At 40.5% G+C, this 239044-nt stretch overlaps 2 protein-coding genes across 6 annotated transcripts; one reads left to right on the forward strand and one right to left on the reverse strand.

The window, feature by feature from the left end:
- Positions 1-14817: 14817 nt before the first annotated feature.
- On the reverse strand, positions 14818-22429 carry LOC125084912 (ADP-ribose pyrophosphatase, mitochondrial-like). Of its 2 annotated transcripts, XR_007122735.1 has the most exons (5): positions 22347-22429; positions 17373-17438; positions 16577-16751; positions 15956-16227; positions 14818-15057 (listed from the first exon to the last, which is right to left on the reverse strand). XR_007122735.1 is itself a non-coding variant. In XM_047702884.1 (4 exons), exons 1-4 carry the CDS (start codon positions 22370-22372, stop codon positions 16147-16149), a joined length of 348 nt encoding a protein of 115 aa, XP_047558840.1. In that variant the 5' UTR covers positions 22373-22429; the 3' UTR covers positions 15396-16146. The 2 variants fall into 2 exon arrangements, 1 of the variants encoding a protein (XP_047558840.1); XM_047702884.1 differs by lacking the exon at positions 14818-15057 and having other exon boundaries at positions 15396-16227.
- A 2248-nt stretch (positions 22430-24677) lies between these two features.
- On the forward strand, positions 24678-153958 carry PCGF5 (polycomb group ring finger 5). Of its 4 annotated transcripts, none has more exons than XM_047701439.1 (10): positions 24678-24805; positions 87338-87626; positions 104433-104529; positions 111875-111930; positions 112045-112104; positions 114607-114755; positions 131888-131986; positions 134840-134929; positions 142234-142293; positions 148229-153958. In XM_047701439.1, exons 2-10 carry the CDS (start codon positions 87515-87517, stop codon positions 148274-148276), a joined length of 771 nt encoding a protein of 256 aa, XP_047557395.1. In that variant the 5' UTR covers positions 24678-24805; positions 87338-87514; the 3' UTR covers positions 148277-153958. The 4 variants fall into 4 exon arrangements, with proteins under 4 accessions (XP_047557395.1, XP_047557396.1, XP_047557397.1 ...); XM_047701438.1 differs by lacking the exon at positions 24678-24805 and adding an exon at positions 85081-85310; XM_047701440.1 differs by lacking the exons at positions 24678-24805; positions 142234-142293 and adding an exon at positions 85078-85310.
- Positions 153959-239044: the final 85086 nt, after the last annotated feature.

The following is a 239044-nucleotide window of genomic DNA, read 5'->3' on the forward strand; positions in this document are numbered from 1 at the left end:
GATGGACATCTAGGTTCTTTCCATAGTTTGGCTATTGTAGACATTGCTGCTATAAACATTCGGGTGCACGTGCCCCTTCGGATCACTACGTTTGTATCTTTAGGGTAAATACCCAGCAGTGCAATTGCAGGGTCATAGGGTAGTTCTATTTTCAACATTTTGAGGAACCTCCATGCTGTTTTCCAGAGTGGTTGCACCAGCTTGCATTCCCACCAACAGTGTAGGAGGGTTTCCCTTTCTCCGCATCCTCGCCAGCATCTGTCATTTCCTGACTTGTTAATTTTAGCCATTCTGACTGGTGTGAGGTGATATCTCATGGTGGTTTTGATTTGTATTTCCCTGATGCCGAGTGATATGGAGCACTTTTTCATGTGTCTGTTGGCCATCTGGATGTCTTCTTTGCAGAAATGTCTGTTCATGTCCTCTGCCCATTTCTTGATTGGATTATTTGTTCTTTGGGTGTTGAGTTTGCTAAGTTCTTTATAGATTTTGGACACTCCCATTTACAATTGCACCCAAAACTATAAGATACCTAGGAATAAACCTAACCAAAGAGACTAAGAATCTATACACAGAAAACTATAAAATACTCATGAAAGAAATTGAGGAAGACACAAAGAAATGGAAAAATGTTCCATGCTCCTGGATTGGAAGAATAAATATTGTGAAAATGTCTATGCTACCTAAAGCAATCTACACATTTAATGCAATTCCTATCAAAGTACCATCCATTTTTTTCAAAGAAATGGAACAAATAATCCTAAAATTTATATGGAACCAGAAAAGACCTCGAATAGCCAAAGGAATATTGAAAAAGAAAGCCAAAGTCGGTGGCATCACAATTCCGGACTTCAAGCTCTATTACAAAGCTGTCATCATCAAGACAGCATGGTACTGGCACAAAAACAGACACATAGATCAATGGAACAGAATAGAGAGCCCAGAAATGGACCCTCAACTCTATGGTCAACTCATCTTCGACAAAGCAGGAAAGAATGCCCAATGGAAAAAAGACAGCCTCTTCAATAAATGGTGTTGGGAAAATTGGACAGCCACATGCAGAAAAATGAAATTGGATCATTTCCTTACACCACACACGAAAATAGACTCAAAATGGATGAAGGATCTCAATGTGAGAAAGGAATCCATCAAAATCCTTGAGGAGAACACAGGCAGCAACCTCTTCGACGTCAGCCGCAGCAACATCTTCCTAGGAACTTCGCCAAAGGCAAGGGAAGCAAGGGCAAAAATGAACTATTGGGATTTTATCAAGATCAAAAGCTTTTGCACAGCAAAGGAAACAGTGAACAAAACCAAAAGACAACTGACAGAATGGGAGAAGATATTTGCAAATGACATATCAGATATCCCAGCATTTCTGAGCTGAGCATTCAGGTTCACTCCCCCCACCCCCAGCCAATCCTCAATCCTCTTGCTAGCGGTTTTCTAGCAAGTCTTTTTAATTATCAAAGTAATACATGTTCTTTTTCAAAAATTAAAATAGTACACAAAATATATATAAAGTAAAAAAGGTCCCCATTGTATCCTCCCCACTAATCATACTTCTCAGAGATCGTTATCATTTCAAATTTGGTGTCTTTTCTGTTTTCACACACACACACACACACACACACACACACACACACACACACACACTTTATTGTTCACATATAGATTTTTTAACAAAATAATACTATGCTATGCATATTGTTTTAAAATTGAATTTTTACCAATAATAATGCATTACTGTCTTGCCACATCAATTCATATAATTCTATGTTTTTCTTTTCATGGTATTCATGGTATTCCATAATATGAATATATCATAACTTATATAAACACTTATACCCATGTGTATCAATATTGCTTCCAATGTTTTGTTTTTCAAACAATACCACAACACCTTGTATGACCAATTGTGTGTATGCTCATTTTTTATAGATAATGCCAAAATAATAAAATTTTTAAATTCTTACCCATCATGCTACCCCTCACACAGATGCTTCCCCCTCCTTTATATGTCAACCCTGTCCTTCATCAAGAATTGTTTGTAGCCTTGTAATTCTCTGTTCCTTTGTTTGCTGAAATCTTAACTACAGGGTTTCATTCTACCCCAATTCCTAGCATAATGCCTAGCATATAATAAGCACCCTATAAGCACTTGAAAAGAAGGAAGAAAGGAAGAAAGGACAAATGCTAAGCACTATAGTACATTCATTGTTTTATTAGCTGATAGCTACCTATCTTCAATATGACTTTTCTGGCACTCTCCATGTCAGTAGCTGCTTAAAGAGATCTTAGTTTTGAGATACCTGGGTGGCTGAGTCAGTTAAGCATCTGCCTTCAGTTCAGGTCATGATCTCAGGGTCCTGGGATTGAGCCCCTCATTGGGCCCAATGCTCAGCTGGGGGCCTGCTTCTCGTCTCCCTCTGCCTGTTGTTCCTTGTGTTTTCTCCTCTCTCTCTCTCTCTCTGTCAAAATAAACAAATAAACAAATAAAATCTTTAAAAAAAAAAAAAGAGGACTTAGTTTAGTCTATTTGCCAGACTATGGGTGATAGAAAGTGATTGTAGGAAATTCTTGGTCCTTGACCTTGAAAGTCCTAAAACTGTCTCAGAATCAGAAGACTCAGGATGTGGTAGATTATTTGTGAAGAGGGCCACCATAATTCCCATCTTTTGTGTTATCCTCTCATGTGTCTTTAGACTTGGCCATGTAACTTGCTTTGGCCAATGGGAGGGGAGCAAATGTGACACAAAGACTTGAAAAGTATTTGCGTATTTGGGTTTATTTTTGCTATGGCTCTTGAGAACCCTGAAACTAGCAGTTTGAGGCAGCCTTTTAGAGGGTCCGAGACCATATGGAGCCAGAACAAGGCTTCTCAACCAGGGCTTCCTAAATCAACCATCCTGCCAAGCACCAGAGATGCCTGTTGCTATCTCAGATCATCCAGGCCCAGCCAAGCTGCCATTTGATTGACTTCTGATCAGAAAAGCCATCCACAGTTGACATAGAATCATGTAAATAATAAGTGTTTGTGTTTTAAACAACTAAGTGTTGAAGTGGTTTTTATTTTTTTCTTTTATGCAGCGAAAGCTAATTGACACACAGGAATTTACCAGAAAAACGACAGTGTGAGAAACAATAATTTAAGTTAATATTATACCTTACCAAAATGCAAAAACTTACATAAAATGCTAGCAAATTATGTACCACATGTGAACATGGTACCATGAACAACGTGAGTTCTCTCACAAATATGTGGGATTTGCCACTTAAATCATCCTATCAACAGAATAAAGGGAAAATGCTTCTAATTGCCTTAATAGATGTAGAGAAAATGCTCCATGAAATTCAATAGTGATTTCTAATAATACTTTTAACAATTCCTTGATTTCTCTTTCTTCTGCCTCATTGTTAGTGTACAGAAATGCAATTGACTTCTGTGCATTGAGTTTATATCCTGCAACTTTGCTGAATCCCTGTATCAGTTCTAACAATTTTGGAGTGGAGGTTTTTGGGTTTTCTACATAGAGTATTCTATCATCTGTGAAGAGTGCAAATTTGCCAATTTGGATGCCTTTTATTTCTTTTTGTTGTCTGATTGCTGGTGCTGGGACTTTTAGTACTAGTGATAAGAGTGGACATCTCTGTTGTGTTCCTGACCTTAGGGGAAAAGCTCTGTTTTTCCCCAGTGAGGATGATATTCGCTGTGGGATTCTTGCATATGCTTTTATGATATTGAGGTATGTTCCTTCTATCCCTACATTGCACAGAGTTTTGTGGGGGGTTTTTTCCAAGAAAGGATGCTGTATTTTGTCAAATTCTTTTTCTGCATCTATTGAGAGGATCATATGATGCTAAACTCTAAGAAACAAACTGAGGGTTGCTGGAGGGGAGTAGGGTAGGAGAAAGGTATAACTGGGTGATAGGCACTTGATGTGATTTGCACTGGCTGTTTCATGCACCTGATGAATTATTGGATTCTACCTCTGAAACCAGTGAAAAAAATACTTCTAGCAAATAGTTATAGAAGGAAACTTTAAGCTTATAATGATTATCTTCTTTTTTAAAAAAAATAATGATTATCTTCTTAAAAACACATCTAAGGGGCACCTGGGTTTCTCAGTCAATTAAATAACTGACTATTTATTTCAGCTCAGGTCATGATTGTGAAATCCAGGCCCCTGTCTCGGGCTCTGTGCTAAGCATAGAGCCTGCTTAAGATTCTCTCTCTTCCCTCTGCCCTCCACTCCGTCTTGCATATGCACTCTCTCTCTCTCTCAAAACAAACAAAAATTTCAAAAACAAAACAAAAACAAAAAACAAACAAAAAAAACCCAACCACACACATCTAATATCATAGTTAATGACAAAATGTAGAATTTTCCTTTTAAAATGAGGAACAAGATTATGATGTCTGCTATCACTGCTTCTATTTAATAACATTCTGGAAGTCCTTGTCAGTGCAATAAAATAAGAAAATAAGATATGAAAGAATTAGAAAAAAGAAAACAAGTTTTCATTCACAGAAAATGTGATTCTATAATACAAAAAATCCAAGAGCATCAAATATAGTACAAGTTTAAGAGATTTAAGCATACTGGCAGGCTACAAAACCATTTTATAGAAATTGAGAGGACTTTCCTACATCACAGTGGTAACCGATTAGAAAATAAAATTTTAAAATACACTCAACACCATGGTCAAAGCCCAGTCTCCCCCTGCCTGCTTTCTCATCCTGGTTGTATTTCCAGGTGATATGGATGGACTAGCTGAAGTTTTCTAAGTTGCAGGAAGGCAGGGACAGTGTGTGTTTTGCCCAACACTGTAACTCTAAAGCCTGGCACATAATAGGTTCTCAATAAACATTTTTGCCTGACCAACCTGATAGAGCAACCAACTATCCTGGTTTGCCCAAGGCTGAGGGTCTCCCGAGGATGTGGAACTCTCAGTGATAAAATCACAACAGTCCTGAGCAACCTGGGACAACTGGTCACCCTACCCATCAACAAACTCAAAGGGAAGAGAGAATTTGCATGTCCACATATACCGGAAAATTCAGTTTGTTCTACCTCTGTTACAGGGGAAAACACCATTCTTCCCTACTGTGTGTCTCTTCCTTATGACTCTCCTTTACTACTCACACAAAGCAATTCACTTTTGGTCACCGAATACGTGATTTTTCCCCACACCAACCAAGTCTCTCTCCAATACCAGGTGGATATCCTACAGTTTAACTCGATTTTGACACTATCTACCAGCAGACAACTCAGATCCCACAGATTAAGGGCTCAGTCCCACAGACTGCCCCACCTCCCACCCCCACCCCAACTCCCATCCCCAACTTCAGACTCCAGGCACCAGCCCAGGTGATCGCCTTGCTTCTGACCAACTGGCTATAGATTGGGGATTCCAACAACCTCCTCTTTGGGTTCGGTTAATATGCCAGAGTGAATCACAGAACTCAGGAAAAACACTTATGTTTACCAGTTTATTAAAGGATATGATAAAGAATATAGATGAACAGCCAGATGAAGAGAGAGTCTGGGAGTGGATTGAGCACAGGAGCTTCTGTGCCCCTGGAGTTAAGATATGTCGCCCTCCTGGTATATGCATATTCACCCACCTGGAAGCCTGGAAGCTTCCCAAGCCCCATACTATGGGGATCTTATGGAGGCTTCCTCACATAGTCCTGGTCAATCATTAACTCCATTTCCAGCCCTTCTCTCCGATTGGGAGGATGAGGGGGTGGAGCTGAAAATTCTAGGCTTCTAATCATGGTTTTGTCTTTCTCATGGCCAGTCCCCATCCAGGACCCAACCAGCCCACCCAGAGTCACTTCATTGAAACAAAAGATACTCCTAGTGCTCTTTTCACTTAGGGAATTGCACGGGTTTTAGGAGCTCTGTGCCAGGAACTGGGCAGAGAGCAATATATATCTTCTATTATTGCACACCATGGTTAACCAAGGAATAAGCTATTGGCTTCAGGGTTAAAAAAGGATGTGAAAGAATTTTCATTGAGTTTGTTTTGGTAGGTTATTAACCAAATCAAGCTACATTAGTGAAACAGTGCCTCTCCATGCTAAAAATTATACACTGATATTTTAGAATCTAAGACCAAGTTAAAACAACCAAGAGTTTGTAGAACTTATAAGATTCTCCCTACACCATGCCAACACAATCTAACAGCATCCCAAAGTGAGAAGCCATAAAAGAATTTTCTCCATTAAACTGCAAGTAACTGCAATATCTTTTTTCCCAAAAGTAATCTGAAAAATTCAAAAGGCCCTGTTGCTCTGGAAAGGAGATAATAATGAAATAATACTCATCTGATAAAACAACTACTTCTGGTGAGAAATATAATGAGTAATGAATTTGCCTTACATTCAGTACTTGACAATTTTTCTAAAATACCCTAAACAACCACACAGATTTCCTATTTCAAATTAATATTCATCACATTCAAAACACAGGGGAGGGGTACAGTGGCACAGATTATTCAATAAGTAAAAAATATCATTTACCAAAATGTTTTGTCATGGTCCATGATTTACCTATCCACAAATAAATGCTGATTCCTTCAGCATGCCGATGTAATTTATCACATCCAGTTGAAATCATGGATTCCTGTGTGGCTTCTGTCTTATTCTTTCTCTGTGCCAGAGATTCATGATTCTGCCTTTATGATACTTTTCTAATTCTTCTGTCCAAATTGATCCTAGGTCTAACATAAGGGGAATAGAAATAGAAGAGAGATCAAGCTATGGTACTATCAGATTGATTAGCCAAGCAGTGAGAAAAAAGAGAGGACATACAGAGTATGTACAGTGAATGTCCCAATAAGTTAAGTTGCTAATTTTATCCTTAAAATAACTCAAGAGTAGATATTATGAACCCTGTTTGCTTATGAGCAAACTGAGGCTCAGAAAGTTTGAATATACTGAGCAGGTTCACTCAGCTACTGAGCTGCAGGCTTCAGATTTAATTCAGATTTAATTCGTCTGGGTGGACATACCCGGGTGGCTTGAGTAGTCTATGATAAATGAATCATTTGGACCCACATAATTAGAAAGTGAAAATTCCTGGCTTTAACTAATAAGAAATGTAAGAAAACTAACTTCTATGTGTGCGTAATTCTACTTTTAGAATCTATTGTGGACATGATTTTATAACTCCAATTTTGATTAAGCTGAACTAATAAACCACAGAGATAATAAATTTTTCCTGACCCCCCTCCCAAAATAATAAACATCCACTTTGTGGATAAACATGTTCTCTTATTTTAGTTTCAGTGTATGCTAGTAGTTTAAGTTGGAATTTTATACTATTTCAAAAGTGCATCTAATTTAAAATATCTCATTTTGGATCAAATTATCTGAAACATGAAGCAATGGGTCACCCAGAAAGCCATTATTTCTAAATAATGTTTCTTTCATTAAAGATTTGCTTAGTCTCAAATGCTTAGCTTTATTAAAACTTAACTTTATTCTGTTCAAGTGATATTGTATTCTAGGTTAGATTTAATAATGCTAATCTTATTTGTTTTTGGATTATGAGATCTAAAATATATCATTATAACAAATTAACAATGCAGTTGTATAGAGAGAGAAATATAATAGAACAGAAGAGTTTAGAGAAATAGGCAGAGGTCAGTTTATTTAGGATCCTATACATCAGATAAAGGAGTTTGGACTTTATTTCCATTCAGTAGGAAGCTAATGAAAGATTTTAAGCAGGAGAACAACATGGTTTGATTTATGTGTTAAGAAAAGCACTCTGGCTGTTGTATGAAATTGGATCATAAGAAAGGGCAAGAGTGGAATCTGGAAGGTCAGTTGAGAAGTGCGGCCAAACTCTGTTTAGGGGAAAAGACATTGGTAAGTGAATGGTGGGGAAGCAGAGGAAATAGACAGAAGGGTGATGTTTGGTATCTTATTGGTGGATTGGGTTGGGAATAGGCTCCCTAGAGAGAGCAAAGAGCCAAGTGTATCCCCCAGGTTTGAAGACTGAGCTATAGAGGGCAGCATTTTCTGAAACGGAGGATAAGAGAGAAGCAGAGTGTTTCCCTTGTTGTAAAGTCTATATGTGTGCTTGTTTGGGGATAATGTCACTCTTAGAATTTCACCCTCCTTTACTGTTCATATACATTTTGTAATTTTCCAACTGTGGCACATAGACTCCACAGTGGTCCCCTTGATCCCAGCGTCTTGGTGTTCATGCTTTATGTCACCCCTTCCCCTTGAATACTGATGGGACCTGTGACTTACTTCTCATCAGGGGAATACAGCAAATGTGACAGAATATGCATGAATGCACATATGTGACAACATTATGTAAAACTCTTGCTCCTTTTGCTAGGAAACTCTCTCTCCTGTTGGCGGATGGAGGAAAAAGCTATCATGTTGTGGGCAGATCAAGAGAGGAGCCAAGGGCCAAGCAACTGAGGGCAGCCTCTGGTTAACAGGCCAGCAACATACTGGGTCCCTTAGTGCGACAACCTGGAACACCTTGAATACTTCCAAAGACTACATGGGCTTGAAAGCAGATCCTTCACCAGTCAGGCCTCGGAGAAGACAGTAAGCCCAGTCAGTTCATTGATTGTAGCCTTTGAATGTCCTAAAACAGCTAAGCTGTTCTCAGATTCCTGGTCCATAGATACCATGACATAAGAAATGTGTGTTGTCTTAAGCCATGTACTTGAGGTAATATAGCTAAGTTAAAAAGATAACTAATAGGGGCACCTGAGTGGCTCAGTGGGTTAAGCCTCTGCTTTCAGCTCAGGTCATGATCTCAGGGTCCTGGGATCGAGCCCCGCATCAGGCTCTCTGCTCAGCAGGGAGCCTGCTTCCTCCTCTCTCTCTGCCTGCCTCTCTGCCTACTCGTGATCTCTGTCTGTCAAATAAATAAAATCTTAAAAAAAAAAAAAAGAATTTAAAAAAAAAGATAACTAATAAACCAATGTTCTTAAACTGTTTTTAAAAGAAATTATAATCATAACAGGATTAGGTTTCTCCCATGGAAAAATTCTTATTACTGTTTTAGAAAAGTTGTTTTTATAAATGTATAATATTTATAAATGTGTAAGTCCATATATTCCCTCCAACAACATACATATAAAAGTATTGCATCTATCTGTCAATTTAACACTTATAGAATTTATAAGCTACAAGGAAATTTGGAGAAGTGAGACAACTCACCCAAGTTCCTACAGTCAGTTAGTGACAAATCCGGGAGCAAAATTTGCCACATTGAAATGTGATTTTAGCATTCACAGTGCATGCAACCAGGAGGAAAGTCTTGACAATCTTCCATTTTTAAAGTGTATACTATCAAAATCTTACAAGAACTCCCAAAAGACAAAAATTTTCTCACCTAGAAAGTATACTGCCATATGCAAGCTTAGCTTTAAGGAAGTCATCATAGCTGAATAAAATGGCTTTTATTTGTATTTAACTCCCTATTTCACTCTGAAGCATTTCATGAAACATGTTTTTTAGCTTTTATATTTCATTCAGGATCTTATTAAATACATATAAGCCATAGTAGATGCTGAGAAGGAAAGACAGCCTAGACAGTGCTCTCACAAAGCTGCTGGTTTGAAGTGCCATAGATAAATCTGCCTTGACTTCATCAAAGACTATCTTAAAATGTTTTGTTAGATCCCCCGATAAGAAAGCATTAATGCTGATGCACGCACAGACCCCAGCACTGAGTAAATGTACCTGCTGTTGCTAGACAGAAAGGAAACAGGAGGTACACAGGGACAGTGTGTTCCAAACTTCTAGCAGATGATGGAGCAAACCTCCCCACCCTATTACTATGCAATTCCCCATAATTTCACTTTCAATAGTTTGTCATCTTATTTGATAATGACCCTGATAAGAAGAAAACCGAAATGCTCAGCAATAGGCTGAAAGCAATTGGAATGATTCATCAGAGTGAACAATTGCCCAACCATTGCCAGGGGTAGAAAGTGGCTGAAAGTTGCACCAGTATAAACACGTACTTTTGGACTTCTGCCAGAGGCCCAAGAAATGGCAATAGGTAAACTGCTGGGATGAGCTGGCAAAACCTTGCATCTCTTCTTTTTGGTGGATATTTATTGAGCATCTACTATCAATCAGATACTGTGCCAAATACTGGGAATGTAAAAACTGAATCAAGTACCAGGTTGGACTTCAATAAAAATAAATTGCACTTGAGTTCTGCGACAGAACAATATATACAAGACCACACAGGGACATAAAGGATTAACTCTAGTGTGGGAGTCAGAGGAAGCATCTTGGAGAAGGTACAGTGTTTCTTTACAGGGTGATGAAAATGTTCTAAAAGTGATTGAGATGATGCTTGGACACCTTTTTGAATATAGTAAGAAGCATCAAATTGTATACTTTAAATGGGTGAACTATATGATATGTAAATTATATCTCAATAAAACCAATACAAGAAAAAAAATAATAGAGGTAGGATCATTGAGTGTTCAAATGACCTCAATTTTCACATGTCTCAGTGCCCATGCCCTTTGACTTTCCACTTTTCTCACTAAAGAGGTAGAGTCATTTCCCCACACATCAAACCTCAGTGGACCTATGACTTACTTTTTCTAATAAACTGCAGAGAAATGGCTCAGGGCCCGTTCTGAGCCAGGGACTCAAGAACCCTTCCATGTTTCCATTTGACATTTGCTCCTCCTCTGCCATTGCCATCAAACATACCTGAATTATCCTGATAGGAGATGAGAGACATGTGGTGTCCAAAAGATTCTCTTTAGTCATCCTGCCTGAGGTCTTCCTAGATTAACCAAAAGCCAGTCAATTCCCAGACATGAATCCCAGTCATGACCAGAAACAAACAAACAAACAAAAATAGCACCCATTCAGTTTTTGGGGGGAAAGAGGTAACTGATGGAATCATATAACACATCATTCAAGAGTCATCTCATGAACTTCGAGAAAGAGGATAAAGAGTGTAGTGAATGAAATTCAGAGTTTCCTGGACACCCTCTTTTATAGAGAAGAAGGAGCGGGAGAGTTAGAATACATACATTCAATTGTGTGTGTGTGTGTGTATAAAAATATAAAAATGCTGGTTAAAAGTAGTACAAAGTGGTTGGAAATTCCACAGTGACATTTTAAAATATAGCATGTACTGGGGTACCTGGCTGGCTTACTCAGTAGAGCAGGCAACTCTTGATCTCAGGGTCATGAGTTCAAGCCCCATGCTGGGAGTGGAGCCTACTTTAAAAAAAAATTATTAATGAAATATAGTATATACTATTTTGTATCTAGTGGTGGTTAAATTGAAAAACATACCTTAATTTTTCAGTATAAAAGTTTAGCCAAACAACATCCCATCTGTGGTATTTGAGCCAAAGATGTATAACCTTGACCTATTCACAAGAAAATGTTAGAATAATCCAAATTGTGCGACATTCTAGCAAAACAACTGACCAACACCTTGAAAAGTATCAAGGTCATCAGGGACAAAAAGAAGGATTTTCCCACATTTGGAAGAAATAAAGGAGACATGGCAACTAAATGAAATGGGGAATCATTGGATTCTAGAACAGAAAAAGGACATTAGTGGTATGATTAGCAAATTTTGAACAAGATCTATAGATTAGTGAATAGTAAAAAAAAATATTAAATCAAATGTTTATTTTCAGGTTTCAATAATTGTATAAATAAATTCTCAACATTTGTTAGACACTGGGTGAAGAACTCTGTGTACTACTTTAGCAACTTTTTTACAAGTTTAAAATTATTTCAAGATAAAATGCTTTTTAAATAAGAAAGTTAGATGAAGAATAATGTGTCATATTTACACACTAAAAAAGTGTGTAATTTGTGTGTGATTTGTAGACATGCCAGACACTATTCTAGATGCTGATGGTATAACAGATAATAAGACAGAAAAAAATCCCTAGACTCACTTGTAAGCAGACAGAAATATACAAGATAATTTCAGCTGGTGCTAAATACTATGTAGAAAATAAAACAAGGGGCGCCTGGGTGGCTCAGTGGGTTAAGCCTCTGCCTTCGGCTCAGGTCAAGATCCCTGGGTCCTGGGATTGCATCGGGCTCTCTGCTCAGCAGGGAGCCTGCTTCCTCCTCTCTCTCTGTGATCTCTGTCTGTCAAATAAATAAATTAAGAAAAAGAGAAAATAAAAGAAAACAAAGTCAGAGATTGATTGGAGAGGCTACTTTAGATTAGTGGTGAGGAAAACTCTCTCTGAGGAAATTGTTTTAGTAGTATCTGACTGACCTAAGGGGCCCACTTTGTGAAGATATGGAAGGGACATTCTAGGCTGGGAAAAGCAAAGCAAAGGCTCTGAGGTAGAAGCAAATAGGAAGTATGACAGGAAAAGAAAGTCTAGGCTAGCCCAGGGCAGAATGGGACCAGGTCAGACTAGAGCATAGGGACTATTCAGAATAGGTAAGCCTGGGTAAGGAGTTGTGTTTTAGTTCAGGTACAAAAAGAAACCATTGCATGGTTTTAAGAGAGATGGAACACACTGTGACTGACATTCTTTGAAGTGCCATTTCTTTTTTTTTTTTTTTTTTTTTTTTTTTTTTTTTTTTTTTTTGGTCAAAATTGGCCTGTGAGAGGACTAGAGTGGCAGGAGGAGGTCCTGTGAGGATTGTGATTGCGGTAGGTCTAGAGAAGGAGGTATGGTGGCTTCACAAGGGTGGTCAGTGAGGGCAGAAAGCAGAAAATGGTTTGGGATATATTTTGTTGGAAGTGGAGCAAAACTTTGCAGATGGATTGGATGTGGGAAGTGAGAGAAAGCAATGTAGGATAATTCCTTGTTTTCTTGTGCAACTTGTGTAGATTTGGGTGCAAGTTGCCAGGGGATATTGATGGAGGAACAGTTTTCTTGGGAGAAAAAATCAGGAGTTCTTGGGAGGGAAAAATCAAGAATTCCATTCTAGCTAAATTAAAATTGAGACATTAGGCCTTCATTATTTCAGGGTTTTTTGCAATGATTAATATGTGTGTACATATGTGCACACGTGTGTGTGTGTATGCGTAAGCAAAAGTGTTTTGCTTTTTAGGAGCTTACATTTTGAAAAAAAAATAAGTAGGTTGAAGAACATTCAAAATTTGCTTGGCCAACCAGGTGCCTCAATTATTCAAATAGACAGGGAGCGTATCTCAACCTGGAGGAGTTACTGAAATGAGACTAATACATAGGAGAAATGGCTCCATCCTGAAACGAGCGGTTATAGAAGTTACAAAGAAAAGCAATGTATTAAATTTGTTGCTGAGCATGAACAATGCTGGACATCCACAGGCAAACCTTTTTATAATCATCATCACCCATGTAAATACATCTTTCAAGAGAAGAACAATAGAGACCAGGCATATGGCCTTCAGGTTTAGAAAAGGGAACTTTGACCAAATGTGCATGCGGGAAGAGATATAATAGTAATTTTTTTCTTTTTTAAAGGAACACCGCACAGGGAACCTGGGGACTACAGGAGTGTAACTGCAGGAGGGACTAGGGTACAGGGGTCAAGGAGGTAAGCCATGGCACCCCATGGGCCATGCTCTTTTCCCACCAACATTGACTGGTTGTACAACTTAGTTCAAGTTCTCTAACTTCTCTGTGCCTCTGTTGTTATCTGTAAAGCTGGGATAAGAATATGTGGTATGTGTAATATGTGTAAAGCCCGAGCTCTCCCCTTTCCCAGATTCCCCTTAATAGGTGTTAGGAGTGTTACCAGAAGATGGCCTTCAGCTGTCAGCCCTCTGTGGGGATTGCCCTGACTGAGGAAATTGTCTCTCCCAAGGTCTCAATTCCTTTCATGGGCAGCCCACATCCAGTGACTGGTCAACATGGGGTTTAAAGGCCTGAGCTCCCAATTCAGGGCAGCCAGAAGGGCCTTCCAGCTCCAGAGCTCCATGTGGGGGTGGCCAATGCCTTCGCTGGGTTTCAACTTCAATGTCTCACTCTACCCTGTCCTGCTTCCTTCTCCTCCCTTCCCCAGGAGTTCGTCCCAAGACCTGTACCTAAGAAACATCTTGCAGTGTTAATCTCCCCCTCAGAGACTGCTTCTGAGGGAGCCCAACCTGTGATATAAAAGTACCCTCCTCAAAGTTGAGAGGCAACGTGGGGGGGGGCGGTTGGGGAGTAGGGAAGGAACAAATGAAACAAGATGGGATCGGGAGGGAAACAAACCATAAGAGACTCTTAATCTCACAAAACAAACTGAGGGTTGCGGGGGCGGGGGTAGGGAGGGGGTGGTGGGGTTATGGACATTGGGGAGGGTATGGGCTATGGGAGTGCTGTGAAATGTGTAAGCCTGATGATTCACAGACCTGTACCCCTGGGGCTAATAATACATTATATGTTAATGTTTAAAAAATGTTTTAAAAAGTACCCTCCTCAGAGGGTATCCCTTAAAAATAAATGTCACTACACATAAAGCACTTCACAGAGTATGTGTACATAGAAAGTGGATAGAGCCATTCGCTACTGTTACTGAGGTGTTTTCTTACAAAGTTAACAGCATCTGCAATACCCTTCTCCCCCCAGCCATAAAAGGCACATTGCAGTGGCTTGAGTTTATCTTCCATACATTGTATTAAATACCAACAAAGTTAACAGGTTTGTCTTAGGTGACAAGAAAAGAAAGAAATTTATTTCTGATCTATTTGATGCTACTGGAATCCCTCATTCTTTATTGTCAGAGAAGCATTTTTGTGTTTGCAAACTGACTATTAAAACCTTCTCTATTTATATACATATATATTTTATTTTTTAATTGAGAAAAGGCAGAAATGAACTGTATTTTTATTAGGCTGAGATTACATACATCTTCTGACAAAGATTTCTTTATGACAGAAATTCACATTTATCGAGTCTTCTGAGATGAGAGGAAACACATATCCTGAGCTTAGTCCATTCTGTTCAGAAATAGTTCTCATAACCAAAGGGCTGGATATTAAGCTCATTTTGTTGCTGCATTTTATTTTTCTAGCTGATTCATAAGTACTTGATCCTTATGAGTAAAATAGAGATGAACCTTTTCCCATAAAACTAAAGATCCTAAAAACAAGAATAACCAGAGTGCTTTCATTCTTGAAGGCAATAAATAGAAGTCCACCTGAAGCTCAACTTGAAAAACAAATGTTGGGACACCTGGGTGGCTCAGTGGGTTAAAGCCTCTGCCTTCGGCTCAGGTCATGATCCCAGGGTCCTGGGATCGAGCCCCACATTGGGCTCTCTGCTCAGCGGGGAGCCTGTTTCCTCCTCTCTCTCTGCCTGCCTCTCCCCCTACTTGTGATCTCTGCCTGTCAAATAAATAAATAAAATCTTAAAAAAAAAAAAAAAGAAAAACAAATGTTATCCCAAAAAATCAGGTTCAACATTAGATTAGACCGCACTCAAACATATCAGTTGGGGGGTGGGGGAGGGACAAATGCAAGCTAGCTGAAAAAAAAAAGGCTACAGTTGGTAAGAAGTTATCTTTCTATCAACTATGACTTTCAAAGAGCAGTAGTTGCATATGTGATTACCAGCCAAGTATACAACGTATACAACAAGTGACTATATTCCTCTTCCAACTGAAAAACCAAAATGGTTTTGATCCTGATCACCTTATTTTTCAAATATTATTCCCACACAAAGCCTTCATAGGGAGAACAGTTTTGCAAATAATCATCAAAAGAAGTTCCCTCCATCTCCTGTTCAGCGCAGGCTCCGGGCTGTTTGTTTCATATAGACCCATGTCCATTTGAAGGCCGTGGGCTTTTGGGAGACTCCAAGTCACTATTCATGGCATTGGGGTCCATGCCTTCCCTCCAATGGGCACCTCATTTCTCACCCATGAATTGAATAAATTGGGACTGGCTGGCGTAAAGTTTGAGTTGATCATTGATGTCTACCCATTTCACTTTCTGGGTCTCATCACCAGCTTCCAGATGAAGACAGTCAGTTATCTCACCTGTATCATCATGGTAGTTCACAGCCTCTGTCTCCATCCACGAGTTATCTGTGTTGCGGGGATCATCCATGTAACTTTTATAGACACCAAGTGTTCCTGATTGAATAGTTTGTGCAGTTGTTTCTCGGGCTCCTGGGTCTTTGCTCTAGATTTCTGTAAGGAGTTCATGGCTTCCTCCCCAAATTCTTTCTTCAGTATGGTACTAATTTTCTCTCCTGGCCCCACCATTTCCCCTGGGATGGCCCATTCTCCACAGTCCTTCCTTTTGATGGCTACAAATTGCAGGACATTCCTCTTAGAAACAGGTTGGATAATTTTCTTCCCCTTGCTATCATTTTCCCACTTGGTTAAAATGGGATCTGCAGCCTGATTGGGACCCCACCACCCTAGAAGCCCTCTGCCCACCAGCCCTGGCCAACCTGCGGGATTTCTATGTCTGCCATTCTCCACCTCATACAAACCATTTTGGCTCCTTCTTTCAACATGCCCATCCTCCTCATTGAATTTAGAAGAGAAGTTCCTGTCGCCCACCAGAGGGTCTGCCCACATGGGCCAGGCCAAGACAGAACTGGCTGTGTACTCGACAGGCTTGTACTCTGGCCACTCAACCTGCCAGCTTACCTTCTTATCCGGGACCTGGCTTCCCTCCACTTTGGACCCAGGGTATGGAGAGGTCCTGGCCTTCTCGTGGGGGTTCTCAGCAGCGGCCTTCGAATCTGACATGATGAAGCTTGGAGGAAACCCACCTGAGGAAGGCGGGTTCCAACCAGCGGAGATGTTGGGGCAGCTGCTGGGCCTGCAGGCCACAGAGGCCAAGGTCATGGAGAGAGACACCGTGGCTAACCACTTTGCCAGGCGTTCCCTGTTGCACGGCCGGCGGGGATTTCGGTGGAGCTCAGGGATGCAGAACCGCATGTGGAACCAACTGCAAATGGGGGTGGCGTGGGCGGGGGGTGTGTGCGGGCGTGGGGGGGGGGAGTGCCCCGCCACCCCAGCCATGCATGCCTTTTCATTTTACACTGAAAGGTTTTGACATATGGAAGGGCTTCCAGATGTCAAGTGCTGGGGTTGAGAACATCGCCCAAACACCTCCAACAAAATTAGCACCCAACGACAGCAAAAGTGCTTTCGTGCTTACCAAGGTATTACCCATTAGGGGTAGATTTAGTTCCCTAGGTCCAGAACCACAGTTTGGGAGAGGGCAGAATGAATGTGCTGAGGGTGGCAGGTGAGGTGGTTGGCAGATGGGTAGAGGGGGAACACAAAATGCCTTGTTTGGGATGATCAAAACCCTAGTGAGTGCAACCTCACGCGAGGAAGAGAGCTCACTTGGTACACAGAACATGGTCCTTGTGGGAAATCCATGATGCACAAGATATGGGAGATGGTTCAAATCTTGGGTCCACCATCTACTCACCAAATGGCTTGGGCAAATTGCTTCATCTTTTTCTTCAAAGAAGTATTGGCTACAGCATGCCAGGAGCTGTGTTAAGCACAGAAGATTCTATTGAGGTCTGGACCACATGACCTCTGCTCTTAAAGGATTCCAGTGGTAGAACTAACACTGGAAGGGCAGGGCCCTGTACTCCTTAAGAGCCAAACACAATCCAGTTCAATCCCAGCTTCCCCTCCTTCCCTGGGACCTTCTTGGGCTAAGTTACTTAAACTCACTTCAGAATCCTCATGTGTAACATGAAATAATAATATCCATCTCATAGGGTTGTGCTGACAATTAAGTGGGATGTTACACATGAGTCTGTTTGCACAGAATCTGGCCCACTGTATGTACTCAGACATGCTACTTGTCATTACTCTAATTATCATTACCTTTTTGACCCTGCACCTTGAAAATAGCAGGACAGTTGCAATAATTATGGGAATTGAGCAACTCAGATATGAGGTCAGAATTAAACAACCTACGATTTCTCTGTGTAGAGAAATTCAGGCCGAGAAATAATGGCATCTCAATCCTAAAATGATAAATAATGAGCAGAAGAGGCACTAGCTAAGTCATTATATCCAAGAAAACAAACCCTAGGGAAGGATATCTTAACATGAAACAGATAGTTTTAGAACAAATGGAATACTATATATACTCTAATTGAAACCCAAAGGATATTTAGCATTTCCTACAGGTTGTTCCATGTTACACCAGTCCCATAAGTGATTTGATGGTCAAACATGTTTGGGAAATTCTACATATCTCACCACCCTCCCTTAGAAATTCAGGGTTCACATTGCTGTTTGAAAGATCCTATGAATTCCGGTAAAAACAAACCGACCAAGCCTAAACTATTTAATTCTGTTTCACCTAGTATTTTTTCAGATTACCTGACCAGAGAATGCTTTGTTTATGCAATCATTGGTATTATTTTAGGAACACATCTCCTCAACTTCAGAAAAGTTTCAAAATGTGTGCATGTGTGCTTGAGGGTAGGTCGCTAACCATTTGAAGTTATCACCCTCACAATGCAATGTAGCTGTTGAAAAGTCATCCATCACCCTCTTAAAGAAACCTAAGCTAAATGAGCCAGGACTCCAGAAGGCTTGAAACCCAGAAATAACTGGAACTATTGAGAACAAAAAGTAGAAAAGGACTGACAGCATAGAAATGTAAGACCTGGTCATCATCAACCATTGTCATCATTATCATTGTCGAAAATTTGCTGTGTGCACTGTGCAAAGAACTGCTAGGAAAGAAAGATGATTATTAAGAGATATAGTCCTAGGTCTATAAGTTGTGCCTTCCTATGCTTGCATTGATTTTCACTTGTGGGATTCTTATTCCTCTGAGTCTCCTAGAGATGTAGTAGGAAAACCACTGGTGTGAGAACGTAAACATGTTGGAAGAAGACACTTGTAAATTCCTCATATAATTATTCCCAGGCATCATAATATAACTCATAAGAAACAAATGAAGCAGGAGTCTTTCGGCTGGTTCTAGCTTTCCGCCACCATAGGCTACGTAACTGTGTACCTGACACTTGGCTTCTCTGGGTCTTAGTTTCTCATGATGAAAGGAATCGGTTGGCCTCTGTTAGCTGCTAAAGTCCTTCCAGCTTTAACATTTTATGATTCTAGGATCTTTGAAAATCTCATTATTGGAAGGCCAAGATCGATTTTTGCTATGAATCAAAAAAAAAAAAAAACAAACAAACAAAAAAGAAAACAAACCAAAAACCCTGCAGATGTTCAAATATAAACAACAAGATGCTCTGGCGGGGTGGGGGTTGGGGGTGGGGGCAAGAGACACTTGAGGAAAGCAAGGGAGCAGGGAAGGTCTGGTATGTCCAGTACAATGCAGAAATACAGTGGGCCAAAGATGATTTCACAGAACACCTACCCAGAAAGGGACATTAAAACTAGTAATGAAAGGTTTTGCTTGTTTTTACTATCATCAAAGAGAAGACAGTTAAATCAGACCATTAGATGATCAAGGTGCAAAAGGTACTCAAAGGGAAAGAAATGAAGTATGATAGTTGAGACCAAAAGAATGATTTGCTGGGAAGCCACTGGGGAAACTCTCTTTTCTAAATTGTCATCCAAAGCAGAAAAACAAACAGCACTCGAACGAGAATGTTCTGGTCCATGCAGGAGAAAGCCCTGAAGGAATTGTAAGCACAATCAGAGAACAAATCTTTGGTCTGCCGCTATGAACTCTTCTTGGGCCAGAGATGGCCTGCGTGATTCCCATCTTATCAAGAATATTATGGAGGGCAGAGTGGGGATGGAGAGGACCAGGCTGATTACAGGACCCCAAGAGTGCAATAACCCCTAATCATCCTTCCAGCCTCTCTTTGGGAAGCAGAAACAAGTGGTATCCGCAAAACTGGATTACTATGAATTATCCGTCTCTTCCTAAAGTGATGTTAAAGCTCAACTTCTGGGCGCCTGGGTGGCTCAGAGGGTTAAAGCCTCTGCCTTTGGCTCAGGTCATGATCCCAGAGTCCTGGGATCGAGTCCCACATTGGGCTCTCTGCTCAGCAGGGAGCCTGCTTCCCTTCCTCTCCCTCTGCCTACCTCTTTGCCTACTTGTGATCTCTGTCTGTCAAATAAATAAATAAAATCTTAAAAAAAAAAAAAAAGCTCAACTTCTGAAAGAAATCAGGAAGGAAAGCAATGAAGAGCTTTTCTCTTTAAGGTGATAATACTGATAATAAATAATAATAATAATAAAATAACTACCATTTACTCTCTGTGCTCTCTGTGTACCGGTCTGTGGCACACTGGTCAGTGAGTGATCAAGGTATTGGGTCATTAGTCTGGTTTTGAAGTCAAAGAGAAAAATGGGACAGTGATTAACTTTTTTTAAGATTAAAGAAAACTGTGCCTTTTAAGAAGTGACTTAGGCAGGATAATTAACGCAGCCATATATAGAATGGGGGCCATCTACAATTTAGCCTAAGAAATCTGAAGTAAAATGTGTAACAATGAGAGTCAAATAAGCTTTATTTATAGGAGAGGTAAGTTTCAGTGTGTGTGGTATGATGTGAAGGTGTTAGGAAAGTCCAGCTGTCCCCCCAAAAATGTCTTCCTGACCCTCTTAAAATACTTCCTGGATTTACACCATTAAAATAACCCCCTTTGAATGCAGTTTGTATTGTAAAATACACATTTATTTCACATTCAGCTGTTGTCATGCTTTCCGGAGAATTAATGGAGCAGGCCAACAAGGATGTCAACCGAGGAGACAAAGATTTGAAGGGAGAGGAGGAGGGACCCTTTCAAGGACGTGTGTGTGTGTGTGTGTGTGTGTGTGTGTGTGCGTGTGTTTGTGTGTTTGTGTGGCATCGCTCCAGTCAGTTCAGCAGCCGTGGGTGCCTGCTAGACCCCAGATCCTGAGCTAGGTCCCAGAGATGAGAAGGTAAGTCAAGGGGGAGTTCATTGCCTCAAGAAGCTTACAGTCCAGAAAGTGAACTACATGAAACTCATGGGGAGTTCTGAAACGTGTAAGAAAGGAAAGGTGGAGGGGCAAAGAAGAGTCTCTTCCATCACAACATATTGAAGGCTTGGGCACTCCGTTAAAGGAAGGCATCTTTTTGGTCCCAGGGAGCTCCCCCAAGGAACCATCCAAACTGAAGCTAGTAGGTTTGCCACTCAGTAGGCTCCAGGACTTGATTCAATGATTCTTTTTCATCCTTTGAAATTTAAATTAGTCAAATTTGACTATCTCAGAGCTCATAAACTAGATTGCTGCCTCCTTCTGCCAAAACTCCACCATCCGCAGTCAGTCCTGATTGTACAGTGGGATCGCTAAGGCCCGCGTTAGAGCGGGCAGCAGGGGAGGGAGAGGAACAGCAAGTGGGAGCATAATGGAGAATTTCTTTAAACGGCAAACCGGAGGAGCACCATGTTTTCAGATGACAGTCAACGAGCCCCCTAAGACATAGCTTCTAGGAACGGAAAGAACACTCAGTTACAGCCAAAAAGATTTGGGAACAAGTTCTGACTCTGGTAAATACCGGCTAGCAGAATAGCCATGGGAAATCCTAATAATATTCACCTCTATTTATGGGAGACTGACTACATGCCAGGCACTGTGCTTTGTGTTTTACCCATAAAAACATTTAATTCTCACGACGACCCACTGGGGTAGATTCTCTCATTTCCTATTTTATAGAGGAGGAATCTTAAACACAGATAAGTTCAAGGTCATATAATCTCACATGTGTCAAAGCAGGCATTTGAACACAGGTAGTCAAACTCGAATGTCTGCATTTAGCTACTGTCATATTCCAGTTACCTAAGCCTATTAGGCCTCAAGTCATTCACTTTAAAAAATGGACATGTTGGGCCAGACAATGTCTTGACTTCTTTCTGGCTTTAGAACATTACAATTCTAATTATATGAATTATACTCATACTCAATATTCTTAAGGTTAATCTGTGTTTCTGAGTAGTCTGTCTTAGAGAACTGAAATGTAAAGGCAAATATCTGAAACCTGGTCTTAGATCCCAGCTGTACCTTTTGTTCAGTCAAAATGGACCATATTAGTCACTGTTCCACCAAAAAGGCCTTTCCTCGATCTCCATTTATTGAATTCTACCCACCTTTCAAAAGCCAGATGAAATGCCAAATTAGAGCGCAGATCTATTAGGCTTTTGGGGGTTGAGATTCGGGAGGAATATTTGAGCTAGTGGAAGGAAAAGATGTAGGGTTAGGAAAAAGAAAGGGCGGAGGGAGACACTCACAGATGCAGAAAGCTAAGAGCAGTGATGTTGGTGACCTGCACCAACAAAGCCTTCCTTCTGATGGGCAATAGTGAAGCCACCAAAGTTATATTCACCATCGCCCAGCTAGTGGGTAAGGTGAAGATGAAATGACATACCACATGTTAAATATCTAGCACAATGTCTGGAGGGGACCATAGTTCCAAATTCCATGGCCTACCATAGGAATCTACTCCTCTCCTTCATGCTGAAGAAGGCTGCATCCTGCCCAGGAAGGAGTAGGACAAACAGAGGTGAGCAGAGACTCCAGGGAGAAAAGAGAAGTTAGGAGGATGTCTACTAGAACAGGAAGAGAAAAATGAGAACTAGAGAATAAGAGAGAAAAAAATATAAGGGAATTATGGTAGAAAAGAGGACAGAAGAAGAATGGAAGCAAAAAGTGCAAAAAGGGAACAGAGGGAGGAAGGGAGTTCTGGGGCTTAGAAAGAAAGTTTGTTCTGCTCCTGCAGAATCCCAGAGTCCCAGAGGTAAGCAGGTGCCTCGCCCAAGCTCGGAATGCCAGTGGCTTGCCACCGTGCTCTCTGTTCCACCTCCTTTTCCTACTCTGCTCTGACCCCTGCTCTCTGTCGTCTTCTCCACTGGCTTCTGCTTTCTACCACTGGGTGGTCCTGGAGAGTGGGAGGAAGAAACCAGGGGATTCCTCAGCTTTGGGAGGGACCTCCAGCAGTCATTGTTACTTCCTTCATGGCTCCAGCTCTCACTGGGCAAGACCTTCATGGTTCTGGCAGCTTCTCCCCTTTGTCCCCTGAGCCCTAGGGGAGGAGGTGCATCCAGCAGTTGCTAATCTCAGGATTGCCTCGCCTTCCTCTGGTGGCACTTCCAGTTCTCTCAGCACCTTTGTACCCAATTCGTTGCAATAAATCATCACTATTGAACTGCCTGGGAATGAAAACGTTCACTTGGATTTACCCTCAGAGTTCAAAGACCGCTTTCCCAGTGGGACTGGAAGCAGTGAATCTAAAGAGAGAAAGAAATCCAGCCATCCCAAGAGTCAGGAAGGGTCTGGGTCTACTTCCCCAGGGTTTGACTGGAGAGTGGCAAGTCCATACGAGCTATCAGAGTTGAGGGACTCTTAGCCTAGGAATTATCTGTAAAATGAATGAGTTCATGGCCATTCGTGTCTATTCCTCCATGATTTACCATACTCACTTTAATCGCCTTGAGCCTGAGCTTAAGGAACATCTCAGTTTTATTCCCCCAAGGGTTATCAAGAGCCCATTATGAGTAGAGATGGCACATAGCTAAGTGTGGTGGGGAAGAATGCAAAGACAGGCAGAAATGGAGGGCAGTCTCAGTTTTTGGAAGTGTCTGCTTTTTACACGATGAGGTTTGCAGGCTATCAGGAGACCCTCTTGATAGAGACTCTCTTGAGTTTTTTCAGTACAGACAGAGCTGCAGACACTCAGTGACGATTTTATTCTTACAGTGTTCATCTCTCCCATCCCCAGGGCCCTGTTGAAACCAGGCTCTTGTTTTTAAAGAATCCGCAGACTAGTAGGGGCACAGAGGGGGCACCTGACTGATACTCGAGCCAGACTGATGCAAACCGCAAGGGGTGGATTCTGCACGAGGTTCGGGGAGACCGCACAGAGATGGTAGGAGACGCTAGACAAGCTGAGGGAACTTTGGGGTTTTCTGGGGTTTGGGCAGAGAACAGAACAGGATCAAAATCAGTCTCAAAAGAACAGAGGCATCTAAGGTGTTGTCTACAGGCAAGGGTTTTGGGGGTGAGGGTTGGGCAGTGAAGGGGAGACAGGTGGAGGCCCAGCCATCGAAGACTCTGAGACTAAGGAATTGGGGTTTGAGGCCACGGGGAGTCATCTGGGATCTTAGGCATCATGCGGCAAGGTCACTTCTGGGATGGCAACTTGAATGCTGCGTGAGGACAGAATACAAGCAGAGAAGCTGGAGGCCGGGAAGAAACCGAGTCCCCAGAGAGAGCTTGTAGAGGAAGGTTCGGCTTGACCATCGCTGAACGGGCACATTGAGCTGCGGCTTTCTGTCCATTCAAGGGCAAGCTTCCTCCGTCTGTTTGGGGGGCGGGGGGGGGAGTGCCCCTTCTACGGCTGAATGATACGAAGTCTCCAGCCTCCGAAGTTTCGAATTTCTCCTTGCCAAGGTCGCGCCACTACAGGTGGGCGATCGCGAGCCTTGGGCCCACGAGTGGCTCTACGGCCGCCCCCGGTGGCCGCTGCGGCTCGTCCCCTCCAGGCCCGGGAGCCGCCGCGGGCCGTGCCGGGCAGGGCGCTCCGGGAGCTGCGCGGCGGCTGCTCGAGAGGCCTGGCGGGCGGCGGCGAGAGGCTGTGCCCCAGTTTGTGTCCAATCAGGGAGTGCGGGCTGTGCCCCGAGCCGGGCAGCAATGCGTAAACAAACCCACGGCAACTCCTCCGCCCCCTCGGCGCGCTCGCCCCGCGCCCGCCGCCGCCGCCGCCGCCGCCGGCTCCGCTCTCCTCGCGCCCGCCAGCCGGGCCGGCCCCCCCCCGCCCGCGCGGCTCGCACCCCCGCTGCCCCGCCCCGCCCCCGCCGGCGCGGGCTCCCTCACCTACCGCCCCACGCGCGCGCGCTCGCGCACCACGCGCCCCGCGCGGCCCGCCCGGATCGTGGCCTCCGGAGAGCAAGGTAAGGGCGATGCGCGGGGACCCGGGCGGCTCTCCCGCCCGGCGCGGCCCGAGGAAGTTTCTGGCGTCGCCGCTTTCCGCCGGGCCAGGGGTGAGGGCGGAGGGGGAAGGCCCCCGGCGCCGGGCGAGCCTGGCGGGCGGGAGGGGGCCGCCCGGCGTCCGGGGGGTCACAAGTTGCCCACGCTGACATTGGCGCGGGCTGGCGGGCTGCGCGGCGGGGCGGGCGTCGCGCCGAGAGGGGCTGGAGGCGCGGCGGGGCCGGGCGCGGTGCGGGCGAGGGGAGGGCCCCGAGGAACTTTCTCCTCCGCAGAGGGGCTCCTTCCAGCCCCGGCCGCGGCCCCGCCTCGGGAGCAGTCGGCTCCCGGGCTGGAGGGAGACCATGAAATGTGTTTGAAGAAGCTGACGCAGTTTGTGACGCTCGCGGCTTCCTGACGGGGACCGGCAGGAGCAGCGCCTTCTGCGAGGAGGGACGAGCCGGGGCGGCGCTCGGGCCCTTCCCCCGCCCCGGAGCCGCGCGCCCCGGCGCCTAGTTCGGGGGCCGCGGGCTTTGGGCGCGAGCATCCAGCCCGGGCGGGGAGACTGGCCCCGGCAGCGCGCGTCGCTTCCGTTTTGATTAGCTCGGGTTATTATATAAGATGTCACGGAGAGGGAAGGGGCGAGCGGGAGGCGCGTTGGCGAGGGCGCGTCGGCCTTCGTCGGGTGGCGGGGAGGGGCGAGAGGCAAGGCCGGGCGGGGACCCACCTGTGCGCCCTCCGCGCCCCCTGCGGGTGCCGCCGGCGCGCGTGCTGGGGGCCGGGGGCCCGGGGGGACGGGCGGAGGTGTCCGCCGCTCCCCTCCCGGCCCCAGAAACACTTGGGTAGCGGCCGAAGCATGTTGCTGCTTCCTCTCCGCCGCCTGGCCTGGGTCTACAGGTTTCTGGCTCCAGGCATTCGTACTTTGAAACATTTGTTTAATATTAGGGAAGCTGCGTGTGCGGCGGTCATAGTACGCCCGGAACGTGTGGCGGTGAGCTCCAGGGCGGTGAATGAATCATCGCCCGCGGACCGGGCGCCGATGATTCATGCGGGGTACACACACGCGCGTACTCGCCGTGTACCTCTGACCCAGGGACAGCCGCCCTTCTGCAGCGATGACGCCTGGAAGGGCGGGGGGGAGAGTTCATGCAAAAGAACGGCGGCTTGTTTTTTCCCCCCTTACACAATTTGGGGGAACTTTGGGGTGTCAGGTACCCCAGATTTCCCAAATCTTGCTTCCCGTTCTTGGAAGGGTTGCAGGATTCCACCTGGCTGCATTAATGAATCGGTGGAGGAGCTCTGATTCGCTGCGAGACTGGGTCCTGTCTCATTCAGAATTTGGTTGGTGTCAAGTGAGGTATTGGGTTCTGAAGCAGTCCTTCTAGTAATTGCCTGTGGTTAAGTACCGCTAAAGTAATTAGCAAAAACTTTAAAAGTTACTGGATCTTAAAATAAAAACAAGTGGCTCCTAAGCAGGAGAGGTAAAGATTTAGGCTTGTGTGTGTGTGTGTGTGTGTGTGTGTTACGCCAAATCCAAAAAGGAACTTAGTTTGCCATTAATACAGAACTTTTGCCCACTGTGACCACACTTAAAGCCTAACTTGACTCATTCCCATCTCACTCCACATTTGTAGGATTAAGAGTACAGTTTTCTTATCATTCAGGACTCGGGTCCAATGGCATCTACTCAGAAAAGGCCCTCTTGATCACCTTAAATATCTTTTCACCCCTTACCCCAGGAAGCACACCCAATCCTATTTTATTTTCTCCATGGCCCTTAATCACTATCTGAGATGATTTTATTTTGTCTCAAGTCCTGTCTTTTTGTACTAGAACATAAGCTCCACTGTGGCAAGGATTTTGGCTTGTTTTGATCCCGGCTTTAACTCTAGCACCTAGAACAGTTCGGGGCATATATTAGGCACTGAGTATTTGTTAACTCCTGAATGAAGAAATTCTTTTTCCTAATTTCTTGCTAGGGCTATCTTTGACCATTGAAAGTCAATGCCTTTTGTGAGCAAGGCACTAAGATGGTACAGTTTTGGTTCTTTTTTTTTTTCTTTTGATTGATTCATTTCCTCCTCTGTGCTCTTTCACAGACAGCACAAGCTGGGTTTGAGCATCACCTCCTAAGATGCTGAGTGTGAGGAAAGCTAAGGCATATAGAGCTTTGTCAGGAGAAAGTGTATTACTGTAGAAGACTGTGGGTGATTAAAAATATTACCCGTGCTACTTGCAAAAGAAGTACAGGATATTGAAAAGGAATCAACAAAGTCAAGTTCCCACAGTGCTGTATGTTCTCACTCATATTTGAAATACTTATAGTTCTCTGTTCCTCCCTCCCCACTGTTTTCACCAACCTCAACTTTAGCTGAAGCTTGGGAAGGTCCATAGTAAGTAGCACTTAATATGAAGTATTAATATAACTAAGTGAGTGCAAGAGGCCTTACCTCTGCTTTATTGTTGTTGTTAATGTCAGTAACTCCACAGCAGAGTGGATAGGAGTTACTTAAAAGTATGTTTTAAACATCTTAGAATTAAAGGTATAATCAGTCAATGATATAAGGGAAGAAGATTTCAAATGTAGTGCTGGATGCTACCTGCCTAGAGGGTAAACTTCAGTTTACTCTTTTTTTTTTTTTAGATTTTATTTATTTATTTGACATATTTATTTATTTTTAGTAGGTGGAGAGGCAGCCAGAGACGGAGGAGGAAGCAGGCTCCCTGCTGAGCAGAGAGCCTGATGCGGGGCTCAATACCAGGACCCTGCAATCATGAACTGAGCCGAAGGCAGAGCCTTTAACCCACTGAGCCATCCAGGCACCCCTTCTTTTTATTATTATGAAAAATAAACTGTGGAAAGATATTGGTCAGCTTTACTCCTATAGCAATATTTTTAGAACTCAGTACTTCCAAAGTTAAAGAAGGGCGGGCATCCAGCAGTGCCCTTTCCCCCACAGTTGTGATCGATTTCAAAAGCATAATCTGATTTCAAGAGTAATCTCAGCAATAATGGAAATTTAAAGCTAACAAGGACCTTGAAACTACTTAGCACGATTCATTCTTTTGTACCAATCTCTTTGCTGAGAAAACTGAGACACAGTGAGATGACTCGCCAAGGCTGCAGACAGAGCAGGGATTAGGACTGAGTGTCTTGACATCTTATGGGAAGTCCCTAAATCAGCCAGAGCTCCCATAAGTGGGGGACGTGTGTTTCCTACTATTAGCCCATTGACTGCCTCTTGCTTGTGAATTCTCAGAGTAAAAATATGTTTTATTCAACTTTGTGCCCTTTCATGTACCTTGGACATTAAGGAGCTCAACAAATACTTGCTAAATGTGGTTGGGCAAATTTTTTTTTAAAGGACTTTATTTATTTGACAGACAGAGATCACAAGTAGGCAGAAAAGCAGGCAGAAAGAGGAAGCAGGCTCTCTGCTGAGCAGAGAGCCCAATGCAGGGCTCAATCCCAGGGCCCTGAGATCATGACCTTAGCCGAAGGCAGAGGCTTAACTCACTGAGCCACCCAGGCGCCCTTGGGTAAATGTATTTTAAGTTGAGGAATATACTTAAGAATTGAAAGGGGGAAAAGAAACATGCAACAAAAAAAAACAGGAAAACATATCTATTTTCCAGATTGAAGTTTTCTGATAAGAGTCAGAATATTGGCAGTAATTAACCTTAGAACATTCATAGTAATGCAACTGCTGTTTAGTTTTCATGCCTCTGGTTTCAAACAAAATGGCTCACAATATAAGTATGTGTGCTTGCTTAGTTGGCATATTTATTCACTGGAGAAATAGTAGAAGATAGGAGTCAAGACAGCTGGTAGGTCTTGCCTCTGCCACAGTGTCCAATTAGTAAAGCCTAGACATGACAGCCAAATTGAATTGGGGCTGGGCTCGGCTCTGCCCCTAACAATCAGGGCTCTCTGTAGCAAGTTACTTCGCTTTTTTGAGCATTCTCTCATCTCTTAGGTGATCCCTTTAAGGATTGTCATGGGGCTGGGATAACATTTGTCCAGTGTCTGGTATAACTGGGCCCATAATGAATGGTAATGGCTATAATTATGACTTCTGATTTGTGTGACCGTGGGAGCAGCTTCATCTCTCAAAGCTTTGGTTTTCTTGACTGGAGCATTGGTGGTTGGGATAGGACAAGGGGTTGGGGGAGAATTAAATGATCTCTAAGATCTGGTCTATCTCTAAACATCTCTGTAGTTTAAGGAATCAGTAAAGAATGCACAATTCTCCTGAAGTGTTAGTCTAAGCAAAAATGGTTCATATATCCTTGATCTAACATTCATAGATCCTTGAACTAACAGCAGAAGTGGTTTGTTTCTGGGCTTTCCTAACAATTTGGCATAATTAACTTTGATGATATTAAGTACTTTTTCATTCTTTTATATGACATATGATGGATACCAAGTTAACTTGAATCCTTCAGCCTCTCATCCAGCTTACTATATATAAAGCAGTACGAGGAGTCTACAGGTTAATCAGACATTGGCACCCTTTAAGAGGCTTGAGAGTCATGTAAGGAGCATAAGACAGGTAACCAAAGGCTGTATTACATGGAAGAACTGTGAGAGACACACAAAGAAAATGCTTTGTGATTTCAGAGAAGGAAAAGCTTAATTAAGACAATTAAGACATCTTGAGCAAGGCCTTAAATGATTAGTAGGACTTCAGCTGGCAGAGCTATGGGAACTAGCCTTTACTAAGACTTGAATGAAATGATGTGTGAGTATATCCAGGAATAGAGAGGAATGTGGCTAAGCTGGAGGGTGAGGAACCTGGGGGCAGGATAGTGAGGCAGAAAGCTGCATGGCAAGGTGAGGACCGTACTGCGACGATCTTGAATGCTGGGCTAAGGAGCCTGGTTTGTAGACAGTAGATCACCATCAAAAGTATTTTAAGATGTGTTTATTGGTGTGTGTGTTGGTGGGGGGGTAGTGATGTGACGAGAGCTGTGCTTTAAGATTAATCTGAGTGAGAGGAGCCATGGGCAGTCCCGGTTAGGAAGCTATTAAGATGCTCCAGAAGAGAAGCAATGGAGAATACAAATTAGGGTGGGAGCAGGTGGGTTGGGTGTGACACCATAGAAGTAAATGGGACAGGGATTGTTGACTAATTAGATGAAGGAGTTGAGGGAGAAGTCAAAGATGGAAGCTGAGTGACTTTGGACAGTAATGGCAGGAATTGAACTAGTCAAGAAGAACCACTAGTAAAGGAACTTGCTAGTAGTGTGTAGTCAGTGTTTGTCTTTAATGGAAGTGATGAGAAGTTTGGATTTGGATGCTCACATTTGTGTGCCGGTGAACCATCCAGATGTATGGGAGCCACTGCAAATAGAGGAAATTTGGGGCATCCTTATGAAGGGATTAAGTTGTGAGAAAGGTTCATAGTGTGGGTGAAAAGAATAAAAGGCTGGGGAAGAGCCTTGGAAAAACCAGTATTTGTGGGCTTGTTAGGATGCTGAGAAGAAAGCAGCAGGAGAAGAAAGAGAAGGCCGGGTAAGGGAAGGTGAGAGAGGAGGGTTGGTGGAGGCTGATAGGGTGGCAGGGCAGACATCAATGACTGGGATGAGATCAGTAGACACGTCAGAGAGACCATTGTCAGCAGCCTTTGAGGATAGGGTCAGTTGAGCAGTGAAGACAAGTCAGAGACAAGTCGGCCAGGTGCCTGAGGGGTACCTGAATGGGAAGAAAATGGAGAGAGTGTAAACCGTGATTGCACTGTGAAAATCTGAGAGGCCAGTGGCTAAAAACAAAAGCGTACGAATGGCCTGCGAGTGTTGTGGCTGTCCATGGAAAGAAAGGCCTGGAAATCAGGAGAGGGAGTGGGAAGGTAACTACTGCACCAGGCCCTCCATGAGTAGGACGGTTAGGAACAAGAGAGAGTGGCCATATGTCTGGATGGCCCAGGGCACCCTTGGTTCACACCTGTTACCCCAGTTTATTTATGGGCTAATGTTTGGACAGATATTACAAATATCTGTAAAAATGATGCCTACTTTTATTCTAAAAGAGGTCACTTTTTGAGTAACAGATTATTTGATCACCCAGGTCATGGCACAGGTAGTTATTCATGGAAAAACAGATGTGACACAGAAACAAAAAGACACAGCTTTAGAAAGAGAAGTTGGGAGCTGGGAGGGACGTGCCTGCATCTGAAATGGATCTATTCCCTTGGGAAACAAGAACAATAATGGAGGAGGCCAGTTGATTGGCTAAAAGAAAGTTGGGGGGTAAGGGGTCAAGTTGGGAAGGGGAAGAGTTTGGAGTAGCTTCACATCAGAGTGCCACAGGGAGCCAGAGTTGGCCAGGCCTGACCAGTGGTGGAAGGAATCTTCCCTTTCTTCCTGACTCTCTTCAGCAGTGCTCAGAAAGTTGGAAGTGGAGGTGGTGTGTGTTATCATTGGCAAGACCGTTTCCATCTGGGCAGGGTAGGGAGAAGGTGAGATAGTGCTGCTGGGCTGGGAGAGGAGGCAGTAGGCAGGAGAGTGGAATGTGTAGCAGCTGGTTCAGCAGGGACAGCAGAAAGGGAGAAGTAGGAGAGGATGTGCAGGGGCTGGTGGCAGAGGGCATGGGGAAGTTTTAGAGTAGCTTGGCATTCTGGAGAGGTCAGTTATGAGTGATGATGGAAACTCAAAATGTCACTGAGCTTGAGAATGGTGAGGTGTCACAGCCATGAGGCAGAAGGGCATTGATCTTCAGGAACTATGAGACCAAGGTATACATTATTATACATTATATATTTGTATATTTAACTAATATATACATATATATCAAAGTCTATTTTTTAAAATTCTGGATTACATTTATTAAAGCCTTTCTGAACTTTAGAGTTGGAAAGTACCTTTAAAAATAGGGAAGTTATTCCTTCAATTAAAAGATGGGGAAGCTAAAGTCTTTTAAAGACTTTCTACAAGGATTGTGACTTGTGACAGAGTGTGACGTGTGACAGAGCAGCTCTGGAAGGGGCCAGAATCTCTGAATCTCAGTTTAGTATTTTCCTCTAGAGCCAAAGAAGTAATTAAAGTATCCACGGAACAAAAGTTTAGAAAGCTTCCACTCAGCTTGCCTGCTTACTGCTGTTAGAACACTGGTGTTTGTGGGCACAGAAACCCATTGAGGAGAACTGTGAGATCAGGTCCATGTCCTCTGTCTTCTAACCCAAAGGCAGGTGATGGCATCTTTGAGGAAGATCCATGAAAAGCAGTAGCTCTTCCCCATGATTTAAAAAACATGAAATAAAAAACATTCCTCATTGATGCTTATTAATAGATGGCCAAATGCTAGCTTCTTTATTGATGAAGGCTAGATTGGAGGACATAGCTTGGTATGAAGTTCAAAATGGCCTCGTGCACCTCCACCCTCATGTAGACTTTGGAATGACATGTGGGATGGAAGGTTTGAGGTGAAGAGGAAAAATACCCAGGTCTCTGCCTTTCGCTGCCTAGCGAGAGAAAAAGAGAAAGACACCAAAACTCTCATGTTTAGTGTCTTTCACAGAAAAACTCCATCCATTTGAGAACTGAGAAACAGTTGTCACACACTAACCAAATAAATCATTTTGCCGCTATAGGGAAGAGTATGGTGTGGGGCAAGAAGACAGGAGTGGACAGGGAATATCCCTCCTTTGGAAGCTTTGTGAGTGGGAATGAGATGTTTTCCCCTTTGAACCTACGGTTATTGATCACTCATAGGTTCCTTGTTTGCACTTGAGTTAAAGTAACTTCTGAGGCAGCAGGTGCATTTTTACACTAACTCGACGTATAAGTGAAATGACTAAGAACCGTCCTTCATTAATCAGTTTCACAGCCAGACCTAGCGCATCTCTGCTTCCTCCCTGGAGATCTCAGGAAACTCACAGACATCAGAGCAGGGACCATCAGCTTCGATACCCTGTTTGTGAATTTAAACTTTAGAAAAGTGGAAATGTTCTTTCTCCTCGTAAAATGTTTAAGGAAGGATGCCTGGGTGGCTTAGTCGTTAAGCATCTGCCTTAAGCTTGAGTCATGATCCCAGGGTCCTGGGATCAAGTCCCACATCGGGCGCCCTGCTCAGCTCCCTCTCCCTCTATCTGCCGCTCCCCCGTTCTCTCTTTCTCTCTCTGACAAATGAATAAATAAAAATCTTTTTAAAAAATCTTCCTTAAAAAAATGTTTAAGGAGCCTTTAATTGGACATACAGCACTTGGAATTAGTGCTGATTCCATCACTATTAGTAACCTTACTAGTTATTAAATTCCTCAGGTTCCTCATCTGACGATGACTGTCAAAAGTTGATGGTTTAGGCACTTAAGATAAATCATGATGACTTTTTCCCTTTTATCCGTATCAATATGTATAATAATTTTAGACAAGATAGTATACCAGTGTGTTTCATGACAAATGAAATTTCTGACTTTCTATCCACTTTTCTTTTAACTGTTAAAAAGTAATTTTTATTATAAAATATAGCACATATGTAACTTTTGAAATGCATAATATATAGTTCAATTAATTATTAAAAAGTGAACATCCATGTAACTACCAACCAGCTCGAGAAGTAGAACAACGTAATTTTTTCTCCCCATAGAAATCTTTTTCTTTAGATTCTTGGTTTTCTTTTCAGGGAAGTCATGAGTAGTAACAGGAGGCAATTATAAGTGTTGACACGTCCAAAATATGTGTTCCTTTTGAGTGGAATTAGATAAAAAATGTAATATTAGTATTTTGCTTTGTTGTTATTTTTTATTTCTGTAACTGAATTTAGTGTTTAGGACAAGTCCTGGGTTTTCAGTCTTAAAGATCAAAGTCTTCAGGTTAAGAATCTTCAGATTTGTGTCCTTTGGATGGGAGTGAAGAATTGTGATCATTTGGATATGAGAAAAATCCTCATACTTAATTATTTTTAAAAACTTCCTGATCATCCCCCCTTTGCCTGTCTTTAGAAGCAAAACAGCTAAGATTCCAGTATTGGTGATGACTGTGTGTAGCAGTCATATTATATAGCAGCATATTATTGAGGCAAATACCTTTCAGTTCAGGCCACCACCTTAGACTAGATTTGAATGGCAAGAAGGAATCAGTGATAATAGCTTTATTGCATGAAATACCTATATTTTCTTCATTTAATCATAACCTAATATTCTGAATTCTACTGTCTTCTACGGCTCAATTAAAGAGTCAATACCAAATGTGGTATCCAGAAAAGGGTTCTCTTGGATAAGTTTTTTATGATTAAAAAAGGAAATGATGATAAACATTAAAATAATTGGAGAAGTATCTTTGCTGATCTGGTGTATCTGTGAAAACAGAAAAGCTTTGAGTGTTTTAAAAATTGATAAAGGCTCATCTTTTGGGGCAGTTTCTGTGTTTGTAAGATTTGGTTGTGGGGACTTTAGGTTAGACTTTGGTGGGCTGAACGTGTGTTTACTTTCAGTTCCTGCCGAAACCCCCCTGTAGTGATGGTGTGAATGTGAGAAGCGGCAACAGCAGATGGGAGACACTGACACATTTTCAGAGGACGAAAAGCAAACACACAGTGGCAGTGGACTTAGTATAGTGGGGAAAGTTGGTACTTAAGTGCCCTGAAAGGAAGTTGGGAGTAGATCCTGGGAAGAAACAGCCAGTTTATCTCCCAGATGGTTCCAGAATGAAAGGCTCTGGAGCGGGGCTGAAAATAAGGGAGTGATTGCAAGTCTGTGAAAACGACCAGCCCTTAGTTCACTTTCCCCATCTCATACAGCACTGGACACTGGATATTTTTCTCTGATGAAGTTGAAGTAAATTAATTAATAGTTTGGATTTAAAGCTACCAGGCAAAAAATAAATAAATAAATAAATTTTTTAAAAAGGTGAAATGCTCAGTGAAAACAGAGGAATTTAATGAAACCCTGCATACTGTACAGTGAGACCCCGTGCTCTTTTTCCTCTGTCCAGTCCTAGGAGAGGGAGGTAATTAACCACCAGGCAGGGTATTGAAGAATTCTTGTCTGCCTGTAAAGAACAGTCCTAGAGGGGAGACCGACAGATACTGACATTGAGCGCCCACACTGAAGAAACTGACTTACTACCCGTTCTTCCTAAAGTGAACCCACCAGGCAACAACCCTCTTCCCTCAATTCCATGAGTATACAGCTTGCAGTCAGCATTTTAGCACCTAATTCTTGAATACAGATAGACATGAGCACTCTTTCTAGTATGATGGAACATAAGGCCAATAGCATGGAATGCCTGCTGGACTAATCCTCTAATCGTGTTTCCTCTCTTCTATCTTTTTGCTTTTATTTCTGCTTTATCATCTGCTCTTTCTTTCTTTGGCCATCTTATTTTTAAACTTCTAATATCTGTTTCTTCTTGTTTGTATAGGCTCCTTCTTACTTTATGATTTAAAGGTGGGTTTAGGAATATGAAATTTAATATCAAAAGAGATAGCTAGAAGTTTTAAAAGTAGTTTGCCTTTAGGACGTGGGTTTGAGGGTGACGATGAGGTAGGACAGGCTGCTGCCATGTTTCCATTTTAAGCATGGTAGTATTATATGAATTTTAAAGTAATCTGTATGAGTTAGGTTGACAAATAAAATCAGTAAGAAGGAAAAGTCAGGCAGTGCTAGTAAAGTGGATTAGGGAATGATTTACATGTATCCAGAATGTTAAAAATATACATTAAAAGTTAAGAAGTGATTTTTTATTTATTTATTTTTTTTATTTTATAAACATATATTTTTATCCCCAGGGGTACAGGTCTGCGAATCACCATGTTTACACACTTCACAGCACTCACCATAGCACATACCCTCCCCAATATCCATAACCCCACCCCCCCCTCCCAACCCCCCTCCCCCCATCAACCCTCAGTTTGTTTTGTGAGATTAAGAGTCACTTATGGTTTGTCTCCCTCCCAATCCCATCTTGTTTCATTTATTCTTCCCTACCCCCTCAACCCCCCATGTTGCAACTCCTCTCCCTCATATCAGGGAGATGATATGATAGTTGTCTTTCTCTGATTGACTTATTTCGCTAAGCATGATAGCCTCTAGTTCCATCCACGTCGTCGCAAATGGCAAGATTTCATTTCTTTTGATGGCTGCATAGTATTCCATTGTGTATATATACCACATCTTCTTTATCCATTCGTCTGTTGATGGACATCTAGGTTCTTTCCATAGTTTGGCTATTGTAGACATTGCTGCTATAAACATTCGGGTGCACGTGCCCCTTCGGATCACTACGTTTGTATCTTTAGGGTAAATACCCAGCAGTGCAATTGCAGGGTCATAGGGTAGTTCTATTTTCAACATTTTGAGGAAGCTCCATGCTGTTTTCCAGAGTGGTTGCACCAGCTTGCATTCCCACCAACAGTGTAGGAGGGTTCCCCTTTCTCCGCATCCTCGCCAGCATCTGTCATTTCCTGACTTGTTAATTTTAGCCATTCTGACTGGTATGAGGTGATATCTCATGGTGGTTTTGATTTGTATTTCCCTGATGCCGAGTGATATGGAGCATTTTTTCATGTGTCTGTTGGCCATCTGGATGTCTTCTTTGCAGAAATGTCTGTTCATGTCCTCTGCCCATTTCTTGATTGGATTATTTGTTCTTTGGGTGTTGAGTTTGCTAAGTTCTTTCTAGATTTTGGACACTAGCCCTTTATCTGATATGTCATTTGCAAATATCTTCTCCCATTCTGTCAGTTGTCTTTTGGTTTTGTTCACTGTTTCCTTTGCTGTGCAAAAGCTTTTGATCTTGATAAAATCCCAAAAGTTCATTTTTGCCCTTGCTTCCCTTGCCTTTGGTGATGTTCCTAGGAAGATGTTGCCGCGGCTGACGTCGAAGAGGTTGCTGCCTGTGTTCTCCTCGAGGATTTTGATGGATTCCTTTCTCACATTGAGATCCTTCATCCATTTTGAGTCTATTTTCGTGTGTGGTGTAAGGAAATGATCCAATTTCATTTTTCTGCATGTGGCTGTCCAATTTTCCCAACACCATTTATTGAAGAGGCTGTCTTTATTCCATTGGACATTCTTTCCTGCTTTGTCGAAGATGAGTTGACCATAGAGTTGAGGGTCTATTTCTGGGCTCTCTATTCTGTTCCATTGATCTATGTGTCTGTTTTTGTGCCAGTACCATGCTGTCTTGATGATGACAGCTTTGTAATAGAGCTTGAAGTCCGGAATTGTGATGCCACCAACTTTGGCTTTCTTTTTCAATATTCCTTTGGCTATTCGAGGTCTTTTCTGGTTCCATATAAATTTTAGGATTATTTGTTCCATTTCTTTGAAAAAAATGGATGGTACTTTGATAGGGATTGCATTAAATGTGTAGATTGCTTTAGGTAGTATAGACATTTTCACAATATTTATTCTTCCAATCCAGGAGCATGGAACATTTTTCCATTTCTTTGTGTCTTCCTCAATTTCTTTCATGAGTATTTTATAGTTTTCTGTGTATAGATTCTTAGTCTCTTTGGTTAGGTTTATTCCCAGGTATCTTACAGTTTTGGGTGCAATTGTAAATGGGATGGACTCCTTAATTTCTCTTTCTTCTGTCCTGTTGTTGGTGTAGAGAAATGCAGCTGATTTCTGTGCATTGATTTTATATCCTGACACTTGACTGAATTCCTGTACAAGTTCTAGCAGTTTTGGAGTGGAGTCTTTTGGGTTTTCCACATATAGTATCATATCATCTGCAAAGAGTGATAGTTTGACTTCTTCTTTGCCGATTTGGATGCCTTTAATTTCCTTTTGTTGTCTGATTGCTGAGGCTAGGACTTCTGGTACTATGTTGAATAGCAGTGGTGATAACGGACATCCCTGCCGTGTTCCTGACCTTAGCGGAAAAGCTTTCAGTTTTTCTCCATTGAGAATGATATTTGCGGTGGGTTTTTCATAGATGGCTTTGATAATATTGAGGTATGTGCCGTCTATCCCTACACTTTGAAGAGTTTTGATCAGGAAGGGATGCTGTACTTTGTCAAATGCTTTTTCAGCATCTATGGAGAGTATCATATGGTTCTTGTTCTTTCTTTTATTAATGTGTTGTATCACATTGATTGATTTGCAGATGTTGAACCAACCTTGCAGCCCTGGAATAAATCCCACTTGGTCGTGGTGAATAATCCTTTTAATGTACTGTTGAATCCTATTGGCTAGTATTTTGGCGAGAATTTTTGCATCTGTGTTCATCAAGGATATGTGTCTGTAGTTCTCTTTTTTGTTGGGATCCTTGTCTGGTTTTGAGATCAAGGTGATGCTGGCCTCATAAAATGAGTTTGGAAGTTTTCCTTCTATTTCTATTTTTTGGAACAGTTTCAGGAGAATAGGAATTAGTTCTTCTTTAAATGTTTGGTAGAATTCCCCCGGGAAGCCGTCTGGCCCTGGGCTTTTGTTTGTTTGGAGATTTTTGATGACTGTTTCAATCTCCTTACTGGTTATGGGTCTGTTCAGGCTTTCTATTTCTTCCTGGTTCAGTTGTGGTAGTTTATATGTCTCTAGGAATGCATCCATTTCTTCCAGATTGTCAAATTTGTTGGCGTAGAGTTGCTCATAGTATGTTCTTATAATTGTCTGTATTTCTTTGGTGTTCGTTGTGATCTCTCCTCTTTCTTTCATGATTTTATTTATTTGGGTCCTTTCTCTTTTCTTTTTGATAAGTCTGGCCAGGGGTTTATCAATCTTATTAATTCTTTCAAAGAACCAGCTCCTAGTTTCGTTGATTTGTTCTATTGTTTTTTTGGTTTCTATTTCATTGATTTCTGCTCTAATCTTTATGATTTCTCTTCTCCTGCTGGGTTTAGGGTTTCTTTCTTGTTCTTTCTCCAGCTCCTTTAGGTGTAGGGTTAGGTTGTGTACCTGAGCCCTTTCTTGTTTCTTGAGAAAGGCTTGTACCGCTATATATTTTCCTCTCAGGACTGCCTTTGTTGTGTCCCACAGATTCTGAACCGTCGTGTTTTCATTATCATTTGTTTCCATAAATTTTTTCAATTCTTCTTTAATTTCCTGGTTGACCCATTCATTCTTTAGAGGATGCTGTTTAGTCTCCATGTATTTGGGTTCTTTCCAAATTTCCTCTTGTGATTGAGTTCTAGCTTCAGAGCATTGTGGTCTGAAAATATGCAGGGAATGATCCCAATCTTTTGATACTGGTTGAGACTTGATTTAGGACCAAGAATGTGATCTATTCTGGAGAATGTTCCATGTGCACTAGAGAAGAATGTGTATTCTGTTGCTTTGGGATGAAATGTTCTGAATATATCTGTGATGTCCATCTGGTCCAGTGTGTCATTTAAGGCCTTGATTTCCTTGTTGATCTTTTGCTTGGATGATCTGTCCATTTCAGTGAGGGGAGTGTTAAAATCCCCTACTATTATTGTATTCTTGTCGATGTGTTTCTTTGATTTTGTTATTAATTGGTTTATATAGTTGGCTGCTCCCACGTTAGGGGCATAGATATTTAAAATTGTTAGATCTTCTTGTTGGACAGTTCCTTTGAGTATGATTTAGTGTCCTTCCTCATCTCTTATTATAGTCTTTGGCTTAAAATCTAATTGATCTGCTATAAGGATTGCCACTCCTGCTTTCTTCTGATGTCCATTAGCATGGTAAATTCTCTTCCACCCCCTCACTTTAAACCTGGAGGTGTCTTCGGGTTTAAGATGAGTTTCTTGTAGGCAACATATAGATGGGTTTTGTTTTTTTATCCATTCTGATACCCGGTGTCTTTTGATTGGGGCATTTAGCCCATTAACATTCAGGGTAAGTATTGAGAGATATGAATTTAGTGCCATTGTATTGCCTGTAAGGTGACTGTTATTGTATATTGTCTCTGTTTCTTTCTGATCTACTCCTTTGAGGGTCTCTCTTTGCTTAGAGGACCCCTTTCAATATTTCCTATAGAGCTGGTTTGGTATTTGCAAATTCTTTCAGTTTTTGTTTGTCCTGGAAGCTTTTAATCTCTCCTTCTATTTTCAATGATAGCCTAGCTGGATATAGTATTCTTGGCTGCATGTTTTTCTCATTTAGTACTCTGAATATATCATGCCAGCTCTTTCTGGCCTGCCAGGTCTCTGTGGATAAGTCTGCTGCCAATCTAATATTTTTACCATTGTACGTTACAGACTTCTTTTCCCGGGCTGCTTTCAGGATCTTTTCTTTGTCACTAAGACTTGTAAATTTTACTATTAGGTGATGGGGTGTGGACTTATTCTTATTGATTTTGAGGGGGGTTCTCTGAACCTCCTGGATTTTGATGCTTGTTCCCTTTGCCATATTGGGGAAATTCTCTCCAATAATTCTCTCCAACATACCTTCTGCTCCCCTCTCTGTTTCCTCTTCTTCTGGAATCCCAATTATTCTAATGTTGTTTCGTCTTATGGTGTCACTTATCTCTCGAATTCTCCCCTCGTGGTCCAGTAGCTGTTTGTCCCTCTTTTGCTCAGCTTCTTTATTCTCTGTCATTTGGTCTTCTATATCGCTAATTCTTTCTTCTGCCTCATTTATCCTAGCAGTGAGAGCCTCCATTTTTTATTGCACCTCATTAATAGCTTTTTTGATTTCAACTTGGTTAGATTTTAGTTCTTTTATTTCTCCAGAAAGGGCTTTTGTATCTCCCGAGAGGGTTGCTTTAATATCTTCCATGCCTTTTTCAAGCCCGGCTAGAACCTTGAGAATCGTCATTCTGAACTCTATATCTGACATATTACCAATGTCTGTATTGATTAGGTCCCTAGCCTTTGGTACTGCCTCTTGTTCTTTTTTTTGTTGTGAATTTTTCCGCCTTGTCATTTTGTCCAGATAAGAGTATATGAAGGAGCAAGTAAAATACTAAAAGGGTGGCAACAACCCCAGGAAAATATGCTTTAGCCAAATCAGAAGAGATCCCAAATCGTGAGGGGGGAGAAAGGGGATAAAAAGGGGTTCAGAAAGGAAAAAAAAAAACTATTTAAAAAAAGAAAGCCGATAAAGAAAAAATATAAAAAGAGGAAAAAAAATATATATATTAGATAAACTATTTAAAAAAACGTTAAAAAAGAAAACGGTAAAAGTTAAAAAAATTTAGCAGAAGAAGAGAAAAAGAAAGAAAAAAAAATTGAAAAAGAAAAAAAATTAAATTAACTGCAAGGCTAAAAAATCATGGGGAGAAAGCCATGAGTTCCGTGCCTTGCTTTCTTCTCCTCTGGAATTCTGCCGCTCTCCTTGGTATTGAAACAGCACTCCTGGGTAGGTGAACTTGGTCCTGGCTGGGTTTCCCGTTGATCTTCTGGGGGAGGGGCCTGTTGTAGTGATTCTCAAGCGTCTTTGCCCCAGGCGGAGTTGCACCACCCTTACCCGGGGCCGGGCTGAGTAATCCGCTTGGGTTTGCTTGGTTTGCTTTCGGGAGTTTTTGTTCCCTGAGCGCTTTCCGTAGAGTTCCAGAGGGCGGGAATGAAGATGGCGGCCTCCCGGTCTCCGGCCCGGAGGAGCCGAGAGCCCGGGGCCCCACTCCTCAGTGCACCCCCAGAGAACAGCGCCCAATGACTCCCGCCACCCTGGCCTCCAGCCGCGCTCCGAGCTGACTGAGCCTGCGACCGGTTCAAGGCAACCCCGAGCTGAGAGTCTCTCCTCGGCTCTGTCTCTGTAGCCGGCTTCCCCGTTCTAATACCGGTAAGCTCTGTGACACTCAGACACCCCCGATCCTTCTGTGACCCTGCGGGACCTGAGGCCGCGCTGACCCCGCCCGGGCTTCACCCCAGTTAAGCCTCTGGAGTGATGTCCCTCAGCGGAACAGACTTTTAAAAGTCCTGATTTTGTGCTCCGTTGCTCCGCCGCTCGCCGGGAGCCGGCCCCTCCCCCCGCAGTCTATCTTCCCGTCGCTTTGGATTCACTTCTCCGCCAGTCCTACCTTTCAGATAGTGGTTGATTTTCTGTTTCTGGAATTGCTGTTCTTCTTCTCTTCGATCTCCCGTTGGATTTGTAGGTGTTTGCAATCTTTAGATAAGCTATTTAGCTGATCTCCCGCTACCCGAAGTAGTCTCAGCCTGCTACTTCTCCGCCATCTTGACTCCTCCAGCAAGAAGTGATGTTTTGATGTTAGAATCCCTCCTCACAACTGGGATTCCAGCCCTCCGTCTGTCTCAGAATCACTGGAGGGAGGTTTTTGAAAATTCAAATGACTGCCTCTATCCTAAGATTCTTATTTATTTGGCTTTGGGTGGGCCCCTGGGAATCGGTAATTTTTAAAAGAACCCCATCAGCTTCTGATATATGGCTCAGGGCTAAATCCTAGCTAAATAGTTTGAACACCTTTGCTCCCTCTTAATTGTTTCTTGTATTTTTCCTATTCTCTCTCTCTTCCTCTCTTTGTCTGTCTCTCTGGGTTTCTATCTGCTTCTCTGTCTCTCTGCTTCTGCTGCAAGTCAGATCTTTGTTCTCTAGTCAGTTCAGAACTGATACAGTCTATTTCAGGTCAGAAGAGTAGGAGGGAAGAAAAGGAGACATGGGAGAGGCCATTTGGATGACCATGAATAAGAGCGGCTACACAGGGAGCTAATACTTGTTACCTTTTGTTTTGTAGAAACTACTTAAATTAATGACCTTATCTTGAATTTCCTTGGGGTAATTTTGGAGCTCAACGTCAAGTAAATTTGAACTAAATTTGTTATTTCTTTACCTGCAGTTATGCCTCTTAGGGCTAAATCAGCTGCACTCTGAGGTTACCTTCAAGTTCTTTTACCTCCCTTAGGTTTTGCCCCTGCCTCTCCCAGCTGTGGTCTACCACATGTTCACCAATAGCAGCATTTCCATTTTGCACTTGAGAGCATGAGCAATTTTCATGGCTTTCTAGTTTTCTGTGAGGGAATTCTTAGAAGGGTGGTTAACAAACAAGAGATGGAGGAATGTAAGAATTACATAATTTCCCAAGGGTGGAGGTCTTGTTGCATTGGACCTTTGACTACAGAGAATTTATCATCTAAAAAAAGAAGTGTTTGTTATATGGAGGAGAGAAACATTTTAGACTCCGGGGACAGACTTCTTTAAAAAAAAAAAAAAAATCTGACAAACTTTAGGTTTATAAAAATATCAGTTATTACAGAGAGTAAATGTTTCCTTTGAACCTTTCCCCAGTCCCATCTCCTGCCTCCGTAGATCCAATGACTTGGGAATCTGGTGTGTCTGTGACTTACTTGTAGGCACTTCACATCAAGACAGTGCCCTGCTGCATGCAGTGGTAGGACTGACCGCTCACATTCCATCCAGTGCAGGGAGCGGTTTCTGCTGCTGTCTGGGGGATGACTGCACATTTAGCGCATTTACACAGCTAGCCAAAGTATGATCCCTAAGGTGTGGGGTTGGTTCATCTCATCAGTGAGTCTTACTTGGAGCCTGCCCCCATAGTGCAAGACTCCTCTAGGCCGGGGCTTCTCACAGTTTACTGTGCCCACAGATCACTGTGGATGGCATTACACTGCAGATTCCAATTCAATCCATCTCAAGAGGGACCTGAGGTTCTGCGTTTCTAATAAGCAACCAGGGGTTGCCGCTGGTCTGTAGACCACACTTAGAGAAGCAAGGTTCTGGCTGGTGGTTCTCAGCCCTCGTTGCTCATTAGAATCATGCAGGTGCTTCTTGGAGCTCTTCTTAGTGATTCTAATTCAACTGGTCTAGGGTAGAGCTCTGACATAATACATACGTGTGTGTGTGTGTGTGTTAACCCCCCAGGTGACACTAATGTGCAAATACAGTTGAAAACCACTGTTAGAAGTTCTGCCCACTTTTGCTGTGACTCATGGGTAAAGATCTTCACGGGTGGACTTTGCAGCAATCTGGGAAGTACCTTATATAGCGTTTCTGATGTAGATATACTTGCTTTATGTCTATGGTCCATGGAGAAGAGATTCCTCTTGGATTGCTAGGTTCCTAAAGATGCGATGGGAGTGGCAATCGGTGGGGAACATACCTAGGAAGAAAAGAAGTGGCCTTTTCATTAAAATTGTCACCTGAAACCAGAATGAGGTTTGAAGTGATGAACAAATGCAAAATTGGTGTCTCTTCATTCAGGGGATCCTTCTATTTTCTATGTCCTTTCAGTAAGAGATTATGGGAAAAGTATGTTATAAACTTTGATGCTTTATGTTTTCTCCAGAGAAGTCTATAAATTTGCTTCTTACTATTTCTATGTATATGTTTGTCTATAAATATATGTACTTGCAAAGTTTCTGCATAACCAGAGTTCTAGTATGTATTTATATTTTTCCTTTGCCAATTATTTAGAAAAATTTAGAGTATTTTCTTTGCATTTACTTTTGGGTCTTAACTTGTCCTAAAAAATTCAGTGATAGCATTCTGATGAAGGGACTGTTATTCTTAGGAGCTTCCAATGCTAATGGCAGACTGGTGATTCAATTTGCTCAAAAATCACAGGCCTTAGCTCAGTTCAAATGTTAATTGTTTTATTGTTATTATAAGGATGATCCTAGTAGCAAATAATGCAATTTTATGTATATTAAAATTATGTGATTACAATTTCTTGGAAACAATAAGCTTTAAAATCAATGGTTTGAAGACAAATATAATCATGCTGCTGAGACATTGGAATTCTCTCCTCCACCTCCCCACCATTCAGTCATAAAATAGGCCTTTGATTTTATTTCCTTAACATTACCTTGTCTACTTCATGACTACTGACTTCAGTCAGATACTCATTACTTCCCATCCACTTTAAGTTTCTCCCTGGACCTCACTCCCTCCAGACTTGCCCCTTTCAGTTCTTCTGCCAGAATCCTCTCTTATGGAGAGAAATCTGTGGTTCTCCTTTGTCTGGGGATAAAATCCCAATGTCCAGACTGTCATGTAGAGCCTCCAGCCTGGCCCTCCCCTTCCTCTGCCCTCATCACCTGTCACTTCTCTGGATGGCAGTGTATTCATTCCTTAGCTGAGCTTGAGGATGGGGGAGTAAATATTGGAGGCGTGAACGAGTGGTTTAGGAGAAGGGGACAGGAGGTGGCATGAGGGCTCCTAGGTGTGGCTGCTGGCAGGGGAGGCAGGATGTAGGGTGAGAACAGGTAGCATATGGCCACTAAGTTACAGAAGCAGAGGTGCCCGACGTGCACCTGCATTCTGCTGGGTGCCCGACTAAGCCATTCCACTTCTTGTCTCGACCTTTGTACGTGCTGGGTCCTCCGTGGAAAGCACTTCCTCTATCTTCTTTGCCCAGAAAAATCTTTCTCCTCCTTTGAGAAATGCCAGTTGATCCTTTTCTCCTTTTCCCAGATATTCTCCCTTCGTTCCCATGATATCTGATCGTCTCCCTCCATTCTGCCCCTGTTGTTCCATTAACCAGCTGCTGTTACTGCACATACCACGCCACCTGTTCATCCCTGGGTCTACTAGATTGTGGTTTCAGCAGGGGCAGGAACTCGGTCTTTTGATATTCCAGTTCACAATACAGAGCTTGACATGTAGTAGACATATATAATAAATGCTGGATACATTGACACAGGCTTTCTCTGTGAAGTGTTGAGAACCTGCTCCTACTGGACTGGGGGTCATTTTTTTTAAGTTTATTTATTTATTTCAGAGAGAGAGAGATAGAACACAAGTTGAGGGGAGAGCAGAGGGAGAGAGAGAAGCAAACTCCCTGCTGAACAGCGAGCCTGACGTGGGGCTCAATCCCGGGACCCCGAGATCATGGCTTGAGCTGAAGTCAAATGCTTAACCAACTGAGCCACCCACCCAGGTGCCCCTGGGCATCATTTTAAAAATGAATTCCACTTAGCAGTATATGACATGAAAAACTTTATTGCTTTAAGTTTTAACTGATCTACCTCTAACAAATATCTGAGTTAATAAGATCTGTCCAAATATACACATATAGGTACATTATGTATATATGTGTGTATACATACTTATCTGCATAAAAATGGAAGAAAATTAGAGGCCAAAGAGTATGAATAAATATTAAATAAGACTGCATAGAGGCCTGCACAATAGACATGACTGATCTGGTCTCTTTTAGCTGGGCTCCCTTGGCTAGTAGGGAACAGGTTAAAACCCCAAGGAACATATGAATCAGTATTGAACACATTTGTATTTTCAAGTTATGCCGAAGTTATGAGTATAGAAATGTAGTTTTGAAAAGGTTTTTTCAAACCATGTAGAAACATGGAGATTTTAACTGCCAAAATAATTTTGTATAGTTTGCAAATGAATAAAACCACAGAGAAATTAAGGGGTACCTTCTTCCTGACGTAATGGCTTCCCATTTTTCCTTATGAGTTGGGAGAGGGAGTTGAGTTCTGTTGCGATGTGTCATTAAAGGGCTGTGTTGTCAGATGATCTTCCCCACCTCTCTAAGCTTTAGTTTCTCCATGGATAAAATATGAGATTTGGTCTAAATTATTACCAAGGTCATTTTGAATCATCTGTGATTCTGTAAAGTTATGAAACATGGCCTGTAACCATGGTGAGGAAAGTTGATTGGTGATTCCAAAAATAGACTTATTTTCTCCTTCTGCATAACATTGATGCTCTCCCATTGAAAAGTCACTCTGTACATTGCTGTAATAAACAGGTTTCTTGATTTTTTTTTCTTAATGCTGAGTGTTCAAAAGTGAATGAGAGATTGTCTAAAGAAATACCAAAGAAGCTCTTGTCTTTTGTTTTAAATATAGATCTGAATTATTGTGCTCTTTTGCATTCCTGTTGTAGGTATTCAGAAAGCAAAAGGTAGTGATTTGGTAAATTAGAAACAATTTCGCATCAGTTCCTGCTGTCTTTTGTGTTTGTGTGAGAATCCCATTCAAAATATGTCTTATTTATTTCCTTTAAAATATACTTTCCTTCGTTTTTATGTGTTCTGCTGGCAACAAGTCCTTATCTGTACATACTTACAAGTTTTCTCAAGATCCTTAGAAAACAATTATTTTTCTCTATTTATAGATAGATAATCTTGTCAGACATCATTACATATTCTCCCTGAAGCCCTTTGATTTCTTGATGTGTTGCATGATAAGCCTATCCTCCAAGCAGGTATGTCCAAAGGGGCCCTTCTGGAATCAGTCTGAGGTTGCAAGGTCTATGGCCATGCCTTGCCCCTTGGGAACTGTCCCCAGTCTGCAGCACTCCACCTTAACCGAGATATCTTGACCTAGTTGGGCCAAATACAATGCTGGTAGGCAGAATTCTCCCTGTCTGTGAAAATCTGTGCTGGATCCAGCCCTTTGAAGCAGAGAATCAGTTCACTAAATGAACATTTTCAATGCCTAGAGAGATAATAGAAATTGAATTTTCACTCTGTTCTGTAATTATATGTATCCAAAGTATCATATCACTGTCCAGCTGTGTGCGATCAGACAAGTCACTGACCCTCTCTGAGCCTCAGTTTCCTCCTCTGTAAAGTTTGGATTTGATTTCTGAAATACCTTTGGCTCCAAAATTCTTTTTTTTTTCTTTATAGCATTGTCCTCTCTCTTGCTCTAGACTGACTGATGACAATCTGTAGTCTTTTTTTTTTTAATTAATTTTTTATTTTTTCAGCATAACAGTATTCATTATTTTTGCGCCACACCCAGTGCTCCATGCAATCTGTGCCCTCTACAATACCCACCACCTGGTGCCCCCAACCTCCCACCCCCAACCCCTTCAAAATTCTCAGATCGTTTTTCAGAGTCCATAGTCTCTCATGGTTCACCTCCCCTTCCAATTACCCTCAACTCCCTTCTCCTCTCCATCTCCCCTTGTCCTCCATGCTATTTGTTATGCTCCACAAATAAGTGAAACCATATGATAATTGACTCTCTCTGATTGACTTATTTCACTCAGCATAATCTCTTCCAGTCCCGTCCATGTTGCTACAAAACTTGGGTATTCATCCTTTCTTTTTTCTTTTTCTTTTTTTTTTTTTTATAGCTTTATAAACATATATTTTTATCCCCAGGGGTACAGGTCTGCGAATCGCCAGGTTTACACACTTCACAGCACTCACCATAGCACATACCCTCCCCAATATCCATAACCCCACCCCCCCTCTCCCAACCCCCTCCCCCCATCAAACCTCAGTTTGTTTTGTGAGATTAAGAGTCACTTATGGTTTGTCTCCCTCCCAATCCCATCTTGTTTCATTTACTCTTCTCCTACCCCCTCAACCCCCCATGTTGCATCTCCTCTCCCTCATATCAGGGAGATCATATGATAGTTGTCTTTCTCCGATTGACTTATTTCGCTAAGCATGATAGCCTCTAGTTCCATCCACGTCGTCGCAAATGGCAAGATTTCATTTCTTTTGATGGCTGCATAGTATTCCATTGTGTATATATACCACATCTTCTTTATCCATTCGTCTGTTGATGGACATCTAGGTTCTTTCCATAGTTTGGCTATTGTAGACATTGCTGCTATAAACATTCGGGTGCACGTGCCCCTTCGGATCACTACGTTTGTATCTTTAGGGTAAATACCCAGCAGTGCAATTGCAGGGTCATAGGGTAGTTCTATTTTCAACATTTTGAGGAAGCTCCATGCTGTTTTCCAGAGTGGTTGCACCAGCTTGCATTCCCACCAACAGTGTAGGAGGGTTCCCCTTTCTCCGCATCCTCGCCAGCATCTGTCATTTCCTGACTTGTTAATTTTAGCCATTCTGACTGGTGTGAGGTGATATCTCATGGTGGTTTTGATTTGTATTTCCCTGATGCTGAGTGATATGGAGCACTTTTTCATGTGTCTGTTGGCCATCTGGATGTCTTCTTTGCAGAAATGTCTGTTCATGTCCTCTGCCCATTTCTTGATTGGATTATTTGTTCTTTGGGTGTTGAGTTTGCTAAGTTCTTTCTAGATTTTGGACACTAGCCCTTTATCTGATATGTCATTTGCAAATATCTTCTCCCATTCTGTCAGTTGTCTTTTGGTTTTGTTCACTGTTTCCTTTGCTGTGCAAAAGCTTTTGATCTTGATAAAATCCCAAAAGTTCATTTTTGCCCTTGCTTCCCTTGCCTTTGGTGATGTTCCTAGGAAGATGTTGCCGCGGCTGACGTCGAAGAGGTTGCTGCCTGTGTTCTCCTCGAGGATTTTGATGGATTCCTTTCTCACATTGAGATCCTTCATCCATTTTGAGTCTATTTTCGTGTGTGGTGTAAGGAAATGATCCAATTTCATTTTTCTGCATGTGGCTGTCCAATTTTCCCAACACCATTTATTGAAGAGGCTGTCTTTTTTCCATTGGACATTCTTTCCTGCTTTGTCGAAGATGAGTTGACCATAGAGTTGAGGGTCTATTTCTGGGCTCTCTATTCTGTTCCATTGATCTATGTGTCTGTTTTTGTGCCAGTACCATGCTGTCTTGATGATGACAGCTTTGTAATAGAGCTTGAAGTCCGGAATTGTGATGCCACCGACTTTGGCTTTCTTTTGCAATATTCCTTTGGCTATTCGAGGTCTTTTCTGGTTCCATATAAATTTTAGGATTATTTGTTCCATTTCTTTGAAAAAAATGGATGGTACTTTGATAGGAATTGCATTAAATGTGTAGATTGCTTTAGGTAGTATAGACATTTTCACAGTATTTATTCTTCCAATCCAGGAGCATGGAACATTTTTCCATTTCTTTGTGTCTTCCTCAATTTCTTTCATGAGTACTTTATAGTTTTCTGTGTATAGATTCTTAGTCTCTTTGGTTAGGTTTACTCCTAGGTATCTTATAGTTTTGGGTGCAATTGTAAATGGGATGGACTCCTTAATTTCTCTTTCTTCTGTCCTGTTGTTGGTGTAGAGAAATGCAACTGATTTCTGTGCATTGATTTTATATCCTGACACTTGACTGAATTCCTGTACAAGTTCTAGCAGTTTTGGAGTGGAGTCTTTTGGGTTTTCCACATATAGTATCATATCATCTGCAAAGAGTGATAGTTTGACTTCTTCTTTGCCGATTTGGATGCCTTTAATTTCCTTTTGTTGTCTGATTGCTGAGGCTAGGACTTCTAGTACTATGTTGAATAGCAGTGGTGATAACGGACATCCCTGCCGTGTTCCTGACCTTAGCGGAAAAGCTTTCAGTTTTTCTCCATTGAGAATGATATTTGCGGTGGGTTTTTCATAGATGGCTTTGATAATATTGAGGTATGTGCCGTCTATCCCTACACTTTGAAGAGTTTTGATCAGGAAGGGATGCTGTACTTTGTCAAATGCTTTTTCAGCATCTATGGAGAGTATCATATGGTTCTTGTTCTTTCTTTTATTAATGTGTTGTATCACATTGATTGATTTGCGGATGTTGAACCAACCTTGCAGCCCTGGAATAAATCCCACTTGGTCGTGGTGAATAATCCTTTTAATGTACTGTTGAATCCTATTGGCTAGTATTTTGGCGAGAATTTTTGCATCTGTGTTCATCAAGGATATGGGTCTGTAGTTCTCTTTTTGTTGGGATCCTTGTCTGGTTTTGGGATCAAGGTGATGCTGGCCTCATAAAATGAGTTTGGAAGTTTTCCTTCTATTTCTATTTTTTGGAACAGTTTCAGGAGAATAGGAATTAGTTCTTCTTTAAATGTTTGGTAGAATTCCCCCGGGAAGCCGTCTGGCCCTGGGCTTTTGTTTGTTTGGAGATTTTTGATGACTGTTTCAATCTCCTTACTGGTTATGGGTCTGTTCAGGCTTTCTATTTCTTCCTGGTTCAGTTGTGGTAGTTTATATGTCTCTAGGAATGCATCCATTTCTTCCAGATTGTCAAATTTGTTGGCGTAGAGTTGCTCATAGTATGTTCTTATAATTGTCTGTATTTCTTTGGTGTTCGTTGTGATCTCTCCTCTTTCTTTCATGATTTTATTTATTTGGGTCCTTTCTCTTTTCTTTTTGATAAGTCTGGCCAGGGGTTTATCAATCTTATTAATTCTTTCAAAGAACCAGCTCCTAGTTTCGTTGATTTGTTCTATTGTTTTTTTGGTTTCTATTTCATTGATTTCTGCTCTGATCTTTATGATTTCTCTTCTCCTGCTGGGTTTAGGGTTTCTTTCTTGTTCTTTCTCCAGCTCCTTTAGGTGTAGGGTTAGGTTGTGTACCTGAGCCCTTTCTTGTTTCTTGAGAAAGGCTTGTACCGCTATATATTTTCCTCTCAGGACTGCCTTTGTTGTGTCCCACAGATTCTGAACCGTTGTGTTTTCATTATCATTTGTTTCCATGAATTTTTTCAATTCTTCTTTAATTTCCTGGTTGACCCATTCTACTTTAGAAGGATGCTGTTTAGTCTCCATGTATTTGGGTTCTTTCCAAATTTCCTCTTGTGATTGAGTTCTAGCTTCAGAGCATTGTGGTCTGAAAATATGCAGGGAATGATCCCAATCTTTTGATACTGGTTGAGACTTGATTTAGGACCAAGAATGTGATCTATTCTGGAGAATGTTCCATGTGCACTAGAGAAGAATGTGTATTCTGTTGCTTTGGGATGAAATGTTCTGAATATATCTGTGATGTCCATCTGGTCCAGTGTGTCATTTAAGGCCTTGATTTCCTTGTTGATCTTTTGCTTGGATGATCTGTCCATTTCAGTGAGGGGAGTGTTAAAATCCCCTACTATTATTGTATTCTTGTCGATGTGTTTCTTTGATTTTGTTATTAATTGGTTTATATAGTTGGCTGCTCCCACGTTAGGGGCATAGATATTTAAAATTGTTAGATCTTCTTGTTGGACAGTTCCTTTGAGTATGATATAGTGTCCTTCCTCATCTCTTATTATAGTCTTTGGCTTAAAATCTAATTGATCTGCTATAAGGATTGCCACTCCTGCTTTCTTCTGATGTCCATTAGCATGGTAAATTCTCTTCCACCCCCTCACTTTAAACCTGGAGGTGTCTTCGGGTTTAAGATGAGTTTCTTGTAGGCAACATATAGATGGGTTTTGTTTTTTTATCCATTCTGATACCCGGTGTCTTTTGATTGGGGCATTTAGCCCATTAACATTCAGGGTAAGTATTGAGAGATATGAATTTAGTGCCATTGTATTGCCTGTAAGGTGACTGTTATTGTATATTGTCTCTGTTTCTTTCTGATCTACTCCTTTGAGGGTCTCTCTTTGCTTAGAGGACCCCTTTCAATATTTCCTGTAGAGCTGGTTTGGTATTTGCAAATTCTTTCAGTTTTTGTTTGTCCTGGAAGCTTTTAATCTCTCCTTCTATTTTCAATGATAGCCTAGCTGGATATAGTATTCTTGGCTGCATGTTTTTCTCATTTAGTACTCTGAATATATCATGCCAGCTCTTTCTGGCCTGCCAGGTCTCTGTGGATAAGTCTGCTGCCAATCTAATATTTTTACCATTGTACGTTACAGACTTCTTTTCCCGGGCTGCTTTCAGGATCTTTTCTTTGTCACTAAGACTTGTAAATTTTACTATTAGGTGACGGGGTGTGGACTTATTCTTATTGATTTTGAGGGGGGTTCTCTGAACCTCCTGGATTTTGATGCTTGTTCCCTTTGCCATATTGGGGAAATTCTCTCCAATAATTCTCTCCAACATACCTTCTGCTCCCCTCTCTGTTTCCTCTTCTTCTGGAATCCCAATTATTCTAATGTTGTTTCGTCTTATGGTGTCACTTATCTCTCGAATTCTCCCCTCGTGGTCCAGTAGCTGTTTGTCCCTCTTTTGCTCAGCTTCTTTATTCTCTGTCATTTGGTCTTCTATATCGCTAATTCTTTCTTCTGCCTCATTTATCCTAGCAGTGAGAGCCTCCATTTTTTATTGCACCTCATTAATAGCTTTTTTGATTTCAACTTGGTTAGATTTTAGTTCTTTTATTTCTCCAGAAAGGGCTTTTGTATCTCCCGAGAGGGTTGCTTTAATATCTTCCATGCCTTTTTCAAGCCCGGCTAGAACCTTGAGAATCGTCATTCTGAACTCTATATCTGACATATTACCAATGTCTGTATTGATTAGGTCCCTAGCCTTTGGTACTGCCTCTTGTTCTTTTTTTTGTTGTGAATTTTTCCGCCTTGTCATTTTGTCCAGATAAGAGTATATGAAGGAGCAAGTAAAATACTAAAAGGGTGGCAACAACCCCAGGAAAATATGCTTTAGCCAAATCAGAAGAGATCCCAAATCGTGAGGGGGAGAAAGGGGATAAAAAGGGGTTCAGAAAGGAAAAAAAAAAAAAAGAAACTATTTAAAAAAAGAAAGCCGATAAAGAAAAAATATAAAAAGAGGAAAAATATATATATATATATTAGATAAACTATTTAAAAAAACGTTAAAAAAGAAAACGGTAAAAGTTAAAAAAATTTAGCAGAAGAAGAGAAAAAGAAAGAAAAAAAAATTGAAAAAGAAAAAAAAATTAAATTAACTGCAAGGCTAAAAAATCATGGGGAGAAAGCCATGAGTTCCGTGCTTTGCTTTCTTCTCCTCTGGAATTCTGCCGCTCTCCTTGGTATTGAAACAGCACTCCTGGGTAGGTGAACTTGGTCCTGGCTGGGTTTCCCGTTGATCTTCTGGGGGAGGGGCCTGTTGTAGTGATTCTCAAGCGTCTTTGCCCCAGGCGGAGTTGCACCGCCCTTACCTGGGGCCGCGCTGAGTAGCTGAGTAATCCGCTCGCGTTTGCTTTCAGGAGCTTTTTGTTCCCTGAGCGCTTTCCGTAGAGTTCTGGAGGACGGGAATGAAGATGGTGGCCTCCCGGTCTCCGGCCCGGAGGAGCCGAGAGCCCGGGGCCCCACTCCTCAGTGCGCCCTCAGAGAACAGCACCCAATGACTCCCGTCACCCTGGCCTCCGGCCGTGCTCCGAGCTGACCGAGCCTGCGACCGGTTCAAGGCAACCCCGAGCTGAGAGTCACTCCTCGGCTCTGTCTCTGTAGCCGGCTTCCCCGTTCTAATACCGGTAAGCTCTGTGACACTCAGACACCCCCGATCCTTCTGCGACCCTGCGGGACCTGAGGCCGCGCTGACCCCGCCTGGGCTTCACCCCAGTTAAGCCTCTGGAGCGATGTCCCTCAGCGGAACAGACTTTTAAAAGTCCTGATTTTGCTCCGTTGCTCCGCCGCTCGCCGGGAGCCGGCCCCTCCCCCCGCGGTCTATCTTCCCGTCGCTTTGGATTCACTTCTCCGCCAGTCCTACCTTTCAGATAGTGGTTGATTTTCTGTTTCTAGAATTGCTGTTCTTCTTCTCTTCAATCTCCCGTTGGATTTGTAGGTGTTTGCGATCTTTAGATAAGCTATTTAGCTGATCTCCCGCTACCCGAAGTAGTCTCAACCTGCTACTTCTCCGCCATCTTGACTCCTCCCGACAATCTGTAGTCTTAAACCCCAGCAAGACTTAGTCCTTTCCATGGTGCTTCCTCAAACCAGTAATGTTCATTTTTCTACCCACAGGCATTTGTAGAGATTTTTTAAAGGCATCTATGATTATTTTAGTCCAATTTTTTTGTACAGTTTGAGACCACATGACCTCAACAACTCAGTTGTTTTGCTTGTGCGCCTGGATAATGACATAAAAATAAAGCATGCTTCTTTTTGTAGAAATAACCAACTTTTTTTTTTTTCCCCCAGCAAACATTGCTGTGAGAACTGAGCTGGTTAGGGAGAACTGAGCTAGTTAGTGAGAACTAAGCTGTTAGATACTGTTGACCTCAGCTATGAGGCAACATTAAGAGAGCAGTTATTTGGTATTTATTCATATTCCTCATAATCAAGAATCTTTGTTCTAGTGTATTAAAACCATTAAAACAAAAACAGTCTGTGGAAGTGTGGTTAGAGAATGTTTTAGGATGGGATAAGTTTATTTATTTATTCAAAAAATAGGGACGCCTGGGTGGCTCAGTGGGTTAAAGCCTCTGCTTTCGGTTCAGGTCATGATCCCAGGGTCCTGGGATCGAGCCCCACGTCGGGCTCTCTGCTCGGTGGGAGGACATGCTTCCCATCTCCCATCCCCCTGTCTCTGCCTGCCTCTCTGCCTACTTGTGATCTTTGTCAAATAAATAAATAAAATCTTAAAAAAAAAAAAAGCCACCGAGTGCCTACGAGGTAGTCTTTGGATTATCACTGAAGAAAACAAAGATCCTTGACCTTATGGAGTTTATTTTCAAACAAAGGAAGACAGACAATAATCAAAAAGCATACGAAATATTTGTTATATGGTTTGTTATAAAGTGATATGAGCTATGGAAAACAGAAAGCTGAGCAGGAAAATGGGAATGAAAAGTGGGTGGGGAGTGGAGAGCTGGGTTGTAGTATAAATACTGTGGTCAGGAAAGGAGGTGTGGAGGGCAGAATAGCCCCCAAAGGTGTCATGCCATAATTCCTAGAATCTGGAGACGGGTTAAGTTGTATGGCAAAAAGAACTTTTGACCTTTAATTGAAGTTACAGACCTTAAACTATGGAGACTGGACTGTCTTGGCTAAACCAACCTAATCAGAGAGCCCTTGAAAGTAGGGTTATGGTTAGAATCAGAGAGATGTGGCTGAGGTTAAAATTCTGAGAGAGACTCAACCCAGAGTGCTGGAGGGTGGAGGTGTGGAAAGCGTGGGGAGGAAGGAGGGAGCCTCCCGGAGCAAAGAGCAGCCTCCAACTGATAGTCAGTGAGGAAACGGGACCTCCATACTACAGCTGCAAGAAGCGGAATCTGGCCAATAAACTGGATAAGCCTAGTAGATTCATCCTCAGAGCCTTTGTAAAGTAGTGCAGCCCCGCTGACACCTTGATTTTGGCCTTGTGAGACTCTGGGCAGTGGACCCAGCTGAGCCAGGCTCTGCCAGAACTTCTTACCTACAGAACTATCAGATAACAAATAGGTGTTGTTTTAAGCCACTGAATCTGTAGTAATTGCTCATGGCAGCAATAGAAAACTAATACTGGGAATAAGAAAGTTGGCCAGGCTGATACTTGGGAAAAGAATCTTTCAGGCAGAGAGAACAATGAGAGCCAGGTTCTAACATGAGGTCCGCTTGGGATAGTAGAGACTGAGCAGGTGGCGAGTGTGGCTGGAATGAAGAGAGCAAGGGGATGAGTAGTTGGAGCTGAGGTCAGAGAGGCAACTGGAGTGGAGGGTGGAGACTGTAAAGGGCTTTGGCTATCATTCCAAATGAACCACGGAATCATTGCACCATTTTGATCAGAAAAGTGATATGATTTGACTTAATTATTAAGATCATTCTAGCTCCTCTGACGGTAGACTGTAGGGAAGAAGCCAGGAGACCAGTTAGGAAGGTGATAATAGAAAATTCTGACACAAAATGGTGGTGGCTTAGACCAGTGTTAGTGGAGATGATGAGAAATGGTAAGATTCTAGATATATTTTGAAGATAAAGTCTATTTCTTTGTGACTTAGATGTGAGATCTGAGGAAGAGAAAGTAATCAAAGATGACTCTGTAATCTGGAACCTGTTAATAGGAAAAGATGAAAGTGCTGTACTGGAAAGCTGAGGGTGAAGGAGATCTAGAGTGGAGGGAGGAATTAGTGTTCAGTTGGAGCACACCAAGGATAGGTTGTCCGCTAGACTCCAGTAGAAGATGCATAGTTTGGTAGCAGAATAATGACTTCCAAAGATGTCCACAGCCTAACCCCTAGAATTTATGAATATGTCTCTTTAGGTAGCAAGAGGGACTTTGCAAGTGTGATTAAGTTAGGATCTTGAGATGGAGAGACTTTTCTGGATTATCTGGGTAGGTCTTTTTTTTTCTCTCTGACCTCTTGGTATTGCAGTAGCAAAGCACACCGAGTGACCAAGCAAGAAGGCAAAGGGCAAATGAAGAGAGGTCAGTGTCATGGAAAGCAAGTGAAGAAAGTATATCAAGGAGGAGGTAGTGGTTGCTTATGACAAATGCCACTGATGGGTTAGTGAGATGAAGAGTGTGGCAGTGCTCACGAAAAGCTGAGCTGCCAAGGAGAGGAGCTGATAAGGATGGTCTGAGGGCATGGGTTGGGTGACTGCTTCAGTCGGAGAATGGTGAGTTCTTTGTGGTGCCTGGGGAGAAGGCAGAGAGTGCAGGGTGGAGGAAATGCGGTGGGAGTGCATGGGCATTCTCTTCAGATGCGTCCATTTTCTCAGAGGAATAGGAAGTTGATGAGAATGAGGATGGGGAGGGTGGTTTGGGTGACTTAACAGAAGTGTTATTAATATTCCTAAATCATTGAATATGTCACATTTTACTAAGTCAAAGTTACATGCTATCCTAGCCTACCCAGGCTATATATATTCAGATATACCTCTGAATATCAGAATGTGGACAAGTTTATGGACAATTCATTTATTCTGAGGAGTAATCCCAAGGAACCCAATTTGAGCCTGGGAAGAGTTAACAGGGAAAGAAGGAAACCCAGTTTAAGGTTCATTCAGCAACTTGATCACCACTGTGGGCAGCTGGGACGTGATCTCACAGGGGACTGGCAGCCTAAGAATGTACCTCAGAATTGTCCAGCGGAGAGACAGGGAGATGGAGGGGTAATTCATTTTCCTGTGCTTGCTCCTGTCCCCTGCGGGTCCGGTGCTTGCCCACCATGTGTGGAGTCCATCACAGGACCATGCCCGTGTCAGAATGCTCAGCAGGTCCCTACGGATGAGATGAGTTCCACAAGGGTGGCTTGACGGCAATATCCCCAGGACCACATGGAAGGAGCTAAGACTCTACTCCTTGAGTACTTGGTGTCCATCATTCATCTTCTTGTCCACTTTTTCCATGCTTTGTGGCTCATCTTGCCCGGTTAAGCCATCGCCTAGATGAGGAACTTCTGGGGTTTGGGGTTCACTGGTGGACAAGCTGCAGTCCCTGCCTTCGAGTCTCACAGTCTGTTGAGGAGCTCCCAGGTTCTTTTTATTTAGGTTCTTTTACCCTGTGTGGGAGGTGGAGCCCCACGGAATCCTTTTTAAACAGAAAAATCGCATGATATGATTTCTGTATTAGAAGTGGACAAGGGAGTTGATAAGCAGAATTCTGGTTATCTAATGCTGAGTGACAAGCCACCCCCAAACTTAATGATCTAAAACAACAATCATCTGTAACTCTCACAGTTTCTTTGTGGTGGAACTTAGAATCTGGTTAGCTGTGTGGTCTCTCTTCATTCCACTCGGCATCAGGAGGGAAGAAGGCTCAAGGGCTGGGGGCTGGGGTCATCTTAAGGTTTGCTCTCTTATGTGGTGCCAGGTCTGGGACACTTGGGCTCCTTGAATGTGCTCTTCACTCTGTGAGACCTCCCCATGTGGTCTCTCCAGCAGAGGCGTCAAGGGAGCCAGATTTGTTACTGGCCACTGGGGGCTCTCAAGACACACGTCCCCAAAGAGAAAGAACCAGAGGAAAGCTGTATCACCTTTTATGACCTAGTCTTATGAGTCCCACTGGATCACGTCTGCCTAGTCACAGGCCTGCCCGGATTCAAGAAGAAGGGCCACAGACCCACCTCCGGCTGGACCAGCACCATCCTGTAAATAGAGCATGTGGGAGCATGTAAATGAACATGTATGTTGGTGCTGCATTTTAGGAAGTAAAGTCTCACGGGCAGTATTATCATCACCATGACTGCTGGCATTTCGTGGGAGCTGACTTAGGTCCGGGCACTGTGCTAAGTGCTGGAGGTATTCTATTCTTTAACTCCGGATTTGTAAGGTAGCCCCCTTTTTACAATGAAATAGTGAGTCTCGGTGAGGTTAAATGACTGGTATAAGCTCACAAAGAATTTCTAAATTTAGTGATAAAAGGGCAAATAGTTGTAAAGAGTATGTAGGAGCCTTACTTCCAGAGGGAAACTTGAACCATGGATCCCTTGAGGGACTCCTCCTTCAGCAGTTCCTGTGCGGTTTTCCACCACCCCGATTCCCTCCTCCCACTTCCCCCTCCCTCCAGCATCAGCCTCTTTTCAATTTGTTCATTAAATTCCAGTGATATTTTCCTATACCTTTTTTGTGCATGCAAATCATTTCAGTTATGTATTGAGTCTACAGATTGATCCCAAAACATAAGTACTATGAAAAGGCGCACAAACTGATTAAAAAAAAAAAAAAATTCCCGGGTCATAAATTATTGGTATGTTGAAAACTTCTATATGTAAAAAGGACACATTTCCTTAAACCAGTGAATCTCAAACATTTTTGCAATCCTGACAGGTTGGAAACTCTAGTATAACTTGGAAATACTACCCTCCCCACCGCATCCCTCCCTGCCCCTCCCCCCAGTCACTTCTTCTCTCCTGCCTTGAGACTGGCCAGCCTGTAGCACCCAGAAAGCCAGTAGCTCTGAAATCCTATTCACTTTAAACCTCGTCATTGAACATCTCATAAACACTACTGCTCTCTATGTGTTTAATGAAAGAGTTCCATAAATGTAAAACTTCCCAAACTGCTGATGCTTCTGTCATCTTCTGCATCTAGGCATCCAGTTTTTAGAAATTAGAAACATATTTGGTTTTAGAGCCTTGCCTAGGTGCTTAAAAGAGCTAATAAATAATCATTTGTTATTTTGGCTTTACAGGACTAATTTAAACCCACACCTTCCAAGGAAGCAGAAACATTATTCTTTTTGTCTAGATTCACATTGCCATTTAGAAAAGAGTTCTTCAGAGGCACCTGGGTAGCTTAGCCAGTTAAATGTCTGACTCTTGATTTTGGCTCAGGTCTCTGGGTTGTGGGATTGAGCCCTGCATCGGGCTTTACACTCAGTGGGAAATCTGCTTTAACTTCTCTCTCCCTCTCCACCTCCTCATGCTTGCATTCTCTCTCTCTCTTTCTCAAATAAATAAATAAATAAATCTTGAAAGGAAGGAAGAAAGAAAGAAAAGGAAGAATTTTTCAAGTTCTTTTCAAGATGATCCATTCATTCATTCAGTAAATATTGATTATTAAACACCAGACACTGGGTGTGGCCATGGCTAGGCGAGTCTACAACAGTGAATCAAAGCGACAAAACTTGTCTGTCCTCATGGAGCTCACATTCTAGTGGGTTGAGACAGCCAATAAATACACAACACATAATCTGTCAGAGAGTGAGAAATGCTGTGGAGAAAAATCAGTCCACAGAAGTGTCAGAGTATATCCCTATACCTAGTCATGTTTCCATGGTTCCCATCTTCCCCAAGTAGAAGGACTTACAGCAGCCCAGAAAGCCCTGTGTGATGTGGCCTCTCTTCTCCCTGACCGCAGCACCTTCTCCGTTCCCGGTCTCCTTGGCCTCCTTGCTGCTCTTGGGCATCACATCATTCCCGTTGGTGGCCTTTCCATGTCTCTGTTCACCGCTGCTCTCCCTTCAGAAAACCATAAGACAAACTCCTCATCTCTTTTTGGTCTTTGCTTAGTGTCACCTTCTTGTTAATTTCTTTCCTCGTTTTTAAATGTTAGTCACTCTCCTGATCCACTGCTTGCAGTGCTGCCTCTCCCGGAGGTCACAGCCCAGCGGAGGAGGTGATTCCACCAGCCAGGCACCATCCGAAGCAGAACAACATCGTGGGCTTCCTCTCCAGAGGCAGGTCTGCCTGTGGTTGGAGAGCCTTCAGTGTCGTTGGGAGAATTTTCAGTAAAGGCCCTGCCTGGGGTCAGCACTGCGGGCTGTCCTGGGCTTCTCCAGTAGCAGCAATCCAACCCTGAGCTTAATTAATTAGCAGGAATTCTCAGGGTGGCATTTGCCTTTGTCATGCCGTGGCATCGTCCTTCTTAGGGACTGGATGTAGTCTCTTGCAGTAGAGGGCCCTCTTGTAGATGGATTCTTTCTCCCCCGTGATTTTTGCCTGGGTGTGTTTGGTGTGTTTAGTCTGCTTCTCCTCCTTGGCAAGGCCATTCTTATTTTGCTTCTCCCTCTCATTACCCACTGTGACTGCCTCTTCTGAGTCCTCTGTTTCGAGTTTCACTGACTATGCTGACCTTTTATATATTTCTTGTTTCTGTTCAGAAACCAAAACTGCATCTCGTACATGGCTGGCTTATATCTGCCTCATTCCCATTTTATTAAAAAAAAAAAAGACGAAAAACCTATTTTTACACCTTGTCTCTACCGCATCTTTACAGCATTAACAAGAACATCCCTGCTTCCACAGGCCGTTCAAGAGTTTATGACTGAACAACATTTGAAATGTGATTTTTGTCATGGGTTGGGTTTCCTGGGAGGCCAACCCTGAGGTGTAGTTTAGCGTTCAGCACATTTGTTAGGGGGTGGGAAGGAAGTAAGGGGAAAAAGAAGTTGAATTTTGGTACAGGCCCAGCAATGACCTTGGCCAGCCCCCAGGTATCTCTGCAGTTATAATGGCTCTTCAGAGTTGTCTTGACTTGCGCTGGAATAGTCAGGCCTTTACCCTCCAGCAGCCCTCAGTCATTGCCTGTTGGCCACCTTGGGAAAGTGTGTGACCTTGAGCAAAAAGAGCCTCTGCATCAGAGGTCATCCCTGTAGAAGCCAACAACAGCCCCAGCAAGTGTGGCAAGAGGGGGATCTGGGCAGTGCCTCTCAGCATCTTCCACGTTAACGCAGGTGCTGGGCAGCGACAGCTCCAAGCGATGATGCAGTGCTTTCAGTACGAGGTAACCTCCATTGGCACTTTTAGTTTGTGATTGAAATTTGCTTTATTTCACTGAAAGCATAGGCTGTTGGAACCTGAAGAGGCTGTAGAGAACCTCTGTCCAGCCCTCTTATTCAGTGGATGGAGAAATGGAGTAATAAGGAGAGGAAATCTCAGTTTGGTTTCCCCAGAAACAGACCTTAAGACAAGGATTTGAAGAGTAAATGGTTCATATGAGAGCTTCTCCCCCAGAAATATTAGCCAAGAAGTGGACAAGTGGTACAGGGAAGAGAAGGAAGCCAGCAGAGTTGCATTTGCAAAAGGATTACTTCTGTGGGTTCCTGGAGCTCAGTCCCTTGGGGGAACTCAGGAAAACAGTGCACATACTTCAAAGTTGCCCTCTCCAAAGGGCAGAGTAGCTGGCATATTTGCCCAGTGGCTTTCCCCATCCATCCTTGGCTGAGGGCAATTTCCTGGAGGCACTAACTTCTCTGCATTCCCAGCTCACTCAGGGAGGGGCCCAGCCTGTTCCCAGAGCCAGAGTAGAAGCCGCAGGTGGTCACAGAAGGCTGCCTGCCCCATGGAGAGGTGAGCCCAGAAGGACGTAGGAGGAAGTGGGAGGCAGAAAGAGCAGGGATCTAGTCCCTCCTTCTGAGAAACAGTCTGATTGGTGGGCCAAGCACACATGCAGGCCTGAAAGAGCACAGAAGTTCACAGGCATTTGTAGCAGTTTGTGGGGACGATCCTGTTTTCCAAGCCATGCATTGCACATGTTAGTGCCCAGGCGCTGTTAAAGGGCTGCCTCAGAAGAGGTTTTTTTGTTTTGTTTTTCATTTTTAAGAACAATTCTCAGTCAAAATTTTGAACATGGATTGATGTGGCCTGAGGGGTAGGGTAGCATACCAGTGACGAGTTGGGTGCCTTTGGAGAGGGCCATCTGGTTTTTCATCCTGCTTCCATCACTCAGTGGTCATTGGATGGTGGGCATGTGAAGCCTCAGTCTCCTCCTCCTCTTAAAAATGGGGACAGTCATGGAACACATAGGAGTGTTGAGAGCACTCATGAAGTAACTGATGTAAAAACACTGAACTGAGAATCTGCCACGTGGAAGGAGTTTGATAAACGTTAGCAGTGGTCGTGATTCTTGTTGCCAGAGAATAAGGTAAGGTCAAGCGGGAAAAATTAGGGCATGAGATTCAAGAATCTAGAAGAGGAATGCTGTGAAGTACGACCTCTGGGGTGCTGGGGGAAGTGAAGGGGAAGGCTTGATAAAGTCGAAAAGGGCTGCCCACTCAGACCAAGTTCTCATGGGAGCCTGGGTCCAATCAGAATGAAAGTTTTTGGGGAAACCCAATATGTAAAAAATATAAACAGAGCTGCTCGTTTGAAGGTGGAGTGGGGAAGCAGAGTCCTGTGTTCTCCCCTCCTCCCTCAACCACCCACAACCCCTGAGGGAATTCTGAGAAACCCCAAAGCTGTGAGAACAAAAACAATTTCTAAAGAAGGATTTTAAAAAGCTACTGTAACACCTCATTTGTTCTGTATTGAGTTAGTTTTCCAGAAAAACATTTTTTTAGAAACTCATCTTGGTTGAAATTTTGTTTCAGTGTGTTACTTTTTTGCCTTCTTAACAAGGCTGAATGAAAACCTTTTAATTTGTTCTTGATGATTTTTGATTATAGTAATGAACATTTAGTTACGGTTCTGTGCTTTAATGTGGTGATTTCCAACCTCAGAGGTTCTGAAAAGTTAGGACTGTTTACTTACTTATACTGTGCTTTTTAAATTGTTACAAGAAGCAGCATGGCTTCAGGGAGGGTCTTGGAATTGGGAGCCAGACTATCCAGGTTTGTCCTTCAGTCTGGCATCTTATTAGCATAATGACCTTGGGCAAGTACTTAACCTCTCTTTGCCTCAGTTTCTTCTTGTATAAATTGGGAACAATCATTCTACTTACCCGGTAGGGTTATTGTGAGAAATAGATAAATTTTGTTCTCTCGATGTTTAGAATAGTGCCTGCATATAAAAAGTGTCATATAAGTGCTGCTGTGATAATAAGGATGATGATGATTTTATCTGTTTTTATAATTCTTCCATCGTCGTCTTTGACGTAGCTTAGTGGTTTAAGCCTGTGGGCTCTCAAGCTAACCAACATGGACTCCCACCACCACTGTGATCTGGGGGTAAGTTCACTAGTGCTCTGTGATTCAGTTTATTCATCTCAAGAGTGGGACTAATAATACAAACTAGTTACAGGATTGTTGTGAGGATTAAATAGGATAAAATTTGTAAAGCCCTCAGCACAGTATTTGGAACATTGTGTCATAGTCATCATTATTATTAATTATTAAGGTTCTAGATGAAGGATACCATAACAGTAATGTAGTATAGAGCCACAAGTTTTTACTATATTACTCCTTCAAAGCCTTAGAAGAAGGTTCCTTCTTGTTACTTCATTGGTTTTCAGTGAGTAGAGGTTTGTTTTGTTTTTTTTTTAAGATTTTACTTATTTGACACAGAGAGAGAAAGAGAGAGAGAGAGTACAAGGAGGGGAGCAGCAGAGGGAAAGGAAGTAGCGGGCTCCCCGCTGAGCAAGGAGCCCAATGCAGGGCTCGATTCCGGGACCCCGAGATCATGACCTGAGCTGAAGGCAGATGCTTAACTGACTGAGCAACCCAGGAGCCCCTAGAGATTGTTAATCTTACTTAAACAATAAACATTTTCAGTGTGCTTCTTAACATTGGAGTAAGGAGTGGATGGGCAGAGGGATTAACCGTTGATGCTATGTAATACAGTGTTTATTATCAAACACTGACTCAGAACTTTTAGATATCTTTGTGTGGATGGAATTAGATATTTTTTGATTAAAAGGTTGACATAATTAGTATTCATACAAAGGGATACTGTCAAAGGAAGAAAAACAGTAAAGAACTGTGTTGGTAGAAATGACTAGAAGCAACACAGGGTAGGCAGCAGATTTTCTGATATAGAAAAGAGACCAAACATGTGATAAAAAGTAGGCCAACAGTGATTTTGCAGCCTTGGTTAGGGTGTGGGGAGAATGTTCAGTGTACCCCTTGATACTCAATATTTTAAGAGCTAACTTAAATCTACAGATCATGCCACTATCCAGACTAACCCATTGTACAAGGATTTTGTATAGCCAAAGTTTTACAGCATAAGTGTTAAGAAAAATTAGCCAGTGCTGGAGAATAAGGCACAAGGATGATTGCATGAACTTGCAGTGTTATGCTGGAGCATGGTCAGACATACCCAGCCAAGGACCACATAATTCTCTAGGGAAATGTTCCTTTCTTTAACTTACTAGTTGCTATTGATCAAGACCCAGATTTTATAAAGTTAGATGTTAATTGTAGATAACTTGCAAATTACTTGGCTCTGGTGGAGAAGATAACCCCAAAGTTTAGAGTTTCAGTGACCTGTAGGACCAGTTTTATATCTGAACTATTTTTAAGCTTAATGTGTTCTTTCATAGACTATACATACTTCAGTCTTTCCTATTCTCACTGAACCAGATGTATCGTCCTGCTGGTTTTCTCCTTAATGATTTAAATAAATATTGGACTTGTGCTTAATTTGTATTTATGTAAGAGTCACGTCTTTAACTTCTTCAAAACTATATCCCAACAAACAACCTACCTGTTAATGGAAATTTCCTTTCTTACTGTTTGCTACTTCCCCTAACATTTTTATTTTTCATTGTAATTTCAAAATTGGGGTATATTTTATAGGTCTTTTATTTATTTTTTTAATTAAAGGCATTCTGTGAAGAACAGAAGCAAGTGTAGGTAGTTAAAATTTTTTTTTAATTTTTTTTTTTATTTATTCGAGAGAGAGACAGAGTGAGAGAGCATGAGAGGAGACAGAGAGAGAAGCAGACTCCCCATGGAGCTGGGAGCCTGATGTGGGACTCGATCCCAGGACTCCGGGATCATGACCCGAGCTGAAGGCAGTCGCTTAACCAACTGAGCCACCCAGGCGCCCCGGTAGTTAAAATTTTTAAACCTGATTCTTTTAGGCTTAGGCGAATCGTGAACCTAATGGTTGCAGTAAGATCCGTGTCTCTGAAATGTGTGTAAGCTGACGTAACACTTTTACACAGCTTTCATGTGATTGTACCATTAGCTGGTCTCTGTGGGAATTGATTGAGTTTGTGGACCATGACATCAAGGATTGTAAAAGTGTTCCCTTTTATGTAATCAGAACTACAAATGAGATAGAGATGAAATTTAGAGAATGTGTTCTTTAATAGTTACTTGCGTTTACAAAGAAATGTTTTAGAATTATGAATATATGTTTAATTTGGATACAGTCCTGCCCTCTCTTTACTCCTCATACAATATTCTGACAAGACATATGGTAGGGAAGAGAGGTATTTGTTAGGGATGTCTTAGACAGGATCCCAGCATTGGATCATAAATTTAACTTGTGACTTTCAAGGTTGTCGCTTAGATTGTTAAAGTTAAGTGATCCTAAGGTTTTCATGAAAAACTTCTTATATTTGTTGCTCCTCCCTTTGTTAGAAGTTTGCTTTCAACTGTCTTAGATGCCTTAACTAATATTTGTTGATAGATATTTAATATTTAATTCTTTTGGAATGGAAGCTCCATGAGGACAGGTTGTGTCTGCTTAATTCATAAATGTGTTCAGGCACCTGTCACAGTACCTGGTATGCAGTAGGCCCTCAGCGAAATAATCCAGGGTGAGTGACTACGTGCTTGCCTTCACTCTGTTATAAAACAAGGAACAAAAAAAAAACAAGCAAAACAAAACAAGGAACACATGTAGAACTTGATCACAGATGGATGATTTCAAATGCTGGATGTCGCTAGAGTTTAGTTCCCCACCAGTAAGAATCGTGGACATCGTGGACACACAGCATATCATTCATTCAAGTTCTCTTGTTGTCTTCTGTCTCAAACTCATCCATTCTCTGCAGTGTTGGTTGTTGTTGTTGTGTAATTAGCCAGTTTGGAAATTACCAAAATAGGGAATAAATTGACAGGAAATGATAGAGCCATTTCTATCCAGACAAACCTTTGGTTCTCGGAAGTCTTGGAAGATGATAAACCTGAGAACCCCCAAAATGCTAAGAGAATAAAAGCAATTAGTTGTATATAGCAAAAGATCCCCCACTCCCAATTTGTCATTGCTCTGTCCTTTTTCTCTCTCCTCCATCTCTGATTCCTTCCCCCTTTAACTACCTTGGTTCCTTTTTCTGAAAATGAGTACATTGGGTATTGATTTGGTGCTGTGTAGGCCACCAAGCTGAAGAAATATAATAAACTGCCTTTAGCTGGGCATAGTGTCAGAAGTTTCCTAAGTGTTCTAAGTTTTAGCTTCTTTCTCACGAAATGCCAAAAATAGAGATTTTTGTAAAATTCAGAGCATGCATTCAGTGTGATTAAATTGAATATATATGTAATTGAATATATTATGTATTAAATTTGTAATTTTTTATATAAACAACTCCTTAAAATTTTGTGGGAAAACCAAAGTCTAGGTAATACAGGTTTGGTATTCTCATCCTTCCAGTCCAATGAGATTAGAACTGTAAATACACTCATTTTTATTTTTTTTAAGATTTTATTTATTTATTTGTCAGAGAGAGAGAGAGTATAAGCAGGGAGAGTAGCAGGCAGAGGGAGAAGCAGTCTCCCTGCTGAGCAAGGATCCCTATGTGGGACTCTATCCCAGGACCCTGGGATCATGACCTGAGCCAAAGGCAGATGCTTAACCAACTGAGCCACCCAGGCATTCCAATACACTCATTTTTAAAGCAGCAAATCTATTTCTATTTTCTCACTAGAATCACTAAATTGGGCAAAATCTTCATCTCCTTGATTCTCCGTGTCATCCATTCTTGAGCACAGTTGCTCCCAAATAGTTTGAAAGGATATTGTTAATTTTCTTTTCTCTGAATTTCCAAATTACAAAGAGCACATATCCACCATCCCTCCCCAAATCAGCCCTCACCAACAGTATGTGAGTAAAAACATTACTTGTAGTCCCAGATAGCAATATCCCAAGTGACAGTATTGTATCCAAAGTTCATTTACAAACTAATTGTCATGAACCAAACCTAACGTACATTTTTTCCTCTAAAAATTTTGTTATAAATATTGGAAATAATGGGTTTCACATCTTCTATCGGATGTGCTATGCTCTTTCCTGATTTTCTCCCACAGTTTAGTCCCCCACCTCATTCAGATATAAGCTCTATGAGAACGGGGTCTTTGTCTGCTTCACCTTTCTATTTCCTGTGACAGGAACAGGCGACGGCACATTGTAGAAGAATTATGAGGTGCATTTTCAGAGAATGGGCTTTTAGCCCAAAAAGCACTTTTTCCTAAAAGTGTTTTAAGGAGGAATTTTTTTTCAGCCTGCCATTCGATTATATTCAATTTCAGGACCATTTTGGGTGGGGAGAGGGTGCAGTTGATGGTATTCCGTCTTCTTCTAGTAGAAGGTCATGGTATGAGGGCCATTTGCGATAGCATCATTTTTCTATCTTTCACTTTTTCCCCCCTATTTCTAACTTTTTATTTTGACCAATTTGAAATCTACAGATAAGTTGCTGCAATAGTTCAATGAACATCCGTATACTTTTCACTTAGAGTTACCATTTGCTAACATTTTACCATATTTGTTTTATATCTCTATATACATATATTATTACAGTTCCTCACAGAACTACTTAATGTTTAAGAATAAGTTGCAGGTGTGACTTTTCACCTCTGAATGCTTCAGTTTGTATCACCTAAAAGGAGATACAGTTGCCATATTCAGGACAGAAACATTGATACAGTAGTTCATCTAGTGTACAGACCTGTCTCGGTGATCTCCTTTAGAACAATATACATTTAACAACAGCAAAGAAGTCTTAATCCAGGAAACAGTCCCCAATCACAGATTACATTTGGTTATAGAGCTTCTCCAACCTTTCTCAGTGTTTTGTGTCTTTCGTGACATTAACATTTTTGAAAAATACAGGCCATTTGTTTTATAAAATGTCCTTCAATGTGGACTTATTTATAGCTCCTCATAGTTAGAGTCAGGTTATGCATTTTTGGCAGAAGTGGTATCATCTCCTCCTAAGTCTATCTCCTCAGCAGGTCCATGATGTCAGGTGGTCCCATTACTAATGGCATTAAATTTGATCACGTGATTTGGTTAATGTCCAACAGATTTCTCCACTGTAAAGATACCTTTTTCCCTTTGTAATTCAGAAGTAATCTGTGGAGAGATACTGTAAAACTACGTAAAGATCCTACTCCTCAACAAACTTTCACCTAATGGTTTTAGGAACTCTGGAGATTCTTGCCTGAATCCATGACAGCAATGGTGGTTGCAAATTGGTCATCTTCTGACTCTTTCGTTCCTCATATATTTGTAAATTGTAAATGCCATTGCATATGCCATTGTAAAGAAGGGCTTCCACTTTACCCATTTGTTTATTGCCTTATTACAAATATGGATTCAGGGAGGGGCGTCTGGGTGGCTCAGTCATTAAGCGGCTGCCTTCAGTTCAGGTCATGATCCCGGGGTCCTGGGATCGAGCCCTGCATTGGGCTCTCTGCTCGGTGGGGAGCCTGCTTCTTCCTCTCCCACACCACCTGCTTGTGTTCCCTCTCTTGCTGTGTCTCTCTCTCCCTCTGTGTGTCAAATAAATAAATAAAATATTAAAAAAATATCTTCAAAAAAAACGTGGATTCAGGGTTTCATGAATTCTTTTCTTAAATTCAATGTGTTATAGTACATTACCATAATTTATTTCAATGTTCAGATTGTCCTAAAATTGGCCTGACTACCCTGAGCCCTAGCATCTGGGGAGAGAAATACTTAATCCCAAGAGTAGGAAATATTTTTAGTACATTCACAGTGCTTCTGAAATTTTAATGGCATACAAATCACCTGGGGCCCCAGATTCTGCATTCCTAACAAGCTTCCAGGTGGTGCTGATGCTGATGGTCTGTGGACGGCAGGTGAAGTAGCAAAGGTGTAGGAGTCTGTAGGCCGATCTGGAAGACTTAAAATACATCTTGCTCTACCTCTATTAGTATGAAAATTCCCCTTATTAACATGGAAGAGACTGCTCATTTGAAGAGTGTGTGAGCTCTGCTTGGCATGGGCAGAGAAGAGCTACTCGATTCCCAGAAATCATGATGATGTGGAGCACTGTATTCCCCTCCTTCATGCTTACTTTTGAATTTCCCTAGAAATCCTGACCTTTCAGGGAACTGTCTTCAGCTCCAACAGGGATCAGGGGAAATTGTGCCACCTGATTGGAGGATGTGTCTCTGTGTTCTCCCTTAGACCCAACTTTATTGATACCAATGGAAGTTAGGCAGTTTGAGCTCTCCTCCTCAAAAAAAGAAATATTTATTTATTTATTTACTTACTTACTTACTTACTTATTTATTGGCTCCACAAAAGTTACGAGTTTCCTGTCATTGGCTTTTGGCCGATGGATTTGGATTTGGATTTCAGTGGCTTTTGGCCAAATAATTTCCTTTTTCCCTTTTAACGTTATTTTTTGACAAATAGCTGTTGGCAATCCAGCCCTCTGCAGTTTGTGACCACTACATTCATAAAAATTCCAGATGTCCGTGGAATTTTGTTGCTTCGTCATCTTGTCCAATCTGTTCACATTTTTATCAATAATCCTTTTTCCCCTTGTCATGATTTCATTTACCCGTCTGTCATCTGACTTTTCTATTTCCCCTTACTTCACCCTATTAAGAATGGATATGGGGCGCCTGGGTGGCTCAGTAGGTTAGACCTCTGCCTTCAGCTCAGGTCATGATCCCAGGTCCTGGGATCGAGCAGCACATAGGGCTCTCTGCTTGGCAGGGAACCTGCTTCCTTCCCCCTCTTTCTCTGCCTGTCTCTCTGCCTGCTTGTGATCTGTGTCAAATAAATAAATAAAAATCTTTAAAAAAAGAATGGATAGGATCTTCCCTATAGATGAAGAGAGCTTTACATCTGAGGGAATCCCTCCGTGGAGGTTGTGGAGGGAGCATCAGAAATCAGAGGACAGCAAGTGTGATGGACTGAGTGTTTGGGCTACTCACCAGCATTGGGAAATAAGTGAGTGTGAAACCCATGGGCACATACCAACTCATTTAACAAAATCCAAAGGATTTCTAAAATGAAGATTTTGTTTCTGTTTGTTTTTATGTTTGTTTTATTCTCTGCCATTTGTATCTTCTGCTGTTTCTGGCATTTAAATAGATAACTGATAATAGTATTAGACTAAAGTAAAGCTTGGGCAATTTCTGACTTATGAATGATTCGCAAGTTCATATGCCCTCATCAGTGCTCTCTGTTAACTCCCAATTCCCTTCAGGAGACCAGCTCCCACTTCCCTGCTAAGGGACGCTGTCTTACTGTTATTGCAAAGAATCTCCCTGCTCCTAGAGCCTCCATCTCTAAAAGAAGGTACTGTAGCCCTTGTGATCTCTTTCTTGGTCATGGCACATAATAACATGTTCATTGAATTATGTGGGGTTAGAAGGGATTTTATTCCCCCCTCTCTGAGTAACGTATGTCACCAAGGGTGTTTAATATGGCCACATAATGAAAATATTATGTCGGAAAGCTAACCTGGAAATCTAGTAAGGTACATAAGCAAGTTAATACCTTTTATGCTTTGTCTGTTGGAGGATGCAACCTGAAGATTTCTAGTATTAAACTGTATAATTGACTTAGCCTGGTGATAGATGATTGTCCCTTAGAGGTTCAATGGTTGCTATAGAAGCTCAGGGCCAGAACTGTGCTCTGCAGGCCACTACTAGGGTATTTGGGGACTGGGTCATGGCTGGGTGCCAAGGCCCTGTGGAAAGCAGAAAGGCTGTTTCAGTCCCTCAAGCGCTAGACACCTTGTACCAATTAGACCACACCTGCTTTCTGCTGTTTGACCTCTCCCTTTCTCCCACCTGTGAGCTAATCTTTAAAAAAAAAAAAATCACTGAAAATGAGAAACTGTTCAGGTTCTGACTCAGATCTCCGTGTATCTTTACAACCTCTTGGAACTGTGTGAATTCTACTGATGGTAGTAAGTAGGAGAAAATTTGCACCTATTCTCTCATTCATTTTAAGATTGAAAAATTCTCAGACAGGTGAGCTGCTTCACGCACATACAAAAAAAAAAAAAAAAAGAACTCAGCAGGACTGGGGCAGCACCCTCCACAGTGCGCAAAACAGAGTTTAACATATAGGTCCTAGAAGTCCTTATTAAATGATCCAAAGCAAAATGGCAATGGAGTGCTTTTATTTTCATTTCCCATCTTATCAGCTGTTCAAAACATCATTTTAATTCCAACGAACTTGGATCCCTCGTTATATTTCCAATGCTGTATTTAAACATTGCTTGAATGTCTGTCCCTGGCTGTTTATACACAGACATATGCATACACCGATTTGCTGTATCCAAACGCAGGAATGCCTGCTCAGTTGATGTGATTAGCTGGAGGAATTGGTTGTTAGGTTGAAGAATACCCTGGAGGTTATTATAAATTCTGCCAACATTTACTAAACATCTGCTGAGACCTGAGCTGGGCCCTGTCTGTCTCTGCCTTTAGGTTATCTACCATCTTTCCTGATAGATTACAAAACACAAAGCATGAACACTAATACGAAACCAGCTAAATACCAGGTGCATGGGGCTCCAGCAGTTCTCAGAAAAGAGAGAGTCCAGTGAGGTGGAAGGGTTGGAAGAATGGACAGTTTGGAAAGATTTATCATTGCAGTTGGCCTTAATGGATGGTGAAAGGAGGAGAAAGAGGAGAACATTCCATTTAGTGGTGAACAATATAAGCAAAGGCAGGTGGTTGGCATTCATAGCTTTTTTTGTGGGTCAGTGATAGCTTGGTCCAGTTGTGGTGTTCTAGGTTGGAAAGAGTGCAGTAAAGATGTTAAGCTTGCTTGGTACCAAGTCCCGGAGGTGCTGTGCTGCCACAGAGCAAAGTGATCTAGAATGTGCTTGAGCAGCACCTGGACAGTCCTGGAACCACTCTGCTACGTCCCACTCTTGCCTCCATCTCTCCTGAGCTTTGTGCTCCTGGTTGTCCCACAAACTCCGTGCCACTGTTTCCTCACATGTAAAATAAGAACGGTGATTTTATTTATCTCACAGGGTTGCTGTTGGAGCAAAAGAAATAATAATCACAGCAATTGTTTAGCACATTCTGGGTACTTGGTAAGGCTCGTCGCATCATTAATTATTAGCAAGGGAGAGAAAGAGTGGAAGCTATGCCTTAGAAAGCTGACTTTGATTCAAGATAAGCTGATTGAAGCTCCAGGAGGCTTTCTGGAGTTGCCTTTTGCCTGGATGGAGTTGAAGACAAAATTTTAGAGGTGTCTCCACAATCTCCAGCCTCTGTAGGCAGGCATGGGAAACGGTCCAGGGTGACATGTTGCACAAAGCCATTCTGTTTCCACTACATCTCCCTTTCACAGATTTTAGAAATGATTGTGCTTGATAGTCATTCAGAAATGATCCGGTAGGTGTAATCAGCAGTGTTCCTTAATGGCCACAGAGAACTCAATGTTGGTCAGTTAGGGGAAGTGAATTGTGGAGCCAGAAGTAACTGGAAGTTTATTTGCTTTTTCTTCTTCTTCTTTTTTTTTTTTTTTTTTTTTTTTTTTGGTTAATATTTTATATTGTGTGCCCAGAGGCTGCTGTGCTGACAGGGATAAGATAGAGAATTCAATCTGAATAAATCAAAATGGAAAATAGCTCTGAATATCCCTACAAGAATTGCAGTGCCTAACTTCGATAACTCATGCATGCTAATTCTGTTTGTTGTACTTACTCTTTGGGTGGACAAGAAAACCGAAAGCAGTTCTCTCTATAAAAACAGGAATTCCATTTCATACCTTTCCTTGAAGTTGTTCTTTCTCTTAGCTGTAAGATTTTTAACTGGAAGTAAGTTTAATTCATCTAATAGGAAGTTTGAATTTTTACTATGCTTCTTTTTATAAAAATATGAATAAGCTGTACTTCAGTCCTATCTTCATGGTGGAAAGTTGTATGAAAAGAATTTTACAGCATGAGCATTATGCTTCCTGAAGAAACCACATCCTCAAAGGATAATGTTACAAAACATTTATATTTTTGTTTATCATGGTAAGTTTTACTTCCTAAGTATTACTTGCCTATATTTTGACTCTGAATATTATAGATGTTTTCATACATGGTAAGGAGTGTTCTTATATGCAGTTTAAAAAGGGTTTCAAAGGCCAAAGTTTATAAATAGTTCTGGTATAGCGCTCCAAGTATAATGCCATCATGTACTGACAGCAATAGTTGTTAATTCTTGGTGATATTTATGCCTTATAAAACACAATAGAAATAATCAGTTAAAAATGAGTGTGACTGGGGTGCCTGGGTGTCTCAGTGGGTTAAGCCTCTTCCTTCGGCTTGGGTCATGGTTCGGAATCCTGGTATCGAGCCCTACATCGGGCTCAGCAGGGAGCCTGCTTCCCCCTCTCCCTCTGCCTGCCTCTATGCCTACTTGTGATCTCTCTCTCTGTCAAATAAAAAAAAATCTAAAAAAAAAAAATGAGTGTGACTGTTATGTTTGAAGAAGCACATCTCTCTAGTTCTTCATCTGTGCAGTCTTTAATATATACTGTGCAAATGTGTGTGTGTCTATGTATACGTTTATGTGTATATGTATCAAGGAGTCCCTGTAACTGTTTGGCCATGTGTAGCACAGAGTAATTCTATGCCAGGTATTGTAAGTATTACCTTGAATCAGATTCCTTTGAATGGATCCAAAAGAATGTCTAGAATTAAATACATGATAAATTGATTTTAAAGTAAATATATTCTGGCTTATATACTTGGCAATTATATTAATATAAATGGGGATTCACTACCCCTCCCTTTCTGTGCAGTTCAGTCAACCCCTGTCTGGCTTCCTTCTTTTCCTAGTTACACCAGTGTCATCATCCTGACTTTTCTCTTAACTCCTTTCTTCTACCCACTGTATCTACAATTCTCTACCCGTTAGGTCAGTCCATTTAATTCTTGTGCTGCTTCTTTACCAGCATGGCTGGGTTGCAAATCAGTACCACTAGAAAGATGTTATCCAATTCCACAAGGTTCTCGGTGCTGCTGGGTTTTTTGGTTTCGGTTTTGGGTTTTTGTGGGAGGGGTTATTTGTTTGTTTTTATTATTCTTACGTATGTGCCTGGACAAATTCTCTCTCATTTCCCAGCCATGATCCTAAATTTGATCATTTTCCATAAATTCTTTAACACAGAGGTAGCTGAGCTGTGGTTCCCTCTTCTGACAGGAACCTCCCAGGTGGGAATTTCCAATCCCCTACCACAGAGAGTTCTGGTGCTGCTGCTCCAGTCTCTGTCTGGGTCATCATATGGCCATCTTCCCTCTGCATCTGTATCTGCACATGGTACTCTCCCTGCCTTTCTCCTGTTCTTATAAGGACACCAGTCCTATTGGAGTAAGAGCCCAGCTACTCTAGCATGACCTATTGTAACTTCATTATACCTTCAAAGACTTTATTTCTGAATAAAGTCACACTCACAGGTACGGGTTAGAACTTCAACATGTCTTTTTGAGGGACATAGTTTAATCCATAACAAGTATTTAGAATACATCTGTGTAATATTTAACATGTAATACTTAACATGTGTGTTGAGGGTTTGTGTTTCACGTGGCATACATATTATGATGAAGTTAATGAACCAAGGATAGAAGTGTGAAACATTCACCTGGTTGTTGAGTATGGGTATTGTATCACACATGTCAACTTTTAAAAGTTAAATTCTCTTTATTCAGTTTTATTGATGACTAGTTTATTGTTAGATACTTCTAAAGTGATTTAATTTACATAACATAAAGTCTTCATGTAAGCCCTCATGCCTGTGCTTATAAATTCGGTTCCTAATTACAGAAATTCTTTCCTTTTCCAGTAGAAATGAGTACTCCACTTAAAACTTCAGACTTTATTGGTAAAAAAAATGATTAAAGAATAAATTGTTCAGGAAATACTATAAAGGAAACTGATCTACTAATTTATAATCATCAAGTTCCAATTAACTTCCTTGTCAGTATTTGTGATAAGCATCATTCTTCTAAACTTTTTAGGAAGTGAAGTACCACCGTAAGTTGTTCAAATCAAGAACAACAATTCTTGACAAAACTTACCTTTTAAAAGCACAAGTGAGTACATGTAATTGCCTCTCTTCCTTGGATTTTTCTGCAGTTTTCTTAATTTAGTCAATTAAAATGCCAGTATTCAAGTGATCTAATATTAAAGCCTCCTCCTTTGTAATTCAGAAGTATAGTAGTGAATGGACCTCAGTTATGATAACTTATGTGAAAAGTACTTTGAAACTCTTTTACCCTTTCCACAGATTCTTCTTGATTTGCCTAGAACAGTCATCCAGAAAGCTGGAAGGGAAGAATATCATTACAACCTATCAGCTTCATCATAAGAATAGAAGCATCCCTCCCTCTCCTCAGACTGTCAGGCCAGATCTACTTCCCACAGCTCCAGTATCCTCATTTTAAATATGTCCTCTCTTGTTGGAGCTGCTGTTCTTCAAAGGAAACAGGATGGTGAACGCTTACCCCCTTGCCCTTCATGGCCTCTTCTCAGACCAGGATCCAGGCTGCTGAAGCTGGCCATGGGGAGACTGGCAGTGACATAAGCACACGTACTAGCATGACTTCCCAGGTCAGGCCAGTTTGTAGTGCTCTCTCAAAGTCTGTAAGCAGATAGCTTACCCCTCGAAGCCCTGTTTTTTTCTCTTAGATCAGCACTCTAGAATCCCAGGTAGAATGGGGAAATATTTTCTCTTTAAATGCCACTGGGACTATACAGTGTCTTGGAGTTGGAGATGAGAGACTAAGTCTGCTCTTCAGTAAACAGGAGAGAATGTTTTTATTTAATATTCCTTTTCTCTTTGTTGGCAGACTTTCTCCATTGTGATGTAGGAGAAAGAGCAGATTATATTTAGCTTCTAAATAATGAAAGATCGTTTCCGTCTGAGTTATTTGATGATGATGATAGTGATGATGATGGTGGTGATGATGACGGTAGTTAAGCCATTCTATCTATTCTATTCATTGCCTGGAAAATAGAAATCATAAAGTTAAGGTGTTACACTAAGACAAGAGCTTATTGGAATTGTAGAAGTTTTCAACCCTGGGACACAGGAAAGTTTTTATCGGATATCATCTGTACATGCTCACAGAGAGATGCTCTTGATCAGGAATTGACAAACAGTACCCCAAAGGCCAAATCTAGTTTGCTGCCTATTTCTTAAATGAAGTTTTATTGGAACACAGCTATACCCATTTGTTTGCTTATCTGTTGTTTTGGGCAGATTTACCCTATATGGGCAGAGTGGAGTTACAACAGAAACCATGTGATCCACAAAGCCTAAAATATTTCCCATCTAACCCTTACAGATAAAATTTGCCAACCCCTGCTCTGGGATATGCTTCCAAATTGTAAAACCATATAATTGAAGAACTTTAAGGGTCATTAGAGATTATGTATCCCAAGTCTAAAGCAATGTCATAGGTGGGTAGACCAAGGCTCATGAATGGTCATGAGCCAGTTTGCCAATGGTCTTAACTGTTTGCTGTGATTTTCTTTTCCTTTTTAGAAAAGGAAGATTTTTCTTCCTTTTTATCATGGTAAAATAAATAAACATGGGAAAATAAATTTTACCATGTTAACCATGTTTCAGGTGTGTTGTTCAGTGGCATTAAATACATTCATACTGTTGTACAACCATGTCCACTATTTATTTTCAGAACTTTTTCACCAACCTAAACTGAAACTCTATACCCATTAACCTAACTCTCCATGCCCACTCTCCTAGTTCTGGCAACCACCATTGTACTTTTTGTCTCTATGGATTTGACTACTCTAGATACTTCATTTGAGTAGAATCATACAATGCTTGTCCTTTTGTAACTAGCTTATCCAGAATTTCTTTTCCTAATTGAAGGAAATGTGCTTTACAGAACCAAGAAAATTCTAGCCTTATCCCTGACTTATTTACCACTTGACTTGGCCCAAAGAAACTGATCAACTTAATATTCTCAGCTCTTAAAATGGCACATTTTATTATCTTTCTCTAAGGAATTCAATAGTGTCATAGTATTAGTCAGCTATAGTTTAAAAAAAAGAAAGATCTTAAAATTTACAGTAGAATAGTCACAAATATTAATTTTGCACTTCAGGTATTTGTTTCCAGAATTTTGATATAAGGGAACACAAATGAATACTCAGAAATTCTGGAAACAAATAACTGAAGTGCAAAATGAATACTCAGAAAGTAACTTTGTGGTCATTGGAATCAGAGTCAGAGATGAGGGATGATAATTCAAGTCTCATGAACCAATGATGGGTAGGCTCAGAGCATACTTCTCTGGTGACTAGTTCAAAATTTGCCAAATTCAGTGTCTACCTGTCCTAGACAATGCTGCCTATGCACAGCTCACATCTTGCCCTTTGTTCATCATTCTTTTTCTATTTGCATAAAGCTACCCAGATGAGTTAAATATAACTGATTATGTTTTAGTTTACTGTCACATTTCAGTTCTGCCTCCCTAAGACTATCGCTAGGTCACTCATTTGGAATTTTGAGTGTTCATAAAATTCTTTAGATATCTGTGCATCCTATTTCTTGATTTCACCTTGAGTAATTTAAGTTGTGATTTTCATATTTTACTCATTTGCCACTTAGAAGTAACATTATTTTAAAATTCTTACAGGACAAGAAAGGGCAAGTCTCAGGAAAGTTAGGTTACTAAGTGTTGCCTGTACATACATCCTCAAAGCAAGTAGATCGTACTAACGCATTTGTTCTAAGTATTTGTTTGTCATTAGGCCTTGAATTATGTCTTTTGTTTTATTGCTGTTTTGTCCAAATAGTGGGGAAGGATATGGATATGAAATTCTCAAGATGAATTCAGTGTTGTTTGCTTACTAAGTGTACTAAGTGCATTGCTGGTATTATCTCCTTAAAATCCCCTTAAACCCCCCCTGAAATATGTACTTTTATTATATCCATTTAGGTTATGAGGAAACTGAGACAGAATAGTTCTTTGCCCTATGACATACAGCCAGTAAGAGACTGTGCCCAGGGCACCTGGATGGCTCAGTCAGTTAAGTGTCTGCCTTTGGCTCAGGTCATGATCCCAGGGCCCTGGGATCAAGTCCCACATGGGGGGGTCGGGGTGGGGAGGTCCCTGCTCATTGGGTAGTCTGCTTCTCCCTCTGCTCCTTCCCCCTGTTCTTGATTTCTCTCTCTCATCCTGTCTTTCTCTCTCAAATAAAGAAATAAAATCTTAAAAAGAGAGAGAGATTGTACCAGAACTTGAACGTTGGCAGTCTTGACTGCAAAGTCAGATTTCATTTATTTGCTTGTTCATCTGTTCATTCATTTATTCCAAAAAATATTTAATGAGATCCTGTTATGTTTTTAATTTTTTTTTTAAAGATTTTATTTATTTATTTGACAGAGAGATAGAGAGCACAAGTAAGCAGAGCAGCAGGCAGAGGGAGAGAAAGAAACAGGCTCGCTGCTGAGCAGGGAGCCCAATGAGGGGCTCGATCCAGGACCCTGGAATCGTGACCTGAGCTGAAGGCAGCCGCTTAACCAACTGAGCCACCCAGGCACCCCAGAGATCCTGTTATGTTTTAGAATTGATTCAAGGGATATAGCAGTAATGATAAAAGCCTTGTCCTCATGGAGCTTATGCTGTTAACCACTTTTCTTTTATATATATATAAAAGATATTATTTTATTATTATAACCACTTTCTGTGAACCATTTTGTGTTCTCCTTCATCATGTGTTCTAAGATGCTTGGATGCTAGTGCTTTTTTCAGCTTCTTATCAAGAAGCTATTAGGAGGTTTTGGTAAGTGGTAGGATCTTTTCCAGTCAGCTAGGATAACCCCTTTCAACAAACAGAAATGAAGAAACCATTGAAGACAAATATTGTTTCTTTTGTCTTGAACTATCACAGACAAGTTACCATAGCTTCTGAAACTTCTGTGGGGTTTCTTACCCTGAAGGCCAAGAATTAAGAGTATCTACCTCATAAGTAATGTTGCTCTGCTTTAATTTAGGCCTGTGTTCTCTTAGTTTTCCTGCAAACCTGAACACAAAGTAATCAGTATCGTACTCATTAGGTCTGAATAGTTGAAGACCGTATGAACACACACTAATTTGTTTTTTTCTTTTGTTTTGTTTTGTTTTGGTTTGGTTTGGTTTGGTTTTGATGCAAGACAGAATTGTGAAGTACAAGAGAGAAGGTTGTGTTTGGTGCTTTGCTCTTCTCCTTTTTCAGTTACACTTTCCTTCCTCCTGCTGGTTCCCGGACCTCCCAGCCAGCAAAGTGTTACAGTTAATATCCTGCCTAAGTGTTAAGTCATAACTAAAGCCTCCTGCCCTTCCCTGCCCTCTCTCCCTTCCTTTAGACTAAGAAGTCTACTAATCCTGGTGAGCGAGAAGCCCCTAGCTCCAGAGATGGCTCATGAGGACTTGACTGAGACCATGCCCAGAGATTTTGCATTTTAATGGAAAACATTACGTTTCTGCTACCCCTTCATCTGAGGGGAGTAAATAAAGATTTAACACACACTTCTGCAATGTTGAACTTACCCAGATTATTACACATTTGGGGGGAATTAGTTTTCTTTGTGTGTCTTTGAATTGCTTAGTATGAAATACTTAGGTTTTCCCATCTTTTTAAAAATTGGGTGTGATAAATATTGAGTCCAGAGGAAGGAATACTTGGTGACCATTGCATGCCTTACTTTATGCTGTGTCCTAGATTCATGGCCTTGCCTGGAGTGTCTCATTCATCCTGTAAATTCTCTCAGCATCCAGGACCTCTGCTGGGTAGTACAGGATTACCAGGTACTATTCGACTGCTGTGGGTCTGCAGGATTGACACTTAAACCTTATATTTTTACAGTCCTTTACAGCTGATAATTTAAAAAACACTTATCATCTCATTTAATCTTCTATATGCTCATTATATTAACACACAAATATAGAAAGAAAAGACTAGTGATTAAGGTAACATTAATCTCCGTTTTCATAAGAAGAAAATGAAGCCAAGGGAGCTTAAGTGACTTGCCCTGACTAAAAACCAGGTTCTCTTCCTAGGTCCAGTGTCCCTTCCTCTAAACCACAGCTACCTATAAAATGAGGACTTTTTCAAATCATGTGCCTAGTCTCCTCTGGTATTTGAATGTTTATGTCACTAAATTTTTATATTGCATTTGCCCCATTTGAATTTCATATCTTTTTTTGGTAGGTCTTTTTTCCCTAACTTTTCTATAATCACTCCTAACTTAGAATCATCTACATTCAGATTTGATGGAATATTCTTAGTTTCTGCATGTCAGTCATTTGTCCACTGCACATCCTGAAGGATTTAATCTGACCTCCCAAAATAACAGTTGTGGTTTTGTCATGATGTTTTAAAGTATCCACAGCCCTGATGATGGGAGTGATGGGAGTAAATGCAGTTTTTCCTTATAGTCTGTACCTATTTTAGTTACATTCTCTGTTCTTCCAGTATAAATGGAACTTGGCTGCAGCCAACTGTTGAAATTGCAGTAAAGAAAATACAGCTAGTTTTTTCTGCCTCCCAAAAGAGGGGGGAAAAACAAGTATTGTTAGTCTGTCTTTTTAGCATAATGTACTTAAGGCACTTTAAAATATTTATTTAGCTAGTTGCACAGTCTTTCATAGACTAATCTTGTCCCTCTACCTAACGCTATTTATCTGTACTTCCTTTTAGGTATATTGACTTAATTTCTCTCTTTTTTTCTAACATTCCCATTTATTTTTCACATCCATATCTTTTAGTATTTTCCCTTGCAGTCTTTATTACTGGCAGAGTCTTGAGCATGTAGGGCTAATTTTTTGACCACAAGTAGCACTCCTTCCTTCAGCTGGAGTTTTTGTCATTTAATACTTTATTAATAAATTTGGTGTGTTGCTCTATAATTGTTTCCTGTGGATAAGTCTCTATTCCCTGTTGTGATTTTAATTAGTAGTCCTAGATTGCAGGGATTATGCCTAACATATCTTTGGAAAGATCCCTCCAAGAAGAAGCCAGACAAAGAATACACAGAATATGTCTTAGAGTGCGTACAAATATTCAGCTTTTCAGCCAGTATTTATTTAAACGCTTACCATTTTTGTCATCTGTTCTGCTAGTGAAGCACAATCAAGCCATGGGCCACCTGGGCTTACACACTAGTAGGAGGTTAACCAGTCAATTCGACAGTGTGATGTGGGACTTGAGAGAGTAAGTTGAGTTGTTATGTATGTATGTGGTATATGTATATCAAAGAATCTCTTCAACAACATCAAGGTGTCTGGGAAGGTAGCCTTTGATATTGTTGGATAACTGAAGGACAAACAAGGGTTGACCAGATTTAGCAAGGGTGGGGAGGGGTAAGGAAGTTGGGACAGGATGCGCTTTTGAAAGAAAGAAGACCCATCTTTCTAGCTAGAGGGTAAAAATGTTCATTAGGGCAACAGCGTAGAGTTCAGGGGAAAGGCTATAGACGTGATGGGGATCTGGAAAGGGCTTATTAAGTGTTTGAGCATCAACCTAAGAGCAGGTGTTTTTAAGCTGGGGAACAGCATGATCCAATTTGTAGTTAGAGAGTCCTCTGGTTGTGCTATGGGGAATGGTTGTACAGATAAGAGCCATAGCTAAGAATTCATTGAAGTAATGGAGAGTAGAGATAATAGTAATCTCAACCTGGGCAGGTTAAGTGGAAGGATTCAAGAGACATTTAGTAGAGAGAGTCCTTGAGAATTATTGATTACAGGGGAGAGGTGCATTATGAGAAAAAGAGACATGGCTGAGGGTGATTGGAGGACTTTCAGTTCTGTTCCCTTCTCATACCTCCATCACTGATTTTAGGTAGTCATAGATTTTGAGCTGTCATATCCATGGCTATAAAATAAATACATTTGGGCCCAGGGGAATGCTTTAAATTTTACTATTTTCTAAAATCTCTGTAAGAAGACTTTTATAGAAGATAATTTTATGTTAGAGATATTCTATATAAAAAGATTAACTAGCATACTGAGGTACATAAAATAATTTACAAAAATGAAAAAGCCATCTCATTTAATATCCCAGGGGAAATGTAAAGTTCTAACCCCATTTTTATACATTATGCTATTAAACATCAGTTCATTGATAATATATTAGCCAAAGACAGAATGCAGACTTTCCAGTATAGAATTATCCCTACCCAGCCTTAACTGAAATAAAAATCTAGACATAAAATATAAGTAATGAAAATGTTTGTTAGGTATACGGATAGATCCAAGTAGTTGCAAGAGTTATCAAGAGCCATTTGTGGTTCCCTGGAAGAGTCTGGATCAATGATCAAATGAAACAAGTTACTGCTTTGGGATTAGGCTTCTTTGGTAGGAATTCACCAGTGGCAGCTCCCTCCTTGATACCATATAGACAGTTATTTGCCTCTCTCCCTTCACCCATTCTTCTCTCCCTTTGTTCTTTATTTTCTTTCAAGTTAACATGTTTCTTACCCAACCTCTCTTGAAATCCTGGACTTAAGAAGTTCCCTTGAGAAATGTAAATGATATGGAACTGGTACCTTTGTTTTGGTCTTGGTTTTACCAAAAGCAGGTCTGTGATTATGAACTTGCCACTTTTCAGGATCTTGGTTTCTACATTTGTAAAATGAGAAGGCTGAAGTAGATTCATGATAAGGGGAATCCTAGCTATGATTCTTTTATCTGCCTCCCCTCCCCCAGTCCTGCTTATCCAATTGCTTCCAGGCCTTTGTTTATTTGAGGGCCCCACTGGTACTTGAGATTTGTTATCAGAGCTGCCCTCTCACGTTGAGGCTTCTATGGTTTGTTCCAGCCCCACCACCAGAACCAGAGGACTGAGAAGTGAGTTACTGGAAAGCATTCCCAGGTGTGGTGGTTGCTGAAGAGGGAAAAGGAGAAACCACTGAACATTTTACTACAGATCCTTCAGGGACATTAGGCACAGATTTCCTTACAAAGGCTGTGTTTCTCTCTCCCACCCCTAAGTCCACCATCTGCAGTCTGGGTTATGGCAATGCGCCCCCTACACCTGTCTTCAGGTCCTACTCTAGCATATTCCTCACTCCTTCCATTTCTAAGGAAAGCCTTCCTAATATCCATCCTCGAGCTCATTTCCTCAGGAATGCTGATTAATCCCACTTACTATCAATCACCAATCACATTTAAGCTCCCCCCTTGGACCTCTGTTAAGTGTTATTCTTTAAAAATATATTTTAAATGGGTTCAGATGCAAAATAGGAAAATACCAATTTATAATAGTATATACAGAAGTGTATTCCATTGCTTGAAACAGGGTGACTTTTCACATATTGATCTGTTTTTTCTCTGAGATGAAAGATCTGAAAGTACCTTCATCTATAAAGTCATTTAACCAAACTTGTTTTCTGTGCTCATTGTGAGTGCTTGACTTATTGAAGCTGATCCTAGCTTAGAAATTGGCATGTATGCTTTTGCAAAATGGTTCTTATAAGGACTATAAAAATGTGGTCCTTGAAAGCTGTTTGAGAAAATGTATTGCTCCTGCTGTGATATTAGCAATGGTATTTTTTAAATGTTATGTTCCCTCTACATAAGATTAACTGTAAATTAGATATTTTTTAAAAGATGTCTTTCTCTACTCTTTTGATGTATTCAAATTCGAAATAGATCTTGGAACACCTGTTTGGTTGCTGGACCAATGGTTGTTGGGTTTGTTGGTTTACCACTAGAACCATCTCCACAATCTATCCCTCTGATAATAAGGATAGTGACTACTTTCAATAGGAGATAAAACAAATACTTTGCATTAATCCTCCACCCCAACCCCAGTACTGTCAGTTCCCCAGCCCCCACCACTCTCACTTCTGCAGAAGCAGAATTATGTAATTACAACACCTTTTCCTCTAATACATAAATTAAAACCACCCTTTACTGATTCCCTTTGGGATGTTTAACTTTTGTTTTACTGGTGGAGACCACACTGATTTGCCTGCCACCCTAGGATTACTTGATTGCAGTCTTCTAAGAAGCAAAGAACCAGGTCTAATTTAATGTTTAGCAAAATAGAGGTTGTGGTAGAAATTTGTAAGTTTTTGGAATGCAGTAGAATAGGATTGAATGACGTTAAGGAATCCTTTAATGCATGCCTTTGAATAAATCTTTAGCAGTGAATGGTCTCTTGTAGATCTCAAAGCCACTAGAAAGAGAACTGGGGTGTTTGTTTTTAACCTTGCAAATAGTAATAAATCTTTACTTTTCTACTGATACTCCCACCCACCAACCCCCCACTCCCCGCCACAACGCTCCTGCTTGCTTACGGTCGTCAACAACCCCCACCCCACAGTAGCAAGTTCGTTAGTGATTTTTGCAAAAGGTGAAAATCAAGGAATGTCTTCGTCCGCCGCTGCGTGCAGGTGGGACTGGCTTGGGGAAGACGCAGCTGAGTAGACACTTTCGCAGGGTGACTCATTATCAACACTGACCATTGCTTTTAAACCCACCAGGGAAAATGTACCAGACATTGTTATGATGAAAACAACCGGGAGGGGTGGTGAAGAGAAGAACCGAGATAAAATTTGGCCAAGGCCACGTGTCGCACTGAAGCCACCGCAGCAAGGCGAGCGGAGAGGCCAAAGCACCTGCGAGGCGTGCGGGCAGGCGGGCGTGGCCTGCGGGCGTGGCGCCGGGGGCGTGGCCGGAGGCGTGGCCGGCCGGCGGCCCCGGCGGTTGAAAAGGGGTGGAGTTGCCCTTGGAGGCGGCACCGGCCCTGGGCCCCGAGGCCCGCCGCGCCCTATCGGGCCCGAGCCGAGTGGCCCCGCGGAGCCGGCGCGCTCCCGCCTGCAGGGGGAGGGCGGACGGGGCGCGGGGACCGGCCAGGCCGCGGCGGGCGCTGTTTCTCTTTCACTTTCCTTCCCTCTGAGGCCGGCGCGCTGGCGGGCGAGGAGCGGTGGTGGCGGCGGCGGCGGCTGCCGCGGGGTAGGTACCGGGAGGGCTGAAGAGGCGGCCAAGGGGCCCAGGCCGCCCCCGCGCTCCCCGCGCAAGTTTGCGCCCGGGGCGGGAGCGGCATCTCCAGGCACCTGCCGCTGCCGGCCTTGCCTGAAGCCGGGAGATCCCCTCGGGGCCGGGGATAGGGGTGGCTAGTGGGGCTCCGGGGGCTTCAGAGCCGCGTCCTGCCCTCGGGCGCGGAGAGGGCGGCGGGCTGCCGGCCCTCGGGGAGGCGGCGCGTCCTCCCCCGCGTAGCCCCGGCGGGGCCGGAGCGTCACGTCCTCCCGGCCCGGGCCCGCGCACCTGCCGGGCGGGCGGGTCGGACTAGTGCTCAGACCGCCCAGGGCCGTGGCGCCGGGTCCCGCCGGAGGACGCGGAAAAGTTCCGTGTCGCCCCGTCACTGCAAGTACTTGCTTCCTTTAACTGTCTTGGTGACAGGGCTCTGTGGCTTACTCTCTTCATACCTCCCGAGGTCGGGACCATGTATTTCCTCTTTCAGAAGACTCTCAGCTCTGGAGCTTCCTGGCAAACCTGTGGAAAAGGCAGGGCCGTTAGTCCCTATGTATAGCGGAGAAGCTGAGACCCGGACACGGGTATTAAATGCCTTACTGAAGGTCATACAGGGCTAAGGACCAGAACCCAGACCCCCCTTGGCTGTTATTTATGCTCCCTTTATGTTACACCCTGGCCATAACTTTCCTGAGCGGGTGGGATGGTACCACGCAGAACCTATTCCGTGCACATTCTTAATGGCGATGTGTCCGTGGAATGATGCCTTTTGCCTCCCCGCTTGCTTTGTAATTATGAGTTAACAGCTAAGATAGGAGAAAATTTCCCGTTTATAGGATTAACTTAGGAAATCAATACCTTGTTTTCTCAGAGAACACATTTGTTTGTGAGAAACCTTTTAAACTTTATTTTTCCTTTAACAACCCCATCTACCAGCCAAGAAGGCTAAATATTTCTGGGGAAAAAATGATGACTTTTAGCTTTTACTGTGTGCTAGCTTTATGTATATGGTCTCATTTAATCCTCACTACTCTTAGGGAGCTGGCACTCTTATTTTTATTTTACAGTTTAAACAAACAGATTTAGAGAGTATAAGTAACGTTGCCCAGGTTATACATTTACTAAATGTGATTAGTTTCTATCAAAGGTTGTGTAGTCTAATAGAGGACCTAAAGAATGAATGTAACTATGAATCAAAAGGAAAATGTTACAAAAGAGAAGGATTAAACTTGAGAGTACACTGAGGGTAACTTTGGAGAAGGGTTTCAAAGGATGTAGGTAGGATTTAGACAAAATAAGGGAGGGCTTGTTGGGCACAGGGTATATTGCCCATGCAGAATGGACTGTGAGAGAGTGATCCTTTCAATTTGCCTAAAGAAAAGTGTTGAAGGGTATGCTAACATCCACCTGTGGAAGGTCTTGTATGGAAAGCTAAGGAATTTAAATGTCTTTCTGTTTGTAAAAAGGAGACATTGGCAGTCTCTGAGAAGAAGACCCAAATGTGATGGAATAAAATAAAGCTGGTAGAATGTAAGATGGACTGCAGGTGGAGAAGTAAGCTTAAGTAGGGTGGCTATGGTTGGAATGGAAAAAGACATCAATTTGATTTCCCTGACTAGATGTACAAAATGGAAATAGGAAGCATATTGGTAGGGAGGACAGTGACTTCAGTTTTGAATCTTATAACTTGTATTGGTAAGAACTCCTAATAAAGCAGTCGAGCAGATGGCTAAAATGCATTACTGAAGAGGTAAAGATACCAAAACTGGAGTTAACCGTCTTGGGTGTCATTTTTTTAGAGGTGATAGTGAAGGCTCCAGGATTTGATATATCTGTCATCCTGAATTAAATCAAAGCAGGTTTACAAATTAATGTGATAGTAAGAGACCTGTTCTGTTCACCCATTCACCCAATTGGGAGCATGTAACACTTGCCGCTAATGTTATTAATATAGTATGAGGAATTTGACACTTTTTTCTCTTATCTTTTTAAAATTACTGTGGAAACAGATATGGGAAAGCCGAATCACCAAAAGGAGTGATGACCAGCGATCTCGTGATAAATCTGGATGTTAGTTCTCATGCCTCAGGACATCCAGTTGGGAACTCCACACCAGCTCCTGGGATCAAACTTCATCCACTTACTACCCCTCTTTGCCTGAACTACTAAAGCCTAGCTAACCACGAATGGCTACCCAAAGGAAACACTTGGTGAAAGATTTCAATCCTTACATCACCTGCTACATCTGTAAAGGGTACCTGATCAAGCCAACTACAGTGACGGAATGCCTCCATACCTGTGAGTAGTCTTGTATGTCCTTTACCCATCAGAAGTTACGGGTTACATTTGTTCTCTTAAAACTACCAGATTTATTTTTAATATCTAGATTTTCACTTTCAAAACTATGAGTATTCCAAGAATCATTAACTTTGAGTTTATTTTCAGGATTAAATTTGTCATTGGGATACCAGTGGCATGAAATTTTTCTTGTAATTTTTTCTTATTTCTTATGTAATAGTTGACTTTTATCTAATCTTAATGTTCTAAAAATCATAAACATGTTGTTATTGGTTATAGTTTTTTAAAAATTGAACTATTTTAGGTTTTTGATTTTTAAAAAAAGTATATCACAGACACACACTCACTCTCTCTCTCTGAAATAATAAAATCTTTAAGAAATAAACCAAGCCTAAATAGATTTTGGGAAAAAATTATTAAAAAGTATATTGAAGGACTTGATCTGCTCTCAGGTTTTGCTTGGGTATGCGTACTTCAGTTCATTGGCTTTTTTAATGTCCCTTTACTGAGGTATGGTTGACATACAAAAAAACGGTACACATTTAATGTATACAAGTTGATGAGTTTAGGGATAAGTATAGACCCATGAAAACATCACCACATCTGTGCCACAAACCTGTCCGTTGCCCCCAAAAGTTTTCTCCCAGCTCTTACTATTATATTTTTGTGATTAAAATTTACCCTCTTAGCCAATTTTAAGCATACAACACAGTAATGTTAACTATAGGCTATTCTGTGCAGTGGATCTCTAGGACTTACTCATCTGTTTAACTGACATTCTGTACCCTTTGACCAAAAACCCTGCAGCCTCTGCACCACCTGAGATCTTGTTAGAAATGCACATTATCAGGCCCCGTTCCAGAATTACTGAATCAGAAACTCTGGGAGTAGGCCCAGCAATCTGTGTTCAGTAAGCCCTCTAGGTGATTCTGAAGCATGATCAACTTTGAAAATCTCTGTTCTAATATGATCATATCTGTGGAACTCTTACCAAGTTTCTTTATCACCTAGCCTATCAGTAGAAGACAGTGTGGTAGATCAGTGGTGGTGAGGTCCATGTGTGTGTACTTTGGAAAACCTTTCCAAGTGATGGTGATATGTATTACCTTTGGTTATTACCGGCCTATGCTATTCAATTAACAACTATGAATGGTCTTGAAATATTAATTTACTGTTGTCCTATGTTATTATTTAACCTGAACATTTGCCAGTTCAATATGATCAAACAAATATTTATCGAATACGTCCTGTGTGCCAGGCACCATCCATTCCAGAAAGAATACAACTGTGAACAAAATAGAGTAAAAAAATCTATGCTCTTGTGAAGTTTAACTTTCTAGTGGAATTTAACATTCTAATGTTTATTATGAAACTGATAATAAACATGTGCCATGTTAGATAGTGATGAATGCTATAAAGGGAACAAGGAAGGGCTGTAGGTAGGACAGATGGGGTTATTTTACAGGGTTGATGTCTTTGATAAGATGACATTTGAACACAAACCTGAAGGAACTGAGCTCTGTGGATATATGGGAAGAGCATTCTAGACAGAGGGAAAAGCCAGTATAAATAAGGCTTTGAGGCAGGGAGGTTTATACAACAGCAGTCACTGCAGGTCTCCTGAAAGATTATAGAGTCTTCAACCAGAGTAAAGAGGTGTGAGACTGGAGCCTGGGAAGAGTGATTGGATTGTGGATGTATTTTGGAGGAAGAGCCAGTGGATGTGGCTACTCTAGGACAAGGACTTTCTGTTACACTTCCATGTTTCCTGCTATACCAAGCATGGTACCAAGACATGGTCCCAGTCTGTTTTGTTTTGTTCCTTCTAATATTTGTGCATTTTTTTCACATTTGGATTTCTCTAGCAAAAACTATCAACTCTGGAAAAGGAGAATAAAGCCCAGATTCTCCCAATTTCTGCCTTTCTTACACAGATTTTATATCTGTTTTTCTGAAAGAAAATTTTCTCTGGGGCATAATGAAATCTCAATTTAAATGTCACTTTTTGGGAAGAAAACAAAAGATTCCAGAAGTATAAACAGGTTATAAGCAAGGGCAATGTTTATGTTTGCAATAGCAGTTTAAAGTCTAAAGGGGTAAATGACAGTTTAATTGCACAAGTCATTCTAGCCTGAAAAACTCCTTGGCTGTCATCAGGCCCCTTTACTGAGAGAAAATGTACATAGCTGAAGTGGAATTAAAAAACAGTGGTGAATCATAAATGTGACCTTTATCATCAGCAGGAATACAGAATAGAGTAAATGATGATGAAGTAAGGTACTCAACCCAGTGTCTGTGGAGACCTGACAGTCCTGTAGTACTCATCTTAATGCACTTTCTTGTCCCTCAATTTCTGGGTATTATTTTGTTTGTATTTATGTTGGGGCTTGTAAGCAAAAACTATCCTATTTGCAAAGTATCCTCTTATTTGTAATGATAAACAGTACTGCAAAGCAGTGTTCCTCAGTCATTGGTTGGGTCTTTGATTTTACCCAGTTATCTTATGTATAATGTGGGTCATATTTAATGATCCTGCGATTTGAGAGAGTAGGGAATAGAAAAGTCAGATGGCCAAATGGGAGAGGAGGAAAGTGAGAAATGTTAAGTGACATTATAGTACACTATAATGTTTTTTATCTTGATTTAGGCAAATAAAAAGAATATCTCATTAAAATAACTTTGTACAAATACTATGATTTTGTGAGCCTTTCTCCCATTGAGAAATTCTGGAGCTAACCTTGCCTGGCTTCCCCATCGATGTAGAAATAAGGGCCAACAGGACCAGCAGGATGACTGACTACAGTAGGCCTTGAAGATGTTAGCTCCACAGCTGCACGGAAGAGAAAGGGCCAGTTAGAAGGATGGGAGAGGCAGAGATGGCAGGGCAGACTGTGTTCCAGGTTCCTGGCAAAGAGTTGCAAAAAAACAAAACAAAACAAAAAAACTCTTATAAAAGCCCCATTTTAAGTATGCTCATATCTCACCTGTTAACACCACTTCTCTTCAGCAGGCCAAGGACACTTGATAAAAAGAAGAAATTTTAAAACAAGGCAGAAATTAAAACAGAAACGAGTCATAGCTTTGAATGGTCACTTCATGCTAGATGAATTAAAATCCACATTAACTGTGGTTATAGATCTATGAGATAACTTTAACCCAAGTAAAAAAATACCCTAAGAAAATAAACATGTCTACCCAAATAATAGATAATTATTGAATTACTTAAAATAATTAGTTGTCAGGCACTTTGCTAGCCACTGGGGCAGAGTGGTAAAAAAGACAAATTCAGAACTTAAAATCTATCAAGAAAAACTCATAAGCCAAGAAGAAATTTCTACATGTGTATTTGGATCTTTTTCTTTTCTATGTGAGGTCATCGACTGTGGGACTTAAGCTGAATGTGCTGATGTCTCCCAGATCTTTATGTTTGGCATAGACCTTCCTTCAGAGTTTCAGAATCCTACTCGATATGCACTTGGATGTCCTAAAGCCACCTGGGGCTCCGCATGTCGAAAAATGAATGAATGGGGTGCCGACACTGAGTTATCCCCCCAGGAAATAAGCTCCACACTTGACTCTGTTTATCCTCCTTAACAAAATGGGGACCAAGTCCTGTCTGGCTTCTCTCTTTAATATCCCTCAAATCAGTCCCTTCACTTACACCCCCTGTTACTGTTCTCTCAGACCCTCATTACTTCTCACCAGTCACTGCAGCCCACTTCACCTGTGTCAATGCGTGATAAGTAGCTCCTGTCTTCATCACTCACTCTTCAACCACCCCAGAATTTCCTAGAGATATCCTAGTGCTCTCAGGAGAAATTAAAGCTACTTTGCTATGCCCACCTCTTCCTCCCTCACCACCTACTTCACACACATGTACATACTTGGCTCAGCTGTGTGTTCTCCTTGGAATGCACTTAGCCCATATGCCCAGCTAGCCGTTACCCATCCTTTAAAACTCCTCTCCTCCAAGATATGCCACAGGCAGATTTGGTGTATCTTTGGTACCTGGTACTTGAGTGCTTAATAATGATTAAATGAATAAATAGATGACCGATTTGTTGATTATTTTACTGTTTTTCCTTTTAAAGATTCACATGCAGTAATAAGTAGCTTGAAAGGCATGTAGGCAATGTCAGTTAGGATTTACATATTTTGAAAAACTGTCTTCTACAGTATAGGTGGAAGCCATGTAGGTCTTTGGGAGAGATGTTGGACTGGAGACCAGAGATTGGCAGTTCTAGAGTAAGGGATGCTCTGTCTCTTGTACTAGGATCCTCAGAAAGTTTTTGAGGTTACTTAGAGTATATTTGCTTGTGGTTGTATAGGTTGTTGGCTTAAAATGAAAGACTTTTCACTTAACTTAGAAACAAAGGAGATTTGTTCCAGGAGCAAAAATGTGAAGAATACAGTGCAGTGGTTCTTAACTCTTTTGTGGTTAGAGAACTCCTTAAGAGTCCTGATTCTTTCCTCAGGAAAAAAAAAAAAAAAAAGAGGGTTATACACATAGAAATCTGTGAAATGGGAAAGGAAAGCTTTCTTCTTTGTGCCCTTTCAGAGACTATGGTGGTAATCCCTTCACTAGGTACAAATTCTTTGGAAAAACATTGTTGTACTTAGTTTTTAACTTATGCATAGAAGACAGATTAATTGATAATTAAGCATAGTTGATGTGACAGTTAAGGGACTTGGTGATTTTATGTGATAATTAGTAAACATGAAGGAACAATTAATCAGAAGATGATAAAATTTAAGTATGACCAACCGTTTATTGTTTTGGAAAACATGTTATAAATGCATAAGTATTTTAAGGTACAGAGATCTCTTGATGTGTAGATATTCAATGTTTAAAACCTTGGGCTACTACATACACTTGCTATTCAAAGTGCGGGCTCCAGGCTAGTGGCTTCCACCAGCAGCAACATTATCTGGGAACTTGTTAAAAGTGCAAATTCTTGAGCCTTGCCGTATACCTGCTGAATCAAAGTCTCTGCAGGCAAGGCTAGAAATCCGTGTAATAAGAAGCTCTTCAGGTGATTCTGTGGTGTACAAGTTTGAAAAGCACAGCTCGTGACCATTTATAATACTAGCATACTTCAGTCAGGCAGTTTATAATCAGACAGTAATTAAATCATACTGTAATTAAAATAAATGCTAATAAAAGGTAAACTAATAGCTGTTATTTATTGAATGTTGTGTTTGTGGTCATGAGCTTTACATTTATTATCTTATTTAATCTTCCCAAGAACCTTCTAGTTAGGTGGGATTATTTAATCATTCAACACCTACATTGCCCTAGTCATTCTAGCCCGTGGAAACAGGGCAATAAACAAGATCTGCCTAATCTTTGCCCTCCTGGAACTTGTGGTCTAATAGAAGAGGCAGACATTAAGCAGGTAAACAGTATCATTTCAGATGTTATGCGTATCAAATGCTGAGAAAAAAATAAAACAGAGGAAGGTCTTTCTTGGGAGTTACCATTTGAGCAGAGACCAAAATAATAGGAAATAGCAAGTTGTGAGAAGGCTTGAAAGAAGAGCATTTCAAATTTTATTCCAGTATTTTTCACAGAGACAGGACACAGAAAGTTCAAGTAACAAAGCTAGTGAATGCTGGAGCTGGATTCTGAATCCTGGACATCTGACTGGCATATCTTCATAACTAGTTATGACATTTTCCTAATTTTATTTTTTCTTCTTTCTGCTTGGTTTTGACTTTTGAAATTTCTTCAAGTAAACATATATATATATATATATATATATATATATATGTATATATGTATATATATACACACACACACACACATATACACATATGTGTGTGTGTGTGTGTATATATATATATATATATATATATATATAGGCTTTATATGTATATAAAAAGCCTCTTCCTGCTATGTTTGCATGACAGGATACTTGTCTTATGTACCCAATCATGATATGAATTTATTAATTCTGAATAAATAGCCATTATAATGGAGTTAGAAATTGAACTTTCCAATAATGTATTCTTTATAAAATTCAATTTTAGGGCCAAGACTTGTTTTTAGAATAAAAACCAAAGGCCTAATTAGCAATTACATTTAAATTCTCAATAGGTAGCAAATATAATGTTTTCAGGATTGTATTAGAAATGAGGCCATTGGTATACTGTTAGATCTTTCAAACAATATTTTGGCAGAAACTAGTCACTCATTCATGAAAGTGATTATAGCATTCATTTTGATGATTCTTTTTAAGTAAGAGTAATTATAGGTCTTAAACAGTCTAGGTGTCATCTGTTATTAACAATAATGCTAAAGACTGTATTAAATTTATGGTTCTTTTAGCTTTTGAAACTGCATTAGATAGTAAAGAATGTTTAAACAGTTGAGCAAAATATCATAGTGGACACTCAAAGCCAAAACTTGGGGCTAACAAATTAAAAAATGAAATTGTCTTATATTGGCTTCTGAGAATAAATTATATCTAGGTCATAATCATTTGGAACCAATACCACTGATAAGAGTGAGAAAAAATATCTACCCTAAAATATGTAATTATTAAGAATTAGAAGTCACAGTTAGTGCACAGGTATGTTTAAGAGTCTAGCACAGGGGCTTCTGGGTGACTCATTTGATTAAGCATTCAACTCTTGATTTTGGCTTAGGTCACTATCTCAGGGTCATAAGATCAAGCTATGCACATTGGGCTCCATGCTGAGTGTGGAGCCCACTTAAGATTCTCTCTCCCTCTCTCCCTTTGCCCCCCAAACCGCTGACAGCATTCTTTCTCTATGCCTATATAAATAGAGTTTGTTTAAAAAAAAAAAAAAGTCTGACACATGTTCGAATGTAAACAATATGAATACAGTTCAAATATGTAGAAAAGACAAAAGATAATTTCTCTTTGGATACTTTGAAGACTTTTTATAACTGTTGATGTTTTATAACATACTGGTTTTTACCAGACTACTATATTATATCAAAAACTTAAAAACCAGTGGACAAAGCTTTGTTCTCTCAGAATGCTCAACCGCTGAATTTCTTTACTCAGTTAGCAGAAAATTATTGTATTTTAGAAAACTAAAACTTTTAAATTTATGTTGAATTAACTTTTTTAAATTGTCAGAAAGATTGCTAGTAAACTCAGAGAAAATCTCTTCCCTTACCTAAGTTGAAAATGTAGGCTGATCTCTGACTTGACCACAATAGGATACTATAGGCCCTAGAATCCTGCCTCCCTCTATAATTCCTAACCCCATGTCCTTGTTTATTCCATAAATATTTACTGAGCACCTTCTCCTCCAGGTACTATACTAGGCACCCAGGACACATGAGGCAGCACAGAAGGCAATAGCGAAATCATAGTGTATCGTGGAAGGTGCTAAATGCTGTAAAAAAAAGGAGAGTCAAGCTGGGTAAAGGGAATTGGGCTGTCAGTGAGATGTTACAATTTAAAATAAGCCTATGTTCAGGGTAGACCTCATTAAATGACATTTGAACAGACTGAAGGAGGCGAAGGAGTTAGCTAATCACAGGTCTGAGGGGAGAATATTTCAGGTAGAGAAACAGCAAGAGCAAAGGCTCTAAGGAGGCACGTGCCTGTCAGGCTGCAAAGTGGCCAGGAGCCCACTGTGGCCGGACAGTGAGGAACAAAGCAGAATTGGGAAAGCTAATGGGGTGATGTGGGCCCCAGGCACAGTGCACAGTTTTTGTGGGGCCATCTTAAGGATTTTGGCTTTTACTCTGAGAGAAATGAAGACCCAATTCAGCAGGGTTTTGAGTGGAGGAATGACATGATCTGACTTAAATTTAAAAGGATCATTCAGACGACCATTGAAAATGGACCTGTTAGGAATAATTACAGTAAGCCAAGCAGGAGGTAGTGATGGCTTACACAACGTGGTGGTGGTGGTGGGAAAAGTGGTCAGATTCTGGTTCTATTTTGTAGGTAGAGTTGTATTTGCCAATGAACTGTCATTAAGAAAAAGGAATCAGGGGCCTGGGTGGTTCAGTGGGTTAAGACTCTGCCTTCGGCTCAGGTTATGATCCCAGAGTCCTGGGATCAAGTCCCGCATAGGGCTCTCTGCTCAGCAGGGAGTTTGCTTCCCCCTCTCTCTCTGCCTGCCTCTCTGCCTACTTGTGATATCTCTCTGTCAAATAAATTTTTAAAAAAAGGAATCAAGGATATCTTCCAAGATTTTTGGCCTCAGGAATTTGAAGGATAAAGATATCATCAAATCATACAGGAAAAACTGAGGATGGAAGATCAGGTAGCTATTTTTTGGCAATTGAATGTCAACTGTGAGACATCCAAACAGAGATACCAAGTTGGGAGGTGGACACATGCGTCTGGAGTTTATGAGCATATGGTTTGTCAACAATGGAAGCACCAAGGGAATGAGTGTAGATTGAGAAGTTGAAAGACTGACCCTGGGGCCTTAAGAAGGAGAGGAAGAGGCATGAGTTAGGAGAAAAACTGCTTATCCTGTCAAGGAGGAGAAGTCAACTAGATCGGCTGTGTTGAGTAGGGGGCACTGAGACTAGACCTCTAGGTTTAACTACATGGAGGTCACAGATAATCAATGGAGTGGTCAGGAACGAAAGTCTGGATAGGTGTGAGAGGATGGAAATTTCTTAATTTCCTGGTTTTGATAATTGTACTATAATTATACAAGTATTTAACCTTAAGGTAAAGAAGGTGAAAAAATTGGCAAGAGCGGTGCTAGGGAGTGAGTGAATGAGTGTATTTCACTCTGAAATGGAGTGATAGCTCACAAGGGAAGTAGGGTCAACAGAATTTTTTTAGTTTTTGGTTTTTAAGATGGAAACATATTTTTGAATTTTGAATATTGTTGGGAATCTCAGCAAAAGACTAAGTGAAAGGGGAGAAGCACTGGAGCCATGTTCTTGGGTCACTGGGAGGGGTCTAGTGCACAGGCTGAGACTGGCTTTAGATAGGCACAGGAATGTTTTAGAGATAGGCAAGAGCAGAGAGTATAGATGCTAGTAAGTAAATAGATGTGGCGGTATGAATTCTCTTTGTTTCAATTTTTTTTCTTTTTTTCCTTTTGCTTTCAGTAAAAAGGAAGTGAGGTGATCAGTGGGAAGTGAGGATGGGGAGGAAATGTTGGGGATTTGAGGAGAGGAGAAGGTATGCAGTATTAGCAAAGAGCCTAATGGACTTGGAGAGTTGAGTGTGACTGCCTGGCAGATGCGGCACTCACTGGTGTTCATGGTCAAGAATTAAGGTGAGAGACCAATCAGCGTGGTGCATGCGTTTCTCCCAGTGTTCTGCTGTAATTTTGTAGAAGCAGAGTATGTAGAGAGTTGGATTTGGCCAGGGTGTAATATTTTAAATGAGCCAGGTCTGCTGAAATAAGAGAGAGGCAAAGAGGTGAAGTAGAAAACAGCAGAACTATTCAAGAACATGTGTAAGGAAGTGATTATTTTGATTGATCATGAAATTTCTATTGATAAGGAGGGGGGATGAGGGCAGCCCTGGACTGACTGAGCTACCATCAGACTGTATCTTGACCTTGGTGTTGTACTTGACTCCTTAAACCTGACTGTGGAAGTGGGATAAGCTTTCCAGCCTTTCTGAACCTTTTGGTCTCCTGGTCTATTTGTAAGATCCCGCTACCATGCTTAAATCCCAAGATTCTATCCTGACCCTGTTCAAAAAACGCTGCTGCCTGTCCCTCTGTCCTGTAGAGACGATAATAAAGCATTCTACTCAATAGAAAGGAATGCTGTTCTTAATGTTCTCCATGAAATTGCAACCCATGTAAGCCTTTGAAAGAAATGTGCCATGTATAACATAAGAGAAAGATGTTCGTTAGTTCCTTATGTAAGTAAAATCAGAAGATACTGTCTCATGGAAGAAAATTACAGCTATTCTGGAAAACTTTTATAAAAAACGTCAGTTTTACACATTAAGAATATGTATGTATATATCAAAAGCAGAAACTGATGCCTCTTCTCTTTGCAGATGACCATGATTTACTTACAGACTGTTAGCAGATAATAGATAAATGTTTCAAAGGCAAAATGTATCAAGTGAGTGCTATCAAGAAGGGTATATAAAGATAGTGATGTGCTTAAGGAACGAAGGAAAAGTATGCTTCTATGTTAACAGATAAAACTAACACATTCAGATGTTTTTAGCAAAGGAAGTCAGCATTTGATCATTTTCAATACACAGGGCATGACTAATGAATGACTACACCAAGGACATGAAAGAAAAGAATATTATTGTTTTACTATCAGTGATAGCAGCATTAGTGCTCATGAAGAGAAATTTGTGTAGATTACTTTGTGTCATCAAAGCTGGGAAGCTAGCTCTCTGATACAGAAGAGACGTGGGTGGATGATACATCCAAGATAGCAACAACAAATGGTTGTACCTATTGTGAAGAACCCCCTCCACCAAGAATCTGAAAATAAGGGTGTCTGGGTGGCTCAGTCAGTTAAGTGTCTGACTCTTGATTTTTGGTTCAGGTCATGATCTCAGGGTCATGAGATCACACCCCGCCCTCTGGACTCCACCATGAGGAGCCTGCTTAAGATTCTCTCTCTCCCTCTCCCCTACCCCAATTCTCTCTATCTCTCTTCCCTCCCTCTTTTTCTCTGTCCTTCTTTCTCTCTCTCCCCCTCTCTTAAAAAAAAAGAGAAAAAAAGAATTCGAAAATAAGGAAGTAGGATAGATAGCCCTTGAATAGTTAAACTATGAAATCAGCAGATGATCATGTATGTGATCAGAGCAGGTATGTGCAAAGTGATCAGGAAAAGACAGAACATGGTAAGGCCTAGACCAGTGGGACTGTGCTGAAATTATATTAAACATAGAAGTTAAGGAAGGAATGTATAATGGAAAAATATTGGTCAATCTTGGACCCTCCACCCCAGAAAAAAAGTACTATCACACATGTAGAGACCAGCAGTTTCCATTCTGGTGAAGCAGTGTGTCATAAATATCATACTTGAATTGCAAGACTATCTCTAGGGTGCACATGGCTGCAGAGGATTAATACCAATACATGATAGACATTTCAAGTTCCATTAGGAAGCTCATTTGTTATTTAAGATGGACACATGAAACTAATCATAGTCTGATGCCATTCAATATATTGACTTTCCTTGGAGTCTCCTCCTCCTCATTTCACGCTCATCCAGTGATCTAATATATAGTGATAGCTCACATGAACTGAATATTTACAAGTTCTCCAACACTCATTTAGACACTTTACATATATTATCTCATTTAATCTTCACAAGAACGCTTGTGATATAGGAGCCTTTGGGATCTCCCTTGTACATAGAAAAACACAAAGTAATTTGCCTAATGAGAGAACTGGGATTCAGATCCAGGCAGTCTGCTGCAAGATTATTTTTATCTAGAACAACTTTGTTGTACTACCTTGCTTCTCATGTAAATCTGCATTATGAGGAAAGAGTACATTAATCCCATTTTTTTTTTATTACATCTTGTCCCTTGACAGTGATTTCCTAATGGTGAATAATAAAGTGACTTCTCACTGAATCCTTGGTCAGGTTTCTCCATTCTTCTTTGGCTGCCTTAGTGAGAGAGCTTTGCAAAGTTAGAATCCTGGTGCTAATCTCCCAGAGATTCAGATTTAACTGGTCTTGGGTGTGGTATACAAATCCGTTTTTGTTTTTGTTTTTTTTAAATCTCACTGGTGATTGCAGTGATTTGCGAATCACTGCTTTTTAAAAAAAAATATTTTTATTGAAGAATAATTGACCTACGATACTGTTTTAGTTTTGGGTATACAACATAGTGATTTGGTGTTCATATATATTACAAAATGGTCACCACAATAAGCCTCGTTACCATCTGTCACCATATAAAGTTGTTACAGTAATATTGACTGTATTCCTTATGCTATACATTACGTCCCATGTCTTATGTATTTTATAACTGGAAGATTGTACCTCTGAATCACCTTCGCCTATTTCATTCATTCCCCACCCCCACCCTCTTCCCCTCTGGCAACTATCAGTTTGTTCTCTATCTATGAATCTGTTTCTGTTTTGTTTGTTCCTTTTTTTCTTTTTAGAGTCCACATATAAGTGAAATCATATGGTATTTGTTTTTCTCCAGCTTTTTTCACTCATCCTGTAGATCCACCCATGTTACTGTAAAGGGCAAGATTTCATTTTTTTTTTAATGACTAATACTCTCTCTGTATATACCCCAGAAAAAGAACCACTGCTGTAGATGATACAAGGACTCTTCTTGTATTAATTTGTACAACAACCTAGTTCAAATATGAGAAATGGTCAAAGGAAAGATTTGGTCTTAGTAGGCTTTACACAGAAGTTGAATGCTGTTTGTGATGGGCTAAATATAAGCATCAGTTAAAAATATGAAATCTTGAGGCGCCTGGGTGGCTCAGTGGGTTAAGCCTCTGCCTTCGGCTCAGGTCATGGTCTCAGGTCTTGGGATCAAGCCCCGCATCGGGCTCTCTGCTCAGCAGGAAGACTGCTTACCCCGTCTCTGCCTGCCTCTCTGCCTACTTGTGATCTCTGTCAAATAAATAAGATCTTTTTTAAAAAAGTGAAATCTTAATGAAGGGACCAAGTGTTACGGACATTAAGATGTGTTGCATCTAGGTGTGGATTTTAGGCCTGGAGCTGCACAGCCTGAGGCTGGATATGGTCTCTGGTACACAGCTGGCCAGCTGTGGGCAGCCTGCTCAGGCACTCCAATACTGCATTTCTCATTTGCCAAAAGGGGTGGTCAAAGTCCATCCTAGAATCCATACAAAGCCTTGAGCAGAGAGCCTGATCCTTGTTAGTGCTCAGTAAATGTTAGCACTTGTTTCTATTCAAGCGTTTTTCCAACTAGAGATATCTTTGGCAAGCCCAACTCCCTTTCCGACTCAGGTGTTTTCTCGTGGCTACAGCACCTGTTTGTAGAGTAGCTGGTGAGAGTGAAAACTAGTTGGTCTCCATACACAGTCTTAACCACAGGGGGGACTTTCTCAACGTCTTTCTTGGACCAAGGGAATTAACCAGCGCAGCAGCTGAGCAGTTAGAAAGCTTGGTATTAAATCTTGAAGATATTTTAAAATTTTATTTTCCAGCTAATACGAACAATTTTATAAACTAAGAATCAAAGGTCAGTTTTGTAATGATGGGTTTTTTTAAGCATCTAAGGGAAAGCAAATCCTCCTTTTACTTTTTTTAGTTTCACTGAAATTCTGGCCTGAATTTTCTCAGGTTCTAATTCATATGAGGTTGTGCTTTACTTAACAGCTTTTAAAAGCATATAATGTATTTTCTACAGTTATTTTTTTAAAGGAATAAATAAGCTGCTTAAAGGGGTTATTCTGTGCAAAATACTTAGCATAAAAGGAGATCTTATTCTACAGACAGACATTTTTAAGGTTCCCAAATTAAGGGGTAAGGCATTCTTTTTCTATGTATATATAGGCCTATAGAAATAAAATTAGAAAAAAATGTGTCACACAGGCTGTGTTAGTTAAGAAAATGGGCTCTTGATTCAAACCCTGGCTTTTCTCACTTACTCAGTGATTTTTGGCAAATTTCTAAAGTTCTGCTCAGTTTCTTCAGCTGTAAGAGGCCTAATATTACCTAATAGGGCTGTAATGAGGATTAAATTATTAAATAGTGTTGAATTAAATAAATGAAGCATTTAGAATGCTGTCTGATACAGCTGGTATTTTTATATAACATTCTTTTCCTTTGTGAAGTTAAAAAAATCTTTAAATTTTGACATAAAATTTGTGATTTCATATCAGAAAACCTAGATTCAAGTCTCTGTGCTGCCATTCATCAGAGTAGGCAGGTAACCTAGCCTGTTGAAACCTCTTCTTCATATTCAAAAGTAGAAAAAAGTACTGTATCTCAGGTGTTGCTGTGAAAAATAAATTCACCTTCTGACGGGGCTTTCTGCATCCCTCTAAAATAGCAGTCATTCAGTAGAAATAAAATGTGAGCCACTAATGTAGTTTTAAACTTTCTGGTAGCCACATTGTAAAAGCAAGAAGCAAATGAAATTAATTTTAACATATTTTATTTAATTCAGTATATCTGAAATATCTTAACATGTTACATGTTAAGTAACATTTTAACATTAATATAACATTGATGAGATTTTCATGCTGAGTCTTTGAAAGCTGATGCACATTTTATACTGAAAGCACATCTCAACTTGAACTAGCAATATTTTAAGTGCTCAGCCACATGTGGCTAGTGGCTGCCATATTGGACAGTCCACATCTAGATCCCAATGAAAATTCCCCATCAGCATCCTTGGGCACTGGTGCTGCCTTTGCCTTAAGCAGTGAACACAGCCTTGTTCTTGAAACTGATGCATGTCTGGATGGATGAGCCTTTCATTTCTTCCTGCAGCAACCTAGATTAGTATGTTAGGCCCTGGGAAGACAGGCTCCTACCCTTAATCTTTTGGCTGACCTGGATGAGGACTTGCTCTGGGCATGTCACGTGCCTCTATTTGGGCCAAGGCTGGTAGACAGCCAAGAATTCCTAAACCCTTTGAGTGTGATAAACATTTTGAACCACAAGGATCAGAGTTCCAGGGTCAGATCAGAGATTCAGGATGGGATCAGGCTTTGTAATACTCTTCATTCTTGCTTCTTATCTGTCCTTTTTTGCCTTCTTTCCCAAATTTCAGAGACTTATCTAGCGTCCTGGGAAAAGAGCAAATACCAGCAATCTTTTAAAAGAATTCAGCTTCTCTGTTCTCCACTTTAGTATAGCTTACCAAGAAAGTTCTCCCTTCCCGAACACTGACCTTTTTTAAAAGACATTTAGAACGTTTTTGTGGCCAAGAATTGTGGAAGACAGAGGAAGTACTTTTATCTAAGCCCTTTAATTTTTAAGGTTTTCTGATATTGTCTTAAATCCAAATTTGAGAAGAATTTTAATGAAGGGGTATTATCCTTAAAGCTGTATGTATTGGTAAAAAGAGGTGGAGAAAATGGGATTCAGGTGTACTTACCCAACAAAAAAAAAGTCTCGTATGTTGGGGTGCCTGGGTGGCTCAGTGGGTTAAAGCCTCTACTTTTGGCTCAGGTCATGATCCCAGGGTCCTGGGATCAAGCCCCGCATTAGGCTTTCTACTCAGTGGGGAGCCTGCTTCCTCCTCTCTCTCTGCCTGCTTCTCTGCCTACTTGTGATCTCTGTCTGTCAAATAAATAAATAAAATATTAAAAAAAAAAAAAAGTCTCTTATGTCATCTTAGAAAGTCTTCCCCTGGCCAGCCTAAAATAGCCGCCAGGGCTCCACACTCTACTTTTTTTTTTTTTTTTTTAAATATCATGTGTTACTAACTAAAATTCTTTGTTTGCCTTTCCAAATAGAATATAAGCTCCATAAAGGTATGGGCTTTGTTTTGTTTGCCTCTACATCCCCAACTCCGGGTACAGTATATGGCCTTCAGTGAATGGATGAGCAAGTGAAAGGAAATACGAAGATACCTTCTGTGTATATACTAATGACTTTAAAATTAGGTAGCTAATAGAATTCTTCCTTGACCGTTGGTTGCTCTGACTAGTGTATGTGAGATGCTCAAATTTTCAGACCTAATCTCAGAAGAATCCTAGTGTTTACTTTTGATCAATTGTTTAGATAAACTTTTACTTCTTTTAGGTAATGAGGAGGTAATTACCTCTTTTACGGGCATGAGGAGAGGGAAAAGAAGTAGTTTGTAGTGGAGTTGAAAAGGGTGTTGGGGGGCACCTGGGTGGCTCAATTGGTTAAGCGTCAGTCTTCAGCTCAGGTCATGATCCCAGGGTCCTGGGACCAAGTCCTGCATCAGGCTCCTTGCTCAGCAGGAGGCCTGCTTCTTCCTCTGCCTCTGCTGCTCCTCCTGCTCATGCACACCCTATCAAATAAATAAGTTAAAAAAAAAAAAAAAAGAGTTGGGGTAGCTGATCCAGTGGGTAAAAATTTCAGATTATACAGAGTAAAATAGAGGAGAGGGGTATTGGGATAGGGAATTAGATAAAAAAAATTTTATAGTTCAGGTGCTGTAAATATGTTTAAGGGTTTTGGGCAAGACAGTTGACATAGTAGGTAATAAAAGTGTAAGGAAAAGGTGAGAGAGATAGCCAGAAAGATATGTACCATTAGAGGAAGCATAGACTATATGGGCTAGTAGCCAAAAATCCACAAATCATATTTCTATTGTCTTTGTTTAGAATCTTTATTTAAAATCTTACTTATCCCTGTCAGTTTCTTAGTTGTTCTACTTTTCCTCTCGTGCCTTTGTACCAAGTTGATGCCACTACCCATACTTCATGCTCCGTGGAATTACAGTGCTTGCGAGCACAGACTCAGCATGCTCTGCAAAGGCTAGAAGTTCCATGGTAACTCCCCACTTGTCCTGGGAGCACCCTGCCAAAAGAAAGTAATCCAAACATGTTGAAAACTCTAAATTTTATTAAGAACTGTTTATGTTCCATTCAAAAGAAGTCCTTGCAGACTTATAGGTTATACCTCTCTTTGTCCTTCTTTAAATGAGAACTGTTGTTTTATGTAAATATACCAGCTTTTCCATGATTATATGAATAAATTATTTGGTTTGTGAATATATTTAAGAAAGCAAGCAGCAGAGTAGTATATACTTTTTATATAGTTAACTGTAAGCTTTGTTTCAGTGGTTTTGTTTGTTTTTTACAATGTCAGAATTTTAAGTCTCATAAAGTTTGGTTAAAGAATAGCATTCTGCCTGTAATATGCAATTCTTACAGACTGTTTCTAATTACATTAAGTTCAAATAATGCATTTTAATCTAATGTCTTCTTTCTTCTTAGTCTGCAAGACTTGTATTGTCCAACACTTTGAAGATAGCAATGACTGTCCAAGGTGTGGCAACCAAGTGCATGAGACAAATCCATTAGAAATGTTGAGGTAAGTAAATGTACTCTATAGTTCATCAAAGTTATATGAACTCTTACTATATTGTATTATGCATCATATTTGTTAGCACCTTGACTCAGTTAATACAGGTTTTACAAATTTTTTAATTTTCATCTTAAAGCATTTTGGTTCATTTTAAAGAATTTTATTAAGAGGAATTTAAAAATAAGTCTGTACATATTAGACATTAAATATTTAAGAAATATATTTCCAAATTTAAAATTATAACTTTATCTCAGAGCTACTTTAGTTATAGTTATTTTCAGGATTTTAATATTCCGCACATAACTCTGCTTTTGTTGGGCAACATGGTAGTGCTGGCAGACATAACAGTGAGAGAGGCTGACCTTAATACTATTAATTTTTCAGTTATATCAAAAAAGTATACAAACATTAGTGTAAAACTTAAAGAATTTTTTTAAATGACTACCATTCACTTAAGAAGTATAATTATGTAGTTTTAAAGCTGAAAGTAGTCTATAAGATCCTAATCTAAACCTTTTTTTTTCCAGATTAGGAAACTGAAACTTAGAGAAGTGACACAGCGTTTCCTAGGGCTTCAACAAGCACACATGTCATTTCACAGCTACATGCCAGATATTCTTACCACTAAACCCATTTACTTTCTTCCTACTTTTCCTACCATAGCTCCACCACAGATTAACTGTGTGATTTTAGGGAAGTACACATCTAAAAACAGCTAGACATTCTCTATTTAGCCCTTCTGCAACCCTCATAATCTGTGTGATGTTGCCTTCATTCTATAAATCTGGATTTGCAAGTCCTTTTTTTTTTTTTTTAAGATTTTATTTATTTGTCAGAGAGAGAGGAGAGCGAGCGAGCACAGGCAGACAGAATGGCAGGCAGAGGCAGAGGGAGAAGCAGGCTCCCCGCCAAGCAAGGAGCCCGATGTGGGACTCGATCCCAGGACGCTGGGATCATGACCTGAGCCGAAGGCAGCTGCTTAACCAACTGAGCCACCCAGGCGTCCCTGCAAGTCCTTTTTTAAAGATTTTATTTATTTATTTGAGAGAGAGACAGTGAAAGAGGGAACACAGCAAGGGGAGTGGAGAGGGAGAAGTAGCCTCCCCGCTGAGCAGGGAGCCTCACCTGGGGCTCCATTTCAGGAGAAATGCTTATATTCTCTTTACCCAGATTAGTTTACTGATAATATTTTATCCCATTTGCTTTATCATGCACATGCCTGCCTGCTCTGTTTTTTCTGAACCATTTGAGAGTAAGTTACATGCCTCCTGGCTCCTTACCCCTGATGACTTTAGTGTGTATTTCCTACAACTAGAGATACTATCTTACATAACTACAGTGTGATTACATTGGTATAATATTTTAATCTATCCTCCATATTCCAGTTTCATCAGTTTATCTAATGATATCCTTTATAGTTTTTTCCTCCTATGCCACTAAAATTATTCTACAAAGGATGAACTTTAAAAGACAAACTCACAGAGATGATAAGAACAAGAACTCAGTATTGGCATGGGGATAACTCCTGCAATACAATGGGAACCATTGAAGCCTTGGGGTAAAGATGAGAAGGGATAGGAGCAAGAATGGGAATTGGAAAGCAGACTGATGGTAGTGATGGTTGAGCAGACCCAGGAGAGCAAGTCTGCTGGGAGGTGGTAGGTGGAAGAGCTTCACCAACAGGTCCCCTAGCAGGCTTTCTCTCACATGCAAACTTAGGTAAAGGGGTGCTGTGGGGGTCTAGAGGGGCCTTGGCTTCTGATTTATGCCTAGGGCTGGACATACTGCTGCTAGCACATAAACAGATTTTTTTAGCAAAACATAACGGGGACCTGCAGGTTCTTCAGTAGGTAACATTGTGTCTGCTACACAGCTATCAACAGATTTTCCTCCTACATACTTTCTCAGGAGCCATTAGAGGGTGTGCTGGAACCTAAACTGAGGAGGAAGGGAGTCTAACATGGGAGCGAGATGCCAGAGGACGAAGGGAGTCTAACATGGGAGCGAGATACCAGAGGACGGCAGTTGTGCGGGAGTGCGGGAAAACAGTCTGTGTCAGTGCTGTTCAGCCTCCTAGCCATTAGCCATGTGCGGCTCGTGAGCACTTACGATGTTGCTAGTATACCTGAGGAATGGAATCTTAAATTTTATTTAATTTAAATGAAACCTTTTTATTTAATTTAAATGAAACCCTGAAACACTATTGTTTACATTAAATAGAACCTTACTGTTATGTAATTTCAAATTAAAATTACTAAATAAATGCATTGTTAAATATTTTAATGCATAAACAAAACATTAGAATTTTACACAGAACCTGTAAAATACTTTTGTTAATGTGCCCACTAGAAAATTTAAAATTATGTATTTGACTTCTGTTTCTACTGGACATCGCTGATACAGATGGTAAAAGGAAGATGGAAAATGCTCTGAGGAATCATTCATTCACGTATTTACTAAATGCCCGCTATGTTCAGGCATCATACTAGGTGCTGTAATGGGCAAAATAAAGATTTTTGTGCTTGTAGGATTAATATTTTTGTGAGGAGAGATAGACAACAGAGTGTATAATGAATGACGTATATGGCACATTAGAAAGTACAAAAGGGGAAAAAAGGAGAAGGTGCTGGTGAAGGCAATCAGGAGTGCGAAGGGAGAGGCTGAATGCAATTTTAAATGAAATGGTGAGGATAGGCCTCATTGGGAAGTAAGCTTTGAGCAAAGAATTAATGGCCATGAAGGAATTAGCCATATATAAATCTATGAAGCATGCCTGTTCCACATAAAGGGAGCAGCCAGTGCAAAGGAACTAAGTCGGGAGTGCATGTGAAACTTGTCTGAAGAACAGCATGGAGACCAGTGAGGGAGGGAGGGAATAGTGGGAGAGGAGGGCAGAGAGAGAATGGGAGTCGTGTATGCCACTGTAAGAATGTCATCTTTTACTCTGAGTGAAATGGAGAACCACTGCCAGGTTTTGGTTAGAGGATGGACATGACCTGGTGTAAGAGGATCATCCTGATGACCCTGTTGAGAATACACTGTACCTCGCAAGGCAGAGGCAGAAGCAGGGAGAGCAGTTAGAAGCTAATGGTGGTGATCTAGGTAAGAGATGGTAGCCGCAGAGGGCACTAGAGATGGTTATATCTTAGATAGAGTTTGGAGGAGGATCCAGCAGGATTTGCTGGTGGGTTGGATATAGTAGAGTATGAGAGAAAGAGCAGACCCTGACCTGAGATGCCTGACTGGGCATCTGGAATAATGGAGTTGTCATTAACTGAAACAGGGAAGACTAAGGATCAGCAGCTTTGGGGGAGGGGTAAATTGGGAGTTTGGCTCTGGACAAAATGAGTCTGTTAAACATTTCAGAGAAGAGAGCAAGGTGGCAGGTAGATATCCAAGTCTGTGGTTCAGGGAGAGGTCTGGCTGGAGAGAAATACTTGATGGTATTCAGCATGTAGAAGGTATTTAGACTGTGAGACACGGGATGAGTTCACTTGAGGGAGTACAGAGAAAGAGGAGAGGACCAAGGGTCGAGTCTTGGAGCATTCCCTCATTTAGATATCAGAGTGAGGAGAGGGAACAAGCAAAGGAAGCTGAAAAGGTCCAGCCAGTGAAGTAGAAGGAAAATCAGGAGTGAGGTTTAAAAGCCAAGTGAAGAATGTGTATCAAGAAAAGAGAGTGATCAGCTGTGTCAGATGTTCCTGGAGTCAGGTAAGGTGAAGACAGAACTGGTGGTTGGATTTAACAACAGGAAGTTCATCAGCCTGGACAAGAGCACTTCCAGTAGAGTTGTGAAGCAAAAACTTAATAGGTTTCAAGAAGGAAAGGGACAAGAATCATTAGAAACAGTGACTATAGGCAAATCTTACAAAGTTTTGCCACAAATGGAAGCAAAGAAATTGGATAGTAGCTGTTAGGAGAATACAGTCAAGAAGGTTTCTGTTGAATTTAATACAGGCCAAAAACAAAACAAAAAAAAAAAAACCAGGTATGTTTGAAGGGAATAGTCCAGCGGAGAACAGAAAGTTAATGGTAGAGTGGAGTGGAGGGGGGTTTGGTGAAACAATGTTCTTGGGTAGATAAGAGGGAATGGAATCTCCCAGAATAAGAGAGAAGAGTGGCTTTCTATAGGAGCACTGACCGATCCTCTGTGTAGCGGCAGGCTGGAGGGCAGAGTACATGGGGTGCATGCGCTATAGGCATGTACGGTGGTCAGAGTCTGTCAAAGTTTTTCAATGAGGAGAAAGTGTTTATCTACCAAGAGATAGGATTGAAAGATGGGATGTAGTGGTTTAAAGGAATTTGAAGGATAAAGATATCATCAAATCATACAGGAAAAACTGAGGGTGGAAGATCAGGTGGCTGATGGAGAGAAAAAATAGTGTTATCCAGGAATGTGAGAGAATAAATTGACTGGGAAAGAATTCCTAGCAACTTAGAGGCACATTGGAGTTGTAGTTACGAATTTGTAGAGGTGTGGTGGTGTTTTTTCTAGCCATGTATAGAGGTTAATGGAGAATTGGATTTAGCCAGTGTTGTAGTTGTACCAAATAATTTCAAGCAAGTGTGAGAGGGACAAACAAGGGAATTGAAGGTACATGCAAGGGTATGTTTTTAATGACTGACCTTGGAGTAAATCAGTCCTAAACTGTGATAGAGGGCATCAGTTTGGTGTGAGGGATGGCTCAGAGGAACAGAAATGAAACTCGTCAATTCCTGATCTGTTGGAGAACAGTGAAACCAAATTCTTTTAAAGAATTTGGAAATAGGTACATAGAAAAAGAAAGCAATTACTAACACTAGAGAAAGAAAAAAGTTGAATGAGGGGATGTCTATAATCAGAGTACACTGTAAATATATAATTATAACTACGTAAACACTGGTTATTAAACCAAAAAATGGTAATAAAAGTATAGCAGAAAGATGAGAGTAGTATATGTTGGGAAGAAAGAGGGCTGGCAAGATGATATCCAAGAACCAAATCCTTACTTTCTATAAAAGGAAGTAAAAAAAATCTAGACAGCAGAAAAGGCATGGCTACCAGAAGAAACAAGTTGGATTTGAAAGGGGCTGTTTCTGGGGTTGTAAGGAATGGGGAGGGTGGGTCATGAAAATGTTGTATTTTAATATAAGTTTTGTGGGGAAGTTTGATCTGTAAATTGTGTGTGTGTGTGTGTGTGTATTACTCTGATAAAAAACAGTAAGAAAAATATTTCTCTTATGTTTACCACTATTAAATAGTCTGGGGGAAAACTTTGTGAACGAGTATTTGAATTAAGTCTTGAAGAATAAGGTAATATTGGTTGCATTGGAGAGCAAGAAGAGTGGAGAAGCCAGAATGAAGAGCATGAGAGAGAAAAACAGATTAGAAGTGACAAGGCATTCTTAAGGATAATTGAATAAGGCAGGTGGCTAGAGAAGAGAGACCTAGTACAAGTTTTAGGTTGGACTCAAGTTCTATAAACACTCAAAGCCAGGTGGTGGGAAGAAATTAGTTCCTGAACAGGCAGATAATGATCAAATTAGTGCTTAAGGAAGAGTCACTATGAGCATGTCAAGTTAAGGAGCTCTGTGCTGTCCTATTAATATGGCAGCAGTTAGCGGAGTGGGAGCATGGAAGGTACGGGAAGATAAGGTGGGAAAAACATGGAGAAAGCATGGTCATTGGGGCTGGGTGAGTAAATGTGGGAACTGAGAGGGGGTTGAGAGAAGGCTTAGATAATTCTTACAGTTTGAGTCTATTTGGAGGAGAGATGTTATTTCTAAATTCAATTTTTAAAAAGACACAGAGGTATTCAGTATTTTGTTGAAGGATAGATGAAATGGTCTTGAACAGTGATGAGCAAAAGGAGGTGCTTGAGATCTTCAGCACTGGTTAGAAACACAGAACTTGAGCTCAGCAGAGAGATGTAATGTATATGTGTGTGTGTACACATGTAATCTGCCTGTATGCTAGTTTTCACGCCATGAATTTGGATGCAATCATCAAGGCAGGCAGTCTGTAGAAGAGGTCGAAGAGTGCAGAGTGCACAGCAGTGGGGAACACTCAAATTTTGAGGTAGTTGGAGGAAGAAAAATACTTAGGGATGAAGAAAAGTAGAAAAAAGAACCAGGAAGGGGAATTTTTAAGAGGCAGTGTTAGGCAACACTATCAAACTGCTATAGAGAAAAATGACTTTTAAAAATCATCTACAATTTTTAAACTGTAATTCTAAAACAAGAATTTAAAACTATTCAATGTGGAAATTATGATTTCAGTAGGTAAAAGAAGCAAAGCCCAGGTCGTGTGGCAGAAATAATGTCGATCATGCTTTCAGACTCTTCTAGTTGGAAGAAAAAATTGAGAAACTGCTAACAGCTTGAAAAGACAATAGGTTCAGCAAAGGTTTTAGGGTTGGTTTTTTTTTAAGATATGAGAAAGTTGCCCGTGTTTGTATTCTAGAGGAGTAATGCTCCTGAGCTCTGTGTTGGGGATGGGGAGAGAAGAGGGCTGTGGGAGCAGGAGGAGACTGAAGGACCAGCCATGAAAAGGAGGCATTTTACTCCTCCATGGCAAGAAAAGGAAATGGGGAAAAGGCCAAGATAAATATCTACATTTCTTATCTAGAAGATAGAATGACTAAAAGGTCTAGATTGCTTCAAAGAAAGGAATGGACATTATTTCCTTTCCAGGAACTAGCCAGGTGTACCAGCTGTATCAGCTGTTGTTGCATAACAGACCAGCCCAAATTTCATGTTTAAGACAGTAATAAAAGCATTTATTATTCCTCACAGTTCTGTGTGGTTCACAGATGTAGGTGATTCTTCTCGTGTTGGCTGCCCTCACTCAGGAGACCGCAGTGAATGAATGAGTCTAAGATGGCCTCAGCAGGGCAGCCTGGTGCATGCATGCTGTCCCATCCTCCAGACTCATTCTCGCAGTGGTGGGATTCCTAGAGTGAGTGCACAGAATTATGGGAGGCCTCATAAAGCTTTGGCTTAGAGTAAGCACAGTGTCACCTGTGCCACATTCTGTTGGCCTAATAACCACATTTCAAAACTAACCCATGTATATCCTCAAGGTGAGGAAGTAGATGCCATCCTTTAATAGAGGGAGGAATTTCAAAGCCCTGTTCAGAGAGTAGAGTCATAGAGAGAGCTGGGGACTGGGACCATTTTTGTAATCGACCGGCCCCTGCAGGAAGGCTAGAAATGGGTGTGCTCTGCACGCAGAAAAGTTTGGGATAGTGGATGTGCTAAAATTGTCTATGTCTTGTATTTTGTAATACCTGTAAGATACAGTCTCTAACTGTTTAAATAGTGGATTGTGGTATCTTCATTGTTAGTATATTCTCTTTTTTCCCCTTGGAAGGTTGGATAATACATTAGAGGAAATTATATTTAAGCTGGTCCCTGGACTACGAGAACGTAAGTTGCTTTTTGGCTTCTTGCAGATTTTTATGTTCTGTGAAGTCACTGTTTCTATTAAAGATTTCATGATTGTTTCCATTATTTTTACACTTCTTTTTTCTTTTAAATTAGAGGAACTTGAGCGTGAATCTGAATTCTGGAAGAAAAATAAGCCTCAAGAAAATGGACAAGGTGACTTTTTCTTTTGTCTGTATCTGATATACTCCCTCAAAGTGGCTAGGTTTTTGTAGCTTTGGTGAACTAATATCTCTTCAAGCTCACATTTCTCCTGTACAAAATTTATGTAGCCCTTCACTTACATTATGATCCTTTTGTATAAAACCATGAGATTTTATATACATGCCTGTAAATCTGGAGTCACACCAATGAAGGCAATTGGAAGTAGAGAAAATTGGGCTTTGGGAAGAGAAAAGGAATATAAAACTGAAAACTCCCTACTGTTTATAGTAGTATTTGCTGGGGAGCTAAAGGAAACTGAAGAAATAGCCATAGTCTACAACTAAACCCTGAGGAGTTTTCTGTTTTATTTATTTTATTCTGTATGTTTGTTTTATTGGAGAAAGAACCAAGATGTGGCTGAGCCAAATCAGGTCTGTCCATGCTCTGATAATCTGGAATTATGTGTTAGTAGGTGGGACTCAGATGATACAAATTTATATATCCTGAGATATGAAAAATACTTCTCCGTGCTTATGGGAATTTTCTCCACTACTTACACTGAGTGTCCATGTGTCTCTTCTGGGTCCCAGGAGACTCTGCCTTCAGTAGTTTTTAATAATAATCTCGGCAAAGTGGCAAACCTTCCTGGGCAGAGAAAAGGCTTTTAGTATGTATAATTCACACAAGGGGGAAAAAAGCATAACATACCTGAAATGAAAAGAAATAGTATGCTTTCCCACTGTTATTTAATACGAGATTTATTTCAGGATAGTCTAAATACCATTGAAATCTTTTAAGGATGTAGTCGTGTTTTTATAGGCTCATTGTGAGCTCAGTCTTCCACCTCTCTTTTTCCCTTAAGATCATAAGATTATCAGTTATATATCATTAAGATAGGTTGAGGAAATCCTGTCTTTCTCTTTTTATGTGTAAACTGAGGATCATAGTTTTATTAGTTCAACTTAACTGTTCAAGGCTGGCTTCCAGTGGGAGCTTGAGAATAGTTTTCAATTACTGGAATAAGGTAGTTAGGGATTATTTTTTATCTGTAACAACAAAATGGGCAAAGAAGCCCATGACAAAACATGACTTCACTAAAGACTTGTTTTACCCAAGTGTAAATTGCAGTTTAGATAGTAGTGCTATAATGAAAGTATAATATAAAGTTGACTAAATATTCCAATTTTTGACTGTCTTTTCAAGAGAACAGGAAACCAAGGGATTGTCATAAGGTATATAGCAGGTTTAGTCCACTCAGCATATCATATGGATAGACTCATGAAGGACTACAGCCTACTTTGTGTGTATCTCCCTTTACCCACATTTCTCCCTTTTTAAAATATTTTCTAATGTTTTGTCTTGAGTTTGGGTAGAGAATGTCAATCTTTTCTTGGTGCCGGGAGTTTGGTTCATAAAAGGTAGCTCCTGTTTGTGTGGGTTCAACATAACTATATAGAAGAAAGAATGCAGAAGAGAACCCATCTGCCATTTATGATACAACTGTAAATGCTTTTATTAGGCGTTGAAGAGGAGCTAACCTGTCTCCCGGGATTTTCTGTACCATAATGCTTAGCTGGTTAGTTCTTTTAAGTTTCAGCTTGGATATTTTTTATCTGGAAGTCTTCCCTGAATTTCTGCTTCACCCCAAGTTTGGATACCTCTCTTATAGGTGCCCACATAGTCTATTTTTACCTCTTCCATCAGAGTCCTTATCATACTTCGCCATCTGTCTGTTTTCTTTACTTGCCTCTACCCTGACCACTATGACGGTAAAGATGAGAACACTCTAGTTTCTATAGTCCCCCAAGCCTAGCACAATGCATATCAAATACAGAGTGAAAGGGACTCTCTTAATAAATGAACTGGCACATGAGTTGTATTATATGTAGGCTGCAGGTATTTCATAGGTTCAATACATTTGTTATATAACAGAGTATGTAATTCAGATTTCTTTCACGGATTTTTTTTAATGTTTTAAAAAGCTAATTCATTCTGATATCTCACTAGCTGATTTTATGAGTCTCTAATAATTTGAACTTTTGAGAACTCAAGTATTTTATACTTTAAAAGAATACGTGGTTTCAAATTTGAATATATATGTATAAAATTTGGAATATTTTTATATCCTGTCTGTTTTCTAAGTGGTCTAATCATTAATTGCAATCATTTTTGTGGCCAGATATAGCTAGCTCTGAATCTTTCATTTGGATTTCCCAGTGAGCCTAGAAATGTTAGGCTTTGTTATTCATTTGGATTTCCCAGTGAGCCTAGAAATGTTAGGTTATGTTAATAAGTCAGTGATGGATTTTTAAAAATGTTTCCATTATTGAGTCGGTTGGAACATTTTAGAGATATTAAAATTTTCAAGTATTCTTCATCAAAACAAAAATGTTTAAAAAAGCATTTCTTAGTTTTTTAAAACTTTTTTGCTTTGATGATTTTGTCTTAATATACTGTTTAACTTTAAAATCAACTTTGAGTTATATCTAACTTAGTTTTGTTTAAAATATGCAGATGATACTTCAAAAGTTGACAAACCTAAAGTAGATGAAGAAGGTGATGAAAATCAAGATGATAAAGACTATCACAGAAGTGACCCACAAATTGCTATATGTCTAGATTGTTTACGAAATAATGGACAGTCAGGGGACAATGTAGTAAAGGTGAGTGGACAAGCACAGTTATATTTTTATAATCATTTTAGAGTAAATCTTTGATAATTTGTTGAAGTATTTGACTAGTGTTTGCTTTCAAAATTTTTATCAACAAAATAGAATGCCATTCCCTGACAGCCCCATAGCTACAAATGACCAAACAAGTGCTTATGGTTCCCAGCACCTGCTTTCCAGCGGCCACAACTGAACAGTCCTGGGCCAATGCCACCACCTAGTGGCTAAGTCCAAGAATCACGCCTCCAGTTCTCTGTCACCTCCTTTTATACCTTTGTTGGGAGTTCATATACATTGTTTCTCCCTTTTTATGTGTGGTAAGCAATTCAGACTCACATCATTACATCATATGATGGGCAGGGCCTCCAACTCTTTCATTCATCCTCTCCTCATTTTGTCCTTTATTTCTATGTTTTTATTTACAACTCAAAAGCCATCCATGTCATGGCTAATACATTTCATAAATAATATAACTGGTTTTGAAGTAAAATTGGGTGTCCTAAAGTGCCTGTGAACTTTGAAAGTCCTTAAAGGTTCCCAGATATTCCCTGTAGGATCTCCATTTTTAATCCAGTTTCCCCCTGTATCTACCTGCTAATTCGACCTTTTTGTGAAGGATTTATATACGAGAGAGAGTTTAACACACCCTATTCACTTTTATTTTCTTTGGCCTGTAAATGCTGTTATTTAAGTAATGTTTTCTGTTTTTTTTTTTTTTTAATTGAAAGCAACTTCCCTTTTAATTATAAATGTTCACTACTTTAGCTCTTAGTTTTTTGTCAATGATTGAGAGTATTGTTTTTCTCTTTATACTCCATGTTTTTGCAAATACCTATATTCAGTGTCTCTTATTTTCTTCCTCTGTATAAATCTGTGAATGGGTTTTTCACTAATACATTAAATGATATTTTCCTATTAGAAAATTAAAAGCAAATAATTTTCAACTCAGATTAAGTTTTCCCAACATCTTAAAACAAAGAATATATAGGAGCATAGTGATTCAGTGAAGGAACAAGTAATAAAAAAAAAATGCACTCAAGGAACTTAAGTTAGGACTTTCACATACAAACAAACAGTTATAGTAAAATAATTAATTTAGTTAAGAGGGGTTGGTTGGACAAGGCATGGAATGAGCTGCAGCAATCTTTAGAGAAGTAGCCTTGGGACCTATTTATCCTTCCAGGCTTCTCTTGGATTTTATGCTGTGGTGCAGCACCCTTTGCTTTTTGTGTCTTTTTTCAGGGTTTTTAAAAACCTTACTGGGGCGCCTGGGTGGCTCAGTGGGTTGGGCCTCTGCCTTTGGCTCAGGTCATGATCTCAGGGTCCTGGGATCGAGCCCCACATGGGGCTCTCTGCTCGGCGGGGAGCCTGCTTCCCCCCTCTCCCTCTGCCTGCCTCTCTGCCTACTTGTGATCTCTCTGTGTCAAATAAATAAATAAAATATTAAAAACAAAACAAAAAAAACTTACATTTATCTCATTGCCTGGGTGGCTCAGTGGGTCAAAGCCTCTGCCTTTGGCTCAGGTCATGATCCCAGGGTCCTGGGATTGAGCCCCATGTCAGGCTCTCTTCTCAGCAGGGAGCCTGCTTCCCTTCCTCTCTCTCTGCCTACTTGTGATCTCTGTCAAATAAATATTTTAAAAAATCTTTTTTAAAAAAAGGAATTCTTAATAGAGATTTTGATCATCTTTAGCTCTCTGATACATGAGTTACTAGCTTGTAAATTGTGTCATGTATCTTGAAAAGTCAGTAGAAAAGCTGAATATCTTTTCATAAATAAATGTGAAGTCTACTTCCTATAAGATTTCTAGTATGAAACTTATAAAGCATTGAATTTTAGAGATTCATCTGAAAAGTTACCCCTTGCCTTGATATTCTCTTGACATCTTTGGCACTTCACCATCCCAGTTGACCTTTTATTCATTCACTCTTTTTTTTTTTTTTTAAGATTTTATTTATTTATTTGACAGAGATCACAAGTAGATGGAGAGGCAGGCAGAGAGAGAGAGAGAGAGAGAGAGGGAAGCAGGCTCCCTGCTGAGCAGAGAGCCTGACGTGGGGCTCAATCCCAGGACCCTGAGATCATGACCTAGCCGAAGGCAGCAGCTTAACCCACTGAGCCACCCAGGTGCCCCCTCATTCACTCTTTCTTTTGTAGACTCTTCTTTATCCTTGTGCCTTCTATTCACATAACAACTTTAATAGCTTATGTGACTTCTGTTTTGCTACCCTGATTCCCACCTTTTTTCTCTGGCCATACCTACACTGTCTCTACTTCTTCCTGGCTTCTACTTGATACATGTGAGTATCTCCTATCTCCTCATACCTTGTCTTCCACTCAATTACTCTTTCTCTGGATTTATCCTAGGTCAGTTCTACTTTCTGTGACTTCAACTCTGCAAAGAACTTTTAAATCTCTATTTCCAACCCTGCCACCTCTCCCAAGTTGAAGAATGAAGTCTCTAACTACTTTCAAATATTTCAGTTCAAAGTTTTACTAACATCTGAAACTTAACACGTTTAAAGACAAATTCATTATGCTTTCACCTAACTTTACTCCAAACTTGCTATTTCAATTATCACTACAAATTTCTACCAATCATACATGTTCAGAACTTTGGAGTCATCTTTGACCTTTCACTGTTTTCCTTCAACCAGCCATAAGTCCTGAAAACTTTCCCTCAGTCTAGTGCTGCTCACCTTGGATAGATTTTTTTAAAGCAGTCTCTTAAGTGTTCTCTGTACCCTTAATTTCTCTTTTATTATCCAAGGTTGAGGCTACAGCCTAAAGGTATGGGCCAGAGTCATAGCCAATATCAGGGGCAGATAGTAAATATTTTGGGCCCTATGGAACTCCCAACAAAGGTATAAAAGGAGAGATGAAATATGCTTTCTGTAGCAACTACTCAGCTTAACTCATTGTAGTGCTAAAGTGGCCTTAGGCGATAGTGAATGAACTGGCTTGTGTTCCCTTAAAACTTTACTTAACAAAACAGGGTAATTTTGTCTTGAGGGCCGTGGCCATGTTTTGCCACTTTCCAGCCTGCAGAGTCAAGTCTTACCTCCTTAAGTTAGCATTCATGGCCTTTCACTAGCCCCTATCTTGACAAGTTTATATTCCCTTATACCTATCAGTGAATCCTCCTTTCAAGACCAATGATTATTGCCTTATATCTGACAAAGGATTTTATTAAGAATATTTAAAACCTCTAAAACAGTAATGCTTCTTTTGGCAGGTTCTTGCCTTTTCTCACCACTTCGCTATGCTTCTGTCGAGACCCAAGCAGAGATTTCTAGTCTTTGTGATGCTTTTTCAACCCTAGTGAATCCCTTCTCTAAAATTCTGTAGAATTTGCATTTATAACTCAGGCGATTATTTATTAAGTCAGCATTCATTGTGTTCCTGAAGGTGGCAGGTTACTTTTACTGTCTTTTGTCTTTTGGGGATATGTCTTATCCTTGAAACTAGATTGTAAAGCCGTTCAAGGCAAAGAAGCCATGTGTTTCTTTATAGTCTTCTCAGGTATCTCACTTCTCTGCAGTAAGGTGTGATTCTCAAACTTGGTATAGCTGCATGTACAGTTTATACAGCATACTTGCCACTTTTGTAATTCCAAACGTCAAAGTCAGGAGAGCAGGAAGGCAGTGAAAATAGTAGCATAAGGACCTTCAAAATTTCATTCTTCCATAACAGCAATGAAAAAACTGCCACACACACACACACAAACCCCTCAGAATCAACTTTCTTAGGAATTTGATAATTAATCAGAAGCTTGGAGAACCTTGGTGGCTCAGTCATTAGGTGTCGGCCTTCGGCTCAGGTCATGATCCCAGGGTTCTGGGATGGAGCACCATGTTGGGCTCCCTGCTCAGTGGGGAGCCTGCCTCTCCCTCACCCACTCCCCCTGCTTTTGCTCACTATCAAATAGATAAAATCTCAAAAAAAAAAAAAAAAAAAAGGCTTGCAGAAACTCCTAGAGCATTTGGTCAAGAAAATAGTGTGATCAGTGAGGTTTGTGGCATTTTAATTTGCCTTAGTTCAATCCCCCAACTCTCCAGCTCTGGAGTAGAGTAATGGCCCACTAACTCTCCCACTGTAGCATTTCAGGCACCAAAGGGCAGAACAGGTGGAACTCTTTCAAAGCCTAATTGCCAAATAATTATCATTATTTGACCTGTCCAGTGGTTCCTGGAACACCCCACTTATAGGCCTTTCTGTATTGGGCCTGACATGGAACTTGTCCAGTAGAAAAAACATCTGTGAGCTGGGAAGGATGGAACATTTTTCAGAACCAATTACAGACAAATATTTGAACTTCATGGCTCTCTTAGGTATAGATGACATTTGGAGAAAACAATAGACAACCAAAAATCTTAAAAGGAAAACCTGGCGAATAAGATGCCTATAGATACAGGCTTTGAGCCTGTAGGAGCTTTGAAAAACTCTAACATACTCCTGGGAATCTTCAAGTCCAAGCATATACTTAGGACTGTGTACATGCTCAGGAAAGATCTAAGTAGCCTTAAACTCTCACCTCTGGCTGACCTTGAGGCTCTGCACAAGCAGGATGTGAGGATTAAGGCAGAGTTGTCAACAACCTGGTTGAGTATTGGAGGTGTGCCCCAAAACACATGGTGTCCTAGCAAAGACTGGGAGATTTATTAGTTCCAAGTGTATAAGGAAATCTCTGTTCAGTCACTAGCCCACAGGTAGGTGGAAACTTCAGTGGCCACATATTATAAAGAATACAGGCTTCACAGAATCAGTTTAGGAAAGTCACTAAACAAAGAGAAATAGCAAGACATAGCCACAATAACAAAGCCTCTGAAGCAGATGGGACCCTGATTTCCACTGTTGCCACATTATATTATTTTAAACGTTAAGTTTTCAACAACAACAACAACAAAAATACGACACAAATAGATTAAGGTGTAGCTCATATACAGGAAAAAAGTAGTCAATTAAAACTTCCCCTGAAGAAGTCCAGACATTGGACTTATGAGGTACAGATTTTAAGTCATCCATTTTAAATGTGTGAAGAGAACTAAAAGAAACCATATGTCAACATTTAAATGAAAGTGTGAGAACAGAACAGAACTGAGGGCCAGATAGGATCCTGAGCTCACCATGTCCCACAGATACACCAAAGCAGCAGCTGCATCTATTGCAACTAATTTTAAAAATGACCTCAAGACTGGCAGAACAGATCTTCCACAGCTAATCCTAGAAAGGCCGCTACATCAAAAAGGATAAAAGGAGTGAAGATATGATTGGGAATCATACTAACCACAAACAGGAGGGACATCACAAGCACAGAGGAGAAAGGAGATCAGACCCCATCCCAGTCACCCTCAGCCCTGGGGACCCACTCTGGGAACATGAGTCCCTATAAAGTCTGGCTTTGAAAATCAGTGGGGCTTAACCCCAGGAGAGATAGTGGGTGATAGGAAACCAAGTCCCCACCCTCAGAGAACCAAAACAATAACTTGGCGTAAACACAGCATAGCAGCCACAGTTTGACAAGAATTTGCGATATACGTGAAGGGTATTTGTCAACTAGTCTTAGGACGTATAACAGTGGGGCAGGGATCTGCAGATTTCTCCAGGAACAAAACTGTTTGCAGGTGCCATTTTTCTTGCCCTCCCCAGGCTAGATGGCTGGATGCTTACAGAAGCCAGTTCTGACACTCTCCATCTACCTTGCTAGCACCACAGACCCGACGCCAGGGTTCCCCTGCAGATTTGCCCCCACTGAACACATTCAGTTCTGCAGACATCCCTCCAAAGTGGCTCCTGCCCTGCCTTGCCGAATAGACAGCCCCAGCCAGGACTGGCACCACTCCAAAGTGACTCATGACCTGGAGAGGGGAACATTTAGCCCCACACACCCTTAGTTCTTGTAGCCAGGCCTTTTAGCTGGCTACACGGGGAGTGAGCCCTGCCCTTCAGTGTGCCTGCAGCTGTTGGAGAGGCTAATTGCAGGCAGCTAAGCTGAGTACCAGCCCCACTCACCAGTGAGCCCCTGGCAGCTGCAGCCAAGCCTCTCAGTTGGCCATGCAGGAAGCAAGCCCTACCCATCACCGCACCCACACCTTTCCCAACAGCTAAGTGAAGACAGGTGAGCTGTGTGCTGGCCACCACCCACAAGCAAGCCATGGAAGCTTCAGCCAGACCTCTTAACAGTATGGGGGACAAATCCTGCCCAGTCTGCCCGCAGCAGATGCAGCAGGTCATTGCAGCCACCTGGGCTAAAGGCCAGCTTCACTCACCAGCATGTCCACAGCAATCACAGTTCAGCCATTCCAGGAAGGTATATGCAGCCCACATGGGGAGCACACCTGGAGCACCTTGTTCTGGTGACCAAGAGGTATTGTGCTACAGGGACCTCTTCTACACAAGGCCACTTATTTCAAAACCAGGAGATGTAGCTGACTTAGCCATGACATAGAAACAGAGACAAAATGAGCAGACAAAGGAAGATGTCCCAAATGAAAGAACAAGATATTAAATTATAGAAGAGGTAAATGAAATGGTCATAAAGATAGTTATCAGACTTGAGGTGCCTGGATAGCTCACTCGGTTAAACATTTCCTAGGATGGAGCCCTATGTCGGGCTCCCCACTCAGTGGGGAGTCTCCCTCTGCCCCTCTCCCTGATTGTGCATGCAGGCATGCTCTCAGATAAATAAAAATCTTAAAAAAAAAAAAAGTTACTCATCAGACTTGAGAAAAGAGTGGATGAACTCACTGAGAACTTTTCAACAAAGAGATAAAAAAGAACTAGTCAGAACTGAAGTGTACAATAACTGAAATGAAGAATACACTAGAGGGAATCAACAGGAGATTAGAGGATGAAGAAGAATGGATTAACAATCTGGAAGGCAGGGTAATGGAAAGCAACGAAGCTGAATCACAAAAAGAAAAAATAATAAAAATGAAAATAAAGGTTAAGAGAATTTTAAAAAATCACAAGCATAAAAACATCCTCATATAGAGATTCCAGAATCAGGAGAGAGGAGGCAGAAAACTTATTTGAAGACCTAACAGCTGGAAACTCTCCTAATCTGGAAAAATAGACATCCAGGTCCAGGAATCACAGAGAGCCCCTCATAAGGTGAACCCAAGGATGTCCATACCAAGACACAATAATTAAAATGGCAAAAAGTGATGACAAAGAATCTTAAAAGCAGCAAAAAAACTTAGTTACATATAGGGGAAACCCTTAAGAATATCAGCTGATTTCTCAGCAGAAATTTTGCAGGCCAGAAGTGCTGAAAGGAAAACACATAAAATCTATAACCAAGAATAAGTCAAGTTATCGTTCAGAAGTGAGTGAGAGATTCCCAAAGAAGTTAAGAGTTCATCACCACTAAACTGGCCTTATAAGAAATATGTATGGAAACTCTTTAAGTAGAAAGAAAAGACCGTAAGCAGTAATAAGAAAATTATGAAAAGAAAAAAATTTCACAGGTAAAAGTAAACACAGTAAAGATAGATCACTTATAAAGCCAGTATGGAGGTTAAAACACAAATTAGTAAAATCAGTTATATCTACAAAAGTTAGGGGGATACACAGAAAGATATAAAATACATCAAATGTCGAGGAGGGAGTAAAAATTTAATGCTTTTAGAATGTGTTTAAGAGATCATCAAGTTAATGCAGACTGCTGCTGTAGACATAGCATGTTATATATGAGCCCAATGGTTACCACAAATTGAAAACCTACAAAAGATATACAAAAAATAAAGAGAAAAGAATCCAAGCATAGCACTAAAGAAAACCATCAAACCACAAGGGAAGAGCAGAAGAAAGGAACAGAGAAGAAATACAAAACAACCAGAAAACAATTAACAAAATGGCAATAAGTTCATACCTATCAAAGATTGCTTTACATGTAGATGGTCTAAATGCTTCCATCAAAAGACTTAGGGTAACTGATGGATTTAAAAAAAAAAAAAAAAGACCCATATATATGATACTTCTAAGAGACTCACTTCAGACCTAAAGACGCATGCAGACTGAAAGGGGTAGAAAGAAATTTTCCATGCAGATGGAAGCAAGGAAAAGAAAAGGGCAGGTAGTATTACTTATATCACACAAAACAGACTTTGTAAAACAAAGACTGTAACAAGAGACAAAGAAGGGCACTACATAATAATAAAGGGATCTAACCAACAAAAGTATTTAACAATTGTAAATATCTATGCACCCAACATAGGAGAACTTAAATACATAAAGCAATTTTTAACAGACATAAAGAGAGAATTTTACAGTAATAGTTGGCCACTTTAACACCACACTTAACATTGACAGATCATCCAGACAGAAAATCAGCAAAGAAACGGTGGCTTTGAACAACACATTAGACCAAATATATACAGAACTTAACAGATTTAAGTCTGGACTTAACAAATACGTACAGAATATTCCATCCCCAAACAGAATACACATTCTGTTCAAGTGCACATGGAACATTCTTTAGGATAGACCACATACTAGGTCACAAAACAAGTCTCAGTAAATTCAAGAAGACTGAAATCCTATCAGGCATCTTTCCCAATCATAATGGTATGAAACTAGAAATGAGTTACAAGAAAAATACCGGGGGGGGGGGACACACAAACACCTGGAGGCTAAACAACTTGCTACTAAACAACCAATGGGTCAATGAAGAAATCAAAGAGGAAATTTAAAAGTACGTGAAGACAAATGAAAATGGAAATACAGCCATCCAAATCTTTGGGATGCAGAAAAAGCTGTTCTAAGAGGGAAGTTTACAGGCACCTAAACTTGGTTAAGCTTCTAACTCTTGATTTCAGCTCAGGTTATGATCTCAGGGTTGTGAGACTGAGCTCTGTGTCTGTCTCAGCACTAGGCGTGGAACCTGCTTGAGATTCTTTCTCCTTCTGGCCCCCACCCTCCCACTTGCACACAGTCTCTCAAAATTAAAAAATAAATAAGAGGGAATTTTAGAGCAATACAGGACTATATCAAGAACAAAAATCTCAAACAATCTAACCTTATACTTAAAGGAACTAGAAAAAGAACAAAGCCCAAAGCTAGCAAAAGGAAGGAAGTAATAAAGATTAGAGGGAAATAAAAGAAATAGAGACTAAAAAATAAGTAGAAAACATCAGTGAAACCAACAGCTGGGGGGGCACGTCGGTGGCACATTTGTTTAAGCATCCAACTCTTTATTTTCAGCTCAAGTCACGATCTCGGGATTGAGACTGAACCCTACATTGGGGCTCTGTACTCAGTACAGAGTTTGCTTCAGATTCTCTCTCCCTCTCCTTCTACCATTTCCCCTTAGTCCTTCTCCCCACTCACACACATGCTGTCTTTCAAATAAATAAAATCTTAAGAAAAAGAAGAAACCAAGAGCTGGTTCTTTGAAAAGACAAGGAAAATTGATAAACCTTTAGCTTGACTCATCAAGAAAAAAAAAGTCTCAAATAATATCAGAAATGAAAGAAGAGAAATAATTACATCAAAGACATACAAAGAATTATAAGAGAATAGTATGGAAAATCCTATACAAACAAATTGGGACAACCTGGAAGAAATGGATAAATTTTTAGAAACATATACTCTTCCAAAACTGAATCAGGAAAAAATAGAAAATTGGAATAGACAGACTGGTTACTAGTGACAAAATTGATTCAGTAACCAAAAACTCCCAACAAGTAAAAGTCTAGGGTAACATGGCTTCAGAGGTGATTTCTACCAAGTATTTAAAGAAGTTAATACCTATTCTTTTCAAACTATTACAAAAAATAGAAGTGGAAGGAAATTCATTCTACAAGGCCAGCATTACCCTGATACCAAGCCAGAAAAAAGACATGACAAAAAAAGAAAACTACAAGCAAATATCCCTGATGAACACAGAGGCAGAATTCCTCAATAAAATATTAGCAAGTTGAATTCAAAGATACATTAAAAGGATCATTTACCACGATCAAGTGGTGTTTATTTCAGGGATAAGAGGGTGGATCAGTATTGGCAAATCATGTGTTATATCATATTAACAACAGGTATGATAAAAACCGTATGATTTTGATAAAATACAGCATCTGTTTATGATGAAAACTCTCAACAAAGTAGATTTAGAGGGAACATACTTCAAATTAAAAAAAAAAAAAAGGCCATATATGAAAGACCCACAGCAACATCATACTCAGTGGTGAAAAACAGCTTTTCCTCTGAGATCAAGAACAAGACAAGACTGTCCATTCTTGCCACTTTTATTCAACATAGTATTGGAAGTCCTAGCTGAGGAGACAAGAAAAAATAAATTCTCAGACAAGAAAAATAAAAGTCATCCAAATTGGTAAGGAAGGAGATAATCTCATTATTTGCAGATGATATGATTCTATATATAAAATACCCTAAAGACAACCAAAAATCTTTGGAACTGATACATGAAGTCAGGGAAGTTGCAGGATATAAAATTAATATAAAGAAATCTATTGCATTCTACACATCAATAACAAAGTAGCAGAATGAGAAATTAGGAAAACAATCCCATTTACAACAGCACCAAAAATAATAAATTATCTAGGAAATTTAAAGAGGGGAAAGATACATACTCTGAAAACTAGAAGAAATTATAGACAAAATTGAAGATAACACAAATGGAAAGATATGTTCGTGAATTGGGAGAATATTGCTAAAATGTTCATACTAAGAACAGTCTACAGATTAAATGAAATTCCTTTCAAAATACAAATAACATTTTTCAGAGAACTGAAACAAATAATCCTAAAATTTGTATGAAACCACAAATTTTGAATATCCAAAGCAATCTCAATCTTAAGAATTGTGAATATCAGGGCGCCTGGGTGACTCAGTGGATTAAGCCACTGCCTTCGGCTCAGGTCATGATCTCAGTGTCCTGGGATCGAGCCCCGTATCAGGCTCTTTGCTCAGCGGGGAGCCTGCTTCTCTCTCTCTCTCTCTCTGCCTGACTCTCTGCCTACTTGTGATCTCTCTCTCTGTCAAATAAATAAATAAAATCTTTAAAAAAAAAAAAAAAAAAGAATTGTGAATATCACCAGAGTCCCAAATTTCAGGATATACTGCAAAGCTATAGTAATCAAAACAGTGAGATATTGGCACAAAAACAGATACATACATCAGTGGAATAGAATGGAAAGTCCAGAAATAAACCCTTAATTATATGGTTAACCTACAGCAAAGGGGCAAGAAAATACAATCAGGAAAATACGGTCTTTTCAATAAATAGTCCTGAGAAAACTGTACAGCTGCATGCAAAAGAATGAAACTGGACCACTTCATTATATCATACACAAAAATAAACTCAAAATGGATTATAGACTTAAATATGAGATATAAAACCATGAAACTCCTGAAAAGAAAACATAGGCAGTAATCTCTTGGACATCAGTCACCCTTGCAACATATTTATGGATATGTCTCCTTGAGCAAGGGAAACAAAACCAAAAATAAACTATTGGGACTACACCAAAATAAAAAGCTTTGGCACAGCAAAGGATACTACCAACAAAACAAAAAGGCAGCCTACTGAATAAGAAGATATTTCCAAATGATCTGTCTGATAAGGGGTTAATATCCAAAATATATAAACAATTTAACATCAAACAATCCAATAAAAATGTATAGAGGACCCGAATAGACATTTTGCCAAAGAAGACAGATGGCCAACAGACACATGGAAAGACCCTCAACATCACTAATCATCAAAAAAATGCAAATCAAAACCACAATCACGTAATCACCTCACACTCCTTAGGATGGCTATTATCAAAAAACAGAAAACAGGGGCGCCTGGGTAGCTCAGTGGGTTAAGCCTCTGCCTTCGGCTCAGGTCATGGTCTCAGAGTCCTGGGATCGGGGACTGCATCGGGGCTCTCTGCTCAGCAGGGAGCCTGCTTCCCTTCCTCTCTTTCTCTGCCTGCCTCTCTGCCTACTTGTGATCTCTATCTGTCAAATAAATAAATAAATCTTTAAAAAAAAAAACAAAACAGCAAATGGTGAGAATGTAGAGACATTAAAACCTCTGTGCACTAATTGCATTTTAAAAAAGAGTAAAATACTTAGGAATATACCAAGAAAGCATAAGATTTGTATATTGAAAACTACAGGAGTGCCCTGGTGCTAAGTGGGTTAAAACCTCTGCCTTCGGCTCAGGTCATGATCCCAGGGTCCTGGGATCAAGCCCTGCATCGGGCTCTCTGCTTAGCAGGGAGCCTGCTTTCCTCCTCTCTCTCTCTGCCTACTTGTGATCTCTGTCAAATAAATCAATAAAATCTTAAAAAGAAAGAAAGAAAGAAAGAAAACTACAAAACATTAAAAGAAATTAAGAAGGCCTAAAGAGTAGGGGGCACCTGGGTGGCTTAATTAAATGTCTGACTTCCAGCTCAGGGCATGATCTCAGGGTCCTGGGATCAACCCCCACCACAGGCTCGCTGCTCAGCTGGGAGTCTGCTTGTTCTCTCTCTGCCCTTCCCCTCTGCTTGTACTCCCTCCCCCCACCGAATAAATAAATAAATAGATCTTTAAAAAAAAAAAAAAGGCCTAAGTAAATGGAAAGACATCCCATGTTTGTGTATTAGAAGACTTAATATTGTGAAGACGGCAAGCCTACCCAAATTGTTCTTCAGATTCAGTGATAATCTTAACCAAAATTCCGATTGCCACTCCTGCTGAAATTGACAAGCTCATCCTAAAAGTCATAGAAATCCAAGAGACCTGAAATAGTCAAAAGAGTCTTGAAAAAGAACAACAAAGTTGGAGGACTTGAAGTCCCAATTTCAAAACTTGCTTCAAAGCTACAGCAATCAAGGCAATATGATACTGATAAAAGCGTAGAATTATAGATTAGTGAAAAGAATTGAGGGTCAGAAATAAACCCATATATTGATAAGGAATTTCTTTTTGGCGTGGTGGCCATGATAATTCAGGGGGAAAAATTACCTTTTCAACAGATGTTGCTGAAACAACTGAATATCCACATGCAAGAAATGAAGTTGGATCCCTACTTGATGCTATATATGAAAATTAACTCAAAATGGACCCATAGCTAAATGTAACAACTAAAACTCTAATATTCTTATAAGAAACATAGGGATAAAATTCCAAGACCTCGGATTTAGAAGTAGATTCTTAAAAATGATACCATCAGCACAGACATCAAAAAAATATAGGTTAGATTTTATCAAAATTAAAATTAAAAACTTTTGTACATCAAAGAATACTACCAAGAAAGTGAAAAGACAATACATACAATGGGAGAAAAGATTTGCAAATCACACATCTGGTAAACCTTTAGTATTTAGATTACATAAAGAACTCTTACAAGGGGCGCCTGGGTGGCTCAGTGGTTAAGGCCTCTGCCTTCGGCTCGGGTCATGATCTTGGGGTCCTGGGATCACGAGTCCCGCATCGGGCTCTCTGCTCAGCAGGGAGCCTGCCTCCTCCTCCTGTCTCTCTCTGCCTGCCTCTCTGCTTGCTTGTGATCTGTCAAATAAATTAAAAAAAAAAAAATCTTAAAAAAAAAAAAAGAACTCTTACAAATTAACAAAAAGATAATTCATTTTTTTAAATGGGCAAAAAAATTGAACAGACATTTCTCCAAAGAAGATAAAAAAAAATGGCTGGGGTGCCTGGGTGGCTCAGTCAGTTAAGCATCTACCTTTGGCTCAGGTCATAATCCCAGGGTCCTGGGATTAAGTCCTGAATTGGGCTCTCTGCTCAGCAGGGAGCCTGCTTCTCCCTCTCCCTCTGTTCTCTTGTGCTTGCTCATTCTAATAAATTAAAATCTTTTTTTAAAAAAGATTTAAAAATTGGCCAATGAACACATGAAAAGATTCTAAACATCATTAGTCATTAGGACCTATGCAAATCACAATCACATGACATACCACTTCACACCAAGTAGGATGCCTTTAAATTTTTTTTTTTTCAAAAGAAAATAAGTTAGGATAGTGTATAATAAACTATAAGTTAGAGTCAAATACTAATACATGCTACAACATGAATGAACCTTGAAAACATTATGCTAAGTGAAAGAAGTCAGACACAAAATTCACATATTGTATGATTCCTTTTCTATGAAATATCCAGACTAGACAGTCCATAGACACAGAAAGTAGATTGGCTTTTGTCAGGTCGAGGGAGAAGGAAGTAGTAGTGACTGCTAATGCGTAAGTTTCTTAGTGGGATAATGAAATGCCCTGGAATTAGGTAATGGTACTGGTTACACAATCTCATGAACATATTAAATATTACTGAACTATACACTTTAAATGGTGACTTTTATAGTATTTGAATTATATTTCAATTTAAAAAAAAAGTCAAAGTCAAGCTTGACAATTGCTTTAGCTGGTGAAGGTACTAGCCATGCCATTCCAAAGATGAAAGAAAAAACACTGTTAGAGATTTGGATTTTAAAAAACAGAGGTGCCCGAGTGGCTTAGTCGGTTAAGTGTCTGCCTTCGGCTTAGGTCGTATCAGGGTCCTGGACTGGAGCCCGCATCGGGCTCCCTCCTCAGCGGGGAGCCAGCTTTCCCCCCCTCCCTCTGCCCTTTCCCCCCACTCCTGCTCTTTCTCTTTCTCTCACTCAAAATCTTTCAGGAAAAAAATAAAAACAAAAAACCCTCAAATAATCATAAGAATTAGGATTTGTTGAATTGTATCCTACAACTGGAAAACTGTGTAACCCATGACATTGACCACTAGCTGATTTCAGATCTAATCTCCTAACTCTTCTAAAAAAAGGTGGGGGGAGGGGCGGGGGGGGATAAAGGGTAAAAAATGCTTCTAGGGTAACCACCTTAGAAGCAGAAAGAGCCTTTTTTGAACTATTCCTCTTCTGGCCTGAGGAACAGGTTTGAAACCAAGGGCATTGTAACAAAGGTAACAGATCTTTTTCCATATAATATTTCTTCAGATATGCAGGGGAGGGAACCTAGAATGTTGATCCCACCAGAGCAAATGGCAAGGCCTGGGCCATAGACTACTTTCTCGGGCAGCAGTCTCCCCTTAACACCTGTGTGCAGTACAAATGTTTCCATTTTCTGTCTGTGTTAGGAAATGAAATGGCAGGAAAGAAGCACTGCTCTTAAGATCCCTCTTTAAGTTTCTCCCCACCGTCCCATCATCTGTGCTAACACTCTTAACTGTCATTGCCCCTCTTAAAATGTGTTGATTACTTTTTAGAGACCTGTATAGCAAGTCTACGGTAGACCTAGCTGGGAGGCAACAGGATTACTTTGGTATAATTGTAGAATGTTTCTATAGAGAGAAAATGCATACTTGTTATACTGTCATTTTCTAAGTATTTACAAATCAAATATTAAGTAATTCTTGGGATGCCTGGGTGGCTCAGCTGGTTAAGCACCTGCCTTTGGCTCAGGTCATGATCCCAGTGTCCTGGGATCAAGTCCCACATCTGGCTCCTTTTCTCAGCAGGGAGCCTGCTTCTCCCTCTGTCTGCCTCCCGCCCCTGCTTGTGCTCTCACTCTGTGAAAAGCGAATACAAATATTAATAAATAAATAATTCAGGCCAGAATTTTCTTAGAGATTAATGTCAAACCTTACTGAATTATAAACTCCTGAAACAAGCTTTTGCCTAGTTTTTAAAAGCTTCCCTTAAATCTCTGACACCTCTATACTTGTTAATAATTTTCTGAGACCTTAGGAGTATTACCGGTAATGCCATGGTCATTTCCATAGGCTCTTTAAACACCTGAGATTTCTCTGCAGATAATACATTTAGCATGTCTTTCAGTAACCACACGTTATACTCTTACATACTCTTATATGCACACGTTAACACACGTTAACTAAACGGGGACCCAGAAAATGTGCAAAGCATTCTCTATAAGCTGTTTGGAACAAGAAAATAGACAGGAAACCTTAGGGTAGTTGAAATGTTGTGAATAGATATAGGGAAGATCTGTTTGATTATTTATCCCTTTGTTTCCATGCCATCTAGAGTATCAGTCTTCCCATTTGAAATGGCTAGAGTATGTTTTGCTTTAAATGTAACTTTTGACTTCTGTTTTCTTTTAATGGATACTTTACCATCTGAATAGTGACCAAGCACCATTTGTAAATATGTTTCTGTTGGTCTTTGCTAGGAAATATATTTTGCTAGGAACACATTTGCTAAGAACAGATACTAACTGGATGGCTTACTCTTTTTTCCTTTCTAAGAGAGCAGGCATGTGTTGGTGGGAAGGGGTGAGGGGGGGTGAGGGGAAAGCAAGAATCTTAAGCAGACTCCATGCCCAATGTGGAGCCCAAGGTGGGGCTCAGTCTCACAACTCTGAGATCATGCCTGGGCCTAAATAAAGATCAGACACTTAACTGACCTAGCCACCCAGGCACCCCATGGATGGCTCTACTTTTGGCTTAGTGTATTTAAGAACAATTCTGCTTGCTGACCTAATACCCTATACATATACGTAGAAGTAATACTTTATATTTTTAAAAGATTGAATTGCTGGTGTTTGTTTTACTATTGGTTTGGAGATGTAATTTTGTTTCACAAATTGGTTCATGTTTATCATTTTGACTCATTCTCAGTTTGAGTGTTCATTCTGGATTGGTTCTTATATTTTAGTGATGTTCATGCTTAAAGAGTAAATTAGTACTGCTAATAAAATGGGGAAAATCAAGACACATAGAACATTGTTTTTCCAGGAAAGTATTACCACAGCCCATCAGACATCTGACTCCTTAGAGCCCCATTTGAAATCACTGCTCTTTTAAAAAATAAAGTTATGAGACTTTTTAAAAATATCCCTAATACTTTTAGAAGCGACATTATATAATAAAATATTCTATATGCTTTTTGTGATCTTTATTTTTTATTAAACTTATAATGTGTTGTTAACCAAATTGTTTAGAGGTGTGGAGATTGTCAGATACCCAGGATTTTCCTCATACATTATTGAAGAATATCATGTAAGTATCCAAGAATTAGGAACATTTTTACTCACTAGTACTAGGGAGTTATACTTTGAAATGTTTTCAGAAAATATTTTGAAAAATCCTTAAAATGACAGTGGAAGTGATACCTGTGTTTTCATTAAAAATAAAGTTGAATATTTTAATTAATAATCTTTATTTCCTTTAGGGTTTAATGAAGAAATTCATTCGGTGTTCTACGCGTGTAACTGTGGGAACTATTAAAAAATTTTTAAGTTTGAAACTAAAACTTCCAAGTTCTTATGAGGTAAGTTGTTAATCTAACCTTGATCATTTTGATAATTCTGATCTGAACAAAATTCTAACAAAAGTAAAAATTAATGGAAAATACATTTAACTTTTGTGGAAACTTAGGTTATTTTCATGTTAAAAATGTAATTTTGAGGGGCACCTGGGTGGCTCAGTGGGTTAAAGCCTCTGCCTTCGGCTCGGGTCATGGTCCCAGGGTCCTGGGATTGAGCCCCACATCGGGCTCTCTGCTCAGCAGGGAGCCTGCTTCCTCCTCTCTCTCTGCCTGCCTCTCTGCCTACTTGTGATCTCTGTCTGTAAAATGAATAAATAAAATCTTTAAAAAAAAATGTAAGTTTGAGAATATAGTATTCTATTTGTATAATGTGTATTTTTTAATTTAACATATGACTAAAATAGGCTACTAATGCATTTAGTGGTTTACAATTAAAAGAGTTACTTAAATAGCTTAAATGTTCCCTAAATAAAACTACAGCTAGATTTTTTTTAATGCCAATATGCTTTAGGTTCCTTTTTTTTTTTTAAATGAGAACTACAGGATCCATTTCTACTTTATAGACTTCTTTATCAGAATTTAAAACATTGTGTTTTTAAAAAGGATTTTGTAAATAATGTTCCTTTAATTGTGTCATATGCAAAAATGGTATTGTGTAGCAGTAGGTAAAACCAGCATAACTGCATCTGCATAAATGCCATTTACCAGTTTCCTTATGGAGAGATAAATTGCCCTCATGGTGATCACAGCACAGCTTGTAATGTGTTCGGTGTTTGGAGAATGTTTATGATCCTAGGAATAATGAGGAGACATGGCTACCATTTCTCACCTGTCCAAATGGCAGTATTAACTACTTGAATTAATTTCTCTTCCTCCTCTTTGGGTTCTGAAAGTAGCTTCTGAAGAAATGAAAGACTGAGACTAGTTTCCTATATAATAAACAAAGACATCAAAGGCAACATTAGTTCTTTATTATGTATACCAATATTAACATGAACAGTTTATCATAGCAGAAATAAAATAAGATTTGAACATAGGCATTGACATGCATTAAGTATGTATTTTGAGGAAGCTTCTGATCCTAAATTTATTTAAAAACTCTTAGACAACTAATAACCCATGGGTTAAAAATTCTTACTGTGAGAGTAAGATTAAAAAAGATTAAAACGTTTCCAGAGACATCAACTTTTACATTAGGGAAAAAATGTGAAAGTTAATCAAAGCCCTATGTACTTGGTAAAGTAAAAGATGACAACTTAGATACAACAGTGAAAACAGAAAATGCGATTGTTTTTATGATTCGGTTTTGTACTTTATCCTCTTCTTAAAAATACCACAAAGTTTTATTTCCTTACTTCTAAGTGTGACCCACTGAGTCATTTTCTAAGTCCCAGGAAGTTGTTAGAGCTGAGAGTACTCTCTCTTTCATACAGTCTCATTGCTGGCCCACAGTGTCTCTCTCCCTACTGGAAGCCAGCAGGGCTGGAGACTCTGTGCACTGACAGCTCCATATCTATCCCAGTGTAAAGGACTGTTCCTATGATTTTTTTAATAACATTTACTGCCCCCCCCCCTTATTTTGCTGTCTAACACATAGGGTGATGTTTTAATGAAGTACCTACAGCTGAAGCTTTTACAACAACATTGCTAATTGGGTCAAGATAGTTTGGTTTTTAAATGACAACAGAAGCAGTGTATCTAACCAGGAATTGCATCCTAAATCTCTTTACTACTTTGCTTGTGAATTTATTTTACAGGCAAGGTTAAAAAAATAATCTATTTTGGCCTTTTAAAAATAAACTGAGAAACATTTTGAGGTCCATGCAAGTCAACATAAATCATCAAAATATCAATATAATTCAGCTAAAATTTGTCTAATACAATTAGAATGCTACTCATTTTAGACTTAAAGTTCAGAACTCTCTAGTCTCTAACCAGACACAGAATTATTTAAAACCGATTTTTCTTCCCCTTCCCATACTTCAAACTCTTTTTTAGTTTGCTTTTAATAGCTAGAGAACTGAAATGTTTTATTTATAGGGACCTATGATAAATGTTTAACTATGCTTTGTTGAATTGGTAAATCATAGCCACAGTTCCTGGGGCCTTAAGGATTTGGGGTGTTGTTTTGTTCCTGCAACTCTAGAGCAAAAGTGAGCTTTGGGAAGCTCATCCCTTTCTGAAGTTCGATGCAAGGTGAGAAGAGGGTCCTGTAAGTATTAAGCAAGTTACCAACCAAGCAAAACAGGCCAGAGAGCCCAAGAAGATAACAGGCCTGTGGCATTGCCAGCCCTAACTGTTCTATCGACTTAGCTACAGGCAATTACCAGGAATTCTTAAATGCCTTGAAGTACCCACAAATCTTATATCCAAACACTCATTCCCTTACCCTCTTTGACTACAAATTAATGAGGGGAAAGCAAGTCCTCTAAATCTTGAGAAGATGAAAGCATTCTGAAAGGTGAATTCATAAGCCAAAGATGCTGTGAGGCTTCCACAATTCCTTCCCATTCTGTAAGAGACAATCACAGAAAAATGTCTAAACCTTTAAGGGTGCACAGAGACATGGACTGAGAAACCTTAACCTGCATTTCAAAATCATGTGGATAGACTTAAGTGACAGGCACGTGGGACAAGACAAGCACTGCTTCATGTTACTTATATCTGAATTGTTAATAATTATGAGATGGCCCAGTGCTTTTAATAAAAATATTCAGTGTTCTTTTTAAATAACAGTTAATACTTTTATTTTGTTATATCTATTTGAATCTTTTTTGAAATTTGGGGAAAAGGTGTTAGACACTCATGAATTAAAAATTACTTATGTTAATGGATCTGTAACTGTTCTTTTTAAAGTTGGATGTGCTGTGCAATGGTGAAATTATGGGGAAGGATCACACTATGGAATTCATCTACATGACAAGATGGCGACTAAGAGGCGAAAACGTAAATCGCTTTTATATTTACCTATGTGTATATTTAGTTATAATTGCCATTTTGCTACTCATAATTAAGCAGTATTGTGTAGAAACAAAAAAAACTAGTCTGCAAAGAGAAGAAACTGATTCCTTTTACTGTTTATCTCAGCTACTCCATGATAATTGGTCCTAAATACAAAGCCAAAATCTGTGTTAAATGTGGTTGTTATATTTATGGTAAGTTAAAAAACTCCATCTAGATATGTTCAGCACTCTACTTACCTCAATACAGAAAAGATGGCACTTAAATTTTTTTAAACCCCAATAAAATATGGGAATGTCTAACTATATGGAGTCAAGGAGTCAGGACTAAGTTTTGCCCTGATTAGTACATTGTTTAATGGTTGATACTATTTTTTGGTTGTGCCAGAGGGAACAGATAGGATAGAATCTAGGTAATCTTTTTTTCAGGTACCTCGTTTATGTGAAAGTATAAAATTGGACCAAAGGGTAAGTGAGTTTGCTGTGGTTTCTGATGTCAGAATTAGATTGTTGTGGCGTAGGCCCAAGGCAATATGAGAGAAATGATGTAAAAGGAGAAAACCTGAGAAAAATCTAAAACACCCAAAAGGAGAATTCTCTATTTTGAACTGTACCTTTGTTTAGGGTTAATTAGAAGGTTCAAGCATATCTTATCTGAGTCATGTAGAACATTAATAGTAGAGAAATCCAAGGGGCTAGGGATTATAGGGCTAATGTATATCAGTGAGGAACGTGGTCCTAATGTTACCAAATTCTCTTCATAATCTGATTACATGAATACACATTAATTGAGATTGACTAGAAGGTTGTACTAGATGACTTCCAAGGTCCTCTCAGACATTAAGAGTCTATGGTGTTTATGGTACAATATGTCCTACTTCTAAACTCTGCATAATTTTAATCTCTCTAATAAGCTGGGTTTTATTACATTTTCTTAAGAAAATATAAATTAACTGTAAAAAATACAAAATTAAGGAATATAACCCCTCAATACAGAATCTGAATATAATTAGGATTGTTCAAAAACATTTCTGTGGAATGTAAACATCTATAGAATAGTTATAAAACCTCAAAAATCATTTTTGGGTGTTGTATTCAATGGGTAGGAAAATTGGCTGTTTTTCAGAAATATATTGATATAACAATAAATAAAGCACCTAACTTCTAAAGTCAGTTTTTTGGTTTTTTTTTTTTCTGAATCCCACTTTGGTGAAGACTTCCTTGTGAGGCTGAATTCTCATGACCAGGAAGAAAAGATTCTGTTCTAGTGCGGGTCACCAGCTAGTCATGTGCCAAGAAGAACTCATTAGACCCTCTAAGCCTCATTTAAAAAAGAAAATCTAATTATCTTTGTATTTGGTAAATTATTACCACCTTTCTAAGATATTTTATAGTTTTTTAAAATGGTTCTACATACATCACCCTCGTTGAATCCTTCCAACCAAAATGTTTCAGGTACCAGGTGCAGATTACAGAGGTAGTCCGTTCTCCCTTACCCAGCACTGTGGGGGCTTAGATATTGTGATATCACATATAATATCATAATGTAATTTTAGTTTTCTTTGATAAGTCTTTGAGCATTTTATTATGTGTTAATGATTTTCAAGTGCTATGAATAGGTTTGCCTTAAGGTTGAAGAGCTAGCTCTCACTTGTCCTTCTCACAGTCCCTTCCCAGAGGTCATCCACACTGCCAGTTAAAGTCAAAGCATTAAAGAGCTAATTTGAAGAAATTGTCGTTGACTATCAGCTAAATCAGTCTTTACTACAGTTGTGTTTCTGATTACACGTATCTGATAGTTTAAATTCCTATGTTGTTTAAGGCATATTTTAATATAGGTTGGTTGGGAAAATGGTTCAGTACCTTAAGATTTTTCATTCATGTAAAAACTAAACCAATAAATAGGAAAACTAGATACTATCTTTAGTACAGCGGTAATGTATTAGTCCATTTTATTTTTTCGGCATGACAGAATCGTTTCTAACCTCAGTCTTTACAATCTCAGTAGTTCTAAGATTTGTAGTTCCATTTTTTCCAGTTTCTCAGACCAGAGTCCCTGAAGTCAGCCCTGATTAGTTTCTTTTTCTTTCATCTATCCTTAGCAAATTCTGTGACCTCTCCTATCAGAATACCACGATCGGAGTCCAGTTATGTCTTCCCCCCTCCACGTCTGCCACTCTGGGCCCTGCAGCTGTCAACATTCTCCAGAAGTTCTGTAAAAATCTCCCTGGGCTCCATGCTTCCTCTCCTGCCTCTACCCAGGGTCCCACTACTGTCCTGGTCCAGCACAGCAGCCAGAGGGATCCCCTGAGAACAAATTAGAACATGTCACTTCTCTGCTCTCAACTCTCGAGGGACATCTCATATCATTCAGATAAAAACTGAAGTCCTTCCAGGACCTATAGATACGGACCCCCACGATTTTCCCCAGACACCTCTGTGATCTTACTCTTTACTCTCCTTTGACTCACCACAGCCTAGCCCCACTCGCTTCGGTTTCCTCTGACATGCTGGGCTTTCTCCTACCTCCCGAAGTACCCATGTGAATCATTTTCTTTACCTTCTTCGCCCAAGGAATTTGGCTTCTATATCTCCTTCTCAGTGAGGCCTCCGACTTTCCTTAATAGTACAACCCCCACTCCCAATATGGCATTCTCCCAATCCATTTTATGTTTGATTGTTTTCTGGAGTTTTTTTTCATACCATCTGGCATACTATGCCACTTATTTATGTTCATTGTTTGTCCCCCAACTCAAATGTAGTCTGAGTATAGGGATAATTTGTTCACTGCGGAGTCTCCAGTACCCAGAGCAGGGCCTAGGACCAATACTCAGTATCTGTTCAAAGAGTAAATTGAATGAAAAGCTTCTTTTATAACGTCATAGTTAATGCAAAATATATCTAAAGATTATCTCATTTATTTGAATCTCCATTTCCCATTTGTCTTCTGTTAAATTTTAAATTTTTGCTTATGTTCCAACTAATTATGAATTATTATTATAATAATTTGTGAATTCTAATAGTTGGAATGAATGGACAAGTTAGCAATAAAACAGTCATTTCGTGATCAAGCCCCTTCTAGTGTATTTGATACAGTCACGTCCCTCCCATCTCTACCCTCCGCTTCCAGCAGGATGCCAGGATGTCTGACAAGCTCACATGACTCTGCCTGCTGTTCTTGGTACCTGGCTATGTGTTGGGCTGGGATCAGTTGTTTACCAAAACTCATGACCACCATGGGGGCTTCTTTTGCTTCTTTCCAGTACTTTTTTACATTAAACGTTGTGATCCACTTAAGATTTACTTACTTATATGCACATACCTATAATGAGGCTAAGACTCTAACAAAAATTATTCTAAGATGTTTATGCCAAAAACATAATTTATTGAATAAGCCATACTTTATATCTCACCATTATCTGTGCATATGTATTCATACATGTATATGTACACACATGGACACACAGGTATGTACACACATGTACACATACACAGAAATAGGTACACACAGATATGTACACACATGTTCCTGGACATTCTATTTTCTTCTTCTGCACAGGTCTTATCCCTGCATATTACACAGTATGTATAGTTTTTATAAAAATCTGATCATACCCCGCTCCTAATTTAAAGCCCCTCAGTTGTCCATTTTCTTTGGGATAATTTTGAATAAAGTTCAAACTAATTTATAAGGCAAACAGGCCTTCTAATTTGCTTTATGATGTATATTCATATTTGTTACAGCTAAGCTCGTTCTTTTAAAAATGGTGCTAATTTTACCCATTTATTTTTTCAGGTGAACTTGAGAGTGGGATTATGATTGGCATTGGAATAAATTTTTAGGTTGATATGGCTGAAATTGGCATCTTTGCAGGTTTTTTTTAGTCTACTCAGTGCTGTGGGTGTTGGGGCAGCGGTGTTCTCCTCATGTGTTCCAGGCTCTCCTAGGTCTCTGAGTCAACCCTGTACTGTCTTCCCTCTTCACACGGGATGCTGCCTCTGCCCCCAGGGTCTTCTGTCTCAGGCAAGGCCACTCTGTTCCATCACCTCCTTACCTTGTCTGAGGTCTGGACTCCTAGGAAGAATCTTAGAGAAGTCCACTTGGCCTCCGTTTCTTCAGAGCAACATCTCCCTGAGCGACACAGCATCTCCGCCTCTTTTCTCTTCTTTATCCTGGGGCAGTTCCACTGAAGGCTAAGCCTGTTCTCTGTAGTCCTTGTACTTTTGGGATTTTATCTTTAGGAATCAAACATCTGGTTAAACTTAGCTAACTCTTAGAGATTTTTCAGTTCATAATAACATTGATACCTGAAGGTATTATACTCAAGATTGGTGTTCATCTTTCACTTATTAATGGAAGAAAATGTACCTTGTCTTAAAACCAGTGCTTCTCAAACTTCAATGTGAATAGAAATCTCCTGGGGATCTTGCAAAAATTCATATTTGACTCACTAGGTCTGGGGTGGGGCCCAAGATTCTGCATTTCTAACAAGTTTCCAGGGAATGCCAGTGCATCTAATTTTTGGACCGTCTTTTGAGTAATAAGGGTTTAGGAAATGTGATCCATGACTACTGACTTACCCTGTAGCTTCCACATCTGTAAATTGAGGGTGTAGAGTTACAGAATTAGATCGCAGTCTGGAAGGAACTTATCTAGACCAGTCATCAAGAATACATGAATGATTCTGTTCATAAGTATATACTGTATTCACATTTTTGAAACATGAATGTACTCACATGTACTGTTCTGCAACTTTTTTTTTCTCATTTGTTGATGTGTCATATGGAGAATCAACAAACTTGATACAATTCTTTCTAACAAGTTGATAGTATTCCATTTGTGTGGCTGCAGCATAATCTGATTAACATGCTCCTTTGGTGGAAATTCAGACTTTTTCAAGTTTCTTAAACATTACAAGCAGTGCTAGATTCCAGCACATATGTATATTCTCGCACATGTGCAAGCGTATTCATTGGCTAGATTCCAGATATGGATTTACAATGGAGTGTGCATGTTTTAAATTTTGATAGATACAGAATTCCTTCTTAAAGGATTTTAGCAGTGTATAATTCTACCGGTAATATATGAGAGTTCCCGTTTTCTGAAATCTTCACCAACATTGCACATGAATTTTGCATCAATTTCATATTTCTTCTGTGAAGTTTCTTTTCCTATCCATTGCCTTGCTGCTGTTTTTCCATTGCGTGGTTGTCTTTTTCTAACTAACTTCTAGGAGCTCTTTATATATTCTGGATTCTATAATCTTTGGTTATATATGTTGTAACTGTTTCCTCCCAGTTGTGTTCTGCTTCTGCTTCCTAGTTATTGGTTTTTTCTTTTTTTTTTTAAGATTTTTTTATTTGTTTGCTTGAGAGAGAGAGCGTGAGTGAGGGGAGGGGCAGAGCTCAGAACTCCCCTCTGAGCAGGGAGCTCCACGCAGGGTCTGATCCCAGGACCCCATGATCCCCAGGAGCTCCACGCAGGGTCTGATCCCAGGACCCCATGATCCCGGGATCATGACCTGAGCCGAAGGCAGATGCTTAACCAACTGAGCTATTCTGCTTCCTAGTTTCCACTCTTTTTTTTTTTTTAATTAAAATTTGGGTGTAATAATACCTGTCTTGAAATTTTTTAGTAAGAATGAAATATTATAAAGTACCTAGCAGAATGCCTGACATAGTAAATGTTAGGGAGTTTATGAATAGCTTATGTATGTTGCATTTTGTTATTGTAATTCTCACTTAACTTCCTCTCATCCTTGGGAGCTTACTATTCATATTTTTCCATTTGGCCTCGGCTTTCATCATGAACTCATGTTCTTCCTGCTCTCCTTTTTCTCGGGTAGGTTGAGTACTAACTCTCAGTACAGCCCCTCCTTCCCAGCTGATCCTGGTTGGTTTTGTCACTTCTCACAACTTCCTGCCAGGACATACCCCAAGTTACCTCGCCACATTTGTCTTGCTTTGCTTTATCTACATTATTAAGCAATTCTAGGAAAAACAAACATCCTCCTTGACTTGTAATCACTTAGTGAAATAGCCTCCTTCACTTTAACTCTTCATTCTTAAATGCTGTTCGGGACTTGCAAAGTCTGATAGGCCAGAGTGTGGGGACTCTTCAGAGAGAAAAGGGAAGGTTGCTAAGGAGAGCAGTGCTGGGCATGGCTTCCAGCATGTTGATGAGCCCTGTACAGAAAGTCCAGGACTCACTCCTGGAAAAAATGGCTAGTCTTTTGCGGAAATGAAAAATTTCTAAAATTTTATTTAAAAGGCTACCAGTACATTTGCTTTAATCATTTCTTACATTAACATTATTTCAAAGTCTACCTTTTAAAAAGCTGCTTACTTTAGGATGTTAGATTTTTCCTGGTTAATTTATACCTATTTTTTATGTATATTTTCCTATTTTGAAGAGGCATGCAATGTTAAATTCATATATACATAATTTTAAAGTATATATTTCATTGTTTATAATCATGTTACAATTAACATAAAGTTCATGTTTAATAAGTATTTAGCTCAACATTGAAAAATCAAGATTTGGGAATGATTTTTTTCTTTACTGTGAATGGTTAAACTGTTAAAAGTTAGTGGGTTTACAACTGAATCTACTCAGTAGTTTAAAATGTGTTCATTCATTGATTTACTCACGAAACATTTTTTTGAGAAGCTGCTGTATGCCATTTCTGGGCCTTAGTTATTAAGACAGTGCACATGAATAAGATACAGACTCAAGGAGTTCATACTCTCTGCTCTTTAAATAGATACGGAGACTAAAAATCGAATCTGAGCAATATAAAGAACCTCATCTAAAACAGAAAACGGACCCCTTACATGTTGGGGCAAGCTGCATACCCTTTTCAGAGCTCTGAACTCTAACAGTGTTGCTTTCATGGGTAGTAGAAGAGCGAGCTAAGCGAGATTAGTCACTGGAAGGGGTAGAAGGAGGAGGGTACCCCTCCTGGATTGGAAGAGGTGAGGGTTTTCCCAGGAATTATTATCTGAAGAGGAGATGGAAACGATAGGCACCATTTTCGTAAATACTTGCAGAATATTAACAAAACTGATATTTAGATACTCAAGTTGTCTCAGGCTACATTTTACCAGTCACTAAGTTATTAAAATCTTAAAAAAAAAAAAAAAAAAAACAAAACTACCATAGTTTGGAAAGTGTTTACTTAAAATTATCATGTTGGCTCATGTTTGACGTTAAAATAGTTTAAATAATCAGTTTTAAATATGTATCCAGTTGTGGATGCCTCTTATCTGATGAGTTCATCTCCTCCGCAGTTTCGGTGTCTGAACTGCTCAGCTTCGCAAGTCTGCTCTCAGGATGGCCCTTTGTATCAGGTAAGAGGCACTCACGACTGTACATATGCCCGCCTGACGCCTGCCAAGGTGGTGATTGCTTTCATCCCAAACCCGAGTTTCTAAGACCTGCAGCTTGGCAAAACCAGTATTTATCTGAGCTACAAAACTTCATTTTGCAATTTATGTCCCCAGAGTGTCCCATTATTTTAGTTCTCTTGCATTTATCTAATTAATTTCACTGAACTGAAAATGAAATTATAAGTGTTAAGGCCATTATTTATGAGAGTTTTAACAATTTAATTTATTAAATTATTTTTTGTTTAAATTATTTCTTAATTTAAAAATCAGAAGTTTTTAATAATTACTAGTTTCACCCCTTGAGAAATCTACTCTATGTTGGATATCTGCTCCATACCCAATACTTCTTTGCATAAATTTTCGTGTGTTTTTTTTTTAATCAGTCAGTCACCCACGAGTGAAAGATAAAATGCCAGATTAGGGAAATCACCCTAAGGGCAACAGCGCTGTGGAACTGTGAGCTTGCTTACTAGGCCCTGCCCTGAGTGCTCTCCCTGGGTTACCTCTTTTAATGAAGAAACGAAAGAAGACTAATTTTAAAATGCACTGAGAAAAACTTTCCTCTGATCCATTTTCCAGTTACCTAATAAAAGTACATTTTAATTGGGATGATAAATTTTAGTGATGCTTCTGCCTTGAACTAGAACTCATACATACATGGTTTTTTGCTTTCACTCTTGGCACTGAAGTCTGTTTCCTTGAAGATGTTCATAAAATCTGACCTAAAATATTAGAGAACTGGAGTAAGATCAGATTTTTTTAAATCCTCACAAATTCCCTTTTCTTTCTTCACTTCATTGTGGATTTTAGTCCTGTCATGGAGTTGAACTTACAATTAACAGGATATACCTTTAGCCAAAGTTCAATTAGAAATTTTCAGGGAAAAAGTTATCACTTACTTATTTCAAGAAAATAATGTATATAGCTTTATACTATTTTAAAATTTAAAAAAATTTTTAAATTCCACAAAATGGACAGTTTTCTAGGAAACTACCAATGGACCAAAATTTACCCATGAAGAAAGAAAATGTAAATCACTAAATCATAAAAGAAAATAATGATCCTTCCTCAGAGGATGTCTGAGTAGTTTTATGGTCATGTTCTCTCAAATTTTCAAGCAATAAATTATTCCAATTCTAAATTGTTTTAAATTGTTGTAAGAGGGGCACCTGGGTGGCTCAGCGGGTTAAGCCTCTGCCTTCGGCTCAGGTCCTAATCCCAGGGTCCTGGGATCAAGCCCCACGTCAGGATCTCTGCTCAGGAGGGAGCCTGCTTCCCCCACCCCCTGCCTGCCTCTGCCTATTTGTGATCTCTGTCTTCAAATAAATAAATAAATCTTTTTAAAAATTGTTGAAAGAGATAGAATTCTTCCAAATTCATTTTACAAAAGTAACATAATCATGATACCAAAAACTGACGGAGAACTTCCAACTAGAAAACGAGTATCAATCTCATTTTGAATACAAATACAAAGATAATAAATAACACACTAAAATCATATACTAAAAGAATAACAAGACCAAATAGTATTATTATCAGAAATATAAGAATGGCTTAATATTGGGGGAGGGAAGTAATATATGTTATATAGTAGAAACATATTTTATGCAGACAAACACACAGTCAAATCAAAACCATCAGTAGATACTAAAAAGGCATTTGATAAAATTCATTATTAAGTCCCAATTTCTCCTACCAACTTATTTTGAAAATTTTCAAAAAAAAAAAAGTTGAAATAATACAAAGGAATATCCTTTACTTTTGCTTAGATTTCTACTAATTAACATTTTGCTACACTTTCTGTCCCTTTTTTCCTTCTCTTCCTTTCTCATCTTATTAATCTCTTTATAATTCTATTGTTTCTTTGTGAAGCCATCTGAAAGTAAATTGCAAGTATCATGACAGTAACCACTAAATATTTCAGCATGTATTTTCTAAAGTCAAAAACTTCCTCATCAATAACCAAAATACCACTTCACACACAAGAAATTTAAATCATATATGAGATACTATAGAGATGTCATTTCTCCCCCATAATTAAATTATGGAGTTAGATGTAGTTCCAAGCACACTTTTACCAGATTCTTGTTTAACTTAACAGAATCAGTCATTCTGAAGTTCATCAGGAAGTATCAACTAGTGCTTCTGGTCAGTCACATCTTTCAGTGAGTAATCAGGGGGCACGTGCATTGCCACATGCTAAAATGTGTCTTAAAGCTGAAGTCATTAAAAGAGGTACTGACTTAAACACAGACATACAAATCAAAAGAATAGCTCAGGAACAGACTGTCTGGTATGTATGAGTCTATAAAGAGTATTTCAAGTTAGCGGAATTAAAAATGATTCATTTAGCAAATACCAATTCAGCACTTAAGTTCACTGGGCAGTCTTTTAGGTCCTGGGGAAACAGATGTAAAAATGAGCAAAATTCTTCTTCCTCATAGAGCTTATGCTCTAATGATGGTAACAGATGAAAAATAAATGAATACAATTTACAGTGTGAAAACATAAATAGAATATTTTAGATAAAGGGAAGACCTCTTTGAAGTGGTGATTCTTGATCAAAGGGAAGTGAGAGAACTAGCCATGTGTGTATCTGGGGTAGGGTGCTTCAGAAAAAGGGAACACAGTGGGAAGACCTGTAGGAGTGGTTATGTCTGGTTGCTTGAGGGTTGCAAGGAGGCCGGTGAGGCAGGAGCAGAGATGGCAGTTGGCCGTTGGCAGGAGTAATCAGTGAACTCAGAGTATAGATAGTGGCGGGTGGGGGGGGTTGGGTGTGATCTAGGTTTGTTTCCAATAAATTTTACTGCGACCTTTGGTGACAGGGATGGAGATGTAGTCCATACCTCATGTTACAGGAGATTCTCACGACTTAAAGTGGTAAATATTAAAATTGATACCATCAAAGATCAGGAAGAAGTATAGTTGAGTAATGTCAGAGTAGAGACAGCCTTTCTCATTGTACATGTAAGGGGAAACAAAGACAAACCAAGTCGACTGTTAATATTGAAAAGTACGTGGCAAAAATACCATAACTGAGGAAATACTTGTAATGTGTGACAGCAAGTTTTAATGTCTTTAATTCATGAAGAATTCATATAAATCTATAAAACAAAGTTTACCTTTCCTTAGAAAAATGAACAAAAAAAATAAAACAAAATGAACAAAAGACATGCTTAGGAAAGTCACAAAAGAAACAAAACTGACTAATCGGCATACAAAAATGGTTAATTTCTTTAGAAGAAATAAAATAATATTTTATGCTTAAATTGCCATATTAGGAGGGAAGAAAATATAGTACTCATTATTGGTGAGGCCATTGAAGAAAGCACTCATATATCTTTTGGAAATGTAAAGATAGAATAACTTTCTTAAAGCCTAGTGTGACAGTATTTATCAAAAAGCCTTAAAAATGTGTGTGTTGTTTGAACTAGCAGCAGTGGAACTAGCAGTTCCACTTCTAGGAACCAGCCCTGATCATTGGGTCAAGATTAATTTATAATCACACACACACAAAAAGGAATAAACTAAAACATATAACAAAAGATTTATTGATAACTTATAATTCTTTTATAGAAAAGCATTATAGTCATCCTTTAGAAATATCACATGGGATATTAAATAGTGTAGAAGTCATGGAATTTTTTAATGGAAATTACAATTTTACATGGACAAAATTATTTTCCAAATGATATGTGTGGCATGGTTACAGTCTTGAAAAAAATATGTATATAGACAAAAAGTCTAGAAGGATATACACTAAAATAATTATGGTAGTTATCTTTGAATGTTGGTATGGTTAAATGATTTTGCTTTTTTCTTGGTGCTTTTCTGTATTTTCCAAATCTGTCATGTTTACTTTTATGATAAAGATTTTTTAAGAAAAGCAGCACATCAATGAAGGTCAGCATTATTTTCTAAAGTTATCACATTTGAAATATATACTGTGGAAGTATCTATTTTTTATTTTAGGACATGATGAGACTGAGGACTAGCAACTCTACAAGTGGGTCTGTTCAGGACAGTCACTGAACACTAGGGGGTGACGTGCCATATTTCATGATAGTACATGCAGCGCCATTTTACTACAGAAAGCAAACTGAAATACAAATAGAACTTCAAGTATGTCTTAACAGTTCCCAGCATTTTAAAACTTTTCAATAAGATTAAACTTCATGTGTCATCATAGAACAAACACAAATGGTTACTTGGAGGACAAAACCAACGGGTTTTCAGCGAAAACCAGAAGATCCTGACCACAGACAGCTAAGCCATTTTACTTCCCTCTCTACCTTTATCCCAGTAGAATCGGTGATGGATTCTTTCTATATATTATGAAGGGATTCTAGAATGAGTGGCTTAATTATTTGCCAAAAGTATGTGGATTCAGCAGTCCAGATTGGAGAGCACAGCTAGGAAGATAGCTATGACAGGGGGCAAGCTGCCTCTTGGGCCAGGGAGAATGGGAAGTATCCAAGTCAGGGTGGGATGCCTGGGCAGCAGTCTCCACATCTGAGCTTCAGAAAACCCAGGGAGTTTTTTTTATAAAATATAGATTCCTGTGCCACTCCCAGACACTCTCATTCAGAAGGAACAAATTCTAAGTAAAAACAAGTAAACAAAATTTAAACCAAAATAGATATAGACCATGGAAATCTTGAGAGACTGTGACTTTTATTCCAGCCCTTAGGACTGGTGGTGGCATCACCTAACGTCCTCAGCTGGAAAGGGCCAGACCTAGAAATTTTCATTCCCATCCTCCAGTCCCATCCTGAGCTGAATGGGAAAAGACTCTAATGACGAGTCTTCTCAGTATATAACATAGCTATGATTAGTACAGAAATGGTCATTTTTTAGGATTATAGAACCTCGGTCCATCTCTCTCACATGTATGAAAAAGTACACAATTTTCTTTCCTAGAGATTTATGTTCACCTACGCGGAGATGAAGGGGAACCGTCAGTGACAGTCTCCACACTGTCTTGGTTTCATAGAAGTTGCTCCTCAAAATTGCATTTAAAAGGGACTCTGCAGCTTTCAGAAAAAGGAAAACCATTGGTTCTCCAGACCTTTCTGACTCTGATGTTTAGGTTCTAAATTATACAGTCAAATCGCAGGACAAATACAGAGGTGGCTGTGTGGCACGTGCCTCTCGCGCGCAGGAAGCACTTCTGTCTCTAGTGTGGTGATGTAGGACACCTTTTCCAGAGTCAGAACAACCAAGGACCACCTGAACTTTTTTTTTTTTAATTGAACTTTTTAATTATAGAACTGAGTCCCCAGTGAATATCAACTAACTGTTGAGAGGAGGTAGAACCTAATATTCTATATAACACCTACTTGTTTTTCAGCATTTTTTTAAGGATTTCAGCATTTTTAAAAGTTTAAATGTTAAAAAGAAAAAGGTGTCAAACTTAACTTTTAAAAAATGTGATTCATGAAAACTGTCCCAGTTTCACTGATTCATAGCAAGAGGTCTGTTACCTTGTGACTCAGTGGGCTGCCACAGACAGCAGCTCTGGGTGGAATCCAGCCCACGTGGTTAAGGATCGATGGATTGAATGCCTTTATGCAGAGCCCAGAACCTTCAGTCCTCCCCTGGCCCTCGCTAAATGTTACATTAGTAATGGTCACATACCCAGCTGGTGTGACATCAATGAGACTTTGAACTTGACCTTTGTTACATAGAGTACAGAAAACTTCACTGATTCTGGAAAAAAAAAAAAGGCAACTTAAAAATAATTTTAAAGGTAACTAGTCTTCATTTAATTGTCATCATCACTAGTACCAGGAAATATTGCAAAGTAGAATGCTGCATTCTAAAAATCTTTTATATATAATCTTTATTGCTTTCATGTAATCATAGTCTCATTCATCATCCTGTTTTTATTTTGTAGTCCTATCCCATGGTATTGCAGTATCGACCAAGAATTGATTTCGGTTAGACCAAGGGGCCTCGATTCCCCCGAGATGAATCCTGCACTTTGTTTACTCATCAACAGATCGCACAGTGAACGGTGTGTGGACGAGAGGGACACAACCAGATTTTCAGCATGCAAATAAGGCCATTTGTCTGTCTCTAAATTGTCAGTTACATTTATGTTGTTTCTATTGAGAGTGAACCAAGTGCCATTCTGCTACTGAACCATCCGCATAAGGTATCTTTGCCGTCTCACGGTGTTCAGTACGGCCAGGGTTGGCATCAGCTAGGTGTGCAGCCACAATCCAGCCTCCCACGTAGCTTGCTTGCCTGTTCCCAGACTGTCCTGATGTTTGATTACACTAGTACTATGACTCTGTGTGGTGTTGCAGTGTTCACATACTTAATATTTTATTAACTTTTGTTTAGAGTACTGTACAAGAAATAATTACTGTCTCTTGAAGTTATTTTGTATGGGAAAGTATTTAGAAGAATGGTTTTTGAGCCACTGTCCTGTTCTCAGTAAGCTTTTTGTGCATGAAATAGTTCACTCTTGAGTGTGCAAGTCTTTGGGGAAGAATGCCAATCATTCTTATCATTAGAGCACATGGTAGCAGTAGACCTTTTCAGTCCTCCAGCTGTGTAGTCTGCCAGTTGCACAAGGAGAGCAGCTTAGCCCTCGGGATGGAAAATGGGAGGGACTTCGTGGAGACCTGAGGTGGGATTCACAACCATTCAAGATGTTGACAACTGGTCACATTTACTCTAACAAAATTAATGCATCAGTAAGGTCAGACTTTCATAATGCCTTATGAAAAGCAGGTGCTGCTTCACGAAACGTCGCTGTGTATAGCCTGTTTTATGTGTGCGTCATTATATTGTGGCTCCCATTTAATGAGTGCGGTGTCTCTCTTTTTAAGTTGGCCTTAGGTGTGTGTCATTGTGGCATGCAGAGGGTTAGGATGATTTTAAATATTAGGACTTTTAGAGCAGATAACATTAGCTGTTTTATGGATTTCAGAAGTCTCAAGGCAATTACCAATCAAAACTGTTAGTTACCTATCACATTTCCAAACCATATGCGTAAAATAGAATAAATGCTGTGTAGTAGGTAAATATGCTAACCGAAATTAATGGTTTGAGGATATTTCATTTTAGATCCTGTAGTAATCAGGGGGAAACGGGATTCTGTTTTATACATAAATTCATTAAGTTCAGAGCTGTGATAATGTCCTTGATTTTGCAGTTTTGTTAAGTCTTCCGTTCATTTTGAGATTAGTCTGCAAGTCAAAGAAAGTCTTGTTACCTTCAATTATATGAAGAACTTCATTTAAAATCTTTTAAAATTTACAGTTGTTTTCAAAAAACTTCTTTGGAAATCAAGTTTTATTAATTGCTTCAAAATAAACAAGTTAACCTCTAAAACTTAGGAAAAATCTTGAAAGTTAGGAAAACTCTTTTAGAAATCTGACATGAGCACAATCTGTGTGTTACACACATAGTTTTTATACTGTATACATTATAGATGTGCTACATTTTCCAGTAAAATGTATCACGGATTAATGCCTTCTGAATCTGAAAATGCTTCTTGTAACATTGTACAACTCTAAAAAACATACAAAATACAGCTAAATCTTGATATACTTCACAACATAAAAGGCTGAAACTTCATAATTATCTCTTCCATGTGTCTTTGTTTCAAGTTAGAGAGTCTGTATTAAAGTCTTCTATTGTTTTTGTTTTGACTTTTGTGACAAAGGTTATGGCAATGCTTTCTGAATTTCATTTTGTTAGATTGTGTTTGTGCCTGGAAGGACTCACAAGCAGAATTTAAAAGGCAGATTTTTGTTAACTCTTTAAAAATGGTTAGGTTACACTCAACCAAGAACAGAATTTACTCTCCGCTACAGAAATTATTTTGCTGTGCTATGAAATCCAGTTCCCTGACATCTCTAAGAAATTTTAAAATCGCAGTCAGTGATTAAAATGGTATTTTACATATGGAAGTTAATTAACTCAAAATGGATTGAGAGTGCATTTTAAAAACCACAAATGAGACCTGCATGTGATTGGGTCTCCAGCCAAACTTACAGCCTTAAATCAGTTTTGTATACCTGATCTCTTTCAATCTGGCCTGTTGTTGCCTCATCTCATGTAATTTCACTCTTTTCCAAGGAAATACTTAGGAAGCAATTATGGGATTGAGAATAGTTTTATATAAAACTCCGTTATTCCATGTTAACCTGTTAACATTTTTACTGAAATGCAATGGAATATGTGCCAAAACATGTGAAAGAAAACCTTAAGTAAAGAAGGGTATCAGTTACGAGTTAGGGGAAGGTACTCATTTTGTGATGGTCCTGAGTAATACAATGTTACTATTAAGAACCATAGACTTCTTCAACCGACTTCTTTTGGTATATTCAACTATGATTTTCTAAGTATGGGACTACTATCATGTCTAGCAATACACTAATTATCCCCTAAGTCAGATTGTGGAATTTGTAAGAAACTAGGTACAGAAAAAAATATATAGGCAACTTTTGTGGTTAGTTTTATCAGCTTAGGGTACTAATAAAAGTCTTTATGTAAATAACCTGTAGAAATAATCATTTGAATCCGCAAAATTGGGGAATCAAGTTAAAATTTTTTAATCTATCGTTTCTTAAGCAACGAACTGAAAGAACTTTACTTCCATAAAAGATTTTACCATCTGTTTTCTCTGCCTTAGATATCAGAGATGTAAGAGGGTCAAGGAACCCGGGGTATAAAGAAGGACTGTGGCTTATAGATCCCACTTTAGCTGGGGTCATCACATCCATTAATAGGAGAATCAGAATATAGCCTTTTCTCTAGATTAACAAAACACTTTTAAGAAGTATAAAAAATGAACTAAAAGGTTTATTGATGAGGTAATATAAGGTCTTTCAGTCTGGGGTGCAGGTACCTTGGGTAATATCTTTTAATTACTTTTCTAAAAGTGTATTATTTCTTTATTCATTGGAAATATGTCCCATACAAATATGCCACGTTTTATAAATGTAATGAGTTTGCTCAACTACATTATACACTCCAATTTAATCTAAATTTAAATGACTCTCTAAGGGGGGGGAAAGTGTGTTATATAATATTGTGAGCTGTTTAGCTTTACTGAAATCTTTAAGAGAAAGTGCCTCATTGCTAAAGTGCATTTCTGTTTAGATTTGTTGCATAAACTTTGAGTTATCTGTACCTGTCTCTTATGAATGGTTTTGTATCTAACTAGGCACTAAAGTTAAAGTAATTTCTTTTTGAAAGATTTTCATAAGAAATAGAGATCACCAAAGACATTCTACTGTTCATTAATAACCATGGTAAGAGAGACAGTTTTAACAGTTTGGAGGTTGGAATTTTTTAGGTTGCAGTTTAATTTTATATAGTTAGTAACTCAATAACCTTGAGTAACTACTAAAATATCACCAAAGAAAGGCTTTAAACTGAATTTTTGTGATGAGATCAATCAAATGTGGGTTTTTCTTGCAATAATCAGAGCACACTTCCTTTCAAATATGTCCCTTGTTTTTCCAGCATCACTTGATAGGTCAAATCCTCAAAGGTGAGAAAGAGATGAAACACCACAATTGGCTCCCCCTGGGTGTAAGGGGGAGAAATGCATCCTTTGAAAAGAAAACTAAAATGGAAAATTTAAACTCTTATTTGAGAAGCTCTTTAATCCATTTCATGGACGCCATATAAACTAAAACTGGGTTTATTTAGTTCCTGGGTTCTTAATAACAGAAGAAATTTTACTAAAGGCAGACTTTAGTAGAAGTGCTGACCATGCTGCTTACATGTATAGAAAATTAGTACATGCTATTAGACTTCCATAAGTAAATGCTTTTTTTGTATCCAAAAGCAAATTTTTCATAAAAGCCTATTATTTTTTAAATTAACTCTTTGTCCTGTTTCTCAGTGATTACTTTATTGTGTTTAGAATTTAGCCGTACAGCCCAGCTTGGCACAGTGGGTCCCAGATCGAGAGCATATGCATCAAGGAAGCATTGCCACCCCCCCACCCCCCACCCCCATTTTCCTTGGGAGCGGACACCAGGGCCACCTTGAAGGTACAGCTCACACGGTTCAGTCTTTCTGATCGGCCACTAGACAAACCTCCTTGGAGACACTCTGTTACATACTCTGGCTTATCATAAGGAATCTTCCAGCAGGCTTAGCCTTATAACCAGTAAGACTTTGGTTATAGGAATTGCAAAAAATGAAGGAGTTCATCATAACTTTAACGTTTGGGATGAGAAAACATGAAAATGCTCTTAATACTTTAAAATTTATATCCCTGCCCTAAGGAACGTAGCATGTCTGCCAGATCTGGTCTGTGAAAACCTGAAAAATATTAAATATACTAGAGACTCAGAAACCCTTTTGAAAGCACAAAATAACCAGCCAATTCTGGATTTACTTGATACACCTAGTATCGTGTGTAGTATTTTGATGGAAAAACGTCAGATTGAAAGTTCATTAAAATGCACTTAAATACAAGATGTTTATGGTTTTTTCTTAAAGCAAAGACATTTTCCCAATAATTTGAAATTATTCTCTTCCTCATGTAATGTAGTCTTCACAAATAGTATGTTTACTCACTATCCTTACTGTATTTGCAAATAGAATTAAAATGCTTAAGCACTTCCTTTTCAGAAAGTTATGAAATTAAACTTAAATATAATTTATTTTAAATGCTCATTCAAATATGTATACTCATTCTGCCCCTTTTTCTAGGATTCAGTACTGAGACATTCAGAAATCCTTTTAGTTTTAATTCTCTTCAAATAGAGAATCAAGTGAAACAGAGGTATTAAAATACTGGGTCTAGTTTTCTTTCACCTTTCAGAGCTTTGTGGAGTAAAAAACTAATCTAGAACAAATGAAGATTAAATATTTCTGGGCAATGTAGAGCTAGGAAACAGATCGTCTATCCCTAGACTTCCCCTCAGTCCACTGGAACAGGCAGAAGTTCTACATGTTAGAAATGTCATGGGATCAGCCTACCATTTTGGGGGGGGTCGGTTTTCTTTTGCTGTATTTTTTAGAATGGGGATGGGGGCCCAAGTGTCCTTATGAAGCTGTGGCCCACGATAAGAGCTTGTGGGAGAGCGCCAGTGTCCGCGGCCTTCCCACATCTGGCAACACAACAGCAAGCACCAGTTTTTAATAGAGTAGCCCTCACGTGACAGAACCATCCTAGAATATATTGTACAGTTATGTTGCTAATTTTCCTTTGAAATATAAGATATTTTAAGCTTTTTTTGTCAAAAGTGGTAACATCTTAATACAGATAAAAACCTTTTTGTGGTTGTAAGATTTAGCTTATAAATCATTCAAATTGAAGTGAAAGATTACCAGGTCATTGTTAATGACTTAGTCTATTAAGAATATATGTATTTTTGTAAAGGAAAAGCACTTGTAGATATTTAATCAGTACAAGATATATGTCTGTTTTGCAGAAATAAAATGCTGCTTAGAGATTCTCTTTAAATATTTTTTATTTTTGTGCTCAAATGTATTTTCTGTTGATCTATGGAATGTTCTGTATAAAAAAGGTGTATGGTTGTACTGTTGGGCTAGATTCTTTTGTTTTTTAAAATCTGGACTTAGCCAAGTATATTTGACCATGTTAAAAAATAGTATCTTTGTTATTAAATTTTTGATTGCATAATTCATTGTTGTCGGTCATCCTTAATGTTAGTTGTAGATTGCAGCCTCTATTAATTTCTACCGTAGCAAATTTCCTTAAAATCTGATGAATATGTGAGAGCATAGATATGCTCTCAAGATTCTTGAGCTGTTTAGTTTTTGTTCTGTTTTGTTTTTTGTTTTGGTTTTTTTAAAAGATTTTATTTATTCCTGAGCTGTTTAGTTTTAAGACAATGGGCATACTTGAGGTCTGCACACGCACACTTTAGAATAATTTATTTTGTTAGCTCAATCACATCTAAATAACCCTTCGAAAGTGACGGAGTATCAAAGAAGGGCCCAAGTGAACTGAAAGACAGACTGCTTGCTTCAGCCAGTTAGGGAACAGTTCGGTTTCATTAAAACCCCCCGCGTGTTCTTTCCCTGGGAGCTCTGGCTGAGCCGAAGGCAGGCATCTCAGCCAGGAAGGCAGCGGTGACTCAGCTCTTCCCCACTCACTGCCCCTCTGGTGCTGAGCGCTGGCTGATGTTAGCGGCTAGAAACCCCAGGCCCTGGAGTGAGATGTGGAAAGTAGCATCCTCTGAGCACAGTTTGACTGCTCCCTCCTTTCAGCTTCACCCCTTTCAAGGCCAAGTTGCAGAATGGGAAGTGACACAAGGAGAGGACGGTGCAGGGAAAGTGCGGGGAAAGGCAGCACACTTTACCTCCGTCCCCTGTCGCTCGCTGGCTGGCCAGGGACTCTGTCACACGGCCTCCCCTACTGAGGTGCAGACCTCAGGGAAAGCCCCATTGCCCCAGGAGAAGAGAAAACAGGTTTGTGACCTGCTGAACAGTTTCTGCCCAACCCTCACACGACAAAAGGGGTTACAGTGTCTGGGTTCTTAGAAGCATTTTGTCAACACAGGCTCCGGTGCTGATCTTTTCACTACAGAGGACTGGGGGGGCCTTGGGCGCGGAGGCTGAGAAGTGGGGGCGGCTTTGGCTTTCTGTGCAGGCAGGGGCTTTGCAGGCAGTATTCTGCTGGAAGCCACAGAGAACCCCGCCAGACACCTAAGCCCATGCTGTGGAGTTTGGGGTGCCCGTCATCTCCACACTGTCAAGTGGAGAACCATGTCCAGAAAAGAGACCGTCCACACAGCACCAGCTCCTACAGCCCAAAGCCCTACTCCTCTCACCGGCCCGCTCAGATCCTAGCAACCCAAACAGGCGCGTCCAGACTCTCCCCCTTCTCATCGCTCTTCATGGCAAGTGTGGGAACTGAGGTTTGTCCTCCCATGGAGAGCCTGAGCTCGGGGAGGGATGCGGACAGCCGTCCTGCGATCTCCACACCCTCACACAATCCATCTGCATCTTAACTGGCACCCAGCAAACCACAGGCCACGGATCCAGATTGCAGGGAGAAGGGGATGCCAAGAACAGCAGCCAGGTGTCCCTCCCCTGCACGTGAGGCCACCAGTCTTAGTGGATTTAGGCCCCACCCTCATGACCTCATCCAACTTCATCACCTCTTTAAGGCCCTAGCTCAAGTTGGGGTCTAAGGTACTGGGGTCTAGGGCTTCAACCTAACGAATTTGGGGAGACACTCTTCAGTTCATAACAGAGAGCCACGGGGTGCCCATAAACCGGGGTTTAAATTCAAGGTCGTTCTGTTGTGTCACTTCCAGCAGTTTACTTAACCCGGCTGAGTCTCCGTGTCCTCGTGGTAAAGATGGTAAAGCAGAACACTAACAACTCACCCCAAGGCTCGAGGGGGAATAAAATGCCCCAGGGCACGCTCAGAGCAGGGCCGGGGGGAACAGGACAGCGTGGCACCATGTTTCTTCTCCAACTGCTGGTCACAGGTGGACCCAGTGTTGCACCACTGTTCTCTCCAACTTGCTGGGAGCTAAAATGTGGTCAGAGAGAACTCAATCCTTGCTCACCGCGCACTGTTCCCATCACAGCGGCTCACAGAACTCACTCCCACCCAACGCGCTCATGCAGAGAGAGCCCAGCACGGGGTCAGCACGTGGCAGGCACTGGACAGGGTCTTTCCTCTCTTCCACCCCCATTTAATCAGCAAGATAAACTTATTTTAGCCCCCATTTTAGTGATGTGGACGTAAGTCTGAGTAATCCCCAGAATGTATCTGGGTGTCCAACACACGCCTTTCTTGGTCCAAAGGTGATCCTGTGGGTCTGAGAGTTCAGGCATCTAAAGATCATGCTCAGGCCCTCCGGGCCCCTCCTGGAGGCTCGCTAGCCAGCGTATGCCTGGGAGGACAGCATGCCTGCTAGTCCTGGGGTCCGCACACTGTTTGGAGCACCCACTATATTCTGAGCTGGCACTGTGCAGGGCTCAGGATGGAGGCAGTCAGCCAAACAGATGGCCACTCCAATCTCTAGAAAGCTCAGGTCATCCTATCTCTAGGGAGAGATAGATGTTGAACAAACACAGTAAATACATAATAAAAAGAGTGGTAAGGAAGCATATAAGAATGGGAGGTCCAGAACTTTCTGAGAAGATGATGCTTAAGCCACGACCTGAAAGAGGAGTCAGAGCGAGCCAGACGAAGGACAAGGGAAGCATATTCCTGAGGGCAAGAACCAGCATGGAGACCTCCATGCAGCCCAGCCGTCTGCAGGGAGCTGGTATGGCCAGCGAGGAGTGACAAGGCAGAGAGCAACGGGAGAGCATTCTGGAGAAGGCGGCAGAGGTCAGGTCCTATAGATAGTTTTCGGTGCTATGAGAAGCTTGTATTTTACTCAGAGCATGATAGGAAGATTTTAAACAGGGGACTGATATCTCTTTTATATTTTAAAATTGTCACTCTGGGAGCTTTGCAGAGACTAGGTCATTAAAGGGGTAGGGCCTAGAACAAACGGAAACAGGTTAAAGCCTAGAGCAGGTAAGAAAAACCCAAGAGACCCAGGCCAGTGCCGGTGCCTCTCAAGGTGAACTTAGGCGGCTGTGGAGGAAAGGTTCCCCATACACATCAGCCACAGCCCAGCCCCAGCGGGCCCAAGTTCAGTGTAGCCCAAATTTCATGGGTGAAGCTGTAGATGGGGGTGGGGAACGCAGACCAAGAGGGTGGGAAGAAGCTGTGAACCAGAGAGCAGCAGCCACACCCGAGCTCCCACTCCGAATTAGGAAATTGGGCAGGTGACGGGAGCAGGGGCAGGGAGGGGAGCCTGTTTGGAGCGAGTAGGAGCAAGGATCCTGAAAAGCCTTAACCACCAGTCCAGTCCAGGGCTATCACCAGAGCTCCCACGGGATCTGCTCCCTGCCAAGACCCCAGCCTTGCCCAGTGAGGTCCCTCCTCCATCCTGGAGGCCCAGCCCCACAAACCTGCTCAGAGACCTTGTTCAGGAGCCCCCCATCCTCCCTCTCCCAGGCTGGTTCTGCATGCCCTCTCCCCCAGGCCTTACACAGCCCTGTCCCGTCACAGGCGTCAGGGGGTTAGGGGGAGGAAACACACAGCCCAATGCCAGCGCGGGTTCCCCTGATCACCTCAGAGGTCAGTGAGACCCTGAAGCAAATGCAACGTTCAAGGAGAACTCACAAGATGTCATGAAAACACCTACTTCTGTGTGTTGTTCCCAGTCCCCTTCCACTGGACAAAAAGGTCAGCCATCCCCACAACTTTCTCCGTGCACTTTAAGTCACAAGACACGCTTTGAATTCAGAAGTCAGAATGGCCACCAGTCCGTTCACCAACACGTCACTCTTCATTGCAGGAGGACACTTCTTCCCTACTCCTCAACGGGGCCTGGTAAAGGTTTACCTTCCTTCCAAAAATAGAGGGTGGTGGGTTTCCCTCCTTCCCTCCTCCTCTGGGGTTTTGGTGCCCAGTCTGGAAGCGGGAAACCCAGCAGAGCCAAGCTGGTTGGAAGCGGGCTTCCAGCAGTCCGGGCCTAGCATTTCAAGCTTCTTCTCCTGGTCTGTGGAGGATCCCTCTCCGCCATCTCAGCCACCATGCCCTTGGCTGGGAGCCATGCCTGGATTTCAGTGGGCTGTTGGCGGCCACACTCACCTTCTCTTCTAGCCAGCTCTCACCTTCCATGGGAGCTTGTCTTGGGCAGGATCCCTTGTTAGTGGCTCCTCGCAGAGGCTCCTAGCTCAGGTCCCTCAGAGAGTCCCAAACAGACAGGTAACACTGCCCGTTGCCAAACAGGAGTCCATGTTTCTTAGCCTGGCAGTAACTCACTCACACACTCTCTCTCTCTCTCTCTCTCTCTCTCGCCCATCCTGATGCCTTAGGACCAAGAGAGACGCACCTTCTGGGCTTCAGTTCCCGCTTTCTGTGTTGACGCCGGACACCATGCCCCCACAGCCACAGTAACACACAGTGAGCCTTCCGGGGTGCTGGGACACCTCACCCTCACTGGACATGGACACCCTCATGGGACAGTGCCCTCCACCTCTCCGTCTTGAATGCGGTTCATAGCCCAGCTTACTCCCTAGGAAACCGCTCTGTAAATCCTCCCTCCTTAACTCCAGCAGCATGTGAAGGACGGCCCATCAGGTAACTAGAAACCTCAGACCATTTATGATCGCTAGTTATGAGCAGAGTCTTCCCTCTACCTTCCTTCCACTTCATGCCCTTCATGTCCAATGGAACAGAGGCTGTCCAGGCTCCCAGGAGAACACGGTTCTCTCCATGGTCACTGTGTCCGGAGGCGAGATGACACACAGCCCATCAGCCATGATTCAGCTCCTGATGGCACCAGCAGATGAAAAGAGAGCCATCTGCACCCCGCCTTGCAGTCCCAGGCTCAGCCCTGACTGAGGGACTAAGCCCTGGCACCAGCCCAGGCCAGACCCTCCAAGAGCTGCCCTCTGAGAGCAGAGTACAACTGAAGGAAGAGAAAGCCAAATCCTGTCTGACCCACCAGAGTCCAAGACGGCGGACTCGGGTGCTCTGAGAGCAGAGTGAGCCACCCAGGGACCTACGCAGAAGAAGCAAGGCCTGCACAAGCTTGTGTGTGACGTGGAGGGCTCTGCTCCCTGACTGTGGACTTGTGCCAGCTGTTCTGGGCTGGTCAGCACAACCCACTGGCATCAAACCGCCTTTATTTCTCAACTCTTTTTCTAGAAGCAGTTGGATGTAAAGCCAGGGTGTTCTGGGACGTTTTCCCACTGGCGCTGACCAATACGTGAGTTGGAAACAGCCCAAGGATAGTATCTCCTTCGGGTTCTTACAAATGTGCTCACTGAACAGTGTCTCAGAGCTGCCACTGGGGGTTTCCTTCAGAGGCAGCCCCAGAGCTCTGGGGTTGAGTGGAGTGGTAACAAGGAAATGAGCAGCGATCCCGGAGGAAAACCAAGAAGACTTCATTCCCAGTTCAGCACTCACTAGCTGTGTGTCCTCAGGCACACTTGCCCTCTCTGGTCCCTGCCCTGGCAACTTTACCCTGTACCTCCCTTTCCATAACGCTAATCTCCGCTGCAGTGACTTTTGTGGCATCTGTCTTCCCAGCCAGGCTGCAAGTGCCCTGAGCTGTCGGGCAGTCTGTGTCGCCTGGCCCCAGGGCCCAGCCCCTAGCACAAGTTAACAATGGTGGTGACTCTCTTATACCATGAACTTATAGATACAGAGGGGTAGCTGGGTGGTTGGGGTGGGGGGTCCAAGGTTTGGGGTTTTTTTTTTTAGGATTTTATGTTTTTATTTGACAGAGAGCATGAGAGCATGAGCAGGGAGGACGGGCAGAGGGAGAGGGAGAAGCAGGCTCCCCACTGGGCAGGGAGCCCAATGTGGGATTCAATCCCATGACCCTGTGATCCTGACCTGAGGGCAGTCACCCCACTGTCTGAGCCACCCAGGTGACCATAAGATTTTAAGTAATCTCTATATCCAACATGGGGCTCAAACTCACAATCCTGAGATCAAGAGTCATATGCTCTCCCAACTGAGCCAGCCAGGAGCCCCTACAGACGCTGTTTATTATGGAAATCCAGTTGTACCTCCATCACCACCCCTAGACTGGGGCCAGAGGGTCTCGCCCAGCACCAGCGTTCTAGCAGGCCCCCTCTTGTGCATATCGCAAGCTCCACAACATGGTTTTTGTTTGTTTTCCCCATTTTCGGTCTTTGAGGAGACTGTTGAAAGTTCAATAACCCACTGAGTGAGCAGGAATTAGGGGAGAGGAACATGCCATCTAATCAGACCCGCTGGACCATGGGATGGTGCCGGGGGGTGGGGGTCATGGTCTCTGTCCTGAAAACCACAGAAGGAGGCGCCGCTTGGTCAAAGCGTGTGCCCAGACCCTCTCCGCCCTCTCTGCTTGGCTCAAATAATTTGGGGAGGCCCTGACTCTCTGGGGATCCTGACAACTCAGTTTCCCCCCTTGGGTTCAGGTGGGTTCCTGGGGCCCAGACCATGTGGGAGCCTGGGCCAGTACCCAGCCCCCCCCTCACCACAGGGGGCCCATGAAACCCCTCAGGCTCCCAGGCAGCAGAACTGCATGGGGAAACTAGGCCTCCTCTAGCCTTTGCGGGTCAGTCTGCGGAGTCCCAAGTGAGAACAGAGGCTTGGGGGATAAGACTTTATAAACAATTAAAATCTTTCAGGCAAGGGCTGTGTGGCCTCCGTCTGCATCCTTGCTTCAGACCTTGCACACTTAGGGGTGCGTCTATGTGGCTGCTCAGCGCTCAGGGTTAATTAGTCCTGAGCCATCATTCCTTCTGTGGTAGATACTGTGCTAGGACCGGTCCTGCAAAAATTTCCATGTGCAGTGAGGCTGACAGACGCATAGGTCAGTCAGTCACAATGCAGCGTGCTCAGAGCAATGCAAGGCAGGCAGGCAGGCTGTATTTTGGGAGCACAGAGAAAAGGGTCTCCTGCAGGAAGGGAGTAGGCTATTTTAGACTTCAGTGCCTCCCTCCCCAACAGACTGAGGGCAAACCACACCGCCAATCTGGAATCCAAGAGCCTTCTGGGAAAGCCAGGAGAATCCAACAACAACAAAAAATCAAAGATGGGTAGGGACAGCAACAGCCGAAAGCGCCCTGTGATTCTCAAGTGCGGACTGCGGCCCAGCTCCGAGCCCACAGGACCTGCCTCATGACTTTCCGAGGTTCGGTTATGGTCCTCATTTCCCAGATAAGGAAAATGTGGCTCAGCTCAGAGAGGTTAATTCATTTGCCTCACATCACAAAGCTAGTGACAGAGCTGGGATTTGAACCCACGTTGGTCAAATTCCAGAGCTTATGCCTTTAACCCCGTGGCTTTGAAGAAGCGACAATTACCCACCTTCTCCGCGTTGGCTCCTGCGTGCAGCAGGATCTTCCTGGCATGCGTTATTCCCAAAAGGAGAACCCTACACTTGCCACGGGCTTCTCAGCTATGGAGCTGATTCAACAATCAGGCAAGTTCAACAACAGGAGGAGGGTCATTTATGACGAATTAAATGAAGAACCCCTCTCATGAAAAGAAAGGTGGAATGATGACCATGGTGTGAGGCTGGGTGGTGGCTGCCCTAGGAGGAGGAAAATGGGCAATGAGGACGGCTCGGTCTGGCTGAGTGAAGACAGACCAGGGCACTCAGAGAATCTATTAAAGGGTGGAAAGCCAAGATGAGGGGATCTTCAACACATTCGTCTATCCATCTCACACAGCACATGGTGCCTAGGCACACAAAGAAAGCCAAACGTCTTTTTCAGTGTCTAGATGATCTGTCCCTATAGCAGAATTCAACAATGGTGACCACTGCTTCTTCTTGAAAAAAATTCTCTTTCCCCAGCTTTCACTGCCAACTCTCCCGATTCTCCTTCTTCCTCTCTGGCCAACAACAAAGGGGCAGGTGAGGTGGAGGCAAGTGTGATGTCTGGGTTGGGATTTTTAAGGAGGTGCTTACTCTGAGGCCTACAAATGCCTTCCTCTCCAACTGGGTCTTTAATGATGGGCAGTCCTCCAGGCGGGACCTGGCTTCTCCCTTCTCAGCCTAACTGGCCTCCTTGAGGGATCTCACCCAGGCCCACATTTCAATGACCACATCCACTCAGAGGATCTCTGCAAAGCCCATCATTCCTCTGAGCTCCTGGGCCAAATAGCCAACAGCCTCCCCAGAAGCCCCTCTTGATGGTTTCAAAGACATCTCAAAATAACCAGTCTCAAAAGCAAAATCTAAAATCCCCTCTCCCCAAAGGGTCTTTTCCAGTACTCCCAGACTCAGTGAATGTCACCACCAACTATTCAGTCCCCCAGACCTGAACCCTTGGGGTCCTCCTGGACACAATCCTCTTCCATCAAATCCACAAAGCCCAGGAGGTCTACCTCCTGAAGATCTCTTCACTTGGCCAACATCTAGTCTACCACCACAGTCTCGTCTGCTGTGTTCTCAACTGGAGAGCTAGAAAAGCCTTGTTTCTGGTTCCCTACCGGCATTCTCACCCACACCCCACTGCCTAATGCCCATTCTCTGTTTTCACAACACCATTTCCAAATTGCAAGTCTGATGATGTTTCCCCATGCTCTCCCCCTACCCTACTTTTGCTGAGAACACTTTAAAGGCTTTCCATTGCTCTTGGGATAATCAAAATCTTTAACATGGCCTCTGGGGACCTTTATGTTCTGTGTGTTATATGTATTACATGCTATATTCTTACAACAAAGTGAGCTAGAGAAAAGAAGAGGTTATTGAGAAAATCCTAAGGAGATACTACTGCGTGGTAAGAGATGATAAGCATCCTTGTGGTGGACAGAGCCTAATGTGTACCCCGTTGAATCACTATGTTGTTCCCCTGAAACTAGTATTACATGGTGTGTTAACAATACCCAATTTTTTCACTACTCAAATGTTTTTTTAAAAAAGCATTACAGGGAAGCATTCACAAAAATGAAAGTGTATGTAATGTATTTTGCATAAATAAAGCTTCATACTTTCCTTTTGGAATGCACAGACATGGGATGAAATATGTACTTTGGTAAAAGTATAATAAAAAACAAATTTCAGGTAATAACTACTTCTTACAAGCAAAGTTGGGATACATAGTTTTCAATCATTCCAGTGACATTTTATTTTGTGAAAATGTCCCAAAGAAAATGTGGAAGATTGATCAGAATTGATAAGACTGGATGAGAGCTAAACAAATGTTGTGTTTATTTTAGGCTATACTAATTTCAAGAAGAAATCCTAAGGAAAATATATTTACAGTACTGTTAAAAAAAAATCTGCATATCAAGTGAACCCATGCAACTCAAGCCCATGTCAGTCCAGAATCTTCTGCAGTCTGAGTGAGGGCAAATAAGACCCACTTGATACCACAGCAGATTCCAGAACACCGTGGGTTACATAGCAGTAAACAGATTTTTTTCAATAAATGTCCTAGAAAACTTTTTTAGACACTTGTAACAATTTGAAAAAAACCTGCAGACACACCACGTAGCTTAGAAATATCCAAAAAATGAAGAAAAACTTAGGTATTATTCTGAGAACACAACGTACAATGCACATAACATGCAAATTGTGTGTTCATCGACTGTTTCTGTGATCGGTCAGGCTTCCGGCCAATAGGCCACTAGGAGTTAAGATTGGGGGGGAGTCGAAAGTTATGTATAGATTTTTGACTGTGTAGGGATCGGGGCCCCTAACTCTTCTGTTGTTCAAGGGTCAACTATAATATCATGGCGCTCAGATCGGATAACTTGGTCCAACTGTGGAATCTGAGGAATTCATGAGAGGCTGCTTAGGAGATTGGACAATTACATTCTGCTGTTAGTCATACCGTCATCTTGTTCTGTTCGCATTCTTCACTAAGGGATGCTTTTCTGGGCATTCTGTTCTTATGACTCGACTCTTCTCCCATCCTTCCCTCTCTCTCTCCTGTGTAACTTTCAAACGACTTCACCATCAGAAAAATCAATCTAATATGCACGCTCTTTGGTCCAGAAATTCTGCCTGAAGGATCCAAGCTTATAGGAATACTATTACCATTGCAAATGATGTAATACAAAAGAATATTCACTGTGGCATTTTCTGTGATGGTGGGAAAATAGAAACAATATAAATGCCCACCAATAGAGGAACAGATGAGTAAATCCATACTATGGTATCATAACGCAGTAGGTACTGATGAGGACAGTTGACGTAATATCTTGATAAAGCACTATGTACATTATGATCCCTCACCCACAAAAAATATAGGAGTATATGTCTGTCTAAGCTTGGGAAAAATCTGGAAGGATACACATTAAATTACAACAGGGGTGATGTGTCAGGAAGGCATTGGAGGAAGCCTGGGAAGGAGACTGCATTTCTTGGTTTATGTTCCTCTGCCCTACCTGAATTGGTGACAAAAGCATGTTATATTTCTAACTTTAAAACCCCAACAGTGTAAATAACATATGTACTTTTTTATTATCTGTCTCTTCCTGTTGATAAATCAACTACACGTGGTCAGGGACTCTCCGTCTTTTCTCACCCCAGTACCCTCCCGGACCCCCATGCCTAGATTAGTCCCTGACACATGCTAAGTGCTCGATGCCTATTTTTTATGAAAGGCGTATCTATTTTTTAAAAAGAAAATTGTAATTTAACATAAACTGTCTTCCACATACCCTCCTGCTGCATGTCCCTACCTGTGCAAGTGATCATGTCACTTGGAATGTGTACTGAGGAATCGAAAATTCTCTGCATCCCTGGGATGGGCCCCAAATTGAGGTTAGCCCCTTCCCCACACTTGAGTGGAAAACCCAGTGGTCCCCAAGTTACAAGTGTGGAAAACCCTGACGCGCTCTGAGTTCTCAAGTGAGGACACTTGAAGTAACAAAGACTGAGCTGTTGTTGTTTTTTTTTAATTAACATATAATGTATAAGCCCCAGGGGTACAGGTCTGTGAATCACCAGGTTTACACACTTCACAGCACTCACCATAGCGTATACCCTCCCCAATGTCCATAAACCCACCACCCTCTCCCTACCCCCATCCTCCCCAGCAACCCTCAGTTTGTTTTGTGAGATTGAGTCCTATGGTTTGAAAGACTGAGGAGTTTTAAGAGAAAACTTGATATTGGAACAAAGTCGATCCATTCAAAAAATAAGAGCTGAGAAAGAACACTGTGCAACAAAGAAGAACGTGCTGTCACGTTACATGCTCAGTCACTGAAAGGTCACAACGGCTTAACCACCAAATAGTTTAAGCTAGTTAGAAGAATTGAAACAAACCACAGCTGCAGATTACAGTTTAGGAAGAAATCTGCCAAAATATCTGTCAAACACTCCTCTGTGGTTACAGTTTCTTTTTAAACTTGCCTCTTGTTTCCTGCAGAAAACACACACACACGGCAGTGCAAAGGAGAAGCACAATCTCCAGGACACGCAGGCTTTCCCCCCTTTTCTTCACGGGGGTACTCCTAAAGTTTGGGGGCCATGGCATAGAGACACTGGTTGGGTCAGAGGGCCCCAAAACTTAGGGGGTCCACCTTTTGGGCAAGCAGGAAAGGGAAAGAAGGAACAGGTTTGCCCATATCACCTGGGCCTAATAATTTCGGGTCTCGCATGTCCCTGACTGTTGTGTTCTTGATTTTTCCTTCCTGCATCAACAGGCTACTAAAGAAATCAGTGCAGTAATGGTCTGGCGCTGGCCAACCAGAAAGATGCTCAGTGAATTCTTAATGAAAGAATGCAGGCACACTTGATTCCCTTTTAGAGCTACAGGGGGAAAAAAAATGTAATCTGCTAATTTAATTTCTAGAAGCTAACGGAAATAAAATGCTAATGGCTTAAAGAATTTCCATCTCAACCGCTGATTATTTTTTGCCAAGGATCTTTATTTACAAAAGAGCAATCTGTTGTCTTTCCCTGCAGCAGCAGCTTAATGTGATCTCATCGCATCTGGGTGAAAGTTAAATATTTTTAAGGGTAAGTCCTAGAAGTAGAAAAGGAGGTAGATGAAGTTTATTTGAAGGGGAATATCTACAGAAAAATTAAAGGAGGTGTGTGATTTGTGGTGGGGAGAAAGCAAGAGAAATTTTCACTTTTAGCTTCCTTCTGTATTGTTTGACTTTGTGTCAAGAATCAAGAAATACATAGCAAACATAAAGGAATAAAAAGTGAATTCAGATAGGATAAAATCTACAGCTTTCACCAAGTGCTTTAGCTAAATTTGCCCCATAAGGCGCTAGGGGTCCTTTTCCAAGACGTCATTCCGCTGCCCTATCAGCACCAGCCACCACGTGTGGCTTCTCTTCAAAGACCTCCATAACACTCAGCTCAACGTAGGACTACAGCTCAAGTGTGATCTCTCCCGGCACACTGGGCAACTTACAGGGGAACTTTGCACTGATCAGAGGAAAATTCTAATCCACAGGCAAGAAATCATAGGCAAATGAATTGTAGACTATGGAAAAATTATTGGGATTGGAGGACAATTTTTATTCAATTTCAAGCAATATGCTATTTTGATAAAAATATGTGTGGTTAAGAACACAGGCTTGGTGGTCAGAGAGACCTGGGTGCAAATGTTTCTCCACGGTTTGCTTTGGGCAAGTTATCTGCCTAAGACTCAGTTTTCTTATCTACCAATTAGGTATGATAAAAAAAATAGTGTACTTCTGAGGAGTACAGATAAGTGCTCAGTAAAAGGTAGCCATTAACCTAAAGCCATCTGTAGGTCCAGTGCAGTCCCTATCAAAATTCCAATGGCATTTTTTCACAGAATTGGAACAAACAATTCTAAAATTTGTCTGGCACCACAAGAGAACTTAAATGACCAAAGCAATCTTGAGAAGGAAAACCAAAGCAGGAGGCATCATGCCCCCTGATTTCAAACTATATTACAAAACTGTAGTAATCAAAACAAAATGGTTTTGGTATAAAAACAGACACATAGGTTAATGGAACAGAATAGAGCTCAGAAATAAATCCATACATATATGGTCAATTAATAATGACAAAGAAAACACACTGAATATACAATTGGGATTTATAATTATAATTTATAATTGTATATTCTTGCTTCAAAAGTATACAATTGCTTCAAGAATATACAATGGGGAAAGGACAATTTCTTCAATTGGGAAAACTGGTCAGCCACACGCAAGAGAATGAAACTGGACCATTATCTCATACCATACCCCAAAATTCATTCAAAATGGATTAAGAACTTGAATGTAAGACCTGAAATCATAAAACTTCTAGAAGAAAACATAGGCAGTAAGCTCTTTGACATTTGTCTTGGCAATGACCTTTTTTTGGATTTGACACTAAAAGCAAAGACAACAAAAGCAAAACTAAACAAGTCAGGTTACATTAAACCAAAAAGGTTTTGCAGAGCAAAGGAAACCATAAACAAAATGAAAAGGCAACTCACCAAATGGGAGAAAATATTTGCATATCATATATCTGATAAGGTGCTAATATCTAAAATACATATGGAGGTCATACAACTCGATAACAAAAAAAAATCCCATTTAAATCCTGAAACTAATGTTATATGTCAATTATTTTTAAATGGGCAGAGGATCTGAATAGACATTTTTCTAAAAATATACAGATGACCCACAGGTACCTGATAAAGTGCTCCGTGTCACTAATCACCAGGGAAATGCAAATTAAAACCACAAGGTGAGGACATTTGACACCTGTTAGAATGGGTATTATCAAAAAGACTAGAGAGAACAGCTGTTGATGAGGTTGGAAGAAAAAAGGAACCCTTGTGCACTTGGTGGGAATGTAAATTGGTACAACCACTACGGAAACAGTATGGAGTTTCCCCAAAAAATTAAAAATAGAACTGCCATATGATCCACCAATTCTAATTCGGGGTGTTTATCTAAAGAAAACAGGAACTCAAAAAGATATCTGCAACCCCCATGTTCACTGCAGCATTATTTACAATAGCCAAGACATGGAAGCAACATCAGAGTCCATCAATAGATAAATGGATAAAGAAAACGTCACACAACACACACACACACACACAATGGAAGGTTACTCAGTCATAAGAAGGAAATCTTGCCATTTTGCAATATGGATGGACCTTGAGAGCATTATGCTAAGCAAAATAAGTCAGACATAGATAGCCAAATGCTGTATGATTTCTCTTACACATGAAATCTGAAAAAATAAAATAAAAAATAAAATAAAAATTAAAAAAAAGAAAAACCCTCACAGATACAGAGAACAGATTGATGGTGCCCGAGGCAGGAATAGGGGAGTGGGTGAAATGGGTTAAAGTAGTCAAAGAGCACCAACTTCTAGTTATAAAATAAATAAGTCCTGGGAATGTTATACACAGCATAGTGACTATAGTTAACAATATCATATTATATATCCGAAAGTTGCTAAGAGAGTAAACCTTAAAATTTCTCATCACAAGGGAAAAAAAATGTGCAATTACACATGGTGAATGGTGCTAACCAGACTCATTGTGGTCACTTCACATATATACAAATATTGAATTACGTTGTACACCTGAAACTAATGTTATAGGTCAATTATTTCTCAACAAAAAGTTAGCTATTCCTTTTTAGCTTGGTGAGATACATGTGCTATTTAGAGTCATAAGAAAGTGCACAAATTAATGTTTCTCTGGCAAAAATTCCGAATCGCTTTTATGTTATCTAGGGAATTTTACTAGGAGAGATTCAAAAACGGAATCAGCACTACGCCAGCATTAAAGGGAATTCAGGGTACTAGCACACCTTCCGGACTGTGAGAGCGTGGGTGTTCCCCAAATGCCCATAACTTCCGGTGCTGCTCATCTTCTCTTTCCTGTCCTCTCTCAGAGCTCTTCTGCTTCTCCTGACTGCCCCAGGGGAAAAGCCTCCCAGGAGACAGAGAGCCCCTCGCTGCCCTGGAATCCTGGGAGTAGGGTGATCCAGGTAGAGAGAATGGAGGGATTTCCTAGTGTGGGGCTTTCAGTGCTAAAAATGGGACAGTTCTGGGAAAACTGGGACTTTTGGTCCCCCTACTCCCGGGATTCCGTGGCACCCAGATCAGGCCCGGAGGGGAGAATCTTTTTTTTTTTTTAAGATTTTATGTATTTGACACAGAGAGACACCGAGAAAGGGAACACAAGCTGTGGGTGTGGAGGGAGAAGCAGGCTTCTCGCCTAGCAAGGAGCCCAATGTGGGACTCAATCCCAGGACCCTGGGATCATGACCTGAACCGAAGGCAGACACTTAACCAACTGAGCCACCCAGGCGTCCCTGATCTCTTGTCTGCACTCATTTTTACCACAAGCCTCTTCTATCATTTCTTTCCCTTAGTAATTTCACTAGCACTCCTATGAGTCTTGTCAGAGGTGAGTAGAGCTAAATTTGGTCAACATAAATGGAATGAAGAAGGGAGATGGAATTATTTTTCTCCCCAAAATAACTGGTTAACCACAGAGATGATTTAAAGGGTTAAAGAGCGGATTGCATGGCTCTGGGTAAGCACATACGTGAGAGAAAAGAAGAATGTGAGAGTGAATGAGTGTGTGTGTGTGTGTGAGAGAGAGAGAGAGAGAGAGAGAGTGTGTGTGTGTGTGTGTGTGTGTGTGTGTGTGAGAGTGAGTGAATGAGTGTGCGTTGAGTGTGAGTAATGCACCTGGGAAGCGATAAAACAGGCAGGGACTCACCTGGGCAGTAGCAGCCCCTGGAAGGGAACGTAAGGCCTGGGTGGTCGCACAATTCCCCACGCTGGCCTCCAGGGGGTGCCATCAGCCCGCAAGAGTTGTGTTGCCTTGGGGGCAAGTTGGGAGGCAGCTGATGGACCTTGGGGGTGAAGACCAAGAGAATGCACCCCACCAGCTTTAGGGGTGGGGTGTGCAAGAATGGAGTGTTAACAGGGCAGAGAAGTGCCCAATTTCCTGCTCACTAACCTTCGCGGAAAAAGCACATCCACCTCCTAAGAGACACGTTCTTTCTTCTGGCTTTAATTCGCGGGCCTCCTTTCCTTTGGAAAGAATGAAAAACCTCACCCCAGCCATCTCAAGAATCTGCTCTCCAGAGAAAGAAAGCCTGTCAGAGCAGGCAGTGGTGGGGCCAGGCCTCCCACATGGTGTCCCTGCCACCTAGCTGCTCTTAGGGGGAACAGGGGGCGGGGAGGGGGGGACGGGAGCTCCGGGTCACCAGCTGGAATGAATAGGGAGCTGATTGCTGATTGCCACCCCACGCTGATTGATGTATGTTTACTACATTTGAAATGTTCTGAGAAAAGAACTGTTACTTAAAAGGAGAAATCTGTGTGAGCACAATGAACATTACAGATTCCAAAACCACCACAGGCTCAGCCTTCCTACTACGCAAGGATATGCCACAGACCCCGCCAGAGGGGGGCTTGAACCCAGGACCCCAAGATCAAGAGTCAGATCCCCAACCGACCAAGCCACCCAGGCACTCTGAGCATGTGCCACAGAAAGCAGAAGGGGGTTTCTAGCATCCCCCGCTAATCAAGGAACACCTGTGAGAAAGACTTGATCTCCTCTCCCAGCTCAAAGCCATCGGGGAAAATTGTGAAAAACGAGCCTCCAGACCCAAACTGGAGTGTCTTCTGCAAGGTCCCATGGCACAAAACCGAGGCCTCTCCATTACAATGCCCCAGGTATGGACACTAAAACCATCAGGAATCGCCCTGTCAACAGCAGTTAGGAAACGTGCCTGACAGACTCCTGCCATCCCCTCAAGGAAAGAAGGCTTGCGATGAACAACCCGCTTTCTTTGCCGGGTATAACCGCCTCGTTCCTGCTCCTTTCTGCCTATGAGTCTTTCACCTTGTACAGTTCCTCAGAGCTCCTTTCTGTCTGCCAAACTGGATGCTGCTCGATTGAAATCAATTTATTCAAATCAGGTCTCGAAATGTTTAATATGCCTCCTTATTGTCTTTTAAGAGAATCAAAAAGTAGAGCAGCTGGCCCGGTGCTGGTTCTGGCACTGCCCTTTATGTGACCTCTAGGCAAGCCACAGGAAATGTGGACCTCCGTTTTCCCATCTGTAAAATGGAGCTGGGCTGCATGGGACCCAAAGTCCCCCCAGGTCCACACTTCATGCGGTGATCTCATTCACCACAGAAGCAGTGCCAGTTCTCAAACTTCTCACTCTCGGGGACTCCAACATCACTCTTAAAACTGTGGAGAACTCCGAGGAGCTTTGGTTTCTGCAGTTTCCCCTATGGACATTTAGATTGTTAGAGATGGAAACTGAGAACATTTTAAAACAGAAATACAAAACTACGTTCTCTTCACCCATCATTTCTTCCCTGGAAAATTCCTCTGTAAGAATGAATGTGAAATGCAATAACTTCTTAGTGTTATGGGGCAAGTCTGGATCTCATTCACGTCCCCCCCCACCTCCCCAGAAGGGTCTCCAGACCACACTGCGCCAGTGCCCCTCATGGAGTGGAGGGCCCTGCAGCCAGAACTTGCCTTTGAAGCTTGGTTTTGCTACTTGCTAACTCTGTGACCTTGGACATGTTACTTAAGCACTTTGTGCTTCCATGTCCTGTAAAGCCATAACAATAAGAGTAGCTAATTCACAAGCCTTTAGAAGGGTTAAGTAAAATAACTCATGAACTTCAACATAGGTCAGCGCATCATAAATATAGGTGATTATTAATCAGCGAGAGATACATTTCCATCAAAGAAGCACATTTGGAAACTTAACAAGAGAAAAAAGAAAAAAAAACTTACCTGTAACTAAGAGGCTAGGTTTCCAGACGGCGGTCAGAATCGCAGGCTTGCGCAGGGACTTGAGGCCGATGGTTGAGGTCTCTGTGCGGGGGCTGTGTCTGTTACTCAAGGCCAGGAGGGGGGCCTCGGCCAGAGCTGTTTTCCCCACGTTGAGCTCTTACTGGGGCCCACGCAGCATCTTGCCAATGACTCTGAAGCGTCCTCCCTGCAGGCATGCCCCACAGCCCAGCACACATTCGCAAACTGCTTAATTGAACAATTACCTTACTTTCTATACCTGAGCCCCCACAGATATCGGGGGGCCTCTTTCACTATTTGGCAGTCAGTTCTGATCATGCCTGACTAACGGGCATCTGAGGATTTCGGCATATACTCCCTCCGTGCAAGATTCTTTCCAGGTCCCCATCCCCATATCTGTCTCTTAAATTTTTCCTTTGTCTCGGTTGAGTCGAGTACTGGTTGTAACTGAATGCCCAGTGGAATCAGCTGGAGCGCTGAAATACAGCCCGGGACCCACGTCCCGGAGATTCTGATTTGTCTCTGCTGGGGCCCGAAGGTGAGTCTCCTGCAGAGAGCCAGGCTTGAGAACCACACCTCTATGAGCCTCAGGGTTCTCGGAGCGTGGTCCTGGGCCAACCGCATCAGCATCACCTGGACGCTTGTTAGAAATATGGATTCTCAGGCTCACCCCAGACCTACCAAGGTGGGGCCCAGCCATCCATGTTTTCCCAAGCCCTCTAGGGGATTCTGATGCATGTTCAAGTTTGAGACCCGGTCCTCCTGCTTGCGGCATGACCCCAACTTCCAGGTCCGCCGTCACCATCACCGCCATCAACTAGACAAACTCTCGAAAGGAAAGCTTCTGGTTCCTGTCTTCCACTGGGCAGATACCCCTGTGTACTGAGGTGGCAAAGCTTGGAGGACACTGGGTATTTGTATGCAAAGTGCCTCCACACAGCTGCTGGCGTCCTGTATGAGAGAATGAACCAGAGGTCACTCAATTCAGCAAATAATTAATTGCATGTTTAGTGAGGCATCAGGCTACTGCTGGAGGCATTAGAAAGACAGGTAAAACTCAGCCCCAACCCTAAAGAGTCCATAGTCTAACAGGTACAAGCCCACAGCCAAACACAAAGGCAGAATACCAGGGCTTTTCGAGAGACACAAAGTCACAGCAACATTAAGATCCCATGGTAGCTAATACTGATTGAGTGCCCTCCCTCTCTGTGCCAGGTCAAGGGCAGAGAGCTGTATATAGAAAGCCTAAACAAAACCTCCCTAGATGCCCACAATGGCCTGAGACAACATAGGCTTCAGTATTACTCTTATTTTATAGGCAAGGAAACAGGCTTACAATGAGTGAATGTGTCACGAGGTGACACGGTTAGCAAGTGGGGAGCCAAGATTTAAAGCCAGGTCTGCTGACTCCCCACCCCTGGCAATCATGTCCCTACATGTGCTCTTGGTTAACAGGCAAAGGGTATAAGAGAGGCTTGGTAAACATTGCCCAGCCAGTTCCGAAAAAAGAAACTTTTCTTAAATAGAGTTTGAGTCAATGGGTTGAGATGATGACAGGTTTCAAACAGCTTCTGGTGAAACTGAGAAAACCGGAGGAAACGGGGTGTTGAATTTTCATACCCTGATCACCGGCAGAGTGCTTAGAGCATAGGTAATGCTTCAGAAATGCTATTAAAGAATCCTCAACCATTCTTCATGGTGCCCAGGAACCAAGGCACCTCTGACCTCTAACATCTAAGAGAGACCCTCATCCTTAGGAATCCCGAAGAACAAGGGTCTCTCTGGCACAACAACAAAAAAGAAAAATCACAGTCCCCTCTAGCCTGGTGCTTGGCCTTCTCAATACATTTGCTCAAAAGAATGGAAAGTATTTGCAATATTTTGCAAATATGAAACATTACTTAAATAATTAATTGTGAATAATTAATCCTAATTTTGTGAATAATTAATCCTAATTTTTAGTTCTTCTTTAAAGATTTTTTTTTTTAATTTGTCAGAGAGAGAGCACATGCAGGGGGAAAGGCAGGCAGAGGGAGAAGCAGACTCCCCACAGAGCAAGGAGCCTGATGTGGGACTCGATCCCAGGACCCTGGGATCATGACCTGAGCCGAAGGTAGCTCTTAACCAACTGAGCCACCCAGGCAACCCTCTTAGCTATTCTTTATAGAAATGCCGTCTTTTTGTGGAAACTAACAAGTCTAAGAGTTCTAGCGAAGATCTATAGGACTTGGCTGCCCAAGGCTGCCCAACACTCACCATACTTGTTTTGCTAGAAACTGCCACTCACCCCACCCATGTTTCTCACTGCAACTGCTATATGTGTTTCTGTGTGTGTGTGTATCTTTTTTTTTTTTTTTTTTACATGACCCACCAAACCCAATCACAGTTCATTTGTACAGAAGTTGACAGCCAGTCCAAAGCATGCTATTAACTCCCTAGCTTGGGATTTGGGGACTCTGGGCTGACAGTCTCCCTCTGGTGACTGAAGTTGGAAGGTACACAGCAGAGTTGGATTTTTTTTTTTTTTCCCCCGGCCATGTGGAATTATCCAGTCTGTGCCAGCAAGGAGAAGGAAGCTGACAACATACAGACAGAGCAGCAGAGGTGAGGGAGAGTGTCCTCCTGCTCTTTGAGAACCTGACTTTGGTCATTCCAGAGACCCACCTGCATCCCTGCCCTTTCCCAGGCTCTTTGTGTCCACATTTCCTTAGATTTTGTGACTCAGTCAAATCCCCTATGAAATAGAGCTATTTGGAATTCTGATTCTGTCACTTGTAACAACAGCCCTGGCCAAAACAGGTGTCTGAACAGCTTTCAGGTGAACAAAATGAATACAAAAGAGAAATCAAGCAGTAGCTCTAACTTCTCATTTTCTGCTGCCTCATGTTTTTCTTAATTTAAACAGATGGATTTCAGTAGATATCCTCTAAGGTGGGTTTTGTAATTTTTTTTAGCAAACTTCTTATTGAATTATAACACACACACACACACACACATGCCCCAAAGCACTGCGCCATCACTTCTCACGAAATATACACACCCATGGAACCAACAGCCAAATCAGGAATCAAAGCCTTTCCAGCGACCCAGAAGGCTCCCTCACACCCCCTGCCAGAAGCATATGTATCCTGTCTCACGTTGAGGTCTTTTATCCATTTCGAGTTTATCTTTGTGTATGGTGTAAGAGAATGGTCAAGTTTCATTCTTCTACATATAGCTGTCCAATTTTCTCAGCACCATTTGTTGAAGAGACTGTCTTTTTTCCAATGTATATTTTTTCCTGCTTTGTCGAAGATTATTTGACCATAGAGTTGAGGGTCCATATCTGGGTTCTCTACTCTGTTCCACTGGTCTGTGTGTCTGTTTTTATGCCAGTACCATGCTGTCTTGGTGATCACAGCTTTGTAGTAAAGCTTGAAATCAGGTAACATGATGCCACCAGTTTTATTTTTGTTTTTCAACATTTCCTTAGCAATTCGGGGTCTCTTCTGATTCCATACAAATTTTAGGATTATTTGCTCCAGCTCTTGGAAAAATACCGGTGGAATTTTGATCGGAATGGCATTAAAAGTATAGATTGCTCTAAGCAGTATAGACATTTTAACAATGTTTATTCTTCCGATCCAAGAGCATGGAATGGTCTTCCATCTTTTTGTGTCTTCTTCAATTTCTTTCATGAGTGTTCTGTAGTTCCTCGAGTACAGATCCTTTACCTCTTTGGTTAGGTTTATTCCCGGGTATCTTATGGTTCTTGGTGCTATAGTAAGTGGAATCGATTCTCTAATTTCCCTTTCTGTATTTTCATTGTTAGTGTATAAGAAAGCCACTCATTTCTGTACATTGACTTTGTATCCTGCCACGTTACTGAATTGCTGTATGAGTTCTAGTAGTTTGGGGGTGGAGTCTTGGATTTTCCATATAAAGAATCATGTCGTCTGCAAAGAGAGGGAGTTTGACTTCTTCATTGCCAATTTGGATACCTTTTCACTATGGAGTATTATGCCTCCATCAGAAAGGATGAATACCCCACTTTTGTAGCAACATGGACGGGACTGGAAGAGATTATGCTGAGTGAAATAAGTCAAGCAGAGAGAGTCAATTATCATATGGTTTCACTTAATTGTGGAGCATAACAAATAACATGGAGGACATGGGGAGATGGAGAGGAGAAGGGAGTTGAGGGAAGTTGGAGAGGGAGATGAACCATGAGAGACTATGGACTTTGAAAAACAACCTGAGGGTTTTGAAGGGGGGGGTGGGAGGTTAGGGGAGCCAGGTGGTGGGTATTAAGGAGGGCATGAATTGCATGGAGCACTGGGTGTGGTGCAAAAACAATGAATACTGTTATGCTGAAAAGAAATAAAAAAATAGGGGCGCCTGGGTGGCTCAGTGGGTTAAGCCGCTGCCTTCGGCTCAGGTCATGATCTCAGAGTCCTGGGATGGAGCCCCACATCGGGCTCTCTGCTCAGCAGGGAGCCTGCTTCCTCCTCTCTCTCTGCCTGCCTCTCTGCCTACTTGTAATCTCTGTCTGTCAAATAAATAAATAAAATCTTAAAAAAAAAAAGAAACAAAAAAATAAAATAAAATAAAATTTAAATTAAAAAAAAAAGAAGAAGAAGCATACGTATCCCTGCCTTAAGTTGGCCGGCCACTGTCCCAGCTTCCCACATCGGAGATGAGTCTGTCCTGCTTTGGTGCTTTAAGGGATCCCATAGCAGGTTCTCTTTTGTGTCCGGCTTCTGTCTCACCTGTGAGACTCATCTGCATCGTTGAAAGTACTTGTAGCTTATTCTCTCTGTTGAGTAGTATCCCCTGCTTTGAATTTTAAATCTGAATTTTACTTACATAAAGTAGGCTGGCAATCATTGGGGGGTGGGGCTAGGAAGAGTAGCTGTTTGTTCTCCCCACGATGTATGGATTATGATGGTGAAAGATCTAATTCAGGTAAGCTGCCTGGAACTTTGCAGCAGAGAGAAATTTCTTTTAAGAAGTTAGAGGTTTTATTGAGATTATTATCTCACTCAGCTTAAGTGAGGACACAGGCTGCTTCCTTCTTATGAAGGAGGAGGAAAAAAACAACAAATGACCTGCCTCCCATCCTCCTTATTTGGAAAAGAGCTTCTAAAAGAAAAACATGACACAGATCTCCTCAGAAGTGACCCTTCCAAAAACCTAATCAGACCATGTATTATTTATTTCAGAAATAGCATTCAGTGACTTTAAAGGCAAATAACCCTTTACTGCAATTTGTATTATAATTTCTGGAAGACAACACCATTATTCTACTTTTTTACCAAGCAAGGAAAGTTATTTCTCCATAGGGCTCTTCTGTCAGACCTTCCCTTACTAGCCCTGAGATACAGATTCTGAATATAATTGCCATCAGTCCTGTAGGTTTCCTTCTTTATGCTCCATGGGAATTAGAATGCAAATAATTAAAAGTTCTAATTCAACTGCTTTTAAAAACAAGAAAAGTTTATTATTTTCCATCAGAAGAAATATGGAGCTGGGTCAAACAGACTCAGTGACACCAACAAGGACCAGGATTCTTTCCATATCAGACAGTCCATGGGAGAGCACCCCATAGACCCAAGAAGGCTGGGGCCATTCCAGGAGTTATATCCAGAAGTAACTTCCAGCAGCAAAAGAAGCTGTGTCTTCTCACTCTCACTCTCTATCTGTCTCTCTTCCTCTCCCCACTCCCCGACCCTGCCCCATCTCCAAAGAAAACTTCCTCAGAAACCTGCTACTCTTCATCAGCTAGAATGAAATTCAGACCCATGGGTAAAACCAACCATTGGCAGAGGATAGAGGGAATGGGATTACCACACTACTACACATTACTACCAAGTTAGGAAGAGACTCCCCTTATCTGAGTCACTTTCAAGCAAAACAATGGCCCTGCTGGAAAGAAAGAAAAGGAGAAAGATCACCAGTCTGACACCTACCCAAATACTGGCTTCCACAGTCCACCTCTTTGCTGTTCCAACGTCCATCCATACCCCAGGTTCAACACATTATTCAAAACATGCTCCTCCTATCACAAAAATACAGAGTTCCTCCATGAGTAAAAATAACCTAAAGTCACATCAAAAAACAAGATAAAAAAAAAAAAAACAGGAAAAAACAGAATAAATCCAATAAAAACTGTCACCACTGGTTCCTAGCACATATTATTTCCTGAAGGATGGGAACAGCATGGACACTTCCCATGGATGAAGTTCTAGGATATAGGTGAGGTTCAGCAGGTTGAGGTCCAGAGCTGATGACCAAGAGTGTCTTGAGACATCTTTGGTGCAAAGTGGTGGTTTATTAAAGCACAGGGACAGGACCCGTGGGCAGGTAGAGCTGCTGCCCAGGGTTGTGAGGGATGGCAAGTTATGTACCATGGGGTTGGGGGAAGTAAGGAAAAGGAAGGTTTCAACAGAACTTTCATATGCTAAAGAGGACCTGCAAAGATACCGGATACCAGAGGCCTTGCCATTGCCAAGGTCGTTTTGCCCTCTAGCAAGGTATTAACATTAAGATGGGTGGGAGATTCCTAAGGAATGTCACATATGTCCCACCCAGGAGTGGGGGTGGTGGAAAGTTGGAGGGTGTCAGCTTTTGCTTTGTCCTCAGTCAGCCCTCTGTTCCCTCATTACTATGACCAAGCCATCCCTGGTTCTGCTCTCCCAGAGGACCTCCCCTGTCTCCTTGCCTTCTTGGCTTCTCTGTCCACCTCTAAGGTGACCACTGAAGTACCTGCCCCCTGAAGCCTGCTGGATTTAGCAGCCCACATCCTATAGGTACAAATTCTATGACCTCAAGACCACCTTAGAGCTTGAATATCCCAGAATTCCATCAGCCAAGTCTGGAACCTCTGGTCGACTCCAGAGGTCAGTACTGGCCAACAGCAATCCTGTCTGAATGAGGTCTCCGTGTCCCACCATCCCTGTCCCCTCATGATGCTTCTCTCTGCTCTCCCACCTCAACCATGAAGTTGCAGGGCTTCCACTTTGAGACAATTGATACAGCAGCCCTGTGGTGAGGGTGAGAGGGGTGCAGGGCAGAGGAGGGAAGGCACCATGGGAATCCCAGCCTTCCTGGGCATGTCCAAGCCACATCGTGCCTCTTTTCTTGTGAAGATGTGGCAAGAGCTATTAAGGGCTTTTGCCTCAATCTTTTCGGTCTTACCTCCTAGTGCTACATTTCTTTCTTCCCTACCTTTTTTGGGAGGGAGAGGGGATCAGTTTTGCACAAAATTGGGATTTTTTACTCTTGACAATGTCTAAACTGTGGGACCTTAAGTCAACTTAGATGGCAGGTTATAAGCAGAAAGAGTGTATTAGAAACTCTATTTTCTTCCCTTCCTGCATTCAGGCAAGCCTCTTTTCATCTGAATTTGTCCCCAAGACTTCCGTTTCTGGAAGGCTGTAAGAAATAAGCAAGAAATGCCAAATCCCCAATTTTCCTACCATTACCTCTAATCCTACAGTCTCTGCTGGCAGAGGATCAGGGGCCTGAGGTCCGACAGGTGACAGTTTGTCCAAAGACTCCAGACTCAGAAATTTTGAAATATGCCTTTTGCCCTAACAGAATCTATAAACGCTGCCTATGGGAAGAAGGGCAGGAGCTGACCACCAGCCGCAGCCAGGTACTACCCAACCTCAGTTCTTAAAATACCCGTTTTAGGTTCTTTCTTTCTTTCTTTCTTTCTTTCTTTCTTTCTTTCTTTCTTTCTTTCTTTCTTTTTAAGATTTATTTATTTGAGAGACAGGGAGACTGAGAGAGAGAGAAATCACGAGCAGGGCGGAAGGAGAGGGAGAAGCAGGCCCCCGGCTGAGCAAGGAGCCCGACATGGGACTCGATCCCAGGACTCTGGGATCATAACCTGAGGCGAAGGCAGCCGCTTAACCGACTGAGCCACCTAGGTGCCCCTGGGTTTTCTCTTTATACATGGATGAAGTCCAGTTTTCTCTGCCCACTCTATCTTTCCAGATCTTTCAAAATCTATGGCAAAAGGAGACTTTTCTGCTCACCAGTAACCACACTTCTGAAAAAAGATTTGAATACACATTTTGAAAACAAAGTGAGTCACAGCGAACAATGTAAATTACACATCTAAAAATAGACTAAGATACACTTCTCACCAAAAGAGAGGGGAGTCATTATTTTAATCAGAAGAATGATGGAGAATATAACACTGAGGGTTTCTTTGTTCACTGAGATTTTTCCATGACCTGAAGTCTGTTAGTTTTAAGAAGGAGGCTGGTCTTCATGCACGCTCTACGAATGGCCAGTTGATTACCGTCCATGACCCCTGGAAGAAAGACTGGGTCTGTGGAGCTTTCTGCTCTCTGCACTCTTATTAAAGTCAGCATCTCACATGGCAACAGGCTGCACGGAGGGAGTCTACACTAAAGCCCATGGAACTGGAAAGTCTCAGTGGTCCCAGCATGAACACCAGCATTCCAGGACTCACCACATGGCTCTAGTGGTGTCTTTCGTGCCATGCGCGGTATGGATGATTTTTAACATTTTTCAGACCAAGTCAGGTTTGGTTTTGAGTTGAATATTAATCAATTCTAGTACTTTACACAAGTTCGGATCTGACGCATTGGACCAAAAGAGAGCCATGTTCTGAAAGCAAGGTTGCTACATTATATCCTGTTCCCCCATTCATCTCATATGGTTAGCACATTCCTGGCACATGGTAGGGCCTCAGCAGTACAGTGATCAGTTCCCATCATTGACCACAGGAAAAGAGACATGCCCATTCAGACATTTCTTGGGTCACACTGAGCGTTTGCAGTTTACTAAAAGCGACAGAAGCCAGACATGGCAAAGCCAGATTTTTGTATATTTGAACCACTTTATAAACTACCTTAGACCTTGAGTCTTGCATTTCTTGTCAAATATTATCTATTGACATCCATTCCCTCCCAGACAGACCTGTAGGCAGAGAGCAGAAAGTAAAACATTCCAGAATGAATCTCTTTCTACAGGTGGCTGTGAGGTCTATGCCTGAAACAGCCACGATGATTGGCCCCATTGAGACTCCTTAAACCCTGCCTCTCCTTTCTTCTTCCCTCAGTCTCAGAAATAACTGCTGTCTTCCAATTTCCACAACATCGTTCTCACTCCTGGAATAGTCATTGTGATTGCAAGTTGCAGGCACACGGCTGAAAACACATGACTCCATTTCTCACTTTGCCATATGGGCCATACCTTGGGGGTGGCCCCCATTTGTAGTTCTGCCTTCTAGTGCAATGCTAAGCACATAATACACATTTGTTACATGAAATGATAAGTAGATAAATAGCAGAGATGTATATTTTTTCTCTCCATGAACTGAGAATTTAAAGGTTAAAAAAAAAAAGGAAAACCGGATAAACAATCTTATATAGGACAAAGGGAAAAGTAAGTGGAAATTCAGTACTTAATGGGCTGGAAAATTAATGGAAGAGAGGAGTAGTCTAATTCTCTTGGTGCTGTTATTCTAGGGAATGTAGGTAGTATGTGAAAATTTCTAAACACTCTTCTTATCTAGACATGCCCCTCTGTGTAACTTCCCCCTTGAACCTGGGCCTATCTTAGTGCTGCAGGTGTAAGCAACAGGTTGCCGTGGAAGTAAGGCAGCCGACCTTCTGAGGCTAGGCCAGGAAAGGCTCCGCAGCTTCTACCTGGTTCGCTTCGGGTGGTCGTCCTGGGAAGTCTGCCCTTGCCACCACGGAGAAGTCTGACTAGCTGGGACCACCAGGCTGGAGAAGCCACATGTGGGCCTTTGGTCAGCCCTGGCGGAGTCAGCCATGTGTGTGAGCCACCTCGGACCCCCAGCTCCTCTGAGCCTTGGGAGGGATCCCGTCCCGGCTGACATCCAACAGCAACCCACTGGAGAGCCCCCAGAGGGTCTCCCGATCCGTTTCTAAATCTGACTCACAAAATCATGAGCAAGATAACACGGTGTTTTTAAGCCACCAGATCGCAGGACGGATTTGTTACACACTGATGATCATCACTGTAGGAAACCCCTGAACCTCGCCTCTGTTCCTGAAGGGGACAGCTGCGCCCTCTGCCCTGTTCAGACCAAGCCCACGTGCAAGGACAGGCAAGTGCACCGTTGATCCGCGACCGTCTTAGTCCATAAATAAAAACATCATCAGAGCTTGCAAATGTAGAATCCATCAAAATGTAAATTAAAATCACAAAGCCCTTCAGAAATGGAAGCAGTCTTTGCTTAATTAAGAAATGCAAAACCTGTCTGAGATGAGAGTCCTAAGAATAATAGTAGAGGCTGCTACAAAGCCGTGTTTCTTAGTTACTGAACAAAGCCTCGGTTACTAGAAAGGCTCAGAAATTATTCTCCCCTGAAAGGAAATGAAGGGAAAAAACACTCAGAGAGCTCTCCTGTGACTGAAGACAGCTTTGCCCCCAAGTAGGGGCATCCGTGTACGCCTTCCCCATGATGGATCTCGACGGTGAGTCCGAACTCCCCAGTATACTCCCTCCAGCCCAGGCAGCAGTAGGGAATCTGCCCCCACTGCCAAGTCCTTCCCCAGGTTTGCAGGATGCAGGTGTTAGACCTTTCGCTGGCACATAAAGGAAGAATTACACATGTGACTGTCTGTTCTTCCTTCCTTTGTCCCGCTTCCCATCCAGATGCCCTGCGGCTGAGGGGCCGTTCTCAGAAGCTTTGCCCTTCCCTGTCTTCCCCTCCCGCAGCCGCAGCCCTTGGGGAAGGATTAGCCTAGCCTGGCCTGAGGGTAAGCTTAAGGAGAGCTGAGCTGTCCTCACGGATCTGTCCTCACAGCCTGGCAGGCCAGGACCAGAGCAGCCCAAGGCGCAGAGCCCATGAGGCAGGAGTTTGGTTCCCAGGAATGCTGCTGCTTAGTGGACAGCTCCCTGGGGCTTTCGCTGGGCCTGACAACTGAGAACTATCACCCACTTCCTGGCAGTCCCAGCAGCTTGAGCAACCTCCTTACAAAGATCTCTTAGCCATCCAGAGAGGAAGCGGTCTGCCAGCTGCTCAGAAAAGCCAGTGTGGACAAGGAGGGGTTACCACAGGGAACAGAGGGTGGGAAACAGAGATGCGAATCTGAGCGCCCCCTGCAGAACTCCCAGAGCGCCCCTGCTTTTCTGTCCTGTGCTTGGCTTCAAATATTTCATTTTTAGAAAAAAAGTGTGCTGCCCTTGAAAATTATTTGGAAACCACTGCAGAGTAGAAAGAGGGTGAGCTTTGGAATTAGAGGACTGTGGGCTTAAATCCCAGCTCTACCCCTTAAGGTCTCTGACCTTAATTCTTCTATAAAATGGGGATAATGATGCCAAATTCACAGGCATAGTGTGGATGGAATGAGACAATGCGATCAGAGACCTGGTACATGGTAGTTGCTCAATAAATGATGAAGCTTGGGGCTTTAAAGGGTCAGTATATCTTACTATTTCTCTGCCTATGTTCTGAGTCCACTGAGAAAAGACTTGAGAATCAGACAGATAAAGGCCAAAAGGAGCAAGCTGTTTGGAGAATGAGGTTTACCCCTGTGGCAAAGGAAGGCTTTCTAATACTATAGCCCAGAATTAAACTTACCTACTCAGTCATAGGTAGAGCTGGAAATCTGTAATCCTCCAGGGGAAGGAGGACTCCCTTGGGCAATTTACAATATAGAGGATCTCTCTATAGAAAGGCAGATCCCAAATATGAGGAAGGGGCTGAGTTACACACACTCAGTTCTCTCAAACTCAGTAACAGATAGTCCTCCGGGGTCATCATGTACAGCTGCCTATGTTGTTCACTGCACAACTGTGGACAATAGCATTTGTTATGTATTTTGATGTGCCCTCTAACAATAAATCCAAAAGCTTCCACAGGCTGCAGCCAACTTCCTTGATTTCTCACAATTTTGTAAGACAGCAAGTGAAGCGCAAAGTGTCCACTGGAAAAGTATCCCAAGAGAAAATTCATCAGACTTAATCTTGGCCATCCCTTAATAAGTAGTTTTGTGCAAAATGAGGGATGTATTAATCCCATTACAGTCAAAATGTACAATGCTGTTCATTGCCTGAGAAACGTGAATATAAGAGCCGCAGGTCGCCATTGGTTTCTTCATCTGGGCTGATTGCCCCAGGACGTGACAGACTTCATACACCTGCTGGGCCGTATGTCATTAGCCCTGTTACATATTTGTTGTCTGGGTAACCTTTGCGATAATTTTCCAGGGGTGCTTATTAGTTATTGTTAGTGGTATTCGTTGGTACATTTAACTTCTGTGGTCATGCAAAGGCTTGCTCTCTGCCTTCTGACTCACAGTATTTCTATTCACTCCCAGGGTGTATCTTGCCTGAAATTTATGCAGATTAAAAAAAAAAAAGACTTTTACAATAACTCCTCAGCGTCTTTTAGCAGGAAGGCTAATGTTGGGAGAGTACCAGCAGCTCACCCTAATGTCACAGTGTTTAATGTGCGTATACCCTGCTGGGATGAAAATTTCAACTCCGTGTGAAGATAAGTGTTTCCCTGTATCTCTCTGAATGCCCTCAGTTTAACTAGTATTAATACTAGTCTTGTGTTGCCAGAAATACTTGGAATAAAGACAAAGGTTGTTTAGTTTATTTTGGTCTTGTTCCCTTTTTGTAGCTCTCTGCTGGGAAGATTTTGCCATATTTCATCACAAGAAATAGAGAAGGGTCTTATTTGTGGGATGCGAGTGGGAAGACATAACTGCAATTTACTTGGCAAAATAGTAAGGCCTTAACAGAAAGAGGAGTATTGCTAAGGACAGAGGTTTAAAAGACTTGATGGTAGTTCTCCGTGACTGTGGAATTTCTCTGAACTTCTTTATCTTCAGAAACTCCCTGGGTTTGAACAAGAAGCCAAAGACAATGAAAACAATAGCTACCATCTGTAGAGCTTCTGCTGCATTGTGTGCCAAATGTTTTACCTCAGTATTCCTTTGACCCTCACCACACCTCTATGACATTCATTCTATACCATCCCCATTTTATAGACGAGGGAACAGAAAAGATTAAAAAAACTCATCACATGGACCTAGAGTTGCTAAGTCCCAGACACGTAGTTGGATGCAGGCAGCCTGACCCCTGAGGTTGTGAGAATATTTGGAAAGTATTGTTGCTCTTGAAAAGATTCAAGTAAATATAACCTGTGTTGATTTTCTATAGAAAAACCACCCTGGTTTCAGCTGGAGTTGCGGGGTTTAGCCAACAACAGAACGCTATGAAGAATTTTCTTCCTTATCACTAGAAGCAAAGGCCTCCCTGATTTATGGAATAAGCCTGATTGGAAAGGTGTGTCTAGACAAGGAACCCCATGAAAGAAAACTGCTCTTGTCTGGGGAGTGCAGACAATGGATTATGAACAAATGGATGTTGCAGCAAAATATCCTCTGAATTAATGTGCTGAAAATGACCCATCCCTGAGCTTCTTCCCCAATTCGTAGTTAGGAAGATACTCTATACATTCAGTGTTGAGGAAAACCTCTGGTTTCAAATAAAAAGGCACCTGGGTGGCTCAGTCAGTCAGGTGTTGGACTCTTGATCTCAGCTCAGGTCTTAACCTCAAGCCCCACATTGAGTTCAAGCTGATGTGGGAAACAGAGGCAGAAGAAAATTATTAAATTTCCTTACCTACTGACAAGCCCTTGAAACAGGCAGAGTGATCCTCCTCTAGGGACTCAACTACGCTCACCTTGAGGCTTTGCTAAGGGCAAAGGACAATCCTAGCCTGACTGACCCCTACCCCCAACCAGGATCCTGTAAGTCTACTTGAACAATTCCTTTAGGAAACTTTATTTCTAAACCTCCAAGATAGTGTTGAGAATCATTCCCATGCATATGGCCCACTGATATACATCTAAAGGGTCTCACAGAAGGTTTTATTACTGGTAATGATAACCTTTTCCCCAGACAATAGCTAGCCCCTCAAGGTCCTAGAAACCTTGCTTCCAAAATTCCTCAGAGACTTAAGCCATCCCTAACCCCCTCCCAACTTACAAGTATATAATGGACCGCTCCTCACAGCCCCGGGGCAGCAGCTCTTCCTGCCCACGGGTCCTGTGCCTGTGCTTTAATAAAACACCATTTTGCACCAAAGATGTCTCAAGAATTCTTTCTTGGTCATCGGCTCCGGACCTCACCCCACCGAACCTCACCTATGTTCTAGAACTTCATCAAAGCTACACCAAGTGTGGATCCCACTTAAAAGACAAAACAATGCAAAATACCTGAGCGACATAGAGATAACTCAATTCCTATAGTCTTGACACACATATGAATGAGGGGCCTGAGAATAAGAATAGAATAAAACTTGGGGTAAATTTATAGGAAAAGAAAACAAAACTAACAAGAATCATCTTAAAAGCTCAAGAACAAAATTTCAAAAGTTTCAAGACAAAAATCTCTTAATGCATTTTTTTTTATTTTTTATTTTTTTTTAAATTTTTTTATTTATTTATTCGACAGAGAGAGAGAGAGAGAGAGAGAGAGATCACAAGTAGGCAGAGAGGCAGGCAGAGAGAGGAGGAAGCAGGCTCACTGCTGAGCAGAGAGCCCGATGCGGGGCTCGATCCCAGGACCCTGAGATCATGACCTGAGCCGAAGGCAGAGGCTTAACCCACTGAGCCACCCAGGTGCCCCTCTTAATGCATTTTTATTAGGGCTGTTTATCTTCTAAAGGAACTGGGATGCTGTGGTAAGAAAGCCTACTGAAAACACTTTAAGCTGTATTGTATTGGTTTTCTGGTTACATTTTTAAAGTCAACTATACATTTTTGTTTGTTTGTCTAAATCAAACAAATTTGGAGCCCTCATAATCCAAGGGTTCAACTGGTTGGCAGCTTTTACTTCTCTGGAGGCAAAGCTTTCCAAATAAGCCTCAACTGTTTGGAAATTGCCTATTACTTCATCACAAACAATCTTCCCATGTGAGGTTGGGGAAAGATGGGAGACTGGCACTGGCAACGATGTAGGAAGTATATTACGAGCAGCTCAAACCCAGGGCCCTGCCTCATGTCCCACCACGTCCCACCAAAACAGAAAACAATCCTAGGCCTGAAAGGAATTCTGGAAGAATTCTCTCGGTTTGACTCAACTAGAATCAAGCTTGGACAATCCAAGGACAACTGAGGAGCTAATTCTATACATTATGCCTCAATGCCAGTCATCACCATTGTCATTTAAAACTCAGTGAACCCTTGAGCACAATGCAGGGAGTGGGGGTGTAAAGATAAACACACTCGGTTCCTAAAACAAGGAAATCACAGCAAAATTGAGGAGACAGGGCACATCCAGATCAAGAGAGATCATGATTGAAACCACCATTTGGTTGATATGTAATAGTCCGGGGTGAGGGTGTGGGGGGACACTTCAGTATGCAGTTTTCAGATGAGTGAAATCTGGGGGCTGGGGTGGGAGCAACTAGATCTCTGAGAGGAAGTAAGGATTCTAGGAAAGGTATAAGAAAAAAGTTTGCAAAGCTAGATGCTCCATCTCAAATCTGGTTAAAACATGAATGTCGTTCTAATTAAGATAAACTCAAGAATTCATTAATGAGACTGTATTGAGATATATACTAATGATTTGTGCACTTTTCTGTAAATGTTATACATCAATGAAAACTTTGATTTAAAGAAATTAAGTTTAATTTTAAAGATTTTATTTACTTGTTTGAGAGAGAGAGCATGAGTGGGGTGAAGGGCAGAGGGAGAAGCAGTCTCTCTGCTGAGCAGGAAGCCCCATGCAGGGCTGGATCCCAGAATTCTGGATCATGACCTGAGCTGAAGGTAGATGCTTAACTGACTGAGCCACCCAGGAAGCCCTAAGTTTAATTTTTAAAAAATTTAAAGTACTGCTTACCTGTAAGATAGCCAAGCAGCACAGAAAAATTTAAAACAGAAAGTGCAAGTTTCCCATGTAATTATCTCCCTCTGTCTCTCTCTGTCTCTCTCTCTCTCTCTCTCTCTTGCTCTCTCCCTCTAGATCACATTGTTTCTCCCCTTCCCCACAGCTGGAAAGTCACCTGCTCTCAGGCCACAGTTCAATCAGTGACTCTCTTAACTCCATCATAGCTTTCGCTGACAACAGAAACATGCTCTGAGAACTCTCCCCCATCCTGAGCCAGGAAAGCTTTCCTGTTCCTTGCCATCCTAGAACTTGATTATTTGTGAGTAGAGTTGCAAGAGTTAGCAAAAGCAAACAAAACCCCAAATTCTCAGTTGTGTTTGAATTACAGATAAATAACTAATGAAATGTCAGTATTATATCCCATTTGATATTTGGGTCATACCTATACTAAAATGTTATTTGCTTTTATCTGAAATTCAATTCTAACTAGGAATCCTATATTTTAGCTGGAAACCCTATGTTTGGGACACGTGGATCCACAACCACCCTTCTAGACATTAGAGTTTGTTCTCTGCCACCAACTTACATAGAAAGAGAAACAGTATTTATAAGATTCTAGAACTTTGTCAACATTTATTTTATGTTTTTGTTTACTTTATTTGATGTAACATTTGTTTTCATTTTAAAATTTTTACATGTTGGGACATTTGGGCGGCTCAGTTAGTTAAGCATCTGCCTTCAGCTCACGTCATGATCCCAGCGTCCTGGGATCCAGTCCTAGGTCCTGCTTCTCCCTCTGCCTGCCGCTCCCCCTGCTTGTGAGCACTCTCTCTCTCTCTCCCTGACAAATAAATAAAAGAAAATCTTTAATAAAATAAAATAAAAGTTATACATGTTTATGGATTTTTTTAATAAGTTTAAACACTGCAGAAGACAACATCAGCTGGAATGGTAGGGTAAGTACATCCAAAAATTTGCTCCTTCGTAAAAGCAACAGGAACACTGGCAAAACTTGCCACAATCAACATTTTCAAAACTCTAGAAATTAACCAAAGACTGGCAACAATCCATGAAGTGTTCTTTCAAGATAAATGGCTGAATCTCAGTAAGAACAGTAAGATTTGTGGGGTTTTAATTTGTCCTACTCCCATTCTCCTCTGTAAAACTCTTAGAAGTCTTGAAGAGAAAGAGCTGCTTCAAATACAGTGAAAATCAGCAGCTTGGCAACTCCTGGAAGAGGCAGAATAGGTTTGGTTCCCCCAAAACACCTTTCTCAGAGAATTGTCATTATTTGACCTCTCTGGTGGTTCCCTAGAAATGCTCAGTTGCAAGACTTGTCTTTATTTGATGTGACTCAGACTTCTCTCATTCCAAACAGCCTTTTTCCTGGGAGTGTTTGTTGAAGACAATCAGTCATAGTTGCTTAACAACATAGTTTCCTGAGGCATAATAGCAGTTGGAGTTAAGAAGCTGATTTTAAGGGCGCCTGGGTGGCTCAGTGGGTTAACCCTCTGCCTTCGGCTCAGGTCATGATCTCAGGGTCCTGGGATCAAGCCCCACATCGGGCTCTCTGCTCAGCGGGGGAGCCTGCTTCCTCCTCTCTCTCTGCCTGCCTCTCTGCCTACTTGTGATCTCTGTCAAATAAATAAATAAAAATCTTAAAAAAAAAAAAGAAGCTGATTTTAAAAAGTTAAAAGGAAAAGGCAGGGAATGAGATGTCCATTGGAGACTTTGAAAAGCTCTAACACATTCTTGGGAATCAAGAAAGCCAGACACATGGCTGTGTATATGCCCAGGAAAAACCTAAGAGGGCCCTACCCTAAGCTATCATTACTAGCTGATCTTGGGGCTCTTTGTAAGCAGGAAGTAAAGACTAAGGCAGAGTTATAAATTACTTGCCTGAGCATTAAAAGTATTATTCAAAAACACACACAGACCCCACTGGCAAAAACTGGGAGACTTATTGATTTCAGCCATTTAAAGAAATTTCCGGTTAATCATTAGCTAACCAAGGGGAGATACTATTGGCCAAAGATGACAAAGAATACGGACTTTACAGGATTAATTCAGGAAAGTTACTCTATAAGCAAACAACTATAACAACAAACCCTAGAGAAGGGCAAAATATAGTCTCAGGTGTTGCCATACTATATTATTTTAAATGTCCAGTTTCAAGCAGCAAACTTATCAGACATACAAAGAAATAAGGAAGTTTGGCCCAAACACAGGAGGAAAAAAAGCATTCAACATAAACTGTTGCTAAATAAACCTAGATGTTGGAACCTTTGGACAAAGGATTTAAATCGGGTATTTAAAATATGTCCAGGGGTGCCTGGGTGGCTCAGTGGCTTAAAGCCTCTGCCTTCGGTTCCGTCATGATCCCAGGGTCCTGGGATCGAGCCCCATATCAAGTTATCTGCTCAGCAGGGAGCCTGCTTCCCCCTCTCTCTCTACCTACTGTGATCTCTGTCAAATAAATAAAACCTTTAAAATTTTTAAAAATAAAATAGTCCCCAAAAAATTAAATGAAATTATGTTTAAAGAACTAAAAGGAAGCATGAAAGGATGACTCAGTATATATCAACAAAAATAGAGAACACTAATTAAAGTTATAGAAATTATTAAAAAGAAACACATAGATATCCTGGCATTGAAAAATACAATAACCAAAATGAAAAATTCATTAGAGAGGCTTAACAACAAATTTGAGCTGTCAGGAGAAAGAATCACCAAGCTTGAAAATGGGATTATTCAGATGATGCAGTCTGAAGAACAGAAAGAAAAGAATGAAAGAAAAAACAAAAACCCAGCAGCCTCAGAGATCTGTGTGACAGCATTGATCATAACACCATATATTTAATAAAGTCTCAGAAGGAGAGAAAAGAAATAAAAGGGTTGAAAGCATATTTGAAAGAAACACTTCTTAAAATCAATTGAAAATGTTAATCCACATATCTAAGAAGCTAAACAAATTACAAGTAGGATAAACTCACAGAGCTCTATATCTAGACCCATCATAATCAAACTGTCAAAAGACAAAGAGAATCTTGAAAGCAGGGAGAGGGAAGTAACTCAACCCATACAGGGGATTCTCAATAATATTAACAACTGATTTCTCATCAGAAACCATGGAGGTCAGAGGCAGTCACATGACATTTTCAAAGTGCTGAAAAAGACTGTCAACCAAGAATTCTATACCCAAAGAAATGATCCTCCAAAAAATGAAGGGAAATATAAAATAGGTAACCTGCTTCAGAAAACAGTTTGGCAGTTCCTCAAAAATTTCAACATGGAACTTTTTATCATATGACCCAGCAATTCCATTCCCAGATATGCCCGAGAGAACTGAAAATACATGTCCACACAAAAACATGTGCATAGATATTTGTAGCAGCATTATTAATAATAGATAAGGAATAGAAACAACTCAAACATCCATCTACTGATGAATGCATAAATAAAATGTGACACACACACATATAATGGAATATTATTCACCTATGAAAGGGAATGAAACACTGGTAATACTACAATTGGACAAACCTTGAAAACATTAAGTAAAAGAAGCCAGACACCAAAGCTCACATATTTTATTATTCCATTTATATAAAATGTCTATAATATAAAAATTCTGACAGACAAAAAAATAGATCAGTTGTTGCCAGGGTTAGGGATATGAGGGAGTAAGGAGTGAGTGCTAATTGTATGTCCTTTTTGGGGTGATGGAAATATTCAGGAATTAAAAAATTAAATTGAGTGAGGTTGTGAAGCCATCACAACCCTGTGAATATACTAAAACCAACTGAATTGTACACTGTGAATGTGTGACGTTTATGGTATGTGAAATACATCTCAAAAAAAGAAAAATATCTATAAAAAATGTTTCCAGTAGAAACCAATGCACCCTAACCACTCCTCCTTCCACCACCTAGTGGTGACCATTACTAAGTTTCTTTTATATTTCTATGGAAATGTTTTATGTACAGGTAAATATAAACTTTTGAAAGTTACCCAAAGAAGAACACACTATGTACACTGTTGTTATGTGCTTTTTTAATTTAAATATATCTTAGATTGTCCCCCCTTTTAATACAGAGATGATTGTTCTTGTTGTCAAAAAATTGTCATAAGCCATTCTACTCTGTGGATGTGCCATAATTTATTTAATGATTCCCCTGTTGAAGGATATTTGAGTTGCTTTTACTTTTTTCCTACTGAAAATATCCTGCAGCAAATGTTCTAGAGAAATCTTTGTGCACTTATGGTGACACATGGCTAAATTCCTGGCAGTGGAATTGCACATAAACATTTTTAAGTACAATGGATACTTAATGGGCAGTAGAAAGAAATGGACTTTGTGGTCAACTGAACCTTGATTTCTGGTCCTGCTATGTATTAAATGTGTACTCTTGGCCAAACAATTTAGCATTTTTGAGTCTCATTTTCCTCATGTGTAAAATTGAACTGTGTTTAGGAAACACTTCCCCAGTCTTAAAGTTTTCCTCCTTGTTGGGGGAGCTCAAGTAGGGATGTGTTTCTGGCCTTTCTCTACCTCTTTAACCACTCAGTCTTGAGGGAGGTGAAGTGACCTATCTGACTAAACTTGGTAAGAATAAATGGCTCAGGGGTTCCTGGGTGGCTCAGTCGGTTAAGCATCTGCCTTCAGCTCAGGTCATGCTCCCAGGGTCCTGGAATCAAGCCCTGCATTGAGATCCCTGTTCTGTGGGAAACCTGCTTCTCTCTCTCCCTTTGCCTGCTGCTCTCCCTGCTTGTGCTCGCTCTCTCTCTCTCTCTCTCTCTGTCAAATAAATAAATAACGTCTTAAAAAAAAGAAAAGAAAAAGGATAAATGGCTCAGATTCTCCACTTTACTTCTTGGAAGTGAATCTACTCTGCTCTAAGTCTTTTTTGGACAGCCCCCATGTTAGGAGGTCTGCACTGGTCCAGCATTCAAGTGACTAGATGGGTTCAGTTAAAGGAGGGATTTGTGTCTCCTACTAATCGAAAATCATCTGACTTAGTCTTTTACAGTAAGAAAAGGAATGTTTGTCTACTATCTCCTTTTTTCTGATCTCTTAGGTTATTTAGAACTTAGGTGAAGAAGAGAGGTGCTATTTATTTGACCCTGTGAAGATCCTAACCAATGATTACTACCTTCTTTGAAATATGGTCTTAACGATTAAAAGAGATATAATGTTGGAAAGTATCTGACAGATTTAGGTGCTTAAAAATGGTAACTATTAATACTACATCTGAAAACAAAAAAATTAAAAAACAATGGTTTACATTATGCTCTCACTGTCTACTATGTGTATCTCCCCTAGTTGAGATCTTATTTTTTTTTTTGCTCCACTTTCTCTGTTTTGAATTACAAAACAAGTACATATATTTAACATACCATTTCAAATCACATGTGCCCTTTTTATATTCTTGCCAAGGTACTTTTTCACCCTCCACATTGGTTAGAGTCTGTCATATGGAAGAAACAGAAACAAAATTCAAATAGTCTTTAGCAAATGAAAAAATCTCATGACTTTATGTGACTGGGAAAAGCAAAATGGATGTGATCTCAGGTAGGACTAGATCTAAGATCTCAGTCAACATCATCTAGACTTTTCCTTTCTTTATTCTTTATCAAGTATGCTTGTTCACCGCTGTATTCCCAACACCTAGACCAGTAACTGACACATAGTAAGGATGCAATAAAATATATATATAATGAGATAAGTGATGTATAAGTTCTTTCCTAATGTCCTCATGGTTCCTCCATACAACTGCCTACAGTTAAAATTTGGATTGTAAAATCAAGCTATTGATCTGAGAAGCAAGGGAAGCCTTCTTTCATCTGTCCTCTCTATACCTTTATATCTCTGTCTACCCACATTCAAGTCTATATTTAAATCTCCTAGGGATGGGTTCTTGTTGCTTGAGTCTTATATCAACCTCACTGACCACTGGCCATGAAAAGTGATAGGGAGCCACAATTGGTTAGCTTTGGTTGACATGACCCCTACAGCCAAGGAAATATGATGGGCAGTATTACCACAAACTCATGGATGGGTAACCACAAAGAGAAAGATTCTCCAAAGAAAGAGGGGATGCTGTTAACAGAAAAAGGGAATAAGAACAATGGACAGATATAGACAATGGAGATTACCTACATCTATTCCATCCAGGGTCTGTATCCTGTTGAAAATGATTGCAGTCTAAATCAAATCCCATAATTGAGAGTTTATAGATTCAATAAAAAGAATTGATCACAATGACTCTTCTCTTGACACTTACAAAGGTCTAGTATGCCTCCGTACGCTGTGACATTTTTAAAACTTTAATCGTGGGGCACCTGGGTGGCTCAGTTGGTTAAACCTCTGCCTTTGGCTCAGGTCATGATCCCAGAGTGTAGGGATAGAGGCCCACATCAGGCTCTCTGCTCATTGGAGAACCAGCTTCTCCCTCTGTCCCTCGCACTACTCTCTTGCACACACACAATCACTCTCAAATAAATAAATATCATCTTTTTAAAAAGTTTTATTGAGGTATAACTGACATACAACAAACAATACATGTTTAAAATGTATAATTTGATACATGTTTAAATCTGTATGCTGTGAGACCATCACAACAATCAGGATTGTATATCCACCTCCCTCCAAATATTTCCTCATGCCCTTTTGTCATCCCTTTCTACACTCCCCACCTTCCAAAGGCAGACTCACCCATCCATACACAGCTTGTCAATTTGTACCAAAAAAGACTACAGAGTAAATGAAACAAGATGGGATTGGGAGGGAGACAAACCATAAGTGACTCTTAATCTCACAAAACAAACTGAGGGTTGATGGGGGGAGGGGGGTTGGGAGTGGGGGGTGGGATTATGGACATTGGGGAGGGTATGTGCTATGGTGAGTGCTGTGAAGTGTGTAAACCTGGCGATTCACAGACCTGTACCCCTGGGGATAAAAATATATTATATGTTTATAAAAAATAAAATTAAAAAAAAATTAAAAAAAAAAAAGACTACTGAGATTTTTATCTCAATTACACCGAATCTCTAGATCAATTTGGGGAGAATTAAATCCTTATAAATATTGAGTCTTCCAAACTCATGATATATCTCTCAATTTATTTAGATCTTCTTTAATTTCTCTCAAGATGTTTTGTACTTTTTATTTGATAGGTCTTACATATCTTTTGTCAGACAATTTTATATTTTTATGCTATTATAAATGGTTGTTTTATCATTTCAATGTCCAATTGTTTGTTGCTAGTATATAGAAATACAATTGACTTTTGCATGTTAATCTTGCTGACTCATTAATTTTAGTAGCATTTTTTTATATTCCATTGAATTTTGTGCAGAGACAATAATGTCCTCTGTGAAGAAAATTTTATTTCTTCCTTTCCTCCTTTCCAGTCTGGATGTCTTTTATGTATTGTTATTGGCTTACTGTCCTGGCCAGAATTTATTAACTTTTGCTTTATGGATTTTGAAGTTCTATTATCGGGTTCATAAGCATATCATGCCCCTGGATAAACTGACCTCTCTGTCATTATGAAAAGACACTCCTTCTCCCTAGTAATATATTTGCTCTAAAACCTTCTCTGCTGGATATAAATATAATCACTTCAGCTGTCTTTTTGTTAATGCTAGAGTTACATATCTTCTTTTATCATTTTATTTTTAACCTAGTCAGGTGTTTATATTTAAAGTGGGTTTCTCATAGACAGCATGTGGTTGCATCTTGCTTTTTTATACAATCTGGTAATCTCTGAATTTTAATTGGGGTATTAAGGCCATTTACATTTAATGTGATTATTACTATAGATGAGTTAAAACCCACCATCTTGTTATTTGTTTTCTATATGTCCTCTGTGTTTTCTGGACCTTTTTCTTCTTTTCCTATCTTCCTTTTAGATTATTTGCATATTTGAGAACTATAATTTGAGAACTCTTAACTTATTAGTTATAGATCTTTGTTGTATTTTTAGTAGTTGCTTTGGGACTTATAAGATAAATATTTAACTTGTCAAGTCTACCTTTAAGTGATAATATACTACTTCATATATAGTATAAGAACTTTATCATAGTATACTTTCTCCTGTCTTTGTGCCATTATTGCCTTACATTTTACTTCATCATGTATTATAAACTCCACAATACATTGTTATTATTTTTGCTTTAACCAGATTTTTCCTTTAATATTTTAATTAACAATAAAAAGTTTTTCCATTTACTAATATAGTTATTTCCAGTGTTTTTCATTCCATTTTTGCAGATCCAGATTTCAGGCTGACATCATTTCCCCTCTGCCTTAAGAACTACTTTTAACATCTTTTACCATGCAGATTTCCTAGTGATGAATTCTTCCAGCTTTTGTGTGTTTGAAAAGTTGTTATTTTGCCTTCATGGAAGGTATTTTCACCGAACAAAGAACTCTACTTTTAAAGCTTTTCTTCTTGCAGCCCTTGAAGATATTGCTCCATTGTTTCATTGCATGCATTTTTTTTTAAACAAGAAATGTATTGGTATCTTTATGTTTGTTCCTCTGTATATGTGTCCTTTTTTTCCCCTCTTACTTATTCTAAGATCTTTTCCTTGTCACTGGTTTTAAGCAATGTGACTCTCTTTTACTGTGTTTTTCTTTATTTTTTTTTACTTGAGGTTTGTTGAGCTTCTTGGATATAAGGGTTTATTGTTTCATCAAATGTGGAAATTTTTCAGCCATTATTTCTTCACATACTTTTCTCTCTTCCTTCCCTCATAGACTACAATTACACAAATATTTGGCTGCTTTACTTTGTCTAATAAATAGTTCACTCATTTTCTCAATTTCACCAATCTCTCTCTGTGTTTCATTTTGGGAATGTCTATGGCTATGTGCTCAGGTCCACTAGTCTATATCTAATCTGTCATTATTACTACCCAGTGCACTTTTCACCTCAGCCATTATAACTTTCATATCTAAAATCTTGATTTGGGGCATCTTTTATAGCCTTCATTTCTCTATTTAATGTTCAATATTTCCTCTAATTTTTTCAACAGATAGAATACAGTTCTAATACATGTTTAAATGGTCTTGTCTACTGATTCTATCACGTGTGTCCTTTCTTTGTCATTTCCGAGTGCCTACATTACCCAAAAGTGTAGCCCCAACTCCAGGCCAGCGAAACAGAAGAATATAAAGTCTGCTTTTGCCCTCTGCTGGCAGCCTCAGGAAGGAAGGAATCCTCCTAGAGATGGTACCCAGGCTCATTAAACTGGCAGGCTCTTTGGAGACACAAGGAAGATGGGATGAAGATTTACCCAAGTCCTCTGAAAACTGAGGGCAAGTTGTTCCTCCTTTAATAAATCAAAATGCATATATCTGTGTTGAACTCTATGATGTATATACATATATTTGAAACAACCTCAAAAATCATCTAGGGATTTTGCAAACCAAGGATAGGCAAACTGACCTGTGAGGCAAATCCAGTCACACTCATTTGTTTAAGTAATGTCTATGGCTTTTTAATTCTAGAATGACAGAGTCGTGTGGTTTCAACAAAGATGATATAATACCTAAAGACAGAAATATTTACTAGATGGTCCTTCATAGTAAAATTTTGCTTTTCTCTGATCCAGGCCAGTGGTATCCCCAACTTTACTTTTTAAAGTTGGAGCAATTCTACAGGGGTCCTCTGGGGTTTCATGGGGAATGAAGGGAAGAAGACAGCACCCACCATTATCACAACCACAACCTCCACTAGGATATAGCACTCTCTTTTTAGCTATTAGGTTATCTTTCAAAGTTTCTTTGGAAGACATTATTTCAGAAAGTTTAAATCTATTTCAAATATTTTTTTAAGATATGAAAATAAAGATTGGAGAAGGAAAGTATATTTCTTACTGAACCTGACACAGCTCTTTATAACCCAAATTTAATGATTTCCGAGTCTAAGAATTCTTTATACCATCTTGAGTTGAAACCAGTTAGGAGAAGCTCTCCTAACTTTGACCTTCTAACCTAAAAAGAAAAATAAAAGGCCCAGTGAAAAGGACAGTGTCCAGGTTATGACGGAGAAAATCTGCCTTGAGCTAGAATTCCCAGGACCACATCACCCATCTCTTGGCAGCCCTGCCCTTAATATATGGGATTGTTATGGAACTGCCCCACTCATGAAAAGAGTTGTTTATTCAGACCCATGTGTAGGGTAACAGGAAGGAGTAATGGGAACCTGAAAGGGTTGAGAGACTCAGAAATAGAGATCAGAGGGTAAAAAAGAAAAAAAAAGAAAGAAAGAAAAGCAAATACGGACATAATTTAAAAATTAGGGAGGAACACAGGAAAGGGCCCACACCAGGAGAAATTTAATGTCAAAACAGACCTGGATAGAAATAAGTGGATTCTTCATACAGGTTTCATACTCAGTGCCAGTACAAATTCTACTTTCATTTAGAGGGAAGGATAAGTGAAATATGGGAAAAAGGCAGGGAAAGACCACAGGAGTAGCTATCAGTCTCTCTTTAGCTCTGGCCCCAAATTTACAAATTCTACTCAACCATACCAAATACCTCTTAAGACCCATTCTCCTTCGAAGGCAGTGTAGTATTTATTCCTTCTCAAGCATAAACTTTGGTGTCTCATATTCCCCACTCCAAGTAGCATATTATCATGGAGTTATGTTTTTGTCCCCCACTCCCCAAACTCATATGTTTAAGTGTGAACCCCTCAGTGTGATGGCATTAGGAGGCAGGGTCTTTGGGAGATAATTAGGTTTAGGTGACATCATGACAGTGAAGCCTCCATGATGGGATTAGTGCCCCTATAAGAAGAGGAAGAGACCACCAGAGTTTCCTCTCTCCACCATGTGAAGATATAGGGAAAAGGTGACCAAGGACTGAATCTGTTGGCATCTTGATCTTGGACTTCTCAGCCTCCAGAACTTTGAGAAAAAGTGTTATTTATGCCACCCAGTCTATGGTATTTTGTTATAGCAGCTCAAGCTAAGATATATATCAAAAGACTTCTTTCAATTTCCCTCACATTAGCTCTCCTTATTTATTGGTACCCCCAAGTTTCAGTTAATTGACTTATATGCTCTTATCTCTTAGTCTCTTAAATTGTGTGTAAGCAAGTATGTTTCTGTCTTTGAATTAGATATTGGAAAGCTTAGAGACAAGTTTATGTCCCTCTCACAGTAAGAGTGTAAGGACTTCTTTGTATGCATTCTTGTAAAAACCTTATTCCTTGCCCCATTTTACGTCCCTGACTTCTTTTTCCTTCTGTTTTAGATGAACAGTGTGTGACCTAGAGATGCATGGAGGACTGCAGCCACCTGCTAAGTCAGCATGGTGGTAGCAGCAGTAACTAGCAAGGGGAAGGGAAATCTCTTGGAATTTCAATTATAAGATTCTAAATTCCCTTCCCACATGGACATTCTTCCTCCACTGCCTGACATTAGAAAATTTCAGTTTGTTCTTGCCACTACAGACTACAGTTGAGCCAACACCTCTTGAAACTCAGTTAATAGAAGAAGGCTTTATCGTGGAAATGAAGGTTGGAAATTTAGTTTTATCTGGATGATTCACTCCCATATTATGATAGCAGGAGAAAGTTGGAAATTATTTAGAGATCCATGGAAGGCTATTGCAAATTAAGCCTCAGAGTTACAGATCTAAGTTTTGTTTGGTGTTTGTTTTTATTAAGAAATAATTTTAGGGGCACCTGGGTGGCTCAGTGGGTTAAAGCCTCTGCCTTCGGCTCAGGTCATGATCTCAGGGCCCTGGGATCGAGTCCTGCATTGGGCTCTCTGCTTGGCAGGGAGCCTGCTTCCTCCCCTCTCTCTGCCTGCCTCTCTGCCTACTTGTGATCTCTGTCTGTCAAATAAATAGATAAAATCTTAAAAAAAAAAAGAAATAATTTTAGAAGCCTATGTATGTGGAAAGCCCACATGAAGAAGGAACGGGAAACATGCCTCTAGTGAAAAAAGCTGGAAATTTGATAAAGCTATCATGAAAATGAGGCTAGAAAAACCCCTATCCAGCTAGCCTGGGAAAGTGTTGATAGGTGTTGAAGGTAACCAGGAAACGAGGTGGAAAATTTTACGTCATGAGAAATCAAAGTTCATACACATACCTAAGGATATAAGGTCCAAATTTTCACTACATTGCAGGAAACCATGGTTTAACATTACAATTTGTCTAATATTTGTGAAACCACTGGAACTGAAGCATAAGCAAACTCAAACTCATTCTGTAGGAATACTTTTACAATTCAGAGCATTCAGGAATCACCACCTCCAAACAGAGGTAACTTCACAGTAAAGAGATTGCAAACTATACAAGGAAACAATCTACCATGAGGGAGAATTGACGGATGTGACTAATTGATTCCAAATCAAGATGGTCAAGGTCTGGAGAACATACAGATCTTCCTCAACTTATGATGAGTTATACCCCAAAAAACAAATTGTAAGTTGAAAATATCCAACTCATAAATGCATTTAGTATGCCTCACCTACCAAACATCATAGCTTAGCTGAACCCACCTTACATGTGTTCAGAACACTTACATTAGCCTACAGTCAGGCAAAATTATCTAACACAAAGCTTATTTCATAATAAAGTGTTGGGTGCCTCATATAGTTTATTGAATTCTATACTGTAAGTGATTTTTTAAAAAGGCTATATGGATGCAGAATGTTTCTAAGCATATCAGTTGTTTACCTCATGATTGAGAGACTAACTGGAGCTGTTTCCTTTCCCTACCCAGCATCACAAGAATCATACAGCATAGCATCAGCCCAGGAAAAGATCCAAATTCTGAATTCAAAGTACAGTTTCTACTGAATGCATATCATTTTGTGTCATCACAAAGTCAAAAAATCATTAAGCCAAATGATCTTAAGCTGGAAACCATCTGTAGAGCCATCTATAAGACTAAAATAGAAGTATGTTTAAAACAAAGACATCATAATGAAAGAACACAAAAGAATGTGAAAAGAATAGGCAGAGAACTCTTAGAAACGAAAACCTGTTTAAATATCAGATTAGGCACTGTATAAAGGATTAGCAAATTAGTGGATAGATTTGAACAAATTACAGCACAAAGAAATAAAGAGGTGGAGATTATGAAATAGAAGTAGAAATACAGAGAGATGAGTAAGAACATTAACCCTACATATATTTAACTTATCGAAAACAAAGTGAACTGGAAAATTGGGGTGATGATTTTAAATAGAATGTTGCAATAATGAATGTTCATTGATTGGGAATGTCTCGGTGAAAAGGAAGAAGACCTGAGGATTTAAAGAAGCAGGTAAATAAGAGAGTCATGGAAAGTCTTGTAGGAATCATCAGGAGGAACAGACGGGCACCTGGGTGGCTCAGTGGGTTAAGCCTCTGATCCTGGGATCAAGCCCCTCATCCATCCGGCTTTCAGCTCAGCGGGGAGCCTGCTTCCCTCACTCCCCGCCACCCCCGCCTGTCTCTCTGTCTACTTGTGATCTCTGTCCAATAAATTAAAAAAAAGAAATAAAATCTTAAAAAAAAAAAAATGAATCATCAGGAAGAACAGCAAAGGTCTCATATCAGAGGATACAAGGGCAGGGTTGTCCTTCAAGGTTAGCTATTTCCAGAACACAAAAGTACTGGGAATGGACAGTTCTTAACCATCCTGCTTTCCAGAAACACAGATCTCAGATAAAGTCCAACAATGCCAAATAGGAGTTCCAGGAGAACAAAGTAGAAAGAATAAAGAGGGAATTTGCAAATAAAAACAAAAATAAAGCCCAAGAAGTTTTCAGAATTGAAAAAAGACTTGTAAGTTCTCAAAATCATGAAGCATGGAGTCCCAAATAAAGATAAACAAAACAAAAGCCATACCTTTACACACGGTAGCAAAACCACAAATATGAAGAAATGCTGTTAATTAGGAACATTTTTCTTGCTCTTTATTGTTTTCATCTTCCCTCATTTTGGTATGACTGGTTTTATCCAGCTGAAATTATACTTTCTATTATTGCTTTCTAAAGTTGAGAATGCAAGCAAGATCTACATCAGTTATTAAAATAGGAAGATTTTGTGCACCCCAAGACTGTCCTTCTCTGTCACATAGAATTCCTCTTTAGGACTTAGTTCTCCACTGCCTTGGGCCTCTTCCCTTCTCTCCTTACACTCACTTTCCCTCTCAGAGAGAGCTCCGGAGAACCCCACAATTTACTTCATTTATTTTGCAATAAATAAAGTTTTATTTTTTTATTTTGACTTTTATTATGACTTTATTTTGCAATAAAGTCTCTTTTTCTCTGTTCTCTCCCCCCTTTCAGACCAAACTCATTCCCAAACAGAGCTTCAATATATTTTCCTAAGCAAAACATCTCCCCTCATACAAATTTCATCACTCCTCAGGTAGATGGAAGTTGCTGTTTTTGTCTTTTTGTAATAAATAGCAATTCCCCTTGCCCTCAAAATCATTTTCCCCCTTAATTTTCAAGTCCTGTCTGTAGTACATGCCCTAGTCTTTTAATTCACCTTTGATTCCTAATCTTCCATGCTGGGCCAGGCTTGGAGTGGGACATGGGAATGGGATAAAGTTCTCATATACACGTTAAAAAAAAAAAGGTAAGTGTAAATGATTTGTTATTTTTTAGGCCACATGGAAATGGCTAAGCCAAAACAGCTACCTCGAAACTCTTCAGTCAAAGTGTCATATACACACACACCATAGTAATATCCCTATCTTACAGATGAGTAAACTGAGGCTCCAAGCATTCAAACTGACTTCTGCAAACTCATATAGCTGGTAAATGGTGGAGCTGGGCCTTCAGCCCAGATGTTCTGACTCAAAATACCCTTCTCTGTTCATGACACTTAGCAGCCTAGAGAGTTTCCTTCTGGATTTAATAAGTTTCATTTTAGCCCAAGGAAAAAATTGAAGGTTACTGCAACCACATCTACTTTATATTTTCTGCTAAGTGTCATGATTCGGGAGCTCAATTCCTCTTCATAGTGGAAGCTCCCGGAGGGCAAACAGGGAAAGAACTGATGCAATTCTCCCAGCAGAGCTTTATTTTTTCCCCATATAAATCAGCACGCAAAATCCCAGAGCAGTGTTGTGACTTTAATACTTATGGAAATCAGATTGGTCTCCTCCACTCCAAATAAAGCAAGTATCTTGATGGCTTGTATTATTTCCTGCACGTAGTGTTTCAGCTCTGCTGTCAGCCAACAGCACCACCTTATCAGGAGAGGAAGAGTGACTTTCTAAAGCATTGCCCTAAAAGCTGCTGCTATGAGACCCTCCATCCCCCAAATCATCAAATCTTCCAATACGCCCTGCAGAACTTGGGCAACGGGACAAAGAAGCATTGTCTTCCAGACTCCAGCTGGAGACCAGAAGTTGTATGGAGCCATCAAGTGGAGTCACTCATTTGTATATTCATTCATCCAAAAAATATTTGAACACCTATTATGTGCCAACGTTGTGCTAGGCGCTGGGGATATGCCAAGAGGAGACACGATTCCTGTCTTCTTGGAGCTTATAGATGAAGCAGGGAAACAGGCATTTAAAAAAAAATACTATAATTACACAAGTAACTCAAATATTGCTGTCCCCAGAAGCAGACTCTCTTTTGGTCTTCAGCTAACCTTGGTCCTAGACACAGCGTTGCTCTTCTTTTTAGTAAATAAATAGAAAATCCTCTCTGCACTGAAAGCATTACTCAGCAATGTAAATGTTGACAGAGACTCTGTAAGGAGATGAAGGATGAAGGATGGAGTTTGGTTTCTGTGGTTACACACCTCAGTTGAATACTCCAAATTCTCTTAGGAAGTGTCTGATCTCCCTCCTGCATTTTTTCCTCTGTTCTTTGCAAAGCAGTTTTGGACCTTGCTGTCTTGTGATCTCTATCTGCCTGTATATTCCCCCGTGGAACTTCCTTTTCTGCCCCCCGCTCCCACCCCCAACACGGTGAGCAATTCAATTCTGCTTCTGAGTTTGCCTCCAGCCTCTTACTGGCAGCGTCTCAGGGTACAGCAAAGAAAATGCCCTCCACTGGCTGGAATCCAGTATGTGTGTTAGGCTGGGGTGGCTATAACATAAAAAATAACCGGTTGGGCCACTCTTAAATAGGTGGTACTTATAATGGGGATAATTGGCTACAAGGAGAAATACAGGTGTGAAGAGACTGAGTAAGAGGCCAGCCTGGCATGATGGCCAGAAACAGCTGTGCAATAGTGCCATCCCTCCCAGTCCCCTCTCACCGTGTCAGGACCCTGCCTCCTGAGTCAGTCTGCATCTAACTGGGAGCAGCCACAATCACTGTCTGAATAATTCTCTGGAATAGACTTTCTTCCTGAATGACTGGATTCACACGGGATGAGAAACTGTCTCTCTCCACCAGGAAGTGGAATAAAACAACTGACTCACATTTCACACTTCTGTTTTTGCCAAGCATAGATGATAATGTCTGTTATTCGGATGTGGGCTGGAGCTGAATGTGCTTTGAATAACTGACAGATCTGGCTAGGAAGTTAAAATCCAGGTAGCAGGCAGCCAAGGGAGGCATCTGGGTTAAGTTCCTGGGTCCTAGATTCCAGGCAAGTCCTTGGAGTGTGGCCATTCCTCTGTCTGGTGATCTGGACACGTCTTGCATCTTGGACAGGGCCTGAGGTGATCCTGTCCATTCAGAAGTTTCCCCCCCCCAAGCCATCCTCCCTGGATGTCTCCTGGAGAAGGTATAAATCCCAGATACTCTTTGAACATGTCTGATATCCTAGACCTAAAGGATGGAGCATTAGGCTTCAGGGACCAATGGTGGATGCCACTTATAGAAACTAGGGATGTCAGTGTTGAGAACATAAGGCAGAGACCAAGCCCAGGAACCCCATGGCCAAAAATAGGAATAGTCCCCAGATTTTTATTTATGTTTTTAATTTCTTTTCAGTGTACCAGGATTCGTTGTTTATGTACCACACCCAGTGCTCCATGCAATACATGCCCTCCATAATACCCACCATCAGGTTCACCCAACCTCCCACCCCCCGGCCCTCCCTCCAAAACCCTCAGATTGTTTCTCAGAGTCCACGGTCTCTCACAGCTCATCTCCCGCTCCAATTTCCCCCAACTCCCTTCTCCTCTCCATCTCCCCATGTCCTCCATGTTATTTCTTATGCTCCACAAATAAGTGAAACCATATGATAACTGACTCTGCTTGACTTATTTCACTCAGCATAATCTCTTCCAGTCCCGTCCATGTTGATATAAAAGTTGGGTATTCATCCTTTCTGATGGAGGCATAATACTCCATAGTGAATATGGACCACATCTTCCTTATCCATTCATCCGTTGAAGGACATCTGGGTTCTTTCCACAGTTTGGTGACTGTGGCCATTGCTACTATGAACATTGGGGGTACAGATGGCCCTTCTTTTCACTACATCTGTATCTTTGGGGTAAATACCCAGCTGTGCAATTACAGGGCCATAGGGAAGCTCTATTTTTAAATTTCTTAAGGAATCTCCACACTGTTTTCCAAAGTGGCTGCACCAACTTGCATTCCCACCAACAGTGTAAGAGGGTTCCCCTTTCTCCACATCCTCTCCAACACACGTTTTTTATTGTCTTGTTAATTTTGGCCATTCTAACTGTAAGGAGTAAGGTGGTATCTCAATGTGGTTTTGATTTGAATCTCCCTGATGGCTAGTGATGATGAACATTTTTTCATGTGTCTGTTAGCCATTTGTATGTCTTCATTGGAGAAGTGTCTGTTCATGTCTTCTGCCCATTTTTTAATGTGATTATCTGTTTTGTGTGTGTTGAGTTTGAGGAGTTCTTTCTAGATCCTGGATATCAGCCTTTTGTTTGTACCGTCATTTGCGAATATCTTCTCCCTTTCTGTGGGTTGTCTCTTTGTTTTGACTGTTTCCTTTGCTATGCAGAAGCTTTTGATCTTGATGAAGTCCCCAAAATTCATTTTCGCTTTTGTTTCCTTTGCTTTTGGTGACATATCTTGAAAGTAAGTCGCTGCGGCCGATATCAAAGAGGTTACTGCCTATGTTCTCCTCTATGATTTTGATGGATTCCTGCCTCACGTTGAGGTCTTTTATCCATTACGAGTTTATCTTTGTATATGGTGTAAGAGAATGGTCACGTTTCATTCTTCTACATATAGCTGTCCAATTTTCTCAGCACCATTTATTGAAGAGACTGTCTTTTTTCCACTGTATATTTTTTCCTGCTTTGTCGAAGATTATGTGACCATAGAGTTGAGGGTCCATATCTGGGCTCTCTACTCTCTTCCACTGGTCTATGTGTCTGTTTTTATGTCAGTATCATGCTGTCTTGGTGATCACAGCTTTGTAGTAAAGCTTGAAATCAAGCAATGTGATGCCCCCGGTTTTGTTTTTCTTTTTCAACATTTCCTTAGCAATTCGGGGTCTCTTCTGATTCCATACAAATTTTAGGATTGTTTGCTCCAGCTCTTTGAAAAATGCCAGTGGAATTTTGATCGGAATGGCATTAAAAGTATAGATTGCTCTAAGCAGTATAGACATTTTAACAATGTTCATTTTTCCAATCCATGAACATGGAATGGTCTTCCATCTTTTTGTGTCTTCTCCAATTTCTTTCATGAGTGTTCTGTAGTTCCTCAAGTACAGATCCTTTACCTCTTTGGCTAGGTTTATTCCCAGGTATCTTATGGTTCTTGGTACTATAGTAAATGGAATCGATTCTCTAATTTCCCTTTCTGTATTTTCATTGTTAGTGTATAAGAAAGCAACTGATTTCTGTACATTGACTTTGTATCCTGCCACATTACTAAATTGCTGTATGAGTTCTAGTAGTTTGGGGGTGGAGTGTTTTGGGTTTTCCATATAAAATATCATGTCATCTGCAAAGAGAAAGTGTAGTCCCCAGATTTAGAGTAGTGGTCAGAACCAGCTCTATAGGCCCAGTGCCCATGGGCTGCACTTTATTTGGAGAGAGGCAGGAGCTCTGACCTGACTTTATGTGCCTCCTGATTACTGTTAGTGATTAAGGGAGTCAGCCAGGAGGACCCTGATTTTTCCCTTTCAATATCATTTCTTAATCTTTTCCCTATGTACTCATATATTAGAGACATGATAGTTCTACCAACTATTGCAAAAAAAAGGCCTGTGATTTATATATACATAATTACACCACAATGGGTGTTGCTCGTTGTGTTCTGGGATATGTCCACACAATATATAATATCACAGTAAATCCATTGTACTATACTGGGTGCAAAAGTGTCTTCAGCTGTACCCCCATCACCACTAGGGAGTTCACACATTTTCTCCACCCACACAGTTACAAGTCATGATCCTATTGTTTTAAAGACCACCTTGCCAATTAAAGAGCGATCACTTTTGATGCTTTCTCTTGCTACTCAAAAAACTAAGAATTGATAAATTAAGCTCTTTATTGGATAGACTCTGTAAAGTTATAGCCAGGTGACATTTACTGAGCTTGACACATATTAATAAGTCTTCACAATAACCATGTGATATAAGCACCTTTGTCATTCCTATTTTTTTTAAAGATTTTATTTATTTATTTCACAGAGAGAGAGAGATCACAAGCAGGCAGGCAGAGAGAGGGGCGGAAGCAGGCTCCCTGCTGAGCAGAGAGCCTGATGCTGAGCAGAGAGCCTGATGCGGGCCCCATCCCAGGACTCTGAGATCATGACCTGAGCTGAAGGCAGAGGCTTAATCCACAGAGCCACCCAGGCACCCCTGTCATCCCTATTTTATAGAGAAAGAAACTAAATCTTAAAAAAAAATTAAATAACTTAGCCAGTCATTTAATAAATAGATCATTGAAGGTCATTCAATCAACATGGTCATTCAATAAACCAGGACTCAAATAAAATTCTGTCTGGTGCCAAGCCCACATGTATAACCACTCTGCTCATTCTGGGAATGCATGTCAGATACTTTTAAGAAATTTTTCTTATGATTCTTGGGTTCATAGTTGATACTGCTCCTTGGCTATCCCCTCCTCCAAAGGATGTTCTTATCCTGCCTATTGTTCCCATGTTGAGAGACTCCATCAAACTAATTTCATCATGACTGCTCACTTCCCTGACCCTTCTGTCCTTGATCAAGTCAAACTAGATTACCAAATGGTGGATTCTGATTTTAAATAGATCATTTCCAGAAAGTGCAAACTACTGATCAGTTTAGATGCTACTTCAGCAAACTCAGTTCTGCCCAAGGCTGACCCAACTGGAACCTGAGATAGGTAGAAGTGTAGTCAGTCAGCTTCCTGAGGTAGAAATCACTAACCGTCACTAAAACATCACTAGAGTCAATCAGAAGTCTGTGTCAGGTTTGCCCCTGAAGTCAAAGTGCCCTCATGTGGAAAAAAAAGAGAAACATTTACCACACAAGAGGTTTGGCTACCTTTGTGATATTCTCTGGAACTGAATAATCATAGCAATGCCACCAACACTGGGATCTGCCAGGAAATAATCCTGAAATTCTTAAACAAAATGGTGGTTTAATTTTTTATCTAAATTGTAAGCCTTTTATATACAATATAAAACTTTTATATTCCAATAACTTGTCCCTCCCCTCTCAAAAAAAATAAAAAATAAAATGGAAAGTACAATAGAGAAAAGTGGAAAATTTTCTAGGCAACATAGAAGTCCAAAAAAGAAACTTTAAACATAATTTGAAGGGGATCTGTGATTATGTGCATATGAATTCTGTCTATCCATTAGGACTATGAATGACTTATGACACTAAGTTGTAAGTAATGGGAAAACAGTGGTAGGAAAGACCATTTCAAATAGGTTAAAATATCATATTAGATCAGGGAAACCAGATTTCTCAATATTTAAAGAAGGGAGTTAAAAAATTGGAAGGAAAGAAGGCAGAATCAGCACGGTGGTTCATGAAGTTGAGGAGCAATCTCACTCAAAGTATCCTGCTACAGGTGACTTATTGATTACACAGGGGGACACAGTAACTGGACAGAGGACTCACATCATCAACAATGTGACCAGCTGATTCTGTGCCTCCTGATAAGATACACAGATGAGGACACAATATCACATTTGTGGTGTTTCTGCCCCAAAATGAGTGACTCAAATTGAGTCACAAGGAAACCTCAGACAAAGTAAAATAGAAAAAACTCCTATAAAGTAACTAGCTTGTACTTTTCACAATTGTCAAAAACATGAAAGACAAGGGAAGATGAAGGAATGTTCCTGGATTACAAGAGACCAAAGTGACATGACCACTAACTACCACACGTGCTTCTGGATTGGATCCTGGACCAGGAAAAATAGTCACCGCCAGAACAGTGCTGGGACCACTGGAGCAATGTAGATAGGAACTTTGGGTTCTAGTATTACTCCAAAGTTCCAGTTTATTATCTCGAAGTCCCTGCTTTTAGGAAATACACAGTAAAGAACGATGGATAGAGAATCACAGTATCTGTAAGGTGTTTTCAAATGTTTTTTTAATAGGGAAAGAATGAGAGCAAATAATAAGCAAATGGAGCAAAATATTAACCATAGGCAAATCTGGGTAAAGGAAAGACAGGTGTTTTTATACTAGTCTTTTGATTTCTGTGAAAGCTTGAAATTGTATTAAAATAAACATGTTTAAATGCCATATTCTATTTAGAGCATTTAATTATACTTTTTAGAAGCATAGATAAAGAGTGTACCACCTTCCTATGGATTTCCTATTATTTTCCTATTGAAACAAATTACCACAAGCGTAGTGGCTTGAAACCACACTAAATTATCATCCCATATGTCTGTTCTGGCTTCCAGAGGCCCCTGCATTCCACACCATCACAACCTCTGTTTTCATCATCATGTCTGGTGCTGTTGCCACTTCCTAAAAACCTACTGTGATTATGTTGGGTCCCCTAGATAGTCCAGGATAATCTCCACATCTCAGATCCTTAATCACATCTACAAATTTCTCTTATCACCGGTCCCAGGGTTTAGGATGTCTTTGGAGGGGGCCGTTATTCTGTCCATCACAGAGTAATTCAGTTTTTAATATGAAAAGAAACAATTCTATCCCCTCCCAAATAAATGTTAAACAATAATCAAAGACTTTCGGTTTGAAGAGGCAAACTCAGGCCTAGGAAGAGGGGATATGATAAAAGATGAGAACACAGAGTACCGAAGACACTCTAATGTTCTAGATCTTAAGTTAGGAAACAGATTTAAGAATGTCTGTCTTGGGATGCCTGGGTGGCTCAGTGCGTTGGGCCTCTGCCTTCGCCTCGGGTCATGATCTCTGGGTCCTGGGATCAAGTCCCACATTGGGCTCTCTGCTTGGTGGGGAGCCTGCTTCTCCCTCTCTACCTGCCTGCCTCTCTGCCTGCCTCTCTACTTGTGATCTCTGTCTGTCAAATAAATAAATAAAATCTTAAAAAAAAAAATAATGTCTGTCTTATCATTCTTATCTAGTCTGTGCTTACACATCAATCTATTTATGATTTGGTTGATAATTGTTTTTAAAAACACACAGAATTCATTAAAATGATAGAAAACTTTAAACTGATAAGGCTTACCTTTATTAAGGCCTGGAGTATTTTGAAAACTATTCTATTTAAATGTTTTTGAAAAAAAAAACTTTTCTTAAGTTTATCTTCTCATTAGAGGTAATTGTAGGGAAACATGATCTTAGCAGACCTAGCAACTAAAGCCTTGAACCTTTTTATGATAGAGTAGCCATTACTTCGTCAATCAATCAGAATGAACAAACACAAGTTGTTACCATTAAAAATTGTGCAGGAGCAAGTCAGTGGTTGTCAGGTGTTCTGGGTGGGAGGAGGAGAGTAAATATAAAGAGACACCATGACAAAGTCTTTTGGCACGATGGATTGTTCTGTATTCTGATTATAGCAGTGATATAGACAAGAATCTTTAAAATTCATAGAACTGTACACCAAAATAAAAATGTCAATTTTACTTTATGATAATGTAACAAGCAAAAGCTTAGTGTATAATGCTCAAGAAAAAAAAAATTGTGCTAACCTATTTTGATCCAACAGTTTTAAACCTAGGAATTTAGCCCATGAGACATATCCATACCCTCACTCACATGTTCACAAAAACAATGAGTATATTCATGGCAGCAGTAGCAAGAAGCCTGGGCCCTACCCAAATGTTCGTCAGCAGAGGACTAGTTAAACACATTATAATGCTTTCATGCATGCAAGTCATTAAAAGAGACTCTAAGTAAACTGACATGTAAGAGGATGTTGTTCCACAATTGGCTAGAGATTGGGATGATAAGCAACCCACATGCTAAAAGGAGGCTAAAGTACTTGGAGGTCATGTGCCTCCTCAGGGCAGATAAAAAACAGCTAGATTGGCTGAGCTACTCAGCTGTCAGTACGTAACTGCCTCCAATCTATACATACACACGCAGACCTCTTCGGGAACGAATTCGAGAATTTTCGGTCTTCAGATGACAGCCTTGTGGTGAGTGTTCTGGTTTTTCTCTTTCCTCATGAGGGGGCTGTCCCTCAAAAGAATTAAGTAAGGGGAACAGAGATGAGAGGTGCAGGCAAGACAGGGGTCCTCACATTTACTCTGTGCTCACATATCTCCTTCTTCAGTGGAATTGCTCATCTGTCCTCTGTGTCTATCTGAGAAGGATATAGAAAGAAACAGAGCTGGGCAAAGAGGTCACAGCCATAAGGCAGTCTATCTGTCCATTCTTGGGTGTGACAAAGACATGGGGGCTTTCTGAGAGTGAAACGATCTTTGAAATGTAGCTTCCTGCATACCCTGTCCAAGAGGCTTGGTCACCGGGAGAGAGGACCCCATTCTGCCACCCTCGTGAACATGGGACTATCACATGAACTGTTCTGTGTGGGAGCTGAGAGGGAATTGGAGAAAGTTAAACTCCTGCATGTTTTTCATACCACAGAACATGCCCTGAGGAGAACTTTCTGGGATCTTCCTGAAGAAGCCACACATGTGACCCATGAACAAGGCAGTCTTTAGAATACAGCAAGCACCCTCTGAACACCCCAGCAACCATCACTGTATTCCCCTGTGTGGGCTGCCATAACAGAATACCACAGAAATGTATTTTCTCACAGTTCTGGAGGCTGGAAGTCTGAGATCAAGGTGCCCAAAGGGTTGGTTTCTCTGAGACCATTCTCCTTGGCTTCATGTGGTCATCCCTCTGTGCATGTGAGCCGCTGGTGTCTGTATGTCCAAATTTCCTCTTCTTATAAAGACACCAGTGAGACTAGATCAGGGCCCAGCCTAACGGCCTCATTTTAAATTAATCACCTCTCTCAGGGCCTTGTTCTCCAAATACAGTCACATTCTGAGGTATCAGGCATAGGGCTTCAACATAAGATTTTTGAGGAAAGACACAGTTCAGCCTATAACAATCCTATAAATAAGAGACACTTGCCTCTCTGCTTCTTCCTCCTTCTCATCCCAATGAAAGAAGTAAAAGGGCAGAAACAGTGAAGGGTGACCCACACCCTTCTCTACTCCAAATCTCTCACTGAGGCCTGCCCTGCACTGGCAGTTTTGAGGAAGAGAATGAACATTAAACTGAATATGAAGGGCAGTCGGGTGAGTGTAGGACTCTTGGTTTTAGCTCAGGTCATCATCAGGGGTCATGAGATCAAGCCCCGTGTCAGGCTCCATGCTCAGCGGGGAGTCTGTTCAGGATTCTCTCTCTCCCTCTGCCTCTGCCCCTCTCCCCCCACTTGCATACACTCTCTTAAATCTCTCTCTAAAAAAACAATGTTAAAAAAAATGGATGTGAAAAAAAGTTGAATGTGAAATTTAGTTTCAGACTACTCTAGATAGTTTAATAATAAAAAGTGGCCAGAGGGACACCTGGGTGGCTCAGTCAGTTAAGCATCTGTCTTCGACAAATAAATAAATAAATTCTTAAAGAAAAAAAAAAAAAAGATGGCTAGAAAGCTATCAGATCTGCCCAAAATATCATGAAGGGTCAGGAAGGGAGATTTCATGCAATATGATGGAAAGACATAATTGGAAAGAAAACCAAAACAGTTTCCTGTTTCTGGTCTATTGAATGTAGCCTGTTTGATAAGTTGATCATAATATACATTGATATGGAAAGAAATCCATGATATATAATTCACTGACTGAAACAGACTGGAGAACAATATGCGTGCTTTGCGCCTACTTGAATTAAAACAAAACATGACAGATGTCCATTGTTCTTGGCTGCCCAGCATCCTTTTCCTTGACTTTTCCAGTAACGGACATTTTCCCCAGCAATGGATTGAGCACGTGACTCCATCTGAGCCTCTCGTAATATGTCATGCCCTGCCTAGGGTGATTGATGAATAACAGATTGAACCAGGTAGAAACATGTCCTGGGATTTTTCAGGCCAGAAGAACAAGATCCCTTTCTTCTCTGGTCACAAAGTTGTAAGGCTCAGAGGTGGGAGCTGCTAGTGGTCATGTTGACAGACTCATGGAGAACACATTGTAGAATATTAAGCTAACATGCAGAAAGATGTAGAAATGAAAGACAAAAACTGTGATTCCCAATGATTTTCAATCATCCTGAAGGCCAGTTCTACTTCTGTCTTTCCAAAATTTGGGGTATTTGTGCCAGTTAGGCCTTTCCTCTTGCTTAAGCCAGTTTGCTTTTGTTCTTATCCCTTTAAACCAAAGAATCTCAAAAATAAAAATATGTGTTTATGTAGTATAGTTAATATTCCATGGAATATATCTAGAAAGGGATACATAAAACTGTTAACAGTTGTTAATTCTGGTAAGTGGCATACCTCTTCTTTATGCCTTCTTGTATTATTTTAATTTCTTTATATCAACTATTTGTTACTTTTGCAATAAAACACATTTGCGGGGGGGGGGGGCACCTGTGTGGCTCAATTGGTTAAGTGTCTGCCTTTGGCTTGAGTCCTGATCCCAGGTCCTGGGATCAAGCTCTGGGTCAAACTCCCTGCTCATCACCGTCTCTCCCTCCCTCTTCCTCTGCCCCTCCCCACCTCAGGCACTCTCTTTCTCTCTCTCTCTTTCTCTCAAATAAATAAATAAAATCTTTAAAAACTAAAAAAAAAAAATAAGCAAATTTTAAAAATACATTTAGGAGATGGACAACACAAAATAACACTGATGATAACCAAGAAAAATATATGAATATACATTGAATAAAATTGGAAGATGGATTTAGAATAACAGACCTTTAGCTGAACATTCTCTTTCCATGTAAAGTTGCTTAAACTCTTCATACAATTTTAAAAAGGTAATCCTTTTTAAGGTTCAAGGTAAGATCAGAGAGAGAGAGAGAGAGAGAGAGAGAGAGAGTGCTACATGTATTCAGGACAACCAAGCAATACATATGGAAAGAACCTAATGCAATGGGTGTGGCTGTGGAAAAGAAAAGAGAAGAAAAACCACAGACACCTTCAGACCTGCCTTGTGAGGTCACCTCTGAGTTAGGCCTCCTTGCTGAGCAGAGACGACTCCTCACTCATCTGCTTCCCAATGCAACACCCAATACACAACTTCATACCTTACGTAACTAAAACAAGGACATTGCTGGTCCTTGTCTTAGTTACCTCTCAGGACCTAACAAATTACCACAAAGCTTAGAAGCTTCAAAGAACAGCACTTAGTATCTCAGAGTTTCTGTGGGGTGCAGGAATCTGGGCAAGGCTGAGCTGGGTGTCTCTGACTCAGGGTGACCCACAAAGCCATGATCCGGGTATCACCTAGCGTCAGCGGAGTTCCAAGTTCACTCACTTGGCTTCAGGCTGGCCTCAGGTTCTTGCTGGCTATTTGCTGGAGACATTTATTTCTTGCCATGTGGGCTCTTGATGACAGGGCAGTTTCCTTTTCCAAACTGAGAGGGTCAGGAGCAAAGGAGGGAAGGGGAGAAGAGCAGAGAGGGAGAGACAGAGAGAGAGAGAAAGGAGAGCAAGACAGAAGTCACGGTCAACCAAGGGGGTAAGGTCCTACTGACATCTAGTTTGTAGAGACCAGGGATAGTGTTAAGCATCCTGAAATTCACCAGACAGCCTCCCATAACAGATGCTTATCTGGCCAAAATACCAATAGTGCTGAGATTGAGAACCCCTGACCTTGAGTGTTGAATGCTTGCAAAACATTTTATGTGCATTTCCTCAATCCTCACAAAACCCTACGAGGTAGAGAGGTATTATCTTTCTCTTTTATTGCTGAAGAGACTGAGGCTTTGAGAATTTCAGTGGTTTGCCATCTAGCAAACAAGTAGGGGGGCTGGATTGGAACATAGGTCCATCTCACTCCATCACCAGGCTCCTCTCCTGGGAAATAGGAGCAGGGAAAGGCAGGAAAGAGAAAACAAGGTCTGGGAGAGGGGAGTGGGGCAGCACCCTGTCTGCCAGGAAATGTTCCAGACACCACTCTTAACACCTCGTCTGAAATTTGCGATGAGGTAGGAACATAAACCTGAGCAGACTCTGTTCTCTGAGAAGAGAACAGCTTAGCAAGGTGCTAGTTTGAGTCAGCGCTGAGCTGGAGATGGGGATATCTGTGGTCTTGAGAACCCACAGTGCTCACACTGACGGCATCCTCTGCTTTCCTGCTCTGGGTCCCAGCTGTGTCTCCAGATGAATCACTGGTGACTGTTCAGGGAGCCCCGCCAAGCTCCCCTTCATTCTGCTTTCAATATGGCAGGCCCAGTTTCTTTCATGCCCAGGGACATGCCACCAATTAGATCACATAATGAAACTTCTGGTAAATACATTTTACATTTCTTATCACTGCTGTCTGAACATGTTCCCCAACCCAGTCCCCTTTTCAGACTTCGGGATTTATTTCCTCCCAAGCCCCTCAGACAAAGTGGGAACGTTTCATTTTCCAAAGGATCATGTCATCATGATATAGATTCTCTGGCCTTAATTACGCCCTCTCAACACGACTTTCCATTTGGAGAGTCACCCCTTTATCGGTGGTGCTCTTTATTTTAATAGGATGTGCTCTTTCTGTGATGGAAACACTCAAATCCAGTTTCCAGTGGCTCTCCAACACCACTGAGAGCCTGTGAGTACCACAAGCCCTTTAGAGTGTTTGAATTAAAAATTTCTAGTTGTGTGAGCATTATGAAAGCTTGTAGTTCTTCTTGGAAGTTTCTATAAAAGATCCATTTGGCAAGAAGAAGATTGTCTTCTTCATTCTGGAACTGCAAGAACAGACACACCTTTCATCTGCTGATAATCTGGAGGAGCTGGCCTGCTGGGATTTCAAAGGGCACACATTCTTTGGCTAAATATGGCCTTGGCGCATGAGCCAGCCTTATAGGAGCCTCAATTGTGACCACTTCAGTCTGTGACTGAGTGACTAATGTCATTTTACCTTGTGCATATCATGGCCTGAACAGTTGGGTGGGGGAGGAGAGGAAGGGAATGGAATTCTCCATTTGGTCCCTTGGTGGACCAGCTGCAAGGTTGTATGGCCTTACTCATTGTCCTGCTCAGCTCTATCACACCAGCGACAGCTAGAGACAAACTCCAGGCTGGAAATGGCAACTACCAAGTAACAAAAATGCACAGGGCCCTTAAGAATCAATAGAAAAACATAGTAAGCAGAACTAATGAGAGAACCAAAGGCAAGAGAAATCTGGTTTAAATTAAACTTCCTTGGGGTGCCTGGGTGGCTCAGTCAGTTGAGCGTCTGACTCTTGGATTCAGCTCAGGTCATGGTCTCAGGGTTGTGAGATCCAGCCCCACAGGGGGGGGGGGGGGGCTCTACTCTCAGTGGAGAGTCTGCTTGAGATTCTCTCTCTCTTTCCATCTGCCCATCCCCCTACTCACACTCAAACTCTCTCTCTAATAAATAAGTAAATCTTTAAAAAATTTCCTTACAACTTGCAGCCCACTGAGAGATACCTGAAACATGCAGAGTGTGACCATCCACAAGGAACTCAAGGCTACCTTATGCGTTTGTTATGTTTTATTAAAGACTAAAAGTAACCTTATCTTCATAACAGCTAGCCCCTCAAGATCCTGAAAGCCTTGCTTCCAAATTCCTTAGAGATTTAGCTAGCAAGCCCTAACCCCCACTAATTAAATATACAATGAGTCACTCCTCACAATCCCCCAGGGTCTTGTCCCCATGCTATAATAAAATCACCTTTTTGCACCAAAACCATCTCAAGAATTCTTTCTTAGCCATTTGCTCATGAACCTGAGACTTCAAGTCACATCACTTCATCAGAACCACACAAAAAGAACCACAAATCAGGTGACACTGAGGAGCCTCTTCCTTCTGTCGGATTATTTCTGATTTTGGACTGGCTGGCAGTTTAGCGTTAGTGATCCGATTCAGGTGATCAGTTATCGGAAACTGATTGGAAAGAAATTTTCATTGAGTGATCTTGTTTTTTCCCCTTGGGTTTTTTTTAAATTATTATTTATATATTGTATGTAGAAATTTCATTATCTAGGGGTTTTCAAACTTTTTAAGCAATGACCACAGTAAGAAATTGTTACATTGTTGACACAGCCCGTACACACACGCACACGCACACACATGCAAACAAAAGGTTCTACAAAAAAAGTCACCTGAAATTTTAAGAAATGTCAATAAACTTTAATTTAATAATTTTTTAAAATTTTAATAAATTCTAATTTAATAAATATGCAATTTAGCTTTTCTAGATATTTATTCCTTTTTCCAATTTTTAATAAACCAAGCTTTACAAATAAATCAACAGGAAATAATTTAATTTATATACAATGTTAAAATATACATGTGTGATAAATTTTAATATAATTAAGCTTTTATTAAAATTTTAACATAATTTTAAAAAAAAGAGTCACTCTTACTATGTATGATTCCTTTTAATATTTTCATTCTATTCTATTGCAATCTAGTCTAGTCTATTAAAAATTCATTTTGCTGCCCATTAAGTTAATTTCACAACACATCAAAGGAAGATGACCTGTCGCTTTAAACTATCATATTACTAAAAAATAAATAAATAAATAAATAAAATACACTATCATATTACTTAAACTATACTTTAAAGAACATCAATTTATAGCATTCTGATGAAATACAAGCTGTAACTAGAAAGTGAATTTAATTAGCATTTTTCGGGGGTTGTTTTCTGGACTATCAGTAACATTGCTCATCCAACTCTTTGGTGGAATTGTAAGGTACCCATAATTTCACACTTTTCCAATTCTGATGATCTGTAAAAACAGCATAATTAAATCAGACTCTTCTACATTGTAAGGCAGGGTCTTTGGGAGCTCCTTTCAAAGTGTGAGGGTTGCTAAGGTGGGGGGCCATGGTGTCTGTCCCTGAACTCCGGTCATGGTGCGTGTCGACATAAAGGAGTCCATCCTGGAAACAGCGTGCCAAGGAAGGGCCAGATTTAACCAGATCCACCTGGATTCAGCACCAGGGGAAGAGGGAACCAGGGAGAAGGTCAAGTAAGATGGAAGCTGTGAAAATTATGGACAGATGGAGAAGAGAGCGGGGCATAAGGCAATCCCAAACTAAAGAGTAAAAACCTGTAGGGTTTCCTTACCCTCTTCTCATGGCCTTGGTTAGAAGCATTCCAAAGCAGTTTATTTCATTTCATCCATAAATACATCAGTATGTGTTTAAAAACAAAACCAAATTCCATTATCAGGCTTAAATTTTTTAATGATTTCTTAATATTATTCAATATCCAACTACTCACAATTGCTCTAACTGTTCCATATTTTTTTTTATTGCTTTTACATTTTGTTCTCTCTCTTCAGGGTCCAAATAATTAGAGTCATACATTTTAATTGGTTGATTCGTCTCATAATTCTTTTCATTTGTAAGTCCCCTCCCTTTTTTTTGAATGGTAATGAAGCAAAATCCAACCCCTCTTTATAATTGAGTCTTCCCAAGAAAATATAAATTGTTTATTTTAACTTGTTTGTTGGCGGAGAAAAGTAGCTGTAAACTGGGGTGGGTGGGGGGTAGAAAAGCTTGCTTCAGGTGATATGGTACCAAGGGTGATGAAAACTAATCCCACCTCACTGTCTCCCATCATTCCTGATATCTCCTCCATTAAGCTCACTCCCTTATATTTATGAAAGACCTCCTCTAAAACACGACTGCATTAAATCCCCTTATATGTTACAGTCTATAAATGGGAAATCTGTTAATCTCTGATACTCATCTCTGAGTTCTTTGCAAGCACAATGTTTAGAAATGAGGGCCCAGAGGAGGAGAAGCCTAGTGAGCTATGAAAGACCCAACTCTCATTAGCAGAGTTTGAGCACTGAGTACACTTAAAGGCCTCCTAATTTTTAGAAAATTGACAATCCCTGTACTTACTAGTTTTTGTGTGATGATACATACCGGGATACGATGCTAGTTTTTCCATTTCCAAAATGAGTTTTCTTACACTCACTTGAATAAACTAACTTCTCCACCACCACTGAATGGCCATTTCCTACCCTTCAAAAATTATAAAACATATCTTTGTATTTTTAAGCTAGCCAGCATTTAGAAACCACAGACTTAATTTTTTTTTTCTTTTTCCTTTGTTATGTTACTATACCTTTACCTTTGCCTGGATTCGTGGGTAACATGAGTACTAGAGAAATTATCTAAGAATAGAAGTGCCACGTAATAGCAGCCCACAATACAGTGACCCTGTCAGCTGCTAAATCACTCACTACCTTTATTGAGGGAATAATTTACATGACATAAACTACTTGCATAGTAAGGGCACATTTCAATGAGATCTGTTAAATGCAGATGCTTGTGTAACTCCATCCTAGTCAAGACACAAAATGGAACATTTTCATCATCCCCCAAAGTTCCCTTATGTCACTTTGCTGTCATCTTCCACTTCTCCATTTCCAGGCAAACTCTCTGTTTCCCATCAGTAGAGGTTTATCTATTTCATATAGATGGAATACACAGGATACGTCTTTTGGCTTCTTTAGCTCATCCTATGTTTTTGAGATTCACCCATGTTTTTCCAAGGGTCAATATTTGTGTTTTTTTATTGCTGCAAAAGGTTCAATGATATGGATACACCATAATTTATCCATTCACCTTTTGATAAACATTTGAATTATTTCCTGTTTTTGGTTATTTCAAATAAAGCTGCTAAAATGAATGTGTACAAGTCTGTGTGGACATATGCTTTCAGTTCTCTTGGTAAATACCTAGAAGAGGAATTGCTGGTAAGTGTAAGAATAACTTTATGAGAAACTGCCAAAACTGTTTCCCAAGGAGATGGTGTCATCTTATACTCTCACCCGCAATGGGTGAGAATTCCAGTTGCTCCAACTCCTCACCAACATTTGTCGTTGTCAGTCTTCTTAATTATAGTCCTGCCAGTAGTGCATTTCTAAGAGGATCTCACTGTAGCTGTAGTTTGCATTTCCCTCCTAACGGAAAATTCGGAGCATCTTCCCATATGCCTGTTGGCTTATTTGTATATCTTCTTTTGTGAAGTATCCAAATCTTTTGCTTACTTTCATTGAGTTGTTTTCTTATTATTGACCTGTAGGAGTTCTTTCTATAGTCTTTCTATAGTCTGGATATAATCCTTTGCCAGATATACATATTATGAATTATTTCTCTAAGTCTGTGACTTGCCTTTTTATTTTCCTAATGGAATCTTTCAAAGGGAGAATTTTTAATTTTTTAATGAAATCCAATGTAACATTTTCTTAAAATTTTACAATGTATTCTTTTTATGTTCTATCTAAGAAATCTTTCTCTATACTAAGATCAGAAAGATAGTCTATGTTTTCTGTGAAAAGCTTCATAGCTTTAGCCTTTATGTTCAGATATGTGATTCATTTAAAATAAATATTTGTGTGTGGCATGAAGTAACAGTAGAGGTTCACTTTTGCCCATATGAATACCCCAAATTTTTCAGTATCATTTGTTGAAAAGAATATTCTTTTTTCTACCTTCATTGAAAATCAGTACATGTGTGGGTCTGTTCTTGGGATCTCAATTCTATTCCATTTATCAAAATGTTTATCTTTATGCCAATACCATGCTCTCTTGATCACTATAGCTTTGTAAATAACTTTTGAAATTGAATAATGTAAGTCCTAAAACTTTACTGTCTAAAAAAAAAATTGACTATTCTAGCTCATTTGCATTTCCATATAAATTCTAGAGTAACTGTGCACAATAGAAAGCTTCCCAATAACAAAGTAACGAAATATTGATACAATGAAATGAGAATATGGGTAACTCTAAATAATTATGCTGAGAGAAACCAAGCAAAAAAGAATACATGCTATTTGAATCCATTTATATGAATTCTAAAAACTGCAAAAGAATCTATACTGATAGACAGCAGGTAAGTGGTTTTCTGGAGACGAGTCATGGAAGGGAAGTAGCAAAAAGAGATAGAAATGAGAGATGCTACAAGGACAGGACAAAATTTTGTATGTTCCAATCTGATGTACCCAAACCGATAGATACATTCTTGAGTGTGGTGATAGCGTCATGAGTATACATAGTAATAAGTTATCAGTTTCTACACCTTTTTAAAAAGGTTTTATTTATTTATTAGAGAGAGAGAGAGGTTGTGAGAGAGAGCACGAGAGGGGAGAAGCAGACTCCCCATGGAGCTGGGAGACCAATGTGGGACTCAATCCCGCAACTCCAGGATCATGACCTGAGCCAAAGGCAGTCGCTTAACCAACTGAGCCACCCAGGTGCCCAGTTTCTACATTTTTAATTTTTACGTTCATTTCCTGTCAGTTATACTTCAATAAAGCTTGGAGTTTTTTGTGTTTTGGGTTTTTTTTTAAGTAGATATTGCCAAAAAATTGAGCTTTCAAAAAAAGCTTTCAAAGAATATAAGCAGGATGAAAATTAGAAGGGTTGGGAGCTTCTCAATAGCAACACTGGAAACTAGAATACAATAGAGAAATGCCTTCAAAAATCCAAACAAAAATTACTTCCAACCTAAAATTCTATATCCTGCTAAGCAATAAAGCAAGAAGATGCAATAAAATTTATATATATGCACAATGCAAAGAAAGTTACTTATGATTTGTTCTTTCTCAGAAGACTCTATAGTGTCCATAACCATCGAAACAACAAAGCAAATGAAGGAAGAGTATTTCATGAGATTTTAATTTCAGAAGATCCAACACACAAGAGAGGGAAGAGGAGTTCTCTGGATCATGGGAAAGAGAAAGCCCAGAACAGCAGTAGGGAGTGCAGCATTCTATAGAACAGGAGTTGTAATAAAACAAGTAAAAAATAAATAAATCAGAGTGCCTGGGTGGCTCGGTATTTAAGTGTCTGCCTTCAGCTTAAGTCGTAATCCTGGGGTCCTGGGATCAAGCCTCACATTGGTCTCCCCACTCAGTGGGAAGCCTGCTTCTTCCTATCCCACTCCCCCCACTTGTGTTCCCTCTATCAAATAAATAAATAAAATCTTTAAATAAATATATATATATTAATGTAGATTAAAATAATAATAATAATAAAGAGCAGGAGTTACAAATAAATAGAAATTCCAAGGGGGTTTCCTTTTTTAAAAAACCAACAGGAAACTATCTCTATGTTCTATAATGTAGGAAATTGTTTTGAGAGGCTGGTGGGGCAAGTCAGAAGCATTAGCAATAGATACAAATAAAACAAAACCCATGATTTTCTTTCTGTGCTTCAGATTAGAGAAGTTATGTACTTTTCAATTCTAGAATTTCTATGTGAATATTTATATATCATTTTCTCTGCTGAAATTCCCTAGCAACTCACTCATCAAGACATAATTTTCTTTAACTCTTCCATATTTTCCACTTTTTCTCTCAAGATATTTATAATAGCTGCTCTAAAGTTTGGTCTGGTAAATCCCACATCTGAGCCATCTTGGAGCTGATAATCATTGGCCTCTTTTGTTTTTAACTATAGACCATGTTTTCCTGTTTCTTGCATATCTGGTAATTTTTTACTGTGTATTAGGTATCATTCATGATACTTTGTAGAGACTCTGGATTTTGTTATCATTCTTAAAAGAGAGTTTGTTTTTGTCCTAGTAAGCAGATCAACTACTGGCTGATCATCTTGAACTTGTTTAAGTTGGCTTTTCCTTATATTGAAGTGGACCTGTGAATATCTGCTCAACTTAGCTTGTTGTGGAGGATTGGTATTAGGTTTGTGGTTTTTTGTTTGTTTGTTTATTTTTAGATCAGGTTGAGAAACTAGGCTTTACTCTAAAGTTCAGTGCTTACCTCTAAGGCATGGCCTTTCTGGTTGAAAGCTGGATGTTTGAATTATTAACAAGATGTTAATGCTGTCTTTCAACTCTTGTAGGATCTCTAACATCCCCCAGCCCTCATCAACCTTTATTATTTCTGTTTTATTATCACCTGTGCAGCATTTGTTCTCTGATAAGCCTTGTATAGTCTTGCACTCCATATATACAGAGCAGTCCTCAGCCAAAAATTCAGGAAGAGCTCCTTCCAAAACCTCCTGCCCACTCTATACAGCTTCTCCTCTCTGGTGCCCTGCTTTGCAGATTCCAGCTGCTTCAGATAGCCCAAATTCCAATCTGTTTCCTCAGCTCAACAGTACGACTGTGAGATCTAAGTTTGATTTTGATCCCAGCTTTCTGTACCATAATCGGAAACACATCTCCAGGCAGAAAACTGCAAGGAGGTGAGGCTTACCTCATCCTTTGCAAGGACTATTTTTCAATGTTTAACAATAGCTGCTTCACATATTTTTTCTAGTTTTATGGTTGTTTACCATGGGAGGCATAACCCAATACCAGTTATTCCTTTACAGCTACCAGCAAAAGCTAACCAGGATTTGAATCAACGACCAAAAATGAAAATGTTCTCTGAATCTCTTGCATATTGTACATCCAGTTTTCCAACTCTATAATACTCATTTTTATGGCCCTTAACATGAATATAAGTTTTTTAGTCCCTTAGGAAATTTAATACATTAAACTTGAAAAACTAAGCCAATTAGACCACCTTGGCCATTGCAAACACTGTACTGCTCTGAGATTGGCCATTAAGGCTGAATAAGTAATCAAAGCCCTCCTCTACCACCGCTGCTCATACAGTACTTTTGACTTTGGACCTTAGCTTACTGGATAGCTAATAGGGTTTGTTTGAACTTTGCATAATGGAGGAGTCTAAATAGAAAAAGAAAATATATCTGAGTCTATAAGAGGATGCACCTAGAATTGCACAGCCTCAAACAGCCTACTATTTGCGTAGAACAGGATAGTTAATGTTCTACCAAAATGTCAAGGAGAATAAACAAAGGGTAACACTACCTCATATTTGAATAGTGAATATCTTAATTGCATCCAACACTAACCCTCTGAAAAAAAGGCAATAAGCTCTTGTCATTTGCATTTTACAAATGAGGAAACTATGACTCAAATAAGTTCATTGGCTTGTCCAACATTATATATGTAGATGATGACAGAATTCAAAAAGGCAAAATTACTGTGAGTAAATTTACTGCTTATGCCCTATCATAAGCACCTTTGGTCAGCCCTGCAAATGGACGGAAATCATAGCCAACTATGAGGTATAATTTGAGAGATGCCAAATTGTTCACCCCCTAATTTATCAGAGCCTAAAATTTCAGCATTAGTCATTAATTTTAGCTTGAGCCATCAACGGCCTGCTAAAATGGAAATCTAATTATCTTGTATTTCTACAGCAATTCACAATTTTCCAAATGTAATTTACCTTCAAAAATAAAACCTAACATTTATTATGAGCCCTTTCTCATGGGAGGTACTTTTTAAGTGTTTTGTGCATTTTGACTATTTTCTTAATCTATACAATAATTATAAGAGGAGAGTACTATAAGTATCTCCATTTTAAATATGAGGAAACTGCCTGGGTGGTTCAGTCAGTTAAGCACCTGAGTCTTGGTTTTGGCTCAGATCATCTATTAGGTCATGATCTCATGGTCGTGAGATGGAGCCCTGTGTTGGACTCCATGCTCAGTGAGGAGTTTGCTTGAGATTCTTTCTCTCTCTCTGCCCTTCCCCCTTTAAAATAAATAAATAAATAAACTTTAAAAAATAATAAATAAATAAATATGAAGAAACTAAAGTATAAAAAGATTAAATGTCTTACCTAAGGTCAGACAATTAGAAAGCAGCAAAGTTAGGATTTGAGTCTAGATTCAGAGTTCTTGCTTTTAACCATTAAACTATTTGTTATGTTATGGGATCCAAGCCAAAGTCTTGCAAGATAAAGGCATTATTAAACCACCTTTTATAGATGAACCAATGGAGACCTAGAAAATTTAAATGATTTACCCAAGTTTTCCTAACTAATTATTAGTCTATTCCTGACTTAATTCTGGTAATCACTACTCCTAATCAACTCTTATAATATGGTAAGACAGAGAATTATGGCCAATTCCTTATCAGCAAAAAGAGAGTTTGGGGCAAAGAAAATTCCCTTTTGATGAAATCTAAAGTAAGATATTCTGAGAAGCTAAAAAAAGCAGCCTTGAGAATTTTTGAACCCCCAGATGGTGATGAGAAATATTCCTTTATTCTACAAATACTTAAAGATTCTCTAACTACATTAGGCACTGTTCTTGGTACAGGAAACTACCTATGAACAAAACAAACAAAAATCCCTACTTTCATAGAATTTACATTTTATTGTAATATAAGAAAATATTGATGAGAATACAGAAAAAATTGCTTTGAAAATAAAGAGGAACAATATAAAGCAGAATTTTAAATGAATGCAACTGAATTTTTTTTCAAATCTACTTCTTCCTCAGTAACTCATTTATTTCCCACATGCTTCTTCCCAGAAACAGCCCACTGATATGTAAAATGTTGGTAACTTGAGATTTTTCAAAATACAATATCAGCTTGTTGTTGGTATGAATTATAGACAGACTATGAAAGGAAGTGAGAAGCCCACCCCACCCCCCCCCCAAATAATAAGAGAGGATCAGATGGAACTGTAAAGACAGATTTTACAGCATATTAGAACATATAAAATCTTTGAGAAAGTTGCCCCACCTTTAAAAAAAATTCTTCTAAGATTCTTTCTTTTTAAAGTCCTCTTTTAGGGACGCCCAGCTGGCTGAGTTGGTATATCACGTGACTGTTGATCTCAGGCTTGTAAATTCAAGCCCCATGTTGGGTGTAGAGATTACTTAAATATAAAATCTTTAAAATAAATAAAGTCTTCTTTTAGGTTACTGGAGATTCTTACTACTAAAAAGTGGAACAGTGGCAGCTAGAATAAGTGAGGACCGCTGAGGGGGAGGAAGGCTGAGAGACTGACTCTGGTCTTGTACAAACTCTCTTCACTGCCCTCTCTTTAACAGAAGTCTATCTTCTCCAATTCCCTATTTGGGTTTACTTACTGATGAGTTTACAAACTCATCAGAACTGACGAGGGATAGATTCTGAGTTCAGGGTGGAAAAACCTCTGCTTTGATTCTTTAGCCCTAGTTGCTAGGCAGCGGCTATTCCCACGCTGAGGGAGCCAGCTCTTGCTTTTATCAGTAGTTGTCAATCATGTGCACCCAGCAAGCGCCTCCATGAAAAGCTTATTTTTTCCCTCTCTTTTGCTGGCCACATCCATCTCAATTTTATGCGATCTCTTCAGGACCATTTTTAACTTTCAAAGCTCCATGACTACCAAAACCATATCATTCCCGTAGTTCAAGAAGGTGCTCTCCTCTCCCCCAAACAATGCCTCTGCTCAACAAGACAGCTTGAAATTTTCAGAGGGCTTCACTCTTTGGGGCCAAAGATTCTATTTCACATTGAAATGCAAATCCAGGCCCTGTCATTGACAGGTTTGGGTGAATGAATTTCTCAATTCACTTCCACTGGAAAGGTGAGTGTGGTAGAGGTGAGACAAGGTGAGCAGAAGAGTAAACTCAAGGGAGGAGCCGGGAGAGGAAGAGGCATTGGCAAAAGGAGCAAAGAATCCAGGAAGGGAAGCTGGGACCACAGATGACAAATCTTGTCAGCTCCTTGGTTTCCCCAAGAGCTGGCCTTGTATTTGACCGCTAAGCCATAGTATCTCACTAAACAGAGCCTGAGCAGCATCCTTCTGTCCAGCTATGTAAATCAGAAATGGAAACTACTGCTCAAGATGGAAGTGTATAGAGGAGGTGCTGGGATGTGCTGCCGAGATCGCCAATTACTCCCAGCAGTTAGGACTCTGCCCTCAACCATCAGTCCCCCTCAGGGACCTTGGCTGAAGGAAACTGCCTGACCAAGATCACCACTCCTTCCCAAGGAAGCCTACATCTAGTGACTGCTTAACATCCTACATCTGGATGATTAACATGATAAAGACCCCACCGATGACATTTCTGCAGTTTCATTCCATCTTCATAACTCCCCATTTGGCAGGTTGAGGAGGCATCTGTTAAGACTACATCACAGCTCAACTTCTCCTTGTGCCCAGTCCTATTTCCTTTCCTTCTTTTTCAAAAGAGTAGATTTCAAAAGTATGCCCTAAAAAATCTGCATGCCAATCTCATCTCAGGGTCTGCTTCTTGGAAACCCCAAACTACAATAACCAGGGTGAGAAACTTCAATTTCCCAGATGAAGATAACCACATACTACACTGTTACATAAATGAAAAGAGTAGGATGACTTGGGCTGCAGTACATAGCAGCCTACCAATTGTTTCGGCTGAAACTGGGTAATTTGGCTCAGTGATATCAAGTAACCCAAATGGGCCCAGAGAAGTCTTCTCTATTCCTTGAGGGAGGTCCTGGAAGCTTAGCTTCTCAGACATTAGACAACAACAAAAAACAGGTTATCCGTTTCATTCAATAAACATTCACTGAGTATGAACTCTTCATCGAGCACAAAATTATTGCTGCCATCTTTGTCACTGTCATCACCATAGTCATTGTCGTCTGTCCTTGTTGTTGTCACTAACTGGTTATTTCAAGTGAATCTCCTGACCTGGTATTTCAGAAACTGGAAAACAAATCACTATCCATTCATACTTCTATTAGGGCTTCACAGACAAAGATGACACACCATTTTATTCTCTATATTTGCTGATAGATGTATGCTTTGTTTCCAAGCTGTCCACTTGTAGTCATTTCCCCTCTTCTTGATCATCCCAATTGCTTTTCTTTGGAATTGCTTCACTTCTGCTGGGAATTTTTGAGTCTTAGTGATTCCATATATTTCCTATGGCTGAACTAGAATTTTGAACCCAGTTAAGATTATATTCTTTCGGTTTGCTTCCAGTGGTCTCTCGGAAGATATCCAGCCAGCCTCCATGGCTATTCACTGAGTCAGAGTGACTTGAGGGCTTCTCTGAGCATATCTGATAGTTCATGGTCCATTCCCATAAGCAAAATTTGAACCATGATATTTTCTCACACACTGCTCTACATTTGTCTTCTCTGATACTCAGCTGCTCGTTTTCTTATGAGATCTCTATAATTACTTTTGCTGGCCAACACTTCACTCCCTCCAACAATGTGATATCTCCTGTAAACTTTGAAAATTGACTGCAGATGGTTTTTGCTAGTAATTTTCCTCATCATGGGAAATAACTGCTTCTGCTCTGATCCCTCAGATTCCATTACTTAGACCTCCATTATGTGCCATATTCCTACCTTTTGTTTCTTGCCTTTAATTTGTGCTATTTTTCCTTCACCAAATAATCCCACAGATTCCATGATGATGCATATTGGGGACTGACAGTGCGGTGGCAATCACAGGACTACCTTAAGATAGGCACCGATTTGGACATTTCGTGGAAGTACATGCCACTCGTTGGTTGGTTGGTCCTTGGCTAAAAGAAGCTGGGAAGACCTGGGTAATAACATGGCTAAAGCAGAGTTCATGGTCTTTCTGAGTCCAGACTTAGGCTTTGTCCACATCTTCCTTTAGTCCTGAGATGGGTTCTGAAGGCCTTCATTGGTTCTAATCCTGCTTCACTTTCTGGTTGTGGTCTGACCAATTTCAGTGTCCTGGGTATGAACTCTTTAGCCTTTCTCAGGTTGAATTCACTCCCTAGTGATTCCAAATAGACTCAGAATAACCAGACTACAAAGGTTCTTGAGAAATTACCATCTTTGGGATGTGGGTAAGTTCTCTTAGGAATAATGAGATCAATAACTTCCACTGTAGACAGGAATAACACTGCAAAGGTCATCACTGCCTTAAGATGTGATGAGTTAGCAACAGTGTTACTTCTCAAACATACTTTGGACACAATCTTGGAATCTTACTACTTATTAGAGACTGTGCGCAATAATTTGTTCTTTCATAGTGATGCATGAAGAACTGGGAAAGGGGGCATTTTAGAAGGTATGAATATAAAATCTCCATTCTTCCTGACTGTGAATCATATCTCTAAATATAGACTTGCATGTATGTGCATGCACACAATTACAGCATCTTCCTCGTTGACTCAAAGGATTTTATTTCCACTTCTCATTTCTGGGATGTCACTGTTCTCTCTTATTCCCACATGCCTGAGTCACACACCTCTCTATTACCCCCTATAAGGTAACAGGGACACATTTACACAACCAAAGTACAGGGTATTTTTAGGAATAAGCTACTAAAGTTAGCACTCTTGGATCAAAACCAATCATATCATATTTCAGAATGAAACTTCTCATCCAATGACTACCTATAAGGCAGCAGGCAAGTCTGCATCTTGAAGCATAGGTATTGAAAACTGGGATTCAATGCTTTGTTCTTGTAAGTTTCTAGATATACTATAAATTCTTTCAAGCCATTGGTAACAATAAGTAGAGAGGTAGATAGATAAGTAGATAGATAAATGGACAGATATAGGTAGATAAGCTCTTGTGTTTATATGTTTGGGTGCTTTCTCTTCAATTATTTGACTTGATAATCTACCTGTGATTGCAATAGACTGAGTGTCATGTACTTCTGCTTTTTTAGAGAAAGAGATGGAAAGAGAGCATGAACAAGTGGAGGGGAGGGGTGAAGAAGGAGGGGAAAAGGGAGATGGAGAGAGAGAATCTTAAGCAGGCTCCATGCTCAGCGTGGAGTCCAACTCAGGGCTCAATCTCATGACCCTGAGATCATGACCTGAGCAGAAATAAAGAGTCAGACACTTAACTGAACTGAAGTTAACTGAACCACCCAGGCATCTCCATCTATTTTTATTTTTTTGTTGATACTATTCTATAAGACATACAATGTTCCATCACTCAGCCACGTGATTGCGTGGTGAAAAGCTGGCAGTTCAATTACTTGGCACATAGTAATATATATGGTAGTAGTATAATATGGAAAATTTTTAACTTAACAAGTCTACAGACAAGGAGCATTTGGATCTATGAGTAAAAAGGATGCCCTGCTGGTCTATGAGATTAACTTCACTACTAAGACTAAGTAATGAACACTTACAAGAACCAGGCATTAACACCCTGTTACAGATGGTAGCACTAAGTCTTCTCTACTCTAGGCAAATCCCATCCTACTCCACCCCCATTCTGGCAAAATAATAAGAAGCACAGACTCATAAGGTTACACTGGTGAGTGGTAGGATTAAAAAACAGAACTTGGGTCTGGGAATGCTTAACTTTCTATTTAAGTACAGAGGTCATAAGTTTTTCCTTTTCTTCCCCAGGAAATAGAATTTCAAAGAAATGGCAATGAACTAGGATTGAATCTATGATTATTCACTATCAGTAATATTATAATGGGATTGTTGCCATTAATATTCCATTCCACTTCGTGCCATTTAGAAGTTCTCAATGATCATTTCTAATATTTTCCAGTGTCTTATCCATGAAATGATGAGATTTTTTTTTTTTTTACCTTTTTCTTCCTCCCTTCCTTGTACGGCAACTTAAGTAATTTTTACATGATTTTCATTGCTAATTCTCTATAAGTAAAGAGAGCTACAAAGAGAAAACTTTGTTCCAACATGAACATTTTTGTTACACTCAGAGCTGTTTGTTCTTTTGGCATTTTCTGAATACAGCTGAAGAGACAGTGTGTCTATCAGCATGTGGTCTGTAACCAACTGCCAGACTACAATGTTATTCCAAGCATTTGGAGATTCAAGTGAATGGAAGAGTTTTCCCTTTTTAGTTTCCTGTATTACCTTAATTATGTAGAAGGATGAAAGGAAGGGAGAACACATTTGCCATACGCCGGTCACTTTCACATGCAGTAAGACTCTATTACCTGTGTCTGCTGTTTGGCTATTTATAGGCTCTTGCTTTGAGAACTGAAAACTGATTTGTGAAACCCAAATATTATTCAATTATTTCAAACTTCCAAAGTTATCCTAACCATTGAAACAATAATACCCCTTTTCTCTCACACACAATTTTTGAGACTCATTCTATATATGCAGTTGATTTTTAAAAAGTCACTGAAGTGTCCAGCTTTAGATGGGGGCAGGGGGCTGTGGTACATGTTTCATTGTATAGGTATGAGGAGCTGGGACCAGGAGGGCACTGTGTACCGAGAGCATATGCCAGGGAAAGAAATCTGTTTGTTGAGGCTCAAAGAACTCAGACCAGCTGTCAAGAGGTTTAGGTTCGAGGCTTGACTCTGCTGTTCTCTTGGGCAAGTAAATTCCCTGACCAAGTTTCACTTGTTTCATGGTATATTAAAGACTCTTAGATCTACAATGGTTTTGTAAACTTCTGTTTGTATTCATTCAAATTTGTATCATAAACATTCATTGAATGTCATTTGGTTCATAAAGACCAATGACTATATCTTCATTGAGAAAATTACATATGATCGAAATAAAAGTACTCAGTGGATTTTTTTCTTACCATTCATTGCACTTTCTCTGGAATTCTACATTAATATTACAATCACTCTTTTCTTTTTCTTAACCATTTTGATTGAGGCTTATTGATGTATTGAGGGTATGAACATGGAACAGCTTTATTATTTATACAAATAATTCTTGTCAGCTAAGCTCAATAGACTCTTTCTGATATTTCAGTCTGATCTCATAACTTTTATTGTTCATTAGATTAATGAAGTTCCCTAGTCATAATATTAATCTCTTCTCCTCCTCTAGACCCAGGGTAGAGTTGTACTTGTAGTAGGTTGGTGAGAAAGGGTCCATGAAAATGGAGGAAGAAGGAGTGGAGGTCCACAAAACAAGTAATGCTCTCATGCCCTCTTCCTCATTCCTGGGGCTGTTCTTCAGCTGATAGAAGGAGAAAGATACTCTCTTGCGTGACTGTGCAAGAGAAAGTGGAGGCCTCTGATTTGTTGGCTGTAAACGTGATTCTCTTTCCTGAGCAACCACCAACCAGTGGTGACAAGGCAGCTGACTCTTCATTGTCTGTCACCCTGGCTAAACCAGTTCATTAACTATTGACTTGGTGGGTGTGCCCACTGGTGACAGTTTGGATACCAAAGACCTCCCCTAGGCACAAGTGAGCCCTTGTAGATTCAAATGCACTTTCTCCTAGCCCCCAGAAGGTACCCCACATCCTGTGACACTCTTCTGATGCATGTTTCTCTCTCTTTTTTTTTTTATTTCTTTTCAGCGTAACAGTATTCATTGTTTTTGCACCACACCCAGTGCTCCATGCAATACGTGCCCTCCCTAATACCCACCACCTGGTTCCCCCAACCTCCCACCCCCCGCCCCTTCAAAACCCTCAGGTTGTTTTTCAGAGTCCATAGTCTCTCATGTTTCTCTTTGACCCAAGCTGTGCCGTCTCTAGCAAGCTGCAGCTCCCACACTCGTCTGCAGTCTTCACCCCCAGCTCTGGGGATAAGTGGATGTATATTCTGGATTCTTGGGATCTCAAGGGGGAGGCCTCCCTGGAGAAACCTCTTGTCCCCTCTCAGTTTGGCTCTTTTACCACCTGAGGCAGGTCAGCAATCACTATAGCTTTCTGGACTTCCAACTGGAGAACAAAATATGTCTCCCTTTCATTCAAAAAAGAGAAATCTCAAGCCTTCTAAATAATTCTACCTTGGGCTTATATTCTTTGCCTTTGGAAAGAGGAACTAGGTAAGCACGTCCTGCCTTTACAAACACCAGGCACTCCTAAAAGTAAACCTTCTAATACCCCTCCCTAATACCCTTCATAGTCCTCTTTGGGTTGTGTGTGGGGGGTGGGTAGGGGATGGCGAAGCTAGAGTGTCAGTTCTAGTGAAACGGAATTTCTCAGCAAGCCTTGTTGGGAGATGGTGGTGCTTTACTGGGGGTGCTCTTACACTAGAATGAGGAGCTATGGGTCCTAAACCTACTTACAAAGAAAACACAAATTGTTATCAAACCCACATGTTTCTTTTAACTTCTTTCTTAAATTTGTTTTAGAACTGACTCTAATAAACGCACATATATATCTTAATTAATCTGAAAGTGTTTACTATTTAACAAGAGAAATTAACTCTCTTACACTTATTGTCATAATTAGCATGGTTGGTCTCACTTTCACTGTCTTTTTTTTTTTTAAGATTTTATTTTTATTTTTTTGACAGAGAGAGACCACAAGTAGACAAAGAGGCAGGCAGAGAGAGAGAGGGAAGCAGGCTCCCCGCCGAGCAGAGAGCCCGACACGGGACTCGATCCCAGGACCCCGAGATCATGACCCGAGCCGAAGGCAGCGGCTTAACCCACTGAGCCACCCAGGCGCCCCTCACTTTCACTGTCTTTTTAGAATGGTTCCTTACGGGACACCTGGTTGGCTCAGTTGGTTAAGCAACTGCCTTCAGCTCAGGTCATGATCCCAGGGTCCTGGGATTGAGCCCTGCATGGGACTCCTTGCTCAGCAGAGAGCCTGCTTCTCTCTCTGCCTGCCACCTACCCCCACCTCACTTATGCTCTCTCTCTCTCTGACAAATAAATAAAAACTTTTAAAAAATAAACTAAATAAGCCTCTTGCCACTTTAGGAAAAAAAAAAAAAAGAATGTTTCCTTAGCATTTCCTTTGTTTTCCATGTTTTTATGTTCTCTATGGTTTATTTTTGCTTCTTTTATGACCTGAAACAGATATCATGTGCTTTATTTTTTTAATTTTTACTAGTAACTGTCACTATGCTTAATAACACAAGTAGTTAAACCCATATAAAAGTTTTAACTAGTGGTTTGAAATATCAAAACAAAAAGCACCAATCAATAGAAATACTTGGAAGAATCTAAGATAATTCTGATTTTTTACTCTTTCCTTAATAAACTTGTTGTTTTATCTAGAGAAGTATTGAAATCTTTCTTTATATTTAAATTTTTAAAATGTCACCAGCCTCAACAGGTAAGCAACAAACTGTGGTACATATATACCAGAGAATATTACTCAGTAACAAAAGGGAAGAAATTACTGATGCACAACAACTTGGAAGAATCTCTAAGGAATTATATTGAATGAATAAAGCCACTCACAAGAGGTTACATACTGTATGATTCCATTTATACAACATTCTTGACAAATTTTTATTTTTTTAAAGATTTTATTTATTTATTTGAGGGAGAGAGAGATACTGAGAGAGAGCCTGAGCAGCGGGGAGAGGGAGAAGCAGGCTCCCCACTGAGCAGGGTGCCCTATACAGGGCTCGATGCAGGGTCTCGATACAGGACTGATATAGGGTCCTGGGATCAGGACTTAAACCAAAGGCAGATGATTAACCAACTGAGCCACCCAGGAGCCCCTTGAAAAAATTTTAGACATGGAGAAAGGATTCATGGCTTCCAAGAGTTAGAGATAGAACTAGAAGGGTGTGGGGGTGGGAAGGATGTTGGTGTGGTTATAATAGGGATATACCCTTTATTATAAAGGGTTACTAGAGGTGATAGAAATGCTCAACATCTTTACTGTGGTGATAGATATACAAATCTTCACATGTGATAAAATTGTACAAAATAGACACACACACAAATTGAGCAAAATACATACATATACAAATGATTGCATGTAAAACAGAAGGAATCTGAATAAGATTGGTGGGTTGTACCCAAGTCAATACACTGGTTACGGTATTATACTACAATTCTGCACATTGTTACCGTGGGAAAGCTGGGTAAAGGGTATATGGGATCTCTCTGTCTTATTGCAACTGCATATGAATTTACAATTTTCTCAGTAAAAATTTCAGTTAAAAAGGATTCACTAGGATCTGTATAGGTCGTGGTGACTTTACATAACACTTCCCTTACACTACTATGAATGAGTCACTTTCACTTTCAAATTCTAGTCGGGCTTGAGGTTATGTATGTTTGAAATTGTTTCAGTTCCACTAGTTCTTTTTTTTCTTGTCTGTTTTTTCAGATCTCTCTTCTTTACCCTCCACATCTGACATTCTTTTTTTTTAAATCATGTTCTTCTCTGAGTACTTTAAGTCCTCCTTATCCTGGAAGACTTTTGACAATGGCCCTCTAGTGTCTACAAAATGGATTTGATTTTCTGTAGTGCTAATTCTTTGATATTGATTCTGATTATTTTGTATTTTTTATTTATATTTTTACTTCCTTTGGATTTTTTTAAATCCAAGGCCTTTTCTGTTTATTATTCAATCAGCTCCTTTTCCATTTTAATGTTTTAATGTCTCATCTTTGATCTTTGCTTTGTGTAACCCATGGTTTTCACATTTATAAGAGTATAATATAAATGATTTCTAAAATTAACTAGCTCCTTGAAGTAAATCTTTATCAAAAGCAAGCTCTTTCTCAGAAAGTAGAGGGTTAGGTTATCATCTTTCATACTAGAAAAACACTTGGTTTTGTTTCGTGTTACTTTAATCTTACTCATCCCTAAAAAAGGAGAGTTTCTTTTGAGTCCCAGCATTCACCCATAAACAATGTATGTAGTTTCTCCTTGTCTCTTTTTAGTAAACTCCTAGCTACCATCAAAATCATCCCCTTTGTTCATAACCTAGAAGGCCATTTCTAGATAACTTTCTAGATTTCTGTGCCTTTTACTTGGTATAAGTTTACAATCCTTAGGAAATGTCTTTTGATCTTCATGCTTGATTATCTTTCCATGAGGAGTAGAGCTTATTCCAGAATTCTTTGAAACCCTCTATGTTTCATTCCCTTCCAGAAACCATTCTTTCAGATTCAGTCCCTTGCCACTACCAAATTCACAACCCAAGTGCAAATGCTCTTGGCCATCTTACATTACCCAAAACTGTAGCTCTGCATTGAGGAGAAAGGGGAATGTATATGAGTCTGGTAATCCTGGAAAGCAGCTCTGGTATAATAATCTCTCTCTCTCTCTCTCTCCACTCCTCCTCCCCAACTTCTTCCTCCTCCATTGTGGAATACTTCTGTCTGTGAGGTAAGAGTTGTAGCACCATGCTTCTGACTCAGAGCTTCTTTCCAAATAATAGTAATTGATAAATGTATAGTGCTATTAATTTATCTGAATCACTATGTTTTCCAAAACAGTGGTGAATAACCCAGAAATTCCCACTAAGCATTTTAAACAAGGGAATAACACGACTAGATTCATATTTTTAAAGGACTTCTCAGACAACATTGTGGAAAAGAAATTTGAAATGAGTTAGAAGCGAAAGCAGGAAGTCAAATCAGGACGATATTGCAAGAGTCCAAGAGAACAATGGTAACACTTGGACCAGGGAAGCAGCAGAGACAGCGAGGAAGCAGAGATCCCTGAGGGTTTATGAGGTAGAATTGACCTGAATGACTCCTCTGTGGTAAGCAGGTTAGTTCAAGGTAAACAATGGTAACTGTGCTAAGTGGAGAAATTGGGAGTTCTTATGTGACTTCTGATGAGTACATTAAAATATTAAACTGTTTAATTTATTGGGGAAGGGATACTAATATTGTAGAAAACCAACAATCCTTCCTGAAGGTGTTTACGGGGATTTTTTTCCCCCGTTATCCATCCCGGAATATTCTGTTTATTTAATTCTGTCTCAGCCAGGTAACTTTTTAGGAAATTTCTGTGTGATACAAAGAGTCAATAGCATTAATTGCCTTATGGGTAATCAAAACCGGAAAAATCACAGGATCTTTTGGTGCTGTTGTCTGGGGTGCCATCTAGTGACTAAAATTCTACACAGCCGACAAGGGGCTCTGAAGAAGTCACAGCTAGGAATGATCCTGCTGTGAAATTCATGTGGATTGATACCCTCACATCACCAGTCCACAAGGTCAATGCTTGCCAAATACAACCCAATTAACCAGCTGTGTGATTTTAGGCAAGTCACTTCACCTCAGCTGGTCTCAATTTCCAAATCCATAAAATGTAAGGCAAATGCTAGCTCATTTCTAAGGCACTAAAAAAAGTTTAATAGTTCAAAGTCTTGTCTCTTTTTTCTTTTTTTTCAAATAGGTCAAAACAACAATTCAGGATGACACATGTGTCTTTTTGTTTTAATTTAGTCACCAAAATCACATATCGTATAGTTAGCTGAGAGTCCTCCGAATGACTTCAAATTTTGAGAGCTCATGTTCAGCCATTTCCTCTCATCTCAGGTCGTTCATTGCCTCAACTATTTGCCCATATTGCTAATCCTAATGATTTTTTTAAGAGCCAAGTCAAATAATAAAATATCACCATTTGAAACACTCCAATCGGTCTTTATAAGTCACAGCAATCATCTCCAAGATTTTAATCATTCATCCTTATCTGAAAAAAAATGAGCTTGCAACTCTTATGTATCATATATATTAGTGAAATAGTACTATCTTTTCATTAGAGTGATAAAGATTATACATGCCTGCTACACTAATATAAACCCAGAGATGTTCAAAGGATAAGATAAAGGTGAAATAAAATGTTATTTATTGGGGTGCCTGGGTGGCTCAGTGGGTTAAAGCCTCCGCCTTCGGCTCAGGTCATGATGTCAAGATCCTGGGATCGAGCCCCACATTGGGCTCTGTGCTCAGCAGGGAGCCTGTTTCCCTTTCTGCCTCTCTGCCTACTTGTGATCTCTATCTGTCAAATAAATAAATAAAATCTTTTTAAAAAATGTTATTTATTGATTTCAGAAAAAAAAAAAAAACTGTTCTCTCTAAAATATCCTGGCACTTTTAATAGAGATTTTTAAATAGGCAAAAATGCATCTTCTGTATTAGTCAACGTATTTCCCATTTCAGATGTTCTTCATTCCTTTGTGTAGATCCAGATTTCTATTTGGCTCCATTTCCTTCTACGTCAAGGGCTACCTTTGAGATTTTTTGTAGTACTGGTCTGCTGCCAGTGAATTTCTTCAGCTTTCATATGCCTGGAAAAAAATCTTTGTGTTGCTTTCATTTTTGAAAGTTATCTTTGCTGGGTATAGAATTCTAAATCCACAGAGGTGTTTTTCTTTCAATAATTAAAAGATGTTGCTCCACTATGTTTTGTTTTTGTTTTTATTTTTGTTTGCTTTATTTGGTGTGGTTTTTTGTTGTTGTTGCTTTTTTTTTTTTCTTTTTTGGTTTTGGGGGTTTTTTTGGTTGTTTTCTTATTCACATTGTTTCCAACAAGAAGTCTGTTGTCGTTCTTATCTTTGTTCCTCTGTATTAAATTTGTTTTTTTACTCTAGTTCCTTTAAAATATTTTTCCCTTATCACTTACTTTCATCAGTTTGATTAGACTGTGCCTTGGTGTAGTATTCATTTTTCATCCACTTGTAGTTCATTGAGACTCTTGAATCTGTAGATATATAGTTTTTGCCAGATTTGAAAGTTTTTCAAACATTATTTCTTCAAAATTTTTTACCCCCAGCCCTTTCACTCCTTTTGAAACTCCAATTATAGGGATATTAAGCCACTTAACATTGCTCCAAAACTCTCTGATATTCTTTAGTGTTTTAATGGAATAATTTCCATACTGTTTTCAAGTTTATTAACTTTTTCTTCTGAAGTATCCAATCCACTATTAATCTCATTTAGTGTATTTTTCATCTTAGACATTGTATTCTTCATCTTCAGAAGTTCAGTATGGGTCTTTCTTATATCATCTCAATCTCTCCTAAAACTGTTCTTGTTATCATGTTTATGGTTGAACATATGGAATATATTAATCATAGCTACTTTAACATTCTTCTCTCTTAATTCTATCTTCTGTGCTATTTCTGAATCTGTTTCTAATTGATTGTTTTCCTCCTCATTGTGGTTTCTCTTTTCTGCTTCTTTACATGTATGGAATTTTTTTATTGGATGCCAGACATGGTGAAATTTATATTTTGGCATGCTAGATTGTGTTTTCAATATTCCTAAACTTTCCTCTAGAAAGCAGCAGAGTTCCTTAGAAACAATTTAATCCTTTTGCAGCTTGCTGTGAAGCTCTGTTAGGCAGAACCAGAGCCACTTTTCATCTCAGCAACTGATCTCAACCAGGAATGATTCTGATCCTAAGGGAAGGGCATATTGGCAATGCATGGAGACACTTTTCAGTTGTCACAACTAGAGGAGTAGATGTGTTACTGGTATCTAGCAGGTAGAGGCCAGGGATACTGCTGAATATCCTATATGATATGATACCAGGACAGCCCTCCATACTAAACAATCATTTGGCCCAAAAATATCAATAGTGCCAAGACTGAGAAACCATCATCTAGGCTTTTTGGGCTCCACTACTGAAAAAGTACCCTTCTGACTCTCTATGCGATGCCTCATATAAATGAATAAATAAAAAATAAGAAATTTCTCCATTCTGGCTGTTGGGAAAGTGAAGTATTCCAAGTTCTTTGGGATGTCCAGAAATTGTTTTCCCTACTCCTTTCTGGTGACCTGGTATTGTTTCTCCATACATACATGCCAATCAGTTTTTCAGCTGAGAGTCA

The sequence above is a fragment of the Lutra lutra genome, chromosome 14, assembly GCF_902655055.1.
Source record: "Lutra lutra chromosome 14, mLutLut1.2, whole genome shotgun sequence".
Taxonomy (NCBI): domain Eukaryota; kingdom Metazoa; phylum Chordata; class Mammalia; order Carnivora; family Mustelidae; genus Lutra; species Lutra lutra.

Excerpts from the sequence above, each read along its gene's own strand:
- LOC125084912 (XM_047702884.1), bottom strand. The coding sequence starts at position 22,372 with ATGAAGGAGAGGAGTAGATTCCTATG. Across the intron at positions 16,752-17,372 it reads CAATTTGCCCAAGCCATTTG|GCCCAGCAGCTGCCCCAACA; the intron begins GTGAGTAGATGG and ends TGTGGCCTGCAG. Across the intron at positions 16,228-16,576 it reads GCCAGGTCCCGGATAAGAAG|CCATCAAAAGGAAGGACTGT; the intron begins GTAAGCTGGCAG and ends TGCAATTTGTAG.
- PCGF5 (XM_047701439.1), top strand. The coding sequence starts at position 87,515 with ATGGCTACCCAAAGGAAACACTTGGTGAAAGATTTCAATCCTTACATC. Across the intron at positions 112,105-114,606 it reads GCCTCAAGAAAATGGACAAG|ATGATACTTCAAAAGTTGAC; the intron begins GTGACTTTTTCT and ends TAAAATATGCAG. Across the intron at positions 134,930-142,233 it reads GGCGACTAAGAGGCGAAAAC|TTTCGGTGTCTGAACTGCTC; the intron begins GTAAATCGCTTT and ends TCTCCTCCGCAG.